At 39.5% G+C, this 281,195-nt stretch overlaps 4 protein-coding genes and 1 long non-coding RNA gene across 14 annotated transcripts; 3 read left to right on the top strand and 2 right to left on the bottom strand.

Moving 5' to 3' along the window:
• Window positions 1-19,306: 19,306 nt before the first annotated feature.
• Window positions 19,307-31,929, top strand: E2F6 (E2F transcription factor 6). 3 transcript variants are annotated; one of them, XM_039715612.1, is made up of 7 exons: window positions 19,307-19,446; window positions 23,509-23,557; window positions 25,050-25,266; window positions 25,582-25,740; window positions 26,744-26,858; window positions 28,118-28,269; window positions 29,004-31,929. In XM_039715612.1, exons 1-6 carry the CDS (start codon window positions 19,390-19,392, stop codon window positions 28,235-28,237), a joined length of 717 nt encoding a protein of 238 aa, XP_039571546.1. In that variant the 5' UTR covers window positions 19,307-19,389; the 3' UTR covers window positions 28,238-28,269; window positions 29,004-31,929. The 3 variants fall into 3 exon arrangements, with proteins under 3 accessions (XP_039571546.1, XP_039571545.1, XP_039571544.1); XM_039715611.1 differs by having other exon boundaries at window positions 19,307-19,455; window positions 29,097-31,929; XM_039715610.1 differs by having other exon boundaries at window positions 19,307-19,455.
• Window positions 31,930-45,422: 13,493 nt separating this feature from the next.
• ROCK2 (Rho associated coiled-coil containing protein kinase 2) lies at window positions 45,423-150,310 on the top strand. Of its 6 annotated transcripts, XM_039715697.1 has the most exons (36): window positions 45,423-45,591; window positions 85,706-85,787; window positions 96,476-96,576; window positions 103,063-103,200; window positions 105,761-106,021; window positions 110,817-110,961; window positions 113,480-113,618; window positions 115,265-115,356; window positions 116,994-117,153; window positions 117,735-117,798; window positions 117,952-117,963; window positions 119,182-119,247; window positions 119,549-119,628; window positions 120,028-120,076; window positions 120,812-120,947; window positions 121,076-121,167; window positions 121,419-121,665; window positions 121,985-122,091; window positions 122,793-122,952; window positions 123,627-123,787; window positions 124,184-124,368; window positions 125,563-125,632; window positions 126,962-127,065; window positions 127,182-127,368; window positions 127,707-127,800; window positions 127,914-128,008; window positions 128,640-128,819; window positions 129,037-129,205; window positions 129,588-129,764; window positions 132,200-132,270; window positions 133,233-133,321; window positions 134,054-134,132; window positions 134,334-134,595; window positions 135,228-135,441; window positions 138,723-138,829; window positions 140,026-150,310. In XM_039715697.1, exons 1-35 carry the CDS (start codon window positions 45,442-45,444, stop codon window positions 138,814-138,816), a joined length of 4,512 nt encoding a protein of 1,503 aa, XP_039571631.1. In that variant the 5' UTR covers window positions 45,423-45,441; the 3' UTR covers window positions 138,817-138,829; window positions 140,026-150,310. The 6 variants fall into 6 exon arrangements, with proteins under 6 accessions (XP_039571631.1, XP_039571634.1, XP_039571636.1 ...); XM_039715700.1 differs by lacking the exon at window positions 119,182-119,247; XM_039715699.1 differs by lacking the exon at window positions 117,952-117,963 and having other exon boundaries at window positions 45,442-45,591.
• Window positions 141,345-158,796, bottom strand: SLC66A3 (solute carrier family 66 member 3). 2 transcript variants are annotated; one of them, XR_005628203.1, is made up of 8 exons: window positions 158,514-158,796; window positions 156,333-156,415; window positions 155,817-155,886; window positions 155,123-155,180; window positions 153,859-153,979; window positions 152,698-152,739; window positions 143,078-150,597; window positions 141,345-142,954 (listed from the first exon to the last, which is right to left on the bottom strand). XR_005628203.1 is itself a non-coding variant. In XM_039715704.1 (7 exons), exons 1-7 carry the CDS (start codon window positions 158,654-158,656, stop codon window positions 150,509-150,511), a joined length of 606 nt encoding a protein of 201 aa, XP_039571638.1. In that variant the 5' UTR covers window positions 158,657-158,796; the 3' UTR covers window positions 141,345-150,508. The 2 variants fall into 2 exon arrangements, 1 of the variants encoding a protein (XP_039571638.1); XM_039715704.1 differs by having other exon boundaries at window positions 141,345-150,597.
• A 10,534-nt stretch (window positions 158,797-169,330) lies between these two features.
• On the bottom strand, window positions 169,331-172,680 carry CUNH2orf50 (chromosome unknown C2orf50 homolog). The gene is given in 6 exon segments (XM_039715715.1): window positions 169,331-169,386; window positions 169,389-169,518; window position 169,815; window positions 170,150-170,188; window positions 172,479-172,517; window positions 172,519-172,680. Coding segments are annotated over 6 exon segments (324 nt in total). The 5' UTR covers window positions 172,578-172,680.
• On the top strand, window positions 171,672-277,990 carry LOC120505325. Of its 2 annotated transcripts, XR_005628207.1 has the most exons (4): window positions 171,672-171,727; window positions 172,504-172,685; window positions 253,252-253,294; window positions 277,896-277,990. It is a non-coding gene; the product is annotated as an uncharacterized LOC120505325 (long non-coding RNA). The 2 variants fall into 2 exon arrangements; XR_005628206.1 differs by lacking the exon at window positions 277,896-277,990 and having other exon boundaries at window positions 253,252-253,632.
• The last annotated feature ends 3,205 nt before the right edge of the window (window positions 277,991-281,195 follow it).

Genomic DNA, 281,195 nt, shown 5'->3' with positions numbered 1-281,195 from the left:
TGAATTGCATGAAATACTGGCTCCTTTTTGTTTTAAACCATACCTCAGTACATATCAGATATGTATTAATATGAGTACATATTAATAAAACTAACCAAACTCTTCAAGCATGAATTGCATGAAATGCTGGCTCCTTTTTGTTTTAAACCATACCTCAGTACATATCACATATTAATAAAACTAACCAAACACCCCACAAAGCAAACTTCCTTGCAAGTGTTAAAGAAAGGGGATTTGTTTTGTTTCATTTTCTCAGATCAGTTCTCCATAATATTTCCAAGAAGGCAAGAAATTCTTTGAAACTAAGATCTTATTACACACACATTATGAAAAAAAAAACATCAAAATTGATTTTTGGATGTGCAGTGTCTAATTTATAGGCTTGACTAATCTGCATTTTTAGAAACTAACAGATTGTTTTACTGGTTAGTGCAAATGTTATTGATCCGCTTTCTTGCTGAATTAATAGCACTATGATAGGACAACTCGCTTTCTCAGCTTTCCCAATGTTTTCCTGAAAAGAGGCCCATTACATGGCAGGGGGCAAAGGACAGGCCTTGATAACACTGTTTGTACATTTCTTTGATGTCCACAGGCATCATCCTCGACAACTGACCACCAGAGACAAAAGAGTACTCTCAGGCTGCTGGAAATCCCAGCCATTCTTCTCACCACCTTTTGATATCCCAAGGCTTCTATACCCTGACCTCTGCACTCTGACATCCTTATTTGAAGGATGGTCAGAAATGTCAAAAATTGTTTCCAAATTTAGCCAATAAACTAAGGATTCATTTTGCTTTCCATAATTGCTTTGTATCCTAATGTACCTGTGGGAACACAAAAGATTTTACAAAAAGAGTAGAAGGAAATGTGTCAACAAGAAAAAAACCTTTGATTTTCTGGTTTTGAAACCACTCTCAAACATCTGCCTTCTAAAAGCCAACTCTGTCTAAAGTGCCTTGACATTTTCATCATAATGCCTTGATTGTGCACATGTACCCCCAGTATTTCTACCTAGTCAGTGTCATACAGATTTGTACTTCTAACGTGCAGATGTTGCTTGCTGACATAACTTCACTCAATAAACATACACATTTTAAATGGTGTGCATTCCGTATGTTAAGTACTGATACAAATTTCTATTCATTCATATTTTAAAAAGAAACGTGATTTAAATATTTTTTTCAAACTGTTTTGCTCTCTACAAACCTTTGTGATTGAAAATTGGATTCGTTTCCCTCTGTTTTCCAGAATATTTAGAGAACAATTTTCCACAAAACTAACAGAAATTATCATGGATGCTTTTAGACAATTTCATTTTTCACCTTTCCAGGGGACTGAAATTGGGCGAACAGAAATAATACACATTCAGCTAAAACTCTGGAAGTCAGGCAAACACCTACAGAAACACCCTTTTCTCTTTTATTATTATGGGAGGTCCTGCTGAAAACCCACTCCAAGTATGTAAGTGAAATCACATACACAAGTAAAACCTCTAAACAAGACCAACATACTGACAATCCATACGTATGCACAAATTTGGAATTTAGCCAAACTAGTATCTATATTCAGTCTCTTGTGCTTTAACAACAATTTTTTGTAACACAGTGCTAAAATATTATCCTGCCATGAAGTTCTTCAGCTTGTAATGAGGACAAAGTCTGGTCCAAAATGTGTTGTATTTCACAGTATGCAAGCTTCTAAACTATCTTTAGTTTAATAAACTATGCCCAAATGATAAATTGGTTTGCATTTTTTTTTCAAACTGGCATCAATACCATTTTTTTCTACATTGACAATATTTCTCCTAATTTAGAAGTCAATGATATACCAGTGTTAATGCAACAGATATAGAATAACAGATAAATGTCAACATTTTAATAACCAAACTATTAATCATTTATTATGCAAACACTGGGATTTATAATGCTTGTTTTAAAGCCACTTCTAAATCACCTAATATTATCTACTCAGCTCAGCCAATGTTTATTTATTTTAATGTCTGCCAGAAAAGAGTGAAACTGAATTCACAAAAGGAATGGTATGGGATTCAAACAGACAAGAATCTTGTGATCTTTAAAAACTCTCTTCTCTATATTAGTTTACTACCATGAAAAATAGGGCATAAACAAACAAGAAAAAAAGCAGCAAAGAGGGGGAAAAAAAGGTGTTTTTAAAAAGTTTCAGAATTCATAAAGTTCTCAGACAAAATGCTGATAATAGCCACATAAGGGCTATTCTAATTGATCTTTCTGATTTTGATGGGTTTTGAATTAAACCAGACCCCAAGGATTTCTGTTCAGTGATAGATCCTGATGATTTATTTTCAATGTTTAATCTTGTTATTTTTAAAATAAATTGCATGTGTTTAAACAGAACAGGAGGCCTGATATTGAATCAGTACAGAGACCTCAGAGCAGCTCTAGCAAGAATGTAAAACAGATAAAGTTAAAACGGGGGAAAAAAACCTAATGAACTCCAAGTCTATAAATATTTTCAATTAAATGAATCCTGACCATGGCTAACACAAACTACCTGTGAACAGGCAACATATATACAAACCTAAGGTTATAAAGGTCATACCTATGCAGCAAGAGGAAAACACTGAAAAATCAGTGACACTAATTAAATGCACACAAGGCCATCAACAAATCTTCCAGTTCTGGTAGTGCCCACTGAAGATTACAACTATTTTATAGAGGCTCATTACTGCTCTGATGTTGGAAATAATTGCCCTGCCAGTTTTACACACATTGTTTTCCTTGCAAGCAATCTCTGACCCACTTTAGTAAAAAAAGTTAACACTGTTACAGTAATAGATCTTCAGCAGCCCTATTCATTTCAAGCAGAATGGATCAGGAGCCGCACAGGAGAGCTCAGCTGGCACAGTCACCTCTGTGGCAAAAGTGCAGAAAGGAGTTATTAGGGGCAGGAACTGTCTCAACCAGCACAGTTGCAGTCAGAACAGGGTGGGAATAAAGCCTTAGTAAAACACATGAGCTTTTTATGTGCATGCATTTGTACACAGCACTGTGTGTTGGCAAATTCTGTGGCTGCAGCTACACTTAATTCTGATGTAGGTAGAAGACACAAGGAACAGATTATTCCTTTGCAGTCCTGCTGTTTGTCAGACTATTCTTTCTCCATTGTGACATCATCTTTAGGAGTTTCCAGACTCTCACCACATAACCTAAAAAATACAACTGTGAAAGAAATTTCTGATCAGATATATCAAAAATTGCACCTTAAAAAGAAAAGTTTATTTCATCCTGAACCCACAGAAGCACACAATGGAAAAAAAAACCCAAACAAACCTCGGAAAGCTTTCCCTGTAGATTAAGATCTCATTTGCAAGGTTTAAAGGGATCATTCCAACTGAGTAAGATTTAGCTTAGAATTAAAGACAGCCTTTTGTCTTTATAAAGTGAGCACAGTGCCAAAGAAACCAGATTACATGCAAAAGCAATGCCACCTAGCAGTGAGAATACAGTGAGAAAGTATAGCTAAGTCGAAATGGGAATAGCACCATCCATAAAGCTTTGTTTTCTTGCTGCCGTCCTATACACCATGACTTCCCACCCAGACTGACCTGTCAGCATGACCTTACACCTCTACTGATACAAGCATCTGGCCCAGGAAGAGATGCCAGGCCTTTGTGTCCAGGGCTGGAGAATCGCCTGCATTCACACTGCAGCACCATGTTCACATCACCTGATGCTGGGCCTAAGTGTCTCTGGGCCTCAGCTGGGCCTCCATGGCTCTGACAAAACTATTTGTGTGTGGTCTTTCTGCCAGTCAGTTTAATTTCATTATTATGCAGGCTGTGTTGAAGCTTTTATCAGAGCAGGATTTTCTGGCATGGAACTAAAAGCATGCGATACATGAATGGGGATGTTGCATCACAGGGTAGGATGTTACACACAGGGTAAGAGACCTAACTTCAATAGTATCAGAAAATAATGTGGGATTAAGAGAGTCATAGGTAATTGTGTCATCAACTTTGCCAAGTGGGAGCAGTTTTTCAAATAAATTAGCTCCAGAACAATGCTTAAGTTTTGCCTCAGAGGGAAATCATTTGACTTCCGTTAAAGAGAACACAAGAGAGAACACAATTCACAGAGTGAACATTGTCAGTGGGTTGAAACTGGGAATGAACACAAGCCAAGTCACCTTCCCCCCTTGCTGCACTCTTTCAAACAGATACTCTCAATTGGATCCCTCAGCTGCCTTTGCCTTTCCCTTGTGCATATGAAATGCTGGCTGCATAAGAGAAAGAAAAAAAATTAAATAAATAAAATAAGCATCAGAACGTATTGGGAAACTTCATTGAATAAAAGAAGACATACACAAAAGGAAAGACACCAAATCTGTAGAAGACTATCCACAACCACTGTCTGAGATGTACAGGTGTTGGTATTTTAACTGAAAAATGTAACCTGACCTTTGGGGATTGTAGAGATCCTTTAAGGGACTAAATGGTAGACATGCATAGGTATAATGAAGCATTTGCCTTTTTTGAGTATTTTAAAGTCATTATCTAGATATTTATTAGGGACACCTATTTTATAACATAGGCAATGAGAAATTCAGTAGAACTTGCACTATAGCTGAAGAATATTACAATTTTCTAAGCTCTCTACTAATCAGCCAAACTGCAAATAAAGACATGTATTGACTTTGGTATGTACAGTACCTGGAATCATTGGCTCCTCCATATCAGAAGACAGCCTATTACATAGATTAAGGCTCCATACAAAAAACATCCATAGGCATAGTGATGTTGTGGCTTCGTGACTCTGATGGATGGGAGCACAAAATTAACCAGATGAAGCAGTCTTCCAGATCATACAAAACATATGTGAATTAAGCTATAGAAATAAATGGGCAGGAGCATGTCACAAAAAAAGGAATAATCAGTGGAGGAGAAAAGACAGGTTCATTAAGGACAAGTGGGTCCATTAACCAAAGAAATTCATTAACACAGCTATCTGAGCTGATATGAGTAAGACCAGTTTTTGCATCAGCAAACCCAATGTCTGCTTAATAATCTCAAGGAAAAGACAGTATTTCCCTTTTGTTCTGTCACCAGTACTAAGCACATCTCCCCAGAAAACAGCAACACTACCTTATTTTCTAGTTTTTCCTCCTATTATTTCTCTGAACAGGAGCTTTTTTCCCTTCTGTAGTAAACCTCCCCATATCACAGTTGAACTGGAAGATGTAGGATTGTCAGTGTACAGATTGCTTGCAGACCAGTACATTAAATTAACAAAACTTGCCATTTCCCTTCCCAGCCCTCTAAAAGCAAATAAGGCTATGAGTAGGTTTGATGGAAGAGGAAGTAAATGGCAGAAGAATTAAAGATATGTTGAGCACAAAGATGGAAACACAGCTTGCAAGATAGAAGGGGTTTAGTGCAAAGTAACTGAAGGTCTCCTTGTTTCTTAAGGCCTCAAAAACAAAAGCTTTTAGCCATGAGTAGCTATGATGGAGCAGTTGAAGAGGCATGGATGCACTTAGGCCAGGGTAATTTACATAAGTTAAAACATATGTTGTCTGTCTAGGCTGTAAACTGTTGTTTATGCACAAATTACAAAATAAACAGTTGAGGCCAACATGAATATATGGGTAATAATGTTCATCAGTGGGCTAGCATAGGCAAATAGGAGATACTCTAAAAATTGAAGTTGTTTTAAATCTGATTTCACGCCTTTCTTAATTTTCTTGCTGCCTTAGGCATGAAGAAAAAGGCAGGTTGTCTTCTCTAAGTTACAGTACTGTGAAATTCCCAGATGATACTTCAAAGATGCTCAAGACAGTTACATAACTTCTATTTCATACAGAACAAAAGTCACTGTCATTTTGAAGACAAACTTCTCTTGAAGATTCTTGTAAGATCACATCTTTTTCTAAGATGACATAATGAGGGCTCAAAGAGTTATAGCACATGGGGTGTCATCAGGCTGGTAGCCAGTCAACTGCAGGGTTCAACAGGGCTCACTTTTAGGGCCAGTGTTATTTAACTTTTGTATAAATTATCAGGACACAGGAGTAAATTTGCTGGAAAACACAGGAGGAGCTGTGGAGTCAGTCAAGGATCAAGAGGCCTAACATAGAGAGACACCTGCAGAGATCAGGGAGCAGCACAATCACCAGCCAAAGGAAATTTAACAAGAGCAAGTGCTGGATTCTCCATCTAGGATGGGGCAATCCTGGTTAAACATCCAAACTGGGCTGGAGAGCAGCCCCACAGGAAGAGATCTAGGGGTTTGGATCAATGGAGATGTGAATCTGAGCATGCCCTGGCAGCCACAAGGGCCAGCCATGTCCTCACAAGGCATAGCAAGCCTGTCGAGGGCAGTGACTGTCCCTCTGGGCACTGCATTAGTGCAGCCCCACCTCCAATGCTGTGTGCAATTTTGGGTGCCTCAGCTTAGGAAGGACATCAAACTACCAGAGTCTGTCCAGAGGAGGGTGACAAGATGGTGTCAAATGCAAGACTTGAGGGGAGTGGCTGAGGGAGTGGAATGAAGCTGAACCAGGGAAAGACAGCATCATGTTGGACATCAGGAAAATGCTGAGAGGATGGTTGGACACTGGCACAGGGTCACAGCACCAACCCTGACAGAGTTCAAGGAGTGTCTGGATGACACTCTTAGTTATGTGGTTTAGTTTTAGGTTGTCCTGCAAGGAGCAGGGAGTTGGACCTGATGATCTGTATGAGTGTCTTCCAAATTGAGATATCCTATGATTCTATGTTTTCACTATATATCTTATTTCCTCTGATGTTAATAAGCCTTCTACATGTAATTTTTCATTTTTATCTACTGCATAATTATATAAATATGCCATCAACACAATTATAGATTGCTTTTAGTACATGAAGTACTGCTGTTTAACTAGAGAAAAGGTATTTTCTTCATATAACACTTGATCAGTATTTATATTTTACAACATTATTCCTACAGTATACAATGTAGGCAAATGGCAATTTTCTTTTACTGTTTCGTCAGAGATACACCATTGGCAATGTTACTTCTTAGACTTCCTTTATTTCTCACATAAATATTTAAGCCTGAAATGCAGCACATTGATAATGGCAAATGAAGGCAAACCAAAAACAAACCAATGATCTTTCGAATCCTTAAGTGTAATTATAAAGGTACAGCTACAAATATCTATAAAATGAGCATTAGTGATACATTTGAATTTCCTTGGTAAATTATAGTATTTCCTGCCACAATCTGCATAAAAGAAGTTTTCAAGATTTAGTCAGACTTCCCGACTGACTGAATCATTAACCATACTCTGTATGGGAAAAAACCAAAGAAATATTCAGCTGTAGTTCAGGAAGCAATACTTTCCCTGTGCACATGTGGAATACATGAATGCAGGCATGTTTCTGTGAAAGTAGGCATGTTTCCAAGTAGATTTTGGTTGGTTGTAGTTCCACTAGCCTTTCATGACCCTCATGTACGTTTTATTTACATGAAATAATTCCTTAGCTCTGCCTGATCTCAGCTGATAGTAAGTAAATGCTTTATTTTGTATGAAGGTGAAAAAAAGGAGTGAGAGATCACTTATCATTCACCTTGCAGGCTTTGTATTCATTAGAAAAACCACAACCAATAAGAACCAAAGCACTTTTTCCCTAAAGACAGCTATGTCCAGCATCACTAGGGGGTCTGGGAGTCTCACAGGCTTTGATTTATTAGTAAGAAGCACCTTTTGAAGTTTACAACTTCCTAATCCAAATTTCACTTTACTTAACTCTGCTGTAAAATGCCCTCCTTTTATTTTGTTAAACAAAACTACACATTTTTTCTTATGGTTACTTTTAGAGTGTGCAAGGTCCATAAGCTTCAAATTCAGAAAAATTATAAAGTCTTACTTTGCCACTTTTCACATTTTATACAGCAGTATCTTCTGGGTTTTGGGGACAGGTGTTGTTTTATTAAAAGAGAAACTACAAAAGCCAGTAATTTCTTATACAGAGAACATTATTTTGGTTTAACAAGGAAAAACAGAATTAAAACTGTTTTTTTAACTTGCTATTTCACATTAGAAAACTCTTCCCTTAACTTTGTGCATATTGTGCATAGTTTTATTGAATAACACTAAATCTCATCTGAGAGATTCAGAGCTATTGTATCCAAAGACAGACTACCCTAACAAGGAGTTTAAATACAGACACAAATAGACAATAGACTTGAGGCATAATTGAGAAGAAAAACCCTATATTCCCAATACCAAGGAATACAGACACTTTCAACAGAAAATAAAAACATTGTGACTAAGAGATATTCACAACACAAAGATTATCACAGCCTGAGTGAAATTCCATCCCTGAATCATTCCCTTCTGGGCTTGTGCTTATTACATCTTCTGTCAGGAGCTAATCTCACGTGACAGGCCTGATCCAGAGCCATTTGAAGTCTATGGAATGTCTCTTCCTGACTTCAGGGAGTTTGCATCCAGCCCTTCTGAACTTCAAGAACAATACAATTCATGGAAAGTTGTTTTAAGAGAACAATAGCTAACTATTGTCTAAGTAGAAAAGAATGTTAGCTTCAAATGAAATTTACCTGCAATGGTAGATTTGTGTGAGGGTTCTTTTATTACAGTTTCTTTATGCATCTAACACAGCTAAAACTTTCCAAAGAGAGAACATGCCATTTCTTTAACAGAAGCCACAAAAAAATCAAAACTGTAGTCAAAACCAAAAACAAAAGCAAAAAGAAAAATATCATTTTGTACATAGTACATTTAGGCTTTCTAAGAAAAAAAAAGATCACTTTTAAGTCCTCAAATAATTCAATATTTTCTTAAACAGCTGTACATTAAAGACAAGACAGAACAAGAGGTTTCAAAATTGTATCAGTTGTTCCTGAAGTCAGAAAATCAAAAGATAGAATAAAGACAAGATTTTTAAAAAAAACACCAAACAAAGCCAAACTAGTTGTATAAGCAAGGGGGTGGGCTGACAGGAAAGCAAGTTATTTTGCTTTCTTTTATAACAAAAACCCTGATTGTCTACTAACTTAAGTAAATTTCAAAGCTAGAGGTGACAACTACCACACCAGATATGGTGAGCAATGTCAGACTGTTATTTATATATTGAAAACAGTAATATAAATGAAATAAGCCCTGAAATAGCAATTAAGATAATTGTAAAAACTGGTGGAAGAGAAGTCCCATTGCTGTGATGTGGCATTCCTCTCATTTCTAAGAAAAATGAGGCAATATAAACCAGTACAGACCCTGATGTTGATCTGATGTGCACTCATAGCAGTAAATTTGACAAAAAAGCAGATCAAACTTAGCTCTACCACCTCCAAGTTCCCAATGCACGAGAGAGGTGGCTCCAATTTCCTTCCTCAAACAACAAATCAACTCACTACAGCTATTTTACCTAATGTTGAGATGAAGACACAGAAACTTCCCATTAAGCACAAATATTCCAGAATGTCCAGCTTGGGAGAATGATTCTATGTTTTATAGCAAAAACACCCCAAACCAAACAAACAAACAAACTAACCAACCAAAACAAAAACCAACATTAGGTTCTAAAGACTCTCATTCATAAGATATACTAACCACCTTTAATTTTCTCTTTTCTCTGTTCATGGTTCTACATATTTAATAACAAACACTGACACTGTAACTTTTATTAATTAATAATTTCAGAAAGGTCTATAAAGTATTAGATTAAAACCAATGTAGCCCATACCTTAAAAAGTAAATGAGACAAAGCACAAGAAAAAAGTAAACATCAATTTTTTTAATGTAGAGATGTTATAGTGTCTGTCTCCTTCATTTAAGATCCCAGTATCCACAAGTAAAAATAAGCATTTCACTTTATACATACACCTAAACTAATTGCTGATTTTTTAGTCTGAGTGGATGAAAACACAAAACTAGAAATTTCATTTCAAGCAAGTATAAAATTGTGGTTTGATTTTTTCCTAAATGAAATGAAACAGTATTTCTCAGGTCAAACACCATACCTTGGTTTGGTATCACAAATATTTTCTTAAAATAATTGTCAAACAGCCCATTTTGTTTGACTTTTAAAGCACATTATTTTGGGAATGTTGTCTTTTTTCCTTGTTGTTGCTATTGACTGCATTTTTGATCTGAAACGTTGTCCTAAAATGAAAACTCAAACTTCCAAGTAAAAAAAAAAAAAGTCAAAACAATATGCAGACTTTGTGTAGGGTTTTTTTTTTTTCTTCTGACATGCACAAAGTAATTCATTGTTTTGTTCACTCCGAAAGTATATTTTGGGTAAATAAACTCTTTCTATCCCTTGCTAAGTGCCATTTACCCATGTACCAGCCATACCCCATTCTCTCCTCTTTCCCAGGCAGCTGGACACGAGCAGCTCAGCACTGCTGCTATCCCGATCCCTGCTGCTGCTGGGACCAGCACTTCCCTAACCTTCAGGAGCCCTGCGCTTCCACTTACCCCCCTGCCGTCTCGGAGCGTTCCCAGGTGCTGATAAGCTTTTCTCTCTATTGTTGCTGCTGCTTCCCCTTATTTTGGCAGAAGCTACAGCTTTGCAAGTTGCACGGCTCTTACCTCTGAGACCCTCTTTGTTGCTCTGTCTGCGACCACGCTGGAAGCAGGGAGTGATGGATATTAGGGAAGCATGAGCCTCCCCTCGCTGTTTAGCAGCGTGGTCTGCAAAGAAAGATAGAGATGCTGCTCCCTCCTCCTCCTCCTCCCCCCTCGCTGTCCCAGCTTCCTCCTCCCTCCTCCTTGCTCCCTCCTTCCCATCCACAGAGAGCTCCAGCTCTCTCCGCGCTCGCACACAATGCGCTACCTCTCAGCACCAGCTACCTAAGGTCAAGAATACAGCCCCTCACCCTTCCCCCGCTTTTCCTCTCCGCCCAGGCATCCTCACCCCTCTTCCCAGGGAATATGGTATCTTCCCAAGGAGACGTGCCTCAGTCGGCTCTGGGATCTAAAGTGCAGACAATTTCACCAGCCCCGGGGAAAAAAGTGTTATAAACCAGAAAAAACAGATAAAAGACCGGGGATATAAATGGAAAGTGGATGCCTTTTGAGGAAATTGGAAACTTTATCTGTGTGTTTAAAAAAAAAAAAAAATTAAGTCACAGTAGCCAAAGCTTGCCACTTGGAGATTAGTTTAAGAGATCCATACAGATAAAGAAAAGTGCCATGGATAGCTAGTTATCTCCCAAATCCAGTTTACCTATTGTTTATGCTCTTTGTTTCTCAAGCTTTATTCTAAGTAGCTTTTTTGCAAAGAAACTTTTCCCCTTCAAAGCCAGACTTAAATACCAGCATACTCTCATGATACAATGGAGAATGAAAGGGAAAAAGTCATCAGTAATATTTTTTAAGATTATGAGCGATGAAATAACCCCTTTAAGATCACAGAAAACACCAGCACAAGTCCTCTGACTTTTCAGCTTGAATGACAAATGTGTTCAAGGGGTCTTTCTTCTCTTTGAGCAGTTATGGCGATTAGGAGCTCTTTCAGGTAATCAGTACATGGCTCCCAAAAGTCACATATATTTACAGCTAACCAGAATATTCTTCTCAAGAACCTAATTTTAGACACATGATAAAACTGTCCTTATAAAGTGTTTATGTTTGTTACAGAGACTGTGGAGAGAGGTAAGTGATGCTGAAGATTTCTAAAAGATCTTGACTGCTTAAGGTTACACACCTTATTTAGGTGGACAGGGTCTCCCTCTGGAGGTCTCAAGATGCTTCTGGGTCTCCACAGTGATGTATGGCCACCAAACCATACCACTTCTAAGCTATACTAAGTCAGAAGTTTTGTTTTAAGAACAGATAAACTTCAAAAATAAAAAAGGTTAAAACAAGTAGAGAGAATCAGATTTATAACTATTTTGGTGCTCAAATATCTCTATAAAATCACCTACATGCTTTTCTAGAACACTCCAGAGATGTCACATTTGTCAGCACAGTTTCTGAAGACCAGAACATCTTTCTAAAGCAAAGGAAGTTTTAGAATGGACAGATCACTTGGAAGTAACGTATCACCAGGACCAGAGGTTTTTTACAGAAAATATGAAACTGCTGAACTACCAGCTATAAGATTAAGACCTATATATGTGCCTTAAACCAACTTCAGTAGTAGAGGAGTGCTATATAAGAGTGGATCACCAATGGCTGACTGATGAAGTGAACACGGCTTTAATGAAGCTTGATACCTTGTACAGCACAGAAGCTGAAGTGACAGAAAACTATTCAGGATACATGAATACAGACAGTGCAATGTTGCAGGCATATCTTACAGCAGTGCACTATTGAAAGGCCAGGTTCAATTAAGTACTCATACATGAAAAACAACGTATGTCAAAGAAAATATCTGGCCTGTGGCTCTGACAAGCCACAGTGGCACTCAGAGCCAAGATGCTGACAGTATGGGTATTCTACAGAGATTTGGAGATCAGTGGAAGAACAAAAGCAGCTAGCCAGAAGAGTCACCTATCCAAACAGAGGGAGAAAAATGGCCAGGAAACTAAAAGAGGGTCCAACTCTGAGTTTCTCCAGTGCAGGAGCATACCAGAAGCAATAGACATGCCAGTGGCATGAAGTGCAGTCCTTTTCCTTTGCAGCAGACAACTTGTGCTCTTCCAACCAACATTTCTGCCACTGCTTCAGCCAACAGCAACAGCCTCAGCATAAGGCAATCCCAAATATACTTTCTCCTTACTATCTGCTTTTGTCCAAATTCAGGGAAGTACTTGGTACAGAGAGATGGGAGGGATCTTGCTCCCAAAGCCACACTTCACAATACCACCCTTTGATGGTTTTTTTTTCCCCTGCCCTGGCTGCAACTGCCCGACTATGTGCATAATTATGGACTCCTGCCTGCTTGGTAAAGAGGGACTTGGGCACCATAGACAGTTTTCTCTAAACAGCTCAATACTCACCAGTTGTCGAAAAGACACACAGAATGTTTTAGAAAAAGAATAGAGAATAAAGAAGAAAACATCAGTGTGACATTGCATTAAGTCTACACTTAAGACTTCTTGTACCCTGGCTGGATCTCTGATCATGGGATCATGGGTAGCCAGCCTCTTGGGAGGCACCACAGGCTGTGTTTAACCCAATCTCACAGTCAAGGACAAGCCAGCTAAGCAGTGATTTTACTTAGGGCTTTATCCAGTTGTGTTTTGGAAACTTCCAAGGATGAAGACTACACAACATTTCTAGACAATCTGATCCACAGCTTTATTGTTCTCATGTTGGGGAAAATATTTCCTTTCCCCCCCTTTTTTTCCCCTTTCAGATTACAGTGTTATTCCTTTCAAATGTCACATTTAAAAAGGCTACAGCAGAACAGCAAAGCAACATACAAGAGTGACTAGAGATTTGAAATAGCTTCCACACAAAACAGATTACATAGGTTAAGAGTCTTCAAACTGGAAAACTGGTAACTGAGCTGATAAATATCCATAGAGATATTTAGTTGAGAATAATATGGAAAAACTGCACTGAAAAGAAATTATTCCAGTTTCCCATAACACAGGAATTGCAGAGTACCAAATGACATGATTAGGGAACATATTTGAAACAGAATTACTTCATTTTTTCTAGCAAGTTACAATTGTAGAACTCACTGCTATAGAAACTGATCATTTTTGCTTTCCTGTAATTATATAAATTGTTATTTACAATTAATAATGTATTATTATTTATTAGAGTTTGCCTTCTGATTAGAACCAACTCAAGGTGAAGAAAAGGAGGCTCTAGGAGATCTTACCACCCTCTACAACCACCTGTAAGGAGGTTGTAATGAGGGGAGTGTTGTTCTATTTTTCCAAATAATAAGAGATAGATGAGAGGAAATAGCCTCAAGCAGCACCAGAGGAGGGTTAGATTGGATATTAGGGGAAACTTCTTCACCAAAAGGGTTGTCAAGCTTTGGAACAGGCTGCCCAGGGAAGTGGTTACGTCACCATTATTTATGTGCCAACGTGGCACACAGGGACATAGTTTAGTGGTGGAATTGGCAGTGCTGAGTTAATGGTTGGACTTGATGATGTCAGAGGTCTTTTCCAACCTAAATGAATCACTAAGGTTCCTCGGTACTGTAGGCAAAACTGCATTTTGCCACTCCTCAATGGTAAAACAATAAGTAAAAAAATGGTCAAACAATGGTATTACCATTCAGTGGTAATAGCTACCTTCCATTTTGCTTGTGGTGGAAATGTGAGAGAAAGGGAAGGATGAGAAGAGAGGCAGAAGAGTCTGCTTAGCTTTAATCCTCTGGGGCTGGATTTGATCTCACCTTGCTGGAGGCCTGGGGCCGTTCACAAGGGATGTTACTCCCTGATGGTAAGACATGGGAGCACTGGGGCTGAACTAGCAGAGCATGGGGGAATGCAGATGCCTCGAAAATGGAAACAAGTACCTGAGTTTTTCCAGTGGTTTCTGTTTTTCCAGCATCTGTCTACACTTGCCTCCCAGTGGCAGGTAACCCACTTTCCCAGAATCTCTTTCTCTTACACCTTCCCTCAGCACAAACAGGTGCCCCAGCATTTCTCATCCATTTCAGGTTCTCACTGCTATTAGAGAGTGAGAAGCTGGAGGAAAGGATGGATGTGGCCAATGTGTTAGGCTTGAATTACTTTTATGCATCCTGACAATCCCACCATCAGTGAATGTGCTAAATCTTAAATCTCACTGCACACATAACAGCAAGCTACTCTAGGTTCATGTAGGTACTGTATAACACTTCATATTATAAGGTAAAATTAAATAATAATTTTTTTAATCCCACCAAAAAAAAAAAAAAAACCCCAAACCAAACCAAAACCTACCAACAAACCACAAAAAATCCCAAACAAAAAACCAAAATTAAAATTAAAACCCAAACAAAACCACACAAGAAACCCCAAAACAACAACAACAACAAAAAACTAACTTCAAGAATACTTTTAAGCTCATAATATGAAGGTAACGACCTTACGAGGACATGCTTCAACTTTTCCATACATTTAAAGTTGACAAAATTAAATACATCAGGGAATTTCGCACCTCCTCTGCCACAGAAAAGGTACAAACAAAAATATAATAATGACCTTTTGCAACAGGAATCTCCTTCTGTTGATAAATTCCTTAGCACGGATGAAAACATGCAGCAGGCTCTGTAAAGACCTTTGCCTAGAAACCCCCAGGCTCTGTCAGGCAATGGCAGATGCCTTACTGCCAGATTTCCAGACCTTCCTAAGAACACAATATTCACTGAACTTTTTCAGTAAGACACCAGTGTTCATATACAGCAAGTACTTGCTATTTACACAACCCTAATGTCACCTCAAAGGTCCTTTTTCCATCTATATAATTTCTTTTCTGAATTACAGAAAGAAGCAGGAGCTTCAGTTTATATCATGGACTAAACCCTATGCCTGCAATGTGATACCACATCCATGACTTTTAAGTGTCATTCAGGACATAACAAAAATGAATGCACTTTAGCTCTGTGCTGCCCTGATCTGATTAACTGACTCAAACTTCCTCATCCTCAAGTGAAGAAATAGGAGATCTGCCTTCTTAGACTAAAGGATGCCTATTTGCCACGTGTACAGGAAGAATTTTTTTCAGGCAGATTAAGCTGAGCACATGAAGAAAAATTCTACTATTGCCAGAAACAGATTTAAGTCATTACATTTACAGCACAAAGATGTATACCTTTATGCCTAATGGTTATGCAGTGGTGAGGACCCTAGGGAGGCCTGGAAGCTTCTACAGACTGACATACTAATATTAAAAAAAAATTGATAACTCTATAGCCACACGTAGTTCAAACAGATATTTACAGGAATTGCTGTTTTTCATGATTTTTTACTTTTGCACTTTTGCAGGAATATATTTCCTCTGGCTCATCTTTTCAGCAATGTGCACCTAATGTAAGATCCACTTACAAGATTATTGTCTTGAAAGGAAAGATTGCATTTGATACAGAGCTGTAGAGTTTTACAGAAGGCAGCCTTGGCTTTACCTGCAGAATGCTGTAACCACTATGTACATAAAGAAAAAAAGAAAAAAAATCATATAAGGATATAAGGTACTTTTTATTGGATATATTTCCAACTTCAGGATCACATATATAGGCTAATAAATATTAATAGTATATTAGTGCAGCAAAAAGTAAAAGAATGGGAAAATAATATGATTAAAACAAATTTTGAATATTACAATGACAATATAAAAACCACCAAAAAAATCCCATACTGCATGAAATGGAAACCATCCATTATTTTAGTGCTGCATGAAAAGCAAAAACTTTTACAAAACAGTAAAATTTCAGCTGCTGAAAAAAAAAACCTACATGGCTAAGTAGTGCATGGTAAAATACTACATTACACAAGAAATTAAAGAAGCATTCTTAAGAAACTTATGTTTTGCCTTTCACATACAGTCATTTAAAAATATTAGTGAATCCACTATTCTGGCAGGTTCTGATGGGAAATGATCAGATTTAGGAAAGGAATTATTGCCCCCTGGTGGCACATTAAGAATCAATGTAATGAAAAAGAAACCTATTACAGATGAATAATCAAATCTTTTATTTTAAGAATCATGTTCTGTACAATTAACGTCTGGGGGTGTTAAATGAATACACAGTCATTTTAATATGCATTAAGGTAACAGTAAATGGGTTATAATTTACATTTTTATCTACAAGATGATTCTAATTAAGAATGTGTGATTAATTATCAGCTTTGTAAAATGTAAATAATAACATACTAGGATAAACTCTTTATCAGCAGAATACCACAGCAAAAACTCCTGATAATCAAGCGAGTCACTTCAACATCTAATTTTCAGTTAAAAGAATAATAAGCCTTTTTAATTTTCATATAAATATAGAAAACACTTCCTGAATCTGAATCCCTCTGGGGCCCTTCTTTGGTCCATGAGATAATGTCAGCAGGCAAGGACAGACAAGCACGGGAACAACAGGATTTGATCTTATGACTGGCTAGAACAACAGCATAGTTAAACGTTGATGCAATGTTTTCCACATGGGTTAATACAGCAATTCATGTATCCTAATCCTCAAATTATGAGTTAACATCCTCCTAATATCTGACCAGCCAACAGCCACCAATTCCTATTCAATGACTTCAATACTGCTTGGCACATTCCTCACATCACCTCAAACTAACGTGGCCCTAAGCATCTACTCCAAACTGTTCTGCTGTTCCAGGTGGAAAAAACCTGCTTTATCACAGTGGCTTTATACAATCTGTAATTGCAATGCTAAAATACATCTTTCAGAATACAAAAAGAAGTGAGAATATTCATTCCTCATGGAACTACGCACATCACCACAGAGAAGTTAGCAATGAGGTTATGTTGCACACACAAAAATCAGCATTTTTACATTTTGATGTAATCATGTGTCCCTTCCATGATAGGAAAACCTGCACTTGCAGCAGTCTAACCTTGCCTTACAATACTGACAACCAGCATTTGCATGATGTCATTAAATATACAACTCCAAATCTCCTGAAACACAGACATTTTGCCTTTGAGGAGCTGTAATATATTTTCCCCTCTTTTATTCTGGTTGATTCATTAGAGCACAAGAACAAACCACCTTAGTTCTACACTTTTCTACAAGGCAAATTATTACCTTGCAAGTACTTGACTGAAAATTGGTTGCTATGAAGAAAATTCCATCCTCTATCAAGGCATCTGATCCATCATTGGTGATACCATCAGCTACTCTAAAGAAATGTCTGACTGGAAGGGCTATGAAACACATAGTAAATGAAAATTAATACAGTATTTATTCAAGATAATAGCGTGTTAGTTGACTTGTTTGGTCTGACATATTAGAATATGAACTAAGTTCTTCATGGCTTTGAATTCCTCATACCAGACTAGCATTTTACACATCTGATGAAATCAAGACTAGAAATTTCACCTGAAGTGTGGGTGGGAGAAGAAAAATAGTTCATAATTCTTAAAGCAAAAGAACTCCATGAAAGACTTACCAGCTATACAAGAGAGTTAATTGCCACAAACAGCAATCAAGCAACAAATGCTACCTAACAAGGAGCTATGTTTTAAAGAAATGTTTTTGTCTGACAAAAATAAGTTATGTCAGCAATTGGAAATTCTGAGACTACTGCTGAGGTTGGCACATGACAAGGCGTCAGTGCTTGTAAAACATCATCAGAAGTATGGAGGAAAGGGCAGGAGCAATGGAACTGGCACTTGGGAAAGGATGTTGCTGCAAGGTAAATGTACAGGATTAGTTTGGACATGCCACATTTGATGGCTCCTGTCGGGTCCTAGAGGAATATACCTGGCCCTTCACTCACAAATCTCTTGTAATTAACTTATACCTGACACGGGCACTCTATCCGTGCCTCCCCTGTGAGCGACACACGTAGCTTTGGCTGCCTCGTACTAGCAAGTATTGACAAAAACAGGTCATTTGGCAGGCAGTCAATACTAACCACTCTCACACATACTTGCATGGCAATGCTCAGCCAGAAGGCTCTCTCCTAGCTCATGGTGTTACCTGGAGGAAAGAGAAATCTCCCTGCTGGCAGTAACCCTGTCCTTGAGGGGAAGCCCTGTGAGGAGCGCCTGAGGTCACGGGGCTGGTTCAGCCTGGAGGGACCGAGGGGAGCCCTCACTGCAGTTACACCTCCTTGTGAGGGGGACAGGAGGGGCCGACACTTCTCTTCGGTGACCAGGGACAGGAGCTGAGGGAATGGCCTGAAGTTGTGCCAGGGGAGGTTTAGGTTGGATGTTAGAACGTGGTTCTTCACCCAGAAGCAGTGCTTGGGCACTGGAACAGGCTCCTCAGGGAAGCGGTCACAGCACCAGCCTGCCCGAGCCCAAAAACACTTGGACAACATTCTGAGGCACATGGTGTGACTCTTGAGGTGTTCCTGTGCAGAGCCAGGAGCTGGACTCGACGATCCATGCGGCTCCCTTCGAACTCAGCGTATTCTGCGACTCCTCCCTTAACCCACGCTGGCCGCTGCAGTGCTCAGCGAGCTCCCGCTGTCGCAAAGGCGAGGACGGGGGCGATGGGACCGGCTGACGGGAGGGGTGGGAAGGACCCGATCCCGCGCATTCCCGCGGGCGCTGGGAGAGGCGGGGGCTGCCCCGGGGGGCGGGAGAAGCCGGGAGGAGCCGGGCAGGGCGGGAAGGCGCCGCGGGGGCCGATGGGTAGCGGAGGGAGAAGGCGGTGGCGCCGGGCAGGGCGCGTGCGCGGCTGCCGCCCGTTCCCGCCCCAGCGGCCGCCCCGGGCGCGCGCGGGAGCCCCCGCGCCCGGCCGCGCCTCGCAGCCTCGGCCTGAGCGCCTCCGTGCGCGCTGCCTCCTCCGGCGCCTCGCCGCGGGGCCGGGCGGACATGGCCAGCCCCGACAAGTGGGAGCGCCTGAAGCCGCTGGAGCCGGACACGCTGCGTGTGAGTGAGGTACATGGCGGGAGGCGCTGCCCGTGGATGGGAGAGGGCGGGACGGCGCTGCGGCTGCCGCGGGAGCTCGTGAGGAGGCGGCCGAAAGCCCGTCCTACGTCTCTGGGCGGGAAAGATGCGGCGGGCCAGGCAGCGTGGTGCCCGAAGGGAGCCTTGGGGTGCCTCCCTCCCTCGTGGCGGCCTTCCCGGGAAAGGTGCTGGGATGCAGAAGGATGGTTTTTCTTGCCTGTGTTACTTATAGCCTCTTAATCGAGCTAAATATGGTGTAGCTAAGGATGAGAAAAGGGGACTACAATGTGTTTTCTCCTCTTAACTTCTGTGATTATCTTACCTGCAGCTGTCACCATTACCTTTAGCAATGCTATGAAGTAGTTGGCAAAAAAGTCTATTTTGTAAAACTTTTTTAAAAATTGACATGTTTTTAGCTAATCCTGATGGTGCGTGTTTTTAATTTTAATACTAAAATAATTTTAATATTAAGTAAAATATTTAATGCTTAAATATATTACTTTTTTTTCTTAAATTAATCTTGTCCGTTGGGCTAAAGGTTACTTGGTAGTATTTTCTTAAAGCCGTGAAAGAGTTCATGTAAGTTTTTCGGTGGGTAATTGAAGTGATGATTGTGAGATGCAAATGGTGTTTGGCACAGCTTCTTTATGTATATACTTAGATGATTTTACAAAGGGTGATACTTTCCTGAATCAGCTTCTTATAAACACGAGGTCAAAGGTGTGGTAATCATTAACAGCCCTGCCTGCCATGGCCGTGGAATGCAAGGTGTGAGTTGCGCCTTGTGTAGCTCGGTTTGCAGGCTGCACATGGGTGGGATCCCTAGACAAGAGGCTATGAACTGCCCAATCCTTGGGATAACAAAGGGCAGGAAGAAGGTGGCACTGACCAGGTGAGTGGAAAATGAGGGAGCAGCAGAAGCCATGAACTGCCAACGCTTTGGGCAACAAAACGGCACAGAGATGATGGCACTGCCAAGGTGGACGGAGAGAGACACATGGGGAGACACAGCAGGAGCAGAGGACTCGGGGTGAAGATCAAGATTTACCCGAGTAGACTATGAGGGTATAAAAACTTAGAGGTTCCTTCATTGTGCATCCCTCTTTGGAGGTACCAGCTTGGGCTGTTTCTGTCTTGCTGCGCCGTGAATAAATGGCTTTATTGAGAGATGTCTGAGACCCTGCAGTGGGAGAGTCAAACTCAAATCTGGGGTTGAACCAGTGAGGAAACATGGCCTGACTGCATGAGTGTGGTGTGTAGGGAGTCCAGTGGGCCTCCCAGTAGCTCACTGAGGCAGTCCACCATGAAGGGGCTTCAGTCCCAGCAGTGACAGCATGAGACTTAGGTGGATTCTCATGAATGGTCAGACTGGGAAGTTTTCTTAACAGTGGGATATTCAAGACCCTGAACCTACTAGTAAGGAAGGTTAGTAGTAAAGTGCAGAACCTGGATTCCAGCTTACTCAGTCTTGAAGACTCCAGCTTATTCTGCCATGGGGTAGGTTGAGACTTTTGGGAAGGCAGCTTTGGAAGCTGGAGGAGCTGAAGAGATTGAGATCAATAAGGAGAAACACATTTCACTGTGACATTCATGGCAAAAAGAACAGGACAGACTTCTGTAAGAGTAAGGATAAAAGGTACCTGGACATGCAGATATGGTGATTGGAAAGGCAAAGTTGTAGTGTTGAAACAAGCAAGGAATGTTAAAGGTGACAATATTGAAGAGATTTCCCTGTCTGACCATTGAAGAGCCACTCCTGTCAGTCACTCTCACACCACCTGAGCTGGGACCGAGGCCCCTTTGCAGCTGCACCCCCACACTCACACAGACAAGGTCCCCTCACTGATTGACCCTAGGTTTCCCATAGCAGAGTCTCAGACATTTGGATCCTTAAAATAACTTAATCTTGGTACAACAGCTGGAACAGGGACCCCAAACAAAGGAAACCTTGGGCTTGTGTACCCTGTATTGGGTTTTTGTGGTCAGGTTTTGATAGCAGCTGGGGGCTGCAGGGTGGCTTCTGTGAGAAGCTGCCAGAAGTTTCCCCCAAGTCCTGCAGGGCTAATGCCAGGCAGCTCCAGGATGGATCTGTCACTGGCCAAGGCAGAGTTCATCAGAGATAGTAGTAGTGCCTCTGTGATAACATATTTAAGAAGGGGGGAAAAAAGTTATTATACAGTTGTAATTACAGCCAGACAAGAGTGAAGTAAGAATATGTGAGAGGAACAACTCTGCAGACACCAAGGTGAGTGGAGGAGGAGGAGATGCTCTGGGTGCCAAAGCAGAGACTGCCTGCAGCCTGTGGGGCAGCCCATGGTGAAGCAGCTGCAGCCCATGGAGGACCATGAGGATGCAGAGATGCACCTGCAGCCCATGGAGGAGAGCCAGGCTGGAGCAGGTGGATGCCTGAAAGGAGGCTGTGAACTTGTGGGAAGCCCATGCTGGAGCAGGTTCCTAGCAGGGACTGTGGATCCATGGAGAGTGGAGCCCATGCTGGAGCAGGCTTTTGTGTGGAACTTGTGACCCTTGACCCCTGCTGGAGCAGGCTGTGCCTGAAGGACTGCACCCTGAGGAACAGTGATGGATGTTGAAGCAGTTGGTGAACTGTTGCTGTGGGATGGACTCATACTGGAGAAGTTAATGGGGGGCTTTCTTCCGTGGGCAGGAACTCCACACTGAAGTAGAGGAAGGACTCTCTGCCCTGAGCAGCAGCAGGAACAACATTTGATGAACTGACATAACTCCCATTCCTGTCTCCCTGCACTGCTGGTGTGGAGGAGGTGGAGCTTGGGGAGGGGTGGAGGGAAGGTGTTTTCTTAAGATGCGTTTTATTTCTCATTATTCTGCTCTGGTTTTGTTGGTAATAAATTTAATTAATATTCCCAAGTTGAGTCTGTTTTGCCCATGATGGTATTTGGGAAGTGATCTCTTCTGGTCCTTAGCTCAACTCATGAACTTCTTGTTACATCTCTCCCCTGACCACTTGTGGAGAGGAGTGATGGAGCAGCTTTGGTGGGTGCCTGGCAGGTCTGTCCTGTTGTTCAGTGGAGGATGTGAGGTTTATGGGCTGGAGGAAGGGGTCATCTAACACCTCATAAACTTGGGAAGTTGAAATGAAGCGTTAAAGCCTTGCCTTTACCCAGCAGTGGTAAGGCTGGGGACCACCCTGTTGAAAGGACCTGGGGGCCCTCATGGATTGGGCTAAATGTGCACCTGCATTGTGTCCTGACATTGAGGCGTATGAGGCTGTCTTAGCAGGAGAACAGTAAATTGAGGGAAATTATTATTTTTCTTTATTTGACATATGTTAGATTGCCCTTGGAATACTGTTCCTGTTTTAGGCCCACTAGTACAGGAAGGCTGTTCATAAACTCCTGAGAGAATTTGTTATGCGACAGCAGCTCTTCAGTAAAATCATAGCATATGCTGAGTTGGAAAGGACCCATAAGGATCATCAGGTCCAACTCCTGTCCCAGCACAGGACAATCCCAAGAGTCACACCATGTTTCTGAGAGCATTGTCCAAGAGCTTCTTGAACTCTGGCAGGATTGGTGCTGTGACTGCTTCCTTGGGGAGCCTGTTCCAGTGCCCAGGCACCCTCTGGGTGAAGAATCATTTTCCTAATATCTAACCCAAACTTCCCCTGATGAGTTTTCATTCCATACTTGCAAGCAAGTTAAGAACTTTAAAAGGTTACCAGGTATTTCACAGTTGTACTTGATGGGCAACTGAAAGGAAATGGCCATGAATTGAAAGAGAAGAAGCAAGAGAGGTTTTAGCTTGCCTGAGCAACAGCAAATTCAATGGTGTTTATTGTTTTTTAAAACAGAGCGAGTTGTACTGAGATTAAGGGCTCAAAGTCCTGGCAGGAATTAAAGAGCATATATTCCTTTTATCTAGTGACACTTCATAGTAATAGCTGTTGAATTGTCAGAGCTGTGATAGCTGTAACATCTAAAGAAGATTTGAGGATTTCTTCTGAAGAAGCTCCCCCTGTAGATGGCATTTTATGACAGTTGTTTTATTCCCTTTTTATTTCCTCAGGCACCAGTGGTCGACCTGAATGTGCCCAAGGACACACAGCTTGTGAAAAGTAAGTTGCTATGTGTCATGTGTGAAAATCTTGCAGTATGTCATGCATTTTTATAATGTGAGTACAGTGCTGTAGACAAATGAAAAATGGTATTTAATATCAGCAGAGCAGGAAAAATGCTGAACACTGACTGAAATAACAGATGTGAAGCAATACATTCTTTATCGTTTTTTCTCCTCAGATCTATTGCACGTATACCTTCCCATTGCTATATAGGTAAGAGTGCACAGGAAAAGTGAGTTAGAGTAAACTGCAGCAACATACTGGCAAATGTTGTGTTTCAACTGGTGCTGATAAATGTGGAAATAAACTTGAGTGAATTTCTGGGTGTTGGGGTTTTGTTTTTCTTTTTTTTTTTCTCACCAGCTGAATTGTTTCACACCTTTCACAGTAACAGTCCAAAACTGAGTTGTCAAACCTGTTACTTCATGTTCAGGAGTGCACAAACTTGCAGCCATGGAATGGGTGTGATACATTATGAGTAAAGGTGGTATCTTATTCATCTTGGAAAAAATACTGATGGTTGAAGCAGAAGTGTTGTCTAGGGTACTTTTTTTACACACTCACCTTTTCTTGAAGCATTAGACTGGAATATTGTTCAGGGACACAGGTTGATCAGGTGAAATACCTGGTTGTCTTTTCTCCTGTAAAGCAAAGTAACATATGAATTTGAGAATCTTTTATTGGCTGCCATCAAATGAGTGTGTGCATACTGACTGTGTGACTTTCTGACTCAGAAGTAGGTGCTTTTTGTGCTTTTTGCTTACAAAAATAACAATCTCAAGTTATTAATCAGGGATTTCTGCTGTTTCTGCAAATATGATGGTAATGAATACACATAACACAGGGATCTCTTTAACCAGAGTGTGAGGGTAGCTGTAGATCTTTGTGTATTAGTAAATCAAACAATGGAATGACTAGTTCTTTTGCCCTGAGACCAGATAGTGCAAACAGTTTGTCTACATGCTAAATTCTTCAGTTCCAGAGCAGATTGGTCCTGTCCAGGCTGAAACAGTCCTGAAGCTCAAGCTGGCTTGTGAACCATGCCTAATGCTTATGTGTGAGGTCTGCTGGTTAAACTGGACCAAAAAGATGGGAAAAAATACTCTAATAGTGTCACGCAGCAGAGATAGAGCTGTGTTCCTCTGGCAGCATCTCAGCACAGTCTATAGTTAACCAAAGGTTTCACTGGTATTTGGTCAGTGATCTGATCCCATGTCCTGTAGAGTATACGGTTACTCAGTTGTTAATATGCATACTAGCAGTGTGGAGTCATTAATGTTGAAAGCACAAAAATGTATGCTTGCTATTTAGATAAAATCATTGCAAACAAATAAAGGTATGTGTAGTTAAAAGGCTTTTTATGATGACATTGCAAAAAAAACTGCAGTGCTTCCAGACTTTTACCTTCATTGTTACTTCATCACTATCACTTTTTTTACTTCATGCTTATGTAGTAGCTGACCCTAAATATTCTACCAAAACTTTACAGAAACTGTGGACATGAAAAGGCCTCGATTTGATGCATCCTTGGTGCTTTTGACACGAAAATTTATGGCTCTGCTCAGAAAAGCTCCAGACGGTGTCCTTGATTTAAATGAAGTGGCAACAACACTTGGAGTACGAAAACGAAGAGTGTATGACATCACCAATGTGTTGGATGGCATCGACTTGATTCAGAAAAGATCTAAGAATCATATCCAGTGGATGTGAGTTGGCTTTGAAGCTTCTAGTTTCTGAAACAGTAAATCCCAACAGTGTTGAGTAATGTTTATAACTTTGAGAGTGTCTTTAAGCATATTAAGTTACTTCTCATAGATAATATTTTAAGTTCTATATCCTTCCTTATGCTATGTGAATTACCTAATACGTTAACAAGTATCAAGTGCAGAAGTACATGGAAGCATATTTCAGCAGAATAAAGGATGCCAGACTTTCTTACTATTTGCTGTTAGTATACTTGATGTTTAATAAACAGGCTTTTATTTATACAAACATGCTAGACAATGTTCATATTCTTCTAGAGGTAACAGTCTTGACCAACTTCTTGGAAAAGCACCGCAGCAGCAGAACCTTAAAGATGAACTTTCTGACTTAACAGCCATGGAAGAAGCTCTGGATGAATTAATCAAGAATTGTGCTCATCAGATATTTGAACTAACAGATGACAAAGAAAATGCAAAATATCCTTTCAACTCTTACATTATTATTTATTTATTATGGTTTTGGTTGCACATACTCACATATCTAGTAAGAAGTGTAGGCTGATACCACAGGTATACAGTACTGCTTGATAATCAGTTTTATAATAGCAGACTTTTTGATTATTTTGTATTTGAGAATGCCAGTCATGTGCCTTGCTTTGCAGTATCATGGACAGTCTAGCCTGTCCTCAGAGGAGTGCTGCTTGTATGGCCTTTCCACTGCAGAAGAATTAAGTGGGGCAGTAGTCTCAGTACCCTGACCATCACCCTGTTTTCTCCATTTGAGTTGTCTCAAGGGCAGGTTTTGACCTACCAGTGAGCTCAAGATGCTTAGGGAGATGGCAGAGAGGACTCAGAATGGAGTTCCAGTGGCCTGTCGCCAAGGAGATGTAATGGTATGTTGGTTATGTCCTAATACTCTTCTCTCTTGAAAGAGATCCCATTGCAGTTCTGACTTTCAGATGGGTTTTGACAATAGAAAAGACATTCGTTTTAATATATGGCATAAAGATTGAATTTTGGCTTTGGGTTACAATAAAATATTATTTAGCTCCCTTGTTTGGCAAGGTGTTAAGGTGTGTGCACAAATGAAATGTGCTTACATTCTTTACACCTTACTGGTTAAGAAAATAGTTTTACAATGTCTCAGGAGATTATTTTCATGCTTTTAGAAGATAAGAGTGTAATTCCTGAAAAACAGTATTTCTTCTGCTTTGTAGACTTATGACAACATCTGTGAAAACTGTTTGGGTTTATTTTATAACATTGAATATATTTTTAAAAGCTTTTTTCCTTCCTGGAAATACAGAAAAGTATTTTTCTACCATTAGCTGATACTTCATTTTACAAAGCTAATATTAACCTCTGCTGAATTGTTGATCAATTTTCTGAAGTTGGTATTCTGCCTCAACATATCTTGGCATCACACTCTTGCTTCTGCCCATTAGCAAATTACTTTACATAATCCTTGACCAATGTGTACACTAGCTTATGTGACATACCAAGATATCCGAAGCATTCAGGCATTTCAGGAACAGACTGTGATTGCAATCAAAGCTCCAGAGGAAACCAAATTGGAGATACCAGTTCCTAAAGACGTAAGTTTTATACATTTCTCCGAAAAGAACAAAAGTTTTTAAATTTGATTTTTTTGCAGCAGCAGTCAGTAATTGACTTTCAGTTTCTCTGTCATGCAGATAGTGGTAGTTAAATGTTCTTGTGTTCCACTCAGCAGTGCTGCAGGGATAATAGTCTTAGAAGCTTACTTGCTGTATTTTTTTTTTTGCCTAAATTACTAAGCCATAAATATATCTGAGCTTTAGTTACCTGGTTTTGTTAGAGAGAATGGAGAAGCTGTAATAAAGTATGCAATGTACAGTATGGTTGGAAAAAGAAAACCTTTTGTCCCTCTGGTAGATATATCTAGAAGGGTTTTTCATGGAGTGTGCCCTGTCCTCACCCCACGGTGCAACACACAGGCTCCATTCTTGTCTCACAGAGGAGCCCCCTGCACCCAGCAGTGCTGCAAGTGCATAGTGGGGCCTGTGTACTGGGAACTGTTGGCAGTGCTCTGAGAGGGCAAATCCTGGAAGACAGCCTAAGATAACAAACAGAAGTTTAATTCCATTTTCTTTTTTGCATGAGCATTTTTGATAATCTTCCCAGGTGCATAGTCATTGAAGTTGCCTTGTTGTATGGACAGAAAGGTGGGGATATCTTAGGAAAAGGAAATGAATCAGTAGAACCAAAAGAGATCCACTACATAGATCTCCAGTGGTTTCCCTGGTCAAAGGAGCTGTCTCTTACCCCGTGGAGATGAAAAAGATACAACTCCAGACGCCTCCTGAAGCAATAAAAAGGCAGAATTTTAAAAGCTGTACATTAGAACCGAGTATTTTCTCCATTCTGCATTGATTAATTTGCTCTGTGTCATGCAACATGATGTCTGTGGAAGGAAGGCAGGAGAAGTGATAAGGATTAGTTGCTTTACTATTTTGTTAAAGCTGTGTGTCCAGTTTGTTGTCTGCTTCATGGCACTGTTTTGTCAAGCTTTTTAACTTTTGTTACTCTTCCTAAACATATAAGTAAGTCTTGGTGGTATATCAGAAGGTCAGTAGAAAGACTAAACAAATACTTAAATGCACGTTCATCAAAAATGAAAGCTTGTTAGCTTAATTGTGCATAATAGTTTCCTACAAACGTATGTAATAGTCATAATTTACGTGGAAGCAGCAACACAATTTTAAATAGTTACATCATTTCTGTATTTGTTCTTTGTTTTTAAAATACGTGCAAAAATAGATAAAGAATGTATAAGATTTATTCTTTGAATTATATACAAGTTGCTCTTTTATAGGATCACATAGAAGTACATGTGAAGAGCACAAAAGGACCTATTGATGTCTATCTGTGTGAGGTGGAAAAAGAGAATCCGGGTGCCAAAACCTGTGAAGATATGGATACTGTCCATATCTAGGGAAACTGAGACATCATTTTATCCTGATGAAGGTAACATCCTCCTTTTACATTTTTATCCACGTGTATTTTTTTTTCTTTTTTAAGATTAACATATTCTGATAAAGTTATAAGCTGTACTGTTGAACAAGTTTAATTTTTGCAGCATAGATTGTGGGCCAAGATGTGTGGGAGTATAGGAAATGCCTGGAAAGAAGTCTGTGCTGTTGTGTTACCTCACAGCAACAGGAGGTCAGAGAGTCAGGCACGTGCACACAGAGCAAGGCACTCTTGTTCCCTGGCCTTTTCCTTCCTTTGCTCTTTGCTGCTTTCCTGTGGGAGCTGCACTCTGTGGATGGAGCTCTCAGCTCCGTGTGTCAGCTCTCAGCTGCTGCACTACAGACTCCTGCTCAGCTCAGATTGTTGCCATGAGAGTTATGATGCTGTTTTAAACACGACTGTGCTACTGCTCATTCCTGCCCTAAGGGAGGGCAGACAGAAGAGGGGACGTAGTATTAATCTTCTAAAACAAGATTGGATGGAGTAGAGATTCTGAAGAACCCTAGTGCTGGAGGATGTTGTGGCTTAAAAAGAAATGTGGCAGGAGTTGCAGTAGCTCAGAACACAAAGAAAGAAAGAAATTATCTTTAGAAGTCTTTATAGGTGAAGGGAGGAGTTGGCTTTTTCATCCCAGGCATTTTTTGAATTCATTTCGCTTGTGGAATAACTCAAAATTGTATTTTCTACAATGAGAGTAATCATATTCCTTTTTTACTTTCTTTTTAAAGTGAGATCTCCGATGGAAGAGAAAAAACCATTTGAGATGCCAGATTAATTACAACACAAAAATCTAATATAGAATGTATTTATCTGTGTTATAGGGCTTTTCCAAAGTGCTTGGATCTGCAGACTTCATAACCTGAAATGTTCCAAAGTGTTTTAAATAACCAGCAGTGGATTGGTTGAGTGCTTTCACAGGATTGCTCATCTTCCCAAGTCAAAAGACAACAGTTTCTTGAGTTGCGTTTAGGAGCTTTGTTTTCTTAATTGCATATGACCTACAGAGCTTTGGGAAAAACAATTTTTTACCTTACAACTTTAATTAACAAAAAACGTAGATCATCAATTACTTCCAAAAATTAAGGTTGGAGAACAGTTTCTGGAACGGTCCACAATCTGCGTGAGAATGTATAAAATGAAGAAATGCACTTTTCAGTTCTGAGGCAGCACTACTAAGCAGGATTGTCAAATACAAATGTAACAAGGAATTCCTGGTGTATTGGAAGCCTTTGCTATAAAGAACAAGATGTAAATATCTTGAGAGTTATGCCTCACACTGTGTAGACACTCTTTGCATCCAGCTCTACATGAACTATGGTATCAACACTGAAGTGAAATAATTGGTCTTTGTGTAAATACTTGTATCATTTCTAGGTAGTTACTGATGTACATTTATTGAGATGGTTTGCATTTCTGCCTCTGTACAGCAAAGAAATAAAATAAGCTTAGAAAAATATGAAATAGTCTAATGAAACGTGTTGGGTTGCCTTTGCTGCAGTTCACCGAGTAACTACAAACATTTTAAATTATGTGAACATTTAAAATTAAAATTAAAAAATACTTTAGGACTGTGTCTGTATTATCCATCTTTCGTATCCATAAAACAAAGCTGTTGAATTTGTTTACTGGATTTTCTGAGGGCGTGAACTGTCACTGTGCAAATGCTGTGCATGGGCTCACTTCATCCCAGTATGGTTTCTGTAGGGGTGAGGTGGGTTGGCCAGTTTGGTTTTAAATAGGAAGTCCAAATCCTTGGATCAGGCAGTATTGACAATTACACATCTGCTTCACAAGTGAGCACACCAAAGCTTATTAACCCCTGCATGACCTAGCCAGCAACTCTACAGCTATTTCAGACAGGTGTGGTGAAATTAAATACCCTATGTTCTACAATACAAATAAGGTGGCACAGCATAAATATACCTAAATACAGATTGAGAGTTAATTCAGTTTTCCACAAGGTTCCCTAATTCTGCAAAATGCATAGGAGGATACTATGCAAATTAGGGAAAAAACACCAAGTGCAAGCCTGTGTCAGAAAGTAATCTTGAATTTTTATGTATGTCCTATCAACTTCTGGCTCCAGAATACAGGACTTCAGTACACGATACTGTTTTTCTGTCTTTGAATTTCAAACTATAGGCTGAGCTGTAATAACAATAAATAAAAGCAAAGTGACAGCACAGTTAATACACAGAACATGGAAAAAATGAGGAAGGTGCTCCTCCACTGAAGGTGGGAGTGAGGGTTAAAGCTAAGAAAGCTTTTTTTTTGCACAGGAAAATTGTCCTTTTCCTTCAGTAACTGGTTTCTGTTCAGATGGCAAACTCTATTTGATGTTTTACAGCATTGTTCTGTTTTGGTGGGTGGGGAGGTCTGTGCTGAGAAGAAGCATTGATTCCCCTTACACTAGGTCAACAACTCAGGATAATGTGTGCCATAAAATGTGTAAACAATTTCAACACTAACAACTAATTTTGAGTGCTGTATGTTGGGGTGGATTTTTGTTACGTGATCACAGAATCCTAGAATGGTTAGGGTTGGAAGGGACCTTGAAGGTCACATAATTCCAGCACCCCTGCTTTGGTCTGGGACAGCTCCTACATCACAGAATTCTTTAAGTTGGAAAGACCTCCAAGACCAACTCCAACCTTTGACCAAACACCACAATGTCAAGTAGTCCATAGCACCGAGTGTCAGATCCTGTCGTTCCTTGAACTCTGCCAGGGATTGTGACTCCACCACCTCCCTGGTCAGGCTGTTCCACTGCTTCACAGCTCTTTCAGTGAAGAAATTCTTCCTGACATCCAACCTGAATCTCCCTGATGTAGCTTGAGGCCATTTCTTCTCATCCTGGTTGCTCAAAGCCCCATCCAACCTGGCCTTGAACACTTCCAGAGATGATAAGGCATCCACAGCTTCTCTTGACAACCTGTTTCAATGCCTCTCCACCTGCATAATAAAGAATTTCTTCCTAATATTTATCTAAACTGACCCTCTAACTCTTAGCCATTACCTACCTTATCTATAGGGTAAGGAAGTACATTTTTACAGAGTAACCATCTTAAAAATGTTAAGGAAGTCTGTCTTAAACAGTGGAACAATCCATTTACATGAAACATTAGGCTTTTTCCTTTTGAACAAATCTCTAGTGATTGTTTTTCCTCAGTCATTTGTACAGGTTTTCTAGCAGTATAATTAATGGTTTTAGCCACACAATTGTCACAGTGAAATGGAAGGAGCTGTAATATGACAATTATACTGTTACTATTTTATTAAATACGTCTGTTGTTTTAATAGTGCACCTTAAGTGGAATGAATGAGCTTTTAAAGGTTAAACCACTGCTTGTGCTACTTGCTTATGTACAGTATTACCCGTTGGTGATGCTGGAAAACAATGTACTGTATAAGCTCAGTGCACTAACTAGCTGAAAAGATTCAACTTGGACTTGAAAAATTTCCAAGTGATGCTGAACTTACACACAAATTACAAGCTCACTTGTAAATGTGACAGGACTTTACTCTGACTTTGTATAGTAATGCCTGTTTTTTTCTGAGAGATTATTATTTTTGCTGAGTCTATATCTGTCCATTTTCAGTACATTTTTATGTGTATTGGCTATTTGAGGACTAATAAATTAAAAGTTTCAAGTACTCTTTCTGCCTTCCCTTTAATAAGAATGGCTACACATCTAAATGCATCAGTCAGCAATAGTGACAGCCAGGACCCATAATTACTAAATTCCTGGTTTTGCTGATTCTTACTGGAAAAAGCACTGCAGGTTGCCAGTTCAGCCCTTACTTGGTGTGGGAAGTCACTTGTCAGAGTTTTCTGATGTGAACTACAGTTTTAAACAATGGTATTTTTAAAGAGAGATCTCTTCAAATTATTGTCTGTTGGAAAGCATTTGAAAGTCAGTAATTTTCTTCATTTGGAAAAATCTTGGTGGGTGTGAAGAGCCTCATTTATAAGCATAATTAAACACTGATGTTGAAAGTCACTTCAGCTTGTCAGGGGTGAGGTTCACCTGCTGGCCAGGCCATGAGCCGCTCCCAGCATGCTGGGGCTGGCTGCAAGCTCTGAACCCTTGAGTTCCATGATCCTGGCCCTGGCACCCTGCTGGGACCTCAGTAACTGCTGAAGGGTTTATCAGGAACATGAATCTGCTATTTTTGGTTCCACTTCTGATCTGCCTGGAGTAGCTTGTGGGAAGTGCATTGAGGCTAAAATATAAACTACACTTGGTTGTGTAGGTTATATAAACCTAGACAAGGCTTCTCACTGTTTGTAGATGTTTACTGAAGGACTTGGATACTCGTTGGTCGAAAAGCACGATCTGTGTTTCGGAGGAAATTTAATGATGTTTGCAGAGAAAGGGCAGCCTGGTTCTGTCCATGTGTGGCACCCCTGGTTCCTTCCTTCCCTGCCACCCCTGCAGGCAGGCCATGGGTGATCTGAGGGCCTGGAGCTGCGCTCTCCAGACACCCACCATGTGGACGTGGGCTGATGGAAGCTCCTCACCATGTGATCCGTGAGTGAGGTGGTGTTTCCAATTGACCCTAGATTAAGGGATGGGGTTATAGAAAAAATCCTACAAGCTGTAACAGCAAATTTAAAGATGCAAGCTCAGCACATCACAACTCTTTTATTGACTTCTCTTAGGCCACTGGGGGTGCATTCCCCCCACCTCAGCCACAGTGTGATCTCAGAAATGCTTATTAGGCCTCAGCCCTGACAAACAGCAGCTGGTTGAGCTTCTCTCGAGCATACCAGAAACACTTCTCCCAGGAACTTTTGCTGTCGAATTTTGCTGTTTTAATGAACAGCCTTTGAAACTTATTTTTGTTGCCTGGACAACAACCTAAGTGGAATAAAATTTTTGTTATCAAATTTTCAAAGAATGTTACTGACCTGAATTGTGGTAAGGATGGAAAATTACTGTGACTAAAGCCATCTCTTTTGTGACCCTATAAACACCAGCCCATAATGAGACCCTTGGAGCTCTCCTGGACCACAGTGGCCAATACCAGACACTGTGCTGATAGCTGGGCATTCAAGGATCAAATCTAGCTTCCCAGAAGTTAGTTATGATCTTTTCACAATCCCTAAAACACCTACAGAAACAGGACAATATCCACACAGTGCCTCCATCCTACACACTAAAGCAGTTGCACAGAATTCAGTCAAGAGCAAGAACTGCGATTTACTTGATAATGCTGCTCCCCACAGATTGTAAAACAACCTTTTTACCAAGCAACATTCTCACCATCAATGCCAGTAACACTATGTAAGAAACAACTGCTCATGAAAAAAATCTCCCTGGTTTTAGAAACAACTTCAACTTTAACTGCCCAGCAATGTGTGCGACGTTGTCTTCAGGCTGACAAGCTATTGGAGGTGATTTCTGTATTTTTTCAGCTGAAGAGAAAACAAACACATTTGAAATTATGCAATATTATCCTATCCTGGGAGAATATTAATGAGGGAATATAGAGGTATAAGATTGATTCTTCCTGTGATTAGAGGTTAAAATAAAGCAAAGTAAAAGCAAAATACTCTGAAAACATTAGCATTGCCTTTCTTTTGAGATAAAAAAGACTTAATTGAAGTTTTATCTTAAAAAACTGAATAAAGGGATAGAAACAAATGCTAGTCTTTCAAATTGCCAAAATTGACACATTGGCTGTCAGTCTCCATGCAGAGATTAATAGTTTGGACTCAAAAAACATTGACAACCCTCAGCCACTGAGCAGCAGAAGAGGATTAATGTGTATTTATTGATTAATTATGTGTTTCTCCTGGTCTGAAATATTCTAGACTGTATTAAAAATTTACTGCAGGTTGAAGCTCAGGAATCTTGCTTTTTTCAAAAAGGCTTAAATTTGTGATGATTAGACTCTTCAAAACAAGTATCTTCCAATCAAGATATATTTTATTCCCAATCTGTAAAATACTGTTCCTTTATACACGAAGAAAGTGTAAACTGCTTGAAAAGAAGGGATTGGAAGGTTGTCCAGATATTGTTGTCTGTATTCTATGTATGTGTCTCTGAGGATCAGTTGCCTGGAAATGAAAACAAGACAACAGCAATCGTTTACATAGATGTCACCTAAAAACTTCTCAGGCATTTATGCTCTCTCTGCTGACTTTATGCCAATTGTCCATCTCTTAAATTGACACATGGAGCTATTTTTGGGCCATAAGGAGGGAAGTCTGCAAAGCAGGGTTTATAATTTGGAGGGAAAATTATACAGAGCTAAAGGGGGAAAAAAATCTCCCTAATGCAACTTAAAAAGTTTTTTACCACCTTTGAAATCAAAACCTGATCAGGATGGTGGTGTGTGTTCAGTCTCTGGCTTCCAATCAGTTTAACAAAATCGAGGTTAAACTAGAAATACTCATTCAGCCATGGCTTTATTTACACCAAATGATGGCTTTGAAATGGGCCTGAGTTCAGCTCTAAGTATAATTTACTTAATTGTTGCACTATGATATTTTTGTATAGGTAATTCTTATTTAAAATAATGGATTCAAAATGGTAATACGGTAGCACAGGTGAATTACTGAGATACAGAACTACCATTATCAGAAGGATGAGATCTGTAGTTTCTGTTTCCATGCAGAGAAACTCTCAGTGTGGGCTGTCCTTTAAGGACAGTTTTACATACGTATAAACCTGTATCTCCTTTCAACACCACATCCTGCTGCTGTCAGGCAGCTTGCTGCCTCTGGAACAAATCATTCCTCTGTGCCCATTTGCAAAAAGGGGGGACTGTCTTGATCTCTTTACAAACTCTGATCAGTTCTGCTCTTTAGTGACTCCTCAGAGTGTGCCAGCTTCCCCGGGACCCTCCGCAGGATGCTTGTCCAGCACCAGCAAGGGCAACCCCCAGACTTGCTGTGCTCCATGAAGTAACCACAGTGAGTGCCCTGGGACAGCATCCTTTCCCAAGGCAGTACTGGAGGCCTCTTCACTACCTTTAAAGATGCTATCCCAGGGCTCACATTTCTGCTGCACATCCTTTAACAAATTAAAAAGCAAAATGAATTCAATGTTCCAAACACATAAACATAATTAGCATCTTATTGACAATTTCAGTTGAGAAGCCGAAGAGCATAGATGTACAAATCAGTGTTCCTTATGTTTATTTTACATATACTTCAGGGGTTTTTTGTTTGGTTGGGTTTTTTTTCCCTGTGGTATTCTATCAGTCTTGTATTAAAGAGACAAGATTTAATTAATCTTCAAGTACAACTTGCCTTTTTTTTCAATGATGACAGTTTTTCCTCACTCTGGGTTAAATAAACTGACATTTTAAAAAACTTAGAGACAGGATTACCCTTTTCTCATACCACCTCCCAGTACATGTAATTTTTACAGCAGCCAGTGAAATGGGTTCAGCCTTCAAGTATCAAGGCTTGTGTGAAACAAACACTCTAAACACCCTGAACTGGAGCAGAGTTTCCACAGAAACTTTGGTGAAATGGAAAAGGGGAGACATTATCTGCCAGTTCCCCAGCCCCGCAGAGGAGCACATCTGCCCCTGCTGAGCCCGGGGATGCCGGAGCTGCTCCCGGCGCTGCGGGGCCACTAGAGGGATGTCTACAACCATCCTTCCCCGGCCGCTGAAGCAAACCACCACTTCACACTCCCCACCGCCTGCAAATCGCACACGGCCACCAACAGCCCTTAGAGATGCTGCAAAGGATGTCAGCGGGCTGCTCGCCGCGGCCCAGGGAGGGCATTTGGGCACTGCCAGTTGGAATGATGAGATACCATGCTTGGACTGCTACAAGGTCCGAGAGAGCACATCAGAAATCACAGAGTCATGGATTCACAGAATGCTTTAGGTTACAAAGGACCTTGATGATAACCTAATTCCAACCCCTCTGGATCCGGTTGAATACTTTTAACACTATTAAAAACTACATCTAGTTGTATCCTTTTATTTGATTTGTTTCCAATCAAATAAGTTTAGCTTGTATCTAGTGGAATGGCATAATCTATTTAAAGTATCAACAAGTTAGCATGTGGCTCACTGCAAAAAGTGTTTTATTTTTCTGTTAGTTTAAATTAGTTGACTAGAAAAGCATGAAAGTGTAATAGAGAAGAGTTCCCTCTCCTACAGTGATCAACTGTTGGAATGGATAGGATGAAAGGGACTGCAAAAAAAGGAAAATATGAGTAAACTGAAGAAATAAGCATTAGTTGTAAGTGCTATAAAACAGCTTGTGTACTCCAGAACAGCAAAAGTAAGGAGTCCCAATTTACTACCCTGGCTGGGTAGATGGGTCAAACTGTTACATTTAATTACATATACTAATATAAAAAAAAAGTTTCAATTTATGTGGAAAAGAAGCATCATGGATTTTAAAAGAGGCAATACTTAGAGTTGGGTGATTTATTTATTTATTTTAATAGTTAATTCCCTGGAAAATGTGGTTTCAGTCACGTCTAAACTATTTGCTGAATAGTTTTGGCTGGAAAAAAAAACAAAGGAGGGGATAAATTGTGTTGGAGGAAAGTCCCCAATTACCCAACAGCTCAATGATCAGAGCATTTACTTAGGTAGCAGAGACCCCTTAACAGAGGCTCCATTGAGGTGGACTAGGCTCAATCTTTCCTGTGACACCACTTTGATTTTGTCCCAGTTGTGAGGGACACACCTCCCAAAGGAGCAGGCTGGTTCCCAGAGTAGGAAGCTGTGATTGTCATGCTCCTCCTCACTGACCCAACAAACTTGGTGCCTTTGTGCAGGTCAACAGCTTCATTGTGAGGAAGAATTTCCCCTTTGTCCTGCTTCATGGATACCAAGTCCTTGGACAGCTTTCTAAGAAGTAGAATTCTGCTTCAAGTTCCCTTGGACAAAAGTAGAATTTCCTCATCATAAGTATATCCATGCTATGACATTCTTTCAAGCATCCAAAACAAATATTCTACATCAGATTAAAACATAACATTTAATGGTTCACACAAAGAAATAACCTTCAAGTTATTTTCTTTCAGCAAAGAAAAGCAGCCAGTTCAGTTATGTCCACACTGTGCTGATTTTTATGACATTCACTGCAGTTCCTGAACAAAATGCAACTTCCACCAAGCCTTTAAATGATCATTAAATAGTTTGATAACCTTTATCCAGACTACCCTATGCTTCTTACAAACCCTTATGTCTGCAGCCACATAAGAACTGAAAATGACATTGAGAGCTCCTGATTCCAGTCCCTTTGGTGCCAGACACATCTTATGGCCCTTTCAAAGTGCACTGATACACTGCAGGTAGGTGTTTTCTGGCTGCCTTTACTTGGAGGAAGGTTGTACTAACCCCATATTGTGAATAACTAGAAACAGTCTTATTTCCCATCTGCGCTTATCTGTGGCCAGTTTTCTGTGCTCTTCTGCCAGCATTGTTCTGTAATGTACAGCTCTCAAACTCCTTGGCTGCTGTCTTTGGTGTATCTTTAGTCACCACCATATTCTCATTCACCTCTCTGCTGGATCTAGAAAATTGAATTATTCAAGCTACCTCACATAAAACAGGCTGCTTTGTTCCCTTATGTCTGTCAAATTGCCGTTTTCAGTTCCCCTTCTCCAATGAGAGGAATGGAACTATTTATGTCCCAGTGTTCTCATTGAATCTTGCCCTACCTATCTCACTTGAGTATCTTCGTTAAATTTTACAATACCATTTATACTTTTTAATTCCACATTTTCATTAGCTAACATAAGCCTGAAGTAATTCTCCTCAGCTATTTCCAAGTGGTAAATTCCCACCTTACATCAGAATTTCTTACTAGTCCCCAAGGGCACTCCCTCTATAGACTGTACCATTTAATAATGTCCTGTTTCTATCATTCCCATCTTGAGCTGATCCAGATCTTCTGAGCAATATCCCAACCCTCAATTCTCTGCTGATGTTGTCTGATGCAAACAGCATCAGCAGCACAGTCCTGGATTTCATGCTGGTAAACAAAAAGGTTCCAATTTCAAAAAGTCAAGCAAGAGCGACCAGGACTGGTCCTTGTAGTTCCTACCAATCCAAATCTTCAAGGATTCAACTAATACCTACCTCCCCATTTCACCCCATAAGGCATTGCTATCCTTATGGATATGCTATGAAGTAAGTTCTTTTCAGTTTGGGAATAGCATATATCCTTCCGAATGTTTTATTCTCCTATAAAGATTGTACATGAAAACATCTCCTAGTAATTCCCACTAACTTCAGCTTCACCACATCAAAATCTTCCAAGTTTTCTTCCAATTTGGTTGCAATTACCTCCTGTAATACCTTAATTTTTCTTGTCCATAAACATGGAAAATTAAAGTATTACAAGATATGTTTTTCCTATCCATGTGTAGTGTTTAATTTTAATATTGTCCCCCATCACCAAAGACTGGGGCAAAACTGAGATCATCTATGTCAGCCTCTTCACACAGTAATCCCATTTATTATTTGACAGCCAAGTCTAGAAATAACAGTAGTTAAACATACTGTCCATGTTGGACAAAAGGACAGATAGTCCCTTCCTTCCCTTCCTTCCCTTCCTTCCCTTCCTTTCCTTCCCTCTGATGCTGTTTAAATACAAAGTGATGTCATTTCTTGAAGATGGTAAACCCTTATACGCAAAGCTGTGTTTTCACTTGTGCACTCACAACTGTTCTTACTCGTATCTAGCAGCCCCTGCAAGCTCCCTGAGAGCAGGCACAGCAGCTGTAGTTGTTTACACCCCTGCTATCAGTGGACTGGCTTGGTTTCCCCACGATTAACAGTAGCTAAGTCTTGATGAAAAGCAGATCACAGGAATGACAGTGCTAATGCAGAGACACATAATGTGGGTATTCAGAGACGCACACAGAACCTCCACACTAATCATCTTTTTTTAGCTTGCTCTCTCCAAGTCATCTTCTACTGGCATTTCCCCTAATTGCAGGGAGCATTCAGTGCCTAGGGTTTTACTGTCATTTTCCAAGCCAGTTCCTGCATACTTATGGCAAACAGCCAGATCAAAAGAAGGATTGATTAGGTGCCTCCAGTGGTTCTTATACCAAAATCCAATATGACAATTAAAAAAAAAAAACTCAATAGCTGTATAACTGTGAAGGTCACTAAGTTTGCCACCTACCTCTCTGCCTCCATCCTGCTGAGTGTTCTCATTGAAAGGCTACAAAGCCTTTTCTTCCTGGCATCCCATTTCTTATTCATGCAATTTTCTGCAAAATCACATACCAGCCTGCAAGACAGTGTCTAGGAACTTTATTTGGAGGTGTACTGTGCAACATGAATTTCCACAGGATGCAGAAAGGACAATGCGTACATGGGTTCTTGTTCTTCTAAAGAATTCTGGATCAGACCAGGATGAACATGCTGGTTCAGATTATGTCTCGTCTAGGAAAACATGGGACTTTGCTCACATTTCTCATAATTCCTATTCAGTATCTAATGTTTAAATGTTTGACCTTATATACAGAATAAACTATCAGAAATGCTTTTGTTCTCACAGGTATGTGTTCACTGGAAGAGACTATTACAGGCATACAAATGACAGGTCTGAATCAATCTCTAGTCCCCTTGTCAAATTAAAAAGAGGCAGAGACAGATTTGAGAAGCTGTGGCCAGGACTTCCAAACGAACAGCAGCATTGTACTCCTCCATATTTCCAATATTTCAACCTTTATGATGTGTCACATAAAGGAAGTGCTGGAGATTATGCTCACAGCAGAAAGAAGAGCGGCAGAAACTGTCCTCTGCTCCAAGGTACTGTGAGGTATAAACAGCCTACTGACAGCATAACAGCAAGGATTTCATAAATCACAGCACTCTCAAGCTGCTGTGATTTACACCTATGGGCCACAGAGCCCCAAGCTTCACCTAAATGCACAAGGCAGCAAAGGAAAACTCGAGGTCACTTTGTCCTTCCTCTCCAAGCTACACTTAGTGCAAGTTTCCTCCTGAGACTTACAGCAGAGAATCTGGCACATCACCATCACATAAGCATTTCAATTAACCTAGATTCACAACTTCACTTCTGTCTTCCCAATGCATCCAAGAAACAATGAAACTACCTTATTAACAAAAGCGATGTTATTTAGCTGGGGAGAATTATGTAAGCAATTAAAAGCTAGGCAGAGACCAAGTCCCGCGTTATCAGACACACCCAGGCATTACACAGCCACTTTTGATTCACACCTCTTTTCTTGATTCTCTGGTATTTGTGCTTAAGGTACTGACTTTAACACAGCAACAGACAGTACCAACTAATAATTCTGTGTTTATCAGCTATATATGCTGTTTGAAAAAATGGGAAACAGCTACCACACGCCTTCAGAGACAAAGGTACACGCCTTTCCAAGCAGAACAGTAGATATAGGCCTTTACCTACAAAGCTTACCAGATGAAGACATTTTCTTTAGCATTTGCTTCATTACTTTGGTTTGCATTTAATTATACAGATGGCTGAGTGGTTTTGTAATTTCATAGCTGGCCTGTGCTAGTAATTGATGTGGTAGTGGCAGTCTTATGAGGCTGGTTTGGAAATGCATGGGGTTTGAAAAGCTGCTTGCATTTAAAGCCTCTCGTGACAATGCAAGAGATGAATTAAATGAAAGAATGTTAAACAATGTTGGGGGGTTTTTTCTGTGGACTTTACGTAACTGTACTATTTGTCCCAAGACAACACTGGAATCAGTATATCAACGATGAAGATTGTGGCTGACTTTGCAAGTCCTTCAAAAATGTAACTCCCATAGATACAAGTTGTGTACCTGTATTCCTGTGTTTTCATTAATCTAAAATGAATAAGTTTATTTTTAATCCAGAAAAAACAATTTATTAACCCTTAGGCTGACTGAACACTAGCATGTGAGAAAGGAAAATTAAAACAAACAAACAAAACTCACAATAAACTTATATTCCTTTTCACTCCTTGTTTGTATTTATAAATATAAAAGTAAAGAAACCCCTGTACTAATGACATAAATCTACATTATTTTCTGGAGGAAGAATGATGATCTTTAGCTACACCCTCCAAAGTCTCAAGACCTCATTATCTAAAAACTGACTTGTCCTATTTCCATCACAACAACACTGATCCACGTCAGTGCAGCATCCTGAGTGACGATAGTAATGCATCTTTGCCTGTAGCAGTCTGACATGGTTTACTTTTGGCAGCTTTCAAAGACTGTATTTACTTCGACAAAACAGGTGTTTTGTCCTTTTTACTCTGTTGTCACAATTTGCTTCTCATTTGGGATAGAGCTGATTCATGTCACTGGATAGAGACAGTCCATGATATCTCTGGCAACTCACTTAGCTCCTCTATCTGTTCTCCCACATGCAAAACACAAACATGGACTAGATCCATGAGATGCCAAACCTAAAATTTAGAGAACCTAGCTATTAAGAGAATCAACTGCCCTGTCAGTAGTGCTCTCATGTTCTTCAAATATTTTCTGAGTGGGAGCCTGAAAAGAGGATTTGCAAAAGCCTTACTTAGCCAGCAGCAAGTGCTAAAAGCACAGCCTCTTCTCTTAAAACAGATGCACACATGGGTGTCTCCTTTTGCTTCTTTTGCAATAGTGGTGAAAGCATGCCTGAGGTCCAAAGCCAAATCCCTCTTCTCCCTGAATGGACTTGGGGACTATGGAAGACCCTAAAGGAACAACCTGAAGCTAATGGCTTTTAACCAATAAGCCCCACATACCAACTTCTTACAAATCTGTACCTATAAATGTAGCCAGTTATGAAAATGGTCAACAGTGAATTCCCTACTGCCTTGGGACACCTAAAACATATTTGTACTGTAGATATCTAAAGAGTTCAGCAGCATTTCAGGGAGCAGACAGAGAGATGAAGGATCCAACTGTGGAGTTCCAGGCTTAAAGCTACAGCAGACACACTGGAAGGCTTGGACCTTGCCTTACAAAACATAGTAAACAGCATTTGATAATTCACTGCATGGAACTTCAAAACTAGCATACACAGAGTGAGTAGGAAGAGTTCTTCCTTAGATGGTCATTGTAGGAATAGGTGATACCCTGAGAGATTTACACCACTGAAGGCAGAAAAGGTAGAACTGTAAAAAGACCACAGAAGGTGGTGTTATTTTTCCTCTAGGGCATGTTAAAACAGTGTTTTTAGCAAACACTGAGAGAAGGATCTGACTTTCTGAGTACTATTTTTGTTACTTAGTCACTTATAACCAGCAATAAATCTTCTGCTGATGATTTTGTTAAGGATTTGTGTTGTACAAAGGAATTCAGCTGACTACCGTTGTCAATGTGTCCCTGTAACAAAGTAAAACTTGTTTAGCTAGTAAACAGATATGTCCTGAAGGGTGGAAGAACAGATCTATTGGGCAAGAATTTCAAGAAGGTACTATTTCTACACACTTGCTTTTGAAGTCACAATCACACTTTTTTTCCTATGTAAAAAGGGTTGTTATGCTTATTTAAGATTTTCTTTGTTACCTTTGTTTAGATAGCACCTTGAACAATGTCATTAAATCACATAAGCTAAAGATCAGTTTTTACAAAGCTTATAGATAAGAAAAACTGAAGAAAAAAGAAGCACCTTGCCAAGAGGAAACTAAGAGCTTAGATCATCAGATCACCTGGTGCCCAAGTCTGAGTTCATTGAAATCACCCCCAAAGTTGTTGTTCACAGTAACAGAACTTAGCACAAGGTCTTATTGATCACTAGAGACATGCTCATTATGTTTGGTCTGTTGTTCAATCCTATTTCAAATCCTTTAAAAAAGCCAAAACATTTTTGTTGTGCCACTTATAAAAATTATCCAGTGAATAGGCTGTAAGTGAAGAAATCATGTTTATTTTAGGTAATTTGGAGTTTTGAACTGCTCTTTTGCAAGGCTGTGTAACTTCATGATCCACTTAGTTCCCATATATAATCCTAGTAGCAACCCAACTCATTCTCACACTTCTTTTATCTCCTAGCAAAGTAAACTGTTCAAGGAGACTGTGAATTTTTTTGGTAGTGCTGCAGTTAAGCAGATCCTAATCTGGTTTGAAGATGAAGTAGTTCTAAGATATAAATAACCAGCACCTCTCCCAAACAGATTTCACCAGTTCCTTCAGCAAACTCACAAACTCACTGTGGTTCACTGTAAAGCGAGAGCAATAACGCCCATATTGACTTTTCAAAATGTTCTTGTGTGTGCGTGTTTCTGTGAGGCTTGAAGATTTTGACTCAGTGGACTGTAAAAGCAGAATCCAGTTATAGAGTTTGGGTGGATATTCAGAGCAGACCTTCCCTCACGTTGGGAGTTGTTTAGCACCAGGGCCCTGACTCAGAATATCACTGAGTGTGATCTCGCTCAAAGCCATGCAAGTGACTCACATATTTACTTCTCTGACGCTCTCTCCTCTTCCTTTAAAGTTAAAATATTGAGCCACTTTTCTGACATCAGCTCACTGCCAGCCAGCTATCAGCTGAAAGTCAACACAGTAAAATGTTAACCTTTCCTCCCTGAGGTCCCTCCACCTTAGTGAATGACACTTCCACAGTCTCTGTTGTTCTGCCCTAGAACATCTGCCCAGCAGCCACATCTCAGGGCTGCTGAAACCACAGTTTGTCCACAACCTCAAGGTCATTCCATGGAGCATCCCTACCATCCAATTGCCCACCTCCATCTCTGAGGCCACAGCTCAGGCAGCAATGACACCCTCCCTGCTGTGGCCTCTCTTGTCTGGGTCTGATAAACAGCACCAAAGTGCCCACCGAGTGTGGCAAGGTGGCTGTAGCCATCTCCAGCACAGTGTGGAGGCTCATCTTCCATGGGGGGCATGGAAGATGCACCTTCCCCAGCACAGCTCCTCTCTGCCTAGTTCTTCATCCTCCCTCTCATACATGTAGGACATGCACACAGGAGAGGGATGGAGTACCTCTCCTACGAGAGAATTTGGACTGTTCAGACTGGAAAAGAGAAGGCTTTGGGGTAACCTTATTGTGGCCTTTCAATACCTGAAGAGAATTATAGAAAAGACAGGGCAAGACTGTTGACAAGACCATGTAGCAACAAAACAAGGGGGAATGGTTTCAATTCAAAGAGTGTAGGCTTAGATTAGATATGGGGGGAGAAAATCTTTACCATGAGGGTGGTGAGGCACTGGAATACGTTGCCCAGGGAAACTGTGGATGCACCATCCCTGACATGGTAGGGCCAGGCTGGATGGAGCCCTGAACAACCTGGCCGAGGGAAAGGTGCCATGCCCATGGCAGGGGCTTGGAATTCGACAATATTTAAGGTCCTTTCCAACTTAAACCATTCCACGAATCTCTGATTCATGCTGTGAGCACTGGTGCTGTATCGAAAACACTGCTCTCCCACCTTCTCAAATATTTTTCGCTTTTTTTCCTGTGTGCTTGACGCCATGCGGGCAGGCTGAGGTCCATGTGCCAAAACGCACACAGCCCTGTCTCTGAGCGGCTGCCTTGCCCAGGCCCGGCCCGCTTTTTTTCCTGTGTGCTTCCATGCGGGCAGGCTGAGGTCCATGTGCCAAAACGCACACAACCCTGTCTCTGATCGGCTGCCTTGCCCAGGCCCGGCCCGGCACGGCCCCGCCGAGCCAGGGCAGCCGCCGGGAGCCGAGCGAGCGCCGAACAATGCGCCGCTCGCAGCGGGGCCTTGTGGGTAGGGGAGGCGGCCTGCGCGGGCCGGGGAGCGGGAGGCCGCGCCGGGCCGGGGGCGGGCGGAACGCCGAGAGCGGCGAGGGCAAGCGGGGCTGCCGGGGATCGCGGCTCCCGCCCCGGCAACCGGCGAGCGCTGCAGAGGGAGCCGCACTCTGAGCCCGACGCCGCGGCAGCCGCTCCCCCTTCGCTGCCCGCCTCCCCCCGCCCTCGGAGCGATGTCCCGGCGGAGCGGGCAGTGAGGCGGCGGCCGCCAAGGGACGCCCCGAGCGGGGAGAGGCGGGGGCACGGCGGGAAGCGCTCCGTCCCTCCCTTCCAGCTCTCTCCCCTCCCTCTCCCCGCGCCCGGGCGGAGCAGCGGCCGTTTTCCCTCGCCCTTCATGCCCGGGCGGCGGCCACCGGCGGCGCTGCCCTCCGCTCCCGCCTCGCCGCCCCCGCCCTTCCCGGGCTCGCCGCCGCGCTAGGCCCGCCGGGCGGCCCCGCGCAGTGCCCTCCGCGGGCCCGGCACTAGGCGGGCCGGAGGATGAGCCAGCAGCCGGCGGCGAAGATGTCGGCGGCTCCCCTGGCGGCCGAGGCGCTGGAGCCGGCGGCGGGGATGCTCGAGGGCCGGCAGAGGAAGCTGGAGTCCATGATCCGCGACCCGCGCTCCCCGGTCAACGTGGAGAGCCTGCTGGTGAGGGGCGGCCGCGCCTGGGGGGAGCGCTCGGCGGGGGAACAAAGGGAGCGCTGCCCTCGCTTCAGGCGGGCGGGAGGGAACGGGAAGGAAGGAAAGGGCTCCCGCGTCCTGAAAGTGCTTTCCTGGGGGAGGACGAGGGATCGTCTCCACGCCCCCGGCCGGGCCACCGGCAGCGGGGAGGTGGCGGGAGCGGCCCTCGCCCCCAGGGCTGTTGAGAGAGGGCACGGGCACGGCGCTGTGAGAGGAAAGCGAGCGCTCCCCGATTAGCTACATCTTATTTGGGGGAAAGCGAGAAACGTCCCTGACGAGGTCTGATCCAGGGAGAGGAAAGCGCCCTGTTTTCCCTCCCAGCATCGTTCGCACCGTTCGCTTTCGCGCCTGGGAATCACAGCGTGTCCGTCCCCAAAGTACCTGCCTTTGTGTGCGCTGCCGGGCACCCATCGCTCACCCCCTGGGGAACGTCCCCTGGTGAAGCTGAGGTTGCTGTGTGATGTGGAAATAATTCAGGAAAGGGGGACACGCCTAAGGGAGAAATGTAACTGGGGGGTCCAGTGACCCTTCACGTTTATTTTTCATTGGGGCAAATTGATTAGTCTGTGTCCTGTTTCAAATAGCATTTTTCCGTGTGAGTGTATGAAATACAATTTACTTTAGTGAGAAATCTGTGCCCTTGTGAAGAAGTGTGAAAGGGGTTAGATTTTCTCATTTAACCCTCTAAACTCTAGAAAGGCAGCCAAGAGACAGATTATTGTAATGATTGTTATCACTGTTGTTATCAATATTAACATTATTAGTTTTATAATTATTAGTATTTTAACTGAACTTTAGGGTCTTCAAATCTTGTATTTTCAGTCTGCCTCAAGATTTCTAATGTGTCCCAGTTATGAGGAGCAGAAAAAGGGGGACTAAATCCCAGTCCTTCCAACAGTTGCTCAAGGCACTTACACTGTGGTTTTTTTTGTGCTTTCAAATGACTCAGTTCTGTTTGGCCAAAAATACAGGAACTGACTGAACAGAATGTATGCCTGTGCTGTGTGGAGAATATAGGAATTTCCTATAACATCTGAAAAATGTTCTTCCCGAGGCTGTGGTGCTGTGTTACTCCTCTCATACATGTTCAGAGGCATAATGACAGCCATAGTCAATAGAGGGGGGTGGGAAACATACATATCTGACTGGATTCAGATAAGTTTTTGCCTAGGCCAAAGCAGAGAGAGCTGCCTCTGGGCTTCACTCCCAGCATTTCCACTTTGGTATTTTGCTTGGAAAACTTTGACCTGTGGCCAAAAAAGAGCAGTTAAAAATAGTACAGTCGTTCTGAAAAATGCATCAGGTTAATACTTAACCCCAGTAGACTTTTTCACACTCTGCTTTTATACTTTCATATGTATGATTCTTTTATTCTCTCACCTCCCATGCCTTGAACATAGATTGAATACACTAAAATATGTTTATGTTTCTGAAGAGAAATCCTAGCTAAAAAATTGAGACTGGGCTGCTAAGAACTGGATTTTTTTTTGTTTTATATGCTAACAATGTAGACTGCTTCATGTAATACATTGAGAAAAAAAACATGGGAGAATGTTAGCTGGATTGTAAATGCATTTTTTTTACAGTAAAGGTCATCACTGTTCTCTACACCTTGTCAGTAGTATTATTTAAAAAACTGGCAGCAAGTGAAGTATAATGCTAATCAATCAAATTTCCTAGCTTGTGCAGTCTACATATCTGTGTATGAAATAATGGACTATTCATTATTATTATTTAGGAAATTTGCAACAGATTTCCTGTAAAATCACTTTCTTTTGGTCTCTGGTATTGTTGCTTTATGCAATTTGACATTAATTTTGCATTGGTGTGCTGCTAAATAGTCTGAGTATGAAAGCATATTCATATTGAAAAATATACTTGTTTACTAAACAGCTGCCTTGCAGTGTAAATTATCAAAAGTGGAAATGTGTTTTCAGTTAAAAGTAGCAATACGGCAACATGAACTGAGAGTCAGGGAAAGCATCTTAAAAAGACTGGCTGGAATGCCACTATTCCATCCTCCAAAAATAACATAACCAAAACTAAAAATGTGGAATGGAATTCAAAATGGAATTCATTTCCTTACAGTGTAAAAAGTCATAAACAGCTGCTATTCTGTATTTTGTGTGCATGCTTTATTTTTGGGAAGCCGTAAAAAGCGAAAAAGTAGCTGTTGATCTATAACACATGGTGTAAATTTGAAAGGCGTGAGGAGCTGAGGTAATAAGCCGTCTTTCTCTAGATAGCAATTCCACTGTCATCAAGAGATGTTTTATTCAGTGGCTCTAAATGAAGAGACTTTCTTTGCGTACCTTCCTGACCACAGGATGGCTGACCACATCCATCTGTTTCTTCAGCAGGAGAATCTATGAAGCCAAATACATTGATTGATTATGTGCCTCCCATCCCCCCTCAGGGCTCAAGAGAGACTGTTAGATATTCTAATGGGATTTTTGCTATCTTTTGTGCCTTAACAGTTATTAATGCCTGTGTTGAGTGTAATTATTTGCGTTTGATTAAAGCATGTCTTCAGAAAAGACCTATTCTCAATTCATAGGTGTTATGAGATGCAGAACTCTGCATTTAGTTTGTTCTCACAGGCAGTTATGAAGGCAAAATAAAACGTCCCAGGAAACAACCAACCAGCCAAAATGTGTGGCATGGTTATTACCACCCTTTTTCTGCTAAAAAAACCCAAAAAACATGGAGGATTTTCTTCTCATTGGCACAGATGAGATGCATAGCCAGCACTTGGTGGGTTCTTCTGGTTTTGGTCTGATAAAGAGATGGAAAGAGGAATGCTAGAACTGTGTGCTTGGTGCCGTGATAGGTGTCAGCAAGGACATCCACAAAGGGGAGTGGTTATTGCAACCTCACTGAGGCGTTGGCTGAGTGCTTATTCTCTCATTGTGTCTTGTTGAAAGCTTGTTGTTAGGTTGTCTATGCTAAGATAAATAATTTTGATATTGTCACAGCTTTCTATGGTATGGTCTTACTCTTTTTGGGCATGTAACAGTGGTTATGAAAGCCTGTTTTCTGTATTACATTTAGATCATGCAGATTACTTGGTAAAGCTACCATATTTTTATTATTTGTTTTTCTGCCATTTGTGTCACCCACTAATTTAATGAAGTGACATTTTTATGCGTACTACATGTACACATGGATGATAGCACTTAATGGCATTTGACCTTGGCTGATCCATAAGAAACCCTTCTATAAATACATTCCTACCGAAGAGTTCTGAGTTGACAGCTAAATTTAAGGAGAGCTTAACAGTGCTCAAATACATTTGAGCATTTATGATTTTGCATATAAGCTCTATCTACTCACTATGAACTGAGTTATTTTTGATAGTATTTTGTAGACATTATCTGGGGGTGCGTTGGCAAGCGTTATCTTCTCCAGAACAAGAGCAGATAGGTCACTGTAGGCTGTGTGAAACTAATCCAAACCTCCGCTTCCTTGCCATGTGTAATTGTATCACTTCAGCACATACTGAACTCAACTTTGGAGTGTGGTGGTGATGAGCAGCTCTGGTAAATCTTACCATGCTCTTTCTGCAGTGCTTTGCCTGGGCTGGAGCTGCTCGAGTGCAGCTGTCCAGAGAAAAGCACTGGTGTTTGCCCTTGGACTCACTCATTCAGTGCAAGCCTCAGGATTTTAGTGTTAAGCTTGAAGTTTGACATTACACTGGAGGTGTAAAATGATGAGTATATTCTTGCTGCTCTGCTATGGTTGTGTCAGCTTTTGAAAGAAGGAGCTCTTAAAGCTGTTAATTAGGCAGTGCAGCAGTGAAATTGTGAGCACAGTGCTGGGCTGTGCTGGAATGCAAGCATGGTGGACTGAGAAATGGAGAGATGATTACCAGGAGAGTGCTCAAGTGTCTCAGAATACACATGCCTTAGAACCCAAACTCACAAACCAAAACTGAACTAACTTATTTCGTTTTTAAATAAAGCTGACAGGTAAACTGTGTGTTTACACTAGTTCAGACATGAATAGATGTTCATCTACATGGATCATTGCCATCAAGACCCTGCAATTTTATTCTTAATGAAAAGTGGATTGGAGATACAGCTGTGACTCCTGTTCTTTCAATAGGTGCATCTGTCCATAAAGATCTCATCAATTGAGTAGATGCCAACCTTGCACCAAGAGTGTTAATTGAGCAGATCACCAGGCTGAGCTCCGTTAATTCAGGGTCTCCAGGTCACCATGGCTGATACAACGTATTCTTTTGCAGAATTTTAGCTTTATGAACTTTCTGAGTATTTCATAATTAATATGAAAGTTGTTTCACTTTCCTGAATTTATTGCCATACATAATTTTGAATCAGCAAGAACAATCTGTTGTGTTAATTTGAGCCAGTAAGTACAGGGAAGAGATGCAAATGTAGCAGTTAGGAGGATCTGATCTAAAATTCATTGCCCACTAAGTAATTTGAAGGCCAGATGATTCTCTGTTCTTGAGGAAATAACCTTTTATTGTTTGTTATATTTCCTGTGCTGTTATTTCTCCCTTAGTTTCTAACTCTTTCTATAAATGTCCTATTTTTGATCTGTAATTTTCGAACATCTATTGCAGAGTTAAAAATTATGATCCTTAAGGAAACTGAATTGTCTTTTGTTCATTGTTCCCCTCTGATAGATTTATATATAGCAGTGTAGTTAGCTGGAAAAAGATAGTTCTACTTTTCTGACAGCTTTATATATTTTTATATTCTGACTTATTCTACTTTAGTATTAAAATGTTTCACTTCAGGTTTGAGAAAGCCAAAAGAACATTTTGCTGAGCTTCAGGTCTTTTTTACTGCCACACAAGATGCATGCAGATTTTGTGTGTGTGTGTATTCAAAATAGGCATGTTCACTCCCAGTATTTCATCTCTGTTGATCAGATTGCAGTGTGTCATTAGTATCCTTTAATTGTTCAATCTTTACCAACTTAAGAGAAACATAAATACACCTACATTAACAAATTAGCAGAGTTTTCTTCTGCTTTGTATGTGCAGGAATAAAAATTCAGGAACTCTTCACTTTCCCAAACGTTAGTAGTCTCAGTTTCAGTTGAAATGTGTGCAAATGCTGATTAGAACCTGGATTTTAAAGTACATTTTCAGTTCTAACTAATGGCAGAGCAGTGCCAAAGCATTTGGCTCTTTGTCTAGTAATTCAATCGATAACAAAAGCTGTCTAATTTAAAAAGAAAGGAAAGTGCTACCTCAGTAGCCAGTCTCCACAGCAATCAGTTGATGATTTCTTGCCAGTGTTTGATCTACAAAATATGAGTGGAATTGTATCAGTGTCACAGAGGAGGTGTCTTTGGATTTTAAAGATGAAAGTGATTAAAATTGGGTAGTAGAGTTTTACATAGTGAAAAATATAAAAAAAATTAACCCTGTGTATTTTTATAACTCATAAGAATGGGGGGTTTTGGGGGAAAGAATGCTATCTTGTGTCCAAGATTTCTTCGAAACTGTTACACTGTAGAGCAGCGAATCTATCTGGTAACAAATTCATTTAAAATACATTTTTTCTTGGTACATCCCATTGCTTAAGAACAAGAATACAGTGTTTATATTGGCAGACCTGGCTAGTAATAAACTAATTTTAATGAGCTGTTCGCAATGTAAACACGAGGTTGCCCGGCCGTGCCTGCCGTGCGCGGGGCTCCTGCGGCAGCGCAGTGTCCGCAGGGCCCGCCTGGCTCCGAGCGCCGCTGGGGCATCGCCTGCATCCCTCACTGGCGACATTGTGTTCGTCACCTGCTGCCTGAGTGCTAAGACTGTGTGCTTCAATCAGTGATTGGGCCCCTAATGTGCCGACGGCTTCGAATATTTAGAACATTGTGATTTTGTGGATTTTGTCCGGATTTCACTATGGTGGATAGTCGCAGTCTGTAACAGGTGCTTTATGTGGTATGGACTTAGCTTTTTCTCTGTATTTGTCTGCTACTGTTACAGCTGTTGAGAGAGGGGCCCTTTTTTGTCTGTGAAGTATCATGGAGTTTTGTTGTTGGATGGACACAGATTTCTTCATTGTCATGTGAAGCATGCCTCCTGTTCGGTCTCTGCTTCATTTATTGTATAGTGCAGAGGGTGATAGGCATGAGAAGAAAAACAACCTGGGTGTGACATACAGTGGGGTTTTGATTATGCTTGTCTTCCATTAATTTTGTTTCATGTAGAATGACTTACCTAAGTCAAATCTTTTGCAAAAAATAACCAAACACATGCTTTGTGTTTTGTGTGCCTAGATGGAGACTAATGCGTTATGATGTTAGTGTTCAGCATTGTTACTTTTATTCCACAGTCATTTCATCATTCATTTTTTTTAGGATAGTGTTGTTCAGATGGTACAGAGAATAAAAAATGGTGTGCAGGAAGGTCTGAATCCTAATCTACTGCTATCACTTTATGGTTTCAGACAAATCCTTCTTCATTTTCAACTATATGAAATGGAGATGATGAAGCTTTATTTTTAAGATATACTGGAAAATAATTTAATTAGAATAGACTTATGTGATTAAACAAGATGATCACAAGTAAGCTATGCCCAAGTGTTTAATTCCAAACCTTGAGGATTCAGGTAATCAAGTAATTGCTCTGTTGCCTTTTGACTGTTCTAAATCATGGGTACTGATTTTATTAGTCTGTATTTAAAGTACAGAATTACAGGATCCTACATAAAGCAAGATAAAGTTTGGGTGACTCATCCAAACTTTTCTTCAGGAGGAAGTGAAGAGGAGGCCACATACAGGCATGAAAGTAGGCTTTACCAACTGTGAAAGAAGAAAAGTTAAACTTCAGCCGATATTCTTGTTTTTTTTAAATCTCAAAATACATAATATTGACTGTTACTGTCACCAAATAAATAAATAACTAGAAGAAAAATGCCTGAGTTCCACACTTTCTTCCAAATGCTATTTAAAGTTTAACTAAAATCTTGATTACTATTTAAAGGCTGTAACGCATCATTGTTCTTTGTCCATGTCACTGCTGTTATAGGTAGCCGTCCAAAGTCTATAGCTTAATTGTTGATTAAATATCAAACATAGTTCTGTCAACAGCATACATTTACCCTAGTATGGAATATATAAAGAGAAGGATCTTTAGCTCCTTTTTATTGAATGAGCTCTGAACTTGGAAATCTTGTGTTTCTTGCTACTGTACAACTTGATTGACCCTCTTTATTTTTCTTTTGTCTTACATTAAGAGTGCTGCATTGATAAATTCACAGTACTGTGTATGTGCATACTTTCAAAGAGCTTATGCTCTAGAAACAGTAATAGCCCAGGTTTTGGTTCAGGTGTATAGAAACGTTTGGCTTGCCTATGCTATAAAAATGTTCTATTTCATACAGAAAATAGCCTTAAACTGGTTTTCCTTGTGGTTTCTGAAACTATTTGTTCTTGTCTCTGTTTTCAGTTTAGTGCTGATTATTTTAAGTACAAGATTAGGGAGACAAGCCTTGTCATTTGCTGCAGGTTTAGGATATAGATTTTTATTTGTAAATGACTTTTAGCACCATCTGCTATATAGGGAAGGCTGTATTATGATAGGCTTCTACAATGTGCAGCTAAAGTCATTGGAAACAAGCTGCAGTAAATAGACAAAAGATCTTATGAGGTTACTTAATGTTGGTTGCACCCTTTCTTACACAATTTTATAGCTATGCTTGACTTCTGAATTATGCATTTTTTTGTGGGATTTAAAAATTTTGTGATAAAATAACCATGAAGTCTCTCAATTTAGGAATAGAATTATTCCTACCAATAGTTTAGGAAAATGGAGAAGAGCGGGGAATAATACCATGTTGGAAGCTGTTGGTTTGGTGAGTGAGTAATGAAAATCTTTCCAGTGCCAGGGGTATGCATGCATGATCTGTTTCCTTTAGGGAACATCTCCGGACCTCCTCCTCCAACAGTAAAAGTTAGCCCACTTAGGCATTAAGCCATAGTTTTTATTTATTGGCCTGTTCAATTTAATGACCTCTTTAGGATGTATAAACCTGGATTATAAAATACCCCCCCTTTTATTTTATGTTCTTTTATATGAAAAGTGACTGAGAACAACTGCTTGAATTACTTGTCTGGCAAGGAGGTACTGACAGTTTATTATTGTATTGCAGCTGCTGCTATTAATTTAAACATTATTCTGTGTTAATTTTTCTTCTCTGTGAGTACAAAATAATAATTCTGTTAAACTTAAGACTTGCATCCATGCTGGTATTACAAGCACCTGAACTGTAGCTCTGATAGGGAAAGCTGAAAATAGCTGCACTTTCAAAAAAAAATCCTATTACTAAATTGTTAAGTTTTATAAAGCTGGTTTTTAAATTGCTTTCAAATTAATTTTTCAGTATTAGTTTAATTATATGTGCTTATTTTTTATTGTATTTTAAGTTATTTTCCTTATTCCCCTCTTGTCATCTTCCCAGAACTGGAGGATTAGTCTTGACTCTGCAAATGTGGCAGTATTGACAGTGAGGGTGGGAAGCAGCAGAACTCTGTTGTCCGAATTCTGCTGGTAAAACCTGACTGTAACAGCAAACGAGGCAGCCTGAACATTGTTTTGTATGCATGTAATGTTCTTTGTCAGAAATATTTTAAGCTTGTATTAAAAGATAAATACTAAATACACTAATATAAGCTGCATCTCCTGAAAAAAATTTATGTTGGCAATTCCTTTAAATCTTAGATATCTATCTAGTTCTCTGGTTTAGAAATGATTTCTGCTCTGATTATGAAGACAATCTCTAAATGTGGACACTGTGATGAAGAATAGTTTATGTGCGTAGAAGCCTGAAAAAGTAGCACCATGAGGTGTGAATCATTTCATCTATTTTAATGGTTGGCTGCCTCTGAAGAAAGGCAATTTAAGTGTCAAAATAAACTATTTCAGTGCTCTCATTTTTCTAGAAGGAATACCAGTATTTGTTCCCACATGAGTCTTGCAGCGTTTCTCAAGTGCCAGAAGTCCAAAATGTCCCCTCTCTACCTGTGAAAACATCTTTGGGAAATTTTGGCTGATAAAAAGTGGAAAATCTAACTTTAAAAATTTTGTAAGATATTAAGTTCTTCCTTATTTAAAAAGCTCCTGGCTTTATTTTATATGACTCTGCTGCAGGACTTTATTGAATCAGAAAATCAGAGACAGCACTGATGCCAGCTTAGATTTTCTACATGGAATGGACTGTTCTGCTTATGCCATATTACTGAAATAATGTTTGCTATAGGTTGGGTAAAAGTATATATGGTGATATTGTACTTGTGTTTTGAAATCACACTGTCTAAATTATGAGGGAAGATGTGCAGTATCTGACAGATGGGAATTAATGAAATTGCCGTATACTTGTGATACAAATTCTTTTTTATTAAGTCAAAACCAAGTGAATGTACACTGATGTTATTTCTATTTATCAGTGTTTTACCTCAAATGGATGCTGAATGTCACAGGGGAGAGGAATGGCTGTTTTGCCTTTTTGGAGTATGCAGGAAGCATGACTGAAAAAATGTCTTAGACACATTTTATTCCAAGGTAGAACTTTTTAGTTCTAGTTTCTATTTAGTTCAAGCTTATTTTCTAGAGTTTATCAGAAGAGGCTACCATGTAATTGGATTCCTATCTTGGCACATGGGAATTGTTCTTGGGTTTACACACAGACTAAATTTCTGAATTGTGGAATTTGTTTTGGTTTTACTGCCATCATGCCTTGATTTTTTTTTCCTTGTGTGAACTCTTAGAGCTGTTGGGTCAGTTGTCCTCTAAAATGGAAGTGGGGGACAAACAAATGTGCTTGAAGCTGTAGTATCAGTGTCACTGATGCTGAAAGCACATATGATTGTGAGAGACAGTAAGTTTGTATCTAATAACAGCAGCTCAGACTGTGTCAGGCTTCTCCCCTGTCGCTGGTGTGGTATTGCGCTGTCCCTGGTGGGAAGTTCCTGGCCCAAGGTTGTCCAGAAGCATCGCTGTGGATACAGCAGGGGACTGGAGGCCTCACACAGAGGTTGAGGTGCTGCTGTTGTTTCACAAAAGAATTCACCAGAATACCCTTTCAACTCAGAATGTTCTGTATATCCTTCTATGAATCTGTGATTTAAGTCAAAAGCAGCAGAATGATCAGCAATTTAGGCTTAAAATGAACCTTGCTAGTTCTCAGAGTGAATGATGGTTTCCAAGGCCACATCTGTAGCAGCAAGTGAAACGAGAGCAGCACCAATTATCTCATATTATTCCTGAGTTATTTCTGAAAATGCTGGTCTTTGAGTAAGTGAACATATCCAATAATCAATTCTTTTGTATGTCTGAACTCCCTTTGATGATGAGGTGTATGTAGCTAGTCATATGCACATTTCCCATGAAGGGTAGTAAGAAATTACAAGATTTAGGGACCCAGTTATGTCTAGAATGGCCTGAAACACCAGGGTCATGCTCTTACCTACTCAATGTGCAGTGAAGCTGTTAAACTGTTTTTTGTTGATACAAGGGCTTTGTATCCCCAGATTTAAATTCTGCTTTAGTAGAGAGTTAGTAGTGATTTCTGCTTGCTGTGGGTAGTGCCAACAGCCCAACTACTGTTGTGGCTGTCCTGTTTCTGGTTAGGTCAAAGTTGTGTGCTCTCCACCTGTGCATATTCATATAGGATGTGTGCAGAAATACTCTTACAAGAGACCTATGTAAGTATGTAAGTTTTTTTTTCTTCCCCACAATCTTAAGCCAAGTGCATACACTTCTTCTGACCTTAATGGTCTTTATGCATGAATTTTTTTCTTCAAATGTAAAAATTGTGATTCCTTGAGAAAGCAGCTGATGCAGATGGCTCTTGTGGGGATTAACCTGCTCAGATCTTAGGCAGATATTTTCTTGACTTTCCATATAAGAACCACTTGTTGCCAAAGCTAAAGGAGAATTTAGGGAGCATTGAGTTATTGTTTGTGGGAAAAATGTTTTCCACTTATAAAACCATGAGGAATATGAAATCTGCTTTCTATTTTGCTTTGATTTCCCAAGTAATCCAGGATATTCACTTAGCCCTGAATTTCTTGCCATATTTTTATTTAACAGTTGTGGGGTTTTTAATTCTTTATAGTCCAAAGATGTATTTGCGTAAAAAAAGGAAAGTGATTATGGTGGAATAAGCACAAACTAAATAAACTGGAAAATATTATTCTATTTTAAAATTTCTTTTTTGCTACCATAATCTCAACTGATATTTTTAATATCAGTTTGTAAACAAATTCTGATAGAGTTTTAATTTAAATGAAATTATGAAATGAAATTAAAGTCTCAATGAAAACAGTCCTGTGTATCTTCTGACAAGGTGAAAAGGCAGGATTTCATTGGCTGCATATATGAAGATAACACCATTACCTTGCAGAGGTTATAATTTGAAAGAATATTTTATATCTGGTTCAAATTTTACAGTGCCCAGGAGCCTTTGGTTTACCTTGAAAAGGCTGTGAAATTGTCCTACCATTCTGAAGATACAGATACAAGGTACTTCATTGTCAGATTGAGACCAAACTTCCTGAGGATGTGGGTTCCTTTGTCAAGATTTCTATCAGCCATAGACAAAGATGTTAGAATGTCCTTGGGGGATGAGGGAAGCCTAAAAATGCTGTAGGATGCTGTCTCTGTTTCTGAATTATTTCTAGAAGCAGAAAGAGATGAGATTTTGCAGACACAAACTTAGTAAATAGTTGAGCATTGTGCTTGGGTCAGATAACTCTGTAATGTGGATGTAAATGCAGCATTAATTAAGACAAGCTTAAATATTCTCAAGTAGTCTGCAATGCTCTGAAGGAAGATACAACAGTGGGGGTGATGATTTTATTTTGGAAAAGGTGGGCACAGCAGAGGACAGATGTGTTCTCAGATACATGTGCAATAATTATTATTAATGGCAACAACTTAACTTTCCTGCCTTAGGACTAGCACATTTAGAAGAGGAACAGACATGGTCTATTCTTCTGGTGGTCTTGATAACTGGAATAAGGTTTTCTGGGTTATTCTTTAATAGTCTGGATTTTGATTTTTAAAAATTTTTATTTTTGTGTTTGTTTAAGTGCTTCCATCATTAAGGGTAGTACCAATCAAATTTTATGTATTTAACAAGAATACATCTGTCTTGGAAGAATTTGTAAATGAACCAAAAGATTGTACAGTGTTAGATAAAGATACCAAGCAGCTTTTAAAATAAGAACAAGAAATCTGAAGAACAAAGAAGTTTTTCAGTATGAGAAACTAAGCCTCAGTGATCTCAGAAACTTTTAAACTCCTGTCTTTCTCCTTTATATGAATCTGTTAAAAAACAAATGGCTAACACAAATAGTTTTCCTATCACTTGAAGCAGTAGCTCCACCTCCTTCCCTGGGGCACCACCTTGGTGGTGACACAATATTTGTGCTGGTGTGTTGAGAATTACTTTGAGTACCTAAACTGGATTAAAACTAGCCTGAATAATTTTCTCAGCTAATGCTGGCAGATTTGCAGAATGATCACCAACCATATTAAGTTTAACGAGGACAAATGCTGGATTCTGTATCTGGGATGGGGCAACCCCAGTGGTGTGCATAGACTGGGGAATGAGATGCTGGAGGGCAGTGCTGTGGAAGGGATCTGGGGTCCTGGTCAGCAGAAAGTTGGACACGAGCCAGCAGTGCCCTGGCAGCCAGGAGGGCCAACCCTGTCCTGGGGGCATCAGGGACAGCGTGGCCAGCTGGACAAGGGAGGGGATTGTCCTGCTCTGCTCTGCTCTGGGGCGGCCTTGCCTCCAGTGCTGGGGGCAGCTCTGGGTGCCACAATGTAAGAAGGACATGAAACTATTGCAGAGTGTCCAAAGGAGGGCAACAAAGATGATGAAGGGCCCTGAGGGGAAGCGTGTGAGGAGTGACTGAGGTCACTTGGTCTATTTAGCATGGAGAGGAGGAGATTGAGGGCAGACCTCACTGCAGTTACAGCTTCCTGGTGAGAGGAAGAGGAAGGACAGATGCTGATCTTTTCACTCTTAAGGCCAGTGAAAGGACTTGAGGAAACAGCATGAAGCTGAGTCAGAGAAGGTTTAGGTTGGATATCAGGAAGAAGTTTTTCATCCAGAGGGTGGCTGGGCACTGGAACAGGCTCCCCAGGGAAGTGGTCGCAGCACTGGCCTGACAGAGCTCAAGAAGCATTTGAGCAATCATCTCAGGCACATGGTGGGTTTCTTGGGGCGTCCTGTTCAGGGCCTGAAGTTGGACTGAATGATCCTTTTGGGTCACTTACAACTCAACATATTCTATGAGTCTCTGAACTTTCACAATAACATAACCAAACAATCCACAATCCTGAACCTTTCCAAAGCAAACTATAAAATCCACAGCATATCTCCTTTCTCCAAAGAGATAGGTTCCAAGTGAATGGTGTGTTTATTGATTAAAATATGCAGCCTACTTTTTCTGATTGCAGGCCATCATCTGCATGTCTTATCACAGTGTTAGTAATGAAACTTCGAGGAGAGCATGGATGCAAGAAAAGAATTTGTGCACTGCTCTGCAAATACTGTAGCTTCTTTTGGATTACAGAGAACACTTCAGCTAGAATATGCTAATATAAACTTAGGAAAAAAGAGAATGAGAATAAAAGAATGAAATAAATTATGCTATCACATTCAGGGGTAACATCACACTGTCTTACTAGTCTGTGTACAGAGAAAATTGTAGAAACTAGAAAGGATTTCTTTTTAAAAAATAGTAAAAAGTCAATTCCCATTAGTACTTGCCTGTGTTTGAATTTAGGTAATTTAAACAGATTTTTTGTGCTTTAGCTTATTGATTTAATCTGTTCTTTTAGGAAAAAGCAGGAATCTGTGAGTAAACATGCTTGTTTTAAAGATAAATACTGGCTCATATTTTCTTCTGGAAGTAGTGGAATCCATCAACATAAGAAATGCCAAATGACTAATTTCAGTTGTTAGCTGCCAGTGATTAGCTAAAAGTTGTGCTTGGTGCCCTGTTATTATTGCTCCATCTCCAGTATGTAGGTTCTGTTAGACGGCACAAAGCGGACTGATACCACTGCAGCCTGCTTTGATACCTGACTGAATTTAATTACATCAATATTAATTTGACCTTACACTTACACAGTTTCTGATTTTATATTCTTACATCAGGACAACATCAACTACATCAGTAGTGTTAGCATTGAAACAAGGTTGCTTAAAGAACAAAGGTTTTACTTCTAGGTTTTTGATGGAGAGGTAGATATATTTATAATAGACAAAATTGTTCTGAAGGTTCCATAGAAAATAAATGTTTAATTTTGTAGTTGATAAAAGAAAGAAGTATTCTTAATGATGGGTGCCATTTACAAATTAAGGAAATAGCTGATTATTGATGTATCATTTTCAGTACTGATTACAAAATTCTTTCAGAATTACAGAACAGTTTGGCTTGAAAGGGACTTTTAAAATCAGGTAGTTCCAACCCCCATGCCATGGGCAGGGACATTGTTCACTAAACTAGATTGATCAAAGCCCCATCCAAACTGACCTGGAACTTTTCCAGAGTCGGGGCATCCACAACCTCTCTGGACAACCAGTGTCTCAATATCCTCACTGTAAAGATTTTTCTCCTTATATCCGTTATAAATCTACCATCTTTGAATTTAAAAAGGTTACCCCTTGTCTCCTGTCATTACAGGTGCTGCTAAAAGGTCTCTTAACTTTCCAATTAGCACCCTTTAAGTATTAAAAGGTCGAAGTAAGGTCTCCCTGAAGCCTCTTCTCCAGGCTGAACGAAACTGAGTCTCTCAGTCTTTCCTCACAGAAGTGCTCCAGCCCTCTGAGCATCTTGGTGCCCTTCCTGTGGACTCACTCCAACAGGTCCGTGTTCTTCTTGTGCAGGGACCCCAGGCTGGGTGCAGCACTCAGGTGGGGTCTCACCAGGGCAGAGCAGAGGGGCAGAATCCCCTCCCTCACCTGCTGCCCACAATGTTTGGATGCAGGCCAGGACACATTTGGCTTTCTGAGCTGCTATGGCACATGGCTGGGTCATGTCCAGCCTCTCCAGCACCCCAAAGTTCTTCTGCACTCAATCCCTTCATTCCCCAGCCTGTGTGGATTGCCCAAGCCCATGTCCTTGACTTGCCATTTGGCCCTGTTGAACTTCATAAGGTTCACATGAAGAAGCAGGCAGTCGTTTACTGCAGTAACTGGAATTGGTATTCTTGATTTTTTGCCTGAAAATGTTAGAAAACTATGTCAAATACAATTTATGGAGAGAATAGGCACTTGTGGTGTTGCCACAGTTAGTTTTACATTCAGTTTGTTTCTGATTTGTAGCCTGATGCTAAGTAATTCAGAGCTCTGTTTTGTTAACAGAATGAGGAACCATGGCAAGATGAATTTCTGTAGATACTGGATCTCCTGGTCAGATAAGCTAAAGGCAGTTTTCTTTCAGAGAAGTTGAGGTCCCAGGGAATAGTTACTTTCATACAATTTCCTTTTTTTGACAACACTAATGTCAAGATCTTTAGTGTTTGACAACACTAAAGATCAAATACAGCTAATCAAAAATCTGTATTGTTACACTTGTTCAGATGTTGTCAAAACATGAATATATCATCCCTTCACAAAAAAAAGGTACATATTTCTCTGTCATAGTGGGAAGGTTCTTTGGCTGTTTGAATTCTTTCCCCCTAGGTAAACGGAATAGATAGTCAGACATGGATTTTTAAAATTATTCCTTACAAATCATGAAGGTGAAATGGATCCTAGAGATACAGATTCCTGGAAGTCTTTTGAAAGACACTTTGGGGCAGGGGGAGTGTTTTTCAGAAATATTATTAGAGTGCAGTTTTGCAAGCCCTTACATGCGTGTTTAGCTTAAAACGTTTTAGTAAATACAATTACGTAGGTAGGACTACTTCTAGGCCAGAATTAGGCATAAGGTTGTTTCAGTCCACAGGGCTGTGGATTGGGTGGTTGTTGCCAGGACTGTGTAATTTTTCCTTGTCATCTCTTTGATATGTAAGATACTTGTTGTACCCACTTCATTCTAATCTCTCTTCTCATCTTAGAGCAACATGGAGCCATTTCAGTTGAGGCTAACAGATGAAGTCTATTTCCTAATAAAAATATGCTCTGTTTAAGTGGATTCCTGACATCTAAGAGCTAATGTTTGAATGTGTGTTCTGTTAACATGTAGTTCTGTGAGCTTAGTCATTACTGCTTTGAAGCCAAAGAGTTTACTGTATGTGAAATTTAGTCATGCATTCAGTAACACATTCAACTAATTTCCGTGGAATTTTGCCCCTTCTTTCTCAGGTATTTCGTTGTGTTTTTGGAGTGAGTTTTGTATGCTTTATGGAGGAATAATTGGAGGAAGAGGAAAGGGCAGATGTCCTGGCTCCAGTGATGATTTTATGTTATTTTTTTCAGACTCCAGATGTTTTTTTTCTGTTGCTAGAATATCCAGGTGAAACTTGGAGCATAACTGGAATATTTGCAACTGTGCCACTGTGATGAAAATCACAGAATTAAAATTACTGATTCGTCACATCATTAAATATGAACAGGTTGATAGAACCTTTTTATTATTTTTCTAAAAGACAGTGTCTGAAAAACATTGACTTTTTTTCCATGATGCTGTCAGCTTTTCTTTGATATCATTGGTCAGAATCTACAACATTTTTTGTTGCATGTGTATATACATTTATATATATTTATATATATGTATGTGTGTGTGTGTGTCTGTAGTTGGGAGACTAATTTTTTACTGAAGTGAGTTTTGGCCAGGGATTTCTTTCATGTGCCTTACTTGAGTAGTTACAAAAATATGTTACTCTTCATTTCTGCTGTGGTTATCTAGGTGTTTATTTTCTGAGTTTTCAACCTTTTTGGCAAACATGACTATGTAACACTATAACACAAAATAATAGTAAGTATTTTTCAATATTTTTAGTGAGGAAATATATATACTACCTGTCTTTTCTCTCCCCTGAATGTTTCAGTAAGTTCAGTCAGGTGATATCAGTTGACAGATGTTTTCTCATGTTTATCTCATTTTGCCAAGTGTTTAGTGACATTTAGTTTGCTTTTATACACACTTTGCTCATTTTGGTACAAACTGCACTATCTTTACTAGGCTAGTCTTTGAAAAGCAGTTTCAACCCAAACTGTCAAAAAATAACCAGCTATCAACTTTTTCTCCCATTTTTCTCTAAATGCACACAGGTCATCTTAAAAAGAATAAATATATCAAAATTTTGGGATAAATTGTAGTATTTCCTAAGCACTAATTTTGTAGGTGATTGTGGTAACTGCAAACCTCTTTACTGTTTGTAGGAGAAACTTTCTGCAACAAACTTCAAATGTTCTTGAAAGAACATACTTCACTGTCATGAAATGCATTTAAAAAATGAGTTTGACATAAGTGAAGAAAACTGCAGTCTGTCTCAGACCTGGGGCACTGGCTGCCCCCAGAGCTGCAAGCTCTCTTTGTGTTTGGAGTTTGGGGAATTACATTCACTTTTCCCTGTGTTGTTATGCTGGCTTCCTCAGCTGTGATATTTGGAGACAAAACCCTGCAGGAAAAATGTAGCAGCTTGTGCTGGAAAAGATGGTGAGCTTTTCTGTGATCCTTTATTCTGTGGAATTTCATTGCCTAATTTTGGACCAGTCTCTCAAAATCTTAGGCTTCCAAATAGAGATGATAAAACTCATTTCTATTTTGCAGATCTTCTTTGCTCAAGAGGAACGTAATTATATACCACAGTTTTCAGGTGAGAGATTTCACTGGTGTAGTGACAGTGTAAGGGCTATTGATGAACTCTGTGCTCCTCAAGGAATGCTGAGATCGATTTGCAGAGTCTAAATCTAATACAGGAACCAAAGGCAAAAGCTTTGAGACAGCTGGTCTGGCTCTGGAGTAACACTGCAGTGTTTGGTACAACAGGACTAGGCTCCAGAAATCTTAGCGTCTTTAAAATTGTATGGCAGAACTCCAGCAAGATTTAAGATAAGTTGAATAAGTAAGGCTTATCTGCAGTATGGGATAGGAAGTTGAGGAGGAAAAACGTTCAGATTTTTGCAGGGTGGGTTTTTTTTAAGGTTAGGGAGGAAAGAGATTTTAAAGTTGACAGTGCGGATACATGAAACTCAAGATAAACATTCTTTCAAACTACTTGATATAAATCCAAACAACACTTTTATGAGCAAGGTCATGACCATTGTCTTAAATAGAATGAAAAAGGAAAATTACATGAAGAGGTGAAGTGATGTTACTGTTTCTCTGTAGAGGATAATAGTTTACAATTAATCTTTTCCCAAAATATGTCCTTACTAATACAGCTCTGTGTGTTTACAGCTGAAGGGGACCCTTGTGCAGTATGTCTATATGATTTTTCTTTAAAATTATCTTCCACTTTTTCAGTCTCTCGAAATTTACAGATCTATTTCCTAAGTAAAAGAAGGTACTATTTGCATGTGTGAAGAGTTTTTTAATATAGTTTTATAAATATTCACTGTTTTGACATTTTGACTTTCTTTTTATGTTTGGCAGGAAGTGAAAAATGAATTTACTGGATTACTCTAAAATATGTAGGGAGTGTTTTGTTCTGGAGAGGTCTGTCTGTCCATTTGGGTGTGAACCATAATTTAGTGAAATTAGTTTATTCTGTAGATAAACTAATTGCTATTGATAGTATGCTTAGTATATTTTTTCTTACAGAATTATGGAAGTATTTTTTATTCTGATTAGACTGATTAGTATGCCAAGAAATAGTCAGTTCTAAAGATATACAGCTTCATTTTAAGTGAAATTGTATTGGTAGAATAAAAGGAAGAAGTTCTTTACAGCTTTTTGTTGTTTTGTTATTGCTTTCCCCCCGTCTCTGTGTTTCAGGTTTGAATGAAATGACATTTTCCCAGGAGTAATTACCCATGTATGGGACTGATCTGCCTTGGTTGCTATATTCTTTCTGCTGCCTTTTCACTGATTATTTTACTTCTTTGACCCTGCAGTGAGCAGGTTGAAGGGGATAAATGGCTAAAAATGAAAACAGCAGAAGACCTGTCCAGTTTAGCTCCCTAAACTGGCTTGCTCAGGGTGAGAAAGACATAACTGCTGAGGCAAAGGAGGGGTGGGGATTTTTGTTTAGGGGATAAGGAGACTGGTTTAGACTGTCCTGGAACTTCATCCTCAGACCTTGAATAGATCACTTCTGTATGCAAACATATGCTGCTTGACTGGTTACTCTGCAGCTCTGAAAATTACTGTGGGTTGCTGTAATTTATTTACTCATTGTTAGGTGCCTGCAACACACTGCTTTGGAAGCAAATGTTAGTGTTAACCTGCTTCCGAAGTTTGTTTTGGGAAGAGTTGGGTGGAGTAAGTTCTTCAGACATCCATCCTGACTGCTGTGGATATCACCAATAGCACAGGCTCGAGCTTCCCATTTCACTGTGGTTTTTATTCAAATGCTTCTTAATCGGGTGAACAACGTAATGGCTGTCTTTTGCAGTCTGGGGCAAATGAAGAGAAACAAGCTTCAAAAGGTTATTTCACACTTGTCCTTGATACAGCATGTATATTTGAATGCCATATATTAGTAATTATTTCATATTAAAATTGTAAGTATTGGTCACTCTTAATGAAAAGTATGAGCTGTTCAGTATTTCCATCTCAAAACCCCTCCCACAGAGCTATTTTTGAGTGCTTTTCTTCAGTGAATTGAAATAGAGCAATTACCAACATGTTTTACAGTTTTAGCATTTCAACACTTGTTATTTGTGGAAGTCGTTCAGGCTTTGTGAGCAAATGTAGCAAAAGATGTAGCAAATAACTACTTCATCATGTATTCCAAGGGTCATTTACTACAACTAGGCTTTTTCTCATTTTACCTTTAAGACAATCCTGTTTAAAGGATTTTAATTGACTCTGATATGTTTAGGCATGAGTTTCAGACTTATTATCTTTATTTTTTTTCAAAGTGTCATTATAAAATACCGTTCTGTATAGTTAGTGTTTGCAATACCTATGAAATTTTGTTTCGTGTAAGGCAGATATTTTGAGATGTTGAGACGTGGAGGTAGGTGATGTAGGAGGCATAGAGTGACAGAGTTTATTTATAAATCTAGTAGGTGCATTATTGTTAATGTCATGGAAGGAATACATTAATGCTCTCATTTACATAACCTTTTTAAGAAGGGCTTAATTGTCTGAAAGTTGAATAAATAAATGAAATGACATCACAGAGCTAAAACTAAAAGATTGGACAGATTTCTGTGTTAAGCTCTAAACTGCATTCCAAGAAATTACATAAAATAAATACAATAAATGTAACGCTCCAACTTCACACGGCCACCCAGGCGCTCTGTTGATGAAACCCCAGCGGTTTATGCAGCGGCGTGTGCCTTCTCAGGAGATGGTGCCAGGCTAGATCCTCTTCTGCTCCCCTGTGAAGTTTTTGAAGTGCTGTTAAATAATATTTCTATCAAACATTTGATAATTTACTGACAACATTTTCCAGTTACCTTGGCTACTTCTGTCAAATTCCACTATGCAGTCATCCTCACTAAAAACTTTGCAGCATATGGAAGTTAAATGTTTATAACAGTTACAACTGAAATTGTGCAGTAAATGTAATACTTTCACAGAAGATGCTGAGATAGTATCATTTCATACAACAGATATGCAGAACTTTATTCTAAATAATTATTGATAGTAGTTATTTGGAATTTTTCTGCTTTTGTGAAGTTGGTGGAGTGCCATTGTTTAGCTGTGAAGTAGAACTGGAGTATTATTTTTTGCCATTGAGTAGACTGAAAACAAACAAACTTTCAGAGAGCAATGTAAAGAAGGCACTAAGGTCAGAGAAAAAATCCTGGTGTCCTCCCAAGGCCTGTAGGTGCATCTAGAGGAAAAATGAACAGCTGAACTGTTGTAATCTAAAGAGAAGGATTCTGAAAAGTATTATTTAAAGCTTGACTTTGCTGGAAAAAGTCCGTATATTGAAAAGTTTGTGGTATTTTCAATCTAAAGGTTTGAAAATATTTTTTACTGTGTCATCTGATGAGAAGAACAGCAAGCATTGTTGCAGATCTCTTCACATGTAATGAAGAAAAATATATTAATTGTATGAAAAAATGGCATGGCAAACTGGCCTGTGTAGATAAGATGAGTTTAAAGGCCACAAATGTGCTGGCTGAGTAAGACATTGCAACTCTGAAGAAGAGCTACAGCTGTGGTCAAATATCTCATATTGAGAGTAGTTAATGACAAATCATAAAAATTTGCAAGATCAGTTTTGAAAAAATGAAATTTTGTCTGGGAATCCAGCTAATAAGGAGCTATAGCAAGGAAAGAAACCCAAAGAAGAAAAGATCAGGAGGTAAGAGGAACACAGGAGCATGGCTTTGTTATAAATCTACTTCTGACATTGTATTACTAGCTCAGCTAAAGCACCACTTTTTAAAAAGCCTTAAAATTAAAATGAGGCAGTTCTGCTGACTTCAGTAGAAACAGAATTGCTCTTGACTGAAGTGCCGTATTGCAGCACAAAGAAGTAAGAAGCTTTTAGCTTTCCTCCTTATTTCTGTAGCATAAAGCGTTGGTGCAGCTTGCTTTGCAAGTGGAAGTTGTGAAAGCACTTACCTCGTTTTCCTGCCTGCTGTACAGAAAGGTTTACCTCTGCATTTACAAGGACAGTACTTCATGTTCCTCTGAGCTGCCCAAAAAATCCCAGCATAAATTTCCATTGATCTTGGGTTCTGTCATGCTTTAAAATATCCATTCAGTCCATTTCTGTTCAGGAAGGGACCCAGATCTTTTAGAGAAACATGACGTGTCAGCAGGAAGGTTGTGCAGCTGGAAGGCAGCTGTGTCATAGGGCTTTTGGAGGGGTTGATGAAGGTCTCTGAGTGCATCCTCCTTTTTGACTTGGTGAGAAAATTTAAAAGGAGAGAGTTGGTTTACTAAGATTGTGCCTGTGTGGAAGAACGTGCATAACTGCAGTGTGCCACAGTTATGCTGTAAGTCAGAAAGTGAGTTTTCATAGAGCATCATGATTTACTTTGTCACAGCTACACTGAGTGTTGCTTTAGTGTTTTCTATTGTAAATGTCAGTTTAGCACGGTATGGTATCACACTTGGAGTTTAAAGTTTGACATATGCATTGTTTGGATAAATTGCAAGTTTTAATGTTGTTAAAAATTCATGCTTTTCGCAGAAGCATTCACATGGTAGCTCATGCAGATGGTTCTGTGTTACGTACCACCTTAAATTTGAGGCTGATCAGGAAATTAAATAACTTCCCATTTAATCATGTACTTACTAGAGGATAGTATTTGAGCAGCTGTTCCTAGGAGTGGGCAGGTGCCCTATTCTGCTTTCGTTCTGCTACTTCCTGTGATGAGTGGAAGATTTTTAAAATGAAGTAAAGTATGATGATAGTTTCTTAAACATTTCAGAGGATGAAAATGTCATACTGTAAACTTTACACGTACAATCTTAATTGAGGTACTGAGGGAGTTGAAATCATTATATAGCAAAGCATGGTTGCAATTTATAGGTGACTTCAGAACTTGGAAGACTTGGAAATATCAGCTCAGAATGATTTCTACATACTTACTAGATTTTTTCCTAGCACATTTTTTAAATGCAAAAAATCTAAAATTGGGCTAGTAAGAGGTTTCATATTTAAAATATTTCTGCTTGACAAAGGGAGTGAGTTAATATTTTCCTCAACATTCTTGTGAATTGAATATCACAACTGTAAATGTAAAATCAATCTGCAAAACAGTACATCCTAGCAAATAACCCTGAATTCTGGTAAACTACATTTTGGTAAAGAAGGGTAATGTTTGTACAGTTAGAATGGAATTCCATGTCTGAGATAAGATAAGGCTCTTGCTCTGAGGGCAGCATTGGCTTTTGTATGGAGCTGAAGAACAATCTCCTGGTTTTGAAAATGTCTGTGGTGCTGTCTTGGGGATGTGGGTTTTTTATTCCCCTTCATAATTTTGAGGCAAGGAGAAGTTGCCATGATGTAGTAGGGAAGAGCCACCAAATACTGGTGGGGAAGCAGCTCTGAAGGTTTCTTGGCATAGGGAGGGAATTCTGGTTCTTACTCCTGAATGAGTAATGAATGTGCTCTGCTGTCAGCAGTGCATCCTGGGCTGCAGGACACAGGGTGCCTAGCAAAGGGATGGCAAAGGCAACATTTTGTGTTAAACTGATCCTATTTCCCAATGCTAGTTGCTTGGCTGAGTGTTGTGTTTGCAGAATGGATGAGATATGAGCTGTGACAGTGGTATAGAGTGAAAATTCATAAGCAGGAGGAGGGAGGAATTGCACATTAATCCGGTGTCGTGGTGCACCAGCAGTCTCTGCCTAGAAGTGTCTGCGTTTCGAGTTGCAATGGGACGTGCAAGTAACAGTTGTTGAGATCACCCACCTTTTGCTTTGCAGTACAGGGTTATAGTTGAGCTGGACTCTGGGCACGGTCTTCACTGCTGGTATTGCTCAGAAACAGCCATAGCTATAAAATACAGCTCTGTAGTCTGCATGAGGCTCAGCCACTGCTTTGGGTATCTGCACAGGGAAGACCTCATTGGCTTGTTATACAATATCTTTCTCTGGGACCTCAGGGCACTTGTGATTTTGAAATCAGGGCTGTCCTCTTGGCAGAAGACTGTACTCTTAGAGTTGACTTTTTTTTTTCTTTCACCTGGACCCTACTCAGCCTGTGCTGTCTGCCTGAAAGGCTTCCCATTTGTCTGTGCTGTCACATGGGAGGTGCTGGCATCCCCTACTCTTGCTTTGTAAGCCTACTGGATTGCTTTTCATGGAATTATTAAGGCTGGAAAAGACCCTTAAAATCATCAAGTCCAACCAGTAACCTAACATTAAAAAACAGTAAACTTCCATTTTCAGATTATTTCCCCCCACATTATTCACATGGATGTAATGTGGGGAATTCTGGAAACAAATTACAAATAATGAATCATATTCTGTGTTGATGTACATGTACTGGTGAATGACCTGAAAGTCATCTATTTTGCTGGCTCAACAAACAACTTCAAGGCACATGGTTCTTCCACTTGTTGATACTGGGAAGAACTCAGATAAGAGGTTGTCAAATCTGGTTCAGTTTATGATGCTTTATGGACTATTTTTTCACATGTGCATGTAGGAGTACCTGCAAAAAGAACCAACACAGTCCTTTTACTAAAGAAATTTTTGTACAAACATTGTAGAAGTCTAGAACTCGTTCCAGAATTTTGAACTAGTTCTAGAATTCTAGCACTAGTTGGTGTTAGTAGGATTTTAGACTTTCACAGGAAAGATAATTTTTGAAATAAATGGCTTCAGTTTCTCCAACATTATCAATCAATGGTGTAGCTAGGGAGTTAAATTTCCATTTGATTAATTTGATTTCTTTTTAAAAGAATTTAGTACCTAATTTACCATGTATTTTAGTAGTTATGGGAAATAAAGTCAGTGCAGAAACATTGGTTTATAATTGGAATTAAGCCATTCAGACTGAAAAAGCCATAATTTTAACTGTTCCTTTCTTCCTTTTGCCCAAATCTAAGTGATAATGTTCAGAACTCCTTTCAAAATGTGTTTGGAATGATATTTCACATTTTCCTCTGTAATCCTTTTCTATGGTTTCATCTTTTTAACTGTTGACCACCTTTCTTGTCTGCATTATGTCTGCTAAAACTCTGACCTGTTTTTTCTGGTCATTTTAATACTAACTTTAATACTAACTTGGATTTTCAGCATCATGATTTATTGTAGAAACATGTTTGTGGATTTTCATTCTTCCAAATCCTTTGTATGAGCAAATGTGAGCTTGTTTTCATGCCAAACTTTCATCACTATTTGATGATTAATAATAGGTCTCAAATATCTTCTAATTTGATGACTGCAGTATTTCTTAGCCTAACACTTCTTTGCCTATCCTTTGTAGGAGAAGTTTTATGTAGCTGCTATTAGGCAAATACAATCATATGTACTTTGCCAACAGGTTTCCATGACAGGTTTGCTATTCAGATGTATTGAAGTGGGATCAAACAGAATAGTAGGGATTAGCTGCATGGTAATGAATTTTCACAAATAGTTGTTGTTGTGGTAACTGTAGTTCAGTGTTTCTGAAAAGTACATGTAAACATGGGCGATTTGAGCACATAATGAAGTTAGGTATATGCTTTCGAAGAACTGAAATTATATTTTCAGATCAATGAGTCAGCATAAAGGATTACTGCTTCTAGGAGTTCTATTTCGGTATGTAACTGAAGTATTTCCACTGAGAGTGATGGCATTCTGAGTGAAGAGATGGGTTAAATATAGAATTGCATACTGTGTAGTGGAGGGTGATACCAAAATTTAGAAATAAGTATTACAAGGTAAGCTGCATGGTGGGTCATGCACCTCTAAGTGATGAAAATTAAAATGGGATCTTCTTATCTTTCACCTGTGTACCTCCATCGTGGTTTGTGTACAGGAAGTTAGGAACCAGGAACTCTCTTGAAGAGTAAAGGTGCATATCAACTTCAAAATGTGGTGGGTTTGGATGAGATTTTTTCTTGAGAGCTTAGAGACTTGTATGTCCATCTGAAAATCACATTACTCATGGATAAAAGGACAAGTGTGCATATGTAGAGCAAAATCTTTGATTTTACTTCATCCATAATGAACAGAAGAGTGAGTTTACAATAGCTCAGGAATAACATCTTTACTGTGAAAAAAGTATATTTGCTCTAATTTCAGAATTTTGCGATAATGCTTCTCTTAGTAGAGATAAGTCTTTTTTTGAATTGGATTTGAAAATAATAATTTCCTAGGTTGGTGTAACTGTGCAAATAACTCTAAATTCAGATACCGAGAATTGAGATGTCTGAGAAAAAAAGACACTAGAGTTCTCTTAAAGATAAATCTTATATTTGAAGTAGGGATATAACTTAAAATAATTTTCACTCTTAGCAGTAAGAGTCTAAGGAACTTCATTATGATTTTAAGTCTCTTCTAAAAGGACTACAGTTTTCTTTGCCAGTTTGATGTGATTCCTTTTCACAAATGCAAACAAAAAAGATCTTGTATACATACGCACACTGAATTGTTTGATTTGCACCTGCAGCTGGAACATTGGGAAGAGGAATGTTCTGGGACCTCGTTATGCAAATTCCAGACCAAGTGTCCCACTTTATTTCAGAGTTACTATCTAGAGTATTACCAAAACAAATGGCCTTTTTAAACTAGAATGAGGTTTAACCAGCTGTAAAATTGATAATCAGTCATGGTATTTCAGAAACTGCAGTGCGAGTGGTTTTTACATTGTCTGTGCAGTAATGGAAGTCAAGTTCCTAGAACATTGAATGTACCTGAAAGTAGTTTTTAAGCTACCCAAGAGAAATTTTAAACTGAATTCTATTGGTTTTGTTTTCACTGAGAAAGAGGTGAACTTGTGTCCAAGAAAGAGTGCACAAAGTATTGCACAGCCACCCATTCCATGCTGGATTATCATGTTGAAAGGGAAGTGAGATAAGGTTGGGCAGTCGACCTTTGTTCTATTTTATCCTCTAAGTTTTGATTTTTTTTTTCTCTTCTAATATGTCTGTATGTGTATGCAGTTGTACTGCCACTCCCAAGATGAAAAAGTCGGCTTAAAATAGATGCAGTATGACTTTGAAACATTGGTTAATAGTCTTTTTGTTGTATAGTTCAAAGATGAGAAAAATTGTTTTATTGCACAGGGCTGATACTAAGTTCTCTCAAATGTTTTCTGCCAGCTCATAGCTGCTTTGTAGCAGTAGCCCTTGATTTGGCTGTTGCTGGAGCTGGCATCTGAATCCAGCCTCTGTTTTCTCACATTTCACAGAATTATTTAGATTGGAAAAGACCTCCAAGATTGTCAGAGTCCAACCTTTGACCAATCACCACCTCATCAACAAATTATTCCTCCAGCCCCAAATTTCAAGGCTTCTCTTGCAGGTTGGGAGGACGACAGGCAAGATACAATGTACTGCTGGTTTCACTTAGTTTCACTTAGTTCACTTACTTCAATGGTTTATCTTAGTCTTTGTTGTTGAAGCTCTTCTGATTTTCCATGTGTACTTCTGAGTTTGGCATGATGTTCTCTTTTGTCAAAGCATGTAATATGTAGGCTGAAAGAAACTTGTCTTGCTTCCATGTAATTATTTGTAGGGATTAAAGCAGTTTGTGTGAGCATGAAAAGAGTTTTGATCACTAGATTGAATTAGGAGTTTTTCTAGCCTAACGATGCTGTTCCCAGCAGTAGTCAGTAGCTCAGAAGTGCCTGGGACAAAGTGCAGAAGGACTCTGCCTGTTCAATTCCATTCTCCCAGCTTGGGGAGACCAGGCAACTCAGGAAATCTCTGAGGTGGATGTGGTGGTTTTCTGTCTCACAGCCCTTGCCAGCTTTATCTCCCTTGAATCGAATAGCCTTCAGCCCAATGTAAACTCCTTGGCAGCCGAAACATCCCGTGGCAATAAGTTCTATGATGTGAATAAACCCTTCCCTTCTGTTTTAAGTGTCTTGCATGCTGGCTTCATTTGCCTTCCATCTTCCTGTTAATGGGGATCCAGCTAGCCAGGAAGTCTGAGTCACCACATACGTAGGAGACCAGGTTCCAACTGAATGCCTGTGATACTGTCTGATGTTGTCTCTGCTTATTTCAATTTGTGCTTATCCATCAGGCGTCTCTTATCTTAGATTTGACTGCAATACAAAACAAAACACAGTCATGATCTTCCACAGACAGGCCTCGGTCCATGATCGATGACACTGTGATAATACAATTCACGATGAAATATTGTTTCACAAAATATCCTGTCAGCTCTTCTAACAGCAATGTCTAGCCAAATAATTTGTGGTATTTCTGGAGATGCACATGGCACCCTGTCAGTAATTGAGCTCTGGTTGAAGTTATTTCCAGAACTGAATGCAAATACCCATCATAGGATCATTTAGCATGCAAGGGACCTGTGGAGGTTTTCTGGCCCAAACTGCTGATATACTCATTATCAGCTTCAATTAGATGATGTTTAAAAATTTTGCTTGGAAAACATCTAAACATGGAGATGCCATATCCTCTCTGGGCAACTTGTTCCAACATCTGACAGTGATGAAGGAAATAGCTATCTAAATGTTTCTATATACCAATTTCAGTTTCCATATGGCAACCTGTGTCTGTTGCCTCCTGTCGTACTCTGCCACAGGGCCCACTGCTGACCTCTGACCAGGTTTTTGTTCACCAGGACCCTCAGATCCTTTTCCTCAAAACCACTGTCTAGTCAGCCTCTCCTGGTGTGTGGTGGTATTCCATGCCACACATGGGAGTCTGTGTGTGTCACTGAACAGCAGTGCTGAACTGAACTGCTCCTGTCAGCCCATTTTCCCCAACCTTTCTGGGTCCCTCTGAATAGCAGCTCTGTCCTCCAGTGTATCAGCCACTGCCCCAGTTGTGTTATCCATCAGGTTGCTGAAGGTACACTGTGTCCTAGCTTTTGGGTCATTAGTAAAAACAAACAGTATTGGTCCCAGTATCACTCCCATTATTAGTCCCTGGGGAATGCCAGTGGTTACCAGGTGCCAAGTTGGACTTGATTCTGCTGATCACAGTGATACTTTGAGCTGGATGGTCCAGCCAGGTTTCCACCCAACTGATTGTTTGCGTACCCAAGTGGCCCATACAATTCCTGCAGGAATCTGTGTTGAATACCTTGCTGAAATCTAGATAAAATAAACAACACTGCTCACTCCTTTGGCACTGAAAAAGTCATCTCCTTAGAGAAGACAAGTTGATTATGTACAATTTACTTCTGATCAATTTATTCAGTTATCTTATTCTGCATTTAAATGATAATCGTGTCCAGGGGCCTGAATTTAATTGGAATTTTGGCCTGTTTTTCTGCAGGTCCTCCTTGTTGAACATGGGTAGAAAACTTGTTCTTTTCTACTTAACAGGAGACTCCCCCAGTTGTTGTGACCTCTCAGAGGTAGAGAGCAGCCTCATAGTGGTTTTGGCCGACTCCTTCACGCCCCTCAGATGGATGTCTGAGGTGGAGCTCTGTATGTCCCAGACAGCAAAAAAGGCATGAAGTGCCTGTCTTCTGTCCCCATGTCTCCTGCTTTACCAAGACAGTGTGCCCCCATTTACTTTCTTTAGTTGCTGATTTTTTCGTAGAAGCTTTTGTTCTTGTCTTTCATACCCTTTACCCAGGACCTGAGCCTGTCTTTGTGTGTGTGTGCATGTATGTGTGTATATTCTGGTTTTCTAGGGACAGACATACTAAATGCTTTTCAGTTTAAGAGAAACAGGCTTAATCATAGTCATTCTGTGTCATGCTCCAAGTCATGCTCTTTTATGCACAGCACAGGATTTTTTACACTATCCAAAGTGAGATAATGTGTTTATTTTATTATAGTCATACATGACATTTGAATATCTCACAGACACTGATGTTTTTACTGACTGAGACAAAAGTGAGGTGCTGTGTACAAGCACAAATGTTTATTGCTTGTATTTATCTCTTCAAGCTGCAATAGTTTGGAATTTTTTCTTGGGTGTCTTAGTATTATGTAATGTTTATTTTTAAATACAGTTCCTTCTGATATAACTTGTAATTAGCACTAAAAGCTTCTGCAAACTGATTCATAAGGCAGAGGATATAACGACACCCACTGAGTGGAATTTATGGCTAGATAAACAGATCAGAAATCAAGAGCTGTTATTTTTTTGAGTTTGTGATCAACTGTGATAGAAATTTTAAATTTTGTAATGAATTCACATGCTAGCAGCTTCTACAACAAGCTTCTGCAGTTGCCTTGATGTCTTTTAAACTTTACATTAACTATGTATTATCTTAGTATTAACTAAGATTTTAGTGACTAAAGAAATAAAAGTTCTTCCATGACTGAACTAATTTCTTGTTAAAGTAGTTGAAAAAATCCTTCAGAAGAAATTTTTTCCTCTCTTCTGTGGTCCTTTGCATTACCTCTCTTCAGTGCAAGAAGCCCAAAGATCTTGATAAAGGCTACCCACAGCTTTGGGGAGCAGTTGTTTGCAATGTGAAGGTCTTAACTAATCTTGTGGAAGAAATAGCTACTTGATGTAGATTTGTGCACAGGACCAACTTCTCGCTCAGAAACTTGGAAATGAGTAGTTTTAGCAGCAGATTGCAATAGGCATTCATTTCACCAGGCTTACTGAAGTAGTCTTGCAAACTGCAGATAGCAAGTTCCGATGTCAACACTTCTTTTCTACTGCTTTACTTCATACTTTTTTGCAGTAAAGAAATTCCTTATTCAAGGACTGTCTTTATCTTTACAAGAACAGAAGTTCTTGGACTCACTGATACAAAAACTGATTTTAATGTTTCTAATCTGCCATATGCTCAGGTTAAAAGTAAAAGCATCATGGAATAACTCAGCTTTGAAGATGTCCAGAGGTCATCTAGGTTCAACCCCTGCTCAAAGTGGCTGCTTGATGTCTGTCCTGAGTGTGAATCCAGTCTGTTTTATACAGGACAACCAGTTATGTGGCATGACAGGGTTTGTTTTTCTCGATGTTTTGGGGGGGAGTTTTCAAATACTTTTAGTTGGGCTTGTCAAGAGAGACAAACTCTGTTACAGTCCTAGAGGCTCAGGCTATTGACATGTTAAATATTTTTTTTGTTATTGAAGTTGATGAGAAAACTTCAGGTTTTGATAATACCTCATCATCATGGATTTTATAAATGATGGAACTATTACTTTAGTCAGTCCCTAGAATAATGTATACAGAGTTCTATCAGAAAACATCCAGAAAAATTCCTGTTCTGCTTTAAAATCTAGAATATTCCATTAGAAGTCCTGACACAGGAATTGAAATGGAAGTGTTATTTGTGTTATTTTATATATTTAAACATTTAAAATATTTATGTATTTTAACATATGTGCATGTAGGTTTTTCCATACTGCATCCAAATTCTGTACTCCAGAGTTAGATGTGATTTTGATTACCTCAGTTTTATTAATCACTTTAACTGGAAATCTGGGCTCATGGAAATATGGTGGAGTACAGCACTTACATTTCAGAAATATGTGGTGCAGCTGATAAGAATATGCTGCTGACATCAAATTTGAAGTTAGGCAGGAAGTAACATGATGGGCAGGCCATTTTTTATTTGGTTAGAAGTGTTTTAAAGAGTGATTTTAAAAAGTAGCTGGTATTTTTAGTACAGGGAAATTTTATAATAATTTGTTCTGAATCAGTGACTATAAAAAAAACCCAAGTCCTTTTACAACTTCTAATTAATCATGCTTTTAAGGGAGGAGGGTGCTAGGCTTTTTCTTTTTTTTTTTTTTTTCAAACCATGTTGTTTGCAGCTTCTGTTACTGTAATAGAGGTAGTTACAATTTTTGTCGTTTACCCTAATAAGTATTGTTTTTATTGAGTAGATTGTGTACTTGCATCTTATTTATCCATGAGTGCTAAACAGATTAGTAAAAATAGATTATATAATACAACCATCAGCATTACATGGAGGAATATATAGGAAATTAATTTATCTGAAAACAAATTCACAGTGCAATTGAAGGGTGAATGATTCTGATGGTGTAACCTGCAATGGATAATTGCTGACAGTAGCTTCACAGATTGAACTGTCTGAGGTTACAAAAAGATAAATAGAATAGTTTTCATGATGGACAAGTGGGATTCTTAGTTAATACGGAACAAGGATGACCTTGTGGTCAAAACATGATTTTAAGGATAGGCTGTGTGTACCTGTCTCCGTCCTCAAGCATAGATGAGCCTCCTGACCTTTTATCTGTGTTCCTGACATTACCTCTTAGTCCAACAGCTATAGCCTTTGGATGCCCTTTTTGAGAAAAGAGGAATGAATAAAAGGCTGTGTGTTGCATTTGGATTTTCTTGAAACAGTAGGCAATTCAATTTTTTCAGGATGAGGGAAACAATTCCAGGCATGGGTTTATTTTTTGTGCATTTGTAGATAGTTGTTTTGCAGTTCTAGTCGTTGTACTGTTTAGCTTGATTGCTTGGGCAAACTCCATCTGAGCTGGTGCATAAATGACTGCAGGAAAGTGACAGTCAAAATTACCAACCCGCTCTTGCTCTCTTGTTAAGGAGCAAAGATTGCTAATAAAGGCCTTGGAGATTTCCAATGAATAGGAAATTATCTCTGATGTAATTTTAACAGGTTTGTTTTTCTGGGCTTTGGTGCACATTAATATTTTGAAAGCAGTGTGAATTCTAAAATCAAAAGTAGCTAAAGAACCTGGAAATGTACAGTGACTTCAGATGAAAGCAGGGTATGCTGAACTACTGAATTTTCCATGGCTACAGTGATAATCAGCAACACATGCAAGACCAGTTTTATTTTATTAAAGCTTAAAGAGAAAACAGCAACCACCAATTTGGAGGAAAAAAAATGTGCATTTTTGTAATGGTTAAGTTTTTGGGGTTTTTTAAGTGAATAATGTTAAATGAATAATGTTAATCTTCAGAGCTTCTGGTTTCCTCCTGCTTTCAGTCCGTTTTCTTTGGTTTGATTTACTGCTTTTGTGTGTTTCTTACAGTAATTTTTGAAGATATTTTAGGTAGGCTTGGAAGGAATTTTAGAGATCACTACTAAAGGTTCCACAGCTGGACATAGTGTAATAAATATTTCTCTAGCTTGTGAATCTCTTGTGAAGGTGATTTCTCAACTCCCTTGAGGAGCTGCATTATGTCAGTTTATCACTACTGCTATTTAGAACTTTTTTCCCTAATCTGTGACCTCACCTTTGTGCCTAATTCAGCTAATTTTTTATGCTCTTTTGGGGAATGTGGGGAATTGTCTATCATCAGCATCACTCATAACAGCTTTTTATGTTCTGAGAGAACTTGTCTCCTTAGGCAAACCTTTTTAAAGACTAAAGTCTCTGGTCCTGACAGCCTATTTTAGCACAAATTGCTTATCATTTCCCTGCTCTTGTTAACTTCCCTTAAATTCTTTTCCAGCTTGTCTTTTGTAGTCCTCTGAACAGGGATTCACAGAACTGGACACAGTATTGTGGCTTAGGCTGTACCAATAGCAGCAAATGATTTCTGATCTTTATTTACAAAAGAATCTTAGTTTTTCATGAGGTCTTATCCAGTGCACCTCCTGTTTATGCACCTTAAACTGGACTTCTAGTCTGCTATAACTCCATGTCATTTTCCATTATCTTCCTGCTTGGTCATTATTTCAATTTTTATATTCTGTGCATTTAGCTGCTTTCAAAAGCATATGTTAGTGGAGATCCCCCACCCCCCTTTTGTATTTTGAGTTGCATCTGACTGTATTTTTTTCAGGGTTTTTTTTCCTTCTTTTTAAGGTAATTTCAAATGCAGTAAAAAGCCTGTGCTTAAAACTCCAAGCTTGGTATCATTTGCTGAATTTATTTATTTTAGTTTTAGTTCTTAATAGATCTGTTTCTGATTTTGTTGCTTTATTGTGGTAATGAAAATATTCTGTAGAACTGAAACAGGAAAAACCCAAGGGAATTTCTTTTTGACACACTTTTCCAAGTCCTGACGATTACCAAACTCCTAATAATTATCTTTTGGACCTTTTCTCCATGATTTCCTATACCATATTTTTTTTACTTTGCCAGTGTTAGTATTGAGTCCTGCATTTTTTTCCTGTGTTAAGATGATTTGCTTTATTGATTACTCCATATAATCTGCTAGAAATCTTTTCTATGCTACTGTTTTATCTTTGAGAAGAACACAAAAAACCTTAAACCCTGGGTCTCACATATTAGTCTTCTAGGTGTTTACAAGATGATTAATGTCTTGTTCTAACTAGTTTGGAAAACCCTATGCATTTTAATGGTAGTGCTTTGATTTACCCTTTTCAGTTCTGCTGACCTCTCCCGTTCTCCTGAGTTTTCAATGTAAATTGATTGGCACAGTCTCATTAAATACTGTGAGTGAATTTCAGTGTATCTTGTCCTCAGCACATTTCTTCATGTATATAATGATTTTCTTTAGGATTTGTTTTCATTCTTATCCCAGAAAGCATGGAAAACTTAAACTTTCTGTGCAGTCTTTTTTTTCTTTTTTTTTTTTTTTGTAACTCTTAATGGATTTTTTTGGTAATTCTTAATATAAAGTATCTTCCATTGTTTTCTCTTGTCTCTTGTAAACTACAACTGATCATACCCTTTTGCCTTCATGATCATTATTTACATGCTTCTACTGTTCCATAGTGGTGTTCCTTAACATCTGTCTTGTTGCATCTTGAACAATTTTGTGACTATACTTTTGTAAGTATTTTTTTTTTTTTGTAAGTCTTAATGGATTTTTTTGATAATTCTTAATATAAAGTATCTTCCATTGTTTTCTCTTGTCTCTTGTAAACTACAACTGATCATACCCTTTTGCCTTCATGATCATTATTTACATGCTTCTACTGTTCCATAGTGGTGTTCCTTAACATCTGTCTTGTTGCATCTTGAACAATTTTGTGACTATACTTTTGTAAGTATTTAGAAGGAAGCTGGTTTTGGGTTGTTACCATCCTATTGTTATCATTACACTTTCAAATAGCAGGGGAAAATGTATAAAACTCTTAAAATATGCACATAAGATGCAGCACATCAGAGGACATGTCTTGAGGAGTATTGCTTGTATGATGAAGAAAAATTTGCCTGTATTCACTAATAGACAACATTAAAACCATTTCAGTATTTGTTTACCTTCATGTACAGAAATCAGATTGTAAGTAAAGCCTGTTGTTAAGTATTTACATACTCGTTTGTGGACAGTAGCTGCTTTTAGGTTTCTAAACTGTACATACTCAATGCTGTTAAAAAAAAATCTGTTAATTAATGTAAAACTGTTAAAGAACTAGAATAGCAAGACCTCCCAGCAGTAAATGTCAGCTGCATTATCATGGCCCAGATTATTCCTTCACATACTCATTACTAATGCTTAAATAAGAGAAAAGTGAATTGCAACATATCCTAGAGATGACTGAGCAGGGAAAAGGTTGTATTTGCCTTGCATATGACCTTTCGTTTGTTTTTCCTATTGTAGGCTCTTACTGAGCTGTTCACCTTGCATCCAAATGTAGCTTCTCTGTTATGGAAAGAAGCAATTGCTCAGGAAAGACCAGAGTTATTTAAGGGTCCCATTGGCATATGGAAGAACATAGTGGAGGTTTAGTCCTGGGAAGAGTCATTAGATGCTCACTTTCTGTGTTCGTAGATTTGGGTAGTTCTGCCTTTAAAAGCATTTAGGCCCAGTTAGAAAAATGCAATGTGACTTACTTTTTGCTGCAGCATATTTTATTAAATTTTATTTGGTGATTTTGAAAAGGAAAGGAATATTTAAATTTTTTAATAAATAATGGTATAGTGGATTTCTGTAGGATCTCATGGGTGTAGGTTGGATGGGAACCTTGAAAGATCATCTATTCCAGCTCCTTGTCTGTGGGCAGGGACATCTTTCACTAGATCAGGCTTTTTATATTTTCCAGTTATCGCGGGATTATGAATTGTTTTCTGAAGTAACTGATACCTTTTCTGTTCAGTCATGCACTATTTGGCCTTGTGTTTTATGTTTTTTACATCATGAAAGTGAGGGATAAATCAAAATAGCCAAAGCTGCTTTTGACAGCCAGTGGAGTTTACATGCACATCTCAATATTAGACAGGTTCAGACAGTTACTTTAACATCAGAAACTCTTATCAACAGAGAATGGTTTCATTTGGTGAAGGCTTCTGTGGGTTTGCCTGGAACTAATATTTAGCTCATTTCTGAGAAACTACTAGTATTTTTCCCTGTCACTTACCCTTCTGTCAGAGAACAGCATAAACATTTAGTTTATGTATTTCATGAACTTTTCTTGCCTGTCTTTTTCTTGGTTCATTCAGGTCGGTAGAGAGTGCAGACTGGCTGCTGGGGAAGCCAAGCTCCATGTTGTCCACAGAGGGTGACTGCTGTCAGAGTGGCCAAGAGCTCTGCTCCTCATGTAGTAGGAGGGTGCTGCAAAATTATCAAGTTTGGTCTTTTCTCTTGGAAAACATTTCAGCATGTTTGCCATCGGCAAAAGGCTTTTGATGGGGGCAGATCTGTCTTTGCCAGTGATGCCTATGCTTGGGAGCTGCTATTTTTGGCCTGTTAGCTCAGACTCTTTTGTAATAGCAGAAAGCGGAAGCGAGCAGTGAAATCCCTTTAATAGCATATTTCCTGGTTGAAGTGACTTATCTGGGAGGCCTAGACAGAGGAGACGTCATTTCCTGGATTACTTCTCTTCAGAAACTGTCTGTTTTACTGCATAATCTTTTGACTCTGCTTCTTAGTTGTAGTGAATTTTTCTGTTAAGTGATATAAACTAGGTCTTTCAATGAAAATTTAAAGCTTTAAGGAAAACTTTTGACAGAATGCTAGTGTGCAAGAGAAGTTTTTCATAAATTACAAGTTGATATGAACTTGAAATCTCTACATTAAAATTTTGTTTTTAAAGCTTAAAATCTTGTCTTTGAAAGAGTATGATAATAAGATTTGTTCACAGGGCTAAAAAAATTTGACACACTTTCTTTTTCTTGTGATGATTATAGTTATCACCTCTCTTTGACACTAGCTGTATCTGGCTTTGTTCAAGAGTTAGGACACTTCCAAAGAACTAAAATAGTCAGTTGTGCTGTTCTCAAATTTCCTTTCTTTAATAACTACTTGTGAAAAGTGTTACCTGGAGTCCATGAAAAAGAGGCAAAAAGAGCTAATTAAAAATTAGCTGCAAATATGGCTCTGAGTTTGTATAGCCCACATATTCTCAGTTTGTATAGCACACAGAAAAGTCATGGAATCAGAATGACTTGGGAAAAAAGTGACATCTGAAATTATAATATATAGTTCAGCTTAAACTGGAAAATGTATGATTGGTTTGGACCTTGTAATCCAACTTCACTAAAATTTTTTTGGCCGATAACTATTCTTTCCTCTGATGTTTTGCATAAAATAGAAGTCAAGCACATATAGAAACCCATATATGTGGGTTTCTTGGTCAACCACTAAAATATCTTCACATGAAAAGCATTAAGACATCAGGTGACCCCACCTCTCTTCCCCTCCAAAATGGCAAGAACAAAAATATGCCTTCCTGATTTTTCTTAGCACAGACAGCTTTTACATCTCCCATAAAGTGTCTACCCAGTTGTTCATGACCGTGAGAGTATTTTCTCAATAGCAGTGAAAGAATAATGTTGGAGTTTGGTGTAGACTGCCATCTAATTGGAATTGATACTTCATTGAGCTAGGTGAAATTCTAAAAGGTGGCCCAGCTGTTCCTGTCAGGGCGTTCAGCGTGGTCCTTCTCTACATGTTGCAGGGTGAGGATCCATATTTCTGCAGACACACTGTGCTGCAGAATGAGATACCCTTTTTTGAAGGTGGTGTTTGCCAAATCAAGAGTAGTATGGATTCTCTTATGCTATCTTGCAGGAAGTCATCTCAAATTAGTACTTTCTGTTGGATTTGTCCAGATTATTGGGCATTAACTGCATTTCATGTAGTGAGTAATCCATAAGTATATAACAACTTTGTTACTTTGGTTTAGTTTTATTGTATCTTCTGTGAAAGTGTCATATAAATTAGGAATAGATAGTAAGTCTTCTGTCCCTCTGAAAGATGAGTATGATGTCCTGGTGCATCACTCCTTTCTCCTTAATTTGTCTTGCAGGAACTGTTATGGTCAAGGCTGAAATAATTCCTATATTCACTGTTATTAAAGCAACTACTGTGCCTTCTTGACCAACTTTTTGTTTGCTTATTTACACTGTCTTTTACTTCTTTCTGGTAGGAAGTTCTAAAACTTGATGTGTAAGACTGTTACAACAGTTAAGGTTACATGGAGTCAAGAGTAAAATTCCGCCTTTTTTCTTTGCAGCAGTGGAAATATTACAGGTGCTACAGAATGTTTGAGATTGGCAAGGACCTCTTGATATTGTCTAGTCCAACACCCTGCTCACTGCAGGGTCTACAAAGTAGGTTTCTCAGGACCATGCCATGTCAGATTTTGAATATCTCCACTGGTGGAGACTCCACAGCCTCTGTGGGCAATTTGTTCCAGTACTTGAGCACTCTCAGAAGGAAAAAAAGTGTGGTGTTCAAATAGAGTTTTGTATGTTTTACCTTATGTCCATTGTCTCTTGTCCTGTCAATGAGCAGTGCCTTTTCTTCTGTCCTTCCCATCAGCTGCTTACAGACACTGATGAGTTCTCCTGACCTGAGTCTTCTCAGGTTGCAGTCACAGTTCTTTGAATCTTTCCTCCTTGGAGAAATGTGTTAGTGCCTTAATCTTACTGGTCCTTTGCTGGACTCGCTTCAGTAGATCCTGCCTTTGATGATTTGGGAGACCAGGAGTGAGCACTGCACTCCAGGTGGGACCTCATCAGTGCAGAGTAGAAAGGAACCTATTGTTCACCAGAACCTTCTGGTGCTTCTTTGCAAAGCTGCTCTCCTGCTTGTCAGGCCACAGCCTATGCCTGGTACCTGGGGTTTTTCTTCTCCAGCAGCAGGACTTGGCTTTTCCCCTCACTGACCTTTGTGAAAACTTTCTCTGTCCAAGAGAAGTGCCCGTGCAGGGGTGCGCTGCTCGTGACCAGCTCCGACTGGACTTTGTGCCACTGATCAGCCTTCTGGGCCCAGTCTTTCAACCAGCTTTTCATCATTTGTCTAACCCATACTCCATCAGTGTGTCTGTGACACTTTCCAAGACACTTTCTTTCGTTAGGAGGCAAAAATAAATAAATAAATAAAATATCTTCATTTTGGAAATTGTCTTAACCATTAATGTGGTTTGTGGTGTAAACTGATATTGCCACGGATGAGCTGGTCTTATTTTTGTATGAGCTTATTTAGGACAAAGTGGCATTCAAAATGTATTTAGTAACCTTAGGTATTGCCTTTGAATATCCAGATATGTTATTAAAATTAATATTATAATGATTTTAGTAATATTTGCAATAAATTAAACCTTCCCAGATATATTAATAAAAAATATAAAATCAGCAGGTTGTTAGCTATAGCCTCAGTTACGAAGAAGTCCAAAAAGCTGTCTAGTTCTGTTGGCTGCCTATTAATAAACATGATGCAGTCTCTGATTTAAATCTCTGTGATGCCCTGTCAAGGCTCAAAAACCTGAAAAAGCAGTCTCAGGATTTTGTTCTTAGGGCAATGAATAAAGCTGCCAGTTCAGGCTGAGCACTGGAGCTGCTGACAATGAATGGTGTATACTCCTCTTAGTATCTGAAACTAATTTTTAGTTTTATTTGTGCCTGTGTAACTGGAAAGGTCTCTGTGTTTGAAGAGTAATTTTCTAAAGTTTTTCCAGGTTGCAGAAAGATGGAATTGAGTAAAGTCTTGTAACAGGCATTTAAAATACTATTTTTAGTTTAGCTTTGGTGATCTCATCCCTTGCCATTTTAGAAGTCTCAATTGTTTTCTGCTGAGGCATTGATAATGGGTAGCAGAATGGCATGTGGAGTTCTGGCTTATCTTCTGTTGAGTCACTTAGAAAAGGTATTTTAGTGTTGTGAGCCTGAATTACATGGTGAATTGTCTTCTTAGGTTTAGGCCATGTCTTGTTTCCAAGAAAAATGTGTGGTTGGTTTTTGAGTGTCCAGAATGAGAAGATAGAGACTTTGATGAAAGCAATAATATGGATATACAAACATAAAGTCTTTGCAGGAAAAGTGTAACAGAAGTAAGAAAAGTGGATTGACTGAACTCAGTATCTTAAATCAGTGTTTAATGAGTAAGATTACTTACTGATTAAGATTAAAACTACTACTCCAGTTTAAGTCCCAGTGCCACTAATCAGTGGTAATATAGCTGTACTGTTTATAGAACTTGGAGCCAGTCAGTGTGTGTTGGCTCCTCTGCTGGTTTATAAACATACTTGAGAGCTTGTTTGATTTGCCTACTAGGAATGTAATGCGTGCTTGAATAATGTATAATCAGTCTCAGTGCAGTAATTTTAAGTAAGTTGTTAATTAAGATTTTAGAATTCAATTAACTTGGTTTTATTTTTTTTTCAGGATGGCTTGAATTCTTTGGTCCTTGATCTGGATTATCCAGCGCTGAGGAAGAACAAGAACATTGATAATTTTTTAAATAGATGTAAGTTGCAAGTGGCTCTTAAACAATGACATTGTTGTGATCTCAGTCATAAGAAGTGGAGTGGTCAGAAATGCATTACTCATGGTTATTCTACTAATTATTATAAATCTGAGCTTCAGAAGGCTTTGGAGGACCATTTATTACACAAAGAAATTTCATTTCAGGGAGTTGTTATATTGTGAAAATATATTGGAAAATACCAGATTTTTCTTTTCCTAAATACGGTTGGAAAAACTCTTTAATGTTATTTTCCTATCTTACATATGTGTAGCTACATAACTTGCTAAGTATATCATAGTTGTTATTCTTCAGGAATTCATTACCATGAATGTCAGCATTGTTTATAAAGTATATATTTAATCTAACAGAGAAGTTTTCTGTGGATTTTTAAAGATACATTGTTGTACCTTAAAATCTGTTGGTTCATTTTTGGACCTTTGCACAAATGTTTGTGATTCTCCCCAAATTAACTGTAGACAGGATCTTGGAGTTTATTAAGCATATGATTCTACATCAGAATAGCTGTACTTTGTGGTTTTGAAGTGTTTTCTATTGTTGTATATAAGCAGAACATTTTTTCTTGTAAAAATACCAGATTATTTTGTAAATTGCAGTGAGTAAGCCTTCTTGGAATAACTATGCTTTGTAGTGAGTTTATTTTGAGATATATATTTTTAAAAAAAAGAACAAAAAACCCAACCTTTTCTGTTGCATATGTTGAGGTTAGGTTTCTGCAGATGCAGTCTTATTAGCAACTCCTTTTAAATTCTTTACTGCTAAGACCTGTATGTGTCTGCTCTCTGTTGCCCTGGTACTCCTTGGAGTATCCACTCAGAGTCCTCACTTGAATAGTGGCAGGTGCAGTAATTTGTGGTGAGTTCTTTTTTTGGAATTCAGTGCTTCTCCATCAGGTTTAGCAGAGCCCCGTAGATAGACATACAACTTTTACAGTTGCCAGTAAAATGTCATTTGGAGAAATCACTTAAAAATACAGTAAATAAGAAAGCAGATTAGGACACAGAGGCATACCTTAGGATTATTTTCAGTTTGAGTTTAAAGGAAATCAAGCACATATTTTTGAAAGAAAGTGTCTGTAACAGCATTTTAAGTATTTTTGTTATTTGCAACTGAGCTTTGTATGTGTAAAGTGAGGGTAAACCCCTATGAAAATGACATAAATAACATTTATCAGCAAATTCTATAAGCTGGTCATATTTGCTTTTACATTACTATTTTTGCAGTAGAACAAAATTAGAAGCCTGTCTCTGATCAGAACACCAGTGTCTTTTGACTATTAGAAATAGTAACTATGGGAAAACAGTTTAGCCTCAGGAACAGGCTGGGGTTTTGGTTGTTATTTGATTGGTCTTTGTTTGTTTGCTTGTTTGTTTTCTGCAGCCCCTGAACATTTTGGCTGGCTGTCTCCCTTTCTTTGAAGGCTGTTGCTCCTTCTCCTCTAGGTTCTCTGTCATTGTTGTAGTAAATATTTATAAGTATCTTATGTGACGTGGGGGCTACCAGCAATGTCAAACATGAAAATATACTTTTGTTCACAATTTTATTACTGCCTTTTTATTGTCAAATCAGCTGACAGTGTACTGTTGAAATAGCCAGATACTAATTAAAAGAATTTTGAGATGTGTTACAAAAAAATTCACAGTAGCTAATATTGTTTTTAAGGGTGCACTTCATCCTTACCTGTTGAACTCTAAAATAGCATGCAACACCTGACTGTTTTGTTCAACATATCGTGTGATAGTGCATCTTCCTTAAGAATCACACATGTAGCTTCTCTCCTGTTTCTGTACTGACTGGGAGAGAATAAAAATACTGCTGCATATCTTCTGAGATTCACACTTTGGGAAAAAATAAACTGTGAAATGAGAATTTTGTAAACATTTGAGGCTGGTAATGTTTTGATATTGCAAAAGAAAGAATCAATCCTGCCGTAGTGATTCATTTCAAAGTTTTTCCAACACAGGTGGTTGTACAGTTTGTTATATACCACACAGGGGAACTGAGCAGAATTAATGCAGAGAGTCAGGTTTCATTTTTTCTTTTGATTAAAACTAGTCAGGCAAAATAAAAGCAAAGACCAGTTTCTGATTTTCATTTCACTTCACTGGTACTTGTGCTAGCACAAAATGAGCCGCTCAGATACAGGAAAAAACAGGACAACAAATAGGTTCTTATTGACATTGCCATTTTATGCAGTTTAAAATTGCTAAATCAATAGCTCAGACCTTCTTGGAAACTGTTCTGAGGGTAGCAAGTATCACTGGAAAGAGTGCAGCACGTGCTTGCTGAAGCCTCTTGCCACCTTGGGCTTGGAAGAAAAGTTGGGAGCTGTATTGAGAATTTATGGAGCTGTAAGTTGTTGCCTTCTTAGGGTAAGGAACAGTGAGTTCTTGTCTCTTGTGATTTTTCTCAGCATCTGAAGAACTGCCACAAATGCCTAGCTGAGAACTGCTGTCAAATGCTTCTGACAAACTCTGTGAGCAGTCTGTGCCAGGGCCTGGAGCCTGCATCCCTCCCCAGGGCTTCCTGAGGCCAGCACGGAGAGGTGGCAGGGCCTCCTGGGAGTTACACTGTGCTGCACAGTGAGGCAGCTAAGCACAGTCACTGTGACTCTTCTCATCCACATTACACAGGTCTGCAGAAATTGTGGAGAGCACTAAATAATCATCACGCTTTCAGTCAGTTTAATAAATTCTTAATTCTTCCACAATAACACTTTGAGAGATTAATTTTCTTTTTCCCACCACAATCCCAGAGGTTTGCATACACCCTGCTTCCAACCTATGTCAAGTTATTAGTATTCAGGTTAATGTTTTTTTAATATTTTTTTTAATTTAAAAGTGAAATATCTAGCACTTCAGCTGAGACATTAATTTATGTTCGGCTCAACTCATAATTGCAAGCTGAAACTCAAATGTTTCAACTATTTCGCAAAGGCAGTTTATTAATTGTCCATACCATAGGAGTTTGGTGTATTCTGTTTCTGTAACCACTTTTCCAAAGCAACCTGTTCACTTGTTTAATATGAAAGAAACTCTTTAATTGCCTGCTTGCCTTACTATTCTGATTTCTTACCACTTTCTTTAAGATAGTGAATCAAAGTGTAGCCTGTGTTTGTTATAAGAGGCCCATTAAATATCTGACATAATACAACCATTCCTTTTCAGTCTTTTTGTTCCTTTTCTGTTGCTTTAATCAGCTGTTTGGGTTCTGATTTAAATGCTCTGTTTTTTAGCGTATTCATGGAACAGAAAAGTGTGATGCAATATTTAATTCCCAAAACAATGAGGAATCTCATTGCTCCTCTGAGAGCAAAAACTAATTTGCTTACTTTAGAAAATGAAGCTGAGTTTTTCAGCATGGGATTGGTCTAACAAATCTTTCTTGGTCTTTCCCCCTTCTCTGATCCAGGCAAAGACAATAGGTTGAGTAAATTCTTCCAAGTCAATTTTTGCTGCTGTCTAAGATTTGCCAAGTGTTAAATCATGTCTTAGTGGCTTGTGCCTTTATTGGTGGTCTCCCATTCAGATGCAACTTAGTCTGAAATAGTTAAATAACAGGTTTAAGCAATAGTTGGAAACATTTAATCATTTATCATCTTATCATCATGAATAGAAGGGTAGGAAAAATGGATTTTGAGCAAGTCCAAATAGCAGCATAGAGAGGGGTACCATCAACAGGCCTTGTAGAACCCAGAAGTTTTGACTCCCTAAATGGATTGGTAATTTTCTGTGCATTATTTAGCATCACTCAACAGCTGGAAACTTGCTGATGTTATGTAGGATGGCAGACTTGCAGAGTGTAGTAGCAGTGGATGTATTTACAGTGGAAGGGACTTCTAGTAGAGATGTGGCACCTGTGCACCAGTTTTTCTAGACTCCCTGAATAAAGTTCCTTTGGCCATTTTCCTCTCCAAGAAGACACTGCTTACTTGGAAGATTAATGTATTGCAAAATCAACAGTTCAGGTTCCTTCCGTTGCGTTTGTTATGTCATTTGAAGTTTCTGAATCCTGCCCATCTTTGTGGTTACCGACAGGAAGCGGTGTTACGCGGTGTGGTGGGAGTGCCTCCCAGGGCTGCAGCTCTGTGTGTGCTCTGGGCTTCCTGTCAGCAGCACTCATGAAATGTCAGATGCCATTTGCTATCTTGGAAATTTAGTGCACTGTAGAACTTCCACTGAGTTAAGGAGCTAATTGCTCCTCTGGTTTTCTCTTGGCTTCTCTAAGGCAGCTCCCTGCCAGGTCTTCACAGTCGCCTTAGCAGGCTGGGCTCCAGTTCTGTTCTTAATGATATTGTTCTGGTAGGAGTAGGGATGGGAGAGGTATCAAATAACCAACTTTCCCAAGCAGAGCATGGAAGCCACAGTGTGTAAGACAGAATGTCTTAGATGTATAAACAAGTTATATGTCAGTGTCATTAACCACATTCCCTTTTGGGTACTTGTTAGATACAAAGCAATTCAGCCCTGCCATCAGGCTTATTTTCATTACATTAGGGATGTGTTCTCTGTAAGCCAGAGTGGGCTGCTGCTTTCTGTTTCCTTATGTTCTGCTCTTTTCCATCTATGCAAGAGAAGATAGTTCTCATGTTCCCCTTTTATTTCTCTGAGGGAGGAAGCATTACCCTTTCTGGAGCTGTGCCTTTTAGTTCCTCCTGATTCTGCAAGGTCTCCAGCATCATCTTCTTCTTCTTCTTCACACACCTTTGACCAGACGCTATGGACGCACCCGTAATTATTTCGGTCTTTCTGTTGTGCTTTCTGTTTGGTTTTGTTCAGCTGTGATATTGCAGCACTTCCTGTCTGTACTTCAGTTTAACTTCTAGGTGGACTTCTGCCTAGGGCAGCAACTTTTGACTTAACATACTTCAAAGCAGCACTCATTGACTGACTGTGATCTGTGGGGTAAAATTGCACTCCCTTGAAATTTTATTCATCATATATACACTCCCCAGAACTGCTTGATATGCATTTTTTTTAGAAAAAATAACCTGCATATTAACTTTTTTTTTTTACCTTAAAAGGCAGAAAAGTTTGGGTTTCTCCTTCCTTCCCATCCCCCTTTACTGTCCTAGACAGGTATTTTTTCAATTTTCACAAGCATTTGCAGCCTTCAGCCACATTCTTGCTGCCAGCTGTCAGTGACTGATCCAAACACTCTGCCCTTTCAGAAAGTGAAACTTAATTTGTTTAAAAGTTATAGTGCCATTTTCAAATAGTAAATCAAAAGTTGTCTTTAAAGACTCTTTGTATCTAACATTCCTGGTCCTTCCTGTGTTAATGAAGTAAACTGAGTCATAGGTGATGGTATTCTCATGTTTTAGGACTTTTACTTAAATGTCACAATATTTCTATAAGATTCCATTGCATCCTGGGGCTGGGGTGTCCATCTAATGCCTTCCTTGAACATAACATTGTCCTGCTGGGCTTTGTGCTGCTGCAAATTCATGAGATGTGCAAACAGATACCAAAACTTTCAAACTCATCTGTGTGAAATCTGAAAGTTCAGACCACTATAAGGCAGCTATTGGAAAGGTCTCCTGCAACCTGACTTAGATCACATTATGTGATATGTGAACTAAATCTTAAGATCCAGTATGTTGCAATTATGATGTGGCTTCAGGCTTAATCAAAGCTTGTCTTTTTGCACCCCAATTTTTTCATTCTATGCATTGATTATCTGTTCCATATCCATAAGATTTTATGCCAAAATAGACAACCCATCTGTGTTACAGATACCTTCACTACATTTGCATCCCTATGTGATATTATTATTAACTGAGATTATTAAATGTTAAAGGAGTTAGGAGTAGTGACCTGATTGCTCTCTAAAGAGGGGAAAAGTGGAGAGGGAGGTGCTGAGCTCTGCTTCCGGGGATGCAGTGACAGGACATATGGGAATGGTCCAAAGCTGCACCAGAGGAGGTTCAGACAAGATGTCGTGAAACATTTCTTCACTGTGAGGGTGGTCCGACACTGGAACAGGCTTCCTTGAGAGACAGTCAATGTCCCAAGCTTGTCAGTGTTTAAGAGGCATTTAACAACTTTTAACTGTTCCATTCCATTCCATTCCATTCCATTCCATTCCATTCCATTCCATTCCATTCCATTCATCTTTTAGCAAAGCAAGTAGTATTTTTCATTCTCAGCATTTCCCAGGGATGATAAAACTAGTAACTCCTCGGTTGGTTGTTTCATATATTTTTGGGTTTTTCATTGTTTGTTTGCATTATTTAATGCTTGAAGAGTTTCACTGGAGCTGTAGTAATTTTGTTTATGGTTTCTACCTTATACAGAAGTATTCCTGTGAGTTTCTTCTTAGATATTGAGCTGCGTAAAACTGCACACTGCTTTTTCATGTTTTTAGATCCCTGCTCATTTCACATATTTGAAAACATTGAAATATGTCAGAAACATTTAAAATAAACTCATGTCATTCCCATGTCTAATGAGATGTAACATTGTATTCAAACATGTAACTGCACATTCTCTGTCACTTGAAGTTTGCTGATATTCTCTCTCTACTGCTGCTTCCCGTGAGTTTGTATTTATCTTCCTTGTCTAGTGCCAGGCCTTGTGCTCTGCGGTTCCAAACACAGCATTCCCTTTGCAATCTGCAAAATTAATTAACACTATTAACAAAAATAATAAACTTGGTGTGGGTGAAGAACTGTTGCTTTCCTGTGCTCTTGCTCTAGGCTTTCATGATTCTGTATGGAAATAACATCATCATTCTCTCAACTCTTCTTTCTGTTGACATACTGGATAACTTTGGTCTTACAAGTACACTGAATGTAGCAGATTTGTTTACTTTTGGAGATTTTAATTGCCTCTGTCCTTACAACTTTACTAGCAGATCAGTCTCTCATTGTAACAGTAATCTCTCCCCTTCCATGTCACATCCAGTCTTTTCCTCAGAAGAAACATACAGTTTTGTTTTTGTGTTCCACAGGTTAGGAAGGATCTTTGGAGGTCAGCTGGTCTAACTCTCTGCTCAAAGTCAAGCCACTTCTGATGTTATATCAGATTGTTTAGGTTCTGTGCAGTTGAATTTTGAGAATTTCCCAAAGATGGAGTTTTTTATACACTTGACAGTCTGCACCTTTCCCCCATTCTTACTATGCTTTTCCTACAAAATAGGCTTTCCGGTATTTCATCTTGTCTGGTGACTCTTGTCCTTTCACTTTGTACCCCTTAGAAGTAAAACCTCATTTCAGCTTCTGTTGAGACCAACCATTTATCCATCTCTAACCTGAACAATTCCAGTTCTCACAGCTTCTCTTGAGCATCATGTGAGCATCTGGGTGGTCTTCCATGAAGCTAGGGAATGTTTAGTATTTTTTGTGCACTGAGGACCCCAAAGTTAGTCATAATATTCCAAATGCAGTTTCACAAATGACAGATTGGGGAGGAAATCTACTTCCCTCAACCTACTGGCTGTGCATTTCCCAGCATGTACTCACTCACACAGTCACTGCAAAGGCTGGCTTCTCATTCCACTTTGTTTGGCTTGTTGTCCACAAGGGCTGTCAGGTCCTCTTTCTCATGGTGCCTTCTAGCTGGTGAGTGCGTCCTGTTCCGTGATGTGGTGCTGTTCCATCCCAGCTACAGGACTCTGCACTTGCTGTTGTTGAACTGTGAGCTTCCTGTCAGCTCGTTACTCATCCTGTCTGGGTCACTCATAGAAGCCACCTTGTCCTCCAGTGTGTCAGCTTTGAACCTGAAACCACTGGCTGTGACTGCAGCAACTTTTCCACTGTCCTGGTAATTCCTCTGTGCAGTCCATGTCAGCCTGGTTTCGCTGTAAAGATGCTTTCAGATGTTGTGTTGGAAGTCATGCTATAGTCAAGGAAACGTACTGCTTTCCCTTTGTCCATCAAGACAGACATCTCATCATTGAAGGAAATCAGGTTAGTCAAACACAATTTGTCCTTTCTAGATCCATTCTGGCTGTTCTTATCCTTCCATGTGCATTGTGTGCTTTGAAGTGGATTCCTGAAGAATTTTCTCCATCATCGTTTTGGGCAGTGTGGTCAGGCTGCTGCTCCACCCTGCAGCCTCCTTGTTGTCCCTTTAGAATATGGATGTGACATTTGTGCTTTACCAGTCATCACCTTCCCAAGTTGCCATGACCTTTCAAAGGTGATAGAGAACAGCCTGGTAGTGGTCTTGACTGGTGTTTACAGCACACTTGGACGTATCCTGTATTGTCTCAAGACCTGGTATATGTCAAGTTTGCTTCACTGGAGCTGGGAGGCCTCTGAGGAGGGCTTGAGAGTGAAGGGAAGCAAAAAAGGCATAGACTGCCTTGATCTTCTCCATGTCCCTGGTACTAGATCATCTCCCTCTGAGAGCAGTGGGACCATATTTGCCTCAGTCTTTCTTTTATGGCCAATGCATTTATAGAGTCTCTTGTATCCCTTCATAATACTGGCTAGTTTCAGTTTCAGCTGAGCTTGGTTTTCCCAATTCCATCTTTTCTGGTTTGGGAGGTTGCTGCTGGGTAACCCACCTCAGCTTTCATGTTCCAAACCTTTACCTTTTGTGGTGAGTTGAGGCAGAGGTTGCCCATTTAGGCAGACTGGCTCCTTGCCATTCCTGCTCGATTTCTAACTAGAACAGCTCGATAGCTAACTAGAACAGACTGTTCTTGTGCTATGAACGTATCATCTTTGAAGATCGGCCCACTCCTCTGGCCTTCACAGCAGCTTTTCACAGGATCCTGCCAGTGAGTTTTCCAAACGAGCCATAGTCTGTTCTCCTGAAGTCCAAGGTCTGCTATTTTCCTTCTTCAGGTCTGTTTGAGTCTTAAATTTCACCATCTTACAGTTGCTTCTGCCAAGTCTGCCACAGCCAGTTCATTCTTGTTTGTGAGTAATAAATCAAGAGTGCCTCCTTGTCCACTTCTGTTGCACTCCTACTTAGACATAAGGGTCCCTGCTACTGAAATCCCTGAAATCACATTTCAGATTTCACACATCAATTTCATATGATTGATATGAAATCATATCAATGAAATCATTGATATGATTTCATATCAATCAATCAATATTGATTGATATGAAATCATATCAATGAGTGCCTCCTTGTCCACTTCTGTTGCACTCCTACTTAGACATAAGGGTCCCTGCTCCTGAAATCCCTGTGTTGTGTTGTACAACACACACAGATACTGATATGATCCATAACTGAAAAACGAGTATCACTTCTTACGGCTAAGTCTTGTACTTCAACATCTTTTGATTTCAGAGGACTCTGTGCAGAAGGAGAGATCTTTCTGGTGTGAGTTAGGTGGTTGTTTTGAGGGTTGTTAGGACTCAGTAAAATGCCTTATTGGCTTATTGCTTGTTTGGAAGAAAAGAAGTGTTCCTGATGGTCAGGCATCTTGGATTGCTTGTGACCTGCCAAGTTGCTCTTCATGCATATGTAGGAATGGTTAAGCTATTTACTAGATGTTCTTATCATTAACTCCCTTAGACCATGTCATCTTTAATGTCATACTGGATTAACTGTATTTCTCATCCTTTTCTCCTCTGTATTCAGATCTGAGATCCTCCTTAATGCCTTTCTAGGGATAAAATTCCATGGTATTTGACCCTTAACAGGGATCTCACAGTATAAACCTCTACCCCTCTCTGAATACAAGCATCCACAGCTTTTCATACAATTTCATACTCTTCCCTGGTAGAGTTCTTGCGCCAGCCATCTGTTTGCTTTGTTTTGTTCTTCCTTTAAGTGTGTGTAGGAGCTTGTCATGCCTCAGATTACCTCCAGTATTATGGATTCCATTCACTGATTCCGTTATCTTTTGTCCTCATAATAGGAATAGATTTTTAAAAATGCATTTAGCTGGGAATGCATTCATAGCATGCATCATTTACAAGATTAAAGAGTCTCTAGGACCTTGTGTGTTTTTAGAACTCGTCAGAGATCAGAATTTCACTGTTTTCCCTTTTACAGATTCTCACACCTGCTGATATGACACATACTGACAGGCAGTGCTTATCTGCAGAATGCTGAATAGAGTATTGTAGACATCATTTTAAAAAGTGTAGAACTACACATGCAGTGAACACCAAAAAAGCAGTGTGAGATGGCCAGCAGTTACATACGCATATGTAAACCTGAATCAGTGTTTCATATGGAATGGGTGAGTGGATGTGCCAGATCTTTGTGTGATCTGCAGTTGTCCATGAAGGTTACCATGGCACATTTCTTGCCATGAGAGTGCTGTTGAACCCTCCAGGTGTGTAGGAGCAGGTTGCACCTGCAGTGCTTTTTGCATACCACATACTCCACCTTGGCATTATCAGTGGAGTGTCAGTGGATCCTGGGAGTGCAGCGGGTAGCAGGGAATGATTGAAAATTCCAGATAGGCATCTCTGGCTCTCTTCCAGAATCTTCCCATAAGCTTGTGAGTCATTATTAGAGGTGTGAAATGAGAGTCAGCAAAATATGAAAGATATTTCATTTGTTAAAGCTAAAGGTAGACGGCTAAAGGTTTCCAAAGAATAATGAAAGGGGATATTAATAGTGACTACAGATTACAAGAATTACCAAGAAGACTCTAAACATTTGAATAAAAATAGCTTATTTTTATTCTAAATGAAGAGCTAAAATTGTATTCTGTTAATGCATGCATTATCACAACTTCTGCTTGATTTGTTTTAGATGAGAAGATTGTGGAAAAAATCCGAGCTTTACAAATGAAAGCTGAAGACTATGATGTTGTTAAGGTGATTGGAAGAGGGGCTTTTGGAGAAGTGCAGCTGGTAAGAATGTAATGATTTAATATTTAGACAGATTAACAGCTTTAGCCAAAACCTTCCTCAATCTTCTTGTTTTATATTTAAAAATTCTTTTGAAAAGAACAAGTGTAATTTTCATTGTATTGGGATTGTTTCTGTGCATAGTAAACAGTAAATCTGAGTTTAAAATATGATGGATAAGAAGGGAAGAACTCAGGAATGTTTTCTATCCTTTGATCAAAATTAAAAAGGCAGTTCATGGGAATTCTAAATCTTTTTGGCAAGAAGTATCACTGTGTAATAATATGTGAAACCTTCCACAAAAGAGCAGGTGAACACTGCGACAAAAGATTTTTGTTTTGTTTTTGTTATTGTGATGCTGGCAATGTATTTTAAGTGGCATGACTCACAGGATTTTTAAAAGATTCCTTCCATAACATTGTCCACTTGACATTGTATGCAATATAATATCTAAAGTATGAATGAGATTACTGTTAAAATTTCTATTGCAGAGAAATTTTGTTATAAAAAAAAAGCCAATCACACTACAAAAAGTAACTTGATGTATCAGATGTAGTCTTTTCATTTAATTTTGATTTTTCCAGGACTTCCAAGTCCTACTGTCTGATAAGTGGCACAAAAATGTGAACCTATGTATGAGATGGATTGATGTGTCAGTTTTGAAATAAGTATTGGATGTAAGTGCCAGATAGAATCTAGAATGCAAACAGTAGGGACAAATATCATGAGCTGACAGATAACTGTGCACCAGCTGATCCATGGTGATTTTCTGGGTGAGTATTTTCAGAGGAAGAGAGGTATGAAGCAACTCAATGGAAAGGGGAGCAACTAATGTACTGCAATTGAAGCTTGTTATCTTGTTACCACAAGGTAACAAAAATTTTTCTCTTGGTTGTACTTGTTGACCTGGAGCTGGCATTTTACTGCTCTGTGGTAATTTTGCACTAGGTAGCTGGGAAAATGATATTGTCTTGTAATGTATAACCATTTTGGAAGATACATAGATATGCTGGAATTTTGTTCAGGAATGTGTTGAGATCTAAGCTGTGAAGGGCTTATAGGAGACACAGTGTATAATGGCAATAAATTGATGATCCATTTATAAAATTCTTTGTGTTTTCCATATTAGTGTTGAAATTTGTTGGAACTTGAAAAAAAAACCCCCTCTGACTAGCCTAATGTTATTTGCATGACTCATGGGTAATTTGCAAATTTAGATGTGATTAGTATGGCAGATAGCAACATCTAATTAGCAATTTAGTTTTTAAATTTTTATTCATCTATGTCATTTTTTAAGACAACTTCATCCAAGTCTAGTAGCATGAGAATGTAGCACTCTCTTATCTTTCTTTCTATCAGGGTCCTTTACACTTTGTTTTTGTCCAGAAGAGTGAATGAACTATGGAATGGAGTATTTCCAAAAATCCTCATTTTCTAGCAAGGCTTTAAAGAATTATTATGTATATTTATATCCTTGTATGATTTCATATCTTGATAGGCAAGAAATGAAAAACAAAACCAAAACCTGCAACAGAACCTTACTTTCTTGTGAAGGGGCTGCTGCAAGGTGTTTGTATGAAAGCAGTCGAGTCTGTGTCTTTTCGATGACAGTCACATCAAATGGTTTATTTTAAAGTCCTTTATTAGACATTTGTATCTTTACATTAGTCCATATGGAGCAGTGAATAGAGATGCTCCTTATGCACTGGCATGTGAAGTCAGTGAAAAATCAAGTTGTAAAGAGCAGAGTTCATTGTCCATTTGTTGAGGGGGTAGGAGATAAAAGAGAGCAAGTCCCAATAACAAAAATCATGTGCCATTTTTAGATGTCACACTCATATTTCCTGGAAGCATCCAAGAGAACTATATTTTTCAAAATATAATTCTCTTGGATGCTTCCAGGAAATATGAGTGTGACATCTAAAAATGAAAAAAATGAATTGTTTTCATATGTGTATTTCTTAAGAACAGAAGGGTTTTTCTAAATTATTTTTATTTTCTTTTTAACAATTAATTTCAAATAGAAGGTCCTGATTTGTTCTGGAAACTCTTCTTCTTAATTCACTATGTCATACATAATTTAAATTTTAGGAAGAGATAATTTTTTGTAGTGTACATACTGCAGTTGGGCACTTTGAGGGATCTGAAGACAAACTTTATTTTTCATTTGCTCGACCATTAAAATGTAATGACAAAATGCCTAGTAACCTGGTCATACAATGATGGGGTTTGGATTGTGTTGTTGTCATGGGGATTTTTAAAAAACCTTTAATAAGCCGTTCAAAAAAAGCAAGAATCCTTGGTATAAAAAAGAAACTTCTGTGTCTTCATATAGAGCTCCTCTGTACTTCATGTCAATTTAAAAGAACACTTTTTCTGGAGAGTAAAAATACAAGTAGAAATCATAATGTTATGCAGTCTTACAGCTGAAAAGCAGTGGGATAATAAATACAACTGCAGATCTGAACTAATATTAGCTGGTGATGTGGACATACATACCTCAGTTTTTTGCCTCACAAGGTATGGTACAAGTTTAAACTATTGAGCTAAGCTCTGTCTATTTCTAATCCATTCAAAATGTTGACACCACTGTTGCAGATAATGGATTTGCGGTAATGAAAATATTTTGCAACGCTTTCTGTGATCAAAATAGAAATCTGCTTCAGTGGGGATTAAATACAGAAAGAACCATAAATAAAACATGATTGAGTACATGAGTTAAATTAATGAATGTTGTGTTATCAGTATGTGTTATTGTGCACAGGAATTGTAGCACAAATATTTATTATATGTTTCTAATGATTAATATATTAGTATGCTCGTTTTTTGGCTTGTAATGCTTGCAACTTAAAATAGTCAGCTATGACCTCTTTAATTTAATTTTGTTTTCCATAAGTCTTCTTTGTTTTCCATAAGTCAACATTTTCTTGCTGAAGAACTGATATGAAGCAATCAGCTTTCCAGATTCTGTCGAGAAAGTGAAATACATTCTCTACTGTTGTGTCTTACAACTAATTTTTTTTAAAAAGGCTTGATTTTTCCTCTTCCTCTCCCCTCCAAAAAATTTTAAAAATGGTCCAATAAAGAGAGATCAGATGACTGTGGTCTGAGCATCTGACTGTGGTGGAGAAACAATTTCCTTATAAATCCAGAAGTATTAAACTCCACACTTGTGCTCTGGTCTCATTTTGCTGGGTCTGTACTGATGGGGAAAACTAAGAAAATGATTGCCAGATGACTTCTTCTCTTACGCAGTGCCGTGAATAAAAGTGACTGGTGTCTAGGGCAGACAGAAAAATTGAATTATGGTACTTAATATGTTACTTCTGGTTTACGCAGAAACAGTTATTTGTGAAAGCACATCCTGAGTTCCTCTTGTTTGTTTTCACTTGTGGAAAATCATCTTGATTTGAAATTGAAACTTGTCCTTAGGTTCTTCTCCCAGGTCTAACCATGAAGGACTCTGATGTTGCAGTGACACAGCAGACTGACCTGCTCATGCACTGGAAGAGAAAACTAAAGCAAAGTTAACACTTCCTTGTGTTTGGGTGCTACAGGATGGTCTGAGTGACAGTCTATACTGTCTGATTGCTTAGTGTTGCAAAGCACTGGTCATCATAGCCTGCATAAACAGATGTGGTTTATTTTTCTTCATTAAGTGCTTTGTTTATTAGGTTTAATTCCCCATCCACTGCTGATGTACAGTTTTGTATTAAAGCAGATAAATCAGTCATGCTTATTTTTCTTCATTAAGTGCTTTGTTTATTAGGTTTAATTCCCCATCACTGCTGATGTACAGTTCTGTATTAAAGCAGATGAAGTAGTCATGTTTTATTACCTGAAAATTTGTCAGGATTTGAACTTTGATACCCTCTCTGTAGTAATTTCTTACAGCTTTATTAGTTATTTTAGGATACCTGTAATTACTTCAAGCCTTAGAGTTCATTTCAAAACTCCACTCTAGGATTGTCATTTTTTTCAAAATCATAAAAGAGACCGTATCATTGCCAATAATGTGTACTAAATCTGATACCTTCAGATTGATGTGTTATTTTCTTTGCCTACAGATTGTCTTCCCATGTGAATGCTGGGGAAATTATGGAGGCATGTTTTTTATTGAAAATATTAGATTGTTGAAGCAGAGTGAAATTCTTTTTTCTTAATGCATTTTCATGAGTTAAATAAGGCCATGTTACTCAGTGCTAATGGCATGAAGGGATTTTCCTACCTATTTTGAGAGTTACTCTGGTGAGCTGCAGTTTAAATTTGGCAGTTCATTTTAACAGTTGGAAGAAATTGAAACATCATGACAGTTTAATACATGAATAATCTGCTGTATGAGCTAATATCTGTATGTACAAATATAGCTCTGAATAAAGAGCAGAGTGACTAGCAGCTCAAAAGGCTGTCTCCAGGGGCCATGGTGCTGATAGGAGGAGGAATGTCAGCGGTAGATCTGCTCACCTGCAAGGAGTGCCAAGACATATTTAGTCTCTGGCTGTGCCAGTATTCTTGTTATTGCTTTGTTTTTTGTACAGAGAAAGAGCCCATCTTGAAATTTTCTCAAGAAATCATTTAGCCAATAACCTGTTGGCCCTATTTAGACAGGTGTACAGACTGATTTTGGGCCCCCCCACCCCTCTTTACTTTGTTTCTACTGTATATGAGCTTCCTTCAGGCTGTGATGACTTTCAAGAATTTTTTTTCCTCAAGTCATGTGAGACAATTTTTTTCCTAAATGCAGGTAGCTACTCTAACTGCACCTAGGCAAGTGTACACAATGACTTCAGGAATTCTAAACTACTAAATACATTGGAGAGCTTCCACGTGAAATTTCACAGAAAATGCATCTTCAATTGAACAATATCTTTTTGAGGTTTCTGGTCTTTGTGTTTCTTCTGGTTTTGGGCAGGATTACAAAAGCTCTGCTTAGAGGAGTATACTTTGTGGTGTACCACCAAGTCTTTATAAATTATCCCATATGGGATTAGTAAGTAGGAAGAAGTTAGACTTCAAAATACTGTTTTAGGACACCTTCACTAGCTGACTAATTAATCCTCTAAAATATAGAGTTGTTAATGCACATGGATACTGTGTTTCTGTTCTGGTGTTAGGTTGGAGGTTTTTTGATCTAATTGTAGAGAAGGTTGTTTGTTAGTGTTAAACTATGCAAGATACTGAGAATAAAACCTTTCCACCTGTATCTTGAAGGCAGAAAACCCCAATTTCAAGAACAGCAACTCCGTAAATAATCCTCTTTCTGTTCATGTTCTTGCTTTTCCCAAGGTTACCCCTCCACCTGATGCTACTTCTGTTCCTTCAGCAGTATTAAATTTTGCAGCTCCTCAGGACCCGGAGTCTGATGTTCCCAGATCTGTAGACCAAACAGGTGCCTCTCTGAAGCTTTGCTCTGCAGGTGTCATGGACCAGCATCTACAGCTGTTCAGAAAAGCCTATTAAACCTTTTTTCATGTAATATAATTAAACTCAGATATTGAGTGAAACTAAGACGTTAGAAGATCTGCTTTATTTACTAGATGTGAAAGGTTTTAAACGCACCAGAAAACCATTACTTCAGTTTCTGGTGCATTTCCCGATTTTCATGAATCGATTTCAAAAAGTAGTCCATGATTTTTTTATTTTAATAGGAGAAAAATAGGCAGAAACTTAAGGTCCTGATGACTCAAACTTCTTACAGCTGAATACTTCTCACATTGGTTTCTTTAAGAAACACTCAAGAATGTTAAAAACCTGTTACTTTAATAGTTTTTAATAAAATATCACATCACATGATTAATTAGCTGAGTAATGACTGCAATGTGCAATTTAAGGATTTGGTTTCATGAAAGAATTCAGATGAAGTTTTCAAAGGTATTTTCATATTTTGTAATAAAAGCTTTAATTCCAGTTTTCCAACAGGATTTATTGCATTCATTTTACACCATTTAAAGTGAATTTAAGAACTGCTTGGGAAAAGAAATAGACGCAGTCATGTTTTGGTGTAAAATAAAATTTGGCAGAGATTGAAGCAGACTGCTTGCCCAGTTTTGTAATAAAAGCTTTAATTCCAGTTTTCCAACAGGATTTATTGTATTAATTTTGCACCATTTAAAGTGAATTAAAAACTGCTTAGGAAAAGAAATAGACGCAATCATGTTTTGGTGTAAAATAAAAATTGGCAGAGATTGAAGCGGACTGCTTGCCAATTTCTAACATGGATGAATTCAATAGCAAGACAGTGTTCAGAGTAAGAAAATAAAAGCAGAGTTAGACTTTATTACCTGCTATGGTAGGTTTTTTTGAGCAGCTGTTAAACTTTTCTTTTAAGGTTTGGAAGTTCTGAAATCCTCCCTGTGTAGAAAACTGGATGTATGAAGACCTGAAGGCATCACATCCCAGAAAGCAGAACATAGCAGAAACATACTGTGCTGGTACCTAGATTTTAACAAGGCATTTTAAAAAGGTTGATTCTCTTTTCTCAACCAACAGGTTCGCCATAAAATGACACAGAAGGTTTATGCAATGAAGCTCCTTAGTAAATTTGAAATGATCAAGAGATCAGATTCAGCCTTTTTCTGGGAAGAAAGAGATATCATGGCCTTTGCCAACAGCCCTTGGGTGGTTCAGGTAAGGAAGATGTGTAAAAGTAAAATAATAGCAACAACAGCGATAGTAATGATGCTGAGGCCATAAATACTTCCCAGTCTTGAGCTGGTTTTGAATTTACATTGAAACTCAAATCAAGGTTTAGGTTCAGATTTTCACTTTTAAAAAACAGATTTTTACAGCAATTTCACTAAGTTTTGTATATTTGGCTGTGTTAAAAAGTAGATTAATTTGCATTTTAGTTACTACAAATTCATCATTAAACAGAATTAAATAGATTTTTGAAATGCCTACATAATTATTTGGAGTAATAAGGAAGTTATCTTTCCAACTGTAAAAAATTCTGTGTAGGAATGTAGAAACAAATGTGATTGGTATTTGCAGTCTTTCCTCATGATACAGTCAATTGATCACAGGCAATTGATATTAAGAGTGCTTTAAATAGCCAGTGGCTTTTCAGCTGCAGTTTGATATATGGATGAGTGTGCAGTCCTGGTCTCCTGCAAAACAGGGGCTGTAGCAGTGGTTTCCTTGAAACCATCTTCTCGTAGTGGTCAGTTCTGAGCTCACATCAGCATTCAGCATGTCCAGGAACAGAGAGCTGACTTCTTCCTCTGGTTTTGGACACTGTCACTCGCAGCTGCCTGGTGACATGTGTCATCAAGATGCTGCAATGTGAATTATGCCTTTGGGAACAATCAGTACTGATCATTGCTGTTTGTTGTAACTGGTAAATTGTACTAATTAACAAAAGGAGTAGTGAAAGTGTGTGCTTGGAGAAATTGTTAGTCCTTATAATTAATGTAAATGGTCTCATATGCATTTCTATGCCTCTGTATATTTGATAAGACTGACTTGAAGCTTTCCATATATTTTTCATAACACTTTACCTCCGGTGTACAAATATATTTTGCTCTTTAAACACATTTTGTGCTCTTGCCTATATTCAACAGAAATAGTTAAACAAATAGATGATTTTTTTATTTAGTTCTTTGTTCTAGTAACAGTAATTGTCAGGAACTATTTTTCACATGCAGTTGAAAGTAATGAGAAATGCATGGCATGGATTTTCAAAGGAAACAGTCACAAGCAGGATATAAATATGTGTCTGCATTTGTAAATAGCAAATGAACTAAAATGTAGTTGCAATTGTGCCTTCTATGATTGTGTATTAGTGTGATATACTTAGGTGATGTGGTCCAGTGGGGTAGACACTGAGCTGGTTTGAAGAAAATGTAGGTCCTGTTCTGATCTACAAACTGGGACAGATCACACTGGTTCTCTCTGTTTAGTCTTTAATGTGAAAAATAAATGAAACAAGATCCCTAGATAGTTTTAATTTTTTTTTATTAAATCCCTTGAGAGTAATAACAAAAGTGCTGTATAAAGACATAGTGCTGTTATTTATTATTATATTAATATCACTCTGTGTGACAAAATAGAGATTATTTTGAATTTTCTTTTGGATTTTAATGACCCACTCAATTATTGTACTATATATTGGATATATTATCCATTTGTGCAAACAAATACAGTGCAGCATATACGTATTAAAATATTTATTTCTAATCTAAGTCTTCTGTCACTACTTATTCTAGTAATTTTAATCTGAAGGTCAGATCTCCATAATAACGTGCCTGCCTGTCGTGGTTCCTCATCCTCCACAGTTTCCCTGATTCTGACTTCATTATTTCCACACATCCTATTTTTTAAATTGCCTTTTAATTTTGTGTGTAATTTAAAGATGTAAATGATTTTAGTTTTTGAGGTAATTTTCCTGAGAAATAAGATGAGACTTTCAGAGACTTTTTCACAACAGTCACTGAACATTTGATAGTAATGTTTTTTGCTGGACTGGGCTATTTTCAGACCTGGTGATAACCAAGTGGAATCTCCAAAACTTCAGCACTCTAGGTCTGAAATACATTTTAAAGAGACTGAATTTACTTTCACTATCATGCCAGTAGGAAATATACTGACTGCCACTTACACCAGACTAGTATTTTATTGTTAAGAACAGTTTCTTTGTATTGTGTTAGTTTTCTTCGGGAATATTTTGTTTTTATTTCTTATTTCCATATGTGTTGATTTAGGACAAAGTCAGCAGTGACTTTGCAAACATGTACAGAGGTAAGGAATTTGAAATATAGAAAATTTGGAAACAGTCTAAGATGCTGCTCACTGTTGATTTATTTTCAAATCAGAACACGATGCTCCCTGTTTCAGATTTGTTATTTTGCATTTTGACTCAGTGATACTTCTTAATACCAGGAAACATGGAGATAGATAGATAGATAGATAGATAGATAGATAGATAGATAGATAGATGCCTATAGTATTAAAATAATCAGGAAATACTTTTATACTTTCTCAGAAATTATAATGAGGGGTTTCTGAAGTTCAGTAAATTTCAAGATACTCTCATAATTAATAGAAAAATGTATATTTTATGCATATTAAAAGTAATCTTGAAAAAATATTCTCAGGTTCAACGAAACTTCAATATAAAGGACTTTATTCCTTTCCCTAGCTGTCTGAAAAATAATTGCATTTTTTTCCTTTCCTTTTTTTAATGTTGCAGCTATTTTGTGCCTTTCAAGATGACAAATATTTGTACATGGTAATGGAATACATGCCAGGCGGAGATCTTGTAAACCTTATGAGCAATTACGATGTGCCTGAGAAATGGGCCAAGTTCTACACAGCTGAAGTGGTTCTTGCTCTTGATGCAATTCACTCCATGGGCTTGATACACCGAGATGTGAAGCCTGACAATATGCTTTTAGATAAGCATGGGCATCTGAAGCTGGCAGATTTTGGCACTTGCATGAAAATGGATGAAGTAAGTATGCAACTGAATCATTTACCATCTATTATACTGTAATTCCAACTTACATCTATATCTAAGGTTATTTTCTTATGAAGTACAATACCCAAAGGAATATTCATCTAATGATCTACTTGATTAGAAAGCTGATTCTTGTTTCCTATTTGAAATATAAGAGTACTTTAAATAGTGTAACCTTTTCTGTTATAAACTGTTCTCTCACATGGAAGAAGGATGTAAACTTACTCTTTGCCATTTTTGGTAGCATGTGCATTTATGAATTTCTAAGGTACATTTTTTTGGCCAAATGTGTGAAAAGCTCGCAAGATAACTCTTAGTTTCAACATTAGTAATCTTGGAACAGTTCATAAGATGACATTTTTTTGTAAATGAAATTATTTTATAGGCAAGATACATTCCATGGGTGTTTGTCCTTCATCTAATTGTTCTCATAGCATCCTCTAGTGGTCATTCAAATGAGGTCACAGTACGGCAGCAGCGGTATGTGATATATTGATCAAAATCTGTTAGTTATTTGTCAGGATGACAAGATATCAGTTAAAATTATTTAATTGTCCAGATTTAGCCATGTACAGCCAAATACAGTTTTCTAATGAGTTTGTATAAGAATATTTTTAACAGGATACTTTATATTATATAAAAAAACTTGAAAATAAAATGACCTTTTGTAGTTTGCACTCTTAGAATCTTGCCTGACAGAGTGCTGTGCTGTAATTTACAGAATATACTCTTCCTATGAAACACTATAACTGTTCTTCCTTTGAAAAACTGAAAGCTAATAACATATACAAACAACTGTATATGAATGTGTGCTATGATTTACCTGGTCTTTGAAAGTTTTCTGTAGTAGTGTTGGCAAGGGCGATCCTTTTAAACTTACTTGCTTTTATGTTTTGGGGTTTTTTTTCTGTATTGTTTAGGCAGTGCTTGATATAATTTCTGCTATCTACTTAATTTGCATCTGCATCATTAAGTTAATGTCTCTTCAGGAGTATCCAGAAGTACTGTGTCTGTTCAGGGTGGGTTTTTTCCACATGACATATTAATTTCATCATTGTCCAACTGCAGCTGTTTATTGAAGTTCAGTCTCTTCAGTTTTGGTGATGTTGTAGTTGTTAGTCTAAAGGCAGAGTTAATATGTACCTCCATTTTGTTGATTTACTTTCCTGTATTTTAGAGGACAACATTTACTTTAATTGAAAAAATCAAAAGTAGTACTTGGTATCTTAATTGTAATTAGATTGTAATGTCTTAAAAGAATCTGTTGTTCATTGGAAGCGACAACAAAAAAGCATCAAAAAGCTCACAGTTTAAATCTACCAAAAAAAGGTGATCCTCTGTGGTATTTTAGGACCTATACCTTGTATGATGGTACTGTAAATGTGACAAATGCATCCGTGTTTCTCATAAAGCTACAGTGAGCTCCACTTTAGACCGGGTATCATCAATGGACCAGTGATCTCCTAGAGAAGTTAACTTTTAAAAGGATTAAATTTTAAGTTCTTAGAGTTTCTCACAGTCAGTGGAATGGCAAAAATTTTTTGTGCAGGAAGCTTTAGAAGTTTGAGAAGCTTTCTACAGGAAGCTTTTAGAAGTTGAGAGGTTCTGGATTGTCTCCAAATCTCATGCTACTTCTTACAAAACATGAACACATCCCAGCTGTGTAAATATAATATTGGTGTTGGCAGACTGATTCGTAAAAAATATATGCTTACCCAATACTTATTTATTTTTTGGATTTGGATCTCTTTTAGCAGTAGTGAGCATTAGCATCTTCCTTATGCTGTTGAAAACCCAGGAAAATTTTGCTGCCATTTGTTGAGGGATTTTTCTGACTTTTGCTGTGAAATTCTGTTCAGTGTTTGCTTAAGTCGGCCAGGCCAGGCCAGAACAGACACTTGCAGCAGAATTTCTCCTTATCATTTTGTGAAGAGTTGCTAAGTGTTTTACTGATCTTTCCCAGCATAAAAGGAACTTCTGTTTTTGTAAATAATTTGTGATAATTGGGGGTTTGTGGCATTGTTTTTCATTGTTTGTCTTGGTTTTTCTTAATTAGTTGTTTCATTTAAAATCTGCATCTAAGTGAGTATTTCTGTTGCTGAATAAAGAATGATGTTAGACTCAAACATTTAGTAGGATTTGTGGTTCCCATTTTTGGTATTTAGGTGTATTAGGTAGACCAGGGCAGGGTTCACCAGTCTGTCTAATCCTCAGGTGTTGTGCAAGAAACAAAACAGCAGCTGGCTTTGGTAGGTGTCACAGGGCCAGGAGCTCCCAGTGTTGCCGTGCTCAGCACTGTCCTGTGCTCACTGAGCTTTTCATCAGAGCACAGATTCAGAGAATACTTGTTGAAAAAGATGTGACCAAAAGAAGGGATGTTTGCCACTTGGGATTATTGCCTCAGCCCAGGCAGTTCAGCTGAAAGAAGCAGCATTTTCCTCTTTTTGGAACTCGGCTTCTTTCCCATTGAAGCTTGTCCAGTGAAAAGAACTCTTCTGGATCCCTCTTGCCTTGGTACATTGTCTGCTGTTAACACCTGATGTGTGCAGTCCTCGTGTTTCCACACAAACACCCTCCAGATCTTGTTTACTGGAAGGAACTTCCTGAGGGAGTGAAAGCCTGATTGTCAGCCTTGGTTCAAGAGAGCAAGTCCTTCAGGTTTGATGGAGATCCTCCCGAAGATGAAACCTGAATTGCTTTGTCTTCAGCAGTATAATAATGTGGAATGATGCTGGGAAACATGACAGCCTCACCTCCAAGTTGTCAGGAGCTGCAAGAGCTGTGTCTCCTGGACAGCCTATTTTTTAAGATTGTTTGTGCACTGCACTGTACATCTCTCACATATCTGCAGGAGAGGAGTTCCAAGGTCCACCATGATCTTTTGAGGTGATGAGAAAAGTTTCAGGTAAAACACTGGCCAGAGACTCCTGACAGGAAGCTTTGCATGACAACTGTTACAGTAAGAATGCTACTCAGGCATAGATAGAGGCTGTGTTTGAAACACATTGCCCAGAGAAAACAGCACCATTTAAGTCTCTTCAGAATGAAGGGAATGCCGAGGGTGCTCTGTATTGGACAGAGAGCGTGTCCCTGTTTACTCAACTTCGATGCCAGAGACCACAATCTGACTGTGGTATTAAAGGTATCCAGTACTTAAAAATACATACAGAACAACACCAAAAGTTCTTTGAAAGAAGTGTGTAAATGAGCAGAACAGAAATCTGGGAATTTCATAATCAGGTGATAATGGGCCAACCTCCTGAGGGACTTGGTAGAATCCCCATTTTGTAATGCAGTCCCACAGGATGCTAGATAATCTTTTATCAGCTCCTTTTCCTTTGACTGGTTGAGTCAGATGATCTTTCAGGTCGCTTCCAAGTCAGGCTGTTCTATGATCTGTAAATGCATTTCTAGGTTAGTTCCTGAGACAGAAGGTAGAGAGTTTTATGGGGAATAAATAGAACCAGTTTCATGTGCTTCAGAGAGCTATGGCCCATTGAGCTTGATATTAATATGCAAAGGCTTCTCTTATTGTAGAAGTATTTTTTTTTGTTCTACTGTTCAGTTCTTTGGCCTGCTCTTCATCTCTTCATTCTGGAACTGAGAATTTAAAATTCCTTTAGGTTTCAGTTTTAGCATAGAGTCATAGAAGATAGGCACTTGCCAGGAGGACATTTGAAGTATTCCATAGGTCTTTACAGTATGCAGTCATCCCTTTAGATTTTGCCTGCTGGTTCATGACTTTCTGGATTCTGTTTTAGTACAGAAATAAAAGCTTTTCAAAGTTCATATTGTATATGAGAAAGAATATTGTCATGTGGTGTCTAAATTTTGGGTATCAGTACAATTCCAAAATCGAATAGTTCTCTTATTTTATTTAACTATGTATTTTGAACTTAGTTGTTCCTACTAATATTTTGTATTACTGTTCAAAATTAATATATATTGCCATTCTTGCTGATGGAAAAAGGCACAAAAAACCTTTGTAAAATGGTTTAGATAAAACTTCAGATTAGGAAACAGAATAAAAGATGAGTGTATTTTTGGTACTTCTCTAACTTCATCCAGGATTTCATGTCATTCATCCATGTGGTCTTAGGAGAGAATTCAGTGAATTTCACTAAAGGAAACAAGACTTATAACTTTGAATCAGAATGATGGCAGAGCTGATTGATGCTTCTGCATCACTCATTTCCTACATTTTTAGTTTCTCAGTGTGAAGCAGAGTATGAGGAATAATTTCATAGATACAATTGTGGTAATATGTTAATAAAAAAATTAAGCTTTGCTATTCTTTAAAAATAGCTTCTCCTTTTAGTCTTCTTTCTATATATAAACAAAAGCAAAGCATAAATAAAAATTTACCTGTAATTTGATTTATTGGCTGAATTAGACAAAATTGTTATGTATCTGCTTTGTAGGCCTAGAATTCATAACTTGTCAAAATGATTCTAAAATTTGTCCCTGAATTAAATGAGAAAAGGAGCAGTCTGATACGCTGTGTACCTTCGTATTAAAACCAATGGTAAAAAGAATAAAATTGCTGAATTTTGAGAAGATGAAGTCAAGAAAAATACTACGGAGTAGGCAGGGGTAAGGATATTACCAAGAAATGTCATTTCAATCCACATTGCTTCTTGAATTATAATTAGTCTTTAAAACACACTCCTCAAACCAAGTATTTTAGGCTATAATTTTGATGGTTTTCTGTCCTGCTAACAGAGGAATTGGTTAGAGAGGTGCTCAGAGGGCCCTTGAGCTGAGCCTTTTGTGTTGTTGTGTTGCCCAGACAGGAATGGTGCGCTGCGACACAGCCGTGGGGACTCCCGACTACATCTCGCCAGAAGTCCTGAAATCGCAGGGGGGCGATGGCTATTACGGACGGGAGTGTGACTGGTGGTCTGTGGGGGTTTTCCTTTTTGAGATGTTGGTTGGTAAGTAATGATTTCTTCTGCTTATGAGATATCATTGGGTCTTCACTGTGCCTTTAGCTGCACTTTGCTGCATGGAGGCAGTTCATACCTCTCTGACAGCTTCTGACTTGCTGTGGCTCACTGCTGTTCTCTTTGCTCTCTGTCACTCTGGTGCTGTGACAGCTGTTTGCGTGCTTGCTCAGTGATTAGTTCCCTGACTTGGTTCAGCTTAAAACTAATTCTTAGAATAGTTTTAACTGGGGTCAGCTACCTCACCACATTTGTGCCACCTCAGGCAGGATTGAGTTTGCAGGGGAAGAGAGGAATGGCAAGGGCAGGCCTGTTCTTTTCTTTCCTCCTCCTTTTCCACAGCACATCAGTGTCTTCTTTTAGGTCAAAGTGTGGAAGTATGGCTCAATTCTTTCTTTTGTGCTTGAGTCAGGATTTTCTAATAAAATACACTGGACTGCTATGGCAATGAGCATAGAATATAATCTGTTAAGGAGATGAGTCATCTGCATCTTAAAATATAGTGAGGAGCAGTATGATAGTCTGATAGGAAAATACTGATTATGGAAAGATGGAATTGAACATACAATTATTAAAAATCAGCATTTTCTGGGAATATTGCTAATACGCTGGACTGCTATGGCAATGAGCATAGAATATAATCTGTTAAGGAGATGAGTCATCTGCATCTTAAAATATAGTGACAATCAGTATGATAGTCGGTAGGAAAATACTGATTATGGAAGGATGGAATTGAGCATACAATTATTAAAAATCAACATTTTCTGGGAATATTGCAGATTTGATGTTTCTGGTATGCTGAGACAGGAAATACACTTAAACATATGATCCTATTACTATTTCAAACTCATTCAGAATTACAGCATTTTGACTTTAAGAATGTGTGGTTTAATAGACTGATGAACAATTTTAGCAGTAAATAAAATTACTCATTTCTTGAAATATTTGGCATAGCTGTCCAGAATGTTTTCTCAGCATTTCAGAGCCTCTTTTTTTTCCTTCTTGTATCTAGGAGGAAAATATTACTTAATTTCTCCATATCCCACATATTGGTAGAAAGTATCTGTTTTTATCTGTACTTATGTATCAGATTCTGGCTATGGTCTTCTAAAATTTTGCACTTCAAAGAAAGCACAGAAACTGTTTTGTTATTCTGGTTTCGATAAAGGCACAGAACTAATGAAAATGGTAATTTTATTATGAAATGAAAATTTTATTGTGTGCTTGACTAAACTGTAAAATGTTGGTCACAGGATGAATCCTAATTTTAGTTCAGTGACTTAAGATAGTGTTGAGGTGTGGCCAAAATCAAAGCTGTTTCCAAGACAGAAGTGGAAGGTTGGGAAAGAGGGAGGCAGCAGCAAATATCAGTGATTCCCAGCTGCAATGCAATGCACTGGCATGGCAACCTAATAAATTTACTAAAAGTCCAGAAGTTAAGTTCAAGCTGGTGTGTACTACTTTCTTAGTTTTCTATAAAATGACAGAACGAGACAAAAGTTGGGATTGTTCTTTCAAAAGCAGAGTGGTTGTTGTCCATTGGTTTGTGTACATTTTTTCATGTTTGTGGCTTTGGAGATGCTCAGTTCCTAGTTGAAGGCTGCAGGGTGATTCCTGCCTGCACGCAGCACACCAGAACCAAGGAGAGAGCCCAGCTCACGTTCACCTTGTTCACCTTCTCTGTTAAACCTGTGGATTAGTTGGGAGAAAGGATTCCTGTGAAAGTTGCAGCTTTTTGATTACAGACCCAAACCGTTTGTATGTTAAGAATCTTGCCAGTTAATTTGATTGTCAGCTGCTTCTATCACAAACCATTCTTTTCACTTGCCCCAGTTTTACCTTTCTTAAGTCTAGTTCCTTTGCAAATATCTTTAACTACAGCCTAGACTGGAAACCTCTGGGTAAGAAAAGTCAATTATTTTAAAAACCACCTTCCATGTTAATATGAGCACTCAAGCTGATGTAATTTGTCAGTCAACAAGATTTATTAATATGGGTTTAACAGTGTGGTAACACACTGGGAAGGCTCCTGCTCAGAGCTGGCATGCCTTAGGGAGGATAGACTGTGTGCCTCTGAAATGATCTTCAGAGAGCTTTGGTGGATTCCTTCCAACAAATGTGCATGAGCAAGTCTTTAATGAGTTTTGGTCCATTTTACCCTTGGAATGTTTAAAGATTGATTCACATGGGTGTCGGCCATTATGTAAATTAGAAAATATATTGAGAGCTTTAAGGCAGAACAAAAGATGTAATTCACCAGGCAAAATTTTGGTAATGATAGACAGGATGGAAAATGGTATAGTTTGTAACACAGACATTTTAGGGAAGGAATATTTTTAGTAGTATACATTATTTGTACAATGTATGTCCAAATTTTTTCTTTTTCTTAATAAAAGACTCTTCTAGGTAAACTGCTTGTAGACTTTTCATTATCTTTTCTGTCTTATTCTATTCACATAACCATTAAACATGATATAAAATCACAGCCAATTTACTATTTTATTTTCAGGTGATACTCCTTTTTATGCAGACTCACTAGTAGGAACATATAGTAAAATTATGGATCATAAGAACTCATTGCATTTCCCTGATGATGTGGAAATCTCTAAGCATGCAAAGAACCTTATCTGTGCCTTTTTAACTGATAGGTAAGTGCACATACTGTTCTGGCACTGGTTTTTATTTTGGATGGTACATTGTAAAAATTAATTCCTTCTCCTACTTCTCCTGATTTCTGTTCAAATCTCTTCTGCCAAACCTCCTGTTCTCTAGTTTTTCTTCTGAGGTGTTTTTTCCAGGTATTGTATTTTATTTCTATGAGCAGTTCTGACAGCTCTTGTTAACAACACAGTTTGTGCTGAACAAATCCTTGCAATTGCACTAACAAACTTGTAAGGCTGAAAGTAATTCGTAACCTCCAAGGCAGGGACAGAATTGTTTTGCTCAGTGTCTATGTGAGAGTTACTTAAAAAAAGTGGAAGGAAATACTTTTCTGAAAGTAAGCATGTATTTACTGATTTTTTTTCTTTTGCTTTGTTGCATTAATTGGTAAATATAGCTAACAAACCTGCAATGTTGTTGTTTTGGCTCCCAAAAAATATCCTAGAAGTTTCCCTTGATGGAACTAAGGCACTTATTGAAATTAACCTGTGTAAGTTTGTTCTTGACCTGAACATTGACATTTTGCTTACTTTCAGAAAGCAGAGATAATCTTCAATTTTACTGATTTAAAAGAACAACAGTGTAGGTCCACAGTTAACTCTGGATCAATGATGCCTTCTTATGCTTTCCTGTGATCACCTGAACTTGGCTGGAGCAGGGCATCCGGCCACTATAGAAGGAGGAATTAGGAAAACAAAGTGCCTTATAATGGGTTTTGCATTCAAAGAGAGATTGTTTGCTCTACTGAGCAAGCCTGCGGTTGGTCAGGAAGGATGTGCTTTATTTAACAGCATTTTTCACCCTTAGTAGCTGAAGGGTAGAGAGAAAATATGATTAGAATTTAATAGTGTAAATGTAGTAAGGTGGACTTCTACTACGTGTGTCCCTCTTCCTGTTTATGTTTAACACAGGGCTCGAGCAATTTATTTGAAACAGATGCTGCGTGATCACTGCTGAAGCACTTAAAGAAGGACTAAACATTGACCCTGTGATTTATGGCTTCTTTTCCATGCATTGTTTTTATGTCCTGTTCTTGTACGTAGTTTCAAGAGAGACTCCTCTGTTCAAACTAAAAGTTTCTTGCTGCATTTAAGATTTACTTCACGGCAAATATCAGCAAGGGACGTGTCAGGGTTAGTTGTGGGGCAGAGGATGGAATTCTTAGAATATTTATTTTAGTCCAGCTTTGAATAACTGTTCTGTGCAGCAAGTCAGACCTTCCTTCACTTGCGTCTTACGGTCTGTCATGTGGTTTGGCAGACACGTAAGTTCTGCAGTTTTATTTCCCCCAAGGGTGTTGAGTTTTTGTTTGTGTTTTTAGGTTTTTCTTAGTTTTTGCCTCAGTGCTCGCTTTCTTGCTTTACTCCCCACGTGGCAGACTCCAGATTCTGGACATTTTAGCAGTCACAGGCAGAGTGCATGCTAAGAATCAGTAAATTTTATATAAGAAACTGCAGATTAGTGGTTGGTGGTTTTTCAATTTTGTTTTTGTTTGACCATTAGTGTGGTTAGCACAGACAATCTGTACTGAGAGTTTCATTGCTGCTTATAGACAAGTCAGAATTTTAAAAAAATTTAAAAAAAAAATCCCAAAAGCAGCTATTTTTCTGACTCTGGATTAATTGTTGTTTAGGGATGTACGACTTGGGAGAAATGGGGTTGAAGAAATAAAGCATCATCCTTTCTTCAGAAGTGATCAGTGGAACTGGGACAACATTCGAGAGAGTAAGTAAATTAGGTTAAGAATTCTATTTTATTCAGCATTTACAATAGTAGAAATGAAAAAAACTTCTGGTTGTATAAACAAAGTAATTTCTAACTATCAAGAATCTTGCTCAAACGCTCATATTTATGACTTGTATTATAAAACCTTAGATGAGGGTGGGGTAATAAATATGCATTTTTCTTACTGGAATGATCTCACCTTTAGCATGTTTTTAATGTAGAAGTTTCAATTTTAAACAATGGAATTGGAGGGTTCAGAATTTTAACTAAAAGGAATGCATGTTAGGTTCTGTGTCTCTGTTTTTTTTCTTTTGAGACTTTTTTTTTGTTTTCTTTCATTTTACTTTTAGTCTTCTGGTAATTAAGATAGTGATTTGACAGTGGCCTTGTCAGTTTTACTACTTTTCATGTAAGGTATTGAGAACCTGATAGCTTTAGGTAAAAAAGCAAAGCATGTCAGTTCTCATAAGCTTGTCATAACTTCAAAAGTTATATATTTACTAAGAAGTGTAAAAATTATTATTGTAGTTGAAGTTATATTCTCAAGTGTGATTACCTGAGCAAATATGTCTTGCATACTAAATGGTCTATGCATTAGGAGTGTGGTTAGCACAGACAATCTGTACTGAGAGTTTCATTGCTGCTTATAGACAAGTCAGAATTTTAAAAAAATTTAAAAAAAAAATCCCAAAAGCAGCTATTTTTCTTAATGTGACTCTGGATTAATTGTTGTTTAGGGATGTACGACTTGGGAGAAATGGGGTTGAAGAAATAAAGCATCATCCTTTCTTCAGAAGTGATCAGTGGAACTGGGACAACATTCGAGAGAGTAAGTAAATTAGGTTAAAAATTCTATTTTATTCAGCATTTACAATAGTAGAAATGAAAAAAACTTCTGGTTGTATAAACAAAGTAATTTCTAACTATCAAGAATCTTGCTCAAACGCTCATATTTATGACTTGTATTATAAAACCTTAGATGAGGGTGGGGTAATAAATATGCATTTTTCTTACTGGAATGATCTCACCTTTAGCATGTTTTTAATGTAGAAGTTTCAATTTTAAACAATGGAATTGGAGGGTTCAGAATTTTAACTAAAAGGAATGCATGTTAGGTTCTGTTTCTCTGTTTGTTTTTTTTCTTTTGAGACTTTTTTTTGTTTTCTTTCATTTTACTTTTAATTTTCTGGTAATTAAGATAGTGGTTTGACAATGGTCTTGTCAGTTTTACTACTTTTCATGTAAGGTATTGAGAACCTGATAGCTTTAGGTAAAAAAGCAAAGCATGTCAGTTCTCATAAGCTTGTCATAACTTCAAAAGTTATATATTTACTAAGAAGTGTAAAAATTATTATTGTAGTTGAAGTTATATTCTCAAGTGTGATTACCTGAGCAAATATGTCTTGCATACTAAATGGTCTATGCATTAGGCAATGAATACAAAAATAGATTGCTCTAGAAAAAAAATTGTTCCTAGTAATATTTCCAGATCGGCTGTCTAGTTAATATGTATTTAATTAACTCCAAGTTATTTAAGGACAACATATGATGCAGTCTTTTAACAGTAGAGAGATGCCTGTGTATAGAAAATGACTGAGTCTTGGAGTGAAATGCATCTTTTTTTCCCCTTTTTATAGCTGCTGCTCCTGTTGTTCCTGAGCTTAGCAGTGATATAGATAGCAGTAATTTTGATGACATTGAGGACGACAAGGGAGATGTGGAGACCTTTCCAATCCCCAAAGCCTTCGTGGGAAATCAGCTGCCTTTCATAGGATTTACCTATTACAGAGACAATTTGTATGTGATACATGAATATGCATTTTTAAAAACATAACTGCACATTTTTTTCTTATATTCTTTCTTTTTTTCACTCTAAATACATAATTTATTCCTTGTATTATATTAATTTATGTCCAGTTGTGAAGATACAAAATGTCAAGTTTGAGTAAAATGATATTTACTCTTTCAATTATTTCAATAACTGATTAAACAGTGTATTTTTATATGCACAAAATTATACAATATCTTAAAAAATCAATTAGGGTTAAAATTCTGATAGATTTGTATTTTTTAGTGTCTTTTTATTAGTTATTTTAGAAGAAAGCTTACACAGCATAATAACTTTCTAGAATTCATCTTGAATAATCAGGAAATAATTATATTAATTAAAAAATTTCAAGCTGCTGTAGTTTTGGAAACATTCTATTAAGGAACAGTTCAAATCAGAAAGATGCAGTAACACCAAAATAAAACAAGCTTCATTCTGAGAGCAGCATGGGACAAATTGAGATTTGAGAGAATTGATTTAAATGGCAAGGTTGCCAGAGTTGTTGAAAACTTGAGTAAGAGCTGGAGGGATTTGTTTTTGTTTTTGACAGGTTGCTAAGTGACTCCTCTCAGTCTTGCAGAGAAAATGAATCTGTGCAATCTAGTAAAAATGAGGTTAGTGCCTTTTTTCCTTAGTATTAATGGGATGATTAAGTTTATTAAGTCTGTTAAGAAAAGACAAAGTCTGAAATAAGTGTTGAAACAGTTTTGTGATGAGCTCTTTGTCTTTTAATGATCCTCAATAAAAATGATATTTTCTGTTTACAGGACAGCAAAGAGGTAAGTATAGTATCTGAATTATGAAAGCAATAAAAAAATTCCTTCATAATTTTGTGTGGATGTGAAGTATCTTTAATGTTTATTCACCAAATTGTTAGCAGTAAACCAGTTGTATTTTGAAGCAGTTGTAATCAAGTGTTACGGTACAATAGTTTAAAGATAAATTAATACAGATTTTTCTCAAATTCTTTTTGAATCTAGAATTTTTTTGGAATGACAGTGTGTGAGGCTCTCTTTCCTACAGACAGCATTACTCTTGTGAAGGTCCCACACTTCCATTAATGATTCATGACTGATTTATTCAGAGTTTGAAAAAGTAAATTGTCACCTGCAGGGATAAAGGAATGTTTAAATCATACTCCAGCTAGAGCATATGGAGCTTGTTTATCCAGCATTTGAAGATTGGCAAATGAATTTAAATTTGCATGACTGGAAAAGCAATGGTATTTTCATATACTTACTTCATTATGTTACTTAAACATTTGTATTAGTCAAGTGTAGATAGGATATTGTTAACATTTCTTAAAACTTACAATTTCTTTTCAAAGTTAAAAAAATACATAACGGAAATGCATTATGTATTGATCAGATAAAAATAAATGCACAACTTCATTAGACTCCACTTCCTTCCAGTCATTGATGAATAGATGAATAGTTTTAGCCTTCACATTTTAAATAGAAATGGTACTGCTGTTTAAAATACATATGGTCACATTCATGATGTTTGCTTTATGTTGTGTTAGTAAATGCAGATGGTAATATTTTGCATTTCACTTTGACAACTTATTTTATTTGTATTTTCTCAAGCAACAAATCTCCGGTTTTGATGTCCTTGTCAATGTTCCTGTTGTGGAAATCTGCTAATTGTAACAGTTATAAAGTGTTTTGGAAAACCATATTTTTATATTTCGTGTTTGGGGGGTAGAGGAGGAGGAGGAAAGGAGGAAAATAAATGCATTTGAAAGCCTGAAGTCATGAGATTAATCCAAAATTTATTATTTATAATTTATTTCATTAATATTTGGGTACTGGACTCACAATTATTTCTTAAAAATATTTTAGTAAGCAAACCAAAGCATTTCCAAAGTGTTCATTAGCTTCCAAGGTGTGAGAATAAAAAATTCTTTATGTGAGGTCATTCAACATGTTTAGCCATATTATCTAATATTGTCCAATTTGGTCATGTACACCCCTTTTTTATTTTTTCATTTCATTTAGAAAATGCTATCCAAAAACATCTGCTCCAGTGGAAAGTCTCTGGCTACAGAGCACAGCAAAGGGCCGGTAACAATGTTTTTTGCCCATATAAATTTAATGACTCACAATCTGTGGCACTTAATTCTGTGATGGTTCAATTCAATTCAGTACACAGCAAATTTTGCTGCTATAAATCCATATATGTAAAATTATCAGAATTAATACCATGTAAAGATGTAACCTTCTAGTGATGATTTAAAAATAATATACTGGAAGATTGAATTAATTTTCCTCCCTTTCCCTTATTTTTTATTTAATTGAATTGCTTTTGTTTTCTGTGAAAGTATATTTTTATATGTGGGCCATGCTTTTTTGACATTTTACACAGTTTCAGAAAAAACTAAGCAAGCTAGAAGAACAGCTCAGTAATGAATTACAAGCCAAAGATGAACTAGAACAGAAGTACAGGTGAGAATGTTTCAACATGTTTGGTATGTTTATAAAGATGTTTTATTAGACCTTTTGTTTTGGAATGCTTAAAAGCATTTTAATCCACTTTGGGGATTCCCAGTCCTGTTAGCAGACCTCACTGTAAGTTGCTGGCTTAATTCTTGCTACTCCTTTGAGTAGTGGGGTTGTTATTTGGGGGTTTGTTGAGGTTTTTTTTTGCTTTTAACTCCCTATAAGAATCTCACTGTTTAGTGATTTCACCAGTCCTTTGAGGTTTCATGTTTTTGCTTAAAATAGAATATCTTGCATAAAAATAAAGAGATAAAAGCACCTTATATAAAATTAGTGAAACATATCCAAACATTCTAATTTCTGTATTATCAAAAGGGTTTAAAATTATTTTTGACATTTGTTCAGGTCTACAAGTGTTCGTTTAGAGAAGATAGCGAAAGAGCTTGATGAAGAGGTAAGGCCATAGATTTCTTACTGGAATTAGAACTTGAACATTTGTGCGTAGATTTTTCCCTTCAATAACAGCACATTGCTTTTGAGTAGCTATATATTTTATAGCAAATAACACCAGCTGATTTCTTGGTGTTCACAAGCGTGAAATTGTTGTCACTGCTAAAATATTTTTATTATGATTTCTGTACTGTAACTGCTCATTTCTTTCTAGAACTAGATTTTTACCGTATTTTTAAGTTGGCAGACAGCATGACACAAATATCCCATACATATTTTAAAAATGGAAGGTGTGAGAGTAGTGTTTCCAGAGAAGGAAGACCATACTTTGGATTATTTGATGTTAGTAAAAGCACCCTGTTTCTTGCCCAGCTTTGCACCTTACTGCTTCTACAAATTTAGATGTGGCTGTGTACAACTTAATGTATGGCTCATGTGGGTGCATGTCAAGACCTTACCTTTACATGTATGTTTCTCTGCTCCCAGAGTGACTGCTTAGGCAGGTCTACCAGGTTTGTCAAATCCAGATGATCAAACAGTATTTAAATTGCAAAGCTCCTGGCCATAGACATCCTGGGCTGGATTTGACCACGTGTTCTGATACGTAATATTTGCAGCAGGCAGATGGACTGGCTGCCTCCATTACAGACTAAACTGAGTGCAAGAGTTGTGTTTTTATCGTAAAAGAATACCACTCCTGTGTGTGTAATTAGTGGTGTATTTTTTCAAATCTATCCAGATAACTTCAAGAAAGAATGTAGAGTCTGCAGTCAGGCAGTTAGAGAGAGAGAAGGCTCTTCTTCAGCATAAGAATACAGAATACCAGAGGAAAGCAGAACATGAAGCAGATAAGAAACGCAATTTGGAAAATGAGGGTATGTTGAACCATGCTTGAAGGTTCCATTTTGATGTGGGTTTTTAATACTTAAAATAAATTAATTATAGTTCCAATTCAAGGGTTTTCATTACAGTGATTAACAATGTTGAATTGTTTTTGTTGCAGTTAACAGTTTGAAAGACCAACTCGAAGATTTAAAAAAGAGGAATCAGAACTCTCAAATATCAAATGAAAAAATTAATCAACTACAAAGACAGGTATGTCAGCTTTATATACATAGCTATATTTTAAAGTAATCACTGCTTGAATACAGATTTTGGTAACAGTGGAGGATTTTGAATGTGCAGTTGGGTTTTAAAAGCTGTTTTTTCTTGTTAAGTTTTGGTGTTCAAAAGTAATCTTAAAATACACTCCTTATTTCTTTAATCCATAAAATGTAGTACTCTGTAGTAGAAATAGTGGGAATTATATTTTAATTGTTTCTGAAGTATGTTTTTATCAATCTTAGTTGGATGAAGCCAATTCTTTGCTGCGGTCAGAGTCTGACACTGCAGCCAGGTTAAGGAAGAACCAGACAGAAAGCACAAAGCAAATCCAGCAGCTGGAAATTAATAACAGAGAATTGCAAGATAAGAACTGCCTGCTAGAGAATGCAAAACTCAAACTGGAGAAGGAGTACCTCAATCTTCAGTCAGCTCTAGAATCAGAAAGGAGAGATCGAAGTCATGGATCAGAGATTATCAGTGATTTACAAGGTATTTCTGCAAATCTTCTGAAGTTAAGATTACTTCTTTTTTCTGGTGTGGGTGGTGTTATTTGAGTTTCAGACTGTGACTAGGTAAGTGTGCTGTTTTATAAAATGTTACATAATTGTGAATAGCATTTAAGAAAAAATGTGTGGTGATACCTATAGAACATTATTGGAAACTTTTAGAATCACCCCAAAAGGAGACATTCTTAATAGTCAGAATGAGAAGCTGTTATATTTTTTAAAATGTTATCTCTGAATAGATAAAATACAGTCTTGTTTTCACACACTGACCACAGCCCCATTAATATTTTGGTAATTTTAAGGTCGAATATCTAGCCTTGAAGAAGAAGTGAAAAATGGAAAGAGTGCATTAGCCAAACTGGAAATGGAGAAAAGACAATTGCAAGAAAAGCTCACGGATTTAGAAAAGGTAACAGCACTGCTAAATGAACATTATTGGTGTTACATTCTTACAGTATTTTTGAATTTGTACTTATATTATTTGAGACATTGCAACTAAACCTATACAAAAAAATAAGGCTTGTTTTGTTGTTGGGGTTTTTTTTTGTTTGTTTGGGGTTTTTTGGGGAGGGGAGGTTGGTGGTTTTTTCCGATTTGAGAAGTGGGGAGGGAAAAAAGACATCATTTCCCATACAATTATGATACATTTTACTGCTTAAGTAATTAAGTACTTAATTATGTACTCAGGTGTGTACCTTAATGTACATTAGCTACATTTCATTTAATATGTGGAGGTTTTTTTAAACTCTCATTATTGCGAAAAAGAAAATAACCTCTGCTAATAGGATTTTTTAAATAAATCTGTTACTGAAATAAAAGGCTTGAAAAATTTCTTCAATAAACTTAATCTTTGAGCTGCTCTTACTACAGAATATTGGTTGTTAAGGCAGTAATTGTGTAATTGTTTGCAACTGGGGATGTCTTTGTACATTTTTAGAGCACTTTGGCATTCACAAAAAAACATTTATGGAAATGAGTTCTCCGTTCCTTAGCATGAGCTCTCTCTTCTATCCAAGCATCCTTCCAAGCAGCATGTTACTGTTGTTCAAAATTCTGCCACTAACCTGGTGTATTTAATGTTTTATTTCAATGTTATTTTTTCTTTAACAGGAAAAGAGCAACATGGAAATAGATATGACATATAAATTTAAAGTTATGCAGCAGAACCTTGAACAAGAAGAAGCTGAACATAAAGCCACAAAAGCACGGTTAGCAGACAAAAATAAGATCTATGAGTCTATAGAGGAAGCAAAATCTGAAGCCATGAAAGGTATGTATTTGATGTCACAGTTGGACTTGGGTGTGAATTGTATAAAGTAGATAATATAATCTCTCATTGTGCGTATTCTGGTGCACCTCATGACAACTGAAACATCTTGAAGGCAGGGATAGTTGCCAAAAAAATCCATAAGATAGCTCTTACTTTTGAATTAAATGGCTTATGTTTATTGCAGCTAATTTAAAAGCTACCTACAGATCCTGTCCTTCCAATTGCAGAGCATTCACAAAAAAATTGAGCATGCAGATCTTCAAAAGAAGCAAGAATGATTCAGTAATAATGGTTGAGTCACTTGGCATATCAGGTGCCCAAACAGCTTCAGCTCTTTGATTATATATTATCGCAGTCAGAGCACAGTAGATTTAAATGTTTTATTTTTAAAATTCCACCCGTTTTGTTCATCTCAGAGGTGTTGCAGATAAACTGAAAGTTATCTAGAAGCTCAAAAGTAGGAAATAGCTCTGTCAGAAATGCTTGAAAAAGCATCCTCTGGGTGTGTATCTACTGTGAAAATTTTAATGAATCATTTCTTAAGTAGTCTTTCTCTTCAGCTTTAAAAGGAAAAACGTGGCTTATTGTTAGTACAGGGTGGACATCCTCTTCCTTTTGGCTTCCAAAATCTGCTGTTTACGCTTCACTGATGTCTTATATCATTTACTTCACAGAAATGGAAAAGAAACTTTTGGAAGAGAGAGCTTTAAAGCAGAAAGTAGAGAATCGGCTGTTGGAAGCTGAGAAGCAGCGCTCCATGTTGGACTGTGATCTCAAACAGTCGCAGCAGAAAATAAATGAGCTCCTTCGGCAAAAGGATATTCTGAGTGAAGATGTAAGGAGCACTGACAGAAGGAGTCTTGAGTCAAACCTTGTTTTCAATGTCTTAGTATTTTTCCTGTTATAGCTGTATTTAGGAATATTTGTGAATGAAAATGGCAAGAAAGTTTTCCTTCTCTACCCTTGAAACTTTAAAAAGTCTACTTCATGGAATGTGGTGACATTTTCTGATAAATTTCAGCATTATTTATGTTAAAAGGTTTGTCCTCTATAGTGGTAAATGTTGTGAGATTGACATGGAAAAACTAGGTAATTTAATGTGTGCTAATGCCTTTATTCAGGAAGCAGCTTTGATTTTCCAAGAGATGTAAAGGAAGTCAATTAGAGACTGTTTAAATGTTGTTTTCCTGTATAGGTCTGTAAAATTCACAGGTTTCTGCTTCTTTTTCAGGTAAAAAACTTGACATTAAAAATAGAACAAGAAACACAAAAGCGCTGTCTCACTCAAAATGACCTCAAGATGCAAACACAGCAGGTCAACACCTTGAGAATGTCGGAGAAGCAGTTAAAACAGGAGAATAATCACCTTCAGGAAATCAAATTAAGTCTGGAAAAACAAAACAATGAACTTCGCAAGTATGCAAGTTGCTCTATATGTTTTAGTCAAGTTATTGATTTAAAATATTTTTGGAACAAAAGCTGGGAGCAAAATTAATTTTTAAAAATTGCTGCAAAGAATATGGTATTCTGCAGTGCAAAACTTAATTGTTCTTTAAAATAATTTACAGTGACTCTAAGTGTGACTTGCCTTAGTGATTGTATAGGTTTGTATTGAAAGATGTTTGTTATCCTGAAAATCTTAGAAAACACAGGTTAAATATGAGACTGAAAACTTCAGAGCAACACTTATGTAACTGAAGGTCTAGGTTCTTTTTTTAAATGATTTAGGACTTCAGTGAAGAGGAAAGCTCTCCAAATTATTAGTCTAGGAGAGCTTATCAGAGTTGGAAATGAATACTGCTGCAGAGCTACAAAGCATAACCATTGAACATATCTAGTACTACAGATCTTTAAGCACATCTGTTGGACCTTCAGATAGGAGTGTCAGTAGTTCTTCAAGGTCTTACAAGTAGTATTTGCACCTGATAGGAAGTAAGGAAAGAAACTATTTTATTTTTTACATAAAGAACATTCTTGTGAATGAAAAGACCAGATTACCACATGTATCAGATAAATCTCAATCCTAGCTCCTTTATGACTTTGGATGTTTTGTCTCCCTGTGCTTTGCCTTTCTGTCAGCCAGCTGCAGTTAGTCATATAGAAGGTGGCCATAAAAGTGCAGTTAATCGTGTAGAAGGTGGCCATAAAAGACTGGCAGAAGTCTTCTCTGCTACATTTCTGTTGTTATGGAACTGACTGTTGATTAAATAACAGATGAATTCAAGAAAATATGCGTGTCAAGGAATACTGACATTCACAGGCTGCTCTAGCAAACAAGACACCCAAAACAACCAGTCAGATCAGTGACATTTTACATGGAAATAAGATTCTGATGATGGTTGTTTACTTTATCAGTGTCTCTTACCAGTTAAACTTTGTGACACTGTTGTAGTTAGTGTGTTAGCAGTATTAAACTGACTTGTTATTAGTGCAGTATTCTTAGCTGTACAAGTGAAGAAGAGAGCTGGCACCCAGAGGAAGCTTCAGGTTTAATAGTTGATGATATTTAGGTCAAAAAATTGCTGGAGATCTCAAGAGTGTGAATGCTGGCTTTTCTGTTTACTGTTTTGGAATGTCTTTGTATCTCTAAAGCATGTTCTTCCTTTCTAGGGAACGTCAAGATGCAGATGGACAAATGAAAGAGCTTCAAGACCAGCTTGAAGCTGAGCAGTATTTCTCAGTATGTTTTATGCTGCTTTATTTTTATATTAATCTGTTTACTGAGTGTGTTAGCTTTTCTTCTTCCCCCTCAGCCATCAGACATTTCACATGTCTAACCCAAAGCTACTTGTTTTTCTTGTGCCTGTCTCCAGTGTTTTGTGTGCTGCCTTGATCTTGATCACTGAGCAGCACAAAAGAGCTCATGTTGAGAAATGTCTCAGCTTTGTAGGGGAGTTCAGAGGGAGTAGTCAAGCAGCTAATTTTTTCCACAGTGTGAATAATCTCATGCATGTTTCAAGCCTTTTCCATGCTGTATGATAGAGAAGAGTTGTATTCTCATGTGATGTGACAATACATATGCATCTACAGCTCAGAAGGAAATTTTACATTACGACCAAACTTGGTAGTGATCTCTCGGCAGTTTTTCATTTATTGTGGCAAGGTGCACCAGAATAAATAGGTAGCATACTTAAAAATCATCATCACTGGCTTGTGGAGGTCAATTTTTATTAACAGTGCACAAGCAGTCACACTGCATAAGATGCCAAAAGGCTTGTTTCAATATTAACAGAAAATTAAGATTTTCTTGTGGATTTAGGTCAGTGAGAAGGCTTACCTAAAGTTTTATAGATGATAATGTTACACACATTAAAGGAAAGAAAGGGAGAATTGAGGTCAGTTGACTGCTGTAGATGGGTCAGAGAGACAACCTGTCTTGAAATCCCTGCAGTAAGTACACTTCGAGTCATCTGTCACTTGACCTGTAGTCAGTCATTTGAATGGACAGAGCAATATAATGTTTCTTTCATTTTCTTCAGAGTTCTAAATTTATATTGATTCCATGAAATTTTGAATTTAAAATTATTTTCTAATTGGTTTTTCCCATATTCCTGTATTTCTTTTTATTCTTTAACTGTCCTATTGGTTTTATGGATTTGTATAATTATAATCTAAACTCCATATGCCTAATTACATGAGACAAGATTTAAAATAGTAGAGAAAAATAAATTAATTATTTTCTCTGCCTCTGATACTACTGATTTTGTACAAAATAGTGATTTTCACATTTAGAGTATCTTTAGCAATATGTATACATACAAAGGGAATGTAAATCATACATCTACCCATTCACAAATATACAAATTAAAAAAGGAAAAACAATGAAGTAAAATAACCAAAGCACATTTGTGAATGATGATGACATTTAGATAAGTTTCAAGAAGGCATTGCACAATTATACTCTAATTAGCGTGATTAAGGAACTGCATACCATGTCAACTTGTTTAAATTTTGTGGACCTTCAAGAGTATAGAAATCACATAATTTTCTTTCCAACTTTAAATTCTAGACTCTCTATAAGACACAAGTGCGAGAACTTAAAGAAGAATGTGAGGAAAAGACCAAAATTTGTAAAGAAATGCAGCAAAAGATACAAGAGTTACAGGATGAGAGGTAGGTTTTGCTAGTTGGACTACTAATACATAAAAGATCAGGTTGGCTTTTTGCTGTTTTCTTTCCTCCCTAACCTACCCATTTTAAAGTTAAAAGTATGTATCAATAATTTGCAGGGATTCCTTGGCTGCTCAGCTAGAGATTACTTTGACAAAAGCAGATTCAGAACAACTTGCCCGTTCCATTGCTGAAGAGCAGTACTCTGATTTGGAAAAAGAGAAGATTATGAAAGAGCTGGAGATTAAAGAGATGATGGCAAGGCATAAACAGGAACTTACGGAGAAAGATGCCACCATAGCCTCAGTGAGTTACATGATCTGTAATTTTGGTAGAGGTTGTACATGAGCTTTATTTGCAGTTTGAGTTATCCACTGCTCTTTAGCAGATCTAGAGATATTCAAGTATACCTAATGTTTTAAAACTATTTCTTTCTTATGATTGAAATTCAAGAATCTCTTACTATGTTTTTTTCCATGCATTTCTCTGACCATTCTTTCTTCTGTGCCCCTACCCCTCCTTCAGCAAGTCCTCTTATCCTTATCCTGGTCTCACTCTGCAGCACTTCCTTCTGTCTTGTGGTGCTGCTTTTTTTGCCAAATGAGTTTTGTTACATGGTCACATGTAATTTTTTTTTTTTTTAGTTGGAGGAAGCAAATAGGACACTAACCAGTGATGTGGCTAACCTTGCTAATGAGAAAGAAGAACTAAACAATAAACTGAAGGAAGCACAAGAACGTACGTAACCTGAATCAAATGTGATTTAAATTGAAACTAGGTTTGTTCTTTAATAATACTATATGCATTTGTCATGAGTTTTCATAGATTTTCTTTTAATTACCTCGCTACAGAAATTACAAAGCTAAAAGAAGAAGAAGCAAATGTAGGAAATATTAAAGCACAATTTGAGAAACAGTTGTTGAATGAAAGAACATTAAAAACCCAGGTAAGCAAATATATTCAAATGCATGTAGACACAGTGTTCATGAATCAAATAGTTTTTAATAGAATACTTTCCATTATAAAATATTGATATATACCAGTATTGCTTTATTTGTTTTTGCTCCAGAAGAAAATATATTGGGGTTTTTTCCCTTCTTCTAAGTAGACTTTCAGTGTAGTGAAACTGGATCCTTATGATTCATAATAGGGGAACTTCTAATCCAGATGTATTCTACCAGCAAAAGCCTTCATTTCTGTCAAATGATTTGATATGTTACTGGTTTCAGTGTTGATTTACATACCTCTACAAGTTCTATAAAGACGTACATTTCTGATTTTAATCTAGATTGTTTTTTAGAACAAGTGGCATTTTAATACAAAGACATATTTTAGGTCTATCTAGTGAAAATGGAAGGGATTATTTAAATGAATGAAAGTGCTCACACAGCTAATGCTTGCTTCAAGTCAAAATTACATAATTACCTTCCTTTATATTTTGTGTGATACATTGAATTAAAGCAAGCTTGTAGTACTGGGCCTGGTTATATACAAAGAGAAGACTTTTATTTCTTCACAACATACATCTATGTATTTATTAGTGTGGTTTTTGTCACTTTTTTCTTTCCCATGGGAAGGCTGTGAATAAATTGGCTGAAATCATGAATCGGAAGGGTCCAGTCAAACGTGGAGCTGACACTGATGTACGGCGGAAGGAAAAGGAAAATAGGAAGCTGCATATGGAACTGAAGTCTGAACGAGAAAAGTTAACCCAGATGATGATCAAATATCAGAAGGAAATAAATGAAATGCAGGCTGTAAGATCCTTTTGTAAATATAAACATTCCAGTATTTTCTGTAAAATTTTACTGTTGATACAGACTTTTAGGTAGCATATCCAGTCTCTATTTCTGAATTTCCCCAACCAGAAGAAATACACAGAATGTATATTGAGATTGGCTACAAATTCTGCATCATTTTCTCTGAGTAACCAAATATTGTGATAATAGGGAATCTTGCAATTTGTCCCTGCAGCAAATAGCAGAAGAGAGTCAGATACGGATTGAACTGCAGATGACTCTGGACAGCAAAGACAGTGACATTGAACAGCTTCGTTCCCAGCTGCAGTCACTGCACATTGGGCTGGACAACAGTAGCATAGGGAGTGGACCTGGAGAGGCTGAGACAGATGATGGATTCCCTGGTATGTTAATTTTATTAATATTTCTGCATTAACTGGGTTCATACCAGTGATTTCCTTAGAAACTGGAGTATTAAAATGATGCTCTGATGATTCTGTGATTCTCATCTTTATCTATTTCTACCATCTTACCAATCCTTTGATAGCGATCACTTGCTCACCTGCTAACTAAATCTGTCTGTTGTAGTACTTCACTTTCTATTTATTTATAGAGGGTTTTTTTTAATTCTGTTATGGCCCATTAGAACTAAATATTTCTTTCACTTTATTTTGGTGGTTATTTTGCAATTACTGTGCGTATGTGATAAAATGTAAAACTAATACTCTCTTAGAGATTCTATTTTGACTTCTTTTCTACTTTTCCTCCTTTATGCTTTATGTTTAGTCCATATCACTCAATCCCACACTATGGAATCCATGTCCTTTACCTATCAGCACTCCTCTACCTCTGTCAGTATTGCCACTAAGCCTTCCAGTTCTCGCATGCTTCTTGATTCCGGTTCTGACTCAGAGGAAGAGCCTTTGTCTTGTTCCCACAGCCCTACAGAAGTTGATAGCACAGGTGACATCCCTGAGAACCTTTGGTTTTGTTTTTATTGTGTCGTTTTCTCTGTTTCAGAACTAACACTATTAATACATAATGAAAGAAACATAAACCAAACCTGGCAGATAACACACTGCTGCAGCAGTAAACATTGCCATCAAAGACATGAGAAAGTTTGCATGAACAAATAACTGGCCTGTTTTCTCTAAATGTTTGCAAATGCTTGCTGACAGTTATAAACCTACCATTTTTATTGAGGCATTGACTAAATGAGCCTTATGGCTTGTTTTCAAGATAGTCTCTACACAGTGTCTGCAGCTCTCTGTATGACCCTAAGGTACTGGACACCAAAAAGTCAAGTCTTTGTGTTTAAGTGAAGTGTGGAACTATCTAACTCCTCACATTTTAATATAGATGATTTTCTTGTAGAAATTCATTGTCCTGAATATTACATTGTTTTGTCTTAAAAAGTATATTATGAATGATAAGGCCCTGTTTTATTAATTCTATATTCATTTTATATGACTACACATACACCCTTTTAACAAAGCTTCTATTTAGTCTTTATGTTAGAGGTGGGCTTTTTATGGCATTTAAATTTCTGTATTTCTCATGAGGTTCCTTTAAAGTGTAAATACCTTTCCACTGAAGGCAGAACCTCTTTTGGTATTTGGACGTTTCTTCATCAAACTAGAGTAAAGAATAATGCATTCCCTTTATTTTCCTCGTTCTCTGGTTTTTGCTTTGAAGCTTCTAATAAAGAAAACCTACATACATACGTATTTTTTCCTTGTTAGCTGCTGTTGTGGTATGTGCATGGATTTGATTTGCTTTGTTCTAAAGTAAAAATCATAGCTAAGATGGGATTTTTTGCTGACATAATTACAAAATATTTGAGGTAGGATAGTGTCTTCTGTTGTTTCTCCCCTCCTAGTGTTTATAAGCATGTATTTTGAGAAGTTTGGAATATTCTGCCCTTTTTTCTGATCTTTTAGTATTGAATGGACACGAGAACTGAAAAAGTATAATGAGAAGCTCTCCATTTTGTCTAATTTAATCTGTATTACAGGTTGCAGAGAAAAATAGGAAAATCATATTTTAGGAAATAGGAGAAACATGCATATTTTTTTCTCTACTTGTGCTTCCTGGATGTGGGGTAGACTATTTTTTTGCATCAGCCTTATGCTTGCTACACTTTCTGTGAGGTATAGTTGAAAGCAACAATACAAGGTGGCAGGTATGAGGCAAAACAAATGTTACAGAACTGTTTCATGTACTTGATATGTGTCTTAAAATAGGTCACCAACAGCATTGCTTGTAGAGCAATAAATATTGAAGACAGTGTGTATCTGTGTATCTTAAGTCTCTTTAACACAAAAAGAATTCTATGAATGTCTTGTAATTATTTGTTACACTGTGTTAAACATGGACAGGAACCTGCAAATGCCCTCAGATGAGAAGAAAAATAGTTTTTGTAATTTTGGACTATGTTTCTGCTTGTGGTTTTGTCTTTGTTAATGCTTAACACTTCACTATTTTTGACTTGGAGGTTCCTCAGCAGTAGTAGAGGTTATCTGCTAGGGTAGGAAACTCTTTAGAAAAAATATTATTGCAATTGAGTATTAATTGCAATAATTCTTCCCCCTTAATAAAACATAGGAGGAAGAAATACTTGTGCAGCTACAAAAATAGTGTGGAAGGCTATATGATCCTATGAATTACCAGCACTGGGAAAGTGTGATCCTGTTGAGCTTTTGGTGACTACTGAAATGTGCATGTCAAACAACAGCTGAGCTCTCAATACTCTTGATAAATCAAATCTGACGAATGTGGCAGTGTAATATAAAATACTGCAAGTGTGTGAAAGGGCAGTTGAATTCAGGCAAGGCCTAAAGGTTAGCCAAAAATTACTTATTTTGGATTAGAAAGCCTAGGAGGTGCAGGCAGAATTAGAGAAAAGAAAAAATTACAGACCAAAAAGTATGAATTAGAATGCTAAACTGACATTTTCCATAGCATATAGGGTATATAGGTTATTTGTGGTGGTAATTTGCCTTTTGTTTTGGTCTTGGATTGGACGCATTGTGTGGTCTGTACTAATATCTTTAGGTGTTATTGTAAAAGGTAACGGTCAATAGACATAAGGCTTCTAAGACATGAAAAAATTACTAAAGGGAATGTGTGTGCTATAATTGCAAGTTTGTTCTTTCCCTTCCTCCTACTACTTCTTTGTGATTGCATTGCTGGCTATTGGATGTATTCAGGGGTGCATTATTTAATGCATTCCTGAACATTTACCACGATAAACTTCTCAAGATCCCATACTGTTAAATAGTTCATCTTCTCATGTTTGCTCTCTTGCTTTATTATTTGATGTTCAATAACTTTTAAAATGCACAGTAGTCTCAAAAATAATTTTTTATCTGTTCTTTAAATGCATACATATTTTTCAGAATCAAGACTGGAAGGCTGGCTATCAATGCCTGTTAGAAATAACACAAAAAAATTTGGATGGGTTAAAAAGGTAAGAAAACAAGATTTATGATTTTGTTTAATGTTTAGATTCAACTTTGAACTTTACTGTAGGTTTTCAACACTTCAGTTTTTCTTTTATATATGTTTTCTCATTACTTAAATTTATAAAATATGTTAACTGATATAGCTACATCTGAAAGGAGCAGCTTAAGACAACTGCAATAGTTTAAGACACCTCTTTGTGTAGCCAGAGGTGAGAACAGTCGTTCAGGATCTTCAAATGTTTATACATGCCATAAGCATTCCCAGCAGTATTACACAGCTGGAATTAGGCAGAGTCTGGAAACAGGTGCTCTTGACAATTTCTTTATTTAGGAGATCAGACTAAAACCTACTCTTCCTGCCTTGTGCAGCCTTCATTTGTTTACTGCTTCTCAGTAACCTCTTTGATGAGTCTTTATCAAAAATGTAACATAAACATTTTCATACAAATTTCCTTACTGCTGCCATACAGTAATTCTGGGCAAAGTTCTGGAAGTAGGACATCTTTTAGATAATTAGCTTTTTAGTGAACATTGCTAGCTATTCTTGTAAGTATAATAGTGGTCTTTTTAAATATGATCTCTATTAGCTGCACACATGAAATACGCAGAAGATGACAGTTACTGTCTCTACCAGTCCAAGTAAAAATTAAATCAATGAAATAGGAAAAGCTTGTATTCTACTCTCTTCCTGACTTTTATTTTTGTTTCTTCATATTTAAATATGTTTTAAAATTAGTTGGTCTGATAATATAACTTGATTTATCAGATAATCAGAATTTTGTTTGCTATGCAATGAATTCCTTGGCATGGATTTAGTATACAGTACTACTGTTGTTCACTTAGGTACCATTTAATCATATTGTACAAAACTACTGCTACAACAGACGTGATAGATAATCACTGTGACATATTTGACATCTGTGATCAGCTGAATTAAAACATGTTTTAACCTTTTGTCTCCTAACAGTATGTAATTGTAAGCAGCAAGAAGATCCTGTTCTATGACAGCGAACAAGATAAAGAACAATCTAATCCCCATATGGTATTGGATATAGAGTAAGTATTGCCATGTGTGGTTCCTTCTTCTCATTTATAGGTGAAGTCTGTTGGAAAGATCTGTGACCAAAGGGCCTTTTGAGGTCCAGTCAGGGACCACAGCATCACATGGGACATAACTTTCTAAATCTGGACTATAGATCTGGACCCACTGTGGTGCAGAGTGGGATTTGCTGTAGGCATTGGTGCAGGAGGAGCAGTGTGGTGCTCAGACTGATCCAGAGAGCTGGACTGAGCCCTGGTGTATCTGAAATGCCCCCACTAGCTCACCTAGACCTTTCTCACACACACTTGGGAGCAAAATATAATGAAAACTGTAGCACAGAGGATATAATTTTCATTGTTGATATATTTTCTCTTACAACATGGCCTTACAGGTGGGTTGTGTAGTTAATTTATTTTCTTAATAAATGCAGAATGTGTCTATTCAGAGCATGGGGAGAGAATTGTGTTAGAAAGGTGCCAGCAGCCTTTAAAGTCACATGATGATGGTTTCTCAGTGCTTGCACAAATATAGCTGGATGCTTGTGACTTCTTTTTATTTAGGGCTTTTGAGAGTTCATGTGCAGAGTTGAAAGACGGGGCTTTACCAAGTGATTAGAAATCTGTACAAATTTGACAAATCTTCAGTGGTTCTAAGCCTTAATGTGATATGTTGTATCCTAACTTAATCTGTCACATTTTCATTGTGGTAACATTAATTTTTGTCCTTATTGAAACAATTTCCTATAGCAAACTCTTCCATGTCCGACCAGTCACTCAGACTGATGTGTACAGAGCAGATTCCAAGGAAATTCCTAGGATATTCCAGGTATTCATTAATATATTAATGTTTCTAGTGTAACAGACATGGCATTTCAGACATCATCAGAAATATTGTCCAATGAAATATTTACTTAAAAATGTTTGAAAAATCGTTCCTAATGTACTTCTTCAATCTTTGTATTTAGATAATGACTCTGAATTTGTTTTGCCAACTAGGAGTATTGAGATTATTTTGTTTTCATTCTAGATCCTATATGCTAATGAAGGAGAGAGCAAAAAGGAACAGGAATTTCCTGTGGAGCCCATGGGAGAGAAGTCAAATTACATTTGTCACAAAGGACATGAGTTTATACCTACTCTTTACCACTTCCCAACCAATTGTGAAGCTTGCATGAAGCCCCTGTGGCACATGTTTAAACCTCCTCCTGCTCTGGAATGTCGCCGCTGCCATATCAAATGTCACAAAGATCACATGGATAAAAAGGAAGAGATTATAGCGCCTTGCAAAGGTAAATAGCAAGTATTTGAATTTGCAGATAGTGCTGGAGTCACAAGTCATTCTAATAGATCAGAGGATTCTAGTAATGGTCGGACACCAACTGAACTTAAAGGTTGGTGTGTCTTTTGTTAGCACGTGCCATCAGCCCGTTTCTGAGGGTGTCTCCATGAGGGTCACTCTGCTTTGAGTTCATGGCACGTGGCTGTGGTGTGCAGTTACCTGTTGTGCTGTCATCCTCGTGCAGCAGAGCGTGGTGCTTGTCAGGTGCTCACACTGCGTGTTGTGCCCTGCTGTGGGAAACAACAGCACTATGGAAGGGGTTACATTTGGTGAAGGTTGCTCCTTGTGACTCAACATTATATAATTTCCTAGTCTCAGTCACACCTCTTTGTGTTACTCGTGTTTTCTTCCACTTGAATGTGTATCTTCCACAGTACTAAGCTGTTACTTCAAAATATAAGGAGGAGGCACTGTCAGCAGCCATGCAGCCATGAAACCTACTGGTTCATTTTACTTTTGACCTCTCTGCTGACTTCTCTGCTTCAAGTATGAGAGTATGCTAATCTGACAGCTAATTTTTGATGTGGGGCCATGTTTACCATAATAACAATATTCATTTTTATTTTTAAAATCTTATTACAGTGTACTATGATATTTCTACGGCTAAGAATCTACTACTGTTAGCTAATTCTACGGAAGAACAGCAAAAATGGGTGAGCCGACTGGTGAAGAAAATACCCAAGAAGCCTCCAGCACCAGACCCCTTTGCTCGATCTTCTCCCAGAACTTCCATGAAGGTACAGCCAAACCAGTCCATCAGACGACCAAGTCGACAGCTTCCTCCAAACAAACCAAGGTGACACGAGAGCTGCTATTTAATTTATTGCTCTAAATGTTTTACTACAATTGGTTTCAGTTTCTTATTTAGGGTAGAAGGGCTCATGCTAATGTCTCATGATTCCTAAAAGAATCAGATTCTTCTGATTGGGTAAAAATTGTCTATACAAAAATCATTAGTTTGCTACTGGATCACTTCTCAGGAGCAGAATTCAATGTGCTCTGCTGTGGAAGTTGATAACATTCTGCAGGTAGCATTTATATGATTGCGCAGGGCAGTTTCTGGTTTTTTTCCAGTTTGCTTTTTTCATCACCTGCAGTACTAGTTTATATTTGTTCTGTCAATTCCCAGTGCTGGCAGGCTGTGAAAGGGCTGGTCTCATTTACTCTGTTCATAGCAGTATTCAGTTTAGCAAAGGCTCAACATTTTTCCTCAGAGAGGTAATTGGGCAGTGCCTAGACAGGACTGCTGTCCTTTTTTCTGTGACCAGGCTGGCACCAGCATCTCAGGGGCTGGGTGAGACCTGGCCTGGGTGAGTGGCCAGTTACAACAGAGAATGCAGGGAAGCACACTCTTGCTGTGATGCTGCTATTACTACAAAACATCCTGATGCTATGAAGCATAAGGATCTTAAACAGATACTGGTATTTTAATGGGTGGGAGTGCATAGTGGAAGGACTTAGAATAATTTAATTTCTCTTCCCTCCCAACCTTCCTACAGTCTAATTTTTGGTGATTTAATTTACATATTTTAAAGAGAATCAGACCTCATAATTGGATTTTAAAGTAATAGATTTATTAGAATCATGAAGGAAAAAAGCTTTTAAATCACTTTTTAGAGACCAATTATTGAAGAGCTTCTTTGTGCAAAAATAATGAAAATATCAGTGATAGGACTGAAAGCATGAATCAGGAAAACACTCATGACAATTTGAGGGACAAGTAGATCACTTCTGCATATTGTTTACAGTCTAAGTGGTGTTACTCTGTTTCTTGCTGTTAACATATAAAGGTATATGATAAATTCTGATTTTTTTTCAATACCTATTATTATGTGTTCTGCAAATAATAATTCTCCTTCCATTACTCTTTTTCACTCTTGAACTTTTGTACAAAATACTTTTTATAGTACAGTATTTTATAGCACATTCAGTACTGGTGGGAAAAGGAGGAGGATGAGTGTATTTGTGTGTAAAGCATATAATTCTTCAGTTTAGGTTTCAAGTTAGCCTCACAAATGTACCTAACAGATGAAAAGTGTAGTTCTGTGAGGTCATGTCAACTATTACCAGAATAATGCACGTCTGTCAAACCAGTGGAAATTTGTATGGATTTAAACACCTTTAATTAGAAAGCACATACTCATAAATAACTGTAATTGCTATGGCAAATTTATATCTCAGTGTTGCTTCTATGAGGCTTTTGTGCAAGGGCCTACCATATGAAATAATTAATTTTCCTTTATGAACTTTATGAATAATGAAGATGTAGTTGCCAGTTCAATCGAGGGACTGAGCAGTGGGCTTTGGCAGCCAGGTGGGCTCTGGGGCTGCACCAAGAGGAGCACAGCTGGATGGCTCAGGGAAGAGATTGTACCCCTCTGTTCACTCCATAGTCTGCAGAACAACACTGCCTCCCCCTCTGAGCCCCCAAATTCCAGCCAGACATCAACACACTGGGGAAGGACCAAGCAGAGGCCACCAGGATGGTCAGTGCAGATGCCTGAGGGAGCTGGGCTTGTTCAGCCTGGAGGATGGACATGTCCAGGGGCTCCTCTAGCAGGGAGGGTATCCAGGAGACAGCCAGGCTTGTCAGTGCTGCTTGGTGAGAAACAAGGGGCTCCCCTGAACCAGGAGACACTCCAGCTGGATAGAAGGAAAAGCCAATGCAGAGAGCGAGGCCAGTGGGGCTGGACAGGCTCCACCCCTGGAGGCTCTCAGGACAGGACAAAGCCTTGAGTATCCTGGGCTGGCTTTGTATCTGACGTGCTTTGAGCAGGAGGTTGAGCTAGAAACCTCCTGAGGTCCCTTCCAAGCTGTCTGGTCCTAAAAATGCTGTCCCTGCTAGGAACTTCACACAATGATGGTTTCTTCAAGGTTTTCATGGCTGTTTTTCTTTGTGAGGATTTAAGAAAGGGCAAACCAGTTTTTCATACAGACCATATAATTTCTGCTTAGCCATTTGGTTGGATCATGCCAAATGGATCATTCAAAATTGAAAAAAGCCCAACTTTAATGTATTTTAATTCCTAATAAATTGTTTAAGTGTAATAGCCATAGTTCCTGTAACAAATTTGAGCCTTTTTAGGGCTGTATCACATTTAAAGGTTGAAATAGTTTAAAGCCTGAAATTCCCCTGAAACCCACTTTGTTTAAAACATGTGATTAACTTTATTAAACAATGTAACATGTTTATATTGATGTTCTCCTAGGGTAAGGTTTCCATGCCTGCATCCTATGCTTGGCATACAACCCTACTTAAGATCCTTCCAGCTCACTGGAGAGATGACTAGGCTGTGTTTCATTTGATGTAGCTATAGCAGTTGAAAAGTTAGTACTTAAGATATTAGAACAGAAAGAGATGAGTGCTTCTGGACAATGATTCACTCCATCCCAAAATAAATGCCTCAGATAAGTAAAATGAGTCATTTGCTGACAGGGTTTGCCTTGCTTGCCTTCTTTGTTCTATAGTGACCATACAAGGAGCACAGACAGGGAGGCCTAGACAACAAGTTGATATATCCTCTTTTTTGGCATTGCTTAACTTTAAATAATGAGCTACAAAATAGCTTCACAGTGTAATCACCCTGCATTTGGGATACAGTAAAATCCTGCTATATTTGTTTGTACTTTCAGATGAAGTGCTATCTTATTCAATGTTCTTTGCAGCACTCAAAATCACTTGACTTTATTGGAAAAATTGTTAAGTTTGCATTATTGTCTGGAAGGGGATGGCAGGAGAGCATAAAACCACCTTAGCAAAAACAGCAACAAAACAGAAAGCAGATAATTTTATAAAAGGTGCGTGTTGGTCTTTCCAACTGAAATTCTAGGGGAAAAAATCAGTATGGTAAGAGTTCTATATTGAATGGAATTATTTTTGAGATGAATTTGCAAGGAATGCAATATTCTTAATTTACATGAACACTGACTGAATCTTCATATTCGTGATAGGCAAAGGAACAAACCCACCTACCTTAAACAGTCTTTCAGTTAAAAAGGTTTAGTGATAGCAAAAGGAATTCTCAAGTCTTTTACAGAAGTGTGACACTCATTAAACATCAAACCCTCCTGTTGCAGATTACTTGATCTGGCATTTAAGGACTGGGATTGGTCCTTTGATGATGTTGATGATATTGATGGTGATGATGATGACGATGTTTTTGATTTCTGAAGAAGTATAAGGGGTAAATCTAAATAGAGAGGAATGGATTTGTTTGCCTTTGAATACAGCATGCTATGTTGGATTTTGTTTCTCAAAGCAGAGAAAATACAAGATCTCATTTTAAAATTTTAAATAGAAAAATGAGATTCTGTTCATCATATTGAACTTTTAGAGGAGTCATTTTCATTAAAAGAAAGTTGTTGCCTTTGCCAGTGTTTTTATTTTTCTAATTTTAGATTTTTTTCGAAATTCATGTCTGCCTGCCTGAAAAAAACCCCAAAACTGCTGTTTTCAGGGTCGTTGCTCATCTGTAATGCTAATACTGAGAACCTCAGCACTGAATATTTGAAGGATAAAAGGGAGATGGTAGCAGTTGCATGTTTAGCTGAAATAGACTTGGTATTTACAAACACTTTTTATTTCTAAGCTTTGAATATAAACTGGTCTATGGCTAGCAGACATGAAATCACTGGAGTTCTGCATTTTGCTTTTCTACCTCTGTTCTGAAGTGAATTTGACTTGGCTTTCCTTTGCAGTGCTGTGCTTTCTGGGTACCTAACCACGCATTTGAAAACTATGTAAACAAATGGGTTTGCAGCTGCTGTGGTGTGGTTTCCTTGACTGCTTTAGAAAGATCCCCCAGTTGCAGTGATTGATTTGTCCCATGGCTTAATTCTGGATGTATTGCAAAAAGCTTTACCTTTTTCTAGACCTCAGGATCTGATCATTTCATACATTGGTGCAATCTTATATTTACACAGAAAAAAACATAAATGTAAAATGCCTAAGGATTGTTTCAAACAATATGTGAGATGTGTCTCAGCTGTATAACTGTGCCACTGGGGCTGCTGCTCTGCTGTGTGCTCAGGGAACTGAGGAACCAGCTCCTGCAGAACTTAACTGGCTTAGTGCTCACAGTAATGAGCATTATGTTAATTAAATATACTGCATCTTTGTGTATTAAAAGCTTACTGATCACTAATCCTTTAGAAGTAACCATTACACTGTGCATATTGTACTTTACCCATATGTATTGCAAGGGGATTACAGTGTGTAAGGATTGCTATACTGAAGTAATGTTGCTGTTGGATGCACAGGAAAGGCTCTTCTCACAAGTACAATGATGAACCCATCTTAAAGGAAGACTTTAAAGAAGTATATTTTTGTCAGATTTACATTTGTTGCATTTACTGACCAAACTTCCTGCTTCTTTTTCAGCTAACTGCTTTCCGTGAATGCAGACACAGTCAAGGTGATAATTTTCTTCCCATTACAGCAAGACTGAAACATATCCCAAAATATATTAAAAATATATATTTTCCTGAGAGATTGTGCTATATATATCAGAGGTTTACATTTTTGCTGCAATATAAATTACTAATCTCTGAGGGTTTTCCTGTATTCTCCCAAGTGACTGATCAGTTGAGGAATGGTTGGTAAATAGTCAGAGGATATGTTAGGTAACCTTTTAAACTCTGTTCCACAAAAGCTTTCTTGGCAAGACACATACACTACATTTCATAAAAGGATCAAGAGGAATGAGTATTGAAATGGAAGAAACTGACTTTTCAGCTTTCTTAAAGATGCCACCAGCACGTCTGCACGTAGAACCGGAGGAAGATCCACCATAGTGATATAGACTGCATCTGTGAGAAGTGACCATTAAACTGTGTAAATATATTGTACTGTAATACTGCAAGAGGGGTTTAAAAATCTTTCCACTTTATTTTTTTATGCTTATTAATCAGATACCGTTACTTATTGCAGTTGCAACTATGCACTTGTATAAAGCCATAATGTTGAAGTTTATATCATTCATACACATTTATCAGAAGCTGCATGTCAGTGTTCAGCAGCTAGTATAGGTTTGAAGTATATACTAGTTTCAGCTACATCATCATGGGCAGTCCCTTTGTACCTGTCTAATTGCCTTAATTTAAATTTTTTCAAGTTTTTTTGCCCATTCCTTCTATTTAAGGAAAAAGAAAGTTTACCAGCTCTTAGGATGCAGTTTTGCTTTGTGGCAGAAAAAATAGTGCACTATTTTTACACCTATTAAGTATATCAGTGTCAACCTATTTTGAATGTATATCGACTGGTTTTAAGGGTGGAGAAGTGTTGGTTACAGAAACAACATCTGAGAGCATGGGATTTACCAGACCGTTTGCTTGTACATGTAACTGCTCATCCAGCCCTTTTTACAAACCTCAATGCTAGTTATTGACTTATATTAACCCTCATTAAGTGCTATGAAACTTCATTTTGCCTTGTTTTTGCATACTTTCCTAGATGTGTTGTTTTTTTGGGGTTTTTTTTATTTCTGGAAAATAAAAGCATCTGTGACTATTTTTACATTTCACAACACAATATCTGAGGACTGTCACAAACCTTAAGAAAAGTGAAACATACTGTAGATGTATTTTAAAGTTTTAATCTGGTTCTCTAGCACATAGCTGTAGGCATAGATAAATAATTCAGTAGTGTGTTTTGAGAACTGATAGCTGGGAAGAAAGGGCCTCAGAGGCACTTATTCTGACTTTTTTTTTAACTTGGAGTTGTACAAAAAATATAATATATATGGGCTCATTCATGATGTGTTCATAATTATCCCAGAAAATGCATGTTTTATACAACTACAGTATGTGATGTTAAACATATTGACAGTAAAAAATGTAGTCTCCTATTTGGTCTATTTATATATATATAAATATATATATATATTTAGAATATATATATATATATAAAATATTGTGTGGGAGTGCAGTAATTTAAAATATGATCTAACACTTCAATGAAGGAGGACATTTCACTTTAAAATTTTGTTTGTTTGTTTTTGTTTTTTAAAGAGTGTTGAAATGCTTGGAAGGATAGGACCATGTTTTATTTAACACTATCATGAAAGGTGGACTTGGAAACACTGAAATACTGAAAATTAATAAATATATTTACATTTTGTAACCTCTACTACAGTTCAGCTTAACAAAGCAAGAATGTATTCAGTCTTCTATTTATGTGCTCACAACGTAAAATGTTGTTTGTGAGTTCTTAAATTCAAAACTAAAATTTCATATCATTTCTGTTAGGTATTATAACCCAGAGCACAGCTACAGTGGTTTTTCCCTGCTTGTTTTGATTTACAGAAGTACGGTATATTTTTAGATAATGCAGATTTGCATAGAGTACAACATTAAAAATGTATACAGTAAAACTGTTTCCATTCACTGAATGCATAAATATTTTATATATATATATAAAAAAATGTTACATTGTGGGAAGTTCTATCCTTTTCTGAATTGGAGAATATTATATATATATATATTTTTAAATAAACTATTTGAGTAAGGTAAAATAGTTCCTGAACTTGAGAAGCTGGTAATTAATTGAACTATTTAAATATAAAATAACTACTGCAGCAGATATGGGAAAGGCAAGGGGTGTTCCAAGGCAGCCCAGCAAAGGCTGTGTCTGGAGAAGGAGCAGACTCCGAGGGAGCTGTTTGGCAGCTCCTCCACTGCTGGGGCTGATCCTTTGCACTTTCTCTCCTGGCTTGCCCTCATTTACTGTGGATGCACGGGGCCCTGCTAAGCCTGACACTTCAGGAAATGCACGGTGTGATGGTATTTGCCAGGCACAGTGGATGAATGCCATGCTTGTACAAATGGTGCTTAGCTGTCCTGGACGGAGTCGGGGAGCAGAACAGGCCTCGGGGGAGCAGGGGGCTCTGTGCTCTGACCTCTGCTCAGGGCAGAGCTGGCTTGGCACAGCTTCCTCAAGGCCACTGGGCTGAGGTGCACCAACCTCGCTTTGTACCCAGGACACAAAAGGCAGAGCTGCTCTTCTGTTCTCTCTTATCCTGCTGTGAAATGCAAACACCTCTTTAATGCTAGATCCTGGACTTTGTGTTGTTTCCTTACTGTCTAGTGGTGACCTTTTAATGTTTTTGAGAGAAGGACATATTCATGAACTAAGGAGTATTTGTCTTGAAAGTCACTGATGTTTTGACATTTTCTTTTTGTTACAGCCTTGTCCTAATCAAACAGGACATTTTTATGGCCTGAATGACTTACCTATAGACAATTCTCTCATTGCAAGTCCTTTTGTCTCACAAGGGTAAACAAGTTGTATTGCCAAGCTGCAGATTAATCTTCTGGAAAAACAAGGGGTCAGACTTGGAGCCAGAAGCTCGAGGCACTTGTATAGAAATTGCTCCTTTGTTCCCAGTCCAGGAGCTCACCAGCACAGAAGGACAGGCAGACCCCATTGGAATTACCTTGTCAGGTGTCAGGAAGACTTTTCTGCAATGTGATTTCCACTTCTGTCCTAGTTGTGTGCTGCAATTCCCTACCTCTTGTAGTCCCTGCCAAAGTACAGCCCCTCCCAGCAACCCAGCACCAAGTCTGCTTTTAACTGGAGGAAAACTATGGTGGTTCTTGTGCTTCTGAGCATGGCTGATGCTGTAACCAAAAACATGACATGGAATCACAGTAGGACTTGGAAACATGCAAGAGGCTCAAGGATCTTAGCAGTGACAGGGGCCAAATTTAAAACATCAATGAAATTTCATTTACTTTCTCTTACTGCCTCTTGAAAACACTGAACCTCCTACATTTTGAGAGGCATTCAGTCGCTCTCTGAAGGCACCAAGGCCAGGAAAGCTGCCACTGAAATTATGTGCTTTTTCTCTTTATTTCTTTTTAGTTTCTAATGTCAAGTCAGATCATGGGAAATTTGAGCCTTTCTGTTTGTAATCTTACAATGTATTAGTTTCCCATCTAGCTTTGAGAGAATCATCCTTAGAAGAGAATTATATCTTTTGGTCCCAAGTGCCTTTACCCATCCTGTGCTTGTGAGGTTGTGTGTGGGATGCTGCTGTGGAAAGGGGAAACTTATTAAAGCAAACTTCTTACTGCATTGCTCGTACAGACCCTTAATCACTTCGTTATTCTGTTTTTGAGGCAGAAGAACAAACAGTACAAGGTCCAGTCCAGTGAACTGGAGTATTTCAGTCTCTTCCACATTCCTGGATAGTTTGCTTTGACATTCATGTTAAAATAATGATTAATTTGTTTTTTCATGTAATCATAGAACATATCAAGTTGGAACAGACCTATAAGGATCATCGAGTCCAACTCTCTGCTCCTCACAGAACTACCTAAAATGAAACCATATGACTAAAAGCATGATCTAGACACTCCTTGACCTCTGGACAGTGGCTTGGTGCCTTTTTCAGTGCATTACAGTTTTTTACAAATTATCATCTCTGGACATAGTGCACTTTAAATTGAAAACATTGCTTCTTATTTTTTAAGATAATCTTCTGAATTATTTAGTTTCTATCAGAATCCCAAGGATCATAGGGTTTGCTTGCTGCTTTAAAGTGTCCCTCATGAGGGTAGGAATGATTTTTCTTTCTAATCTCTCTAAAAGATGTTGATGGAATGGTTCTGAAAATACAATTTGTGTTCAATGTCGAAGTTGCCTAAAAATTGGATAGGTGTATCTAAAAATTCAGACATATTGCCTAAATATTCAGACATTCTCATCTGAGAAATTAGACAAGTCTACTGCAATGTGTGTGGCAGAGAAGAACACTCAGAACACATCCAGCTTAGCTCTCCCCAGAAACTACCGCAATGGATGGAAAAGCTGTTGCTATAGAAACATAGCTCTTAAGAAGTGGGGATGTAGAGAAAATAATGTATTGGCACAGGATGCTAATTATCAGGTCTTATTATTGAAAATTGGGGTTTGGAATCTTTGCCTCTTTGTAGGCAGGAAGCAGTGTTTTATAAAGGTAAGAAAGCCACATCTTGATATTGCAAGGGTGAAGCCTTGGATTTGACTGCAGCTGCTTTTGCTCCAATAATCTTGTAGCAGCTGCAAGATTAAAGTGATCTTTCAAAATGAAAGTCATGGTGAAAGGTCACGAAATTTCAATTATAAGTGTATGTAGTCCTGATACCTTAATGAACTCTGGAAAGACATCATCACCATGAAAAGAAAGGGCAGAGAGTCCAATAATGTCATGTCTCTGCAGCCCTTACTTGTTGGAGGAGCTGCACAGAAATGCTTCCACAACCAAGACAACTGCATAGGATGCTTCAGTCCTACCACTTCATTTTAAGGTCGAGGCCTTCAGTGTTTTTCAGAGATGTGGGCCTGCTTCTATGCCTAGTCTTATATTGTCCCTGTGGGCCTCATGTCATGTAGTTCTTGTCATTTTTCATTACTGTTTGGGGTGGTTTTTGTCCAGGATGCTCTTGCACCACTTGATAAGCATGGCTATCCAGCAATAAGTACACCAGGCTTGTGAGATCATAGCCAGTCCTCTTGTCCTTTGGAACACCAACTGCTTAGACTTTGGGCACTGAATTGCGTTCAATATGTGTTACTTTTTATTAACAAGTTAACTGGTAGATACTTTTTTTGGAGTTACCTGAGATATTAAATCCCTTAATTTTTTTAAGACTGAAGGAGCTGGGTACCCCACCTGACCTCTGAGCCCTGTTTCATATTGGCTCACCTTGCACCGTCTCTGACCTCAACTGTTTCATTTTCTGGTGGGCTCTTGGAGCAGGTGCAGCTGGGTGCAGGTCTGGCTGCAGCTTCAGGACTTGAATCTGCTTGCTGGAACCCCTGGTCTCATGTGTCTGTGTGATGTTTTCCAGCATATTACAATCCCTGTGTCCTGGGGGCTACTGAGACTTGGTAGGATCTGTGTAGCTTTAGTCCAATCCAGAGCCATGGGGGAGGCTCCCCTGCCAGCAGCTCTGTTCTGACCTACAGCAATGGGAGTTGTATTACTGGAAGGTGGGCATTTGTGCAAACTAAAAAAAAACCAAAAAAACAACAAGGATGAGAGAGGAAAGTACCCACAAGCTGAGAGTACTGAGCTTGTTGTAAGTTGTGCTGACAGTGCAATTCATGGGGCGGGGGGGAAATCTCAAGTCAGACTCTTGAAAGACCACTCTACAGGACCTGTATATAGCCAGCTGTTCAAAGGTGAAAGAATTTCTCTCCAGTAATTATTTAAAATATGTTTTACAGAACTCAATTCGTGCTACATTAGGATTTACCTGACAGAGGCAACCCTGAGGCATAGGATGTGTGTTATTCCATTTATGATTTTCATATACTATGAGTCTTGGTACTGCTGGCCAAAGCCTTCCCATTCCAAAGCAGAAATGTTGTACGTTCCGGAGCAGGCATATGCACAGATGACTTGCAAGTATAATAAGGTAGTAAATAGAATTGATTTTCAGCATGGAGCCATGTTAGTACAGAGTTTGAATCAGAATTATCATTAGCCAACTTAACTTGTCATGTTTTAGGCTGGTGCAGGTTCTGTCCTTTACACCATTTTCCAGAATACTTGACAGATAAAACAAGGTCTCTGCCCTCTTAAAGCTCCCTCCCTGTGAGTCAGTGATACTAGATAATGCACAGAGGTACCTGTTTAGGCTTCTGGCAATTTAAGAAAGTTCTAAAATGAAATAATGAAACAAAATTGTGACAATTATTTAAACTGTTCTTCAGGTATCCCAAATTAAATTTCATCAAAACTATGATGTAAAAATATCTTATTTTACCCAAAGATTGAATTTTTTTCCAAGATGGAGATGGTTGCCCCAAACTGCTGCCAATGTAGAATGGAATAGCTGACACCTTTAACTTGAAAATGTCTGTATGTCTCTCTTGCCATTAGGCAGGAAACACCTGAGGTCCATCAGGACTCAGGTCTGTGAGGCTGGCAAAGTCTTGTAATTGGATCCATCACAAGTGATGCTTTGTCAGATTCTTACAGTGATGTTCACTGTGGTTCCCAGGCACCTGTTTGACACCAACAGTTGTCATCACCAAGAACTCTGAAGTGTCCTGGAAAACCCTGGCTCAAAATCCAGCAAATTAAATTTAGTACAAACCAAGAACTTTAGAACATCCTATTTTAAGACTTTTTTTCAGCTTCCTCGCCTTCAAAAGTGAGACATCCTTAGACCATTATTGTGAAGGTGACATTTCATGTTCTGCTTCATACATAAATACGAATGTCAAGTATGGAAGAATTTGGAAGAGAGTGGAAAAACCAGCCTGAAGAGAATTTGGAGGAAAGTCATTATTATTTATCATCAGGGAAAATACATGGCTGGGAAACTACCTCATTTTAGTTATCTCCACATCTGTGGAGTTTTTAATTCATAATAGTTCCTTGTGTGGACTCCGCTGTTATTTCCTTTTTTTATTTCCCCCCTATTACATATGTCACTAAATGGATGATTGTTTGGTGGAGGAAGAGTAATTTTACCTCATTTAAAGAAGTGAGTGAAGGTGTTCTGCAAGATTGGGGCCATTCAGCTAATTCTGAATTTCTCCAGAGTCAAACTGCACTAAAACCCAGCTCTCGATCTGCAGCGGTTGGGGGCTGTCACTGCCTCCCCACCCCACTGCGTTCTCTCGTGTTTCAGTAGATCAGGTGAGCAGAGCCAGCATTGGAAGCTGACACGTGCACAGTGTACAGGCTCAGGGGGTCAGGCAGGGACAGGGAGCCCTGAGCAGTCCCAGGAATTGCATCCCTTACTGGACTGGAGCAGCACAAGGAAAGACATCTGTGTCTGCTTTGCACAGAATGCCCAGTGCTGAGGGGGGCCCATAGGGTGGGGAGAGGATGGTGCTGCATTTGTGCTCATGCTCTGTTCGCTGAGGACGGTGCAGAAAAAATAAACTATACACATCTTCCACTGCCCACATCCATGTCCAGACCTGCAGCTTGCTGTCCCTGGACTCATCCTCACCTTTCCATAGTGAATCTCATGGTAAACGTTTTCTCTCTCATACGGTTGAAGTGAGCTTCTAGCTTACCTGCTGCCAAATCCAGTCACAGTTCCTCATAGCCGCTGCTGGAGGTACTTGGGGTTATTTAGTGGACTGTACTGGTACTCAGAGCTTCTCTTCTCACAGACAAGAAGACTCAAAGTTTTTGAAAGCCCCAGCAAGACACACACTTCGTCAGCCAGGGCAGGACAGGGTGTGTTACCTTGTGAGCATGTTGTGAACTGATACATTTGGACACCAAGTGTGTAATTCCACACCTATACAGCATTTGTGAATGGAGTTGGATTAGTTCCAGCCCTGTGGACAAGAGCTGCTTACTTGCTTACACCTTGTGCCATAAATCCAAGATGCTTTCCCTGCTTGCTTTTGCCCTGCTGCTGCATTACACAGCAAATGACCTCCCTGTTTCCACCCCGATACTGGTGAATGAGAGTTTAACAAGATTTATCCTGCCTAGGTATTTGTCTAAAGCTGTTGCCTTTAATCCAGCCACTGAGAAGATTATTCTTTACCTACTGGAAAACACAGTGTCTGTGCTTTCATGAGGCTTGCCTGGAATTTGAATGTGCCTCTGTTTATGAAAGTGAAAGAAGTTACTCTCTGAGAGAGGAAGAAGTGTGTAAAACTATTTACTGCTAGTTTCTGATTTGTTCCGTATCTCTTGCAGCTTGAATGAGAACTCATGGTCCAGCTTTCCAAGTCCACAAAATTACTTTACCTTAAGTTCATTAATTACCCAGCTTTATTTGTTTTCCTGAGTCTTTTTTTTCCCACAGGTTTCTAAGGTGATTTATTCAAAATGCATTAAGTAACCTGTTAAGAACTGTTCTTAAATGCATTTTCAGTATTTTATGATAAAAAACCATCTTGAGGTGCTGATTCTCAAACCAAAAATGGAGCAGCTTCATCTTGCTACAGCATCATTCAGGAGTGTGAAAGATATCAATAACAGAGAGGGTTTGGATTCAATACAAATCTTTCTCTATCAAGAAAAGGCTTTAATTAATTAAAAAGCAAGTGTGTTTTTTTCATTTTAAGATGCTGGAGCTCTTCAGCATTTGGCAGGTCAATATTCAGCCTGATGCTTCAAGTGTTAAGGTGAAAGCTGCCCATTTATGACCTGTAATGAATATTTCATTTTCTCTCCATATATGAAAACAATAAAAACTCAAATGCAATGAACATTAATGTAACAATGACACTATCAATCTTGAAGAATAACATTTATTCGTATCACCTGGAAAATTTATCACATGCCACCTACCACTATTTAGACCACTTCAGATACTTTACACAGCTTTAATAAAATCAGAATGTTTACAATTAATCTTTCAACCAACATAGAAAGATTTAGACTTTTTATTGGAGCAGTAAAAAACAATCTCATCTTTGACTTGCTCTCGATAACATGGGATACATGAAATCAATTCCCACAGACACATCTTTTCCCAGCCCTTCCCCCTAAAATTTAGAGTATGAAGCAGCTGTTTTCTGATGGTGAATGTTCCAATTGCTGCGTGCTCACTGGCAGAAACATCTGCTTTCCAGATCCCTTTGCTCCAGAGCAGTCACACAATTTAGAATGTTGCAAAGAAAACCTGCCTCAAATGAAGTCAGTGCAGTCTTCCCACAGTTTTCAAGGGTGTTGGGATCAAGGGTGCCTAGGTTTTTACACGCCAATCACAGAATACTGTAAGAACTCTTGGAATGTTGTATCTTTTAATTTGGGGAATGTAATGATAAATGAAGGCAAGCTATATGATTACTAATGTAACTTTTGGTTGTGAAGGCAGTACTTCCAAAACCAAAATCCTCTGCTAATAGTTGTCAAGAATATCCTTTCCCCCTTTTTACTCTTAAGTTCTACAAATTGATTAGAATTACTGAAGTAAATGTTTAAGTGAAGTCTATGTTCTTCAACACACTTAGCACTGACAGGCCAAAAATTCATGAACCACAGAGCACTATCACCAAAACCTGACAACCACAGGAGATCAGTCTGCTGAGATGCATCAAGATGCACGTCACTGTCAGTATGGATGGTGTTTGGAAATTCTGGGTGTCATTCCAGGAACTTCTGCCTGAACAGCATTTTTAACTGTTGGCCACAATTTCATTAATTCCCATACATTCTAGTCCCTGCTGTTCCCAAAATAGTATGTTGAGTGAATGAGAGCTCAGGTTACGGAAAATAATTCATAGTGGAATTTTTGCTCTCTTATCCAATAAAAACTGGGTATACTGAGGAAAGTGACTATGGGTATCCTGTATCAGCTGTATAAATTGTACTATTTAAGTGTTGCATGTAAGTGCTACAATCCCAACTGGATTTGTGACTTAGTAATTAGAACCTTATTCTGGATTGGGCCTTGACTGAGATTTTCTTCATCCTAAAATACAGACAGTTAATGTTGAACTAATTTAGTTGCTTGCAAGAAGACAAACTTCTGTTGTGATTTTTTAGTCTTGCAACAGGACAAGTCAGTATGTTGGTGCAAAATTGATCATGTATAATTGAAGAAAATTGCTTATATGTAACCAGAAAGTACTGAAGTGATACCAGAATATATATACATCTAACTATGAAATACCTTGTAGTAAAAAAATCCAGAGAAAATGTGATATCAGTGAAACTTGTCTGAAATGACCAATAAAAATATGCTGCTTAAATTAAGTATCTTATCAGAATTATTTCTAAGAGAAAGTAAGCATGAATGTACTATACTGTAAGTCTGTAAGTACTGTAAATACTATAAGTATGCTAAAGGTAAATATTAGAGAAAGAGAGCTTCCTCCATCTTTGAAGAATTCTTAAATTCTTTAAGCTTAATTATATTTTTATGGTAATGATATGTGTGCTGATGAGTGTTGTCTAATCAGTCTTTTTAGTCTTCCTGTAGTGCAGGATTGTGGCTGTGACCCAAATATTGAGAATGAGCATGACTATGAAACGGGTGAGAACTAAAAGAGAAAAAAAATATTGTAAGCATGAATCAAAAAAAAAAATCAGCTGCTGTTACAACACTGGTTTGTTACACTTTTGCTTGTGTACACACAGGCTGGTTCATATTTGGAAACTATTTTCAGCCAATTAATTTCAATTACCATGTTCAGGAACCCACACATTCTGAGCATGAATCAAAGAGAAAACAGCATTTAGCACTTGATCGTTTTCAGAGATAGCTCAAAATTATACACTCCAGTACCTTTAATTCTTTTGTAACCTGGAGAATAGTACAAGCATGAGAAGCCTCATATAAATTTATATGTACACCAAAAGTTTAATTCAGAGTCACAGCTCACGTGTCTTTTATAGTTGCATGTGTTATTTGTAATAAAGGAACTACTCTCTCTACTGCTATCTCTTAAATTTAGACTTTGAGAAGACAGGAGATACTTGTATCTGTCAGACTTTAATGACAGAAAATCTGACAACTGACAAAAAAGCAGTTTTTCAGTACCTGGGTTAACTCAGCTTTAAAAATCATAACAGCATAGTACGTCTACCTGTGAGGAGATATTTAAAGTATAGGTATGTCTGATGTCCATTTGGTAGGTGGAATATTCACAGAAATGTACACAAAACTTCGTTTCAGAACTATGTGTTATCTGACTGTGTCAATGTGTTCAGTGTTGCAACTGAATTGGAAACATTTTCCATTAGAGCAGCACAGCATCAGTGTTTGCTGGCCCTGCCATGTGCCACAGTGGGTGGTGCTGTGTTTCAAACAGCAGCTTTACCCAGCGCCAGCTTTGCTTTCCTGGTGTTTCCTCCCTCCCCAGTGAACCCCCGCCTCCCCCTCGGGGTAAATGTGTGGCTGTGGGTGATGTGGACTCAGTACCTGACCAAATCCCTGCATGAGGATTTTGCCAAATCTTTGGTGACCAGTTAACTGCACAGCCCCACGGACCCCTTACCTTGGCAAAGAAAAAGCAGCAAGCATGGGGGTGGAAATGTGGGCCAGAAATGGGACTTCCTTTTCCAGTGAAAGACCCACTTGAAATGCCTGCAAAGCTACAGCTTTATTGGGCTGCAGAGGCTGCTTAAAAATTACAAAATCCATTCAAGTGATGTTTCTGATGAAATAGTTTTGAATGAGAACAAGGAACCACCAGATGAAGTACAAAGGGATTGTTACTTGTTCTTGCATCCACCAAGCCTTGATTTTGAACAATTTACTGAAAAATCTTGACTCCCTAGCTCTTGTGATTTTCAGAAATGGGACTTCCTTTTCCAGTGAAAGACCCACTTGAAATGCCTGCAAAGCTACAGCTTTATTGGGCTGCAGAGGCTGCTTAAAAATTACAAAATCCATTCAAGTGATGTTTCTGATGAAATAGTTTTGAACGAGAACAAGGAACCACCAGATGAAGTACAAAGGGATTGTTACTTGTTCTTGCATCCACCAAGCCTTGATTTTGAACAATTTACTGAAAAATCTGTGACACTCCCTAGCTCTTGTGACTTTTTCAGGACAGTAAGAAGCTGTTACATAAATCTGCTTTATAATTTGCTGGAAATTATATATTTTAAGTCAATTTTTAAAAATTTCTTACCAGCCTACCATTTTGTTTTCAGCCTGTCATAAATTTTCTGAATGTTGGACCTGAAACTGGTCACATACTAAGCTGAACTTTAGTTTTCTAGAAGAATTTTTTCATTAAAAAAACTATCAATAAGTGAAATACTTATTACTTGAAAATCTCATTCAACTACTACAGGTTTTTTAAAGTTGTATTTTACTACATTTATTTATTTATTAAAATAGTAAGTATTTTAATACTTTGTTCTGCTATTTTCAGAATTAATTTTGTGGTGCTTTTGCCATTTGGAAAAAAAAAAATCTTTCGGACCAGTTGCACCACACGACAAGCATAAGCAGTTTTCTGGCTTTTTTTTTTCTTGATGTCTTTGCCTGATTTGTAATCCTGTGTAACTCCTGCCCTCACCATGCTAACCTATCACGTTCGTGGTTTGTTCTTGTGAGACTTTCTAACCAACTGAAAACTACTGTGGCAGCTGCTCCCTTGGAAAGGCAGAGAATTCCATACTTCACTCACCTGCGCGATCATTTGTAGTCATTAAAGTTGTAATGATTCTTGCTGTAAATGGAATGAATTCTGATTAGTGGAACACATAGCACACATACTTTAGAAAAATTATGAAATACCTGTTTTTCAACAGAAGATAATCTTGCACGAAAATATATACTGTACATATTCCCATTTTTAGTCCACTCTTCACCTTTTTGGCTTCAGAGATCAAGCTCTCAAAGCTGACTGACAATGTATTAAGGGTCTTTTTAAATGAGAAAATCACAGATATAATTAGAATTTTTACATCCATCATGCTAGATTGGATGTGGTCAGTTTATTGCTTTTCTTTCTGTTCAGCCCCTCCTTCAGGAGCTGACTGAGCTACTCTCACAGTTAAGTCAGCATGAATTAACCACTGGGAATGTTCACGTGTGTGCCCTCAGGTTTTGCAAATACAAGGGATTCAGCTTCCCTTCACACAAGGAACCTAAATGTTAATTATTTCACACTTGCAGCAGAGTAAAAGCATTTACAAAGTTTACTGTCACTGTTCACCACAACTTCTAATTACTAACTTTTTTTTCATGTAGAAATACATCCAGCATCACTTGATGATGAGTTTTATAGTGAGAATATTTTAAATGAGTTTTGTGAAGATGCAAAAGGCACTTCTGACAAACAGCTGTTCATGCAGACCACTGGGGAATTGCCACAGGAACTCCACAAATGACTGTTCATAAATTCTGTCAAGAAGTGTAATTACAAGTACCCATAGCGTTAAAGGTATTTATCATTAAGTGTGTATTCATTTGTAGACAGCTTTTCAAAATTAGCATTGTCAGGTTTACATTAGCACTGTATACCTGAAATTTTAGCACCTTTTCATGCTGGACCACTAGTAACTTTGTTAAATCATGGAACATGGAAACATTTTCCTCACAAAAACAGCCTTCCAGTTATTTCAATTCCAGTTCCCTTGCTCATATTCACACTTTAAGTCATTGGTTTTTAACATGGGTGTCAAAGATAAAACTTGTTTTCAAGAGACTGTGAGTTATCTGAGTCCCAGGCGTCAGCACTGAGGAAAACTAAGGCAAGACCTTTACCTCCTATGATTGAGTAAAGACCTATGAGAAAAGGAATTAGGAGCACTCAGTAGTTCACACCCAGTTATCCGTAGCTTACCTGCAGAGGCGTACACAGACATGCCCCAGGTCAGGGCACTCGCTTGTCCGGAATCTTTTGTCTCCCAGAGATGCTGCAGCTGAACCAGCTTACTGGCTGCACTGATGAGCGTGCACAGATTCTGAAAAACAGGTGAAAAAGAGAGAGAACCTCTGCCATGGTATTAGCTGAATAGAAGTAGTTTTTCATTTAGAATTAAAAAATTGGCACTTTTCCAGTACTTGGCAACCCAAGTGCTTTAGCTTCTTAGTAAGGAGCAGTGAAGCCAAAACTGGAAGTTGCCAGAAACAAGGACTCATTTCTGAGGTTCTGCCCAGCAAGAAGCTCAAAGAGCACAGTTGCTACTGTTGTTGACAAATGTTTGACAGAGGCAAATGCAGTAGGAAGCAAAGAAACAAAAAAAGCTTCTCAACCTGCTCCATAAAACTGTTTATAAAAGTCAGCTAAAATGAGACTGACCTAGTCTAAACAGCAAGGTTGATTCAGACCATATGTTACCATTATGTCTGGCAAACCAAACCATAAAGGAATGAGAAAACTGACAAGAATGTGTGGAAATTAGTCCAATTGGAGGGAAAAAATAGTAACAGGAATGCACTATTCACTCAGTCCCCCTTTTAAAGGGGATTTTGCAAAGGCAGCAGGTAGAGAGGACTCCACACAGGACATGCCTGGATTTCTGCTGCAAGCAAGGATAAGTGTAGGGCTTGGAAGCTTTTCTCCCCATCTGTACCATCTTTTGCATTAGCAGATCCTGTTCATCTCAATTACTTTTTTACTTTCTGTCTCCTGCTAAGAAAAGACCATCTTTAATCTTTGTAGGCATTATCAGATTGTATTTTTCTTGCAAAATTGTATGACAAGGGGAAAAAAGAAGTATGTCACAATCCCTGTTTCAAATGCTTTGAGGCTCTATTCTCTTCCTCTTGTGTTAAAGGTTTATTGGTTGGATTATGACATTAGGACTAAAGTGGCAGTAGAATTTCAACATTTTAAGTATTTGCTAGTAACAAGTAATCAAGTAACAACTTATCTCAGAACATGCCTTTTCTCCCCCCATAGAGTCTATTTTCGGTGCTGTTTTCCAGCTACTCGCAAAAGAAAGAACCTGTATCTGAGAACTGGTTGGTTATTCTGAAAGCCAACCAAAATGATGAACTCTTCCAAGGACATATATGTAGGAGAAAGTCCTCTAATAAATACTTCCAGAAAAGAAAGTCACTTCATGTGAAGATCTAATTTCAGATAGTCATGTAGCACTTACCATGGCCAGGTCTATTATACGCTTCTGCAGTGTTAGCATGTACCAGCCCACCCAAAATCTTATATTACATTAAGTTTCATAGCACTTAAATTGTAGGATACAAAGTTCTCAAAACTGCCTGAGGAATAAGCCTTTTTTTAAACATCTGGAAATAATCTTATTGAAACTTTTAAACAGACTATACAATTGAGATAAAACATATTAAAAACTGGTTGAAACACTAAGTGTTCCTATTTTTCACACTGGTTTTGGTCAAATAGTGTCTGGAGTTTCTCAAAACCTACCCCAAAACACAAGATTTGAGATTTTAACCCAAGTCCTATTTAGAAAAAAACCCAAACAGTGCTGTCTTTTTTTGCAGTAAGTACAACCTCCGTGGGCAGGAATTAAAAAAAAATAATTTTAAAAATTTTGTCATTTCTACTCTGCATCCCTGTAAAAAAGATGTAAATTAAGAATTTAGTTTACTCTTTATCAGTTGGGAGCCTTCTAAAGCAGAGCAAACATATAAAGCTTACTTCCTGCAGAGGTTTTACTGTCATCCCAGAAATCAGCATGTGAATGTTGAATACAAGTTGAGGAGTGCCTGAGAATGATTTACAGTAGTGGCACACAAGAAACAATGACATAGCTGCTATGCAAAGAACTACCAAACAAGCCACATAAAGCAAACCTCCCAGATTTCAAAGGATACATGACTGCATAGAAAAAAGCTCGTCTCACTTTTCCACTGAAATGCATAATGCAGCCCAGGAGAATGGTGTCTGCAATAAACAAAAGATGGCTCATCACAGAAAGGACTGAAGGGGCCCAAACACAACCCTAGAGAGTTCCACTGGGCACAAGGACTCTGGAAACTCCTTTTTTACAGCTTTTGTCTCTCAAATGTGATTCATGACCAAAATACTGCAAGGTCCAAAACTAAGCTTTTCTTAGAATCTGGAGTGTTTAGTATGTTTCTCTCCCATGTGGAGAAAACAGACAAAAGGATGAGTTTACATCTGTGACTCTGTGTAATAATTAGGTTTTTCTCCTCCACCTGACCATCTCTTTCAATGGCATTTAAAATAATTCAGTTTTATATGAGATGTCAATTTTCTCTTCTCCCCAACTCCAGCATCACTGCAGTGGAGCACTGTACCTACATGCAGAGACTTGGAGTGCTGAATGAGTCCCATTTCATTTCCAAAACATGGTTTACAAAAATTACCTTGTGCAATGACGACAGGAAACTCCAGGTATGTCTCCAGGGGGTAACCATAATAGATCTGGTACCTCAGAAACACAAGGAGGCTGAACAGAGAGATACAAAACATGACTGCACAGAGGGACACAAATGCCTTCACAACTTTTATACTGTTTTGGTGCTGCCAAAAGGCTCCAGATAGGTGTAGCCCTTGCTGTCAAACCAATCAAACAAAACACAGGCACATACTGCAAGCCTGATCATTCTCTAATCTGTTTCTGTTACCCTCACTGCCCACACTTCTCGCCGAGGTCTTTATGTCACAGTCTGTAGGGCACAATTTCATTTATTATAATTGCTGAGAAAGAAATAAAGGCTTCCAGATCTAGGACACAACTTCTCTCTGCAAGAGTCTTGGCATCTCCAGGATAACTCTGATTTCTTTATTTATGTCTGCAGTTCAATTTGTACATTAAAGAAAATGTCTTCCAAGCTGTCTAGACTATACTGTTATGAGGTTACTCAGAGTAGCTCTACTGGTCAGACTAAGAGTCTGTTTCTAAGTGCACCAAACAATGGCAATTTTCCTTCTTGCCATTCCACAATACAGTACCTAAAAGGAACTGAACTTTTATGTTTTCTGTACTTCCAACTCTCCTGCAAGTCCATGGGGTTACACAGAAAATTCAAAGCTGCACAGAAAACAGAAAGACTCAGAGCAGTTTTACATAAGAAAAAATATTATGGTTTCTGGTGTAGAAAAATGGCAGAAGGAACAGCCTGCCTTGTAAGAAACTGGCTTTTACAGTATTCAGAATTTAAATATCTGAACTTCCTAGGTGTGCTGTTTGATGTAGAGTCAAATCAGACTCCTAGCCACCAGCACCATGTTTCTGTGTCACCCCTCATCCTGGTCACTCTATGTTGATTTCACAAAACCAGCCCAGCTTGTAGTGGTAGTCACACAGCTCCCTGCAACTGGATTCAAAGTCTTTAAAGATAGAAGGATAAACAGTCTACTGAATACAATAAATGTTTCAAAGAAGACCAGAACTTGTAGTTGTGTGGGTACCGTGCTTCTCATGCAGGTGCTGAAGAAACATTTCCAGCTTCTCCATGCTCATCTCAAACATTACTTACAGACCCTTTTTAATGCACACCAACGCACACAAATGATTGAAGTGCTGTCACCGCTTTTCGGCTGAGGCTGTGGGGTCAGTAATCTCAGCTGGAACTCCCATTTGCTTCATTGACTCTGAGGTGTGCTCAGGGTAAACAGCAGCAACACGGGCTCAGTGCTGCGGGGAAAGGCGGGCGGGGAGCGGCCACGGCGGGACCTGAGGGCTTCTGCACCGCTCCACTGAGAGGTGTCTGTAAACCTGAGCTGTGCCCCTGCCTGGAGACGCCGCACAGGCAACTTCAGAAACACCACGGCGTTTTTGTGAGGGGATTTTCTGGATGAAACCCCCTGTCCTGGCTTGGCGCAGGGAGGTGGCAGCCGCCCGGCTGGATGTTCTGCCCACCTCCACCCCCGGTTCGGACATCGCAGGGCTCTTCAAGGTGCTTTCTCCCACTTGTACCCACACCTGAACGTGCACACACCGAGTTTATTTATTTGTCGTTTCATACAATCCTCTTTAAGCAAGACTTAATAAGCCTAGCCCATGTAAGCGCATTACAGGCTCACAAGTCTTTGGAGTTTGACGCGGCTTGTAATTTTCTTAAGGAATTATTTAAGTCTTACTGATTCGGGTGAGGGAAGCCTGTCTGACGAGTACCGCTACCTGCACCACACGGTACAGAGCCACTGAACAACCTAAAAACAGGCTTACAGCCTCTGCAGCTGCTGTATGCAAGGACATGCGTGGTCTGGGATGGTTTGGGGCGAGTTAAAAAGGACGAGTTTCCCTTTAAATGACAAAGCGGAATCACTAAAACAGGAAGTTCCTTCCCGAAAGGCTCTGTGGGCTCAGCTGGTGGGGCTGGTCCGGAGCTCCGAGCGGGGCGATGTGGCACCGCGGGAGCGGGGCGGGCTCGCCGCCCCCAGGCCGCCCCTCAGCGCACCCTCACGCCTGGCCTGAGCCGGGAGGAAGGAATGAATCCCCGGCTGCCGCGGCAGCCCCAGGGCCCCGCACTCCCGCCCGAGGGACCCGCGGCTCCAGCCGCTGCTCCCGCCGCTGTCCCCGAGTGCCCCCGCCGCCTTACCCGGCCAGCTCCAGGAGGAGGCTGCTCACACTGAGTCCCCACGCCGAGCCGGCCCTCAGCACCGCCACCAGCTGCGGCAGCTTGATCACGGCACACACGGCCCAGGTTGTCAAGTGCACCAGGTCCAGCAGCCCCGGCGCCATCCCGCTGCGGCGGCCCGGGACGGGGAATCCGCGGGGTGTGGTGGGACGGTGGCGGCGGCGCTGCCCTCACGGAGCGCCCGGGGCGCCCGCACTGCCCGGGGCACGAGGAGGGGAGAGCCGGGCCCAGCGGAGCATCCGCGGCCCCGTCCGGAGGGGCAGCGGCACGGTCACCCCCGGCCCGTGGTGCTGAGCACCGCGGGGACCGAGGGGACACCCGCGCCGGCCCCGGGCCGCTGGTTGAGCCCTCACTAGCTCTGATTCCCTCGGTGACCGAGCCGAGAACCGCTCCGCTCCAGGTTCGGAGTGTTGGTCCTGGAATGAGTCTGTTCCCATAAACAGCATCCCCGGAACAGGGATGATGTGATGCTGTGCCGGCCACGGGCCGTGTTCACCCCGGAGCAGTGCAGGGCAGCTCCGCTTTGGAGCTGTAAGCTGGAGCAGATTTCCCCCTAAGTGGAGTCCCCACTGCTCCAGCGCCCGTGGCTTTCAGGTCACTCTCTCCGGACTGCTGTGGAACTAATTCCTGCAGCAGGGATCGCACGGCTCTGACAGCAGCACTTCAGTTGTACAAGAAAAATGTGCAGCAAAATTAAAAGTTGCTAAATGCTGGACTTGTCAGATGATATTGAAACTGGCTGGAATAAACTTTGTAATGCAATTTGAAGTATTAGAAATCAGGCATTCTTTACTTGTGCAGGACACAGTGGATTTATTCTGTGTCTGGAGCGAGACTTTACAGCAAGGGTTTTTATTCATTATAACTATACACATTATTCATTAAAACATGCTTCTTATTTAATATATAAATATAATTTTCCTAGAACTAATGTGCATGCATTCACCTCTTAGTGGAAGTTTATGGTTCTGGAGGTTTATTGAGAGGGGTCTTTGGTGATTGTATTCACTGAATGCTTCGATATTAAAGTGACTTTCCTTTGAAATTTTTCTTTGTGTGTGCACTGTTGTTTTTTGTTTTATAAAATTTGCTAAAAACCCACTGTAGGCCTCTTTATCTGTTTCTCCACAGGTTCCAGCTGTGTTTATCATCCTGTGTGCATATCTTTGCTTTTTTTTTTTTTTTTTTTTTTTTTGCCAATTAGTCTTTCAGGAACTTCAGGGGAGCTGAAAATTGTTATTCTTTAAATTATTTATCCCAGGTTATTGGAGATGGAGTAGCTTCTCCAGAATATAAACCTACCTACCATACACAGTTGCTTACAAAACCAGTAAAGTTTTTGTACTTCTCAGTTTGTCAGAACTAAATAAAAGTTATCCTAGGAACATACATTTGTGCTGATTACTCATGGACAGAATCTTGGCTCTTTTGTGCCTGCATATGGCCAGGACTGCTCAGACTGTCAAATCCACACCATTAATTCAGAGTTTCACCTAGAACATAATTTTAACACGAGTGGTTATTCACAGGCATAACGTTTCTTCTTTTTGGTTTTAATTTTAATGAAAGTTGTGTTGTACTATGGTCAATAGTTCTTAAAATGGCTTCAGACAGGTATATTGCATTAATTCTACATACCCTTGGTGGTATTTTAAAACAGTATTTCTAATTCTGAATTTGTAAACCGTGTTGCCCTTCAGTAATTCAGTCATAAAAGGAAGCAGGTATGTAGAAGTACATAAAATCTCAAAACTCAGAAATAAATAGCCCCCAATACAAAATTCTTATGTAGAAACTGTGTTTCTGTTAATACAATTCAAAGTAATCAAGCTTTTCAAAGACAATAAGCTAAAAGAAGAAAAGAGCATTTGGATTTATCTTAAATAATAACTGTTCCAAGATTTTCTTGATAAACTGAGTTGTTGACTTTGTGGGAGCATTATGTACTAGAAAAAAGTTGAGAAATTGTCATACACACTTCTTAAAGTTAGGTCTGAGGTGTAGATGTGTCTGTCATTTCAGATAATCTGAAAATAACAGAAATATCTAAGGTAGAAGTTGCACATTAGCACTACTGTGTGGGTGTTGATCCAAAGAACCTATAAAATTGTCAATAATATGTACTGCCTTGTATCTTTCTAGAGTAACCAAGAAGCTGAACTAACTTCAAACTATTAAGCAGGTCCATGAGCCCATTTTATTCAACTGTTCTTATATTTAGTAAGATATTAAGTATTTAGCTTTAGTCAGCATTTTACCTGTTTAAAAACACATCCTGCTGTGCATTGCAAGCAGTCAGATAACCAGGATGATTGAGCATCTCCCCTGCCCTGTCTGTGTAACAGCCCTGCTCTGCATCTGTTCACTGCCCTTGTGAGCAGCAGCTTAGGGAAGGAACAGATGCTGGGCAGCCCCATGCAGGGTCATGAAGAAAAATTTAATCTGGGAGCAGTATGAGAAGTTCTTCCTAGTCTGTCTAAATTATTTAGTTCTACATCCACTTTCAGTTTTGGCTGCCCTTGTGAGCAGCAGCTTAGGGAAGGAACAGATGCCGGGCAGCCCCATGCAGGGTCATGAAGAAAAATTTAATCTGGGAGCAGTATGAGAAGTTCTTCCTAGTCTGTCTAAATTTAGTTCTACATCCACTTTCAGTTTTGATGAGTTGCAGCAGAATGCAGGACCCCTTCGAATTACAGTTCAGGAAATGAATTCATAGCATCCGAGTCTCCAGTGCAGATTGCCAGTTCTGCAGCAGATGGGCAGTGGTTTAACACTGCTGCTCCTCAGATGGGAATGCACATGTTGATTCCTATTGAAAATAGCACAGAGAAGGAAAATAATCTTCCTGTAGTAACTAAGGACAAAAAGACAAAACATTTTTTTCCCCATAATGATATTGGCTTATCACAATTGAGTTTTTGAACAGAATAATGCCTTAAATTTTGTGGGTTTGCAAGGAATGCAGAGAGTGCCTCTTGCTGGTTATTTCCACAGCCTGACATGCTAATGGGGAATAGTTCATTTTATAGATAATTGATGATTTAAGCTCTAGGTTACAGTAAAGGAGATTCCGCCATTGAGGGACCTATGTGGTTGGAGACAGTCCTGAAAGACACATAAAGGAAAGTTGGAGATGCACAAAGTTGCCAAGGACAACAGGTTACAAGAGGCTCATTTGTTTGCTCAGGGAAGGGAGCATGAACACAGTGTGTCAAGCCACAGAGCTTGGGAAAGAAACCAGAGGAATTAGACATACCAGCACAGTTGCAGGGCTGTGACCTCTTAGGGATCACAGGGACAGCATGGCACATCACATTGTGAGAGCAAGGATTCAAAGCTTTTCTGGAAAAGCAGGCAGGGAAATGAGTGGAAGTTGTGTTCTACACAAACACTTTCTATTTGCTTGGAGCATTCCCCTGCTTATTGTAATAAGCACTGAGTCAGCTGATGGGTCAGAATTGGTGGGGACATCGGCATGGGGAGCACTGTGCAGGCACCTTCTATAAATTGTCTGATCAGGAAGAGGAAGCAGATGAAGTTTTAAATAACTACAAGGAGCTCACAGATGTAGGTACTGCCTGCTTTGGAATACAAAATTGCTATCTGGAGGAGCACCCAGTGGGGTAAAAGCAGTCCAACCAATTTTGGGGGGTCATCAAGAACATTCTTTTTGACCCTGATGCTGGATTTGTTACTCAAAAACAGAAGGAAGGAAGAAAAAACCAGGAAATGTTCAGGTAAAGGACAGCCTTGGCATTAGTGACTCCAGGACCTTAGAACTAAGACCCCAAGAGAAATAAGGAAGACAAACAGTAGAATAAAGATTCTGGGCTTCAGAAGAACATAATTGGTCTTGTTTGGGAAATTGGTTTGTCAGGACCTCGCAGGAACATGTGATAGGGGCAATGGAGATCAGGAGGGTGCATTGGAACTGAAAGAGAACGTGCTCACAGAACAAAAACTGGCTCATCTGGTGAGCTGGAACTGGAGCAGACAGAGGAGCAGCTTGGCTGATCCAGCAGTGCTTCTCTGAACTCTAACACCAAAAAGGGAGGGCTGGCAGGATGGAAAGAGTTAGAGCTACCCAGGCATGAGGGAATGGAGTTGAACACTGGAACAGTGGCCCAGAGAGGCTCTGACATCTCCATCTATAGAGATTTTCACAACTGAGCAGGACAAGGTCCTGAGCAACCTGGTTTAACATCAGCCTTGGTCTTGCTTTGAGCAGGGGCTTGGCCTAGAGGCCTCTAGAGGTCCCTTCTGGCCATGACTGTGATTTTCTGTACTTTAGTCCTTATACAAGCTGCATATTTGAGAATCCAGTCTGCCATCAGACACATTAAGATTAAGACAAGGTAAAAATTATCAAGACTTTAAAACAAAATTGAAAAAGGATGGCTATGATTTCAGGTACTCTTTGCATTTGGTTGTCTTTGCTGAACACTTGTGCCCAAGGACTGTGAGCTTTACTGTTGAGTAGGAGACTGATGCAGAGTGGTCATAAAAGCTCACCTTGAGGAAGGGGTTATCTCTGTGCTGAGGCTCCTTGGTGGCACAATGACACTGCTTCAACTCTGATTAGAAGATCCTACTCTTACTAAAGAATTTCAATGGATCCCTGTGTTCTTTCTGTTTGCGGTTACGTTGTAGAAATGTGCATGACACGAGTTTAAAAGAAATAGTTGTTTGTAGTTTGTTGGTTCTGTCTGCAGTGTCTTGTATATATTTGTGGGAACTGAAAACATGACCTTATTTATATAAGGTTTACTTGAGGTTAGGCTGAACAGAAGCGTAACAAATGGAATGAATGTACTATAAGCAAAAAAAACCCCAAACCCTCTTGATTCAGTGTTTGGTCTGTGGAATGTTTTTCTGAGTTAACAGAAGGCCTTAAGGCCATTCTGGGTAATGACATTTATCTAAAATAATATTGCTATCTAAAAAGTAGTACTGAAAGAGCCTAGAATGCTAAACACAGATTTTAAAACCTAACCCAAAAACCTAACAAAGCTAGGATCTGGAAGGAGCAGAAGAGAAAGAAGATACCCTAACTAGTGTCCCTATTAGAAAATCTGTGTTGAGCTTGTAGCCCAGAGAGGAGGTTGAGCTGCAGCTTTTGGATCTGGAACTGATATTGTTCTAGATCCATACTTACATTTGATTTATCCAAAGAGGAGGCTCCAGCAAGAGTTGAAAGTGTGAGTATATAAGGGCAGCAGCCCTTGCTAACGTCCTGGTGAATGATGCCTCCTGCATGCTTGCTAAATGTCTTAAGATTCTCCCAGAAGGTGCAAATGGATCTGCCAGGACTGAGGAGCAGCTACAGTTTTATAATCATGCTTATTCCAGCAAAGATCATCATCTCACCGGGTCTGAAACACTGCCAGGTGTGGGTTTCACTCCGGCTTTGTAGGGTTTTTTATGTATCTCTATGGTAACACAGTGCTAGCAATGTGTCAGCATTCCATTAAGTTTTGTGGTAGAGAGTTGATGTAAACACTGTTTTCAGTCTATCTGGCTTTAAAGGGACATAACAGTGAAACTGCTAAATAAGCATTGTGATAGCTGCAGGTGGATCTAGGCTACATCTTTGGTTTGTTTCTCATTCTCAGCAACACCTGCAGTTGACATAAGAGTTACTGCATGAATAAATTAATTAATTCACAGGGCATAAAAAATATATGCAGTTATGGTATTTGGTTATTAGTAACTGGACAAAGTGAACCCACAGTTTTAAGTCATATAATGATCAGGTCATAGAGTGAACCCAAATGTCATAGTTTTTATATTTATTGTGCCAGTTTATTTGGACATTACTTCTTAATGCAATTTATCAATCATTATATGCCAGCTGAGACTTTCTTCTGGGTTAAGAAACAGTTAATAGAAATTTGTAGTGGTTTTGCTCCATCAGCCTGGCGTAAAGGCCTTGTGCTGACATGAGGCTGTAACCCCAGACACTTGGAAATTCCATTTTTGAGTGCTGGCAGTTTTGCAGATACATAGGTTCACACAGCTTCTCAGAGAGGCTTTGGAAAGGTCACAAGCTGAAGTCAGTCTATGCCCTGTGACAGAAGAGGGCTGTGGACAGGCCTGTGCCAGCACCTCTTCAGCTTTCAGTGGAATTCCTGAGTTACATGGCGACACATCTGTCTTTCAGGGAATTCACTGACACAAAGATGAAGTTTTCTGAAGAAGGAAAACATATCTGACAAGGATTCAGACTAGCAAGTAGAGTTTTTAAGAGAGGCATTCCGATTTAGGAAAGCTTTAGTGATTTGTATCTGTGCAGGATTTAGGAAATGCAACTTGAGGCCCTGGCAGATTATTTTTGGTTTCTAAAACCAGCAAAACAAAAAATACCCCACTTTAGAAAACTGTCATCTGATTTAATTTCTAAAAAGAAATTAATTTATTTAGAAGCTGAGCAATGTGAATATGTATGCACATAATGCATACAAGCAGATGATGCCTTGTCAGCATCATCATATGTCTCGCAGCATGAGACCTTCTTTGTAGGAACATTTGAGGTTGTTTTGGTTTTTTTTTTTTAGTTTTTTTTCTTTACTTTAGAGTAATCTAAAGGTCAAGAAACAGTTTTAAATACAGTTTCTAAGAAACAACTAGATTTACAGTCATAAAAAAACCTTGTTAAATGAAACTTTATAGTTAAGGTGCCATCTGGGAACTATATACAAAGACTGTTCTAAAAGCACAAGAAACACATATTTATATGAACTTACGTATGTTATGTTTTTTTAAAATATATATTTCACACTTTTAAATTTAAATGGAACTCAAAATGAGAACACACAAAATCCAGATGTACTGGAAACATGTTCACATTATAAATATTGTAACTACACTCAAAAATATAGAAGAGAAAGCAGTATATAACTAAGGGAAGAACTAAATGAATATAGCTACCCACTTGTGCCAACTGAAAGAAATAAAGAAAATTAATTCTCTGAACATGGATAATCCCTCGTTTGAGATCTAGCAACAAAAGGGAAAAAAGCTTATAAAACTGAAGCCTAAGTGATACACCATAAGAATGCTTTGCAAGTAACTTACCACACATTTGAATATCTACACAATCTCTTTGATAAATGGAATTTCCACTGATTATTTACAGATTTCACTACTACCATAATCTCAGCCAATCTTTCTAAGACACTCTGCTTATATAAATAAGGATTAGTTGGCAAAGTTAATTACTGTAAAAGAAAAATGACTGCTAAACTTGGGATGAAATTGGAGTCTAGAGATTGTCTGTTTTCTGCCTTCTACTTGGCGGTGCCAAGGCAGTTTTGATTAGGACCCTGGATATTTCTAAAAGGTCTTTTCTGGAGGTTGCTGTACATGGTGGAGAGACCCAAACTAATTTTGGAATTGCAATCCTGGAGAGCTAATTGCAGTGACATAAAATAATTGATGTGTAATTATTAAGGAAATTGTAATAATTTAACAAGCTCAGATGTCCAGTTCTACACAGTGTTCCTATATCACACATTATCTGATCTATTCCACAAAGGAAACTTTGATTCTCAAGACATTCCTTCTTAATCATTAAAATTCAAAATACTAAAGAGTTGCAATTGATTTCAGCAGGAAATAGGAATGAATTGGAGTTCTGTGGTGAACAGAGCTGGTTCTATCCAGCTGTTGCCCACTAGTATTTTAAAGTAATTTCAATTAGCTTGAACTCTGACTCAGAAAGTCAGAGCTAATCAGGATATTAACTTAATTGCACATAAAAAGAGTGAGCACAGTTGTGGCTTGGTGTGATCTCACAACAAGACACAGAGCTACATTTTCCGAGGCTGGACTCTTCGACAATTAAGCCAAAAATTATTGCATACTTTGGCCCCTTTTCAGGTGTTCCTACAGAGTTTCCAGTTGAGATCTGTTGTCCTGAGGTGACCATGCAGAGGGAGTACATAGCAGAGGGGAGTACACATCACCACTGCAGTCCCCACTCCAAGAAATTCCTGGCACCTCCATGGCTGCTTCATCTGATTAAGGACACAGGACTACATGTTTTTACTAAAGACTTCATCAATTAAAAAAATAAAATTAGTTGTTGCCATTCACAGACATGGCATAATATGTTCTTTGATAAGTGTCCTTACGTGGCTGTCAGGAGGGCACTAAACAATCCTCTCAGATGAGTGTGATTAAAAGAGACACATCTTGACTTCGTGAAAAGGACCCTATATGAGTAGTTAGAAAAACTAGAAATATATTTCCATCAAAATAAGTGATTAATCTGTATTTTAGAGGTGAAATCTATTTAAACCTGGTATAATTAAAATATGAATTAAAAAAAATCCTTGTGAATGTTTTTGAAAAGTAATTTTTGCAAAATATGTTCTGATCCCAACAGCCATACAATTGGTGAAAAGCTCTTCAGAGAGTCATTCAATTTATACAATAAAAGACAAACCCTATTAAATACATCTCTCTTGATAGATGTGTGTGTTTAGCTTCAAAGGTGGAGATTCCTCAGGGAATCCATTTCATGCTGTATTATCCTTACTACTAGCTTCCCAAAAAGTTAATGTGATTCTTCCATGCTAAAACTTGAGCTTGTTATTTTTGCTGTTGCCTGATGCTCCCTCGAACTGCAAATTACTTGTTTTCTCATTCCAGAGATGCACACATATCTAAGGACAACTATCCTCTTCCAAGACTGCTTTTTTTCCCTTCAGGTTAAATTTTTAACAGTCTTTTTAACTTTTCCTTATGTGACACGTCTTCCCATACTGCAATTGCCATCACTGCTCCTCTGATTAGTAGCCCACATCTTTAGGGTAAGACGTGGAAGGTCTTGTCAAAAACCAGAAGTGCTTCAGTTGAAACAATGCTGGCTGTAAGTGAAGTGGGAGGATTAAATCGTGCACTGCTTAGACCACCCTCTTACCCTCCAGTTTGCAGGAACTCTCTGGGAGAAGGATTCTCTGGATTCACACACAGTAAACAGAGTCAAGAATCTGGAATTATTCAATGTCATTAAAAAGGCACTAAGCACTGCCTTAGAGTTCCTTTCTGGTGGATTACTTGATGTAGAGTGAGTGCCATCTGGAGGTTAGGAAACATGGAGCTCTGTATGCTTTCATGCTGAAAACCAAAGTCCCCTAGGTTTACAAATGAAATGTTCTTACATGAGTAGGAGCTTGAGCCTGACAGATACTGGGCATCCACCACTCAGAGTAAAGTTTGTGACCCAGAGTAAGGCATGCAAGGGCAATATCTCTTGCTGTTATGCAATCACCAGCAAATGTCTAACCTCTGAGTGGCCTGTGCAGTTTTCAGAAAAAGCTCTGGACAGCACAGGGACAAGAAAAGTCTTGATCTGCTCTTTCCTCTCCTGCTTTCAGGACACAAATAAGTTCCTGGTGCAGTTTTCTGCTCACAGGAGAGAGCAGAAAGTGTTTCAGCTGAACAAGAAGTGTTAAAAGGATGGTTCGCATTTGGTGTGTCTGAACTCAGTTACCCATTGTCATTCATGTCTGCACTGAGTGGAATCAGCCTCCCTCACCTGGGCTGGTTGCACGATGTGGTCTTCCTTCTTTAGGTAACTTACTTGTCATTTTGAAAGCCCTGATCCTTCAGTTCTCACTGTGTTGAGGAAGCCAAGAAGAGAACCATTTGGGAGTTGTGATTTTGGGGGGCAAGAGCGGGGTCTTCTTGCTACAGTGCCTTTTTTTGCCTGAGACCACTTGGATCAATGATCACTGGTCATGGTGGTCACCTTGTTTGCTGAGCTGCCTTCTGCCACTGAAGTCTAATCCTAAAAACAAATAGCTTTAATTGCAAAGGGTGAGTGCACCCATCTCCAGCTCAGTCTGGTGAGAGACTGCAGCCTGTTGTGTCCAGGCAATGCTAATGGATTCTGTGTTGAGCTCCACTTAGGCCTGAGCACGATCCTGCAGAAGTTACATACAGCTTAAAGGAGAGATATTGTGTGTACCCTCCCCATGCTCTGCTCCTTGCAGATATTTTCCTACAGAATAACAGGCCATAAAGTTTCAACCTATGTAATGAAGATGCACTAGCTGAACAGGTTTTTGGTATTGTTGTGTTGATTTAGCTTGAGGATAGTTTCCCTGGGCAACCACAGATTTTAGGGACTGAACCTGTTAAATTCAAGGTTGACAATCCTGAGGGTGTAAGACAGGTTGCTGAGCCAACACGCCTTCAGAGCCAAATGTGAAAGCCTGTTTCCTTGTCAATGAGTTTCCATCAGCTAAACCGGAAAAAAAAAGCATAAGAGAAAGGAATTGAAGAGCAGCAAATCCACATAAATAAAAATGAAAACGAGTGTGAAAAATATTTGGTCTCCCTCCCTCAGCAGGGAGTGGTGAAAAGCACAAAGCATGTCTCACGTGCCCAAGTATTATTCTTTAGAGCATGTTTAAACATGCAAGTGGCAGAAGCTGATGAATCCTTTTCTAACTACATAAAATGCAACAAGCTGCTGAACTGAAAGTGTGTTTTTTATGTTGTGACCCATCTGTGACCCCCTCTATTATTTGTTTTCAGGAGATAAAATTCAGGAAGAAATGGTCTTTTGTCTGTAACCTCGTTCCTTCAGATGTTAGTGGCATCCTTACTGTAGATTTGCATGGGAGGAGGGATGGGGTCTGTAGTGCTGCCTGTATATGGCACAGTCACCAGAAATATGAAGAGGATCATCTATTATGGCATTGTTGGACCAGATCTGTTTTTACCCTTGAAAGAACTTGCTTTGTTGCTGTTATATTGTTACTGAAGCACTAGGAAAGCTGGAGCTCACCCTCAAGTTTCCTCTTTTGTGCACCACTGCTGAAGAATTCATATTTACCAGAACCCTGCCAAGCTCAGTATTCATTTGGCTGCCGGTAGTTTGGTTGGTTGAGTTGGGAACTTTGCTTGAGAACACAGATATACAGTTTGGCAGTGGCTTCTGCTCCTTTCTCTTACCCTGGATGAAACAAAGACCAATAATAAGTTTTCAAAATTGAAAGAATTGCTTCTTACAAAATTACAACTTACTGAAATTATTTGTAATATCAGCACTTATAAGATCAGCATTTCTGCTTTTGAAGTTAGAATTTAAATGTGCTTAAATATGTCATACTGAATGTACATGAAAGTGTTGTAGAAATAAAGCAAAACAATTGGGTTTTTTTCCCCCCTGTTGTCTTAAGATAAGAGAACAGAGGGAAATGAATAATTTTAAAATGTCTTGCATAAAATGTTATCTGGGATGAAAGTTACCCTGCTCTAGAATGGTTGTGATGTGGGAGGTTTTTTCTTTTATTTTTAGTAAGTGGCTTGGGTTTCAGCAAGATGATTATGTTACAAATTTGCTCCTAGGAAGTTGATTCTTCCAGCGCCTGCCTTTTTTGCCAAGTTGTTAACATTAAAACAGATTGAACATACATAGGTAGCAGAGGAAAACATTTCAGCTCTGTTATTTTTCCTAAAGATTTTAGTAGTAAAGAATTTGCCAGTAATGCCTAGGTATGCTTCAATTTGAAATATTAGCTTAGCTCAAATTGATGAAAACTAAATGAGCATGGGTACAGTTAAATGTCTGTTCAAAACTCAACATTTGGTCATGCTCCTTTAGGAAACTCCAGTTCTGATACCTTGGAATAGAAGCAAAAATACAGTGTCAATTTTTTTGTCTTTAAATAAATTGGTTAATGTTGATCATAATTGAATGCCTGTTCAACTGCTCAGTTTGACACATACAGTCCAGCTCTTACACCTGCAGATTCCTTGTACTAAAACCTGTCTTTTTGGTAACGGAGCCCACGGTTTTCTTTATTCCCATACTATATGAGGGGGTGTTATTTTTGCTAATGGAAGGTGAGAATACCATGTCCACAATGTGTTGTGCAAATGCAAATAAATTATTCATGTCCTGAGTTGCTCTAGAAAACATTTGTCCAATACCTTGGGCAAGACACGGCATCTTATTTTTGAAATGACCAATGCTTTGCTAGCAGAAGTCCCTGGTAGGAGTTCCCAGAGCCGTATTGCTGCAGGCAAACATCCATAGGAGTATGCTGTGCAGATGGGCAGCTGTCCTAGGAGCACATGGAGTCAGAAGACCTGAGTTTTACACTTCAGCTGTGTTCTATACCTGGTGTGGAACTGCAGAGCAAGTCCTTTGATTTTCTGTCCTTTGCTTTCCTTGGCCTGAAATGGAGAAAACATCAGTTCACCCACTATTGTAAGAGGAGTGTGAGTCAAGAGAGGAAAGAGTTCTGTACAGCTGTATCTGCAGCAGGCCTCAAGGGACACCTGGGTTGACTCTGTGCTTCTTACCTGTGCTGCATCTAAGCTCAGCAAACTTGTGCTGAAGCTGTACATCCTTCCAAGCAGAGCTTGTCTGTACAGCACAGCCATGTACCATGTGAGCTAGGAGCAATGGATTTCTGTGCTGCAATCCCCTGTCCAGTGCAGATATGCCCCAGGTGCAAATAAAATCTAATTTATGACTGTTCTGTCTATCACTGTGTCTTGGTATACCAGCACAGCACTGAGGTCCTAGAATTTTTTATCTTGATATGCAGCCATCATTTGAGCATTATCAGGTTTGGGTCCTATTGGATGGTGCTAATTAGTGAGAAATGTCATGGTCTCAGGCATTGCCCTACATCTACTTCAAGTCAGACCATTTAATGATACCAGCCTTTCTTCTCCGTTGTTTTTGGGACGGGAATGTGGAACTGGAGGACAGTCCCCTGCAGGCTGTAAGGTGTGTAGTTTGATGAATCCATCTTTAGGCATCTTGTTCTTCACAAGCCTCTCCTACCCTTTTGCAAATGTTTCTGTCTTCATAGCTAAAACTAGAAAGCAGAATGTGCATCAGCTGTATGATGTATTACATTACACTTGAAAGTGATTTTGCACCAATATTCATGACTGTCCACCCCAGGGACAGGCACAGAGTCCTTCCTGCTGCCTTAGCTAGGGAATGAGTATGGAACAGGCTGAGCCTGTTGAGCAAGAGTCTGAGTGTCCCAGCACAGCTGGGAGAGAGTAACATTGCCCTGGCTTTGCATGCGTCACAGTCCTGGCATCAGCCTGTCCCTCAAGTAAACAGAGCCAGGCAAGACTGCAAACACATCTCTGGGGAAATCAGGGCTGGGATCTGTATCTCCTCTGGAAGGCTGAAGGTGGTAAAGTTTTTGCGTGGTTTCGTTTCCCATTTTAGAAAATCCTGAGAGTGATACTCTTTTTCTTCCCTTTCCTTTAGCTTGGGCAGTGTGCAGCTGGAAATGGAGCTGATTTTAATTTTACCAAGAATATTCTTCTAATAGACATACTGATGATGTATACTGAAGTATAAACATAAACACTTCCTCAAGATATGTGGCAGAGACAGGATCTTAATTTCGGGTTCCTTTGGGTCACTGGTGTGTGCACAGCCAAAGCTTAGGTTGTACGTGTGCAGCAGTGTGCTGAAATACCATAACAATGGGGCAAGTTCAGTAGATTTACAGACTGGGAATACAAAATTGTATTTTGGCAGAACACTCTGTTCAGCTTCCATTTCAGCCATTTCCAAGAGTATGAGAAGAGGTGATAATATCAGTGTGTCTGCAATAAATTATAAAGCTTGGCACTTTTATGTCTTCTTTGTGGAAATCTCTAAAAGCTAAAAGATACTTAGCATGCAGTTCTTTGCATTGATTTTCAGCTTAAGCCCAGCATGCTGGGAGATATTAGGACAGATTTTGTCCAGTGAAGGAGAGCAGGGATAATGTAACCCTAGAAAGGAAGGTATTAGGATCTGATCCAAAGTCCCTGCAGCAGCAAATTTTGTTTGATAGTGGTGGCTTTGGATCAAGCCCTAATGCTGTCAGGGACTATCAGGACCATTGTCAAGACAAGCCAAAGAGGCATGAACTGGAACAAGTGACTTACCAGATTCTCCTTCCTCTCTCTTCAGCCTCCACAGACTCTCCAGATCTTATTCTGTTGGACCTGGTCTACCTGCTTGTCTGCCCAGGCCCAAGTAGCCATTTGTGCAGTGGTTGCCAGTTCTGCTCAGCTGGGTGCTGCTAGGACATAGAAGGAGCTGGGGCTGGTTGCGCCAGAGGTGTGGTTCCTGTTTGCTGAGACCTAACCAAGGTATTTCTCCTGATTCCAGAGCCCCTTTCCAGCTTGTCCAGTTTGACACTCACCATATACCCAGCCTTTTTAGCCATATTGTGACTTCTCAGAAAGTGGAAGCTATTCTTGTTTGCTCTTTCAAAGTTCTTTTTTTCCTAACATTTTTTTTTTCAGCTGCTATTTTGGAGTGCTTTCAGAAAAGAACATGCACAGCAGCACTGACAGGCAGTGCTCAGCACTGGTTTACTTCCCTCTTATTTAATGACCCTTTCCTACTGCTTTATTTTACTGCATCATTGCTTGAGTGCTGTTGGGGTCTTCATGGTAACAGCAATTTCATAAGTGACTGTAATTGGAAGCAATGGGATCTCCAGATGTAAGCAGCAAACTCTTAGCTTACAAGGTGATTACAGTGACTGCAGCTAAGATCAGCCTCTATTCAAAACCCTCAGAACAATAAAGTCTGGTTTAATAGGAAAGGGAGCTGTGGAGATTGCTGCTGAGTAGTCAGGAGGACTTTTGTTGTGGTTATGTAGCAGAAGCAAAAGCTCCTGAAAGCTGCTGGTTTCCTGTGTGTTTACTGTCTCTATTGGAAACGTCTGACTTGTGAATATATACCAGAAGAGGAGCAGAGACCCAGTGTGACAGCTGCTGAGGCCTTGAACTCTGTTTGGGGCAGAGATGTTTGGTTAAAATTAAGTGTTTCAAGGAATCTGTTCTGAAAGCTTATTTTCAAATTTTACAAAGTCTTTTCTAGGCACTTGGAGAGTTCTGCAGAAGGTATTAAGCAACTATGAGAAGTTTTTAAGTAACTTTAAAGGGTCATTAGTATAAAAAGTGAGAATTTTCAAAACAGTGTCCAAAATGTCCATGTTTGTCTTTGCAGTTGGCCTGTTAGGCTTCTGTGGGATGAACTCACTTCCTCAAGTATTTGTGACCTTGCAGGAAAACAGAGTATTTAAAGCATAAATTTCCTCTGAAATTCTTGACTGACTTGTTTTTGAGTAGTGTGGATTAGTTCCAGACGAATTCTATCCTCTTGTTTCATCTTTCTGGTAATTGCTAATGAACTTTGAATCTACTTCTTCTGGGGGATTTTGGCAAAGTTTTTTGCTTGCAGTATTGGGAAACACATACTGCATTTGGCAGATAATTTCTTAGTTAGAACTATACAGCAATCCAAACACTTTATTTAGAAAAGTTGAGCAAGAAATACTTCTACAATTCTACAATAATTTTTGAAAAATTATTCTGAATTTGAAGATTGTGAACTTAAGAAAAGGTAAATTCCACCTCAAACCCCTATGTTTACTTTGTGTTTGAATTAAATTTTAGTAGGCTTTTTGTTTATTTGATATTTTTTTCTGAGATAATTGAAACACGAATAGTGCTTTTCATCTCTTTCAGCCAAAAAGAAAAAGAAGTTATGTAGCCACATAGCATTATCATGAAGTGGAGAAATTTAGTGTTTTTTCAGCCTGGACTAATAGCTGTCCCCGTTCCTCTGCTTATCCTGTTGCATTTGGTCCATGGTCCTCTCCAAGTTGGATTGTGTGCAGCTGGTTGGAGAACAGTGTTTTAGCAGCATCTGATTGCTTTAAAAAGAATCTGAGGCACATTTGGAAGAACTAATGCATTAATCAGTGCATGGGATTTTAGCTCCTGATCTGTTCAGAAAAGGATGCTGATGGAAAGTCTGTTCCATTTAATTCTTGTGTATTAAGTTCCTGTATCAGATCAAATTTTAATTCTGATCATTCTTTCAAGTCAGTTTCTGCAAATTAAACAATAATAAGCTAAAACTGGTTGTTGTACTGAAGACAGCCTCCAAATGACTACTTGCAGCCACCAAATAAACTGGACAGAAAGATTACAAGCATGTGTATGCCATTAAGTGATCTCAGCAGACCTGGCACAGATAAAATAGCAATAATTTTTCCCATTTGCCAGTTTAGCATTTTATTTGCTCATTTGAATTGGTACAACTGATTTACTATGTACATCTTTTCATCCTGTAGGCTGATGTTTATTTATGTGGCTTCATGCCACATGCATCGATGTAAACTGACTAGAACATCTTGATTTTTTCTGGCTGGGGACATGAAACTTGAAAAATAATTATGAGCATCACTGTCAAAGATGGCCTTTGCTTAGAAATTTGTTTTGTGATTAATGAATTTGACAAGCAAATGTCAGGGCCTATCATTTTGAAGAAGAACTTGACTGAGGTTAGTCTTTAGGTTTTACAAGAAAAGTGATAATATACACTACAAATTAATCTGGCAGAAATATGGCAGTTGTTTCCTTTGAGTCAAAGGAAAAGATGCCTAGAGAGGCTTTTTATAGAGGAAAAATTTCAGACAAAACCTTTTTATTTGGCCACAAGAGGGTATTGCAGTATCAGTTATGCAAGACTTTAACTAATGTTTGTCTTTATGTTCTCTTATTTTTAAAATACATATTTCTCAAAACTGTTCATTTAAATTAGGTAGTATTTAAGAAAACCCGGATTTGTATGCTGGAATTTGATGTCCTTGTCCAAGGGCAATTTCTGAGTTGGTTTTTCCTAAAATTTATACTAAAAGTTTCTTAACACCTTAGAGGTTCCCTTCACTGGATAACAGAGACTTAGACAGTTACTCTGAAACAATGAAAAACTTTATAGAAATGGCTTGCAAGGATACATCAGTCACATTAGAGAAATAGTAACAGGAGATAAATGTGTTGCTGCTTTTTCTGGAAGTGCCCATTGGTCCAGGATGGCAGCTGGCACAGTCAGTGAGACTCTGATTTGATTTTTCCATGTGGTTTTATTTGAAGAAATAAGTTCTGAAATATTTTTTAGATCATTTGTGTTTCCCAATTTTCTCATTTATACCCAGTTCTTCTATAGTATACATCCAATGTTGATTTGCACTTTTAAAATAACTCAATACTGTGTTGCAATGCTTCCCGACAAAAGTTGTGTATGCTGAACTTTAAGGTCTGTGTTGCCAAATGTTTGTGCCAGGGGAGAGTGACCTAGAAGGATTTTTGGATTGAGCCACTCCTAGATGTACTGCTGAATTTAGGAGAAGGTGTGTGGGATGCCTGCATGTCTCTCAACAAGCTCACCTTGTAAAAGAAGTAGAGGAGCAGCCATATTGCATTATCTGTGAGGATCCAGTTTCTGAGGGTTCTGATAGTGACTGATGGACAACAAAGCAATTTTCACACAAGAAAGTTTGTGAGATATTGTGGAGATTTAAGTAGCACACAGACTTAAAAACCCAGGTGTTTAAAGCTGCACTGCACAAGGTGCAGTGCATATGTTGTATGCAAATAATAGGCAGGAGCAAAAGCTGGAGGAGAGGGCAGCCCTCTGGAGCCCAGATTCTTGGAGCAGGTCACAATTCAGATGATCTCTGTCACTTCATGACGACTGAAGAGATCCCCATGGAAATCTTTCAGCACAAGCAGTGTTTCCTGCCTGCCTCAAATAGTGGCATTTGACTTGTCATCATCATCTCCCTCGAATGAGTGAAGATCAGTCCAGCCAGTCAGGGTTGCAGGCTGGACGGTGGGCCGTGGCGATGGCTGGCACAGCAGCCTGTGAGGTGGTCGGCCAGAGGAACTGAGCACCCAGCAGAGAAGTGGCATTTGGCAGGGCATTAACATACTGCTTTTTCATCAGCCCTGGGCATGAGGCACTGAGGGAAAGCTGGAGATGGCAGGTCCTGCTGGTGAGCCACAACTTGGTCTGGCAGGAGCAGAATGCCTTGTGTCTCTGTGTGCAGGCAAAATGAAAACAAATCCAGCCAGATAGCGCCTTGGAGTCAAACTCCTTTTAAGCAATTTATGTAGCTGATTGATTAAAGGCATAATGCATTAGGTTTTTCTGTGGGTTTCTTAAAAATATACTTATTTCATGTTTTTATGGAGTTCTGCTGATAGACCCTGGCAAGTGGAGTGTCTGTTGCGTCGGCAGCGTACAAATACCATGGGGGAATGTCTGCTTCCAGTGACACAGAGTCTGACACTTCAAAATACAACCAGAGCTGTAGTACAGACTGCAAGAAATCTGTTGTGATTTTTTTTTTATCCCCTTATAAGGGTTGTAAAATATGTTAACTACTAATGTGCAGGTTTCCCTGTTTGAAGCAAAAATTATTTATTTGGGCTGGTGTGTGAGTAGGGATTTGAAGGTATCTGGTTTTAGAAGAACTTTAAATATATTAAGTGTTCTTCACTGGCTGAGGAATCTTTTCAGTTGCTATTACACATAATTTAAGTCTTAGAAGCCAGATCCTGTCAAGAAGTGCAATATTGTATGGGGACAAAGTTATCTTTGTTAGTCAGAGCTGAGTTAAAGTCACATCCTCACCACAGCAGGGAGCTCTGGTAACTGCACAGTGGAGCTTGGCGTTACTCTGTTCATCCTCTCTGTTGGCTCGCACAGTTTGTGAACAGGTCTAGGAGAATTGCAGGCTATAAAGTTGGTCAGTGCTCTGCAGAGGCCGTGCTTTGTGCTGTCTAAGCACCTGTGGCAGTGTTCTGGCCTCTGAGTCTGGCGTGGCTCTGATTCCTGCACTCCTGGGCTCTGCAGCTGCTCACAGAGTTGGCTCACAGGGCAGGGAAACTGCTTCACAAATACTACAGAGGCTCAGTTTCCCCTCCCTGCTACCTGTAGCACTGTGGTACTTACAGAAGTATTTTGTCCTATGAATTACAACATTCCAGCTGTGTATTATTACATATTTCACTGTTCAAGATGCTTTTCCGCTTTTGGGGTTTTTTGCATTATTCTCTGGTTTTTCACCTGTCTCCTCTGGCAGCTAGGGGTACAATTTGTTGATCTGCATTTTGTTACACTGAATGTTACCTTTGCTGTCTGCTCACCATATTCATAAAAGACATTAACTTTCTGTTTTTATGGGAGAAACTACACATCCTCTGCTGCAAGTTAGGCAAAGTTTTCAAAGCACAATACCTAAAATTTATTTAAAATGGTGTCTCACTATTAAATGAAAGGTGTCACCTGGCTTTTAAAATGTTCTTCACCTTTGTTAGTTTTGTTGGCTGAGAATTGAGCTACTTCCTCTTAATTTTTTTCAAGGTAACTGTCAGAGTATTCTCTGAACATGTCAATCACAAGCTTTGTCTATTTTTCAGCAAAGCTTTCAGCATCTTCATTGCAGCTATTAGTGTCTGTTTCCTTTTTAATGGTAGAAGCTAGTGTCAAATCACACTTCAGGCTGATGTTTGTCCATCTCTGACTGCTGAGGATTGCAAAGTTCTTCCTGAAGGCAGTATGTTCCTGTAATGGGGGTTTTTTATTACCTTTTCTTTGATACACTACAATCTGGAGGCAGATTTCCAGAGATTATGAGAATTCAGGTCTGAAGGGACCTCAGTAGGTCTCTAGCACAACCTGCTCCTCAGAGGATGAGCTATGAAATCAGACCAACTGGTCATGGCTTTCTGCTGTTGATCTTGAAAGCCTCCAAGGATGGAGACTGCAGAATCATTTTGGGTAATGCGTCGCACCTCAGGGTTGCCACTGTAGTGAAAATGTTTTGGCTTATATACACTCAGAACCTCTCCTGTTTCAACTTGTGCCCATTTTATTTCATTCCTCCACTGAGCCATGCTCTAAGCAGCCTGACTGTGTCTTTCCAATAGTCTGACTGCAGTTACTGGGACTCTGCTCTTTGGTGTCCCCACAGCCTTCTCTGCTCCAGGCAGGGCAGAGTTTGATTGCCAGTTGCGTTGTCTGTGTTGCACAGAGGTGTCAGACCTTTACCTGACCCACTCTGTTCTCTGTCCCTGCCTGATTTGACCATTTACACTGCTCATGCCCAGCAGGGCAGATGCTCCATGAGATCTAGAAAGGAAAATATCAGTGTACTTGGAGTGCACAGTCCATTTTGGCATTCTTTTCTTAGATCCCCTGCACTGTTCTGTAGCCCACTTCAGCCTTTTTCCTTCTATGGTTGTACCAAGCTTGACTGTTTTGCTGTAGAGTTGGAAAATTTTGCTCCCTGGAGAAATGGACATCCAGAACAATGTGAAATCTTCCTGGATGTTTTTGGAGCTTTTTCTTTTTAGCTCAGTTGTGCAACCATTCACATGTGAATACTCAAGCAGGCAAAACTGAAAGGAAAACAGCTGCATCCTCAGACCTTTAGGCCAGAGTAGGCAAACAGACTTGGAAAACATTTCAGACTGGATTTTCACTGTACCAGGTGCTTCAATAATGATCTTGTTATGATGTGATGAAGAAAATGGGAGTCTGCCTCTTAGAATGGGCTGTAATCCAGTTTTCAAGACAGGTCCCAATTTCTAGGAAAACTTTTTCTTAGGTCATTACTTAAATTTCGAATTCTCCCAAAATAGTATACAGAAATACAACTAAGATTGCAGTTGCAGAATTAGGATTAAATCCTGCCTTCTTGCATTTGGTCACATAATGAGAAAAAGGGCAAGACTTTATCCTAATTTTTGTGTGAACTACCCACATAATCTACACATGTACAGTATGAGCATCATATATCTGTCTTTAAAAATCCAGCTCTGATCACAATGCTGATAGAAGTGCACCCAGCAGCATTTTCCATGTAGACATCAGGAAAAACTTCAGTCAAACTGAGATTATGGAAAATTGCTGCCCGGTTTCACATGAAGCATTTAATCTTGAAATATAGTGAATCAGTGAATCTTTAATGAGAAACAAGGGTTTCCAAAATGCTTCCAGGTTCTGGAGACCCAGGACAGAAAACAGGGCAAAGCCTGACAGCCTGAAGAGCCCCATGTCAGTTGAGGTCTCCTGTAGCTATGATATTTTATGAAAAATCCTCTGCTAGGATTTTTGCCTCCTGAGGAGCTGAGGGCCTCAGGAGGGAAATGCAAACAATAACTATCTGCTGCTGTGGAATGCAACAGGTGCAGCTGTGATGGGTGCATGTTGGTTGTTTCTAATTAAGAGCCAATCACAGATGCAGCTGCATCAGACTCTGAGAGCCACAAGATTTTGTTATTCATTCCATTCTTGTTTTTTCAAACCTTCTGATCAATCTTTTCTCTCTATTCTTTTAATATAGTTTTAAAGCAGTATTTTAATATAATATATATCACAAGATAATAAACCAGCCTTCTGAAAACATGGAGTCCAGACTCGCATCTCCACACATGGGGCACCAAACGCAACAGTCTCCAGCTTCCAGTGCTCCTGGCACTTAATAACAGGCATCTCAAAGTTCTGAGATAATGTGCTACCTGGATTCTTGGTTTCTGGGCAGACTACTCAAGGCTTTCATATATTTTAAAAAGAATGGGAAAAATAGCAAACAAAGTAGGGATATTCAGATGGGCTTTTTAATTCTTTGTCTACTTCAGCATTCCAAGTCCTTGGTAGGATGAAACCATGACAAAAAATCATTTTGCAAATCTTTGTTCTTGTATGCTGACCATGCTAAAGATCCTTTAAAAGTATTCCAAATTGTTTAAGACTGACTAATCTGTGCAAAAGTAATTGGGTCAGTGAGATAATCACACATAGAAGCATCTACTGCCATTTAGAAAGCCCTAGGATAGCTGAGAAGTCCATGATGGGCCACCAGATCCATAGCTAAGCTGCAAGAGACCTGCATCTTTCTACAAAAGCAGGAGGGACAGGAAACAACATCTGGCTGTCATGTTGCACTGGATGACCATGAGTGTGTCATACTTCACATCTTGACACCCAGCTAAGAGTGTTATTCAACCAGATCTCCCAGTCAGCTGCACTTACTGCACTGTGGATTGTGCCGTGGAGAGGTCCTGAACAGCCTGTGGGGACTCTCAGGGTGCTGCTGGGGAAGGTGAGGTGCACCAGCTGTCAGCTCTGAGCACCAGGGAAGGGCAGGCACCCTGACCTGCAGGCTGGCTTAAACATCTCCGTGGCTCCTTAACCACAGCCGGTTTCACTCCAAAGATCTACACTTCCTGCTGCTGCACTCGCGTTCCCTACACCTCCATTACCTGTGGGGTGGCAGAGATATCCTTAAAGGAGTCCTGCAGCAGCTGTTGAACATGAGATTTACTGTGAGGGAAAGGTATAACTACACCTCTGCTAGGAAAAGAGTGCCAGGGCCCACTCTCTGGATGGGAATCATAAACATTTCCCACATTAGTGAAGAAGTTTGTACTAAGTGTACATTATGTTGCATGGTCTGTTACTTAATTCCTGTTTAAAAAGGGACTTAGCCAGGAGGAAAGGAAGAGGTTGGGTGAGGGACTTTGTAGAAAAAATAGCTTAACTTTCCAGTCTTTTTCTCTGTTTGATAAGCTCAATATTCCTAATTCCAGCCATTTTTTCCCTCATAAAATTTTGTTTGTACTTGAACCTGACAATTGGAGGATTGAGTATGTGTTTGGACTGCCTTTTTTTGCAAGTCTGATGATGAAAACAACTTATGCCATTAGTGTAAAATAAAAAGCCCAAACTATTTTACAGTTTACAGAAGCTAAAAGTTTTGTTGATGAATGGGAATATCCATATTGGAAATAGCCTGCACTGGCTCTGTAGTTGAAATGGTTACCATACTCTTGTAAAAGGCCAGATAGAGATAGAGATTTTGAATAAAGCATCTCTGTTCTGTATCCATTTGCTCTTTGCCCTTTGGCTGTTTCCATTCCTCCATGGTGTCATTAACTTGCTATAATGTGAATATTCTCGCAGGCTGCATACCTTAGCTTGCACAAACCAACCATTTTGCAGGAGGACTAGAAAACAGCAACAGTCAAAGCAGATTTTTCAAACTGCTTCTTTTTAAAAAAACTTTATCCCCAGATACAGATTAAAAATACAACTTAAAATTAAAATTGATTAGATTAAAAAAAACAGATTAAAATACAACTTTTAACCAAAAAAAAGTTTATCTTACTTTTCTATATGTCATTGTTTGTGGTGAGTGTTCAGATTCATCAGCATCTCTGTCTGTGGTGGCTGGTTTACTTTGTACATTCTGTTTTATGGACTCTGCTGTTGGGATTGTTGTTAGCTGGGACAAGTAAATAGACTTTGAGAAAGAGATCACACCATAGCAACCTTCATCTTCTGTTTACAGTTCAAGTAAATGTCTGTGCTGTAAAAATTTATGCCCTGAAAAATTTTCTAAACTAGAAAATTAATTGGTTTAATAACAAAATTATTAATGCGGATAAGTTGAAGATGAATCTACATTCAATGTTTAAATGGCGAATAATTTTATTTTTTTAAAGCTGCCATTGACCCTGAGATTATCTCAGCTGGTCAGAGCATGGTGCTAATACCACCAAGTTTGTGAGGTCAATCCCCATATGGGCCATTTACTTAAGAGTTGAACTCTATGATCCTTGTGGGTCCCTTCCAATTCAGAAGATTCTGTGAATCTGTAAATTATACACCACAGGCACTCAGTAGTATTTTTCTCTTATTTACAATACCAGAAAGTACATTATTGTTTTGAGGGAGAGGTTCCAGCAGAATATGACTTCTCCCATTAAAATCAAGGTTTAATGGCAGCAACTCCATGTGTGTTTTGAAAACCCAAACCTGTCAGTTTGTAATTTCCTCACCTTTTGGTTAAAGATGTAGATTTTACTCAAGCAAAACATCTATTGGCTGAACTGGATGTTTTGCTTCCCTCTGAACATCCTGGCTGGAGGGAGATCTTCGACCTTTAAAGGGTATGCCAGGAAAGTACATTTTTTCCTTCCTGCAACTGATGCTAAGACACTGTTGCTGGCAGTACTTTGGGTTTGTTCTTTTCTTAATATGCAAATTGGCAAGATTTTATTCCTAAGTGTAAGCATTCCTTATTCCTTAGAGACTTGAGCTGTATGTGTTTGTCCTTCAGCTGTCTTCCCTTTATTACTGGTGCAGAAAGCATGGTCAGGGGAAGAGTCAGTGTGGGATGGAGTCACCATTTGGGAGGATCTTCTGTCTGGTGGGACCCTCGTGTGTTTTGGCACAGAGAGTGGATGGAGAAGCCAATTAGGAAGCAGAGTAGGGTTAGGTATGGTTTTAATATCAGGGTATTTCCCCCTCATAGAAATTATCATAAAAATCAATAACTAGAGGACATCGGTGGAATATTAGTTTTGAAATCCAGGGGAAGGTGATCCCCAGAGAGCCCCCTGCACTGTGCTTGCTCAGAGCCCACCTGCAGCACACACACCTGCAGGTTTGTGCCTCTTCTCTCCCTTCCATCCTGTGCAGCTTAGCTGGGTGAGGGGAAAGCCAAGCTTTTTATGTAGTGCTGGCTGCTATAGAAACCACGAGCTCTGTGACAGCGAGCTCGGCTGCGTGGGCACAGCCAGCAGCAGCTCCCGACCAGGGGATGCTGTAACTGCACACTCAGTTTTCAGTGCTCTCGACCAAAACCCAGCTGCCTTTGAACTGTTCTGTGCCTGTTGCTCTGCAACGTGCAGGTCTCTAACACGGGAAATAAGATACCAAATGTCTGACGTTGTTCATGCTGTAGAAGAATTCCACAGCTCCCGGCTCTAAAGGTTTATCTGCCATTTCAAGTCTGTTGCAATGTGGGGATGACATCAAGCCTCTAGTGATTGGAATTATGGATGTCACTTTCCCCAGAATGTCACTTTCAGCCATCTCTGTGTCTGCCCAAATGTAAAGAGCCAGCATTAAAAGAAGTGATATATGAAAAGTATTGTGCCTGCTATGCTTTTCATGACAGTGTTAAGATAAAAAGTCTATAAAATGATTGATAGATATTTCTGAAGTCAGAGGAGGATGGAGCTGTTGGCTGTGAGAGAAGAAAAGTAATCTGGCATTGATCCTCGTTCAACAGGACAATGCTGCTTATTTGGGTAAGTCTGGCTTTAGGAAAAAAAAAAAAGATAACAAGAAGAGAGAAAACAAATGTAGAACATCCCAAAGATATCTGACGTGCACTCTGCTAAAAGTAAAAAGGAAATTATATTAATGAAATATTTTAAAGCAGTAGTTATGATTGCTTCTGTCTGGATTACAAGATCTCTAGAGGAAGAAAGAGTGGCCTGCTTTTTTAAAACCCAAGTTCTGGATGGTATGGCTGAGGCAGTATCTCAAAAACATTTACCTGAGAGACAAATCTGAAAAAAAAAGTACCCTGATGAGTACAAAAAAACCAACATGGAAGATACAGTACAAACTAAAAAAATTAGAAGCTGAACTTGCTTTGAGTTCTAAAACATTCTTCTCAGAGGAACTTGTGTCCTACATGCAAAGTATTGAGTGGGGTGGAGGTGAGGGAGAGACTGTGGAGCTGCTGTGGATGGGAAGGATGAGAGCTTTGAATGCTGATACTTCTGCAAGTTATAAGCTAATTTTGCAAGCTTTTGTCCTGCTTTATCCAGCTCCTCTCCTTTCAAACACTAGCACAGGCTATGCTATATGCACAGCAGCCTCCCCTTTCAGGAATAAATGTCACAGCAAGATGTTGATGCTTCTCCAGGTCCCATTAAGTACCTTCTGCAAATCCAGGGTGTCCTTGAATTTTGAGACAAATAGAACTCAAAGAACTCTGTTCTCAGACAGCAGGGGTTGTCATGGGTTTGACAAACTGCACACACCAGCTATTGGAAAGTGCACGCTGAAAGAAAGGGGATGGCTCACCCCCTCTGCTTTGAAATCAGTAGCCAGTCAGGTTCTGTCAGAACTAAAGATGCTCTGGAAGTACTGGAGTTGATCCCATAGTGGGGCAAGGATTCTGACAAACTGCAAAACCAAGTATTTCCAGAAATACTGCCTGACTTACACACCCACTTCTTAGTTTTGAATAATCTAGGATTATTGCCGCCAGACAAACTAAATTGGTGCTGTCATAAGCTCTCAAAGGCAGGCAATAGCAAAATCAATTCAAGGGGTTTTGTTTTCTTCTTTGATTTTTTTAGGGCTTTGCTAGCTGTGAAAATGATGAAACACCTAAAAGAGTGTGAGAGAAAAGACTGTTTGGGATTATACTAAGTAATCTTTCTGGTGGGAAGCACACAATTATGTACTGTCAGCACATGGAGCGTGATGGGACTGTAATTTTGGTGATGTTATTTCCCAGGGTTGCCAAAGAAACCATAATAAGAAAAGTCAAAGTGCTCCTGTTCTTATTGATCTTCTTAACAAATTCTCACAAGCAGAATTGACTGTTATAATTATTTTCTTTTCTCTAAGCCGATATCTGATGTCACACATACCCCTGTCAAAATCAGCTGGTTGCCAGTGCTGAAATCTAGCATAAAACTCTGTAAAAAAGGCTAAACTGAAGGACATTGAATGAGTACATGAATGCTTTCCTTTGCTATTTCTTTAAAAGCTTTATTGATGTTGTCAGAAATAAGGAAAAAAAAAGGTCTGCCAAGTCCAAGAAAATTAATCCTTGTCAATTTTAAGGTGGGTGAGATGATGATGAAGGTCTCCTTTATGGCTGCAGCATCTGTGGTGTGTTCAGTGAAGAGCAGGAGCTCTTTGTAAACATTTCTTTCCAACCATAGGCCAAGGCAGGTTTGCTTGGTAGCCTTGGGAAATAATAGTGGTGTACCTTGGAGGGACATTGGGAGGCAGAAGACAGGGAGGGCAGTGGCAGGACAAACAGCTGGAGGACAAACAGCTCTGGGGCAGTAGTAGCAATAGGGAAGAAGGAAGCCAGAAGGGCTTTTCATCCCCAGTCCCTGTGGAAGCAGTAGTTAGGCAGGTGGTTGAAGGCTTCCCCCTCACCCTCATTCTCCTCCTCATTTTTCTCCTCATCCTCATCATCCTCCTCTTCCTCCCTGGCAGAGGGAGTGGGGTCTTTGGGGCTCTGTGGAGAAGTGAGGTAATGAGGCCACACCAGGAGACTGAGGGAAAGCTGACCAACTGGCACATCCTGGGGTTAAAATTTTGATATTATTTTTTTCCCTTTTCCTTCTCTGTCCTTTGAAAAGGGGTGCTCTGGTCCTGAAGTATCTCCATGATATGTGCAATCATATTTTTTTATCCAAAAAACTGGGTTTACAGATAGAGAGTGATGGCAAAAATAGCCTATAAACTGGAGTGTCTGCAAACACATCCCATGCTATTTCTGCAGCTTCTTGTTGCAGCTGCCTGTAGCTCCTGTAGTTGAAAAGTTCTGCTGAGTAGTAGATGCAGAGAAAAGAGACTTATTGCTGTATAAATAAAAGCCCAAGCAGGACAGAAAGATTCCTTAGAGGAAGCTGATCTAAAAATTTTGGGCTTTAGCTGTGGGACTAGAGAGATTTTTTGTCATTTGGAGTATGAAAAGCAAGGGTGTTCCTTTAGCCAGATTTTTGTGTTCACTTGCAAAATCTCTGTCCCCTGTTGCTCTCAGATGATGAGCAGTGACATATGGATGCTGTGGGAGGCTGGGACTGGGAAGGCAGTTCTCTCAGGTCAGGAGAGTGCATGGCATTGACAAGTGCAATGCACCTATGGCTGGTCTGCAAGTCTGGCTGGGAAGATAAAAAATTCAGATTTATTCAGGGTGCAATGCAAGCTTGGAAGAGGCTCTTGGAAGCTCTTGGTGAAAGCTGAGAGGTGGACATGCAAGCAGAAATGTTAAAGTTGAGTTTTTGTCCATGTGGTTGTGAACCTTTTCCTAAAACTAATGGAAAGCACAGGTTTTCCCTCGTTTTTGAAAGAATTTTCTCAAATAAGTTTAATAGTATGCAAAGAAGACATGACAACACCTTCGTGCCTAATTGGCAGCCTGCAGCTAACATATGAGCCTTTCTTAATAACATTTCAATTATTCTCCTTCATACTGAGTGTGAGTGCAAGATATAATTTCAGTAAAATTTTTACAGCCCTATTTTTCATCTCCCTGTGCAGAGTAACAGTTGGGGTGTTGAGTAGCTCTGGTGTTTGGAAATTATGTCTGACAGCCCCAGGAATGTGTGTAAAAGAGCTGCCCTCTCAAAGTCAGTAAATAGTCATCCCAGTAACTACTGTGTCTGAGAGATGTTTAGGGTCCTTTGTCTGAAGAGAGATTTGATGAAACTGAAAAAAAAATAAATTGTATGTAGGTGCTTGGAAGAACAGAAAACATTTTTCTTACTGTATAGTTAATAGAAGAAACAAGATTGACCCCACTGGTCAACCTTCCCTCTGTAAATCCTTTCCATCAGAGCTTCAAAAACATCTTGAGAAAATTTTCAACACTGAAAGAAAGTCTCTGAAGACTAAAGATAATCAAGTGGTTTTTGCATTACCACAGTGGCTTCGAATCCTGAGAGCCACTTAAGGAGTGGAAGTGGTTTTCAAATTATTTCTGCCTGCCCTCCTCCCATGCTGGCTTAAGTCTCTTCCCAAGCATCCATACCCACCACTGCATGGGCAAGGCAGGATGGAATTACACATTTACTGCAAACAGACCTCTGTGTCGTGTAACACATCAAACAAATCATCAGCCACAAGACTGTGGTCAGTGGCTCCTGAAATTGGAGCTGAAATTACGTCAGGATGTATCATTAGAGGCAGTTATTATGGAATATAAGCTATCTTCTGCATACACCATTTTCCCATTTTAGTCCATCTGCTATGTAAAGTGTCTTTCTGTTGAACCATGGCAACTTCCCAATCAACAACCCCATCCATTACAGCTCTGCTGTGCCATTTGTGCCTGTAAATTGCAAAAGGATTGTAATTGTGTGACTTGTGACAGCTTGTGACAGCAAGCAGTGTGGCCAGCCTTTTATCATTGCATTTCTGTGGGATTTTATGTTGGTGTTTGATTGGTAGCTTAGCTGTGAATTTGCATAAACCTGATCATTTTCATGAAAATTTGATTCAAACAACCAACTTATTGTACTATTTTTCCTTTCTTTTCTTGTTTCCTAGTAAATAGTGGTTCTATTTGGTGTTTAGGTAAGCGGTGAAATTAAAGCTCTCTGCAATTTCATTACAGTAAATATTTCTACATTAATGATTTAAGAAAATTTTACTTACTCCGTATATATAAAGGAACACATACATGTTCTATGTTATGAGTACATCACAATATGTGCATTGTGCATGAATGCTCCCATAGTAATATGGAGCACAGGGTTTAAACAAGCCAAGTTTTCACCAAAATCCAATAAGATCCCAGGGCCAAGGCAGCCTTTATTCTCTTTTCCCTTGGGGTGTATGAGAAGCCCTAAGTTTTGTGCCTGTGCCTGTTTCTGTTGCAGATCTGGGCTCCCATGGAGAAGCTGCTAATTGAACACAGGGGGTACCTTGCCTGCAGACCACAGCAGCTAGTTCAGGTGCAGGAAGAAGAAAACCACACAGAAAATCAGCCCAAGTGTGTTCCTGGGCTGCAAAGTTCCATCAAAGGGGTGGCATCTGGTCCCCCAGATAGAAATCTGCTCTGAGACATGATGTTCCTGGAACACAGGATACCTCTTTGGCTGTTCCTGTTCTCCAAAGTGATGTGTTATGATGAACAAACAAACTTATGTCTCAGGACTCTGTGCCTCCAGAAGACACCTTTATCTCCTTGTTTAAAATTTTTAAGAGTCTATTATTCAGGGCATACATAATTTAATGCAAATAATAACAATAATATGAGTAATGATAAGCAGCTTTCTTTCTTGGCATTGAGCCAAGTATGTGAGACTTTTTTTTTTTGTGCTATTGGGAATGATTCAAGCTAGACCTCCTGTACTAAGAAAAAAAAATCCCCTCATATATTTAGTGGTCTTTAAGCACTTGCCTTACTAAAAGGGCATGAGGCCCTGCTCTCATGAAGTCAGTAGTGAAATCCTCATGGTCAGAAAAAAATCACAAATCCCTAACTAGGTACTGTAAAAGAAAAGCATGTTTCAGTATATGTGTTGCTTAATGGTACAGTCAAGCTTTGAAGCTGCAGCTCTGTTTTCAGGATGCAATTGGACAGCAACCCTGGCTCCTTATCCAGGTGGTTCCCTGGGAGCCCTGGGAGGTGGGCTGGGTGGGAGGGCTGCTGCCTCGTGTTCTCCCAGCAGCAGGTCTGTCGAGCTGCTGCTGTCAGTAGGAAAGGTGTTATTTGCTCCTTTAGGACAGTGTTTTGACAAGATGCTGGATGTACAGTCTCACAGGAGGATTAAGAGGTTTGCTGCCAGACTCACAGATCTCTTGCTGCTCATGGGCAGAGAGACATTTTTTGATTCTGAATTCTATGGCTAGGGGACATACATTCTAGCTGCTGGTATAAAGCAGATCCTGAACGTGCACTGTCAAATTTGAAGTTACATTGAAATTGTAACAAAAGATATTGTTAGAAATATTGCAGGGGGAAAAAAAAAAGTGATTATCAAATTATATGGAGGGGGGAAAAAAGTAAAAAAGTATGTTCCCTGTATTAATTTACAGGAGTTACTGAGCTATTTTGGTAGAAACTTGAAAAGTATGTCTGAGGTGGTGGTTGGACAGGGAAATGTGAAATGTTCAGGCATGATGATTAAGGTTTATAATCACAGAATTTACAGTCACAGAAATTTATAATTTCAGAAAACCTGTTTTTTACAATGGGAAACTCAAGACATCCTCACCCCAGGCAGCATCTCCAGTCTCCCTACCACAAATTACCATTCTCTGCATAAAGAATTTGTGAAAATTGCTGTCACCATTGCTGTCAGCTTCCCCCTGCCCGAAGCCATTCCGGGGCTGGTCAGCTGCCGGGGCAGCCATCCTTCGGCGCTCACCGGGCGGCTCTGGCTGGCGCTGCCCGCAGCGGGCGGCGGGGCCGGAGGTGCCGGCAGAGGGGAGCCGCCAGCCGCGCTTCCCTCCCGCCCGGAGCGCGGATGAAAGGATGGCTGAATGAACGAGCGAGCCAATGAATGAGTGTCTTTGCATTTCCAGCTGCTCTGGTTTTTCGTTTTCTTCTGTGTGGTAGAGGTGCTGGAAGTGGGCTTTCTTGTGAGTTAGGAGATTTAAAAGTGATGTGTTGATGACATAAATATACATCAATACAAAATCCTCCACACATCAATTCCCAAAACAGTGAACAGTACGTTTTTTTTCCCTGAAGATTTTGTACTAGATGACATGAAACCTGTCTCTGAGCCTCTAAATGAGTCTGTAATACATCAGCAGGTTAATGAACCAACATTATAGACAAGATCTTGAGACAGAGCTGCATATCTGATAATCACATCCCCAGTAATTTTGTTTTCCTGGAATATTCCAACTGTCTCTTTTCTTCACAAAGTATAAAGGGACAAAAGTAAATGGACTGGAAAACATAATTTAACAGTGTTTCTCTCCCTTGCTTATGCAATGACTCTTGCCTTCTCTTCAGTTGTTTGAAGGAGGTTCTTGGGTTTTTTTTGCTGGCAGATTCAGCCTGCACAGAGCCACAAATAACTCACTAGATTTGAAGGGTGACCCTGCTCTGCTCACAAATGCTGCTCCTTTTCCCAGCAGGAGCAGAAGACAGGAAGCCAGCAGCAGGAAAAGCTCCAGCAGTGTGGGTGGGATAGATGAATTGAAGAGCACTGATTAAGGATGAAGAGGGTGCAGGGTCAGTGGTTACTGTGCAGTGTCAAAGGAAGAAGGGAGGATGCACCTTTTGCAAAGAATTAAAAGCACTTATTAAGGTGAGAGAGATAATGTAGGAGGAGGGGTGACACTTAGAAGTATTTGTGAGAACAGAGGCTCTGGCAAAAGTGGAGAATATCAATTAACAGGGTTAAAAGCAGAAGGCTGGAAGGAGGCAGATCAAAAATCAAGAGGGAAGGGGATGGACATCTATCATATCTGTGAAACAGGAGAAAGGTGAGCACCAACCCAAGTGGGTTCCTGGTGATGTCCCAATGCAGGCAGTGAGTGTTCTCAGCTCTCACCGTTCCTCATTTGGCTTCCGTAAGATGATGGTGGCTTGGCTTTGCGGGTTCACAGAATTAATCAGGTTATTCATGGAAGGGGCCTCATGAGATCATCTAATCTTTGGCCTCATCTTCCCTTCTCCCTCTCTGCCTCATCTGCTTAAAGCTTTTCTGTCTCTTATGTGTAGTGCTACCACAATGGTTGAGTAGATCAGCTATCTACTTTGTTTTATTTACAAATAATAAAACCCCTGTTACCCAGAGAGCTCCGGCATGTGGATGCACAAGATCTCAGCACCTATGCAAGGGAAGAGGAAAGGCAAACACAAGCAAAGAGGGTGTACATTTCTTCTGACTTTAATGTGGTTGCATCCATGCCTGTGATGCCTAAATTCCCTGTGTAGCTGCAAACTTCTGAGTTGCCTGCTCGAGGCCCCTTTGCTGGTCATTCTGTACAACCTTCAGCACAGACATAATGCCAGTGAGAGGTGAAGTGCTGCACACGTATCTTGTGCCATGGAAGAGCTTTGCATCACAGCCTCTGCTCAGATGCAGATAAATGTGATTCCTCAATGTAGCACTTGCTTTCTGAGAGCAAGCAGCCAGCTTCCCAAAATTACCCACCAGCTTCAGGAGAGGTGTGTTCCCCTTGTGTTTTGTATCATTATTCTCTTATTTTCATGCTAACCTTTGCTTTCTGAGATTTGATAGGATGTTCCTGTAAAACACCACAATTATTGCTTTAAAAACATGATACCCTGTCATAGTCAGCTGGGCAGGTGGGTTTGGAAGAAACCAGCTGTGCCTAGAAGGTGGAAAAACTACTTCCCAGGAGGAAGGAGGGAAGTGTTTCAGAAGGAATAGGGTGTGCTTCATCCTAAAATACCAGGCACATGGAGAGCAAGGTGGAGCAGTGATTCTCCTCTCAGCAGGGCTGGAGCAGCAGCAGTGACTGCTCAGCCCTTCCCTTGTCCCTCCCCAGTCCCATGGGAGGTTGGCAGGAGCCCAGGAGACACCATTTGAGAGAGCTTTGCTGAAGGACCAGGGCAGTCCCTCTCAGGACTGCTCATTGTGCCTGTTGGAGAGGCTTTATTGCTGCAAAAAAGCTTTTCTAACTCTTCTCCTATTCTGGGGAATTATGCTCTGGAAAAGTAAAGTGTATATACTGTATGGAGAAGAAGGACACTGATCTTCTGCTTTCTGACATTTATTAATTTATTAAATTCCCCTTTTCTCCTCAAAGTGAGCTTTGTTTAAGGGTGCCCAGGAATGAGACAGGTAAACACATGCACATACATATATGGAAATAGCACCAGTGGTCATACTCATCATTCTTTCTGAAAATTTTAATTCCCTTCTTCATCCACTGTGGATGACTTTTAAAGAGAAAACATAATTTGCTCTAGGCAGGATAAAAGGCCTTTCTCTGTGAGCTGACTAAGTCTTTCAAGTGCCTTTGATGGGCCACAGTTAATGAAGCACAAAAGAATAATCATAGGTTGTTATGAGCCAAAGTGCTATGATTTTCTCAATCTCACTCCACTTGATCTGAAAAAAAAATCTTGCTGGAAGAAAAAGCTTACACTTGAATGTTAGTTACCATGACTGCTTTAACCTGGATGCAACATGCACACAATTTTTCATGTTAGAAATATATATTTCCCTTCCACCTCCTTTTCCTCTGTTTTCTGCAAAATGAAAAGGGGATGACATCAAATTTTGAAGATTATTAAAATTTTGAAGGATCGGTTCATCTACCCTGAGCATTTTTGGCTCAGATGCAGGGACCACTGAAATTATTGGGGCAGAAATAAAAGACCCCCCCAAAAAAAATCCCAAAACCAATGCAATGAACCAAAACTAACAAAACCCACCCAACCAACCAAAATCAACAAAAGCCAACCAACAAAAAAAAAAAAAAAAAAAAAAAAAAAAAAACAAACAAAAAAGCCCACAAAAAACCAAAAAAACCCAAAACCCAAACCAAAACAAACAAACAAACAAAAAAAACCCCAAAAAAACAAAAACAAACAAACAAAAAAAAAACTCAAGCAAAATCTTAAGGAATTTCTGGCTGATATTTCATCTCTAACTGTGAACAAGCCCCTAGATGTGTTTTTAGAAATACAGCACTCTGTGGGCTACTCTTCACTACTCAGAGAGGTTTTTCCAGGAAACTTCATTACCTCAGGCAGGCAAATGGCTGAGCAATGGCTGAGTGATTTACTGTAAAATAAAAATCTTTCAAAAGGAGAACAATTTTGTTTGCATGAGCCTTCACTGAGAGGCTTGAGAATTCACAGTCCTTGCCTGAGAGCCAGGCTCCAGCTGAGGGGCAGAGGAAGTCATTGCACTGCTATAATCTCAATTATAATTTTATCATTCAGGTCACAATAACATGAGTGACTGAGAATTTTTGTTCGGTGCAGATTCACAGCCACACAAACAAAATATTTTTAAAAAATCTTGTGTCAGCATTCCCTAAGGTGCTAACTCCGTCTTTTACATTTCATAGATATATTTTTCACAGGCATCAGAAATGAAGTGTGGCCTTTTCTGAGAAGAAATACTGGATCCTCTTGCCTTGCCATTGACCCTCCTGTGTGATATATTCATCAGTTTACAGAGGTATACTGAGATGTCTCTCTGCTTCTCCCTCCTAGCTCATCCAGTTCTGCACCAGTACCACTGTAAAACTCTCTCCTGAGCCTGACCTTCCTCATCCAGAGACTTTCTTTCTCATGCTCACACGTCTTCATGTGTGGTGTTTTTTGTATTGTAGCTTTAATAAACTCTCACAGGAATCTACCTGTCACTTTGAACACATCTCTGCTGCCAGCCATCTAACAATAATCTCCAATGGTATTCTGGCATCTGGAATGACTACTTCAGGAATATTTGGATTTCTTCCAATCCTATCACTCTGGGCCAGCTATAAGGGAATGAGTTACATTTCCCAAAATATCAATATCAAGTTAAAAGACATCTGTATATTGATTCTGTGTCTTGACTTGGGGCTATGAGTTCAAATATTTACAGACTTACACTTTGTAAGACTCTTTCCATTATGGAAATAAGATGTGCCAATTTAAAGTAAGTGCAAATTAATGAGATTAAGATCTCAGAATGTTTCTCCAAATAAAGGAAGCACTAAAATTTTATTAGGCATGTAGGTGCAGTTAAGGTTAACAAACCAACACAATTTTGATCCAGCTTGGTGTATCCTTATATCCAACCACAGAGCACAGAGCAGTCTGGCATACAATGGCACTAGTCCCATTTTATCTGAGTTACAATTCCTCTTGCACATCTTTCAAGCAATCATCTCTCCAACAGATACTGAGGATTATGCAAATGTTGTTTTGCTTGAGTGGAAATCCAGAGGTCCCAGCACATTGTTGCATTTTGGAGCTGACAGATGATGGCCATTCAGAAACATGAACAAAATATTCTTGACTCCTGTTATTTTTTTCTATTTTGGGTCCCAGCACATTGTTGCATTTTGGAGCTGACAGATGATCCAGAGATAATAACACGATAGAGAGACAGAGATAATTATGCAAACAAATACAAATAGAGAGAATAAAACAAACTCTTTCCCTGCATAATTAATTTGGTAATGTTCAGTTGGGTTTTTTTTTGTCATGTCAGGTTTAATTTTTCACTTTGGACATAGTGTGTCTTGTGAGTCCACCAAGCTTTTATCTGAGCTCCACTCATCTTCAGCCCTTGCTTTATACCCCACATAAATTTCTGTGATAGTCTCTCTAAATGGACTTGCAGGTAATTGACTGAACAATAGGTAAATTAAGCTGTTTTTTAGCTAAGTCCCTATATACCAAACCAGAATATATCTTTACTAATATGTCCTACAGCTTTGGAAGAGTGTAGACGGACTAATTTTCTAATGATTGGACATTCCCAACCTCATGCCACTGGCCACCATCTTACACAGGAATCTCCTGAAACAGTTTGCACTTCCCATTTTGAATACTACTGTGTGGGAAACTCTTAGAATCTGCAGAAATAGAGGGAAGTTTTACTAGAAATACTTGTCTGCAATTCCCAAATTGAGGCACTGAAACTGGTTGCCCGGAGAAGCTGTAGTGTCCCATCCCTGGGAATGTTCAAAGTCAGGTTGGGTGGGGCTCTAAGCAACCTGGTCTAGTGGAAGGTGTCCCTGCCTGTGGCAGGTGGGCTGAGAACTGGATGATCTTTAAGGTCCTTTCCTACCCAAAAAATTCTATGAAATGCTCCCAGGAACAACAGCAGCAGTTGGATGGAAGTCCCAGATGTTATTTCCCTGATTTGTTCTGATTCAACCTCATACAATTTGAGACCTTGCTAGATCTCACCTTAGTTGTTTGAATTTCCAAAGAGAGCTATATCAAAATTCAAATCCCCACTTTCATACCAACTGTGAATTTAGCAGGGAAAACAAAAACAATGGGAACAAATCCTATCACCCCACAGCTGGATGAGCAAACATCTTGCTTCCCAAGATTTAGCCTGCTAGAATAACAATAGTTTTATTTCCTGCAGCCTCTTCTCCAGGGAAGTCCTTATTTGCAGTAATCCTGACAGCAAGCTGAGAGGAAGATCAGGCTGACTGTGTTTATCCTGTTATTTTTCTTCTGTTATCCTTTATATTGTATTGCCCAGGAAAGGAAATTGGAATATTATCAGTTCACAGCCTACCAGAAACATGCTGAGACAGGCTTGGCCATTCTGAAACATGAACAAAATATTCCTGACTCCTGTTATTTTTTCTATTTTTTGGCCCACAGAAGGCCAAATCTAAATGTGAAATATTAAATTAATGTGGAAACATTAAAAATAAAAAAGGTTCAGTGTGCTCTTGCCATGCAAATAATGACAAGAAATGATCCTGTAAGCATCTGGGTCATTCAGGGTTGTTTCTAACATGTTTCTTTAGCACTACAGACGCATACATTTATATCAACATCCTTAGTGTCAGTCCAATCTAATCTGGCAAATAATCTAATATTTTTCATTTCCTAAATTTCAAAACTCTCTTCTGACCTTCCAGATTCATTCCAATATGACAAATTAACACATCTCAGTACTTTTTTCTTTTACTGAGTTAATAAATGCTGAGGTCTGTTTTTTGTGACAAATGAAAATCATTCTTCTTTCCACTGTGATAATTAATAATGTCCTCCACCAGTACAGGCTCACAGCAGTCCTGTCACTTTCTATGACTGGTACAATTATGATCAGCATTAGAGAGAACATTCCTGCTTTTCTGCTGGGACTGCTGAGGATGAATGGATGTTATTAAAAGCAGTAATTGATGTGTACAGTACTATTCATTGGCATCTGTTAAATGCTTAGTCTTATATATTGGATAGTTGGTGATGTTTTAAATTGTGCCTTGAACATTTCAATGTAATGTCACTGTCTTTGTGAAAGTCTGAAGAGGCACATTAGCCAGAAACTGCAGAAAGTCACACTTTAGTCAAGCTCTTTGATAGGTATTTTGGGATTTCACTGGTGTAGTCCCACTGGGTCCTGTGGAATCAGGCTTGCTTTGCAATGTCCCTCATAATTCACTGAAACATGACTTATCATGTTTCAAAACATCTGTAGGCTATTAAAATCTGCTGCTGTTATTTCAAGCCTACAATTTCAGATCCTGGAGACCTTTCTACATGGTCTGTAACTGCCCTCCTGGTGTGGCCTGCCTGGAAGGAACAACTCCAGGGGCTGCCTCCTGCTTTAGCAGCCTTGAAGTTATGATTTTGGAGGTATTATGCCCTCCTTAGAGTGTCTCTAAGGCCTTCACTTCTATACTGAATGCTCTGTAGTTTGCAGCCATGGCAGAAGAAAACAGTTGTGTCTCTGGATGAAGTTACAGATATTAGGGCAGGGATTCCTTGTGCTACTAAACCATGTAAATTAACACTTTTCTGTGGAAGCATCTGTAAATGTACTAAGGCTTCTAAGCTCCAAGCTCCCAATAAGCTCCCAGTAGAAGCTGGTAGCTGGAGACTGCAGCAAACTTTTCATTTCTTAGCTGCCCACAAGGGCTGGGGCAGCATCTCCCATTTATCTTTGGATGTTTCCTGAGGCAGCATCTGACTGCAGAGCTGGAGCAGCCTGTGCCCAGCTTCTTCCCTGAATTCCAGGGCAAGGTGTGGGTCTGGGGTGGGAGAAGGGTCCTTCTCCAAGTGCGGCTAATGCCAGTGAGGAAGGAGGTGTAGCTGAGGTAGCAGAGAGCACAGAAGGAAAATGCTCAGCCAAGAGTTAGGGAAGACCAGTATAGACACTGCTGATGGGTGTGTGGAGGACCTAAAGGATTCATAGGGATTTATCATCTCTGTGGAAAGAGTATCAGCACAGATTTATTTTCTGAAGCTGTGATTAGAGGGAGACTCCTCTGCATTGGCTGATGGTCCCTTGGGTCTGCAATGATTCCCAAGGTTTGAAAGAGCAAAGAGGAGATTACAGAGAGAGAGCCCCAGAGGAAACCTTGACGAATTGTTCAGCATGTGGTCTCTGAGTCCTTGGAACAAGCACTGGCTGAGGAAACAACAGCAAGAGGACACACACCAACCCACCCCCAGCTTGTTGCAGTAAGAACCATCATAGAAACAGAGCCACGTTGCTGAGAGCTACACATCACTCAGTCTGCACCCTCAGACACAACAAAACTCTACCTTATCCCATGGCTCTGAGGTGATTGACTCTGTGGAAAGAGTATCAGCACAGATTTATTTTCTGAAGCTGTGATTAGAGGGAGACTCCTCTGCATTGGCTGATGGTCCCTTGGGTCTGCAATGATTCCCAAGGTTTGAAAGAGCAAAGAGGAGATTACAGAGAGAGAGCCCCAGAGGAAACCTTGACGAATTGTTCAGCATGTGGTCTCTGAGTCCCTGGAAAACTGAAGACATAGAACAAGCACTGGCTGAGGAAACAACAGCAAGAGGACACACACCAACCCACCCCCAGCTTGTTGCAGTAAGAACCATCATAGAAACAGAGCCACGTTGCTGAGAGCTACACATCACTCAGTCTGCACCCTCAGACACAACAAAACTCTACCTTATCCCATGGCTCTGAGGTGATTGAATAGATACAGCACTACAGCATTAAATCTGCCTGTACCTAGGTGGAGGTTTACAATTACTATTTAAACCTGTCTTTTCTTTTTTTTTTTTGTTAGAGGAAATGATTTCATAGGGAAGAGGTTGAACAGAGCTCACATTTTTTTGAGAAACTGTCTTGACAGCCATCCCAAATATATTTTTGGTTAGGTTTATTTCAAGTAGCAGATATGATCTAAGGTCTCATTCAAGTCAGAAAAAATGGCCCAGGAGAAGAACTGATAAAACACATCTGAAGGCATGCACAGAAGTTGCAGGGATGTGATGATCCTGAGAAGGCTCTTGAGAGGTACCTGTTTCTGTAGGTGGTGGTAATGAGGTATATTGCTGTCCCACCCATATCACTGATTCCATGTGGGTTATTTCCAGTCTTTCTACTGGAAAAATAACTTGATGTGGCACAACTGAGTGCTTTCAGTCCATAAAGAGAATATGGCATATCCCCAAGGATAGCATGCATGAGACCCAGACCCTCTATTAACCTCTGCTTCCAGCTCACCACATGTCTGTGGCTGAATCCCTCATCCTGTTGTGCTTCTGTGTATTTGTTTGGGGCTTTTTACTTTTCTGGGTTAGTCATAAGCTTGTTAGGATCCACAGCCTTAGATTTGCAAACCTTGTGTCTCTACAGCACCCAAAGTACCCTGGACCCATCCACCATCCTCAGGGTGATGATGATGCCATAGTAATGCCAAGGGGATCTGGAAAGAGAGGGGCCACTGCTGCTTTCTGAAGCTGAAATTAGTGTGTTGGAGTCTCCTGCATCTCCATGATTTTAAATGGAATGCTTTTCTGAATGTTGTGCTCAAAAATACATCAAGTAAATGGGAAAGGGAATTATTTTAAGCATCCCTAACTTGTCACTTCTTCATCTTGAACTGGATCACCTTGAGGGTACCAAACACTTGATTTATGTAAATTAAGGTCATACTGAAAGTGAGATTTCCTAGTCTGGGAGTAGAAGAGATGTTGGGTGACTTAGGTGCTTACTCACTGAATTCACAAATCCACCTCTAACCCTGAGCAACCACTCAGTCAGTCAAAAGGGAAATCAAATAATTTTAAAATGCTAAAACAATGCAAAGAGCTAACTTTAAAAAATATAGCTAGATTATTCACAAATAGAAATAAATAAACACACAACATAAATTATGCATTGCAGTAATTTGTTCAGCTACAGTAATAATGGTTTTGCGGGTAGGGATAGCTACTCTTATAACCTGTACAAAAGAAAAGAAGTTGTACTCTAATAAAAACATCCCCAGGAAATTAATGTTTATTTAGATTTGACATTACAAACCATTTTACAGAAACTGGAAAATTTTAAAAAATATATTCAATAACTTATTTCTTTTAGGAACTAATGATGCAATTTTATTTCCCTCAGAAGGTATGTGGGATCTTTTTAAAAGCAGCCACAACATTACATTCCCCTTTCCCAGCCCCAAACAGGGAATCCTGGAGGCAGTCCATTAATAATGTAAAAATGCCTTGTGTGAAAGTCATAAGTTTTTCTGAATCTGTGAGATCAATCAGATGTCAGAGCTTTAGATAAAAGTGTGAATTTCCAGATTCTGTATTGCCATGTTGTTGCTGCCTCTGAATTTTTTACTAATTTTACTTACAATTGTGACTCTAGGTCTCTGACACCACCAAGTTTTGCTTCCTGTCGTGCCCAGTTACCACTGCCAGTGTTGTGCTGGGTGGGAGGGGTTTTAACACGAGCAAGCCTAAGTCAGGCTCCAAAGATGAAAAGAAATGGAATTGTTCAAAACAAGAAGTCTGAAAATGTACCATCCTTGTGAATGTGGCTTGGCAGAGCCCCAGTGTGTACAAACTGGGTTCTTCACAAGCTGCCTGGGACCATCAATCCTCCCAACCCCGCAGTGTTTTACAGGAGAATTGCCCTTGCCCTTACATGATGGCCCATCTGGGCTGCACAGGAGAGGTTTCAACTTCAAAAAGCAAGATTAAACCTTGTGCAAACCTCTCACAGGGCTGTGCACACATAGCTCTCCTGCATCCCATAGTGGCCCACTAAACCACAGCCCTTTGCTACTATAGCAGACTTTTTTTTTTCCTCTAACAATATGTTTTGTTTTGTTCCAGGAAAATCAGGATAAAAACAACATTTGTTAAAGAGAACATACAGGAGAAAATTTCAGAAACTGCTTCTGATCAATATTTTTTCTGGATCTTGTTTTGAAAGAAAAATTGAAAAAGTCAAAGGAAATATTTGAAAATAATGAGAAAATATTTCCTCCACCATTATTTCTGTAGGAAAACCCCAGTAATTTCCCTCAGGTGTTGCCCACAATATGTGCTGTGCTGGATTTGGGTGACAGGAGAGCTGCCCACGTCCACTGGAGAACTCCTGCTGGTGTGGTGCCAGTTGTTCCCATCAGCACAGCTGTGGCCTTGCAGGACATGGAGTGGGACCTGCTCTGGCACAGTGCTGGGCTGCCCAAATGCTGAAGCTGCTTCTTCCCCAACAGCTCACCACCCTGAGCAACACCAGTCTCACAATTCAGGGGTCACAAATTCAGCCTGCTCATCCCTTGTGCCCACAGCATTCCCAGTGTTCACAAGAAAACATTTCCGTTCTATTGTAATGGAGGGAGAGCTGCCCACGTCCACTGGAGAACTCCTGCTGGTGTGGTGCCAGTTGTTCCCATCAGCACAGCTGTGGCCTTGCAGGACATGGAGTGGGACCTGCTCTGACACAGTGCTCGGCTGCCCAAATGCTGAAGCTGCTTCTTCCCCAACAGCTCACCACCCTGAGCAACACCAGTCTCACAATTCAGGGGTCACAAATTCAGCCTGCTCATCCCTTGTGCCCACAGCATTCCCAATGTTCACAAGAAAACATTTCCGTTTGTTGTAATGGAATAGAGAGCTTTTATCACTGAGTCCAAACAGTGAATAAGCACATTAAGGGAATAGATCGGCAATAACTGAGCCCCTAAAGTTTTGCAGCAAGAATTAAATACCCCAACTACTATTACACTGAGATCCCATTTGCTTTAGCTGCTTATTAGCTCATATCTGAGCCACTCACTGGTGCCAGGACCAGCTCGCTGTGCCACCCTGGCACAGACCAGCCCTGTGTCTGGAGAGGAGGAGAGCCAGTCTTGGAGCAGGAGAGTGCAATAGCACAGCATGGCCTGGCCATGTCAGTCACGTCATGCTCTCTTCTGCTTCAAAACAGGCACTGCACTGAAACAGAAGCTGCACTGAAATCACCTGCTGAAAGTAACACCAGAAGATCCTTCTGTGCCAGCCCATGAACTCTTCATGGGAATTGCTTGGGATGATGGACAGAACTGCAGCTGTGACTCTCCTACCAGGGTGACCTTCCTACCATTGCTCAGTTTACTAAGGTGAATGTGGCTGGTTTTGGCAGAAGAAAAGCAGAGAAGAATCACTGGCAAAGGACACAGCCTATGGCTAAAAATGCTTGAGAGAGTGGCAGCGAAGGAGAGGTGGAGACTGCAGAAACCCTAGGTGAAAGGAACACAGTAACAGGGTTTGCAAAGGGATTTAGAGGAGTAGAGGCTGCTGTTGATAAATGTAACAGATATTGAGGAAAACAGGAGATTTTTCATTTAAATGTTCTTGGGATCCAGAGGCAGATTTTTTTTGAGTGGGGATCACCCAGCAGTCTCTCCCTTTCACTTCCATCACTGCCTCTTCCAGTCACACCAGTGATTCAGATCAACTGCAACTAGTGCCTGATGGATTAGCTCTGAACATCAGTGTAGCAGCAAAAGCTTTCTGTTAACCTTCAGATGAGCAGCTGCTGGGAGAAACTAAGCTGCCTTTCAGCCATAAAAGCTATTTCCCTCCCAGTAAACTAAACAAGATGAGGAGCTGGGCAGTGCTGGCACGTGTTTGTCCATTCTATGGATTGCTGTAGGGCAGGACTGCTGCCAGAGGGTGGCTGAGCAGGATCTCTCCCTCTACACAGTGTGGGTGCTGGGGATAGCAGAGTCAGCTGTACAGGTGCAAGCCAAGTCATGCCAGTCACCCTCTAAACCAAACAATGTTCTGAGGGGGAATGAGTTGTTCACTAATGTGCACAGAGGATATTTAGGAAAAAAGCTTTAATTCACATTTGCACGTATCAGGACAGCAGCAGAATGCTAACTCTTCTTTACAGAGTGGTTCTCTGCTGCCTACAGAAGCCATGCTACAGAAAGCTAGTCGAACCAAAGCATCAAAAAGAGACTTGATTCCTTCCATCATTTTGTATGGCCTTCATCTGGGTAAAAACAGTTATTGAAACCTTTTTTCCCCCCTACCTTAGTTGCTGGTAATGAATAAAAGTCCCCATAGAAATGCCGTCCACTAAAGTTGGCATCTCAGTCAAATATTGCCCTTGCAGAAAAAAAATCCACAACTACAAAAACTCACAAACAGAAACAATTTACAGTATTACATAACACAGATTATTATATCCTACTTTGCACAGCTATTTTTCTCCAAGAGGTGAGCCTGTATTCTGTGTATGGTTACCTCTTTAAAGGAGGCTGTTCACCCATCTTCCAATTACTATGAAAAAACATAGTAAAGTGTTTTTCTTTTACCCAGCAGCTCAGTGTTCACAATTTTCACAATGCTTATGATATTATGTTACAAAGGCTTTTTTTATTACTCCCAGTACTTTGATTAGAAAAGCTGCTTCTTCATACATAAAGATGCAAGAACTTTATGTGTTTCTGGTGTTATGTTATCAATGGAACACATAAGATTTTGTATTATATGATTTTACAACAGAAATGCAGTGAAATTCACTGTACTTAGAGGAACATTAATATCAAATAAAAGCTGATACAATAATCAAATTTAATATCCATTTGATGAAGGGTAATTTCATGACCAGTAATTAATTATAAGCAGGAGTTGAGAACATGCAAATAAACTTAGATGTGACTGGGATACAATACTTGTGGCCTCTGTTCACCTCGACATGACATTTGAAATTTGTATCCAAGTCCTGATCTCCTGCACTTAAACTTGTAAAATAAGCATTAGATAGGGCAAGAGAACTTGAAATAAGGGATATTTTCCAGTTGGGAATAAAAGGTATGTTTTTGTACCTGTGTGGTAGTTACTGTTTTCCAGACAATAGTAATGGGTTCATCAAGATAATTTCAACAGACTCACTGGGGATGAAATGGGAATACTATCCAAAACTGAGATACTGACAACATGAGGATACTATCCAAAATGGGGATACTGACCTGCTGCTCACTGGCACTCAGTGACTTGTATAAAATTTCACAGAGGAAGCACAAACATATCCATGTCAATAGGTAATTCACAGATTCTCAGCAATACATCAAGCCCCTTTTTAGGTCAGAATGCAAACTGCCCCAGCTGACTTCAGTTAGCAGCTAAGGCAAGCACTGAAACCTGTTGCTTCACAGGGAGAAGTATTGATCCACTTCAGCTGGTGACCTGTCATTTGATTTGTGCTGATTCCTGACTGAGAACTCAGGCCCTCTGCCTTCACTTGGGCCAAAGCACACCGTGTACTGTGCCTTTCTCCACAATTCCCTGTGGAAAAGGCCCAGGAAGCAGAGCAGGGTGTTCTGAAAGTGTCATGGGCTTATGCAGAGATTGCTGAGTGTGGACTTGTGTTTCTCTGCCACTGTCCTTCTCAGCACAGGGCAGAGCCCACCCCAGCAGCAGACCAGCCCTTCCTCACCTGCCTGCTGGAATGCTGGGCAGGCTGAGCTGCTGGTGGATGGAGAATGCTGTGTTCATCTGCAGCCAGTCTACCAGACTCCACTTCTGTTGCTATGGATACAAGGATGAAGCAATAACTTCATTCAGGATTAGCTATTTTTATTGTAATTACACAACAGGAAATTATTTGACTATTTTTCCCTTCATCTCACCCATAATTTATTTATGTTACGATGCTTCAAGTGCCTGTACTGAGCCCCCACACATTGCTTGCTGTTGGTGGGGGCTGCTCCCTGCTGTGGGTATGGATGCTGACAGTGCTGGGCAGGAGCTCACAGTCAGGAATTAATGCTGATACATTTTTTGCTGTGGAATGAAGTGCAGTTGTGTAGCTGGTGGGTGCAGCAGCTTGTGTTCATCTGTTTCTGTAGCACAGAATCACTGGCAGGTCTGTGTGAAGACAGGTTCAGGAAAGCAGAGTGGAGGGAAGAACCTCCTAGGCAGCCAGCATTAGGAAGTGTGACTTTGCCAGCACTGATGGACGGGGCAGTGAACACACTGAATGATAACCAAATGCTGATGAGATGCTCCAGGAGGGAAGCAGAAGAGCGTGCAGGCATCCCAAGGCCAGAGCTGTACTCTCCAGCCCAGATGGGGAAAAGCATGTCAAGGAAATGAAGCTCAGACTCTCCAAGCCTCTTGATCTGTCCAGAGGAATCCAGTCATAGGGTGATCCATGTCATCCAGCATCAAATATAACAGTAAAGAATGTTACCACACAGACCACAGCAGGTACCATCTCACAGCCTGTGTCTCCTGCAGTCCAGGCAGCTCTGTCCTGAACTCCATATCTACACTGAAATTCATAAGGAGAAAAGCATTTTAAGAAGGACTTCATAAAGAAAAAATGGGACACCCCTCTCACTGGACATGAACAAGTTTTGTCATTGCACCTACTGCTGCTACAGTTCAGAAGTGGTGAGTTTTTCACTTTCTGCAACACCAATCCTTTTGACCATCTTTTGGCCATTAGCTAGATAGATCTAACAGAGAGGGGATGCTGAGACAGGATTTGAGAGCCATGGATTAAGCTCCTGAGTTTGCCCTGGCCTCTGAGGGGCTGTGCCTCACTCAGTTTCTGCTTTTCTGCACCAGTCTACCTCCCTGCACCAGCCACACTTGGCTGCACAAAGGGGACCTGTCTGGACCTCCCAAAATTCCTGTTCCTTTCACCACTGTGGTGTGTTTGGTCATGGTTCAGGGAGAAGATTGCACACTCAGGAAGTCAGGTGGATGCTTTCCTTGATCAATAAAAATAATTATTTTCGAACTGCCCCCCAGAGAGTGTAATAAAAGGACATTTGAACTGACGAAAACTTTGGAGAATTGGGTGCTTTATTTGATGCTTTTTACTAATGAAATTTCTGATCTCAATATAATTGTTGTAATTTTTCAAAAGGTCATTTTTTTGAATGAGAGTCCTGCTCTAGCACTGTTGCTAACACATAGGAAAAAAATTGAAGAATTTGTAATTACTCACTAGTATTATAGAGAAATGACACTAAAAATACAAAAGGTGTTGCATTAAAAATATGTTTTATATTGGTATGTGGAAGAACCAATGAAAGAAATGGGAAGGTAACTTAAGAAATAATAGAGGAAAACTGCTAAATTATTCCTTTACTCACTGAGATATGTGAACCACATCAGGTTATGGGAAACTCAGAGTACACTCCGTTGCCTCTGATAACTTTTATTGCTATTAACTAGATCTGTCCTAAATCTTAAATTTCATTATTTAATATTAGAAACTGACTCTGTATTTGGCCATGTGAATAATTGTAACCTGTTTTCCTGGTTTGATGAAGACCAGTTAACTAAGAAGAACAGAGAGAGATCCAGCTACATTTTGGTGATAAAGTGTAGGCACCTTATGTTTGGCCTTTAGCTTTCATTTGATCAGAACTGTTTCACAGGATGTGCTGTCTCTTTCTCTACTAAGGCACATGCCAGCATTCACTTTACTTCCATTCACCCTCACTCAAAGCTGGTGTTAATTTCTCTCTGCATCCTGTCAACCTGACAGTCATTAATCTCTTCACAGGAGGACACTTCTGTCCCACTTAGTGTGCCACATATTTTTGCCTGGATCCCTTGAGACCCTAGTGGGACACATCCTTGCTTTCCATCTGCTTGCTGAAATCTGCAGGACCACAGTCCATTTGAAGCCCTCCACAAGACCAAACACTGGCCAGAGTCTTACCTTTAGGAAAAACAGATTTTCATGGCATTAGCAGTAGGCTTAAGAAGACAAAACAAGAGGTTATGAGAAGACAAACTTGACAGTACCCTTAATCCAATTAAAGCCATGTCTGAAAAATTGTTCTCATTTTGGCCTAAGTGATTGAGCAGTGTTTTTCTCTTGTGCTAGGACAATCAAGAAGTATATTGTGATTAGGATGTGACAGAAATATCTTAGGTTTATAATCAGACAAGGCCTCAATCGATTAAGATTTAATTATCTCCAAGACCAGAATTCTTCATTTTCAAAACACGAGTCCTGTGATTTAAGCTTGTTATCACTTTGTAGCAGTGGATGTTAGCTGAGTGATATGAAGATTTTAATTAGAGCCAGAAGCTTTTACATGAAGATATTAAAGAAGAAAAAATGGGCTTTTGAATATGTTTTATCATTCTTAAGGGTTTGCTTAAAGCACTCTATCTCTCTTTCCTCAGATTACTGTTGTAGATTTTTCAAAACTGCATCTTCATTTCTCATTTTGGGAGCCAATTAATTTTTTTTTTCAAGGATACTCTTTTGATTTATATTTGCCAATGTACGAAGCCACAGACCTACTGCTGACAACATTTTCCCAACTTGCAAGTACATTTTAATAACTGAACTCTACATACACACCCAATGGCAAGGAAATTTGTGCAAATTCAATTTTACTTGACAAGTACAATAAGATTATAACTGTGTGGAAATTAATGGTCACAGATTTGTTGTGTTTAGACAGAAAGCTAATCTGCAGCAAACCTTTGTGGAGTTCATTGGTGATAAAAAATATATTGTGAACCACAAGAGGATCTGTTTGGGGTTCCACATGTGAATTTAGCTCTTTAGCATTTTGGATGTCAAAGGACAAAGGACATTATGGAATCAAAGTACATTCCCATTGTCAGGTCTCTGTGATAGTGCAATATATCTGGCTGTGGAAGAGCCATTGCAGGGGAAACCATTGGCTGTGTTGGGGTGCAGTTCCCCTGGTCTAGAGAAGTTGTGAGATCTATATGATCCAAAATTGGATAGGCCTGGTATTATTCCTTCTGGCAGCATGGATTTTGGTCATATTTGTCCATACAAATGGCAACCACCACTGTTTGCCAGTGCCAGTTATTGCTAAAAAAATGTAAAATCTTGTGCAGAAGACCGCAGATGGGAATGTAAGGTGTGGGAGGAAGATATGGAAAATATGAGATAAGGAAGAGTTTGGAAGGGCAAGAGGGTGTTAGGCCAGTGAGCAGCTGGGAAATACTGCATGATGTAAGACCAGGGAAGGCAATGATGGGGAACTGACGGGATCCTTAGCAGGAGCAGAGAAGACCAGAAAGTCTCATGGATGCAATCAGAAGCAGATGAGCTTTCCTTTTCATGGAGGAAAATGTGTACATGTGACTCACTGAAGGCAGGTAAATGTGGCTCAGATCAGCAATCTAGTGAGTTAATCTTCCCCAAACTGAAGATCTGCCAGCATCCAACCATCTCTGTCTGTGTCTCCAAAGCTTTTGAAAGGCATTGCTGGGGCTGTCTGCATTTACCTGCACTGCATCAGGCCAGTGACACGCAGTGCCCCAGATCTCTGTGCGGCCCCAGGCCCTCCCTGCAGTCACATCCTGGGGGCTCTTGGGTGGATCCCCACGCTGGGTGCCCACAGCCTGGTCAGGGATTTGTTCTGCAGCAGGTGGGATTCACAACAATCTGGTTTTGGTTCAGTTTGGATGTTTTGGCTCAGTTTGGATGTGCAGGTCAGCGGCAGGCCTCACACCTCTCCCATGGCTGGCCAGGTCACATACAGCATAGACCAGGAACCTTCCTTTCCCTTTGCAGACCAGGTAGAGACGTGACATCACCAATTGCTTCTTCTGAATTTCAACCATTTTTTGCATTCTTTTGTTACAGAGCTTTCTTCAGGGAGTTTTCATACAAACCTCACCACGAAATTAAAAGTAAAGTTAACTCACATCTTTCTACTGGGGTAATTAAAATATATTTGGCCTAGGATTCATCTGAAATCACTGTATTTAGAGGCACCTTCTGGCACCTTCTTATATCTTTTGTTATGGATAGCGAGGGCATGTGGGGTGCACCCAGGCTGCATTTTGGGGATAACCTACATGTGCTGAGGTAATCTGCAGAGAGATGAGAAAGACAAACCTCAAACTGGCTGCCTAATGCAGATTATATATCCAACTATATGGTTACAGTCTGGTGAGATAAAGCTCAGTTTATAATAGGCATACACATATATTTATTCATTAATTTCAGTTTGTGATAGTAAGTGTATTAGGAAAAGATGTGGTTTTGTTCCCTATCCTGGCATCAGAAACAGATAGTCGAACATTTTAATGGAAATTGCTGTTACATTCAAATTTGTGGAAGATAAGATTGGATCTTTTCCAGAATTATGGCAATTTCTTAATATAATACTTGGTATGAGTCCACTCTTGCTTTAAAGATTTGCTTTATAGTTGTGCTATCTATGCTATATGTGTGTATATATACACGCAGACATCATATATATGTATGTTGTTGCTTTGAAGGTGTGCTTGAATTTTGAAGTCTTATAACTCATTGCTTCCTTTTTCTATGCAACACTCTGTGTATGAGGATGAAATCCTTTCTTGTCTTGGTGAGAAGAGCTCTAATTTCATACATCTTTATGCAGAACCAGAAATCATCCCTGCCTCAGAGCAGGGAGAAAGAAGAACAAGGAAGCTGCACAGCTTCAAAGATGTGACCAACACTGACTGGTAGGAGAGCTTTATTTGAGGTAGATGAGAGGGAAAAGCCCACAGGATCAGGAAACTAACAGCTGAATTGAACAATCTGAATGCAGATTTAGAAACGAATTCCATTGGAAAGCTACTTTTATGCTTTTGAGCTGCTATGTCCTACCAAGGGCAAAAGTGCGAGCCTTGAAGTGAGCTATCAGTTTTGTCTTCTATCCTCAGCTTCTTAGGCAAGACTCAAAGCATTATAGGCTAATGCTACCTTTTTCTGGATTGATTTCAGATTCTTATGACTGCGATTGGATGTGGGATTTTTCACATTTTACAAGTCAACAAATATGTGGGACATCTACTGTTCAAATTTCTCTTGGCATTTATATTGTACCTATGGAAAAAGGGGGTGTCCAAGGACACAGCATCTCTTGTCCTTCTCGGGCTAGTTCATTCATAAGGAGAAGGGAAACCAGACTAGGTATTTTATTTATTTATAGAGTTCTGTTACATAGACAATTAAATAAAATGCCTTGGCAGGCTAAAGAGTCATAGCAGACTTCTTTGAGTTTAAGATACCTCTATCTTTTTAAGATACCCCTATTCTTCCTCTTTTTCCCACATGTCCAGATGATAATTAGTTGCTTCTGTCTTCTCTGCTGAGGTTCATTAGCCATTGCTGGGCCAAAAACAGATTCAATACCATGGTTCTCTAAAGTCAGAGCAGGCTGAGTCATTAAGAAATGACTGTGCACACAACGTGGTGGGACTTAACTTTCTGATCCTGTCACAGCCAGAGTCCTTTACAGCACTTATTAGTGACTCATGCAGTATCTTTTGATGTGTGGAGTGTTTGTGGCCATTTTGGTAACTGTTCTAAATATATCAGTTGGGAGTGCTTGCTTTCTTAATGTTTAGCATCTTGAATGAAATATTAAAACATATTAATTTCTTGAATGAAATATGAAACATAATATTTTTTCTGGAAAAGAGCCTGGAGGACTAGAATCTCTTCTCAGTTTCTAAAAGAAGCTAATCCAAAAAGCCTCTGGGAGTCTCCTTTTATTGCATCAGGAGCAGACACCCTGCAATGAGTTCAATCTTTCCAGTCAAGCACGAAGCCAGAACGGCCTGATTCTTACCCCTAGAAGCTCTTGCAGCACCCAAGCAGTCACTGGCTGGTGCTGTCTGTTTCTGGAGTGCAATTAATGCTTGTTCCTCAGCAATGAATTTGCAGATCCGCCAAGTTTCATATATCACACCTGGGACTAAGTTGCCTGTCCCTCCTTACTGACCCCCTCTGCCATTTCTCTGTACTCTCAGTGATGTCTCACAACCTCTCACTCTGCAGTCCCATTTGCCTCATGCACCCAGGCAGCATCTGTGTGATCTCTCATCACCTGCATCCAGCAGGTTACCTCTCAGAAATGCAATGATGCAGCAACACCTGGAAGGAGCCTGTCTGGAAAAGCATCCTGAATTTACACTGGTAGCCTCATTTCTATAAATCAGGTTCTTCAGTGAAGGCAATTGCTATTACAGAAGTTTTCTTTGGCTTTCTATAGTAATATGTTGGGGTACACTAGAGTCTACATTCCTTACACCTGTGTTTCTCTACCCAAACTCTTGTTTACTTTCTCTTTGCCTATAAGCAGGCAGGAGAGCAAAAATATGTACTGAAACCACAAAGAAATTGAAACTGTCTAGATGATAGAAAACTGTAAGTTAGATAATGGGAGCTGAAGAGACCAGGGAAGAGAAAAACTGGAGATAGTGTTCTTCTATATCCACTTATCAAGTCCTTGAATCCTTAGTTCCCTATCTTTTGGGGAAAATATGTAAGATACGTGGTCTCATACAACCCACTGACAGCAAGAATTAACAGGGACAAGAAGCACCACCCTGGGTCTATTTAAGACTGTAGGGTGAAAAAAACCAGAAAAAACAGGATGAAAAAACCTGTAAATATTAAAAAAATCCCTCCATCCCAGTAACTCTCAAGCCTCTCAGGTAACAGGAATAAGAGAAGGGACCCGAAAGAGAATAGAATCTGCTTCTGAAAAAAACATAATGAGGATGAAGATGACCAGTGCTCCTCAGATACCACTCAGAATATCAGCTACTTCTTCCAACAGCACCACAGCCATCCCAACTCCAGCCCAAGCCCAGTCATATTTTCTGCCTTTTGTAGGCCTCCTTTTTCCTTGGGCATTTCAAGGCTTTGTGTAATTACATGCCAAGAAGGCAGAAACCCTCTGCACAGAAGCTTGAGGAAAATAGAAATTTTGTTGTTGTTGTTATTGTTATTACTAGTAATAGTATATTTTATTTTGTTTCAATTATTGAACTATTCTTATGTCAACCCGTGAGGTTTACCTTTTTTTTGATTCTCCTCCCCATCAGGGTGAGGGGATTGAGTGGCTGTGTGGTACTCAGCTCCAGGCTGGGGTTAAACCATAGCAGAGCTTCACAGCAAAGCAGCTGCTTTCAAGGTGCTTTTCTGATGTCACTCAACTCCTCTCATGAAGTCATCGCTTCATGCTGGTTGCTATAACAACCTGTTAGTCTTTTTCACTATTACTCATGCAGCACAAATGCCTACAGGTATGTCACTGTTGTGAAATTCAACTTTAAAGTGTTCATTTAAAAATATTTCTCCTGTCTCACTGGCACAAAACACACAGATTTTTTTTTAAAGAAAAGCTGGCTACAACTCATCCTGTGCTGTCTGCAGGAAAAAAGGAATCAACCTGAGGAAAGAGCATCCTTTCAGTGAACTAGCATTTCAGCTGAATACTTCCTTCTTTTATGTTCAGTATTTCTAAAATCTTTTTCAAAAGCTCATATTAATCTCTTAGATTCTGTTTTTAAAACTTGCATTCTGTGTAGAGGAAGCACCTACAAGTATTGTAGTCAAGCCTGTAGCTTTCTGTACATGTATTTTTATTAAGAGTGGGAATTAACAGAGAAAATGCTCTACGAAAGTGTTTATCTTTTTTCTGAGCATTATTAAGCTTGTGTGAAATACTATCTCTTTGCTTATAGTAAAGACCACAAGGGAAGATGTCAATACAAGAGGTCATACTGTGGATGGGAAATCCCTTTTGGTGGTGTTTGAATTGGTGGCGCTGGTTCTAGACTAACAATTAGCTCCATGGAAGAAATAAAAGACATTAAGCCAGACAGACTTAACCATCTTGGAAATATCTTCAAACATTCTGGGGTGTGAACAAGCTCAGTGAAATTTTTACAGTGCTGCATTGTCTCTCTCTGCAGTAGAGTGACATCTGAGGGGCCCCATGGCCATGACCAACCTCAGCACCTGGCACTCTCCTCCTGCTCCTCTCCCAGTCACACTCTCCAGCAGCAAACACTCTGCAGACTGGTAGCAAAAATGTAAAACAAATGCTGCCAGCAAGCAGGAGTCAGTCCCTCAAAGGTGCCTCTCCCTCTCTGTTGACTATAGGAGAATCCTACAGTGACCCCTAGTGAAAAGTCTGATTTTGGGGCCAGACGAAAATGTGCAGAGCTAGATGGGAATGTCCTGGCCTTGATGGCTTCTACCTGTGGCATGGAAGCAGCTAGGACTGTGCTGCTTTTTGGGGCACTATTCTTCCATAGGTGCAGTGAAATCTTGCATCCTTGGGGTTGCAGGTCACTGCTCTGGTGACACTCAGACCTGGCAGGGCATGACTGACCCACAGGCAGCCCTTTGTCCCAGCACACAGCAGAGGGGTCAGCCTGGAGCTTTTTATGGGGTGATATTCAGATGAATATCACCCTGCTTCCAGCATCCTTCACTCTTACATCTCCAGCAATAGATTTATGTTTTGCCAAATACAAGTGGTCTAAACCCTCCAGAGGGGATTCTAGGAAGCATAATAAACATGGAAGTCAAATGGAAGTTAAAGCCTAATTCTTTTGTCTCAAAAAAAGAATTTTTTTCCCCATTTCTCCAGAATTCATGGAAGCACTATGAAGCAGTACCCAAGTTTCTACTGTCCAAGGTCCATGCTCGTGAAAGAATTCAAAATAAGGATAACACACACTTAAAGACAAGTCCTATTTAAGAAGGGTAAAGCTAACATTGTGTAATTATTCCAGCTTTCAGTCAGATAGATTTACTTTAAAGTTTAAAGATGGTGCTCCAGTCAGGGATGTATAAACTATGAATCCTTTCTTCTACTGTTATAGACAGATATTTTAGAAAAAAATGCCATGGAATCAGTCCAAAGGAACATACTAAATATATGAAAATATCAAACAAGTGTACAAAAATTTCTTATGCTTTGGTAAAAATACAGAGCTCAGCTTGCATCCCCATGCAGTCACATTCATGTAACACCAGTTTAGCTACAGGATTCATGAGTCAGTGTTTCTACTCTCAGGTTTCTGAAATGTGGGCTGCCAGAACTGAGCTTGGCCAGTACAGCATCACAACATCCAGAGTAAATGGCTGATGACATTTTTTTCACTCCTAGCTTAAGAACAGGGAGAGGAGCTGCAGTAGAGCTGCTATTTCCTGATTGCCTCACCTGAGATTAGGGCTTTTAAAATTCTTGTCTCCTGTGTCACTATAGCTTGAAGACACTGTTCTTGCTCCCTCTGTTTTTCTTAAGTAACATGATCTGACTTCAGAATGTTGTGGTTAACAGTGTTAATGCTGTACCTTGCCTGGGAACTGGTGAGGATGAGGTTTGAATGGCAAGGAAAGAGAAGCAAAGTACTGGAGGATCCACACATTGATGATCTGAGCCCAAAGCTAATGGTTGTCTGAGCTGGGCACATTTTAGCCAAATTCTTCACAGGGTTTTACACCCCACTCCAAAATGATCTCTGGCTTTGATTAACTGACAGAATTGCCAGGAATTTGCAGCACTTCTTTGCTTGGAGGCAGCAGGAGGATGTGAAAGGCTGCAGTGGCCCCATTGCATCTGTGAAGTACTTTCCATCAGTTCTTGAGACATCACAGAGATATTAGGAGACTTCATGAACAGGTTTTTTATTGAGTTAGGGGAGAGGAGGAAGGAGAATGGTGCCCAGGCAATGACACAGCCTTGGCCGTGTTTATCCTTTGGGTTGGGCAGGAGGAGGGGCACAGACAAATTGGAAGCCTTGCTTCACTGCCAGAGGGCTGTTTAACAGGGAGGGAAAGAACTGGTAAATGGGGGTGCTGGGCAACTTCAAGCATGATGCCAGTCTCTTTTGTGGAGCTGAGACAAAGCTATTCCATTTTCAGTACACTTCAGCTCGAAAAATGAGGCAGATCCCTCTGGCACAATATTGGAGTGTTAAAAAGGGTGATGATCAATCTCTTTGATGGTCCAAAGAGTACTCCCTACTTGGAGGCACGAGAAACCTGTGAGCAGAGACCTTATTTTGCAGGTGAATATTAAAAGCTGTATTTAGAAAAAGAGTATTTGGGGAAGTGTCTTTGGGTGATAGCTCTGCATGCTCCCTACACTGTACAATGGAAAATAGTAGCTTTCTATGTCCTTTATTTTTTAATTTTTTTTTAGTAAGTGTTCTAATATTTATTCTCCTGCTTAAGAATGTAATATAACAGAAAATCTGCAACCTGGGATTCTATACATTTTTTCAAGAGGTAACATTTTATTCCCAGGTGTTGCAATTGTTCATCCTTCTGCAGTCCACATGGTTTCTTTCACTTCTCTAAGGAAAGGTAATTCCTGTTTTCAACCTGCACAGCAAGGTTCATCTTCCACAATATGGGATTACCCCATCAGTTGAATTGTTGATGCATGTTAGATATATTAACCACCAGTATTAACCTCTCTGTGCTGGTGGGCTAGCAATGTTACCAGCCTCTAAGATAATCCTTGCTCATTGATGAAAAATGCACTCTTCCTCTGAATTTTGAAGGGAATTACAGACGTGAGAGAATGTGTCTGCCAAGGACATAACATGCTGCTTGTGTGGTCTGTCAAATTAGCAAATTCCCCTAAGAAGAATAAACTGTCTTTATTAGACAAATAAAATATTATTGTGTTAGCAGAAAGGTTTACATTCCCAATTACTGAACAAAATCACTAAATAAAAAGAACTAAATATAGTTTGGGGTGGGATTTTGTTCTTGCTGTTGTTTCTTGTGTTGGGTTTTTTGGGTTTGTTTTTTTTGTTTTGTTTTGGTTTGTGTTTGTTTTTTAATGTTTCCCATGGTTGGGAAGAACAAAAAGCCTTCTCTCTTTTGGGCTTGATGTCCCTGGTGAGTTTTTTAGTTACCTGGTTGTGCTTTTGTTTAGCTGGAATTGCCTGCTTTGCTAAGCTCTCTTCTGGACTTCCTCCAGTGGAAATCAGTGTTATGAAGCGAGACAGGAGAATTGCTTTCAACTTGTCATGTTGTACATTTGTCTGCGCCTGAAAGCTTCAGATTTCTTCTTTCTCTTTTGTTCTTTGCACTGGAGTTTTCTCATCTTCTTTTTTAAAGCTTTTTAATGATCCCAGGCAGGAGCCCATTGGGTGCTATGAATTAAGCATTCTGGGTTTTTCTGGAGGTGGAGATATCACAACAGATGCAAGACTTCTTTCAAACTATCTAAATTATGCACTGAAAGCAGTGTTCACTGTATAAAATATTCATTATACATGGATCTTGCCAAACTCATATTTTCTAGATTATTACATCCTGTTCTCAGAGATAGCATGTGACATAGCAACAATTTAAAATTTGACACTTAGACCACTTTCTAAGCTACTGTCTCCCTCTCCATTTCTTCCCTTTATATCCAAAGGAAGACACAAGAAACCTTGAAATAGGTAGCCTAAGATAACCATTTTCTAGGGAAGATCCAAGTAGAGACTGACTTAGAGGGTTCAGACAAGGCTGAATCACAGAAAGGTAAAAGCAGTTCATGACCCATAGTTCAAAAAGCCCTTCAACCCTTTCATTCTAAGAATACATGAGGTTCATCTCTCAAGGAATACAAGTTCATTTGCCTAACTTGTAGCATCTTTGTCTCTTTCTTAAAAGCATAAACGTACTAAAGAATTCCCCAGATGTCAAAAATACTGGGTTATTTGGGCAGTGAGGAGTCTTTAGGTGTTATGGAGAGTGACAAAAATATTACTTAGCTTCTTTTAATATTTCTTTCTTTCTCTTTTCTTTCTGGTCTTCCTTTGTATTCTGTACAACTGTCATCTGGATTGCTTCAAGAATGTGAAAATTAGTAAATAAATGACCAAGTTTAACAGTGACAAAATGTTTCACACAAGGTTTGGATTTTTAGGAGATGCAATGGTTGCCTCCAAAAGTAAGACCCATTAAGGATCTGCCTTGCACAGTGCTTTCTTTTGGATTTAGGAGAGATTCACTTTCACCACAGGATCACTCGGTCAGAATGGACCCTGGGAACTCTCTAGTCCAGGGCCCTGCTTGAAGCAAGACCAGATACAAAATCAGACCAGATTTCTGTATTCATTTAGTACTTCCTGAGGGTTTATTTGTTCATGGTAGAGGGTGGTGCTGGTGGTGTTCTAAAATATTGTAGTCTAACTGTTTTTAATAGAGTAATTTGACAGGATCACTCGGTCAGAATGGACCCTGGGAACTCTCTAGTCCAGGGCCCTGCTTGAAGCAAGACCAGATACAAAATCAGACCAGATTTCTGTATTCATTTAGTACTTCCTGAGGGTTATTTGTTCATGGTAGAGGGTGGGCTGATGACATTAAAATATTGTAGTCTAACTTTTTTTAATAAAGTAATTTGGGATTTCTTATAGACCCTCATTACAACATGTATGTGATCTTTCACAAATGCCCTGGACATTATTGGCTGTCAGGTGTGGCAGCTTGAAAGTTTAAACAGAACATCTCAATTAATGCTAAGTGATAATATGATTATCACTGTGATGGCCAAAGGATGCAGGGTAGCAATGCCTGTAGATACAGGTAACATCTACTTTTAATGTCTTATTAGGCAAATTGTGAAAAGCAAATTAAAGGGATCAAACTCTCTGGTTAAGTCCCTTTGTCATCTTCACTTGAAGAGCTCAGAAGAAAAGAACTTTTAAACCAGCCTTAGTATTTGGTGAATGGAACAATGTAAACTAAAGGAGGAAGGGAAGTATCATTCCCAAAGGAAAATTGCTTTGAAATCCTACACAGAAGATACTGGAAACTAGATTTCTTGCAGGATTTCTCAGTCATCTTTGACCTTTTAAATTCCTTTAAGTAGCCCTATTGATTCTTATATAGAAAGATGAATACTAGAGCACAGTAAATTCAACAAGACTGGGAAACTGAGAACCTTAGGGGTCTGGAAATAGCAAAGTGGCCAGAGGAGAAATAAAGTTGTTTTCCTATTTTATATTTACAGATCTTAATAAATGGAAGCTGTGTCAAGTATGCACAGTCAGATCAAGCAAATGTAAATATAAGAAGCTTTGATTTGCAGTAACCCTATCTACCTTTTTGCAGATTATGCAGAGATCTACTGCCTTAAAGTTGAAAGCAAATGTAAAACTTGAGAACAACTAGCAGTTTTAGCACTGAAGGTGGCTATTGCAAGCTACTAGAAAAGAACAAGAAATTTGTCACACTCTTCAGTCTTTGAGATTGAAGAACATCCCTCTTCCTTATATGTTATATAGCAACCACAATTTTGAATGCAAGAGGAGATTACTGGACAAAGTTCTTTTTCCATTTAGGACCATTCTAGCATAGGAACTATCACAGAGGGACATGACAATAATAATTCTCCTATCAAACACTCATTCAACTGCAACATCCACCCAAACAACACAAGCAGCCCTGTTGTGAAAATGCCTGTATTATCCATTACCACTGACTGTACTAACAGGGTGGTCTCACCTCAGGGACAGCAAGGGCCAGCTGCTCCAGGGAGACAGCCAAGCCAGGAGCTGAGCATGAGTCAGTGCAAACCCTGCCCTCACCCACAGTCCCAGTCCCACAGGAGCAGATAATGGGGGTCTGATAGCCCTGACTTGGCAAGAAATGGACCAGGATCCATCCAAGTGCTCCACCCAGAAGCAGAAGGAAACTAGGCCAGACACAGGGCTGGGAAGAAGCTGTGACATGGCTCTGAAGTCCTTCCATGTGGGTACACCCACACTATGACTTAGGCAGGGGCTGACAGCTGAAATGGGGCTAATCACGTGTAAGTGTACAGTTGAGCCAGAAGGGACAAGTAGTTCTTTATACCACAATAATTAAATGTTCATTTTGTTATTATAGTACCAAACAGCTTTCATGAATAACCCTCTGATACTGAGCTTTCATCATAAGGTCACTTGCTTAGTCCCACCTAGGCAGCAACAAATGGCAAGCTGTGTCTGACTCAACACTTCTCTCACACCCTCTCATTATATGCATTTGAATAAAACTGCTCTGTACCCTGCTGAGTAACCTTCCCAAACCACACTGCTGGCTGGGGAGGGCTCAGGGAAAGACAGAGCAATTCACTCTTGGCACTAACAGAAGCCAACTTTTAACTAGATTGAATTTTCGCAGTAAGGCTAATAATTTTGGTGCTGAAATGCAAATAATCACTGTTGTAATTGCTTTCTGGCATCCACAGGCATGTTGACTGCCTCTCAGGCTGAATAAAAGAACAAGGACTCCTTTTTTTAAAAGCTCACAGTATTCCTGCCTTCTGCAAAGTTCACTGAAAACCAGTGAGAATAATTTTCCTAGGTGCATGAGTCTCCTTATGAAAGGTCACAAACTTTATGTTCACCCAGATGTCTGGGAGAATTTATTCAAGGTTAAGATTAAGTAACCAGGCAAGGAACTTGGTCTCTGTGAATGAGCTGGAATTTAATGCAGCCCTCCTGTGTCCCATAAAAAATGAAAAAGGTCTTGCTGGTTCTGAGCAAATATCCACCTAGCCCAAAATTGTCCGTAAGTGAGGAATTGCAATATCAGGAGAAATCTGTGACATTTCTTCCCCCTGCCTCAGCCTACATCCACCAATGGATATCTGTTGTTTCAGAGAAGTGGATTTCCTCTGCCTGCCTCAATTTGTCTGTTCAGTCACAGGGATCTCTCTTATGGAATTTTTAACCTGATATATAATTTCATTTTCCTTGCTCTTTTGGCTTCCACCAAACACTGAGCTTATGAGGAAACAGGTGCTGTTTTTCAAGACCTCTGTCCTGAGGGCTTCTGCTTTGCTCAGAAGCAGATCTTTATGTGCGAATAGTTTGCCATCTTGTGCATCTTTTTACATTCGTCTCTATCACAATTCATCTGGTATCTTATGGCCTGGCAATCATTTTCCTAAGGCCCTGGTGCCACTTATTTCTCTTTGTACCACTCTGAGCAGCTCTGGATCATCAGCCAGTCTTTTCCATGCTCTGACCTCCCTGACCTCATGAATATGTGATGGAGTTGGTCTGGAGGCCTTTGGGGCTGGGAAATTCTTAGGTGCTTCTTTTGCACTCATTCACATTCTCTCTGCATGCAGGACTATCTTTTCTTTCAAGCACGCTCCTTGCATAAAACACATTCAGAATCTAAACCCAGAAATTTCTTTTAAATATTTATTGGCTTTTCTTTTTCCCAGATGGTTGGGCATCTTGCTTTCTCCATCTTTATTTATATATATGGTATCCACTTTGCCCAGAATTCAAATGGTATTACCTTGAAAAACAGGGAGGATTTTGTGTCTTCAGCATGTGTACATTTCTACACATTTTCAAATAAGTGTGTAAGGAAATACTGAAATTAATATTTAATGTGAATACATTTGACTCCAGTTGCAGAAGGCAGCAGTCTTTCAGCAATTGTTATTCTCTCAGATGTGGCTAATGTCAGAAATATAAGAGAATAACTGAACTACCAATTAATCATTTTGCCTGTCCCATGATATTTTGTTTATTTTCACTTCACAGACAAAAGAGTGACCACAGGGACTAAACACACAGGCTTTCCCTTTATGAAGCTGCAACATAATGGACAAAAAAAGTACAAAATTGCCTCCCTTGTATTAACTACATATATAATTTTTAGGAAAGTGAGCAGATTAAGGGTCAAATTAACTTATAATTTACCAGTGCAGGATTAGAATCAAAACAAATTCCATTGTGCTGTATATTCCCCTTTGTGACCACTGCTGAGTTGCATAAAGAACAAAATTTTTCTCCAGGCAGACAAAACCAATACAAATTAGCTTTCTTAAAAGTTCAATAGATCCTAGAGCTGGGCAAGAATTACTGATCTCCTTATGCTCAGCAGTGCTACTTAAACAGAGAGATACCATTGTAATGTATTTTTTCAAAGAAAGACTGGTGTTAGTTCAACAAAGATAAAACAGCTTGGGATTAATTAGCTGCAGTCACGCAAATAAATATTAAATAATGAGCCATTATAAATTATGTCTTATACAGTTAATATTCATACAACTATTATTATACATATATACATGATTATACAAATTCTTATAATATTAAATTAATTTTTACTCATTACCTCACAAAGTTGAAAATATTCCTTTTTTAGACCTTCTGCATTAAGATTTGAATTACACTAGCAGCTGCCATGTCCAGCTTGCAAATGCTCTCCAAATGTCTCCAACTTCTGAAGTCAGAAACTTCTACCATGTTTTGGCTAATCCTAATTTAGTAATTTTAAAGCACATATAAGATAAAACATTGGAAGCTGTCACACTTCATCAGACAGCAAGGAAAAGCTGTTCCCAGTGAAGAGGGCAGTGGTCCAGCCCAAAGACTGGACACACATAAACTGAAGACCAAGATTTCAGTGTGATCAGTTCCTTGAATGGGGACAGAGTTGCAAAGGTTTCACAAGAATGGTCTCCCACAGTGTATGGTAATGCTTTTATTTAGGAATGACATTGAACATTATCTCTACTGAAATATGAGACCCTGTCTCAGAAATAGCACAGTGAATCTTTGAAGAAAGAAACTTGATGTGTTATATTTAAATTATATAATGGGTGAATTTTATTCTCCCAAGACAGTGATAAATTTTATTCTTTCAAGGTTTCACTGCTAGTGCCTTTATTTTAGTTAACTACAAAAATACATATTTTATCCCAAATATATACTTTGCATTTAGTTAGGTGATGATGAAATATAATTCATGTGTATGTAATTCCATACATTTTATTGAGCCTTAAATTTTTATCCCCTCAAGCATCCTCAGATGCTCATGCCTACTCATAAGATAATCTGTGTTCAACCATTGCTGGTTCTTGGCTTCTTTTTCCTGCCTCTGTCAAGGTCAGGATTGAAGGCATTTCACGTTCAGGCTTAGATGTGTATCATTTCTCATCTACATTACAAGTTGTGAGTTCTACACCATTCTACTAACAAGCTACAAAATGGCTCACTGTCTTTCATTACAAGGTCTTTAAAGGCTAAACCATCCAATTAAGAAGTGACACCTAAATTATTTTCACTTTTAACCCAATAACTAATCACTTGAAGTCTGCAATGCGGACTTTTCTGTCCAATTACAAAATACCACTCAAACCCATGAAGAAGAAGGAAAAAGAAGGTAAAGAACGTAAAGAACAATAACCAGCCACTGACCTAAAATCTCCATCTTGCTGCATATACATCACTATATTCTAAAACCTTAAACTCTAAGTTTTCCACCCTGTGATATTACACACTTCTAATCAACTACGCACCCGTAATCCCAGTGCTAACCATCAATTTTGGAAGCCTTCTCCATGGCCTCAGGTCAAATATAGTATTTTGTTGTGGGTCTGTGCCCTTCAGCACAGAAAGTTAAAATTCTCAGCATCCAGGATTCCAAAAAAACCATTACACCTTTATTGCCCCTGTTAAACAGGCTGAGGGCTCCTGCCTTTGGGGAGAGCACCTCCTGAGTAACCAGGGGAGTGGGTTTGGGGACACCCAGTGTGTCCCTCCACATCTGCCGGGTCACCTGATGCCAGAACATTTGGGATACCATATCAGCATTGCCAATAACAAGGAATTGGTGTGAGTTTCTTTCACATGAATTGTGTTAAATATGGAGATGACATGATCAGTAAACATTTCTGATCAGGTTCAGGTGAATTGGTCCTGTAGAGTTGTGGCTTAAAAAGTCATTCTGAGATCAAGCAGGCACTGAAAAAAAAGACAAGTAACCCCTCAGTCATGGCACTAAGCTTTCCCTGCAGAAATGCAAGACCCAGGTGCTGTTTGGGGTGGCAGATCTCTCACACAAATTGTTCTTTGTTCCCAGAAGGTCATTCCCTGGTGGGCCAAGGTGAGGGGGGTTTGACAGGCTGATGGGTGGCTCAGCAGTGCTGCTCAGATGGAACCTCTGTCCCCACCCTCATTTCCTGCAGCTCTGAGGCAGCAGATGGAGGGTGGGCATCCTGCTGGGCTGAGGGACTGGCTCCTCACTGCTTGAGCAGTCTCTGGGGCTTAGCAGGGAGGTTGGAAATATCAGTCACATTTGCACATTGAAGTGAGTGCAGAGTACCTCCAGACTGTTCTGCCTCCCGTGCAAAACTGCAGTTTGCTCTGATTCCCTTGCCTTTATGGCTGCATTTAATAATTTCCTCGTGCCCCCCATATGGTGCCACTGTTTAATATAATCCAGAAAATAATTAAGTGCATCAGAAGTCACTCAGTTCCCTCTTGTGTTAGCTTATCCTTCCATAACGTGGCTGTTAAAAACTCCCCTTTTGTGTATTTCCTTGGTAAATATTAGAACAAAACCCTCCATTGTGCCATAGCAGTTTTTTCCTGCCAGCACCATAGTTCTGCAACGAGGAACATTGGAAATGGACTGAAATCAAGAAAATGATCTAAAGGTAATTATCAACGTATATAGCAAACTGATAACTTCTTTGGAAGTTATTTTATCCACAAATGATGTCAGTATCTTCTGTCTAATACAAGTGAAAAGTAAACTTTCTTTTGGCTGTGTCATTTTACAAATTTGTACATGGTCACAACAATGCTATGATCAGTTTTTCCCATTCTATCCTTTAAAATATTTCTAGGTATGCATGCATGGGAAGGGGAATAAATCAAGATACCTCTGCACAAGAATATAGGATAGGAGATGTTTTAAAAGATTCAAAAGCCCTAGAGGGTTTGTGGACTTTGGGGACAAACATTCCTGAGTAAAGCTATTCTATTTGAAATATTTTTGTTTTTTTAAAATGTACTGGCTAAATTGATACTTTAGGGCCTGGATGTTAAAATCCAGTACACTACAAGTGGGTTATTGCTGCTTATCATCACTTGCTTTATTAATGTTTACAAAGTCCTCTAGAACCCCCAGAGGCCTGCTGGGGAACAAACAAGCAAACATGGTTCTTTACTGCAAAAAGATGCAGAAACTAAGATGTGTTTGCTACAGAGCTGCATGTGAACCTGAGACAAAGGTTCCTGAGGCATCCGACACCTCTCAGAGTGGATCTTGCAGCCTGACAGACCATAATTTCAATGTATTGTGACCTGTTTTCTCCTTTTTAAAAATTTCTATTTAAATTGTCTCAGTCTTATGTCTGGGATTGCAGGGTTCAGGGAGAGAAGTCACCTGTACTTGCCTCAACTATATTTGAAAGAAAACTTCTCCAGCTCTAAAGAAAGACTGTAAGGAGTCTGCCTTTGAGACCATTGGATTAATGGATTTCAAATGAATGTCTAGGGGAAACTGAAAAAAAAAAAAGGTGGGATAACATCCAGAAAATAGGTGTGATAAACAAATTCCTGGAGGTGAAAGTCTTCCCTGTTTCAGGCTGTCTTGGAGCAGTAAGGGCAGGCTGCTCCTCAGGGCAGGGGAGCTGCAGGTCCAGGATGATGCAGGGCTGGGCAGGGATTTGCCAAGGGTCAGCAGAAGTGCCCATGGAAGCCTCATCTCCCTTATACTAAAGCTTGTGGTAAACCCAGGAACAATGATTAGGTAACAGGGAGGCAGATGACATTGTCCTCACAAGTTCCTACGGCTTCTTATTGACTTAATCACATAATTAAAATGCACAACTCAATTGTATAAAATATATACATCTTAAGTCTATTGACCAAATTTTTTATTTGTGTGAAATATTATTACTCTCTATGTTCATTGGAACCACCACAGATTATGGAAATCTGGTTTATTTACTGGTTTCAGGCTCTATTGCAACTGCAAACAGCTGTACATATAAAGACTGATGTTTAAAAAAAGGAAGAAATATAATCCCAGTAAAAAACCTCAGCACTTCTAGAAAACAAGTTTAAGTAAAACTTTATTCATCTGTTTCTATCCAAAAAATAGATTACTAAATAAAATGAGATGTCAGCAAAGCCAACAAAAGGTTTTATCCCAAGTGATTTGAGGGAATTTTGTATTGGCTGAATGCTGCCCTCTGGGGCTCTCATTCTAAAATATGATACAGACACTCTCTGAAGTAAGACAGTTTTAGAAATCTGGATGGAGAGAAAATGTGGAACTCTCTAGATTACAGAACAGCATCTCCCCCAGTCAGCCCAGTGCCACTGATCCTGACATTTACTATATTGCTTTTATCTGAAAGAAACAGCATCTTGCAGCAGTGGAAATAGGTCCAGGGTAATGCAGAAGATAACACTTCCAAGGTGCACAGTTAGTGCTTTAATATGCATTTTGTAAGCATTATTTTGGGCAGACATCTTTCAGACTGGGAGTCCAGGTGTCTCTCTTGATTATGCCAATCCTCTGTTCTGAGACTCTTCCTAGGCAGCTCAACAGACTATTTACAGAGTGCATACATTACCTGGGACCTCATCAACAGTAAAGAATCCACCTATGTGAGCTGAAAAATGTCTGGGTTTTTTCCATTTTATATGCAATGAGACTGGGACAGTGCTGGACTGTAAAGGGCATCAGTGAAGCCTGACCATTGCTAAAGGAATTAAATCCCAATTTGAGGGGGAGCTGTGGCTGCTCTGCCTCAGGACCTCATCACAATGCAGCAGAAAGGTAGAGGGCTGACAGGCACAGAGCACCAGGCTGGGGTGTGCAGACCCAGAGTACAAAACCATGGCTTTTCCCCCAGTACTTCCAGTTTCACCACAGCTCCCAGATGTGGGAAGTGACAAGCCTGAAAACGAGACTCTGGGTTGTACATACACCTTTTCTCTTCACACATACACTTGCAGAAGGCAGTGAAATAAATTTTGTTAAGTTACAAATGAAAACTGGAAATAGTTCACTGGAATCAGAGAAGGGAGCAGCCCTCCCAGGACCTGTGGAGAAGCTGTCTGAGGGAGAGGAAAGGCCCAGCAGGGATGGATGCCCTGGCAGGTGAAATGGAGCTGTGCCCAGGGCCTGCTGCTGGGCCAGCACTGTTGGACACCCTTGTGAGCACACAGGGGGATGGAGAGCACACTGAGCAAGTCTGCAACAGCACTGGGCTGGGAGGAGCAGTCACACGCTGGACAGAAGGGATGTCATCCAGAGGTATCTGGAAAGGCCTCAGAGGTGGCCCTGTGCAAATCTTATGAAGTCCAAAAAAAGCCCAGGTGCAAGGAGCTGCACCTGGGCTGGGGCAATGCCAAGCACAAGTACAAGCTGTGGGTACGTGTCACCTACACCTGGAAGGTTCATATTTTTAGCTCCACCTATTCTTCATGCCAAATTTCCACATCCTCTCTGATTTTATGTCCCTAATGGGGCAAGCAACTTGGCCTATTGTTACTATGATATTTTTATGAAAATCCTTTCAATAGGATTTTCTCCTGAGAAGCTGAGGAGCCTCAGGAAAGAAATGTAAACAATAATTATCTGCTGCTGTGGAATGCAACAGGTGCAGCTTTGATTTGTCCATGTGGGTTGTTTTCGCTTGATGACCAATCACAGCCACCTGTGTCGAGGCTGTGAGCAATCACAAGATTTTGTTATTCATTCCATTTTTTTCTATTCCTTTCCATCTTTCTGAAAGATCCTTTCTCTCTGTTCTTTTTCATACAGTTTTAGTATAGCATTTTAATATAATATAATATCATAATATAATAAATAAGCCTTCTGAAACATGAAGTCAAGATTCTCCTCTCTTCCCTCGTCCTGGCACCCTCGAACACAACCATAGCCTATGCCTTACCTGTGACACCAAATCCCACGTTTTTGAGGAGCTTCTCTGAATGGTACAGGTCTTTTTCTGCTGCACAGGGATACACAACTGTCACAGTTGTGTTAGCAATATATAGAATTTCAACAAATATTTTTTCCTTCTACTTTTTTTCTGTCCACTTTTCCTTTTTCATTTCCTTTGGGAGTGAGTGTGGTTGCTATTGTGTACTTTCCAGTTGTAGAAATGAAATAATTAGTTGGTGAAGAGGTGATGAAACCCTTAGACATTATTATTATTATCTTTTGTGGAACTCTGATAAAACTATATAAGCCTTATTATCTGGTATTGTATTCACAGACTATACAAGTGAATTATGCTTATTTCATGGAAAGGTTTCAGTGGAAATATTAATGGATTGAACAGTGTATTCAGAAAAGAAGGATGGAAATGTCATAGCATTAAAAATTAATTTTAATTTTTTTTTTCTGAGAGGAACTCATCTCTCTGAGCATGGTTCTGGAAACATTTTAATTAAGTCTATCAGGTTTTAATCCCTGCCCTTTATTTCACCTCTTTCAGACAACACAAGGAGAATTGTAATTGCTGACAACTTCTAAGTCTAAAAGATCAAAAGTGCCACATTTCTTATGGCAAAGAAAGCAAAGGAAAATCATTTGGAGGAGTATCTATATATTCCTCTAACATGAATTCTAAGAATTCTGTTATTTTCTTTTAGTTAAATTTCCTTTGGGGGATGAATGGCATGACTCTTGGGGAATGCATTGTATATAAAAATATTTGATTGTACATTGTGCCTGTATTGAACTTATTTTAACCAATCAGCAGTGAGGAACCTTAAAATATTCCAGTGAATGATTTGATGAAAAAACATTTTTCAATTTTCTTTTTCTCCCCCTATCTCATGCCCCTTCTCTTCTTTTAAAGACAAATATTTATTATTATATTTTAAAATGAAATTTGTAAGCTTAGAAAAATGATTATCAAAAAAAATTCTGCTTCCTGTTTCCCCTTCCTCAAATGTCACTGTTTATCTACAAAGGTGGGTGACTTTACTTGATCAGTTGTGTCCAGAGAATCATGCCATGACCCTTTCAGTCGCATGCAGTCATCAAAGATCTCTTGCAGAGGTAATTTGGGTCTCTTCATTCTTCCTGTTGGAATATATATATATATGATCTCTCTTCTAGGCATGTGAACTCATCCTAGCCCTGGCTATTCCCCAGGTGAACCTCCAGACAAGTGGCTGTAAATTAAAATGGCTGTTTTCAAATGTGTGGTGGGTTACCACTGCAAAACTGTGGTGATTTATGTAGGAACTCTTAAATACTTCACTTTCTAGCAGAACCCTCTTTCCAGTTACAGTTACTATGCTTCTGTCTGGTATTTACTGGTCTTAGAAATGTTAAAATAATTGTGCCACATCTATAGATTTTGTATTACATCTGCAAAGGGATGTGCAGGCCCACCTACAGCTGCATTGCAATGTTACTAATTTTTCACTTGCAGTGTTTTCTTCCTGAGATGCAATTACCTATGAAAAGACATTATGGTGTTTTTGAATGCATACGTTACAAACTGGTATTATATCTGTGCCATCAGTGTCACCAATGCAATAGAAGCTGTGTTTGGAATTCAGTGGTGACTCAGAGCATGCCAGTGATTTTCAATTTTCCAGCAAATTACTTGCTCAGTTACAAAATATTATCTGAAATTTGTCTTCTGTGTTGGAGACACTTCTGTGCTTCCTGGATGAAATGAAAGTACTTAATGGTGCTTTTCAGTTGTAAGACAATAAATATCTGTTAGCAGCAGTGTAGGTACAGTGAAGTGCCACTGTGTTACCCACAGCCCGTGGCTGGGTTTGGCTTTACAGACAGTGCCTGGGGCAGCCTCTGTCCCTTGTCCTCACACACGGTCTGTGAGTGGCAAGGGCAGAGGGACTCCCAGGGTATGCTCTATTGAACTCAAAATTGCACTCAGCAGTGAAGGAGTAAGAAGCAAGGTCAGAGAAGGAACTAGCACCAAGACTGAGAGGAGCATAGACCAAAAAAAAGTGACTTTTACATTCTCCTAAGAATGATTGGGGATGATAACCTAATTTTGTGTGATAGCAAATACCTACTCTCATTTTCTCTCTGAGACTTGATTATAGTCATGAATGAGAAGATTTATTTTAAGGGCTTTTGATTGATTGGGCTGGGGGTGGGAGGAGGTGCAACCTGTTTTAGAGAGTGAGATGTAAAACTGATACAGTTATTAATAAGCATTGTGTTGCATAAGCTTGAAGCTGTGGCTGCTGGCCTAAAGACCACTCTGTTAAGGGGCCATACAAATGTACAATCCTGACAGCCCCTGCTTTGAAGAACTGACCTCAGAAATGAGGTGTTCACTCTTTTTTTTCTCTACCTTGAGCTGAAGTTGCCCAGGTGGACAGCCTTCCCTGTGATTGTATCCTTCAGCCTTACTGTAGCCAGATGACAGGAGTGACATGTTGGAGCTGTAAGGTCTCTTGGTATTTCACAGAATGACTGAACATGCCCACACCAAGTGTGGCAGCCCTGCCAGGGCAGGGACTTGTGTGGCTGCTGGCCCTAAACTAGTTTCAGAGCAGCCCATTGTGTTGTCTTGGCTTTGGGTGCAGAGGTTGATTTGTGCAAGACAGGGTTTGTTCAAGACCTGTGCACAGGTCCTCCCAGCACGGGGGGACCAGCAGCCCCTGGCAGCCCCTGCACAGCCCCTTTGGCAGAAGAGAGGGAGCTGTGCTCCCTCAGGAGCGGATGTGCAGAGCAGAGGAATTCTGCTCCCTCCCTGGTCATCACAGCTCCTGCAGCCTGGCTGTGATTAGGATGCATCAACAGCTGAGAATTATTTTTTTTTTAAGGCTGGGCAGTAGAATTGCTGGGAAAAAGATGAGCTGGTTAACCTTTGCACACACTCTTTGGTAGCCTTGTATCTGTATAAATAAATCCTAGGGACACAAGTACATTGTGACATACAAACTCACCTTCATAGCTCAGTAAGTCTATTCTTCCACTGCAATGCAGCCCTGTGAAATCAGGATTTATTTCTCATTCTCAAAGCAATGATCTTTGTTGAAGCACCTTTTTACTGAAACACCTGCTCACCCTTCTCTCGTGTTTTCTTTTAATTGACTGTCTATTGACAGTCAGTAACAAATTAATGCCATTTAAGTTCAAACAAACAATCAAACGCACCCCTTACACCAATAGGCATGAGGTGAATTGCTTGCCACCTATAAAGAGCAGTTTCTATTTTTCCAATGTGATCAAACACTCCAAATTCGTGGTCCAGGTATTTTAATTTTTTTTTTAGCATAATATGTCTTGAGGAGGTTAAACAGAAGAGTATCTGAAAGTCAAAATCCAATGTCAGTCACAGGCAGAAGGGCGTGATTTGTTTCAAATTAATCCCCTTGATCTTTGACAGGTATATTCCTACAGGTAACTTTTTCTCACTTGCATTTATGATGCTGACACATAAGGTGATACTGTCTTAGCACACAATCCACGTGAAGATATCTCCCTTTATCTCAGCCACAGTACATTTATAAGTTAAAGATGAGAAAATGTGGAAGACAATGCATGAGAAATGGTGATCTGCTGTCCCTGGAAGTAATTGGAAGGGTTCACACTGGACTTTGGGCAGGACTGAGGTGCTCTGTGGCTCACCCTGAGCCTGGCTGAGCCCCTGGTTGTGCCAGGCTGGCAGGGAGGCAGAGCAGTGTGTGCCTGGCTGTGGGTGCCAGGGGCAAAGGCTGACATCTGACCTCAGAGAGGAGGAGGAGGGCTTGAAGAGGAAGTTTTCTTTATGCCCTTCTGCAGGTAATGGTGGTGTTTCATTTTCTCATTTCAATCTCACTTTTTGAAATCACTTTTATATTTTTCTGATCTCTCTTTCAATACCATTTCCTTATTTGGTAGCATTAATTTCTTCTTTTTTATTTTGTGTCCTCTCGTCCATCTCCAGAGTTCTTCTACTTCCCTCTGTCTCTCCCTTTTCCTCTTCCAGTTTAGTTTTTGTTCTCTCTCCCAAGGCTGTGGATGGTGCTTCTTGCATGCAGGATATTGCTGTGGCAGCTTTGGGAAGCCTCCTCCTCCATGCAGTCCCTTTGCTGTCTTCCCAGTTTCTCCAGTTACTGGCAGGTCAGAGAGAGGAAGCACTGTATAATCTATCACACAAGTTACCTCTTTAAACTAAGCTCAGACTATAAAAGGCAAGGAAAAAAGAAACACGTTGAGCTGCAAAATGGAAGTTTTGTAACTTCCCTGAATTAAATGCTTGTCTCTTCAATATCCAAAATCAGATTTGTAGGGAAAAAATAGGAATGAAGAAGTACATGTTATATTTCCTCTGAGAATTTCTGGCCTCCATACTTCATTGTTAGAAACCTTTTTAGTCTGAATTTCCTTTATGTGTTTCTCCTCAATGCACAGAATATTCTGTAAGGCTGAGGAGGAAATGTTATGACCTCTGCACAGCTTAGCTCAGGCTTTGTGTCTCCCCATATCTTTCTACAGCTCACAGAGAGTGTCAAGGGCAAAACTCTCAGCCATTTCCCAGGTGAGGAGGGAAACATGTTTGAATCACTTCCATGATGCTTCTATTTCCATAAAATTAATGCGAAATTTTCAGAGATAAACATGGCAGGTAAATTGTTGCTCCTTCTAATCTGATATTGCTTAGGTTGCCACTGCAAAAATGGGATAACTTTTTTTTTAACTGCCTAGTTGTGGATGCTTAGCCAGTTCCCACCTTTCAATATCACAGCATGGCAGTGTGCCAGAATGCAGAAATTAGGCACTCAGTCCCTAACGCCTCTCATTTCCTCTCTGGCATCAACTTAGATTCAGCCTTTGCTGGCACTTTACCAATGGTAGAAGAAAAATGTTAGAATCTAGGTTTTGAGTAGTTCTTTCTAAACTCCTGTGTCATGTGGGTTTTTTTCCACAAACTTTTTATTTGCTAAGAAGAAATACGTCATAACTATGTGTGAATCTAAATATTTGTTTTGTTTGGAAAAACATTTTTATTATTACTGTTGGGGCCTTATGCTTCTGACCTTAGTTATGTCCATGTATTTTCCCCTGTACTCACTAGACGCAGAATGATTAGTTACCCAAAATGTACCAGGTGTGGGCTAATTTTTTCTTTGTTTCAGTTATCCTTTTTTCATCTCTTTGAACACACAACTAGAATATTATATGGTATTCAGGATATGGTACAGTTTTATGGCAGGAATAAGTTTGTGTTTTTTGACTTTAGTATTTATTTCACTTTGAAAACATTTTAGCTGACTTTTTAATTGTTTTTAATTGGACAGGTCTCTCCAGAAGCTGCTTTTAAGTCCCTTGTTTTGGCACTTAAATTGATAAAGTAATTATTGTCCTGCTAGGTGCTTTCAGATGTTGTTTGTTCAAACAGTGCATTTACAAGTACTTTTACAGTCTTGAAATGCTTCTGCTTTCTGCTCATCTAACCTTCCCAGGGTGCTAAAATGCCAATTAGGCCAGAATCCATAACCTATCAATCTAAATGGGAGAGACACCTCAAAACCCATGAAGACCTGGGCCCTGATGACACCAGTTTTACAAACTCCTTGCAGGGTGTGTACGTGCAGTCAACCCTACAAACCCTTCTGATTTGGGGTTGGTAGATGTGCTGGCAGATGCCATTTAAAGTCTCAATCCTCAAATGGTTCAGCTGCAGCTTTTGAAGGCAGAAATGGGGAGGAAGAACTGTCTTGCTGTGCACTGGATTCGAGAGCTCTTTGGCTTTCATGCGTCAGCAGCTGTTGCAGCTGTCAAAGCCACAGTTCCAAGAGCTATCTCCACTACTGTAGGGGATAATTAGGGATCATTCAGCTGATCAGAATACTCCAAGAGGAAGAGAGATCTTCAGACACATTCTTTTTAAACTCCAGCATACATTAAAATTTTGGTCACATTATGTATGACATTGCAGGTGCTTGCAGACTCATATACCAGAATGCTTTCCCTTTCATGTCTTCTCTCTCTCTGTGAGTGCCAGTAATGTGAATACAATCATTTTCATGGACACTGAAAAACGGGCAATTATGGAATAAAAATACTTCTGCTTCTGCTGGCAGTGGGTGAAGTGACAGGAACATTAATTATGCTTGAATGCACAATAATACAATATTCAGGAAGTGAGAAAATCATCTGGGCATGAAAAAATGGGTTTTTTTCTTCTTTATGATACTGTGAAATTGTGGGTATGGACCAAATCCACTTCTCAGTCATGGTGCTGATGCAAATGAACAGAAATGATGTTTACTTGCAGTGAAGCATTAATTTGCATCAGTGTAACAGGAAGCTGGGTTTGCCACTGACCCCAGTGGGAAGGTGATTTTGACCAGCTGTCTAATTGCATGTAAAGCAATTGGACAAACGATCTTTGAAATTTGAATTCAGGGCCAGAGCTGAACTGTGGTCTTGTCTTACTGCTGAGAGAGGCTGCACCAGGCTAGAAAGAGATGCAGGCTCCGAATATCTTTGAACTGCAGGGCTTGAAGTCTATAACCAAATGCCATGGTTTGAGTCTCCCTCAGTGGGAGGGGGAAGAAACTCTGCAATCCAGCTAGGAAAACAGCATGAAACTCAAATACAGCCCAGCAGCCAATAACTATATCAAAGTGAGTTAGAGAGATGCTGACCAGAGAGTTCCATCTAAAAAGCGTACTTCAAAGAGGTATTTGTTTTTGTCTGATCTACAGAGCTGTAGTAATTTTCTAAACCACCGTAGTTCATTAAAAACTTTGGACACTTGACAGTTTTTGAAGTGTGAATTGAAATGTACAAGGCAACTTTTATACCAAGTGGTCTACAAAGATTGCAACTGTATATGCCACCATATTTTTACTGGGTGGCTTTCAAAAGTGCAGGTAATTGACCTCTGAATTGAAAAAGAAAAAAGCAAAAGTAAAATGTGGAGGGATGGTCAGAGGTGGGCTCTTTTCTTGAGTGACATAAACCAATCACTTCAATCTGGTGGAGGTACTGGACTTCTTGTAGGTCTTATGCACATGAGATCATTTAATAAGATATTATATATTATTATAAAGCATAAGTGTTTTTGTGAAGTGGAATGGCCTATGGAAGACTAGACTGTATAAAATATTCCTTACAGTATTATTTAGTTAGAGTTTTACAGTACATTCCTGGCCTTGACAGCTGAATGTCTAATTGAATCACTTTGGAATTACTAAAATGCCCATTGTTTCAGCAGTTGGCCGATGCTGGGAAAATGTAAATTTTCAATATATAAAATGCTGGTTTTCAATAGGCATATTTTTAATCAGAACTGCACCTAATTTCCAAGCTCAAAAACTGTGATCCTGAAGCCAGCTGAAAAAAAAAGTGAGTTGGCTTATAAGGAAAAGATTAGATGAAAAGAAAAACTGTGAAAAATCTTGTCTCATTCATTTAAAGCATGCCTTTTCTACTCCATTTTGTCCTGGTCCTATCTTTTTTTCCTTTTATTGACATTATAATTGGACTGACAATGAAACAAATTGGAACTGTTTGTGCAGGTTGCTGGGAGTGCCTAGCTGACTGATCCATCCATTTATTTATAAATGAAAAGATATTTTTCACTTTAAAAAGTTAACAGTCTTCAAAAGTTAAATGTTTTCTCTATGTAATGACACAGTCTCTGTTTTCAAATCGTTTTCTGTAAAAGCCCTTTCAAATGCTCTGTATTCTCTTAGACCAAGATAATGCAAGCCTTTAATAACAAAGTTGCTGATTCTGGCTAAACAAAACAATGCTTTAAAAAGATTTCTAAAACCCATTTTGTCACATGACATTTGAAGAAGAGACAAAGATAAGACAGATTATTTAAATGACAAAGGAGAAACTAAGATGATAAAACAAGCAAAAAGAAATATCACTTGTCCAACTTGTTTTGGTGTCTTCGCTTAAAATCTTAAATGACCTGCCAATAAGAAAATTCTATTTAAATCTTACTCCCGCTGAGATTTATATTTGAGTTAAAAAACCTCAAAAATACTGAATGGTGTAGTTCTGAGATTGTGCTTGGTATCAGGTGAGATTAAATGACCCCACTCTTTATGTTTTCCAATTGCCGTTTCATTTTCACACTTTATTATGTGGAATAACCTCCTAAAACCTTGAATGAAGCAGTGTTTCAATCACAGACCAGCTTGCCTATTGAAAGGTCAGTCTATCTAAATGCCAGCCAGCTCTTCCTTTCATACCTATATTAAATTCAGTGATTTATCTGGTGTGTTTTCCAGCAGATCTTTTGTTAGACAACCAGGTTTACAAAAAAGGCAATGAGCTGAAGAGGTGCTTAATAAATGGTAGATGGGGATAGAGGATGATTTGGAAAAACAGTGCAATTTTCTTAACTCTTAACAGGTTGAAATTGCATATTTTAGATACTTCATTTTTCCAGTTTTTCTATGCCTCGGGTCACTAAGCCCCAAAAGCACCATGTCAAACAAGGAGGTGCTGCTTCTTCAGCTGGGTAATGAAGCACAGAGAAAGAGACCCCCAAACCCACTGAAATCAGAGCAAGTCTGAAGGAGTTGTTTCCTTGGGACAAGTTTGCCTTTAGGAGACATCTCCATCTGGGACTGTCACCCACGGTTCCCTTTGTGCTCACTTTTGAGGCACGGGTCCTTCTGTCTGTGGAAGTACCTGCCTTAAGGTGAGAGCAGCTCGATCTCAGATGTGTACTGTTCCTCTGGAAACAACCAAGTCCCACTCACACCCTGCCTGAGGCCTTCCCTTCCCAACAAATAAACAAAAAGCCCCCAAAGAAGGGTAGGAATTTGTGCTTTTTGGATCAATGCAGTATCATGGTTTTGAAACACAACTGGAATTCCAAGTGTCCAGCACACAGAGATCTGGCATTTGCCAGCTGCTCTGCCATGCTGAAGATGCAATGAGAACTAGATTTCAAAAATCCATCACCCACACCTGGCACATGACTAAGGATCACTCTTCTTAGAAATAGTAAGATCTCATACAGTATTTAACTGCATAAATTAAGATCCTGTATATTTAGGTACATGAGTTGTGCTCAGTTGTTGGCACCTAATGCACCATTCTTCCAAAAGTATGTGCCAAAAATCACGTAATATCTAACAGGGAAAAGTAGTGCCTTTTAGGACCTCCAGAGGGAAATCCAGTCCTCTGAAATGAAGACATCTAAATTGAATATCTGGTTCCCAACCTGCAAAAATAGCTGCCATATCCCTTCATTGTGCCAATCTAACCAGCAGATAGTAAACAGTAATGACTCTGCCTCAACTAAGTTGTCTTTACAGATGCCTCAGGTTTTAGCTTTTATATTTTTCAGATTCTGTTCTGCTTTACTATGTACTTCTGAGCTTCATATTAGGGGATGGTGAGCTCTCTTCACACAGTAGGTAGACAAAACAATTCCTTCTCTAGCTGGGGGCCAAGGACAAATGATTCAAATTTCAGGCCCAAGAGCATAAACAACATGGACTGAAGAGAGAAAAACAAGAAGGAGGGACTTCATGGGCTAAAGCTGTAATTGGACAACTAACTCCAATATGCTAATGGACCAGAATTTGTAAAAGTGTGAGATCCTGTGATGGGTCGTCCATTTGTGTGACCATTTTGGGTTCATCTTGGGTGTAGCCCTGGCTGGGCCCTTGTGCTGCCCAAGGTGGATCCACTGAGGCCTTCTAATAAATACCTACTTTATTCTTTAGCTCTGTCTAGCCTCTGTTCTAGGTCAGCCTTCACAACATTTACAGACAGAACAACTGTACTACAGACTCTGTGGGGTGTCCTGTCCAGTGTTCAGTTGCTTCTGCAGAAGAACATGGATTTCCAGTAGATCCAATATCTTATGTGCACTATCACATGGACATCTCCTGTCCCCTCTTCAATGGCACACATACCTGTGTGTGGGCAGTGGAAGCACTCCGCCAGAGTGGTTCATCTTGACTAAACTGAGGTTTCTGCACAGTGGAGATTTACATCAGCACTAGTTATGGTCACCTGTCTTTACAGCCTCCGAGAGAAGCTGGCAATAAAGGAGTGTAATTCATCCACCCATTTCAGAGACCTACATAAAGGTGCAATAAATCGTACTCTACAAATGTCCTTTCTGTCCATTGAGTATAAAGGGAGTGTAAAGTTAACAGCTGGAATGTATATAGTTAAGTAAATGAGTCCTATGCTAAGCTACTTATTCAGAAGCAAATCAATAATATAAAACCAATGGGATAATGTTAATTTTTATCATTAGTATCCTGGGTCAATCTGTCTTGACATTTTTCTCTGTAAGGAAATTGTGTATTGAAAAATCAGCAAAGTATAAGTTGCTTAAATATGTGGTTTAAATAATTCCATGCATTTCTGGAGTAATTTTGTCGCACTTAGCAATAAGGAAACAGCTACAAATATGTTCCCATACTCCCACTTATTCCTTTTATGTACAATTGAAGTTTATTATTCTATTTTTTCTCTCTTTCATCTTCAGCATATATTTTCTTTATAAGTATTGGAAATCCTAGGGTGGTAGGAAAGAATGAATTTAAATAGTTGGTCTGGAAGTTTTACCCAATTTCTCTGTGTTTGCCATTCTAAAGAACCTTTTTTCTTTGGTTTAAATAATTTTTACTAAAAGACTTTAATCTCTTTTGAATTTAATTTGTGAGAGATATTGTGTTGAGTATTTATCCTTCCCACAAAACAGAATATTGTAGGCCTGTTTTGTTCTCACTCCCAAACAAGTTAACCCTAGAGCTTTTAAGATAAAATATAAAGGATGAATGAAATTACATTTAAACTGCAAAAGAAATATCATGTTGCAGGTAAATTTAACATCAAAGCCACAGATTTGGTCAAAGGAGAGTTCCCATTTGACTCCTTTGACACAGAACACAAGAGTTCTTGTGCAGTACTTCACTGTAGAATTTATCAAAGAGCTGAGCTTGCTCTGGGTCTGTATCTCTCTTGTGGATACCACTACCCACATGGAACAATTCTTCCACAGTTTTACTGCTTTGAGGGGTAGGAAGTCTCTTCCCTGTCCACTTTCAGTTTATTAAAAGAGGACTTAACCCAGATGTGCAATGTTCTGGTACCACAGAGTGAAATGAGTATCCTGCCAATTATGGTTTTGCTGTATTACCTGTGCTAATCTCAGCCAGCAGCTGTTGCTGCCCCAAGACCTTTTCACGTCTGACACTTAATGTCAGTGCTTCTCCAAACTAAACCAAAACCATCATGATTTGCAAGAACTTTAATTTATAAATGCATTTGTTACATTTGAAATGAAATATCATTTCTTTGAAAGTGGAAGTTCCAAGCTATGTTCAGCACTGTTCCACAGCTCAATACCAATTATAATCCATGCTAAAACAGAGCCAGTGAATTTGCTTTGACCAAGCCTGTGTTGTATGTAAACATAGGTCTTTATATGCCCTGAGTTAGCAAACTAGCAGTTTTCATGCATGCTAAAGAAAGATTTGCTTAAAGAGATAATGTTACAGAATAATGAGTTGTTCCCACAAACCATCTGTTCTTCTCCTACACTAAAAATAAAAATCTGAATCCAATTCCTTTGTTTTGATTAAAGGTTTCTTTGCAAATTATTGTTTCTGAACTTCAAAAACAGAAATTGTTTTAATTAAACCCTGGATTGGAAGAAAAATTTAATTCTTCCCCGTATACTGTTAATAAATGAATGTAAGTTATCTGTGGGTTGTTAACAGTTTTAGAACCCAAACCTCCATATTTTTTGCTGTAAAACAGTGGAGCTATTATATTCATCCTGACAGAGAGTTCAAGAGAAAGGGAGTAAGAAAATCCCAGGGCACAAGATCTGCCATTTGTGAGAAGCACTGCTTATAAAAAGATGCTTTTCTGATTTAGGCAAGGAACATGTTTTTAGAAGACACTTTATTTTTGTGCCATACTTCACAAGCTATTTCAAAAATCCTACCCAATTTTATCATCTGGGAAATGCTCCATGCAAGGACTAAAGTTCATAAAATGCAGGAGCTAATCCTCCCTTGCTCTTCCAGCTGGTTGGTCTCTCTGCTCCTTCCTCAGTAAAACCCCTCAGGTGCCAAAAGGCCCTTCTGTGTGTCATCAAAATGTGCCTGGTGATCAGGGGGTGTAAGGAAAAGAGTATTCCCAGAGTGACCCCAGCCATGCCAAAACAAATCTGTCTATCACAATATAGACACAGCACAGGTCTCTCTGATGCCTGGGGTTTGATTTTCAAGACAAAGCCTGAGCCAGAAAGCAAATCTGGGAACCCCATTTCCTTAATACCCACCTTCCATAACTCCACAATTAATAACTTTATACCCAAGAGTATTAGCATATATAATAAAGAGAATATGCCTTGATTTTCTGCTGAGTTGGTCCCTAGAAGGAATATGCCTCAAGGGACTAAGAATGCTAACAAGAAGAACCACTAAGCCAACAGAGTCCTTCCTAAGTCAGGTGAATCTCTGCACCTTTTACAGACTTATCTTTCCTCCCTGCTCACTCTTCACATCTTCCATAAGTTGAGACATAGGTGGGAAGGACAGTTTGCCTCCTCTGCAGCATCTTTGTTCTTGCTGATGGTATTATTTCTTTATCATGTGCGTGGTAGAAACTAGGCATACCTCAGGAGAATTGTGCAAGAGAAAAATCACAATCTCCTGGGTCTCTTGCATCTTAGCCTGTCTGAAAAGACCTACACAGTAAAAGATTGCACAACCTGCTCATTAGGTAGCAGGAACTGTGAAGGAAAGGCACACTTTAAATTTATAAATGGTTACGACTGTTTCTGTTATAAATATCAGCTGGAACAGCTGATGACCTTTGAGCCCATTACGTGAAAATTTTGTTCATCTGTTAGTTTGTAGATGAGTGCATTAAATGACTATAAATGCTTGAGTTGATCTGAATTAGGGCAGAGGGTTTCAGAATAATCACAATAAGTTTCTGAATGAAGGAAGAAGAGATGATAGTTACTATTTCCCTACAGTTACGAGCTGGATGCATTCAGTGCAGTAGACTCTATTTTCCATCTCTGTAATGATGAGAATATTTGCCTGGATGCCCTTTCCAGGAATTGCCTGGGATTCCCAGTGGCCCAAAACACAAGGGAAGACAACCCTGTTGAGAGCAAGGAAGGTTTACACTTATCAAATGCATGAGGTTTTTCTTACATCTCTAGATTCTGTGACTGCTTATCACACTCTGGGGGCCTTCCTTAGGATCACAAAAGCAGCAAGGTTTTCTGTAGGAAATGCCTGTCTGCCCAGGACCATCAGCATTCTCAGAGGATTACAGGATTTTTCAAGTACAGACAAGCCATCAGTGGCAAATGCATGACAGAATCTCCTTCCATGTCCTGTTTCCTTTCAAGTTTTCTCCTCTGGCTTGTGTGTTTTTCAGGAAATGTGAACTCCAGCGTGTCCTTGAAGCGTTAACAAGCATGTTGCTACTCCTTTCCTAGTGTCTGCTGTGGAAGAACTTCATAACACTGTCTTTCAGTTTCTCTTTGAGAAAGCCTTCTTCTCTGGCTCATGGATCTATCTCGAAATGTCTATTAATCTGGAATTATTTATAATCACGGGAAATTTAATGCTAGTAGAGCTTCTTACCCTTTTTGTCATCATACAGCCCTAATGAAATCCCCTAAAGGTCACCTCAGCAAGCCCCATCTTGGAAACCATGACCTCATGGTTCTTTCCTGGGTTGGTCTTCAAAATCAAAAGAAAAAAAATCAAAGGTTATTCAAGAAGAAGCATCCAGATCTTAGGAGGTGTTTTTAATTCTATGCCACAGATATCTCTCTCGCAACACAGATAAAATCCTATTATGGATCTGTTCTGAAATCTTCCAGCTCAAGTAGTTCCATTCTTGGGAAAGAGGAAATCTGACAGACTTCATCAACATCTCTACCATGGACAGCAGATTAAGCTGCAGCATACTTGCCTCAGCAAGACTTTCTTTCCCCATGAAACCAACAGGAACAGTTAGTTCACATGTGCAATGTAGAGCTCCTGTCCATGCTCTTAGTTACCATGGACACTTCTACTCCAGAAAACATCTGAGCACATTTGGGCCACTGATAGCATGGGGCTCAGAATCACGTATTGGTAAGCAAAGTCTGTCTGGTGTCCTAATCAGCCCAGGGTTCTCCTCAACCCAAGGGTTTCACAGCAACACTGCAGTCTGATTCTTCATGCACTGAATAGAAGAAGCATTAGTGTTGGGTGAGAAATTGCACAGTGCAAATTCCCTGAGAGGCACAAATTTTAAAAACTGACCACAAAAATTAAACAGAGACTGGAAAACATCCACCTTTCTTGTAAAGTTAACAACCTTCTTTCAAACTTCCAAAAATATATTATTAGTTATGTACTTTGCCATCAATTGCCTGATTCTGGACATTTTTGTTTCCATGCTAGATCATAAAGCTGCACATCCTTAGGTCTTTCTACATCATTCACATCCTTTTCTCTTGCTACCTCACCCAATGTATTCAAAGAAAACAACATACCAGGTTTTCCCCTTAACAAAGCTGTCTTCTGAGTCCTGGAGAATGTAAACCAGGATAATCCCCACTGAAGCCAGCAGTGATATAGCAGTGATATATCAGTGAAACCAGTGTTGTATAGATAAGGTCAGGGGAGAGACAAACAATAGGGCCTGAACCAAACCAGGCTCTGAGCATTGCTGAGAGCTCAATACCAACATTTCATAAATGTCTTTTTGTTAAGTGCTTGATTGCACTGCTGGGGGAAGTAGGGTTGGAACAAAACCTCTGGCAGTGCCTGTGCTAATAAAACATTAAAGACTGTGCTAATAAGGCAGACAAGGAGTCTGTTCCCCAGTCATGACAGGCAGTGGCACAAAACACCTTCAGGTAACTCCCTTTTCCCCCAACTGTGACCTCATCCATACTGCCAAGAGTCACACATACATTTTACACATATATATATATATATATATATATGTGTGTGGAAGTGTTAATTAGTAGTGTGCTCTGGACACCAGAATAAACTGTTCTAGCAGGGGAGATGTCAAATAAACAATAAATAAACACTATGACAATCTTTCAAGTGTTGACTTGAAAGTGTTCTTAGTCCATTATTCCAGCACTATTTAGTTTACAAGCTCAGCTGCAACTCAGAAAGCCTCTCAGTCAGTCCCCTACTCCAGGAAAGGAGCAGCTCTACAACCTAAGATATTCTGCCAAAAACCGCTGTTTAACCTCTTGTTTGCAAAAAAAGATTGTGTTGGAAATGCTACAACTGCTCTCAGCAACCAAATCCAATTCTCTGTCCACACATCCATAGATTTTTTTTCTTGTGGTCCCACTGGAGTCTCCCACTCCCTCATCTTATGCTCGTTATTACTCATCCTGTCCACTGAAAGTGCAGATCCAAATATAGACAATTTAGAGCACATATATGTCAGGATTCTGGCCCATCACTTACTTACATTTAAGTGTGGAAATGTCATGAAGTAATTCAAATACATCGTGAACGCACATTCTCTTACTTGCCAAAGGGAAGGAGCAAGTACTCTGTCATTTAATAAAATCTAGCTCAAAATAGCATCATTTAAACAAATCGTCCTAAGATAAATAAACTGTGAATTAAGGCTGTCCACTGTTCCACCTAGAAAAAAAGATCCAGCACTAGAGTGCAGGAATGGTCTTTACTTCAGTGAAGCTCAAATAAAACTGGGAATGTTTGTTTTTGCGACTTTGCTCATTTATAAAGTGCCTGTTGCTATAGCAGCTAAATGCTTGTAGCAAACTTGCACAAACATAAATTCTTATAAAAAATATGTTGTAGTAGTTAATGACTGTGTCTCCACTAAATTCACATGGCATGATCTGACATGTGAGAACACTGGCCATTGGGGTTGCAAAGGCCATATATAGGGGCATTTCCATTTTGTTCTTGCAATTAGTCTGAATTGATATATATATCTTATCCTGTGGAAGTTTCCACTGTCATTTGCACTTTAATAGTATAAATATCTTTAAGATTGTTTTGGAAATTTGTTATCTGGATGTATAAAGCACTCAGCTCTTGGGATGAAGAACTACGTACACTATCAGTACAGAATGGCTATAGTCTTGGCCTAATTTGGAAGTGGTGTGTTAAGGGATATAAAACATATACCAGTGATCTAGAAGGTCTTCAGGCCAGCATGAGCTAAGGCAAGCAAAATGTCACAGAAATATGTCCCCTTTCAAAAGCCCTATGACGTCAGTCCTCTGAAACTACCCAAACAGCAGAGAGGGCAGAAGCTGTTGGAGGCAGGGTGACTTTCACTCTTCACTCCTGTGTGCATCAAGAACCCTCCTGAACCCCTTTCCAAGACCATCTCTTTCTGCCAGACCCAGACTTGCCCTACTGCAGTGATAGAAGCACAACCCTTCATAGAAATAACCTCCCTAAGCTGCTGATCAGCACAGACAATTCTGGAAAGAAAAGGAAACAAGAAATAACAATGAATATGTCATTAAGCCATTCAGAGAGCTGTTCATTGGACTGATTTCTTTGTTTGAGCATTTTTTTTTTCCATCAAAATGTCATATGGGATATATTTGTTGAATATAAAAGCCTTGCAGATTTCCTATGGCAGTTTTTTCAGGAGGCTTCTGACAAAACCACAATGGAGAAAATGTCCCATCTGTTCAGATACTGGATGCACAGCTGGAATTGAGCAGAGGGCTGAAAGGCAATGCAGGCAAGGAGAGGAGTGCAGCAAAGCAGCAGAGCTGAAGAGGGGCCACGAGTATCTGACAGCATTGCAAAACAGGTGGTAAAAATATTTCTGTCTTTTTCTGTCTGTGATGAAAACATAACATTCAGAGGAGCCTGGTTTGGCCGTGTTGCTTACACAGCTGTAGGGTACCAATTTGTGACAGTCAGTCACTTCTCACCTTCCACCAACACTCCAAGCCTGTACTCTCAGCTGTATTTCACAGCCCAGAAGAGCATCTTGTGAAGGCTCTTGCTGCTGGGGTTAAAAGCCCATCTGTGAGTGACAACGGGCTCACAGCTGGGCATGGAGCAGGTCTGAAATGAGAACATCACTGTTTGCTCAACAGAGGGATTGCAAGGCAGCCAGTGGTCTCCTGCTGAGCCTGGTGGCACAGCAGTGCCCAAGAGGGATTCAGCTGCTCAGCAGTGTAGCTGCAACCTTCTTAGGGGACTCTGCTGTGGAAGCATTCCTGGAAAAGTGAGGTTTTCCCCATGGACCCTAGCACCACTTCTCTGGCTGATACTTTCTATGCCACTAATTTGTTCAAGGCATGTCAAATGGGAGAGTAAGCAGGTGTTGATTTTTACACTATTTTGCATTATTTTGCATCATGTTGTCCCAAGCAAACTGTAGAGCAGGGACGTGAATCCTCAGTTTATCCTGGAACTGCTTTAAAAATCCAGTAGAACATATAGCCATGAATTTTTTGATCCTAGCTTAACATATATATCCTTATAGACTACAGCGTGTTGATCCTGGCTCATAGCTGAGCCCCCACTCAGCTGCTCACTCACTCCCCACTGGCAGGAAGGGAGAGAGAATTTGAAGAACAAAAGCCAAAAACTCCTGTGTTGAAATGCTGGGCAAGTGTTAATAGTTTAATAACTGGAACCAAGCTGCTTGCAGAAGCAGAGTGTAAAGCACTTTTAAGTGCAAGTACTGTTCAGCAATAACTAAAACATCCTCATGTTATCAACACAGTTTTAGTCAAAACTCCCAAACATGGCACCATATGAGCTGCTGTGAAGAATGTTCACTGCATCCTAGCCAGACCCAGCACATATCCTCATTTATGTTTCTAGCTTAGGTCGCTTTGCTTAGTCTCTCTTACTGCTTCTTAGGGATATTTTTTAACAGTAAGGATGCTAGCAATGTTAGTTATGTCCTGTTAATTCAGGAGTTAGTATAGAATAGCTAATGCTTTTCCATCAAAAATGCAGGTCTTTTTTGTTGCATAGAGCTAATCAGGTAGGGGCTGTCATTCTTTGAAATAACCCAGCTGAAGGCTTGTCCACTTCTGGCATTTTCCTTTAGTAGCCAGAATTACAACCTATAGAAACATGGGGATAGGAGGGGTTTTGGTTAGGAAGGGCAAGATCTGCAATAGCATCATGTATCAGCTGGGATATCTGGAGTAGAGATGCATATCATAATTTTTAGTGATTCCACATAATTTGATGAGATGCACATTGTTTATTTCATGTGTAAGTGCAAATGCATTAGGTTTGAATCATTCTGGCAGTAGTTTGGCAGAGGAAAGTTTGCTTGATTTGTTGAACAACAATGATTTATTCACTCTGAAGCATTCATAAATACACATAAGTAATATATTCCAAGAAGAAGCAGTTTAAGATCACTTAATGCAGAATCCAGTCTTAGAAGCAGACAGTGATGGGTAAGGCTGATGGGATTTTAATCCTTGTAAATAGAAAAATGAGAACTCAATTTTTAATTTTTTTTTTTGCCATCCATATAGTTACTCAAAATGAGAACCCCATTTATTTTTTTTTTTTTTTTGCATCCCTATAGTTACTACAAATTCCTTCAGCAAGGCTTTAGTGTATGCACCGCTGTTTTTAACTCCCACAGGAAGATTATAGAGCAGCTCCTCCTGGGACCTATTCCCAAGCAATGCAATGAAAGGCAAGAAGGTTTTGGGGAGGAGCAAGTATGGAAGTCCCAAAGCCAAGCCAAACCAGATCTACTTCTGGCATGGGCTGGATATTTCAGCAGGTGAGGAACAGCAGCATATGTTTTAGCAAGGCCTTTGACACACACCCACAGTATCCAGTCATCATGACTGGGGGCGTAGGGGCTGGGTTAATGGATGATAGGGCTGGTGGAAAACTGTCTGGAATTCCTGGTGTTGTGATCAGTAGGATAAAATCTACCTGAAGAATTCCTCAGGGACTGATGGTTGGAGACCATCCAATGCCCTTATTAATGATCTGGACTATGGGATGGAGTTCTCACTGCCAAAGCTGGGATCAGTAGTCCTCTTCCATGCAATGGTCTTGTAAACATATCATGTCTTTGAGGGAAACCTAGGGAAATACCCATGTTCTTAAATAAACTGAAACCTGATGATTTGACCAAATTTTCATTGGGCAGCTGTGACAATCATAATATTTTTATGTCACTCTTTTAGAACTGCTGGCTATGGTATATGTCTTACATCATCTGATGTAGCTCTGGCTGTGTGGCTATAGAAGATCCTTTGAATTATTTACCATTTTTCCTGAAAAATTTTAAACAGAGGTATCTGGACTCAAAGTAGGGTAGACTTCTAAATCAGGTCAGATTATTTGCTGCTACAGTTGTATGAAACTACCTTGATTTCCTTTTTGCACCATTTTCTGCACTTTGTTGTTTTCATTGCTGATGTAGCACTGGTACACTGACCCTAAGATCTTGAAAGGAAATGTATACAAGAAATAAACTAGTAAAGCTTTTTCAATGTCCTGTCCTTCCAGGTGTCTGACGGGCTGCAACCCTTTAAAGCTGCAGTTCCCAGCTAGACTCAGCATCAGAGGATGTTTGCCCTTACTAACTCCAATTATGCTGCCAAGCATTTCGTGTGACTCTTGCTGTGACAGTGCAGAGCTCTTTGGTGCACCTCTACAAGTCACTGGCAGGGACAATGCTCATGGCTGATGAGAAACCCTAGAGGTAGCCAGTAGTGAAGAGAAATGGAGAACTCATGTTGCTGTCAGGGTATCACACGGAGCTGAGCAAATGCTGGGCTGTGCTGGTAACCTCCAGAGTGCAGCGGGGCCAGCTCAGTCCCTTGGCTCAGCCTGTTTGCACAAACACTGCTCCCACTTCTGGACCTTTGGGATCTTCCTAACCCTGATGTAGACACCAGCCTAACGACATATCAAGTACTTTTAATTTCTCTCTGAAAGGAATAAAGTTCACTACACAGACCCTTAGGGTAGCTAGGCTCACATACAACCATTGCATGGTTTGAGAAGATGTTGAGGTGCTCTGAAATGCATTTCTTTGAGCACATCACACTGGAGTCAGGAGTATCTGTTGGCTGCTCCCTGGCTAGCTGTGGAGCTGGCAGGAGCTGGTTAGTGAGCTAAAGGTTCTGCAGGTGTTGGATCCACTCACCCAGGGCAGATTTCTATATTCTGACTCAAACTGTGTCATTGCTGTCAGCCTGAGCCATCACTGCAGAGCCATCACAGATACCATGGAGGGTGTACAGCTGATGTGGGACAAATGGCAGCTCCCAGACCGTGTCAGGGTGTGACAACCATAAAGTATAGCAGAAAGAGGCATTAGTGTACCTTGCCTTACCTGGATGTATTTGAATTACACCAAAACCCCCTCCTAAGCCTCCCCACAGGGTACTCAGCACCCTACACACTCAGCCAAGACTAGAAAAGACAGTGTTGTATTTATTTTCTCATGCAGCATTGCATTTATTTTCTCATGCAGGAACTTCTATCCCACTACATTTCAGCACTAGCACTGACAAGGCTGCTGAAACAAGAGAACAACTAAAAAAAATTAGCTTTTATAGGGCTTTCCTATAAAAATTTCTGGTCCACCCCATTTATGTGGGTCACCTCAGATTTATTTTGTCACATTCAGGCTGAGCACACTGTAACTGGCCAGGTCTCACTTGCAGCTGATGATTATTGCATTTCCCACTGGTTTGAGTATCTGTGCTTATGATCAACTCTTCCTGTCACTTCTGGGTGGATGACAGACTCCAGCCTACCCCTGGGAGTAAGATAAGCCATTGCTTCATGACGTGGATAATAAATCTTAGCTGGATGGCAGCAAAACCAGAATGAAGCATGAAGTGTGCAGCACTTTGGCACTTCTAAGTAGTGCAGAATACATTTCCTCAGCTGTGCAGCCGCCAGGACACCACCAAACCTTTCCTCTCTCATCTGAATTCGCTTCTTACAGAAGGCTGAGGCAAGCTCATGTTTCCAGCCCTTAGTGCTAAAGCACTTTATGGCTTGAGGCTAAGGATATGCAGAAAGCTTCTCACAGGCTCCTGCAGGCATGCAGATGGCTTTGCCTGTCTTTCTCTTCTGGTACAGGCATTTTTATGATAAGGAGGAAGCTTGCCTGAGCAGAATCCACAAAAGAAATCACTCTGAAACCCTTGAAGAAATTCCCTAAAGGCCAGAGGTACATCATAGACATTGCCTTCAACTGTAACAGAAGTTCCATTTTTCAGCTGTCTTTTCTGCCTCAGAGACAACAATTTGCAATGTTGATTAGTGCACTCTGGGAAAATCTTTAGGTAACATGAATGATGAATATGACAGAAACATTGTTATATAACTAAATGTATCCTTCTTGTAATCAAATATTTCATGTGCATTAAAAATATTGTATGTAATGGGTTGGGTTTTTTTGAATATTCAGGTAATTTCATAAACAGAAGTTCATAAAACCTACATTTTTTCTCTTACAGAAACTTCCTTACCTGTTTATTCATTTACATATAACTACACATGGGTATGTTATATGTATGTTTATTTTGATATCCAAAAAGCTCACAAAACAGATAATTTGTAAGTACATAAATATTTTCCTGAATGTTTCTATGCCTTTCTTACCAAGAATCTTATGATTCCTTCTGAATTCTCCTAGAGCAGAAAGCTGCATCTTCCTCTTGCTGCTTTGCTCCCTTTCATAAAATCAAAGAAATCAAATGCTGTCACATGAAAGAAGACCCACTGTCTTTTGGACCTCTGGAAAAAAATCTGAGCAGTATAGAGGTGCAGACATGCAGCTCTTACAGATTTGACTAATTAACCAGCTCACAGCAAAACTTATTTTTCAATTATCTTGCTCCCAGACGTGCAGGGGAGTGGAAGGCACTGTAAGTTACTGTGAGAAGAGTTATCTTCACCCTGTATTTGTATTCACTTCTGTGTTTGCTTTATGTTATTATGTATTTGTGAGTCCTACAAGTGTTTTTGCAGAGCTTCAGAAGAGGGTGGGACAGTGTTTTAACAATTTTGTATCCTGAGCACCAGCCCTGAGCTATAACAAATTATAGAATGCTGACAAGTGGTTTGGAGTACTGAGCTGGAAGGGCTCCAGCCAGCAGTGCAGAGAAAGGCCTCTGATCTTCACCAGGGGAGATTCATGGAGAGGATGGCTTTTCTCAGCTGTTCTCTCGCTCTTTTCTTCTACTCCTGTCTGCTCACAGATCTTGAGACTAAGGCAGTTCTACCATCTAAATGCATTAGTTGAAAAGCACCATCTCTCCAGAAGGAGTAAAATACCATATTTCCTCTTGTGACTTCTAACTTTCTTTGTAAGTGGGTTAAAAATTTCTCACAGAAGATCCCTCAGAGAGGACAGTCAACAAAGTGGTTGTTTTACCCCAACAGACTATCTTGGGTTACTCCAAGTTTTCTTCTGAGTAGTGCAAAACAGGGTGGAAGGAGAGGCAGGTGCTCTTCACTGCCTCCTGCTCAGAGCTGCTGTCTGTGGAGGGGCCAGGAACAGCTCGGGCAGGTGATGGCATTGCTGTGCTCCACTGCCTTTAAGGCTGGAGAGAATTTGGAACTGGCTGAGTGAATGCCTCTGACAAATGCTCTAAGTAACAGTGTATTAAAAAAATAAAAAAAGAAAATATTTTAGAGTTAATTCCTGTCTGGGTGCTGTAACCATGGATATTCCTCTCTTATTTTACTCTTTAATAAAGCGTAGAAGCCAACAATGACCCCAGCCTTGGTGGATGTACAGCTGAGATAGGATTCCCTCCAGCCCCTCTGAAACTGCCAAGGAGGTGAAGCAAGACTCATGTTAAAGCAATACGAGACTGATGTAATCTCTCTCTTGGGACTTAGAGAACACCAAATCCTGGTCCTTGCCCCCTCAAATTGCTTCTCTGTATGCTTACTGCATAATGCCTTCTGTCACGTTGGGCTGTGAGTGTAAAACCAGGCTGTGTCTGAGCAGCTGGCTTTGTGATACCAGCACCTATGATGGGAGAGGCTCAGGGCTGCTCTCCCTCCTCCAGCCTGTCCACTGTGCAAAGAGATCAGCATATGTGACATTCCCTGTCTAAGAAATCTGAATCGCAAGTGCTCCTCATCCCTGCTCCTTGCTGAAAAACAGGTGCTATTCCCAGCTGCTCCAGTGCTGGAGTTTGAGTAAAGCACGTGTGGCGTGTGGAGGCTCATCTGCAGCACATGAAACACCTCACAGCCTAAGGGTGCCTGTGACACTGGCCAGCAGGGAGTGTGGGACTGAAACCCTTCATTTGTGAGGGCCAGAGGGAAGTGGGTGCTGAGCTGGTGGGATCTGCCCTGGCAGCCTGCAAGGCTCCACCACCCCACGTTGTGTGGGAAGTTCCTTTGGGTGCTAAGGGCTCGGGAATGGGTCAGGGGATGTCAACAGCCATATGGCATCTCTTTGGCTGTTGCAAGAAGAAAAGTCTTGTAGTATCTGAAGTACTTTGCTGTTTGTGAGTCAGTGTCCTTCAGTACTAACACAAGGAATCATAAACTCTGGTTAAGTTGGAACAGATCTTTCAGATCTTCAGATCCAACCATTAATCCAATATTGACAAGTCCACCATTAAACCATGTTCCTGAGTGCTGCATTTGCACACCTTTTAAATAGCTCCAGGGATAGTGACTCTACCACTTCCCTGGGGAGCCTGTTTTAATGCTTGACAACCCTTTCACTGAAGAATATTTTCCATATATCCAATCTGAACCTCCTCTAGCTCAGTTTGAGGCCCTTTCCTCTTGTCCTGTTTCTTATGCCAAGGGTGCAGCTGTGCCTGTAAATGTGATGCCTTTCCCTCATGGTACAGGCATTGCTGGTTCTCCAGCTGTATCCTGCCTTGCACCACCTATCAGACCCTTGCTCTGGCCCACTGTGTTTCTTGGACATAAATATCATCCTCGAGGTTTTTCAGAAGCTGGAGATTCAAACAGCCGATAGATTAAAAATGCTGCAGACATCCACTTTTTTTTTCCTTATCTTCTAGTTGAGTTAGCAGAGTAAAATCCACTGCTGCTATGAGTTGTTTGCTTTTGCAGCCTGGAGTACATTCCTCTGCAAAATGTCAAAGTGTTTCTTGAGGAAATCTCAAGAAAACAGCTATATTCAATAGTTATGTATTAGTTCTTCAAAATAAGAAAAAGTGGTTTATTTGATTTGATTAATGTTAAATAAATTGTGAAAGCAAACAAATTGTGCATAGATTGCTCTTGGCTGATTTACCAGTGAGAGTGTTTCTAAGTGTACAATTAATGTAACAATATAAATTCAAATTAATGTAACTGTACAATGTAAATCCAAAAATAACTAGACAGTCTAGCCCCAGACTGGGAGCTGGTTTATAGGCCCTTTTGAGATTTAGTGGCTGTTGCTATTGCAACATTTAAACCATTTATGAGATAAATGGCTGAGATAAAATCTAGGTATCATTGCTTTTTAGAGCTGTGGAGATACTTTTATGCCTAGAGAGCAGCTTCTTACAGATAGTTTGTGAGGAGAGTTTGCTTTTTGAAAAATCAGGGCATCAGTCCCTCTGTCTCTAATCCCATTCACCCCAAAAGAAGCAATAAAAGTTTGGTACTCTGAAAAAAATTTTATTCTTAATTCATACCCTCTCTGTCATGCAAGCTGACTTCTGAAAGAGTTGGTTTTGAGAATACTGTGAAATACACAATTCATCAAACTTTTCCTCCCACCATACCCCCCATAATAAAGGGAAAATGCCGCAATGGAAACTTTTTGTGGTATTTCTTCTGGAATAAATGGTATAACAAGATAACAGGAGATTTTGCCTCTTGCAGTCACTTCCTAAGGTCAGAGCAACCTTTGAAGCCTGGCTTGGAGGCCAGCATTATCACAGCACTGGAACAGACAACTGCTGTACTGCTGTCTGCTTTCAAATATGTGAGATTCAAACAGGGGAAAAATACTTTATCACTTTTATCAATGAAATTCCTACAGGAGAAAACCTGAGTCCAAGGTCTATGAATCTCATAGGATTTTGCATGATGGAATTTGCCTAGGAGTTATATCTGAGACATGAAGGACAATAACTCAGACTAAGGGCTAAGTGCTGATCTGTGCTTTTTATTTAAACTCCGCTCTGCTCCCTGTGCTGGGTCTTAGTTGCTGATTCTACTCACTTGTAAGAGTGTTGGTCAATGCCATTGATTGTGGTCATTGCCATTGATTCAGCCACACCAGGTAATTTCCTCCCAAAACTTTCTCATTCATGGTCTTCAGAATAAAAAAAAAATATTATCCATGTGCCAAATAGAGAGAATTAGAAGACTTGGACTATGAAAGTTGTCATTTAGATTTACTCCTGGTGCTAAGGGGGAGGAATGACTAAGTGGTCACCTTCCCTGTGGGATGTTTTATATCAAAAACACATTAATATCTGTCATAGTGATTTCTACTTCTGGCTGTCCAGCTGGGCATCATAGAAAAGACAAAATGTTTTCTAAGGAACTATTTAAGAGAGAGAGTTCTGTTTGAGGAAAACAAAATGACAGTAACAGTTGTGTCTGAGAATCACCCTGGTGCAGGGCTAGTTAGTGAGGCAGATGTAGGCTGAAAGAGGAGGTGTAGAGCAGCCACAAAGAAGATGCTCTAAAAGCCCTGAGGTACTTCTCTCCTAAGCATACAGCAGCAGAACATGGTTATATTAAGGAGTGATAGCACTTTTTGCATGGTGGACAAGCTGTTCCTAGCAATAATGTGCTCTTAATGGGCAAATATCTTCCATCAACCTGAAAGATGGATGGGTGGTTTTGAAGAAGAAAGAAAGAAGATGATTAATGCTGATACAACAAAACCACAAAAGGTTATTGAGTGGAGCAAAGTTATGATCTTTGATCTGTTTCACTGAAAACCACTCTGTAGGCTGCTTCCTCAAGCAATTCACAGCAACCTCAATGCACATGACCATAACTGAGAGCAGAGAAAGGTTGCTTTCAACAGTACCTGTCTTACTTCAAGGAGACAGACACCTTTAAGTGGCTTGGACTCTTCTGAAAATAGTGTCTGCTCCAATGCAGGCATGCTAACACACAGGACTGGGGATGAGCTGCTCCCTGCAGTGTTTAAAATGGGGTTCAGCCCAGCAGCTGAATCCATCACTCGAGAGGGCATCCTCTTCCTCACAGCATTCTGCTGTGTGCCCAAAAGGTCAGCAGCTTGGGACAGGTTTATAGTAGGGATGGTAGAGGTGTTTGGGGCTTTCTAATTTATTTTTTTTCCTGTATTTTTCCACAATAGTCTGCTAGAAGCCCCATCTAGCTTGGACAACATGAGCAGAGTTTCTGCAGTAGCTGCCACTGCACCAGGATTATCTCTCCTATGCTGCACTGTACTGAAGAGCTGCTGGTTAAAAATGGAAATCACTCATGTGCTTTGGCTCTCAAATTGCATTTGATAAAGATCAAGACACTTTGGTGATTAACTAAATAGGCTGGTTATTCAAAGGTAGCATTCCTGATATAAAGCATTCCAGCAGTTTCATGTATAACTGGTACATTTTAAATGCCACTCATGAAGGGAGGGAGTGTTGGTGTTGGGCACACATTCTTGCCAAGAGAATCATGGGGGACAAGGCTCCTTATGGAGGTTTTGTGCAGTGGGATGGATGGGGTTCAAAACTCTTGCAAGCTCTGTTATTTACTTTGCTGACCTTTGAAAAATATTTCCTTTAGTGAATAGGCAAACAATAAGAGCTAATACAGTTTCTGGATACAAGAAATTATCTGCTTTTGGCAGTTATGAGCACTGAAAATTACTCATGGAAATTCACACTGGGAATAAAATTAGTGAGTATGCTGTGACTGTTTCTGAAACTGTTCCAAATGACCAGCATTCCTGTGTAGTTTCTTTCAGCCCAGGTGTTAAAGCATTTTGCAGACATTAATTACTTACACCTACCATGTGGCAGGACAAGAGAAGAGATGATGATTCAAGGAAAAGTAAGAATAGGATGAAACAAGTCTGCATGACTGTTAGAAGGCACCCCATCTAGGCTGAGCCTGTCCCTAATGCTTTGTGGCCTTCTGTAAAATGATGCCAACTTCCAATTATTTTCAACTGGATTCCTGAAATGATACCCACTTCAATGGCACTATATACATGAGTGAGACAAGTACAGAAAGTAGAGGGGTCAAAAGGCATGTAATTAAGAACAATTTTCTCTTGAAGAATGTATCAACTCAGTAATTGATCTATATGAGAACTACAGGTCTGAGAACCCCTAATAGCTCTTCATTACCCCTGACCCAATTATGTAATTACCTTTAAAGAGTCAATTATCTACTAAAGTGTCTTCTCACTTTTAAAAAACCCTATACATTTGTGAGTGAAGGGAAAGAAGGGAATATCCTCTTTACGAAGTAACTATGGCCAAAGTCTCTGTACTGGACCTCTGGGAGCCAAAAATTATGTCAAATAAGACCATCAAACACTGGGGGAACTGCTTTATCCTCCTGTCCAAAGGCAGAATAATGCCATGTGCCTGGGGCATCATCCTTGTCCAGTCTCCTCCTGACTTCTAGTAACACAGACTGTACAAACTCCTTGTGCCACCTGCTCCTATCCTTCATTAATTTCTCACTCTAGAAAGCTTTTAGCTATTGAAAACCCACTTGCTGTAGCTAAAGCCCATTAAATTAAGTTTTCTACACTGAGCACAGTGAGGAATGTGCTCCCATCTGTGAGTGCTGATATCTGTCCCTGGGGCCACAGAGCAGTAGTGGCTTTCCTTTGATGGCAAAACTGGCTGAGAGCAGTTCTGCTCTTCTTCCTGTGGGGTATTCCCTTCTTCCCTTGCTCCTGCCAGCCCCTGCCTGCCTGAGGCTCTGCAGAGAGTTCAGCCCAGTGCCTGAGAGCTTCTTCTCCTCTTCTCTTACAGGGCCTTACCTAAAGATGACCTGGAGCCCAGTCAAGCCCTTGAGGTATTGGTACCAAACTGCTGTGGAGAGGCATGGGGCTTCCCACTTGAGGGGAACACCACAGTACTGATACTCTGCCTTACTCCAGCTCTGTCAGTCTAGCTGTGAACTCTTTGCAGCTGCATACTCCTCGAATCACAGAGCCCCAAGCTCAAGTATATGACTTGTCAGGTCCCATAACTCCTCAGTGAAGTTTTGATTTTTCCATGTGTTGAAAGATAGCACATCTCTTTCTATTTCCTAGCATGGCCATAGATGTATCCTTCCTTCCACAAAGTGGTATAGAGTGATTTGCATTCACTTTGTTATGCTGTGTCTAAATATGTGTGTCTTGACTATATCCCTGTGTTCACCCTAAGTGCTCTTGAGTGTACAAAATGTGGTTGTTCTTCTCAAAACCTCTGTGCAATAGGTTTATTTCTTCCTGAAATGAAACCTGTACTCAATATTGCACTATGGGGAAAAAACTGCCTTGAGGAAAACCTGTTTGCTTTTTAACTGTCTCTTAAACACTGAGATCTGTGTAAATACTGGAAACTCTGAATCAATGTGGCATTTTTTCTGGGGTAGGTTTTTTTGTTGTTTTATTTAATTTTGAGGGTTGGGTTTGGGGATCTTTTAGGTTTGTTTGTTCATTTGTTTTTAACATGGGGACAGAATTTGACTTGGCTTGTTAAAATGCTTAATTGTAAGGTACCTAATCCATCATCATCATCCTCTGAAGTATGCTCCTGTTGAGCTCACTTCTGGAGCTGTGAGGAGATTTGTGGAGATATGCTCAAAGCCTCTGGCACAGATGTCCCCCTGGCCTGCCTCCCAGAGTGAGGACAATGATGAGATGTCACTGACAGGGTATATTACTGCCCAGGGTGGACAGCAATTGACAGAAATAATAACAGCATTTTTTAATCCAATGTCAAGGTGCATATTTGGATGCTGTGGTCTAGCTTATTATTCTAATTTTAGTATCAGAGATATGAGCAGAGGAATTCTTTCACCCTGATCAATTCACACTGCAGAAGAAGCCAAGTATTTAAATAGATCTACTATTCTTTGTACTCTTGTGTAAAGATCTCTCCTCAGTTCTTGGAAGATTAGAAATTAAACAAAGGACCTAATTTCACAGCAGTTATTCCTGAAGAATAGCTTCTTCAGCTATTCCTGGTCTTTCACAACTGGCCTACAGTGGTCTTCCTCTTGTGAGTCTATTAACAATTTCTGATATATGTTGTGAAGCCTGAACTGTAGTGCTAGGCACATTTTGCATTTGGTTAAACAACTGAAAACAAGCAAGACTTCAAGAGAGAAGGTGACATCATTCATTAGGGGAAAAGAGTCTGAATGAGTCTGAGATCTTAAATAATTACATTTGTGAACCTCTTCAGTGAGACATTTCATATTTTGGCAGCTAATAACATTAAAATACAGGCTCATAAACGATTGTTGCCTATAAAACTGGCAAGCTAAGATTTAAGGATGCATGTAGTGAACCTCTTTGATGAGACACTTCATATTTTGGCAGCTAATAACATTAAAATACAGGCTTATAAAGAATTGTTGCCTATAAAATGGCAATCTAAGCTTTAAGGATGCATGTGAAGCAATGCAGAGAAAATGTGTCTTTTCCTCTTTGAGGAGTAACAAGCTGATGGAAAATGTGGCATAAACTTAATGTTTTGGATGAGACACTTCATATTTTGGCAGCTAATAACATTAAAATACAGGCTTATAAAGAATTGTTGCCTATAAAATGGCAATCTAAGCTTTAAGGATGCATGTGAAGCAATGCAGAGAAAATGTGTCTTTTCCTCTTTGAGGACTAACAAGCTGATGGAAAATGTGGCATAAAAATGTTTTAGGGTCAGGACAGAATACTTATATCAAACATAACATTTAACTGTATTCACTCAGGGAAGGTCTTAAAAGTGTCACTTAGTAGACTATGACCATCTCAATTAAAAAATATGGAGAAAGTAATAAATCACATCTCTTATCCATTCACAGGCATAAACCAATGAAGATCATGTTGAGACCTGTGGGAAGGATCGGTGCTTATAATAATAAGCACTAATCACTAATAACAGTGAAAGTTATTAAGTTATGCTTAACAGTGAAAGTTGCTTATAATAATAAGCACTAATCACTAATAACAGGGCAAAGTAATGCTCTCTTGACTTGAATCAGTCATTTAAGATAGATTTTATGGAGTGCTTGTTAGTGTTTTTGCTGAGGCTGGCAGAAGATGAGTACAACCACTATGATGCTGCAGGAATTCACTCCTGTGTCCAGATTTCCCAGTTCTGTGTGTGAGGGCCCTTGGTTGTTCAATTAGATGAGGTCAGTGGTTGAAGTAGTCACTTTGATAGCAGATAATGGCAAAGGGTGGGCTTACACCTATAACATTCTTGCCCTAACCCACCCCCTATGAAAGACCTTTTTCCAAGAACTCATAGTTAGTTTGAGTCATTATTTCAATTTATTTTTCTTAGCTACATCAATTAGGTAAACTAAACTCAAAGTTTGTATGAATAAGAGCTGAGATATCCAACTAAGCATCCCTTGTCACTGGAATCCTTGGTACCTCTGAGGAAGGGCAATTATTAGGATCAAGTCTGAGTTTTTAATTAGCCATAGGGTCCCAAACTATTCCCTGTGCTGGCAGCCCAGCTACTCAGCACCCCAGCCAACCAGTCACTCCAACTCTGGGTAGAATAGACCACCTTGAACCCCACTGAAGCAGGACAGCAAAATCCATGTCTGATGTGAGAACTGAATCCATGTCTGATGTGCAACTGGCCAAGTTGCTCCAGCATGTTACTCATCCCTCAACTGCTCTTACAGCAGTGCCATGTGTGGCAAATCCCTTTCTACTTCTCACACTGAGCAGTCAAGTGGGATTTTATGAGGCTGAGTTACCCAAGACTCTCAAGTCCTGTAGATGTTACATAAAATGGGCTAAGAAATAAGCCTACCTCTCCCTTTTGAGAAGAGTTGGAGTGCTGTTGACTTGTGAGTGGGATCAGGAGTGGTAGGTGCTTAGTATCTGACAGAATTCAGCCCATCAGTGGAATCTGATTGAAAGAAGGAGGAAAAAGTGTTTGAGATTTGATCAAACATGCAGTGCAGGGCCTTTACATCTTGCCTGGTCTTTGTTTCTCCTGCATTTCTCTGAGAGCCTTGAACAATGTGCAACAGGGGAGTAGGGTTGACTTTTGGAGACTATCCAGAAAATTTCTAGGTATTTACAAAACTGAAGTTTAATTCTTAAGTGCAGTACTTGGTATTCTTTTCCACACCTACTGAATTTCTATGAAACAGTCACACTGAAAGGTTTTAGACCAGAAAGTAATACTGGTACAGATTATAATATGGAAAACAATTCCTAGAGTTTCTGTAATGCTGTTGCATGTGGAGTACCAGGAAAGCTTATGTTTTTGGGGAAAAAGAATGAAGCATCTCTTCTCTTGAGTTGAGCAGTACAGTTTGCTGTAATAACTACATAATTACTTACATAATTACTTACATTTAAACTGTAGAAAGAAGAACTTTGTAAAAATATTTGTGGGAAAACCTTTCCAATAGGAAATTTTACTTTCTTAGCAGTTGATTTTGGACTTGACTTCAGACAAGGGTCAGTAGCTTGAATGCAGCCAAATTTCAAACTCTTGTATGTCTCCTGTGTCAAATCAGAACATATATATATATATTTTATTTTTTTTCCTTGCAGAACCCCAAAGAGTATATATATATATATATATATAATTTTTTTTCCTTGCAGAACTGTTGCATTGTTCTGGTTATGAGTAAAGCCATGCTTCTGTGAACTTGAAATTACCAATGTACAGATATAACTTCTAAAAATCGGCAGTGTGGGAACATATTTGTTTTGTTAATCTTGGATTAATGGGGTGGGAATGATCTGAATGCCTGTTTGCAACTAAGTGTCTTAAGGGGGAACAAGATAATGGTTTAGTGCAATGCTGTGGTAAAATGATTGCATTTAGTGAAATTACAGTGCTGGCCTTCAGCCCTTTCTGTAAGCCCTGGTGCAAGGAGACTTCCAGATACTACTTCTTGCCAAGTAGTAATGAAATTAGTTCATAATGTGGTGCTCTAAGGCAGTTGGCTCCATAAAGCCATTCGTCTGATCGTGCTAATGTAATAAAACCCATGAAAACTGGTCTACATTTAAAAGTGAATTTGGAAATCAGTTATCATTGAGATAATTCATACAATCATAGAATGGTTTGGGTTGGAAAGGGCCTTAAAGATCGTCTGCTTTGACCCCTCCTGCCATGGGCAGGGACACCTTTCACTAGACCGAGCTGCTCAAAGGCCCATCGAGCCTGGCCTTGAGCACTTCCAGGGGTGGGGCAGCCACAGCCCTGCTGTTGAGCAAGGAACTCTTTTTGCCATCTCCAAAATTTGAATAAGATCAAGACATCACTTCCTTCTGGTCTACCGAAACTTGTCAAGATGCCCAGAGCAGCTAGAGGGGCAATGTTGACAGAGCTCTAAAGGAGCTTGGAAAAGGGGAAAGGGACAAAACCAGGCTGACCAGTGAAGAGCAATGGGTTTGTGTGCCGAATCTTGAGGAAATGAACACCAATGGGATCCCTTGGTATGCTTCACAAGGTGCTGGCTACAATATACCACACCTGAAATGTGCCCTGAACTGGAGGACCATGGCTGCAAACATGATTAAATCCCAGCAGACCCTGAAATTTTGCAGGATCTACTGCTCTGCGTGGATCCCTACAAATCTCTAGGGCCTGATTTGAATCATGCAAGAATCCTCAAAGAGCTAACTGACATTATCATAAATCCTCTCTTGATGATTTTTGAGCAGTGTTGATAATCTGGAGAGGTCCCAGCTGATTGGGAGCTGGAACACATTTTCCTTTTCAAGAAGGGCAAGAAGGGTAGAAAGGATGATCCCAGAAAACACAGACCTGCCAGTTTCACTTCAGTGCATGGGAAAGGTATGGAGATTATTCCTAGAGGCATTGAAAAACACCTAAAATGTAATGCGAACATTGATCACCAGCATGGCTTCCTGAGAGGACAGTCCTATTTATCAAATTTGATTTCCTTTAACGACAAGGTAACCCACCTAGCTGTTCAAGGGAAGCCAGTTAATATAATCTTTTTGTAATCCAGTAAAACTTTCAATACTGGATCCTCCAGTATTTTATTCCAGTAAAGCTTTCACAGGATCCTCCTGGACAAAATGTCCAGCACACATCTGGATAAATACACCATGGCACGGGTGAGCAACTGGCTCACGGGTCAGGCACAAAGGGTTTCAGTGCATGGGGTGACATCAGACTGGGGACCTGTCACTAAATGGGGTTCCACAAGGCTCCATCCTCAGCCCTGTGCTCTTCAACATCTCCATAAATGACCTGGATGAAGGACTGGAAGGGATACTGAGCAAGTTCACAGATAATACAAAATCAGGAGAAGCTGTTGACAGTGCTCTTCAACATCTCCATAAATGACCTGGATGAAGGACTGGAAGGGATACTGATGATACAAAATGAGGAGAACCTGTTGACTCCCTCAAAGTCCTGTAGAGAGACCTTGACAAATTAGACGACTGGGCAAACATCAACCATATGAAGTTCAAGAAGGGAAAATGCTGGATTCTGCACCTGGCATGGGGCAATCCTGGATGGACAGACAGACTGGGGAATGAGATGCTGGAAAGCAGACCCATGGAAAGCAGCCTGGGCATCCTGGTCAATGGCAAGTTGAACATGAGCCAGCAGTGCCCTGGCAGCCAGGCAAGGGAGGGGATTTTCCTGCTCTGCTGGAGTTTTGCCAGAGGACGTTTAGGTTGGAGATTAGAAAAAGATTATTCAACCAGAGGGTGGTTGGGCACTGGAACAGGCTCCCCAGGGAAGCGGTCTGACAGTTCAAGAAACTCCTGAACAATTCTCTCAGGCACATGGTGTGACTCTTGGAAATGGTGCAGTGCAGGGCCAGGAGTTGGACTCAATGGTCCTTGTGGGTCCCTCTGAACTCAGCACATTCTGTGATTCTGTGATGAAGTGTCTAATCTCCCACTACCACTAATGAAGATCTAATAAGAGTAATCAATGAATGATTCAGCTGAACAGACACTACGTACCTGCTTTATGGTGAGCTGAATTGCTCTTCAGGCTCCAGTGACTCTAATGGGAGTATAGGAATCAAGTAACCCAAAAGTATCCAAATTTAAGTCATTGTTTCACACTGATACTTGATGTTCCCTAGCCAACAAAGAGCATCAGACATTTTAAAAGAGCATTTTGTTTGACCCATTTTAGAAATCTTCCTTAGGGGATGCATTAATTTCCATTTATCTAACATGAAATTAGGTCTATAGCTTTAAGATAACTATAAAGTTTAGGAATCCTAAAACCAGTTAGATTCAGTCTTCAGATGATTCAATCCCCATATGGTTATGACCAGAACCTAAACAAGATAACAGTTTGAATATATGTTATATACTGCTTAAAAAAAAAAAAAAACAAAAAACAAACAAAAAAAAAACTGGATAAAACCATCATATATATGTATAACTTCAGGCTCAATTAAGGGCAGAAAAAGTTTTTTGCTTTTCTCCCATATCCATATTTAAAATTAATTCTGGTTTTCATAAAATACATAATCAGTGCTATGCTCATTCCTCTAAGGTGTTGTCCAAGATAACAGGTTAGCAGAACACAAATGGTTGGCTTTCTATTTGTCCTGTACATACAGAGTTTAAATGTGTGCCTCACCTGGGTGTTAGAAGATGAAGGACTAACAGGTTCTGTGGCTCTAGTCCAAAAGGTCACTGTAAGATGCCAGGATACTGGCCTGTTCTGGAACTCTAAAAATAATCTTCATTATTCTGCAATCATGAGTAATTGAGCAAAAGGTGTGTGATCAGTAGGAGTTTTGTATGGCAGTCAATATAATCAAAAGTGTTTTTCATTTAATATAAAACATATCTATATCAAATGATGCAATGGAAATCAAGCAACCTAGAGACGTAAAAACTCTTCACAGTCTATCACTGATGTTCACTCACAAGACATCAATCACTATTGAAATGATGATAAAGATCCTTTTATGCTCCAATTAATGACATTCACCTGACATTACTATCCAGTAGATGCACAATTAATTTTACTGCTAGGCCTTATAGTTTAATGGTTTCTTCTAGAATTCACATCAGAAAATATCAATCAGTGCTGGGAATTATTGAGCTTTACAGGAGCTTGGATTTAACAGAGCAGAAGGTGGATTCACTGGTAGCTGTTTCTCACTGAGGGTGCAAAACTTTGTGTGAACTGAGTGAAGTAGATAACTGAGCTAGAGATGCTCATTTATGTACAGAAATTTCCCTAGCCTGACAGAGCTCTCAAAACTGATCAGCTGCAGAACTGATCAGCTGCTAATTTCTACTGAAACTGCCTAAGGAAAGAACCAAGCTCCTCAAGAAGGAATACAAGTATTGGTTACCTTCCAAAAACATTGTGTTTTACGTTATGGTCCTCTCTAGATCATGTCTCTGGTCAACTTTTTGACTAGTGATACAAAGAGGATGCCTAAATCTTGAAGGTCTCACCAAGAGCTGCAGTGGTATCACTTGCTCTGTCCTAATCTTCATTTTCTATAATACCCTCCTGAATATAAAATCTGAAATTTAAAATTCATTTTTTATCTCACACCTGACTATTTTATCTTTTAGGACCTCTTAAAAATAATTATTTTGGCTATATGTCAGGAATGGCGGACTGTTCTTAGAGAAATACTTCAACAACCTCACTGCTCTTTTTTTTTTTCTCCAAATAAAAGGAAAGTGTTGACAAGAAAGTGCACTTTGGTGCTTGGGTTTTTGTTCAGATTTTTTCTGTATTAATTCAATTCAAACAGGCTTGCACTTTGTATGTTATGCATGTGCACACACACACACACACACACACACACACACAAATCTATATTGGTATTAAAGCAGGTCTCTGCTAAACATTTTTAAATGTTTCTTTTTAGCTTAGATTCTATTTATATAGCAATGACAATTTAAAGAAAAGCCTCAAAGACAAAATGAGACTTCCAGCAGAATAAATAGTTTCCTTGGAACAGCAGGCAAACCACTCAGTAAGAGGGTGTAAAAGGGTTGTAAACTGCAGGCCTGCAAAGTAAAACAAAATCCTCTCCTGCTGGCTAAACTGGTGAGCCACCACTCTTCAGTTCTGCTTGTAATTTGGATGACTCACCAGGACTTTGCACTACCACTTATTTGTCTACAATACTTCATAACTCTTCAATTATGTAGGACTTCTTGGATTCCAAAATCTGCTTTAGGAGAGCTGTGATAGCAGGATCTTTTTATAGGCCTGGGTTTGCAGTGAGCAATCTGTGATATCAGATGGGGATGTTCTCAGTGGCTGTGCTCCCCAGGTGGGCAGTGTCACCAGCACTGAGCTGTGCTGTGGCTGAGCTGTGCTTTCAGAAGGGAGAATTCCACTAAAGACAAGGCTCCAACGATCTGAGCTTGGCAGAGTCTGGGGAGCTCTGTGAGCATGTGCAAGTGTGTGCACAGAAATTTGGTTGAACACAGAACTGATGAATATGAGAATAGTCAGCCTTTGCATAAGCTTGGGTGACATAACACTGTCTGATGCCTACATTAATTCCACTGGCTCATTGTGATTTTAAATTTGAGGCTAAGACTAGAAAACAGTAAAGAACTCAGCTCTGTGCTTTGGCATCACTGCCTGGATGCTCCTGTCAGTGATTACCCAGATAATTGTTCAAGTGCAGCAAAATATTTTAAAATAACTCTGCTCTAATTGTTAATAATGATATTTTGTCTCAGCAAATGTGCCAAAGATCAGTGCCAAGATTTAGATGTTAATTTACAGTCAATGAACAAGCACTGATTAAAGAAATCCGCTTATTAAAAGAATGCATAGATTTATATAATGTGGAAAGGCTAATATTTTATTTCTCTGATTATAATAACATCTACCTTAAATTCTGGTTTTATAGGTTGTATTTAACAAATCACTTTTGCTCATGAATAAAATTAGCATCTCACAAAAGGCCAGCTGCTTCAGAATGGGATGTGATGCCTGGTCTCTTTCGTACCTCACCTTGACAGTCACACACAAAGCAGGAGAGCTGATGCTTGTGTTTCATTATACCTGACAGGAGACGTGAGTCTGCCTGGAGTCACAGTGCTTCACACACAGAGTGGCTGCAAGTAATTCTTATTAATAAAACTGCTGAGAGCTCTGCAGCTAAAACTTGCTATGAGCATCAGTTCAGCAGCTTCATTTTGGAAAAAAAGGACACTTATTTTGCAGAATGACCTTTTCTTTCTCCAAGAAGCTCTATATCTAGTAATTATTCAGTCTTTTAATTTCTGAGGTGTGTTACTATGTGCACACGAAATATTTGTGTTTTGAAGCCTAAGCTCAGGCCAGTAATGCATATGTATAACTAGGAACAATCCAGTGTGGAAAAAACAACCTGCAGCTCCTATTCACACCAATAATGAAATTGAATTCAAAAACACCAGCCTGCTGAGCTTAGGGAGAACAGAAAGCTAAACACCAACCAGCTGTAACTTCACCCAGCTGCAGCTCTTGCCAGATTATCACCCAGGGACCCAGGAAGGAGTGGGGCAGCCCACCCCATCTGCCACCTCCAAAGCTCCATGTGGCTGCGCAGTGAACTGGGGTGGGAGGTGGCTCTGTCCCCCTGTCCCCCTGTCCCCCTGTTCCCCTTCATCACCTTTTTTTGTGTGTTACCCAGCCAGCAAACCTCTGCCAGCTCTGGGCACTGAACAGATCTGGGCTCAGGGGCCTGGGGAGAGGGGACCTCAGCAGCTGCTTTAGGGAATTAGGGATGAGGGCAGTTCCTGCAGCACCTGGGAGCAGGAGCAGATGGGACAAGAGCCCCATGTGCTGGTGCTGCTGCAGGAAAGAATGAAATGTGGAGATAAACCTGATAAAGCTTTGGAAATGCATTCCCATGGGCTGTGTTTCCAGCTGAGTGGGAACTTCCTGTGGGCAAGAAGACACAACTTTTGGCAACTTCCCATGGCTCTGGTGGCATGATAGGTTCAGGGAGGTAGCACCTTGCTGAACCCTGCTCAAGGAGCAGCACCTTCCTCGTGAGCCCTGGGCTTCTGCAGTCTTCCTGCCTATTCTTCCTATCCAGTCTAGCCTGTGCCACTTGCCATAGGATCACCCTGCTGACCAGGAGACTCAACCAGATGACCTGTGTGGTTACTGTGGTGCCTTCCAACCAGTCCAATTCCATGGGATTCTGTGAATCCTGCAGGAAAGCTGTGCACCCAAAGCATGGAACAACTTGGCTGGGACTTTGGGACCCCCTGGGAGAGCACAGTGGAGAAAGGTTGTATCCCTGACAACTTCTGGGGCTGGCCTTTGCTTTGATGGGGTTTTTTCTATCCCTCTGAGACCATCCTGAGCCACAAACATGACACTCCCCTGGCTGGTGCTGCTGGTGCTGCCTCGGCCCCAAGTGTGGAGCTGCTGCAGGCAGTGCACACTCTGCTGGGTGATGTTCTCTTGTCACAAGGCAGAGGCAAGAGCCTGTGAATTATAGTGAGCAACACATCACTGCAGCCTGTTTGGAATCAATCCAAAGCCCATTAAAGGCAATGGAAAGACTCCACGTTTCCACTCTGCTTTAAAAACTATTACCCTTTATTTCTGTCAGGAGTCTTCTTTCACAGTAGATGGCATGCACTGTCACAAATCACTCAGAAGAAGCAGCAAGCACTTACTTAATACAGGGTATCTAAAGGTGTATATTCAAATGTTTCTTATCTGGCCAAAGCACATGAAACTATTTCTGGACAAATTTTTCTGCAGAATACTGCCTCTGTGTTTCTCCTGTCAGTTTACAGCCTCTCCTTCTGAAGTCAAAATCTCAGACTTGGGGTTTATTGGCACTCTGAAAAATGTCTGTTATGCTATTGATACATATCTTCTAATAAAATAATGACCAGCATGCTGGAAAATAACATTAATGTGAAGGTATTTCACCTAGGTCTCTAGTTAATCACGGCAGTTTTGACTATCAGGTTTATGGATGGTTGCTGGTACATACCTCTCAGCTAACAAAGATCACAGCTGTGTGGATTTTTAGTTGAATAAAGCAGCCTCTTGCAATATGTCTAAATCCCAAATACAAGGATAAGTCCAACCCTGTGCATACTAACCAGATCCTTTCCAGTTATCCATTAAAATGGTCTGTACCATAAAGGTGCAAATACTACCTTACCCATAAAGGTGTTTGTCTTTTTGGGTCTCTTCAGGTCACATTTTATAGGTTATAGGAAAGTCCAGCTACCTTCAGTACCAACTATTTTTGAACAGAAATCTAAGACTAATCAACCCATCAGATGATACTTTTAGCTAGAAGAGAATATAAAAAGCAGGAGCACTAAGGGATGAAGCTGTCCCTGCTGCACTGAGCTGTGGGATCTCCAGCAGGCCTGTACCTTGTATAAACCCCCAAAATTGTCTACTTCCACCTGAGTGTTAACATTCTCTTTTGCCAACTGCTCAGTTGAAAATCAACAAGACAGATGTCCTTCCTCAAGCAGGTCCTGCCACCAGTGCTCATTCAGGATTATCTCTCCCTCAGAAAAGAAACTTCTCTTGGTTTAGTAATAATCCTGCTGGCTTTGTTATTAGAGCAGGAAGGACAGCTCTTCTCTGCACCACGGACATTTTCGTCCTGGTCAGGACAAAAATTAATCCTGAGGGATAAGCATTAATGTCACAGCTGAGGATGCCGTGCCAATAGCAGAGGAAAAAATGTACCTTCCATTTCAGCCAGTGAGACCAAGTTCCAAGCTGGCATGCCTTTAAGCCCCAAATTAATGCTGTTTGGTCTCCAGGGTACCCAATGCTGAATACCCACGTGTCCCCCAGAGCAGCAGTTTTTCCTCACCTCTGACAAGGCAAAAAAATATTGGCACAAAATTGGGCACAGAATTGGAGAAGAAAGAACACAAAAGCTACTTGGAAAGGAAGGACTACCAAGGGTTGACCAAAATCTTGTGAGAGCAGTGCCCTTCCTGTTGCTCTTTGTGGGCATGAGAGAGGGGTAGAGACCCAGCTTGCTCCTCACATCCGTGCTGGTCCCCTGCATGTGGGAAGATGTTGCTCTCCAAGTGTATGTCAGACTCAGGATCAGACCTGAAATGAGCAAGCAGTGCTGGCCACTGAGGCTGTTGGGAGTGAATGGGATTTCCTGAGCATCTTTCTCTGAGCCTGTAAACTCCACGTGGTGTGGTTCTGCCTGTTGAGCACAGCAGAGGAGACACAAAGACACAACAAATTAATATAATCCAGAAAGATGATTTTGAATAGCTTACTTTTGTGTCTTAGGCTAATAATTTTATTTTTGGGTTTCCACAACACAAATGCAAAGAAGAGAGAAGACCCTTGTAATACTTATTGCCATAAATGCAGTTTTTACTTTTCTCATGAAAACAATAGGCTTTGCAATTCAGTTTTCTTCACAGCCCCTCTAACTTTCCTACATGCACTGAGAACCCCTCTTCCTTGCCACTCAGACATGAAAACAGAAGGTCTGCATAAGGTCAAATAGATTAGCTGAATAAATCAAATTAGGAAATGAAGAATCATCACTTTTCAAAGCTGGTTCGTGACAGAAGAAATGCATTTTTCTTCATTATTTGATTTTCATAATCAAATACACAAAATTATATTCTTGAAAAAAATAATCAATGACCAAAGTCAAGCTAAGTTTCTGCTGCTATTTTGCTGAAAGCACTAGCATAGGCAGGATCCATGTGGCTTTGAGCATTTCCCTAACTGCATCAGCTGTAGGGGCAACTGCAGAGACCTGCAGAGATGACAGGTGGGTCCCTAGGGCATGGAGAGCTGACACAGGTACTGGAGATACCTTCTGAAGGAGCAGTGTGCTGGCATAGAGCTCTCCGTTTTAACTGGAGGCTGTCCATGTCTCCCATTCCTCTGAGAGACAGAGCATTTCACAACCCCTGGACACAAAACATAAATAAGTGGTTGGCTCTGGGATTTGTGCTGCCTGCCATGCAGAGGTGGGAGGAGAGGCAGCAGCTCCCAGCCACCCCAACACAGGATCCACAGGGTCTGGATTTTGCCTTTCTCTGTAAACTGCATCTGGACACCTGTCTTGACTCAAAGAGCTGCAGTTTTAAATTGACACAGTAAAATTGTCAGGAGGCAGAATGCAATATATTAGAAAATGCATTTTTGTTCATACCCTGGGCAAAGGTTTGGCTTCACCCTTCTTAGATACGTGACTGGTTATACAACTTGATTTATATGATATGTCAGAGACAGTTCCTGTAGCAAGAAGCTTCCAATTTAAATTGACAGAACAGAAAATAATTAGAAAAAAAGGAACACAGAGATTCCCTTGTAAAGATCTGCAGCTTTTTACTTACCTGAAACCTGATGTCAAAAATCTCTGTTCACTGCTATGGATACAGTTCCTGGGTGCAGAAAGCAGATTTGAGGAGCCTAGGAGAAAGAGAACTGAGCATTTTCTTGCACAGGTATTAAATGTAGAGATGTTTTGCAGGTGTAAGGAAAATGTATCTGCTGTCAGGGTTTCAGTACTTATAAAATTTCCTCTGCTAAAATGCTTGGAGTTGGAAGCTAATACTATTTGCAGTTGTGAGCTGTATCGTCATGCTGCCATGAAGTAAAACTGCTTTTATCCTGCAAATGCAGAAAACATAGAGAAAAAATATGCTTACTTGAAACAATTTATTTGAATTTCATAAAATTATTCACAAAGTGTTTATTCTTAAGGATGGTATAGAGCTTTTTCAAATCTAAAAAGAAGAAATTGGAACAAGTGGCTTCAAAAAGAGCTGGTCATTTCCCCTTTTCTCACCAGAAAACCTGAACAGAATGGGAAGCATTCCCCCAAAAATCAAGGCCAAAAAGTGAAGATTAGCAGGGTAAATTTTCAAAGCTTTCGTCAGGAGATAAAGGAAATTTACGGTGCCCAAGAGGTGAATTTGAAAGAACAAGCTATATGTTCAGCCTTTACCTCCTGACATATAAATTTTCAGTCCAGAAAAATTCCACAGTGCAGGAGATGTCAGCTCAGTTGCTCTGTACAGCTCATCTGTATGTAAGTCAGGGCTGTTCCTGGTGCTCACAGCCAGGTGCTGAAGTTGGCTAATGAGGAAACCTATTGATCTGTAGCATTTTCTTTCAAAAGTTTAAAAACAAAGGAGAATTGTGAGAATGAAGTGATCACTCACCTCTAACACGACAGCTTTCTCATCTGCTCTCCCTTTTGCCATTGTTGTAGTGCTCCTGGTACATTGACTGCACAAGAAGTGGGAGAAGTTTGACTTTTATTCACCCCAGGTGCAAATATTGGCTTTCACCTTTCTTAGCATGTAACCAGTTATACAACATTAATTAGCTGATAGGTTTTTAATTTCTGCTTTTCTTCTGAAACTAAAACTTGATTTCTGTATTCCAATAGAAAGTTGAAAAATCTTGCCTATGGGAACTACTTACAGAAGAATCCTTCTCTACCCAGCAGCAATTCTCACTGCATGGTTATATTAATCATTCAGTTGGATCTCTTGCTAATCTTGGGAAGACTACAGAGAGGAGGCCTGACTGCCTGCTTGTGCAACAGCATGGGAAGGGTGTAGCCCTTACTGCTCCTGTGCTGCTCTAGATATTTTCTGAAGGAATATTTTCTAGCCTTTTTTGAAGGAATGAGTGGTACCAATGAGAAGAGCTGCTACTGTCCAGGAATTGAAATATATACTCTTTATCTTGGGGATTTCGACTGAAAAATTATTCATAACAATAAGACAATCATGAGAAATATTTACTTCATTAACTACTGTGTCAATAATGCTGATTTTTTATTAAGGTTACAGAACAGGTATTGAGATGTAAAACCCATTACTTCCATATGACCGTTTTGTATTTTTACATTTACAAAACACTCATGTGTCTGGAAGCTGTGAAAACATGAGGGTTTAAGTGATGAGTTTGATTCATGCTTTTTGTTTATGGCATGAAGATAAAGCATATTGATCTGCACAGGAAAGCAAGAATTTACTAATTGGTCTAGTTCTTCTCTTTCACTGTGAAGTGGGACAAGCAGCTCAGAATTTCCTACTTATTTCTTTTACTGCAGTGCTTGCATAAACATGGCAGGACACAACAGACTGATTGAAACCCACCAGATCATATCTCCTATTTTTTTTTTTTTTTTTTAGTTATACTCAGATGTCTCAAAACTGTCATCCACAATCTAGAATAAGGATAACTTTCCCCCTCCCCAAAGCATCAGCACTCTGGAAACACTCTCCAGGTGCTGTTTCCAGAGCATCAATCCTGTTTTCAGCGTGCTTTTTTTGCAAATAAGTCCTGGTGACTTCAGGACAGGGCTTGGCAAAAAGAATTTAATCCAAATTCCCTCTTCCCTGGCACTGACAACCCCTTTGTTAGGACCCTAGGACCCTGTCTCCCAGAAACAGTCTTTGGACCCTCAAGATTTTGTGTGCTGTGGACTAGAAATGTTTGCCCTTAGGTTCCCTTGGCAAGCAGTGGCTCCTAAAGACCAGAAATGCATTGTGTTGGTATGGTACAGACCATGCTGTTCGATGCATTATTAGGTACTATTAAACATCCTTCACTGTGCCAATTGTGCTAACAGTAATTTTACCACCTGTCCTCCTCGTTTCCATTTGATTTGTTCCTAAATGATGGAAGTTGGGTCATTTCATAGGCCTCGGCTCTTTTTTATTATCAAATTAATGATCTGTTCAAGTTTGACTGTGCAACTTCTTATCATGTGAGTCTATTAGCAAAAGAACTCTCAGACAGAAACCCTGAGTGCCCCACTTTGTATCCATCACTATTCTGGCATGTTCTCTTTCTCCAGGGAACAGTAATGTCCATTCTTACTGGGTGGCTGGAAAATGAAGTCACCCAGCAATACAGGAGCTCACCTAAAGGGATAATAATTTTTTTTTCAATGTTAGATACTAATTTAAATTTTTTCCTAGACTGCATTAAAGACAAAAATTTTCTTGATTTTTTTTTATTTACTGCTAAAAGTTCATCTTAAGCCCTTGTTTTCACTTTCTTTTATCTCTTTCATTCTGAGTTTACTGCTAAAAGTTCATCTTAAGCCCTTGTTTTCACTTTCTTTTATTATCTCTTTCATTCTGAATAATCAAATTTCAGGGGGTGAAAGTTTTTCCTGTCTCAAGTACTCTGTGCAAACACTCACTGGTGACTTGGTGTCAGTATCAGAAAGGTGCCAAGCCATACAGAAAAGCTGTATTCTCTGAGCATTCCCAAGAAGTGCAGCTTTGGTCTCAGTGGTGACAAGTGACATTGCTTATCAAATATAATGTCTCACCATCTCCCATCCCTCAGTCCTTTTTTGTTCTGCAATTTCAGAGCTGGTGCAACCAGGCTTGTCTGTACCTAGTCAAACTTTTTGTTTATTTGTTGGGGCTTTATTAGTTTGTATATTTGAAAGTTTCCATAAGGTTAGTCCAGAATGTGGAACCCACTTAGAGGTGAGGACTTGTAGCTGAGAATACTTATTACTTTTGAAGTCTTTCCAGCAATAACATCTGTTTTTCCATACTTGATCAGGAAGTTGAAGACCTGGGTTCAGTTTCTACTTTTTCCTAACTTGAAGGAGATCCCCTTCCAGCTGAAGCACCCTTCCCTTCCCCCCTTCCAGCTGAGCACCCTGACAACCAGGCAGTGATGTCTGCACCCACCTTCCTTGCTCCCAAAGCAAGCTGCCTGTGTGCAGGTCACAATAGGGGAGCCTAAGGAGAGGGAGGTGACACCACGCCATGGAGCTTCACAGCTCTAGGTAGATGTGTGAAGGCAGGTGTGGTGTGGAGGGCAGGAAGAGTAGGAATCTGCTCCCCTGGCCCAACTTCCAGGAATGAAAACTCCCATTAATGTGGTTTCTTTGGTCTGCAGCTTATGCTGTTACCATGCAGTGCCTGGGGCTAAGTAACTCTTGTATCATTCCCAGATCACAGCACACTTCTGTCAGGAACTGGCTTCTGACTCCTGAACTTGTACAATGTGGGATGCACGAATCAATGCCTAGGCTGGGTGGCCACTTCATTTTCCAGGTTACACTGGAAAAGGCAACAAATTTCTCTCTAAAGTGTTATGCCATCAGAAAAACCCTGCACTATGTATGTACAAACACTATGGGTTTTCTGAATGTTGCCCAGAAGTAAAATTTTTAGTGAATTTTTTTTTTAGTGAACTTTTTCTACAAATGTAGAAATAATTTTGCACAGAGAAGCTCAAACAGGACATTAAATATCAGCAAAGTAGAGAACCCTGGAACTCACTGAACCTTGTTTTTATCCTGTGCAGGTCTCTGACTACTTCTAACATTAATATCTTTGCAATAAAACATTGGGTGTTATTATGATTTTGTTTTAAACTTTGGTTTCAGAAAGACTTATTTGCAGCTATTTCTACTCCATATTGTTGACATTTTGAAATAAAGGAATGTATTATTAATTTGTGTAAATTTTATTAGTTCAGCAGCTTGCCTATGAAAGACATTACTGAGACTATGAAACTAAGCTACACAAAAGGCATCTGGGAATTGAGCTAGTAAACTAAAAGAGATCCTACCAAAACAAATTGAAAAGTACAGAAGTATTTGTCAAAGCCAAAAGTCAGGAATTAGTTATACATGCTGACAAAATTATTGTGCATGTTTATGTAGTTGATTCATTGAGAAATACTGGGGAAGAGTTGAAAAGGCAATCACAAAAAACATATTTTGAATTTTTTTATTGAATCATAGAATCATTTAGGTTGGAAAAGACCTCTAACATCATTGAGTCCAACCATTAACCCAGCCAAGTTTTGCACTAAACCATGTTCCTAAGTGCCTCATCTATGCATCTTTTAGATGGCAACCCTACCATTTCCCTGGGCAGCCTGTCCCAGTGTCTGACAACCCTTTCTGTGACAAGATTTTTCCTACTATCGAGCTCCCACATGGTTACAACTTCCTTTCATGTAGTTATAGTGAATGGTAAGGTAAGCTCAGGGAGCTGAGCATCCTTTTCCCTAAGCTAAAGAACCCCAAGTCCCTCAGCTGTTCCTCATCAGACTTGTACTCAGACCCTTCACCAGCTCTGTTTCTCTTCTCTGGTCTCACTCCAGCCCTTCAATGTCTTTGAGGGGCCCAGAACTGGACATAGCACTCGAGGTGTGGCCTCTTGAGTACTGAATACAGGGGAATGGTCACTGCTGTGGTCCTGCTGGCCACACCACTGCTGATAGAGGCCAGAATGCCTTTGTTCTTCTTGGCCATCTGGCACATGCTGGCTCATATTCAACCAGCTGCCAACCAGCACCTCCAGGTGGGCAGGTTCCAGGCACTCTTGGAGGAGCTGTTGACTCCCTCAAAGGCTGGAGGTCCTGCAGAGAGATCTTGAAGAATTAGAAGACTGAGCAATCACCAACCATATACTGATCTCTGCTCTGTGGTGACAGTGACAGGACAGAAGGGAGTGGCCTGAAGTTGTGCCAGAGGCGTTTCAGGCTGGATATTAGGAAAGGTTCTTCACCGAGAGTGCAGTGGGCTCCTCAGGAAGTTGTCACAGCAGTTTACTGGATATCAATGAAATTTTCATTAGTTTGGTGAACACATAGTTTACTTGCAATATTAATTGCAAAATTACAGCATAAATATAAAAATAACTTCAATTAATTGAATTCTCAAACAGCTAATGTGTCATCTGGGAAATGATGAAAAATAGACAATGCCCTCATGGGAAACAAAAAGAACTTCACCATGCACTGGGTACAGGAAATAATAAAGGAGTAAAAAGGGTATTTGCAGGCTACTAGGATTAACAGCAAACTGTAGATGCTGTTGCAGTGGATTGCTGGTTTACAACCAGCTGGGATGGACCTTAAGATATGTTTTGAAGACTTTTTGTGGGCTGAAAGAACAAGAAGGTAATGGCTTTGTGCCAGTCCTACTGAAAATGTTGCCACAATGAGGGGTCAGGTGGAAAAGATCTGTGCCACCATGGACTTTGTAGCAATCCCAGCACCAGCCCATTGCTGATGATGCCTTGGCCACCAGAAAACCCCTCTGCACTATGTGGACATAGTGAGTTAGGGCTTGCCCCGTGCAGGTATTTGTCCTTGTATTAGTCCTTTTATCAATCCATTTTACATTTTAGTGTTCTGGACCTAAGGGACCAGTTTGCAACACATACTATACAAAGAATTACTGCAATCCTCTTGAGAACAGAGCAATAAGTCATGAGGATGGAGGGCAGAGCTACAGTTGGAAAATCACCTAGCAATGTTGTACTTGGAAAATGCAAGTAAACATGTGGAGTAAATATCTGTATTAAACACAAGAACAAAACCTAGAAACTGTAAATATTTAAACATAATTTTCAAGCAAAATCTGGGAATGTGCTGATAGTATCTATGACAAAATCAGTCTTGAATTTGCAATGTGGCAATGCTGCAAATGGAAAGCTTTCTCGGGATGCATTGCCCTGGCAGGTCAGGAGCAAAAACACCAGAGACCAGAGGCTGGGGGTGCACCTGCTGTGTCCTGTGCTGTATGACAGCATGAGAGACCCACTTCTCACTTCATTCTGGATCCAGGCCCAGGACAGGGAACTGATGTGGCTGAGATCAGCTGTAATCCATGGGGCTGTAGTCTTTCAGGAGTTTAGCTGCTATATCTGCTCTAAGAAGTGCACCCAGAGCAAATTTTGTGGCACTGTTTTCCACTAGTGTGATGGTATGTTACAGTTCTAGTCTACAGAGACTCCAGCCCAGAGTACTTGTGTCTGTGTAGTGCTAGGATGTGGGTGGTAATTAAAATGAATTTAAATTATAGAAGAGTAACAGAAAGAAAAGAAAATTATTACTGGCTGAAAACTGGGTATGTAGTGTGGGGAAGATTAATCAGATTTATGGGACAGTGGAGACAACATGATGGCAAACATTTGGGAAATGTCAGCAGTGGAAAGTCCTTGTTTGTGTAGGATGACATTAGGATAGGGAAAGTTTTGAGGAACGTTCCCCAGCAGAGTTGGTGAGAATCTCATTATCTGAGTTCGAAAAACTAGAGAGAACAAATATTTAAAAATATTTCTGAGGGGCAAATTTTGTCCATATGGAAAGGTGTACCTGGAGACATGACATTTTTCTTCCATTTCTAGATATAATAAGTATAACCTTCATAGCTGTAGACAAATGCGTGGCATGTCAGGTTCTTGTCTTTTGGAATAAAGGGACGTAGGATGTAATGAAAGGATATCAAGGATACCTTTGACAAGGATATGTTTATGGCTTGATTAAATAGCTGATACACAAAACCCAGCGAGGACTGATTAGAAAGGAAGCTGTAATCATGCAACAGATTAAAAAAAGGTTTTCAATCCACATGTGATAATTTACTGCAAATTTAACCATAAGTGTGATTAGGAGTGGTGGCCTATATGGTGTTTTTTTTCAGATTGCTAAAGCAATTGATTACAACAGAAATAGAAAGAAAACTTCAAACAAAGTGTAAGACATTGCTTGGGTAATACACTTAAGGGAAATTATTGAGCTCTACAGAGGTATGTCATTCCAATTGCACAGACATCCAGTCTGAATTAATTTAAAATTAGAGAAAACAATAGAAAATTAGTATTTGCAGCAATATGCTACATATTAAAAAACTGCTAATTTTAAAGATCCATGAAAAAAGATGAGGTGCCTAGAAAAGGTTGTATCTGTAGCTTTTTATGAGTGCCTGCAGGATCAGGGCAACCTGCTGGATCAGGAAGTCCTGCCTGTTTAATCTTCCCCTTTTTGTAGCTATCCCTGACCACTGGCTGGGATTTGGAAAGCTTTGCATCAGTTTCAGGGTATGCCTATGATTTTGTGTCAATCATTTCTGTGATTTCTAAGAGAGTTACTTAACAACTCAGGATCATGGTTTCCATCTATACCCTACACAACACATCCCAGACAGGCTCAGCTCCAGAGCGAGCCCTCATTCAGTGTCCTTGTGTGAGCACCTGCAGACACCTGCCTCTCACTTTCAGTGACAAAAGAAGATGCCTGGGGCCTTTTGAGACACTCTAACACCCACATGAGCTTCATGGGTATGGCCCAGAAAATGTAGAGGGCCTGTGGGGTGTCTTAGGGTGTCTCAGAGGGCTCAACACTTACATTTCAGGACCTGAATCACAGCCTGGATCTGTCTGTAATGCAAATAAACACACTCAGACACCTACATGCTGACACATCACATTAGGTGTCTTGAACCATAGCCCACCCATCCACTGTGCTGCTTCTCCTGTGCCTGTCACCATGGAAATGACCTCCTTGCTGGGACACTCTCCTTTGAGCTATCCCCAAAGTGTTGGGACAGTCTGGAGCACTTTGTCACCTCTGTCAGAAGTGCTAAGTAACCCTCCATGGGTGAGCCCACACACCATAACCTGATAGAGAAAATTCCTTTCTTCAGAGAGACAAAAGCAGTTGCACAGAGAGGAAGCAAATATTTGAAATGTTGATGGGCTGTATCCAGACCTGGATAGAGTTTGGACCATTTCCTAGCATGGACAGCCTGGTTTACACAGTGCCTGTTACTTGCCTCAGAGAAGCAAATATTATATTCCTGCTAAAAGAGGGCACCTTAAATTTATTTCAGCTACTACTACTAGTAGCATATGTGGTGTTTATCTAAGATAAGATAGAAGTGGGAAGAGGTAAGTACAGAGGACAATATATGTCTTAGCCATCATATTACTGTAGAATTCTAAATGGCAGAAATTAATAGTTCTTCTACCATGCTTTCTCTGACAAGAGAGGTACAAAATCAGTTTATATGAAGAAGTATACAGGGTGAACAAGAAATTATGTTCAAGGCAAGTCCCAGGAGATACCTAATTACGCCTGGAATTAGAAATTCATATTGCAGGCTGCATGGCAAACTTCTGAGACACAATGTGATGAGATCTCCCAAAAATTTCTTTCTTAATTATGCTGGAAAAACGTTTTAAAATCAGCAGGTTTGTTTGGTGGATATTAGGAGCTCTTATTTCATTTTCCATGACAAATACATGTAGCCAGTAAAACTGTATTCCTAAAGACTCTCATGTTAAAAACTCAGCCCTGCTCCCTTCCAAGGCATGAGGGAAGTCTTTGGTACTCTGTTCCATTTTCATGGCACTCTGGAAAGAGTACAGAGACAAACATCACATTCAAAAGCTCTGAAAAGATAGGCTTTTTAGTCTTTACACTAATTATCGCTCATTAATTTGAATAAGGGTTATGAAAACACTGGACAAAAGAAACAGATGTGTGGGATGAATTCACATAATAAAATTTACCAAGGTATATACTTTAACTCCTTGGTTTCCTGTGCTCTTAAACACATATGAAACTTGGAAAAGAATGGAATATGCAGTATGGAAAAAAAAAATTAGTCATCATTCTGTAGAAACATATGAGTGATAGTAAAAAGGAGCTGTTCCCTGTGCAAGTGATTTACATATTTTGTTTTCTTATCCACTTAGCTTTCTGAGTTTCACTTAGCAAAAATGTTTAAAAAACTGAGCATTTTTCTGTGTTTTGCATGTACATGGGAAAAATACCCCAGAGGGGAAAAAAAGACAAATTGTCAAAATCTTATCAAGTAAAAGTGAAAGCAGACTGAAGACAGGGTTTTGGATCACAGTTATAGCAATGCTTTCCAGCCATTGTACTCACTTTGGAATTGCTTGCAACCTATTGATTTTAAATACAAAACTTTCTAAAATAGCTTGAGCTGCAGGTGATGCAATAGCTCTCCCTCTGATGAAAGCCAAACTAACTGCTCAAAGACAATTTGTGGTAAAGGAGAATTGGCTTTTCCATCTCAGTTACTTTACACTGGAGAGCTTTTTGAGATGCGTGATGTCTGTTTTTTTAGTGAAGGTTCCTGAAGCACTCTGTCCTCCTTCTAGCCCATAACATTTCTCTTTTAGGACAGGTTTCATTTTTGTGTTTGTACATGAATCTATCACATGGGTGAATTCTTTCCTCCCTCCTATAGGTCTCTTGGTTAATATTTCTGTCCTACATGGTGACTAACACATCTGAATTTGGGCAGCTTGTTCTTTTTTCAGCCACCGGAAAGCACAGTGGTACTAATTCTAGACCTAATATATTGAGAACAATTGTAATAAAAGATTATATCATATTCAATTTGTCACAAAAAATTGAAATAATTTCACATAACATATTAAAACCATAAGATAATGAGACTGTAAGAGTTGTGAAAACCCCATTAATCTTGTAAAACTCAGGAGAACTCAATAGCAGTAAATCACAGCTTGTTCTACATGCAAGGAAGGAAGATACTCTGAAAATTGTGGGCCAGCAATAAAATTCCTTGGGTAGTGCAGTTAAAATGTGTAATCTATCATGAAACAGTATATAGAGCCACAGTCCACTGTTTGGAAAATGTTAATTTTTTTTAAATTACTTTTATACTATGCTATCAGAGAAAGCCTGTTTTGCCCTCTTCTCCGTGGAGCAGGTCCCACATTCAAGCCAGATATGCAAAAGATATCCTGTACTCACAGGGATATATGGAACACAATAATGACAGTGAGAACATTTTTTTTTCCCCATCTCCACATTTTCATTTCTTACAGTAATTTCAGTGTATTTGCCCTCTGCTGGGGACCCATTTCATTAATGATGCAGTGCCATGACAATGAGCCTCAGCTGAGCAGATCATGGGACCTGTCATTAACCTTGTCTTGTTGGTAACATTTTCTCACGTCAGCCTTCTGACTGTAACTTACTCTTTAACCTGAAAACATTTCTGAGAGAGCAAGCACAGCACACAGGTCTGCAGAACCCAACACTCACTGAGGCACATTGCTGCTCTCCATGGCCAACACTGTCAAATGCCTGGGCTGAGCAGCAGCAAGAGCATTGTCCATTGGAAGGAAAAATGACTCTGTTTGGTGTTCTACTTTAATAATGGCAGACATTTGAAGGGCTTGTGTCATTTTGTCTGAGTGTTTGTGGGATTTCTCCTTTTTTTCCTGAGATTCTCCACTGAAACTTCTGCATCTGAAATTGCAGCACACAGGTGGTTTTCAGCATGAACCCTTGTTCATAAGCAGGAGTTGGGGATTGCAGGAGGTGATTTACAGTTACAGGGTATGAAAATTATTCCAAGGTAAGTAGAAAGAGACATAGAAAAAAGAAGTAGTGTGGCTGCGTGATCTGATAGGGCAGGCTAGAGGTACAGCAATAGATGTGCACATACAAGGGAACTTGGTTCCTGTGTGAGACCAGACATGCAAAAAATTATGTGGTCTGTAAAAAGCTCTGAAAATATGATTGAAGAGTTTGGCTGGAGAAAGAGAGCAAAAAAACTTTGTTTTGTCAATGGCAAAAGTTAACATGGATTTGTTGTGGCAGTTTAGCAACTGCAAAGTGTCAATGACTGTTTAGAAAATTATTTTGACAAAATCTTCATTTGCTTTCTCAAGATGATTCAAAACCAGGAAATACTATCCCTGTCTTGAAGTCTGCAGGATCTTTTTTCACCTTTGTCAAGTCCTTCTCTTACTTAACATCAGGGGACATTTTGGAGAGTGACAGCAAGAAGAATAATAAGGAAAGGAAAAGTCAGATAAAATGAGTTTCTATTTTTCACTCCGTTGTTACATTGAAACTTTTGACAGTTCCTTTAATCTGTCTTTTCTGCTTCATGCATAGGTGGAACTGGAAAACTAGAGCTTTTTTCAGGAGTACTTTCCATGTGAAATTATAAAGTTTTCCATGAGAAAAGCATGAAAATATGAAAAAGGGATTTTTCTTTTGCCACGCTCAAAAACTTTCACTCTCTTCAGCTTTTGTAGAGCTAAGAAATAGTAAGAGAGTGTGAAGAAGAGGAGCAAAATACATTTCATTTATAAAAATAATACTTTCCCTTTTACACACTTGACAATGATTTTTGAACACAACACTTTCTCTTAAAATGTAGCACTTCTTTCCTACTGTTGCACAGCTGGTGAGGCTATGGGTGAAATCTGTGTGCACATAATTCTCAATTCTGCAACAGAAAACTTTGGCAAAAATCTTCTTGACACTTTTAATTTTTTTTCTTTCCATTTTTATAAGCTATGTCTCTGACTGCTTCTCCTTTAAAAGAGGTTTTTGGTTCAGTTATACTTGCAGATGAAGAGTATGTTGGAAAAATGTTAGCTGTCTCTTATTGTGAGTGTGATAATGTTCCCTGAGGGCTCATTGCTTATAAAAAATGTCTTCATCCTGCAACAAAAGAATTAACCTCAGAAGCCCAATAGCCACAGGATAAGGAAGTCAACTCATTGAACAAAAAGCTCTGAAGAGCAAAAGATGACATTAGGAGTGAGATATATTTTATAGGATACACCTGGACCCCCACTGCACCATAGACACAATTTAGGTGCCAGAGTTCAGGACAGCAGCCCAGCTCCAAGTCCTAAGACTGATTAGATCCCAAGAGGCTATTTAAAAACAAACAAAGCAAACAAAAAACCAAACAAAATACCTCCTTTAAGCACCTTAAGTTCCTCAGTGCATGGTCCCCAGCCAGACTTTTCCCATGGCTGCCTTGCCAGGAGATCCAGTGAGCTGGGCTGTGCATGGTGTCTCTTCTGCTCTGAAGCTGGCAGGAGGCACCAACCAGCTGATTTTGATCGTACCACCTTGCTGGGTGGATGAGAAGCAGGACAAACCCTCTGCTTTGGGGTGCCAGTGCCTGGCCATCCTGCCTCCAGCTGGAGCAGGGCTCTCCAAACAACAAAGAAACAAAGAGCACACCCCCGTGATACTGGGACGGCATGGCACTGTGGCTGTGACAGCAAGTGCTGACCTGTGCCTGCACTGGGCACACCAGGGCTGCCCACGGCCTTCCTGAATCCTGCAGCTCTCTCCAAATCAGGGCTATAATCTGTGTATCTAATCTAAGTTTCCTTATTGAATCTAACACATCAAATGTGTGAAGATATCACCCACAAATGCTGTTTTAAACATCCTACACCATATGTTGACAGAGCCTTTTGGCTGTGACCAAGTGGCTTGGCTAAATAAATGTTAGAAAATATGTTAAGAGAATGACTCCTTTTGCCTATCCAAATAAAACTGAGCTGGCAAGTGAATATCTTTCATCTACCCTGGGTTTTACATAATTGTTTCAATATTCCATTTTAATATGCCTGTGTATCTGTGGATGAATCTGGTTTGTTCTCAAGTGAAATATTGTGAATCAAATCATGATGACAGAATCTTGACTATTTAATTAATGTGTTAGCATGTAACTGTAATGCTTGATTCCTGCAAAGGACTAAATTAACAACTTCACTTAACTATGCTGTTCTCAGTGGAAAAGAGCACACTTAAGTGCTCCGTGGTGCTATTTACACCTGCTTAATTACTTTCCCTTACTAATTGTCTAAATTACCTTGCCATAGAGGAGGCTTGGGAACACAATCCATGAATAAAATTAGAACTTCAGACTTCTAATGCCAGTTTGGTACACTACCTTTTCAGAGGTGATTCAGAAGCTATTCATATTAGGAATAATCCATGGCTATTCATACATCTCTCTGTCTTGAACACACAGACACTTCAGTTTAAATAAAAAAATTTATTTTATGTCATGTCAGTAGAGAAAGAGGGAATGTTTTTGTTGTTGTTGAGGTTTTTTGTTTGTTTTTTGTGAGCAAGTGGCATTGGAAATGTTGATCCTCTGTCATGTTTGGACTTTGTATGTGTCCCACGCTAAAACCATTCCTGCCATCCAGATCCAAACCCAGTGCTGAAACATGCAACCTGTTCTACTTGTCAGTGCTCATATTTCAATAAGGACTTAAGCTGAATATATTTTAGACTTGGATTTCAAGTTCCTGAGTGACTCCTGTCCATACAGTGGCCAAACCAAACTGTAGTCTACACTTTTGAATACCATGCTGGGATTCAAACTTCATGGCTAAATTCTGTGAGCCGGTGGCTCTGCTGGTCAGCCCTGATCCCTTTTCTGTGCTGAGTACCAGGATGTTCCTATTCATTGCCCATGGAAACCAGGGCTCACAGACTCAGAGTCTTTGAAAGCCGGTAAGTTTCTCTATGTTTTAGAGAGAGACACAGTTTTAAAATGAGGTGTTTTGAAGAATTCACTTCGAAGTTCTTGGCATGTTTTGTCAGAAGCTGAATTCCCCAGTGACATTGGGAGGAAAAACTGGGAATTAATTATTTCAGTGGGAAAAATGAAAAGCATACATCAGTAATGCATGGATGTTTTCATGTGACATATTCATTTTTAATTTGGGCTAGAGTGATATAAGGGATGGACCAAATATGACACAAAAATAAAACATTGGTGTGTATACATGGAAAGTAAGTTTATTAGTAAGTCTCTAAACAATTTATTATTAATTGTTCTAGTAAGTATCCCAAATAATTAGATTCCTTCTTGTTTCCTTCGGTAATTCTCAACTGTTTCCTAATACCCAATTTGTAAAACTGTGAAGAACATTGAACAGACATGTTTCAATGATCTTCATAACAACCAGAGAGTTCTCTAAAGTCAGAAGTAGAAGAATAGCTATCCTTTTATGACTTCTCCCTAGAAACTATATATTAAAAAGTACAGCTCCTCTCCATGGTACATTAAGAGCAATTATATTCTGTAAATGTATTCCAAGACAAAATTGAAGTTCATATATATTTTAAAGATTTTACTGAGTCCTCAGTGAGAATACTATTTTATTGACTGAATCCTCACAGACATGGAAATAAATTTA

This window comes from Passer montanus, unplaced genomic scaffold (genome assembly GCF_014805655.1).
Source record: "Passer montanus isolate IOZ18808 unplaced genomic scaffold, ASM1480565v1 scaffold34, whole genome shotgun sequence".
Lineage (NCBI taxonomy): Eukaryota > Metazoa > Chordata > Aves > Passeriformes > Passeridae > Passer > Passer montanus.
The sequence above is the reverse complement of the archived record's forward strand: the minus strand, read 5'-3'. Positions and strand labels throughout refer to the sequence as shown.

Bases quoted from the DNA above. Each gene is read 5' to 3' on its own strand.
- SLC66A3 (XM_039715704.1), bottom strand. From the start codon at position 158,656: ATGGCGCCGGGGCTGCTGGACCTGGTGCACTTGACAACCTGGGCCGTG. The intron at 153,980-155,122 runs GTAAGTGCTACA...CCTGTTTTTCAG, and splicing joins GTATAATAGACCTGGCCATG to AATCTGTGCACGCTCATCAG. The intron at 150,598-152,697 runs GTGAGTGAAGTA...TTTCTCTTTTAG, and splicing joins GACTACAAATGATCGCGCAG to TTCTCACCCGTTTCATAGTC.
- E2F6 (XM_039715611.1), top strand. From the start codon at position 19,390: ATGGCCAGCCCCGACAAGTGGGAGCGCCTGAAGCCGCTGGAGCCGGAC. The intron at 25,267-25,581 runs GTGAGTTGGCTT...ATATTCTTCTAG, and splicing joins AAGAATCATATCCAGTGGAT to AGGTAACAGTCTTGACCAAC. The intron at 26,859-28,117 runs GTAAGTTTTATA...GCTCTTTTATAG, and splicing joins AGATACCAGTTCCTAAAGAC to GATCACATAGAAGTACATGT.
- ROCK2 (XM_039715697.1), top strand. From the start codon at position 45,442: ATGAGCCAGCAGCCGGCGGCGAAGATGTCGGCGGCTCCCCTGGCGGCC. The intron at 110,962-113,479 runs GTAAGTAATGAT...TTTTATTTTCAG, and splicing joins CCTTTTTGAGATGTTGGTTG to GTGATACTCCTTTTTATGCA. The intron at 127,369-127,706 runs GTGAGTTACATG...TTTTTTTTTTAG, and splicing joins AAGATGCCACCATAGCCTCA to TTGGAGGAAGCAAATAGGAC.